General features: G+C 39.4%; 1 protein-coding gene across 3 annotated transcripts; it reads right to left on the bottom strand.

Moving 5' to 3' along the window:
• Positions 1–1545: 1545 nt before the first annotated feature.
• Positions 1546–235428, bottom strand: ESR1 (estrogen receptor 1). Of its 3 annotated transcripts, XM_031456560.2 has the most exons (9): positions 235289–235428; positions 232769–233290; positions 201044–201234; positions 167949–168065; positions 129327–129662; positions 65761–65899; positions 26651–26784; positions 6260–6443; positions 1546–2204 (listed from the first exon to the last, which is right to left on the bottom strand). In XM_031456560.2, the coding sequence occupies exons 2-9, from the start codon at positions 233218–233220 to the stop codon at positions 1970–1972; spliced, it is 1788 nt and encodes a 595-aa protein (XP_031312420.2). In that variant the 5' UTR covers positions 233221–233290; positions 235289–235428; the 3' UTR covers positions 1546–1969. The 3 variants fall into 3 exon arrangements, with proteins under 3 accessions (XP_031312420.2, XP_064342640.1, XP_064342641.1); XM_064486570.1 differs by lacking the exons at positions 1546–2204; positions 6260–6443; positions 235289–235428 and adding an exon at positions 23345–24704 and having other exon boundaries at positions 232769–233291; XM_064486571.1 differs by lacking the exons at positions 1546–2204; positions 6260–6443; positions 235289–235428 and adding an exon at positions 25282–25315 and having other exon boundaries at positions 232769–233291.
• Between the last annotated feature and the right edge of the window lie 52930 nt (positions 235429–288358).

A 288358-nucleotide genomic window follows, 5' to 3' on the forward strand; every position in this document is an offset into this window, starting at 1 on the left:
AAATATATATATTATACTATACAAGGTGCTTCTTAAACAAAAACAAAAACAAAAAGAATTATGTTCTAAACATTCTTACTGCGGATACACAAAATTGCCCCCAAATTTCGATGCACTTGTGAAAAAAAATCTTTTTTTTCTGGCCCTCCCAGTTTCCCAGTCCTTTGGTGACCATGTACTGGGGAGTCAGAAATGAGTGAAATCCACTTTTGGAGCAGGCAACCCAAGAGGAGCCTGAGAAGCTTGACTGGGTTGTTGGCTAACACCTTGCCTCTCAGTGGGGCTCGAGTTACAGACAATGTGGTCACCAGAGAAGCCAATCTTCCCTTTGAGCTGAGAAGGGGAAACAACTCATCACGGCTCTAGAGAAGCAGATGGTCAGGGAGGCTGCCCTGTGGCGGGAGCGAGCCTTTCATGTTTCGCCGGCAGGTCAGAGTCCTCTGGTCCAACTCCGGTCTCCCCCTCTTGGCTTACGAAGTTTAATGAAATCTGCTTTGGGGGAAGTTTGGGGTTTTTTTCCTTTTCTTTTTTTTACCCTCCCCTCAAGGCCAAAACCTGCTTTCTGGATGGACTCTAAACAGTCTGGTCTGGGCAGGTGTGGTCCGCCCAGGCCCCAGGCAGCCTGAGTAGGAAATACTCCCATCCCGGCCCTCCTTTCCCGCTCAGAGTGTGCTTCCAATCAGGGCCACTCGGAAAAATGCGGATGAGGAGGACTGCCCCACGGCCCCCAGGGCAGCCCCACGGTGCGGTGTGGGGTCTGCCAGGACCGCTCCTAGGTGCCTGCCGTCTGTGCAGGGCCACCCTGAACACTTTTCTCCAGTTTCAGCCCTGTTTTCTCTTTGGTCTCTAGTATCTGCAATAACCATGCACATTTACTATTTAGCCCAGTTTCCCCAGGGTAGAAGTGTCACCAGGGTGCCACTCATTTAAACTGCCCTTGGTCATGGGCTGGGCACCACATCTGACTAATTCACCTTCTGTGCAACTTACACACTGGGAAGATCTGAGTAGAGCGCCCTCTGCTGATAAGTGTGAGATCACACCGGAACAGGTCATGAAGCCCATTTACTGCAGCAAGTCCTGGGGGAGAGGGCTCTCTTTTATAAAATGAAAACAAACACAAAAGACAAGAATTTATCACTCCCAAGGAAACTGGTACAAGGGGAGGCGGCTTAACTGGGATCAACGTGCTGTTTTCTATGGGCCCATGGGAAGCAAGAATTAGCTGGAACCCATGACCTGTACATAGTGCTCTCAAAAGCCAACAGTATAGCATTCAGCAACTCTGAAGGTGCAGTGTATTAAGCTGGCAAAGTCTTGACAACTAGGGGATCTTCCTTCCCTGTGTGCATCTTGTATTCCTATAGGGAAAATGGGTAGACAATCACCAGATATTTTGCTACAGCCATGCAACAGAGCAAAAGCTTTTAGATATTACTTTAATAAGATGATATGTTACTATAGGAATACAAGAGGATGTTGTAATGAACCCTGGACCTAGCTTTCTCCAAGTCAGTAATTAAAGGAGCCACTTTCAATTCTTTCCTGTGGCTTATTCTTAGATCCATTTAAAAAAAAAAAAGTGCTTCGCATTCATCGAGGTGAAATGTCCACTCTCCAGGCGTGTGGGTCACAAATAGCTAAAGTGCACAATCGTCTGAGCCCAGCAAGTAGACTGAACTCAGTCAGGAAACGCTAAGGGAATCCTCATGCCGAGTAACATAGCAAAGGGAGACAGAGAACTGTTACAGAGAAATTAGCCCTGGAATCCCTTTGGCTGTTCCCAAAAGAAGTTGTGCCACGAAGAACTGAGCAAGCAAACGATTGGCCACCCATAGGAGAAAGCCAGCGGTGGACGCATGCCAGAGTGTGTGTAGCGGCAGAATTCGGCTCTAGTGATGCATGAAGTGGGTAAAGTGCAACAGGGATTCTCAGGACCTTGGAGGCGACGGTGAGTGGGTGGGGGCTCTCACATGGTAGTGGGGAAATTCTCTGCTTCCCCGCTGACATAATACATTTGCAAGGAATGCGATGAAGTTGAGCCCGAGGTGGCCAGCGGGCTCTGGTTCAGGTCCTCTGGGGGTGTGCTCCCGAGATTGGAGGGGGCATGCAGGCGGTGGGCATCCAGCATCTCCAGCAGCAGGTCGTAGAGGGGCACCACGTTCTTGCACTTCATGTTGTATAGATGCTCCATGCCTTTGTTACTGCGGGTGGAGAGACACAGACAGGGCGGCTTTAGACCCTCCTGAGCCCCAGGACTGCTGAGACTCCTGGGAAGGGCAAGGGAGAAAAACTCTGGAGACAATTAACGCCAGTCTTTCTTCCTATTTCAGGAGACATTTGCAGATTTGCTAGGCAGGTGACTTTCTTCCTCTCTTATCACCATTGTGGCTAAAAAGACAGTAGATGAGCTATACCGCCAGGTAGGAGGGAGCCTTTTCAATGCCTAAATCAGTTCAAGAGGTTGCCTTGCTTAAAACTTTCCAGTTGCTTCCCATTTAACTCAGACTGAAATCTAAATTGTTGTCCGTGCTCTACAAGGTCCAACCGACGTGGCGTCCACCCACCCCTCCAAGCTCGTCCTGCTGCCCTCCCCGACCCTCTCTATCCAGCCACACTAGTTTTCCTGCTGCCCCTAAAGGAAGTGAGCTCTTTACTTCCAGACTCAGGGTGTCTGCACTTGCTGCTCCCCCTACATAGATGCACTTCCCTCCAATCTTCGAATGCCACCCCGCCGGAAAGGCCTTCCACTACCCCAGTGGCAGTGGCTCCAGCCCCCGCCGCTTCAGCCGTCCTCTGTCACATTACTCTGCTTTCCCCCCAGCGCTTACGACAACCTGCAGTTCTGTGTGTGTGTGTGTGTGTGTGTGTGTGTTTGTGTGTGTGTGTACGTATGCATGCGTGTACGTTTATTCTTGGCCCCAATCACGTGCACGCATGCACGCACAGACACACAGTCAACACACACCCCGACACACACAGTGCAGGTTCTGTGAGGGGCAGCAATTCGTCCATCCTGTCAGCCCAGAACAGTGGCAAGAACATGGCAAATGCTCAGAAAATACGGGCTCGAGGTACACAGGAAATGTAAGCAAAGGTGTTTCTCCTTTTCACACTCCTCCACCAGCTACTGCTTTGCTCATTCGCCACCATGCCACCACCAGGGGACAAAAAAACCTGTCATCTAACTCGAAATTTCTTTTTAAAAAAATTGTGTATCATGAGTAGGCAGACAAGAGCATGTCCTAAAAAACACTTGCGTTTTTAAGTACGGAAAACGTTAGCACACGTTGGAGATGTGCCATGAAAACACAGCATCAAAGTGATTCGTGTTGTGTATAACACAGCCACCTAAATTACATTTCTAAGTGGTGTTTTGGTCTTTTTTTGTTTCTGTTTTCATTTAAAATGCTGTTAAAGTTAAATGCCCCCTGGATCTGACACCGTCTTCCTCTTGCAACCTAATGAATCACATTTACTATCAGATGAAATCTGGTGTTAAATGCTCTGAATAACAACATATGGCCGAGGCCAAGCTTAACACAACAGAGTTCTGTGATTTCAACTGGCTGAAACGAGACACCACAATATTGTGTGTGTGTGAGCACGCACACGGAGGTGGGGGGAGAAGGGGAGAGACAGAGAGAGCGAGCGCACACGTGAGCGACAGCGACAGCTCAAAGCTTGCAACAGCTCTTTGCACAATGCAGACAGGAACTGAAGAGAGCTCTCCATTGCTACCCTCGGCCACACGTTGCTAGCAAGGCCTGTATATTCAATGCAGATATATTTGGTATTAGCTAATTAGTCTTGCCAATGCTGACAGTTAATGGATTAGGAAATTCAGCAATTCCAACCAACAAATAAAAACCTTCCTCTGTGACACATGGTTTCTACATCAGTGAACTTCTGAGCTTGGAGTCCAAGCTAATACATTTTCTTCAAGGGGAAGGTTACTCTCTTGGCCAGGCAATTACGTAGATGATTATGTTATTCTGATCCACCCTCCTCTTCTCTCTGGGTAATATTCATCAAAAGAAACAGATGGGAAGGGACTGAAAATGTGTACTCTGAATGCAGTCATCTACTTGACCTGGCCGTTGTGAGTCCTTCATCTGTGACACAGGGATTCCTGGGGACTCCCTGAGAACACAGACTACAAGCACTGTCTCCCAAACTTTGCCAAGTGGAAGCCATCATTTGCGAATATCAAATTTATAGTGTAGGGGAAATCCTCAAGTAATGAGTTCGTTCATTCATTAATTTGTTTATTTACTAGTTCACTCGGTGATAACGTGAATACATGGGCTGTGTAAGACTTCATATGTAGCAGTGGGGGGGAGGGGATACAAAGAAGGAAAGATACATTTATTTTCTCGAAAAGCTAACAATTCGCTAAGTTCTCTCCAGAAAAGGAGGCACTTCGGACTTTGCTGCGATGAACTTCTTGCTATGTGAGTCATAGTCTCAAGGCCCCTAAAAGTTTGAAGGCCCCTTAAAAATTAATCCAACTCTTTCCAGACACCTTGGTCCTTCCCTTGTAGCCACTAAGACAAGGATTCTCTTTTTCATTCATAGGGTCCTGGTCACATTACAGACTTCATCACTCAGGGACATTATCACTTCACCGCATTGTTGTGGCCCTTCTAGAGTAAAGAACCTACCACTTTCTTCGTCTATTCCCTGCAAGCAGAGTTCTGTTCATGGGAATGGTGCCACTGAGCCTCTGGCCGGCCATGTCACATGAGTGTTTAGCATGGAAATGAGGCCACTCTCACTTTCTGGCACAGAAAGGCTGTTTCCTCTGCTAATGTCCTTCCTTACCTCCTATGGAAAATATCTATTGAGTAGTTACTATGTGCCAAGCCGTCTGCTAGGTGGTCCCGGGTGCACAGAGTAAGCAAGACGGATTGTGATAGCTGCCTCACTGAGTTAACAGTGAATGCCACTGAAAGTGAATAAATGGGCAGTCACGAGCAGGAAGAGCAGGCTGTGAACCCCACCTGGGTGTTAAGGGTCAGGGGATGCTTCCTGCGGGGAGTGATATCTAGGCTACGACAGGTGAGCTGACCGCTCAGAGAGATTTCCCCTCTGTGCCGTGTGTCCCTGCTCCTTGACTTTGGGCTTTACCACATGACTTGCTCGGCCAATGAAATGTCTGTGGACATGACTTGGCGAAAAGATTCAAAAGCACTTCCCCAAACAGACTCGCTTTCCTGCGCTTCTGCCACCAACGTGAGAAGAACACGTATGACTCTCCGGTGGGTACACGGAGGATAAGAGGCACTCGGGGTGGTCACCTGGCCCACCTGCAGGCCTGCAGCTTGAAGCAGAGTCCCCAGCTGTGCCCAGCTTCAGGCAGCTGCCCCACAGGGGTGTGAGCGAGCCCAGAGGAGATAAACACCTGCACAGCCCAACTGTGGCCTGAAAGAGGCCCTCCCTCCCCGGCCCCAACTTGAAACAGTTGCTTCTGGCCAGGGCCCAGGCTGCCAGGAAGTCCTAGATAGTTAAGTGGGGCTAGATTGTAAGAAGTAACTTAAGCCAAATAAAGGGGTTTACACTTTCCTCTTAAAGCCACGGGAAGCCGTTTCAAGGTCTGCAGTAGGAAAGCAGCGTGGTCAGGTCTGGTGTCAGGGTGATCCCGCCGGCTCTGCTGTGCAGAATGGATTAGAAGGATCTAGACTGAAGACAGGGAGACGCGTAGGGCAGCCAGTGCAGAAATCCAGGAGGACTTGATGGTGGCCTGGACCCCGGTAATGGCGGTGGGGGTGTCAGGAATGGACTGTGAGGGACGGAGGTGTCAACATTGGGGCATTTGGACCCAGAGTCTCTCATTTAGAGTCTCCACTTGTAAGTCGGGAGAGAATGTACGACGCAGGAACAAAGGTGATGTGCCCAGTGCCTTCCGAGCACGAGTGTGCTCCCTTGATTGGGTGGGACAACGTGAGCAACCAAACATGACCCTGCTTCTTTTCCCCTGCCCTGCATACTGCATACTCTTCCTTGTATGATCTTGCGCATGCTCTGAACTGAGCGTAACCATCCCTTCCTCTCTGAAGCCTTCTCTGACACCTGCCCATACCCCAGACAGATCTACTGCCTCCCTCAACGGTCCTCCCACGTCATTTATGTTTATTACGTGCCCGGAACTATCCCAAGTGTGGGAGCTGTACTCAGGCATCCGCCCTTCCTGGGCCAGCTGTAACACATTGGCTGGATCTCTTTACGTCTCCGCCATGGGAAACCGAGGATGCCTCACCTCATGTGTCTGAAGTGGGAGAGGAGAAGGAGGAGCTGGGCCAGGCGCCGGTGCTGCTGCTGCAGACTGAGGCCCGCCTTGGCCATCAGATGGATCAAGGTGTCTATGATCTTGTCCAGGACATGGTGGATGTGGTCCTTCTCTTCTAGAGACTTCAGGGTGCTGGACAGAAATGTGTACACTCCTGAAAGTGCAGAGAGAGAGTGAGAGAGAAAGAGAAACGCAAAGAGGATGACGTCCAGGAGACTGGGAATATGCATGGGATGGAATACTGGGCTGGTGCCTCCCTCCAGCCCCCCTGCCCCACGCCCTGCACAGCAATGGGGGAGTTCAGGACCTGTCTGGTCCAAGCAACTATGCAAAATTCTGAGACCACGTGTCTGAGAAACTCATGTAGCCGCCTGTGTGTGAGCCAGTTTCCAGGATCTGTCATCATTATTTCCTGGAAAGCCACCGCTCGCCTTGGGGCCATAATGCTTACACCAGCCACCTCTCCTCTGACAAGCCTGCCACCTACACTAACTGTCCCGTTAACGCTGATGACAACTCCATAAGGGAGGCATTATTGTGCCTTTTCACACGAAGAAACTGAAGGTCAGAGAACTGCATTAACCTGCTGAGATAACTGGAGGGGACGAAGCAGACTGAGAACAAGCCCGCGGGCTGACTCCACATCTGGTCTTTATAATGGAGACTCTCAGGAGACGAGTGATGCTCTCAGCGAGGTGCAGAGACAGTCCAAGTGATCTGCTAAGCGACTGACAGGTAATTCTTCCAGGCAGGATTTAATTTGCTGTTACATTTCGGGTCAGGCTTGGGGCCTTCATACTTTTCACCCTCAGCTGAAAGGCTGAGGATGGGCAGGTAGGCAGGACCATGGGAACTGCTATTTTTCATGGCCTGGCATGTGTTTTTTTTTTCCTTTCTTCTGGTAATAAATCCTGCTTCAGGGCCACAGGTAAACTCAGGACCAAAACTAGACAATCAGGTCACTCTATTCTTTTGGGTACGATTAGCCCTGAGCTAGACAGCTTTTTCTGGGCTTGTATATGGAAGTTGTGAGACAGAAATTCTTCTCTCTAGGGTCGAGGCACTGGGACAATGAGAATATGGGGCTTTTATGTGCCATCTTCCCAGTACGTGGAGCTCCCACCTACAGAATGGAGCCAAACAACAACCAGCAGAGGTGATGGTGACATCGGGGGAGGGGCAGCAGGGGAGGGGAGAGATCCTGGCTCCAGTCACAAGGCACCTGGCTCCTTTTTCATCTGACCTTAGAGCTCCCATATCGCCTTTGTAACACATCAACCCACGCATCCCCTTTTCGCTTAACATAGTGTGAGTTGGATTTCTGTTACTTGCAACTGAAAGAATCCTGACTAAGTTGTGAGCTCAGCCCAAGGACCAGAGGAAGGTGAGTGAGAAAGAGGTGAGAAGTACTGAGAGCAAAAGGAGGGCTGGATGGAGCAGTCTTGTCTTGGGACCACAAGGATGGATATTCTACCAAGTAAACACTGCAGAATCAGCTCACCCCGCCCAAGGACACCATCCTGCAGGGAGCAGGTGACACGGTCTTTTTCTCAGGATCTCCATCTACTTAGCAACATTTTTTTGGTCTCACTAGCCCACTGGCCCTCCCATAAATATATTTCTCTCCTCCCCTCCCCCTTTCCTCACTGGTGTTTTCAAATTAAAGCCTCCCCAGTGCACCAATCCGTGACTTTGTACTGGTAATGGAGTGGCGAGTTACCGCTCACACGGCAGCCTGTAGGTTGGGAATGGGGGAGACACCCACATGGAGGAACTCATAGTAAACAGAGTTGTAAAAGCTCAGAACGGAAAATGGTTAATAGTTCAAATACAACAACAACAAAATCAGAATGGTCAGGATCTTGGCTTACAGACCGCTGAAGAGAATAATGTAGCTTTTGCTACCCAGTGGCGCTTTGATCCAAAACACATGGAGCCCAGAGTGAGTACGCAGGGGACAAGCAGCAGGATAAGAAAGAAGTTGCTGGGTTACTTACATTCCATGTGGTGGGCTTCTGATAGAGAAAGAATGTATCCATTAGGAAAATGGGCCAATGTGCAGTGGCCTTGGGGTTGGCCTGGAGGTAACGGATGGCAGGGGAGGTTGAGGGGCGGGGGCAGCCCGTGCGGGGCCCCTCCTGCCTCTCACCGCCCTCAGCGTCATCACACACATTCCAGCCTCGTGTCCCCAGAGGCTTTGCGTCTGGCTGGCTATCCTGGGAAGCTGCCCAGGCCACAGAGTGGAGTTAATCCAACTTGGATGATGCATTTTCTACCAATTTCCTTTTTTGTTACCACCCAGGATGCTGGCCTCATTCACCAATAATCCCATTCTTGTCCAAGGAAACCACAGAACTGAGGAGCACAGAGCTTCGATGTCCCTGCTTGGGAAGGTGACACTCGGGCCACACCTGCTCCTTCTGCTGGTGTGCACGGGGCTGGAGCACACGGCGCAGAACCGCGGACGACCTCGGGGCCGGCGCTGCACGGTGCCCTTTCCGGGGCGGGTAAGGGCCTTGGCATTCAGACTCTGGGGAGAGCAGTTTTCTCTTGGGCGGCTGGTTCCCCATCCTCGATGTGCCCGTCTGCACCGACTCCTCCCTTCCACATGCTCTCATTGAGAACCTACTGTGTGCGTGCACTGTGTTACGAGATGGGGGTTCCAAGCCTTATTTTCTTTTAAGTGTTCATGTTTTCAGAGCAGAGGTTGCCTGGGGAAAAAGGATTTTCTTACTACCGACTCTCAGGATGCCGGCCATTTGCAGAATAAGCCTGTTTCTCTAGTCCTGTTTTGGCACAGATACAGCTTATCATCTCATCCTTGTCAGCAGGCACTTCCTAGCTGTGCAAATATACTTAGAAATAAAAATAAAGGCCTGTTGAAATGCCAATAATTGATAACAGCAGCCATCATCCTTTTGGGCTTTTCTGGCAAAACGTGGTCCAAGTTTGCTGCTTATGGTCCCCCAGGGGTCGGTTTGAGAGAAACAACAGAAATCTGAATTCCCAGAATGCTTCAGGTGCTCTGGCAAGAGCAAAACAGGGCTTCTGGTAATTTCCATATCCCAGGTGGTCTCTGCCACCCTGGACAGCTGCGCCACTGTTGCCAGCAGTGCAGAGCTGGTGATCAGACAGTGAGGGCCTTCAGAAATAGTCTTACAACAAGGCAGGCTTTTGCAACTCTCCAGGCAGCTCCAAATCCCAAAGATGGAAAAAAACAATCTGTATGTCATTATCCACTCTCGAAGTGTTGGCAGATCTGAGCTGCCATGGATCCCGAATCTTGCAGCCCACGTTGGGAGTTTTAGGGAGAGTCTGCGGAGAACCTGGTGGTGGAAGAGCACGGGTAGCGGAACCATGTGGCCTCCCCGAGATGGGAGAGCTCAGGGCAGCCTCTCCCCATCCCCTGCTCTCACGGACTCTTGGTTCTGCTCCCCTTCTTTCTCCTTCTCTGCTTGGACACTCTCTCTCCTCCTTCCTCCTTTTTGCTCTCCATCCCCCAGGAACACCCTCTCCACCCCTCATCACGTGTCCAGATGATGGAGTCTTTCGGAAGCTGGGAGAACGCAGGCATGGACAGCATGGTGCCCATGTGCCCAGGACTGACCAGAGTGGAGTGCCAGCACGACGGGGGGTCCTGTGTGCCCTGCTACTGGCCTCCAGTGGGGGGCACATGTCCCTGCCCCCGGAGAAGTGAGGTCTGGCTCACCAGATGCTTAAGGACAAATACTTCAAGCAAGGCCACATTGTTGTTGTTTTTTTTAATTTCTTTTCCAGAAGGAAGAATGTGACAGTGGACCCTGGGAGAGTTCTTCAGTCTATAAGCAGGTTGACCAAAAAGGCAAAGGGAATAATGACTCGAAGGAAAAAGATAGTGGAGAAGACTCCTTCAAACCATTGCTGTCAGTGGTCTAAGCCAGAAAGCTGCCCTTCAGCTGGAATAAAAAGGGCTCTCTCTCTCTCTCTTTTTTTTTCCTTTGATCCAGGTCATGGAGGACCCAAGGATTGATCAGCAGATCAGCCTTTTAAGTTTGCTGCTGAGAATGGTTTCCACAACCAAACAGCGTGTTTGCTCATAACTGCCTTCGAGGCTGATGGTTACAAGAGCACCTCCACGCTGGTTTTAGACTTCACCTCTGACCGCTGTTCCTCCTCCTCGTTCTGCTGTTCCTCGTGGGGTTTGGGACAGCTCACAGTTGCTGAAGCCACTTTGTGGTCATGGATATGCTGGATGTCCTGCAGCGTATGGGACAGTCCCAAACAACGAAGGATTTTTAAAACTTGAATATCCTACTGAACTAATCCTATTACAAATAAAAAACTGTTGTGACAAGTTTTGAAAAGCTTTTGCAAGGCTGTTCCCAAAAGGTCCGGTGTGCAAGTTGGCTATAGACAGGGAAGCTTAGATAGAATGCATTTCCTCCAAATTATCAAGTAATTTATTCAATATTTAAACCAGTGCAACATTTTACTTTAAATTAAATGTTTACATTTAAATTGAATTCTATCTGTCAGTTGCATGTATTATATAAGACTTCCAGCCACACACCTAGTTGAAACGATTTCCATGCAGTTGTATAGGTATCACAAAACAACACAGCTGGGTTGCAAATATATAGAAGAGATGTAAGACTCTTCAAAACAAAATAAGAATCAACTACTATGAAACCGTGGACATCAATGAAATACTGTGTTACTGCCTCTCTGTGTTTTTTGTAGCACAATAAGAAATCCGTGTTGCGAAAAGTACATATTAACGTTACTCTGAGGTTCTTGTCTTTCTGTCTTACACTGACATCATGTCCAGAGGGTCCCTCTGCACTTCTCCATCACCTTTTATATGGATTCCTGTTTCTTCTTCCAACCCACCATCTCTTTCTCTTTATTTATCCAAAGGATAGGGTCTCCTAGGTCTTCTTAGGTGCTCGAGATCGACCATTTGACTTGAATGTAGTGGACTAGTAAAGTAAGATATATATTTCTGTTCACTCCGACATTTCCTCACTCTGTACTGTAACAAAGTGAATTACTTTGGCAAGGCATTTATAACAGAGATCAGCTCATTTGCACAGTTATCTTACTTTCTCAATTTTTTTAATTCACATCTTTTGTTTTCACAGTCTTTGCTTTTTCTTGTCACATTATCATTAAATCAATTTAATTTCTCTCTTCTTATCATACAGAGATAGGTTTTGGTCAGATTTTAGTTTTCTTATTCAGGTTTCCAGCTCTACGTCTGCTTTTCCATATGCTTGTATTTCTTGTACAAAAAGGCTTCTGATCACTTTATATTGAAACATTCATTATAAATACACATAATAAGCGTTTTACTACTTTATTGTGTTTTCACCTGTAGTCAGGTCTGGGTATCTGCCTGGAAAGACGTATCATTTTCTTTTAAACTGGTTTAATATTATTTCTCCTTTATATGACAGTTAGGAAATTATATTCATTTCTAAAAAGCTGTGTATCAATAAACTATTACCAACTATGATTTACTTATTGCATTTCATTTCAAGAGAGTCAAAGGGATATGCATGCTTTATTAGACTGGTATTATCTGCTGGCAATTCTAAGAGATTTTTCTCCAAGGTTTGTGATTCCCAAACATGCCTCTCAGAATTTTCTGTGGCATTTTCCAAAATGCAGCTGCTGAGTTTCCACCCAAATCTGCTGACTAGAAACTGAGGGTGGAGCTCTTGTGTTTCTTAAAAACTCTCCGCTGATGAGCGTGACGCACAGCTGGGATTAAGGGTCGCATGATGACCATGATTTCTTCATGTGTGGCCACGAAAATGTAAGGTCTTGAAAATACGGACTGTATGTTTTGTGAAAAATGCCTGACTGTGATGCTGACACTACTTTGAGAATATCTTCTCCCTGCAGTTCCTTGCCATGTTGTGGTCCTCCTCGATGCTTTCCCCTTTCTGGCTGGGCTGGTTAGGATGGAGATAACTCTTCGGATGACCATGGAAGCCACCCAGTTAATTTTTTAACTCAGGTCAGCCTGAGTCCCCGACTGACCCACGGAAGAAGGCTCTCACACTAACCTCTTCAAGCACCCCGCACTGGTAAGTGAACAAGGAACATACACCTCCATGTATTCGAGCCAGTATACATTTGGAGCCTATTTGTTATTGCTGTCCTACCCTAATGCAAGAGAAGTATTTTATGACGTACTGATGTCGTCTGGCTTCTAAGGGGTTGTCATACAAGGCCATGCAGCTGCTGCGTGTCAGCTGGGACGCTCACCACCTTCTAAGAGGTGCACCAGGCTATGAGGAAGCCAAGACTGCGTGGAAAGACCATAGATAAGCATCCTGGTTGATAACTCCAGCTGATGTCCCAGCCAACAGCCAGCATCAGTTGCCAGCCTGTGAATAAAGACACCCGGGGATGTCTCTAGCCCATGACTGTCGAATTCCTCCCAGTTGATAAACCTCACCATCTGAGGCCCCAGACATGGCGGAGAGGAAATAATCCATGTGTCCTAACCAAGTCCACGAGCAACAGAACACAAACCTTTTTCTTTTCTTTTTTGAGTCATTAAGTTTTGGGGCGATTTATTATCCAGCAGCAGTAAGCAGAACACACTTGGGTATTTGTGCCAGAAATTTAGGGAGCAAAAATGACCCAGAACAGGCAAATTGGAGACTAAGTTCCTGATCTGGTCCATCAGGAGATGAAATAGCATTTGAATACTTCCTGCTCTACATTATGAACCTACTGCCTCTCAGTGCCTTGGCCCCGAACTGACCCTCACTCTCGTCAGAAGAACAGTAAGGGCTTGAGCTCATCCTATCAGACACCCTGCATGGTTCATAGTTTCCACAGAAGGCCTTTGCCCATGAGGTTATCCTTCAGATTATCCCTAAGATTATCAGAATATGTGGTTCTTCCACTATCTGGCACTCCAAATATCTGCACTCTCATTTCTCATCAGAGAATAAAACATGTGAATTCGCAGTCCTAATCAAATGCTGGTTATGAGAAATAGATTTTGTAGAGATTTGCTTAAAGGAGAGTTTTTATGTTGAACAACTTGTCTACTTTATTTTATTTTTTATTAAAAGCCTGTAAACCTTATAATGGAATGTGTTCTGTTTGCTTTGGCCAAGCAAAGGAAATTTAGCACCAAATTAATGGCCCACCCCCAAGAGCTGTACAGCTGGACTACTGTGTGCTAATCTGACTCCTGGATTTATTCTTTTCTTCACACTATTGTCCCTTTTTTTCAGATTGTGTCCATTGCTGCTCTGCTCCTTTCGTATTACTTGAAATTTAGTAAGCCATTTCAAATCCTCCATGGAATAGGCGATAGATAGATAAATAAAATAATGAACAAGACATCCGTCCCTCCTCTGCCAAATTAATAAATAATGTTAATGTGAATACAGATGTTTATAAAACATCATTAAACATTCATCTGACTTAACTGCAAACCCAGAAAAATTACATATGATCTAAGAATATATAGTTGGATGAGGCGCCCACGTTCACCCTGAATTGAACAGCACTGTTTAAATGCGCTGTGGGGATCAGCACTGGCCACTGTGAGGACCACACCTTCTTGGTTCAGGATTGCATGTTTATCTCCAGAGCCACAGAGATTCAGATATATTTTTTCCCCTTTTTCCTAGATAGAGAAATGAAAGGGTGAAATGGCTGATAGTTCTCACTGATTATTTTGAAAAAGATAATTAGCGTCCAAAATTACTATTTCAGAGAGATAAGTGGACATGCAGATGATACCTATTCTTTACATATCTCAGTTTCATCATTTCAAGTGAGCGCTACAGTAGATGAAAATTGTGTTGAAAAAGTGTCACATGACCATGCTGTGTTTATCTTGTTTCTCCTTAATATAGCCTTGTGAAAGGACACATTACATTGCAAACAAGAGACAGAGAATTCCCGAATTAGGGATTTGATTGAAGTTCAGTGGTTTTCAAACTACTTTGAAAACCGAAAGCCCCCTTAAAAAAGTGAACCTCATATGGAAGCCTCACATATAAATGGGGTGATGTCAAACTTCTCTGATTAAAGCTGGAGTGGGGAGGAGACTGGAGCCTGTTCACGCAGCTTCTCCCTCTCTGCCTCACATCCCCATCCTCTGGTGACCAGAGGCTCCTTCTAAAACACGAGGCTCTAGCAGAAGGTTTAAAACCCACTGATCTTAAGAAAATGAGAAGACAAGCCACAGACTAGGGGAAAATATTTGCAAAGGACACATCTGATAAAGGACTCTTATGCAAATAAACAAAGAACACTTAAAACTCAACAATAAGAAAACCAACAACCCAATTAAAAAATGGGCAAAGGACCTGAACAGACACCTTACCAAAGAAGATACACAAAAGGAAAATAAGCATATGAAAAGATGCTTCACATCACACATCGTTAGAGAATTGCAAATTAGAGCAACAGTGAGATTTCAACACACACCTGTTAGAATGGCCAAAATCTAGAACACTGATAACAGCAAGTGTTGGCAAGGATGTGGAGCTACAAAAACTCATTGCTAGTAGAAATGAAAAATGGTACAGCCACTTTGGAAGACAGTTTAGGAGATTTTTACAAAATTAAACATACTCTTACCATATAAGCCAACAATCATGCTCCTTGGTATTTACCCAAATAAGTTGAACACTTACATTCACACAGAAACCTGCACACAGATGGTAAAGCACCATTATTCCTAACTGCTGAGACTTGGAGGCAAGATGTCCTACAATAGGTGAATGGATAAATAAACTGTGATACATCCAGACAGTGGAATCTTATTCAGAGCTAAAAAGAAATTAGCTATCAAGCCATCAAAAGGCATGGAAGCGGGGGAGGGTATAGCTCAAGTGGTAGAGTGCATGCTTAGCATGCACAAAGTCCTGGGTTCAGTCCCCAGTACCTCCTCTAAAAGTAAATAATAAAACCTAACTACCTCCCCCTGCCAAAAAAAGAAATAATACAATAGTAAATAAATTAATTCAAAAAAGACATGGACGAATCTTAAATTCATATTGTAAGTGAAAGAAGCTAATTTGAAAAGACTATGTAATGTATGACTCTAACTACATGACATTCTAGAAAAGATAAAACTAAAAAGACAGTGAAAAAGATCAGTGGTTTTCAAGGGCCAGGGAGAAAGGTAGGATGAACTGGCAGAGCACTGAGGGTTTTCAGGGCAGAATGTCCTAAATGCACTAAACAGCATACAGAGTGTGCACACACATGGATACGTGTCATTTTACGTTTTTCAAAACCCATAGAATGTACAACACGTGATCCTTAGTGTAAGCTATGAACTTCCAGTGATAACGGTATGTAAACGTTAAGTTCATCAGTTGTAGCAAATGTACCTCTCTGGTGCGGGATTTTGATAGTGGGGGAGGCTGTGCGTTGGGGGAGGAGGTACGTGGGCAATCTCTGTACCTTTCCCTTAGCTTTGTTATAAACCGAAAACTGCTCTAAAAAAATGAAGTCTATAAACAAACAAACAAATAATTTTTAATATAAAAACAAAACAGAAAAAACCCTTACTGATTCACTTTCATTATTTTTCGTGTTGGGAAGCAGAGGCTCCGAGAGGTGAAGGACCTGGGGCCAGTAGACGCTGTTACCAGGAGGGTTTTCAGGCAGAACAGCGAGGCTGGACTTGTCTAAGGTCACCCTGTCGGTAAATAAGTGGCAGAGCTGGAACTGGCACCCAGATACCCCTCACTCCTGGCCCAGGGCTCAATGGCTACACAAAGAATTTCCTCACTTTAAGGTTTGTGAGAAACTAGGAATGACTGCCAACGGCCTCGCCTCCCAAGATATTTGAGAAAACTAATAATTTTCCTGGAATGACTTAGGAGCACTCCAGCTTTTCCAAACAAGGTGCAAGATGGAGTAGAGAAAGGAAGTGGCGCTGGTGGACACAGGCATCTTCTAAAATTCCCTTTAATTAGGACCATTCACCAAAATGTTAGCAATGGTTATTTTTGTGTAGTGAAATTATGATTACATGGGAAATTATTTTTCTTGGTGGTTTTTCCGTGTTTTCCAAGTTCTCTGCCTTGGGCATGAATATGCCTTTCGTAATCTGGTGAAAGAAAAGGCTAATAAAAATACAAAATCAAAGTCCCTTTCATTTCTATTATTTCACAGGCTTTGTCAATGCCTGGACTGCTGAGGGGGAAGCGGAGCTGGCGAGTGGGTGTGCCAGGGAGGACGGAGCTTTCTGCAGGGGTGTTACTTACTAGTATTTTCACAATATTGCCATCATCCCTAAGGCTGTTCACGTTTCTGAGACTCTTCAAGGTTTGCCATTCTGGCAGAAAATGGAGCTGACACATTTGTTACTAAAGCTTCTGAGAATAATTTTCTTAGCTGGAAATTCCTCTGACATGTCATCAGCAACCTGAGCTACATATCTCAGCGCAAAAAAGGATCCGCTTCAAAGACTGGCAAGACATTGTCCCCCAAAGACTGGCAAGTTAAAAAGCAAAGAAAGCGATGCATTAGGTTCTTACTAGAAGGTGCTGAGTGTTTGGCTTTTACTGAATGTGAAGGTTCTATTATCTCTCTCAGAGAGTAACATCTGCTCTACCAAGACTAAGGGCAGATGTTTCACTATCAAGATGAAAATGAATTTTACATTCTGGGCTTAATTCATCACTACTGTTGACGCCAATGTTAATGAGTAAACACACTGCTCCTGCCAGTGCCCCCTCCTGGTAGTTGTGCGTAGCCATCCTTGGAGATGACGACAATTCCTAGCTGAACCGCGGAGCCCAGAGTCTGACTGTGTCCAGTTGCAAGAATCTGGAGACTAGACTGTACCTGATCCTTGGGATCCACGAGTTCAGACATGGCTCTTTTTGAACCAGCAGCTTCGGATCACGAGAGAAGGGCACTGCTAGAGCTGTCGTGAGGTCACATGCAAAGCTGCCCTTCCAAGCTCATTATTGACTAGGACAGGTCATCTCAATCACACAAAGCCCCCGACCCCAGAGCAAACGAAATCACTGGAGAAGCCAGGCTGTCCTTCCTGAGATGAGATTTTAAAAGGAGCTTCATTTCTGGCCATTCAACGTCTTGTCCTTCTTTTTGTGAATATCCCTTATTAAAAACTGTGGTAAAGAGACCAAAGGCAGAAGGTAAGACACCAAATGCCAACCCTTTGTGCATCCTGACTGCTTGGAATAAGAGCAGTTCACCAGCACAGGGTCTGTGCAAGTCATAAAACTTAACAAGGACCTATATAACAAGCACCTACATAGGTAATAGGTAATGAAATAAAACATATTCTCTGAAATGATAATTTGCTGCAAAAAGAGTGAGCTTGGGACGTCTGTAATATGATGTTTTTATATGTCTTGTGTAGAAGTTCCTGACTGGGGGTTTTTCAAAGCGGAGGGTAATAGCTAGGCAGGAGGACGCTGTCTGCTGTCTCTGCCTCTGTCTTCCACGTGGCATGACACGTTACACTTACGTGGAAGTGGAGAAAACTCTCTGGAGCAGTAGCCGATATGTATCAAGAGACGTAATGAAATTTATACCCTTTCACCCAGCAAACCCACTTCGAGAAACATATCCAAAGTAATAATCAAAAGTGGGCAAAGGACTACTACAAGTATGCGAAACAAGTGTTATTAATAATAACAAAAAAAGGGAAATCATTTATGTTTAACAGGATCAGGTTTGTCAAATAAATGGTGTTATATCTTCATACATGATTACAGAAGCCATTTTAAAATCTTATTTTTAAAGAAAGTACACGTGTATCATCCTAACTAAAATGCATAAATATAAAGATGGATATATCCACATACAGTATGAAAGGAAAATCGTTCCTAACACAAATGAAGTGTTAGCCTAAAGCCTAAAGGCATTTTACTGGAAAAGCTAACTTGTATTAACAGGTAGGCACTTGTATGCTCACCATTTCCTGGATCAGGAAAACAGGAACACAAAGGGTCTAAGTAACTTGCCCAAAGTCATACTACTAACAAGTAGCTGAAAGGGGATTTGAACTCGGAACCAGCGTCCCTTGCTCTTCCATGTGGTTGGTTAACCTCAAGTTACTTCCTTAATAATGTATGTTGTAGTCTTAAATTATCTAAATTTAACATAGTATTTTTTTTTGTAATCACAACTTTATTTTTTTTAAAAAACTATCTTTTTATATCTGCCTTTAGCTTCAAACCACGAGGTCCTAGAGGTAGGAACTGCCTTGCTAATCCCTGCTCCTATTATGATTAATGGTTTGACCACGGGGTCACCTTACTGGAGCAGTCCCTAGGGTCCAGGCAGTAGTCCGCATGCCTCACTTTGTGTAAACCAGGATGTAAGAACTAGTACTGTGTCCGATTTTACAGACGAGACAAAAAAACTAGAGGCAACTTTTTATCCCCAGCGCTTAATGCAATGCCTGGAAAAGTTGTAAATCCTCAATAAACAGTGGTTAAGATACACAGAGTAGCTTATAAATCCTTGAATTCATAAGCTCAGTTCAATGAGGGTACTTCTGTCTTACAGAAGAAAGACAAAACCTAAAAAGTAGATATAAAGTGAAAACTCAGAGAGAATAGACCCAAGGCACCCTCCATTGAATCAATGGACCTCAGCACACAGAAGCATCCACACACCCTCGGGGGGAAGGTGCTCAAGGAGGAGGCTGAGGCTGAACCGCTGCTCAGGCAAGGGCCCCATGGGAGAGGCAGGGAGGCTGTTTTCCATCTTTGAACCCAAGAGAAGCCATCGGACATAGCCACAGGCCCACGTGTGAAAGGCTAAGCCCAGAGGCAGGTCTTCCAGTGAAGTTCAGGGATGTTTGGTTTAGACTGAAGACTTTACCATCTGACATTCCATCTAAATGTTTCAGGAAGCATACATATTCCGTTATGGCTTTTACTTGGTCAAAGACCAGCACGTAGGGAAAGAAAATCCCATCAAAGAACGATATGTTACTTTACCTCTGAGCTCAAGGATTCAGTGGGATTCTGTTGCTGCTGTCTCATGGTTTTCTTCAGTTCAAGTGTCAACACACTTCTAGATTTATGATTCAGTGTGCCAGGCATGAGGGCGGAGAGAGCCTTCCAACTACAGGGCCCGAGTGTAATTCTCATCCTTTGATTAGAACAGGGAGATCCCGACACCAAAATCTCAGTAGGACATTAGGTCCCATAATATTTTCCCTCTAAAAAAACAGGAGATTATAATAGTCATGATGATATTAGCTTACGCTTTTCAGCTATCTTGCATGTCACAGCCAACCTGCAGGGTTAACAGGACTGTTTGGACTTATTATTTGTTTTACCGTTGAGGAAACATGAAAAGAGGTCCAGTGGCTGGATGAGACCCTCACTGTCAGCTGAATGGTGAAGCCAGAACTTTCCCACTTGCCTTTCTTCTAACTCCAGCCAAGTCCTGCCCACCCCGAAAGAGCTTGCAGACTGGTTAGTTTTATAACATCCTAGAGAACCGATTTCATTTAGCTGACATTTCAGCCCCGAGAGCAGTAGTTTTCAAACTAGGTTCCCCACACTTCTGAGAATTACAGGGAGCTTCTCCAAGGTCCTTGGCCTTTTAAAATTCTGTGCTTTTATCCATGTCCATGTCTTCTCCTGGCTACAGGCAGTTGGTTGGTTTCCCCAGTTCCTTAGACGCTCCAAGAGGTCTCTGCCAGAAGACACACGACCCAGTCCACCCCGTCTGGGCCCTGAGAACATTCCACTCACAAGAAGGACATCTTTGTTGTGAGAATGCAATTTTTTGAACCCCAAAGGTAAGGGGTGAAACCCCACCACAGAATTTCCAGGGAGGAAGTTATTTATCATCAGTGGAGGAGAACAGGAAAATTTCTTTCACGGAGACATAGTCGGAGTTTTTGTATTTGGAGAGTGTGGCTAAAGAAAACTGACACTTGGGTACCTATTATAGGGTCTTTCTTCCAATAGTCACGACAATTCTGTGAGTATTATTATTCCCATTTGACACATGAGGCTCAGGGAAGCAGCATATCAAAGGGCATCCATTGCCCCCTAAGTAAATGACAGAGTTGCTTCCCTTGAATGCCCGGCCTTTCTAAGACAAAGTCAATGGTGCACCAAATGGTCAAAAAATTAACGGAGGCCGTGAGGCTTGTTTAAGGCCATACCAGAAGGTAATAGCAAGGAAAGGCTCCGAGAGTTGAGCTGACTGACTCCAGAATCCATCAATCAGTGGGATGACAATGAACCACTTAATAATTATGAAGTGCCATTTATCTCACAATTACGAGAATCAGCAGGCTCCCTGGAGAGGAAGCTTGGCGTTACAAAAAACTCAAGAGACAATACAATCAAATCTCCTCTGTGACAGCAGTGGGCATACCTGACAATGTGTCTATCTGAGATCTCCAAGGCTTGTCATCAGAAACCTTCAACTGGATTAAGCTGGGAGTTCAAGATTTGCAGATACTAACTAATATATAAAAAAATAGATAAACAACAAGTTTATACTGTATAGCACAGGGAACTATATTCAATATATGCAGTAACTTATGGTGGAAAAGAATATGAAAATGAATATATGTATGTTCCTGTATGACTGAAGCATTGTGATGTACACCAGAAATTGACACAACATTGTAAACTGACTATACCTTAATAAATATATATATATTTGCATGTATATAAATAAAGACAGCAGAATCCCTATCCAGTAAACTACTGATATCTCAAAAAAAAAAAAAAAAAAAAGACAGCAGAACCTGTATCCCAACTAATGCACATCAAGAAGGCAGGGGAATTTCAATTTTGTTCACTATTTTCTCTAGTTCATTAATAGTACCTGGCTGATACATAATAAACATTTGTTGAATGAATGAAAAAAATGATCTTTCCTGAAAGAAGTATGTATGATGTTTTAATACAGAATAACCAATGATATGTATATTAGATTAATGATATGTTGCCTAGAGGTTTACTGACTAGACAAGACTTGAATCAAATAGAGCCCAAAGAGGAATAGAGAATGCGAAATAAATTGTTTGATTAAAAAAAAATTAATGATCCTTAATGCTCACAGTCAATATGTTTTTTAACTGTTCTTTCATCTAAATATAGGGATTCTGAATCATTGTCTTACTTCTAAACTGAAAAATATCAATGCTCTAAATAAGTGTCTAATAATTAACAGAGAGAGTGCAAAGGGTTCAGCTCTCGAGAGAGGAAATATTCTTTGCAAGAAGAGCTTGTTATAATAAATCATGATTATAAATGCTTCTCTGACCAGAGTGCGGCCTCTGGTGAACACATACAAAGCAAATGATGTTGTCAGCTTCAGCATCAGATGTTTCATCAAGGCATCAAGGCGACAAGATCCACCATATGGACAAGGGGTGATGGATGCCCTTTGATAAGCTGTTTCCTTGAGCCTCATGTGTCAAGTGGATATAATACCTCACTCACAGAACTGTTGTGACCATAGTGTCTGGCGTATAAACACCTGTATGACATTCCATATCCTTTTTCCTTTAAATAACACCAGGATACACACTTTAGAGATGTTGCCATAATTCTTCCTTCCTGGCATTTTCTACTTTCTGCCTCGGGTTTCTAAGTCCCTCTGGGTTTTGGCTCTTTACTCCTCTTTATTACTCCATCAACTGAAAGAGAAATGCTGCCTGGAGATCAGTCTTGGATGAACAGGTAATCAAGGACACAACCTTTCGGACGTAGCAAACAGGCCTGCCAAAGGCAACGCGGGGATCCAGCAGACACAGAGTTGGAGTAACCGGAGTTAGGTCATGGTCCAGGAGAGGAGCGAAGCTCCACTGTGATGCAGAGGGCAGAGGACCTGAGTTCGCGGTCTGACAGGCTCCCCAGGGAGCCAGCTGGATAAAGTTACCACGAGAGTGAAGTGTGTGAGGTGCTTCGGAATTATTGAGGAATGTAAAGAATTGTGTGGGGTGGGGAGGGTATAGCTCAAATGGTAGAGCGTATGGCCAGCATGCACAGGGTCTTGGGTTCAATCCCCAGCACCGCCTGTAAGAATAAATAAAAAAACAAATAAGCCTAATTACCCCCCCACACCAAAAACAACAAAACAAAACAAAACAAAAAATTGTGGTCAGAAAGAAGTTCCGAAAATGGGTAGAAATAATTATTAAATTGAATTTGAAGGTCAAACTCCACATTTACTAGAGACTGTAGATTCATATATATTAAGCTTTGACTCGTGAATCTTTCTGGGTTGTGAAAAACACTCACTAAACGAGGAGTGTTCTGGATGGGAGTGGATTCTGAGGGCTTTATGGGGATCACGTATTTGGGGAAGGGGATGAGAAGCAGCAGAGTCAACCAATGGTGAATGAGGACACCGCAGAGTTTCCATCAAGGTCAGTCAAAATTAAGGTTCAAATGACAATCAATTATTCTCTGCGAGGTAACTCTCGCTCTAAAATTTCTCTAAATACAATTAAATGGCACAGTTAACACAGCCTCGGGAGAACTGTTATTCTGATCCTCATGTCCTTGCACATTTTTTTAAGCCTAGTGGGTGGGAGGCTTTTCTACTAAAAGCACTTAATTATATTGAAAAAAAGGCATGAGCTGACTGACTCCGTTTAAGCCAGGGAGTCTCAGGAGTGATGACAGCTGTCACTGATTGAGGACCTACTATGTTCCATGAAGTGCACTGGACCCTTTACACACAATGTCTCCTTCATCTCACAATAACCCGAGGAGATGAGCATTATATTTTCCCTTTTACTAGTTTGACATTATCTAAATCTAAAGTACACAAAAAAGGATGACATGTTTTTCGTGGTAGGAACAGCATGGGAAAAATGGGAACTTTCTAGGTCCTCCTGGTCATCTCTAGCAAGTAAGTGTCTATTAAATGACTGAATGGTGTAATATTTGTTGACAGTTCACAGACTGTGAGGAATAAAAAAACAATAGTTTATAGGGAAATGAAGACATACATGCACAAAGAAACAATCCAAGCTACAGTAAAAAACAGAAAAACAAGACCAAAGAACCATGTCATTCATTCCATATATTTGGCTTAAAGTTCATGGTGGGAATTCCATAACTGATAAGTTACTGAATAAATGAGGGAAATTATTGAATAAATGAATTAAATCAGTCAACCCACTGACCAAATGCTACAGCTGAGGTACTGGCTTTAGGAACTAAAACAGTCTAGAGGAGAAAAGCTCATGATGGGCTTGGGTTGTAGCAAGATTTCCTGAATGAGGTGAGATCTGAACTGGGCTTGAAGAATTCGAAATATTGGATTTACAAAGAAGAACTGAAGTCATGTTGGGTAGAAGGAATATTATTAACAGGGACAGAGCCTTCTGCCAGGTCCCCCTGTGCTGCTCCAGCTCCATCCTCGTCTCCCACGGCGGCTGCCTCACAGCCTTTTCCCCTGAGCTCATCTGCTCTGTTCGCATTTGCCCTGCTTTGAACGCTGTCCAGCTAGTTCTCAGAATGCCTTGAAGCTGGCACTGATTTGGCGAAGGCATCTTTGGATTAACCAGGAACGCCTCTGTCCTTTGGTAGGGAGTGGAAAAACAAACAGTGTCTGTCCTGTGGGTGATTAGAGGCTTTTGCAAGCGAAGTAATAAATTATTCGATTGCAGAAATCGTGATGAATATCTCCCACTCCCAAAGAGCTGTGAAGAGGGTTTCCTAGGGGAAAGTTGGCATTTGGCAGACCTTCTCAAGGCTTCCAGAAAGACATTCCTAGCAGGTGCTCACTTCAACCTTCCAGTGCCCCTTGTGCCTCTGCCCCAAAGTCAAGGCCGATGTAAGCACCCCCTTCTCAGACTTCGGTGATGGGGGCTCAACACGAAATCCAAAGTTCTTCTGTACGCTGAGGTCTTGCTGCCCAGGGATCAGAGAAGTATCTTCTAGCTCAGATTTCCTGAATCATTTCTGACTTGGCTTCTGTTGGAGATTCCTGGAATTGGAGTCACTCTGAAACTTGTCTCATGACGGGTGAAGGGTTGCCCCTGATCAGAGCCATGGATCAGTTGGGTGTTTGGAAAAGCCCACACCTCCAGCTGTGGGAGAAAGGTGTTGACTGTGGTAGCCCTCATAGGACTGATCACTTTTTGATCCTGAAAAAAGCTCTGAGGACCACACCACTGTGTTCCAGAGTCATGTCCTTTCTGATTGTGTGTCTCAGGAACAACATGAGACGCCCGAAGCTGTGCTCAGAGGCAGACCTGCTTTTCCAAAACAGAGCTCACTTTTGGAGTGGAGAGAGTGATTTCACTTTTCTGTTACAGCTCATAAGCCAGCAGTACCGTCCTTGAGAGAAAAGACCAGCGGCCAGTATCTTAGGAAAAAGACAACTGTAAGCCATGTCAGCAGACAGTGCCCTGTATTTCCAGGACAGAGTTCCATCCCTCCCAGGGCAGGGAAGCTCACAGAAGAGCCTGAGAAAGGGGCGAAAAGAGAAGGACAGAGCAGGAGAGTTTACCCGGTGTCAGGAGGCGTCAGGTGGAGATCCAAATCTGTGGTGGGAAATACTGTTTTGAGATGCTGGTGCCAGGCTTTAATAAAAGACTTTCTTGTGAGGGCTGAAAGTTTTTTCCTCTGGGATTTTTAAAAAAAAAAAAAACCTAGGTCTATAAATCCAATATTTTGATGGCAAAAATTCTTGCCTTTTTTGTTATATAATATGAAAAAAAACCCACCCCGTCGTAGGAACAGACCAGTAACTCAGGAAAAAGCTATACAGATCTGAAGAGAACTTTTTTGATTACCAAGATCAGAGCCTCTACTCTGGCTGATTCTATAACTCCAGCTAATTTCACTTCCTGTCTGGGATATTATTTCCTGGTAGAAGGAGGAAAAAAGTCCCAGCACTTGATGGGCCTGCTTCCTCTGAAATTAACACGACAGCCGTCACGTGTGCCAGCCCTCCACCGAAGAAGGAGCAGGTTCGGAACCTGGCACTGTGTAGCCGAGTGGCACAGCTCCCAGAACTCTCATCCAATAAAGAGCCATTGTGGGATCTGGACCCTTCACCGTACGGGACAAATGGCTAAAATGAAAAGCACAATGAACATGAGTGGAACCAGAAACTTGAATGGAGTGGTAATCACTTCCTGAGTAGAGACCACTTTATTTCTCATGCAACTTCATTCTGTAATTCAGTCCTTGCCTAGTGTAATAGTACAGATTTCCATTTATCAGTGGATAAATGAGAATGATTACTAGGATAACTGTTAAGCAATATAGGTTACTAGCATTGGTAAGCGGAGGAGAAGTGGAAAATTGTTAGGGGAGCTGGGAAGGGACTGGCTATTCATCAGGAAGAAACAACACATCTCGAAAGACAAGAAAGTGCTGATTCTCTCCATATATGATTGACACAAACCGTAGTTCAGCTATTGGGAAATCTGGGACTGACCGTAGCTAATAGTGTCAGAAACTAAATCTAAATCAGACCTAGGGCTTCAAAACAGCTCTGATTTCTAGGTGAGAATGAGGTCTCAGGCATGAGACAGGCCTGGGGGTGGGGGGTTAAGTTCCAGGTTAAGGGGATTGACTGTGCAGGTGATACCCAGTTGCTAAGCTTCAGGTGCCACCAGACTGGAGATCTAGTGCTTAGATGCAAACACTGAGGCTGGGACGAGTCAGGTGCTAATTCAGGCTGAGCCATAGTTTCCATCTGGGTGACCTGGAGTGACTCATTATACAACAGCCAAGCTCACTACAAAAAAAAAAAAAAGAAAGAAAGCCCAGATGCCACACTCAGCTAAGTTTTCTCAAACGAATAAATAGGAGGGAACCATTGAATTAGAAACTATGTATCAAACAAAAACTGCTCTTTTAGCTGGACCAAAGTACCGAATTCCACGTTTCTCATTTTTAGAACTAGGTGTTTCCATCTCTGAGTCAATTATAATTTTCGGCTAATCAGTTTTGACCAGAAACACGGTCTGTCTCAAATGAGCTTCCTTCCTTATGATCTAGAGCTTGGAATTGATCACAATTTCTTAACAGGGTCACTAATTCTGCCTACTTTCTGACAAATATAACTAACAGATGTCCACATCCCTGCACCGATTTAATAAAAAAAATCCCTAATATCTGTGAAAGGGCGCAAATATTTCAACAAAACGCCATTTGACTCAATATTCAATTTTTGTTTTTCATTCATCATAATTGACTGGCATGGTCCCACCTCCATAAGTAATCTATGAAGATGATAGTTACTCTATTTTATTATTTTATTTTATTTTAAAGCGGTGTTAGTTGTTTTTTTCCATTTGTGATTATGCCTTTGTAGTAGGTAGCTTGTATCTGGTTGAAAACATGAATAAATATTTCTTCCAGTAACCCGGTATTAAATTTTCCCATGTTATCAACTCACCAGAATTAAGCAAAATGATGGATTTGAGGCACACAAACTCCTCTCCCTGGAGATTCATCATGCGGAACCGAGACGATGTGGCCAGCAACATGTCAAAGATCTCCACCATGCCCTCGACACATTTTCCCTGGTTCCTATGAAAACACGGGAAAAAAAGTATTAAAGAACAGAAAAGCTTCTGAACACGCGATAAGGTTCACATTCTCAAAAATCTACTGTCTCCAAATCTGCATTCCACCCCGCACCCCCAAAAAAACCAAAACCCCACAGCCATTCTCTTCAAGGAGTATGAACATTCATTTGAATTCTGGAAGGTAAGATGAAAAAAAAATTTCCATCAATGAAACATTTTCAAATTCTTAGAAGAGATGTATTATTCAGTCCCCAAAATCTGCCACATTAAGTATGAAGTTCATCAACCTATAAAAATGATTCAGATTCAGGTAAATAATTTTTCTAATAAATATTTACGGATCTGCTACTATATTCCAGACATTGTGGTAGTAATGAGAATTAAAATAGGGCCTCTGTTTGCAACGTGCTCATGGTCTTGAAATAGTATAATCAGTTTTAATAGACTTTTTAATTATTTAAAGTGCTTTTGAAATACAGAAGAAAACTATGAAAACTATGAGCTGTAGTTGTACTGGAACCATTGATGCTGCCTAGGATGACAGGTAAAGATTCACTAAGTAGGTAGAAGGCATTTGAGCTGACACTTTAAGGAAATGCAGGATTTTGCTGAGCCGAGGGTTGAAAGCATCACTGGAAGAGGTCCTCAACATGAAACGCTGGGGTAACATGGAAGTACTTGCAGCAGTGTGTTAGAGAGAGAAGGAGACAGAGAAACCTGAGGAAGAAGGAAAAGGTCAGGTGATGAAGGATGTCCTACCTCGTTATAAGAAGCTTAGGCCTTTACCTTGTACAACAGAGCCTTGGCATCAAGGATTTAACATTATTAGTTGCAACAATTAAATAAGCAAACTCAAAGGTTCAAATATTTTAAATATTTTAAAAAGCAAAGTATTAGTATGTTTTCCATAGGGTTGGTGCAGAAATTAAATGCAGAGATAACATATGTGAAAGGAATTCGTTTATCTTGTTATTCATGAGGTGAATTTGGGGCATGATGGCTTTGAGGGACACAGGAAGAAGCTAAAATATTTCATGCACATGCAAGCATATATGTGTGAAATATATAAAAATATAAAACATGAACACCAAACACATTGTCCAGCACCCTGTTTTGTTTGGTTTTTAATTGTTGTATTTTGGAGTTCTTCATCAACTATTCTTAACAGCTGCATAGGTTGTCACTGAACAAAATGCTGTAATTTCTTTTTTTTTAACATTTTTTTATTGATTTATAATCATTTTACAATGTTGTGTCAAATTCCAGTGTAGAGCACAATTTTTCAGTTATACATGAACATATTCATTGTCACTTTTTTTCTCTGTGAGCTACCATAAGATCTTATATATATTTCCCTGTGCTATACAGTATAATCTTGTTTATCTATTCTACAATTTTGAAATTCCATCTGTCCCTTCCCACCCTCCGCCCCCTTGCCAACCACAAGTTTGTATTCTATGTCTATGAGTCTATTTCTGTTTTGTATTTATGCTTTGTTTGTTTGTTTTTAGATTCCACATATGAGCGATCTCATATGGTATTTTTCTTTCTCTTTCTGGCTTACTTCACTTAGAATGACATTCTCCAGGAACATCCATGTTGCTGCAAATGGTGTTATGTTGCCAGTTTTTATGGCTGAGTAGTATTCCATTGTATAAATATACCACTTCTTCTTTATCCAGTCATCTGTTGATGGACATTTAGGCTGTTTCCACGTCTTGGCTACTGTAAATAGTGCTGCTATGAACATTGGGGTGCAGGTGTCATTTTGAAGTAGGGTTCCTTCTGGAGATATATGCCCAGGAGCAGGATTCCTGGGTCTTATAGTAAGTCTATTCCTAGTCTTTTCAGGAATCTCCATACTGTTTTCCACAGTGGCTGCACCAAACTGCATTCCCACCAGCAGTGTAGGAGGATCCCCTTGTCTCCACAGCCTCTCCAGCACAAAATGCTATAATTTCTTTAACCACTTCTTTGTTGGTTGACATTTAGTTTGATTTCAAGTATTTGGCTGTTACAAACATTTCATGCAATGACTGTACTTACATGTCTTTGGACACATGTGTAGATAGATAGCTATAGAACAAATTCCTGGAAGCTGAATTGCTAAATGGCAGGACTTCTCTATTTTCAATTTGGACAAAAAGTTCAAATATTGCTTCTAAAGAGTTTGTACCATTAGACTGTTGGTAGGAGACTATATTGGCAGAAACCCTCTGAACTGCCTGCTTTCATCCTTTGCCCATATTTTTGGTTGGGTTGTTGATCATTTTCACATTGATTCTTAAGGGCTCTTTATGTATTACAGATAATTAGCCTTTTGTTCTCTGTGCTTTTAATTCTTTTCTCATTGTCTGTCATATTTTTATTTTGATTTTGTTCCTAGAATTTTCTTCTGCAAGACAATTATTATATAATCAAATGTAACAAACTCTCATTTATGGCTTTAAAACAGTATGTCTTGCTTGAAAAGGTCATTCTTTCAGTAACATATAAAAAACTATCTTATGTTTCTTTCTATAACAGTTCCATGTTTATATGTTTAAATCTTTGATCTTATGGGATTTACTCATTTTAAAACAACTTCATTGAAATATAATAACATCGAATCATTCACCCATTTAAAGTGTAACATTTGATGGATTTTAGTATATTTACAGAGTTGTGCAATCATCATTTGAGATTTACTTTGGTGTAAGATGTGAGGCAGGGATTCAGCTTAGTATTTTCTCTGGTAGCTAGTTAGTTTTCTTAACACTATGTATAGAATAAGCCATGTTTTTTTCACACTGACTTAAAATACACTTTTGATAAATTCATTGACTTCCTCCAACTGCTTTCTAAGGTTAGTATTATTCTTCCCATTTTCCTAATGAGGGAATTAGGACTCAAATCTGTTAAGTCAAACCACACCGCCTACCAACTAGAAGAAAGGATTCCAACAATAAGATTTTCTTTGTCTTCCTTTCTTGCTCTACTATAATTCATTCAAAAAGATTTACTGAGGGCCCATTATATACCAGGCTTTGTGGTAATATTGGGGTACAGAGAAGAAAGCCACGGGCCTTGTTGATAAAGCAATCCAGAACAGAGGCAAGACAGATAAGAAGAAGGACAGGTACAGTGCATCAGGGGAATCTAATAAAAAAAAAAAAAGGACACAAATGAACTACTTAATATTTATAACTTAGATGACTGATTCTTGAATATGCGTAAGCACATGTGACTGTGCTTTGTGACTGAATTCTGCATTTTGTTGATTCTTGCTTTCTGGTTGGCTTTATTCCTTTGATAACTATGTAAGTTTAAAAAGCTAAAGCTCTAAACTGTTCTTAGAAACAATGATCAGTACATATATGTAAATTTTTAAAATATGTGCAGTGTATTGTAAATATGTATTGTATATGTGCAGTCAAATTATATTAATTTTACCTAATAAAAATGAAAAATGAAAAAAAAGAAGGAAAATGAAACCAAATGGAAAAATGGGATCCTCACATAGAATGAAAAGTACCAGAAATGGCGACAACATGGGTAAATGGATAAGATTTTTAAATTATTGTTTAAGTCTCTTTAAAAGATAACTGACTGTAATAGGTATAGTTTCAGTTTTACAAGATGAAAAGAGTCGGAGACGGATGGACTGAGGGGTGCGCAGCACCATGAATGTATTTAATAACACCGAACTGTCCACTGAAGATGCTTGGATGGTTGATTTATGTTGTGTGTATTTTACCACAGTAAAAAAATTTTAAGATTAAAAAAAATTTAACATATCAATGTTGAAGCAACTGACACAGTATTCTCAGATAAAGAGAAATTAGTTTTTATGTAAAGTGCTTAGAATGGTGTGTGGTACACCATAGGGGCCAAATTTAAGTATCAGCTATAGATATATTGATAAACAGATATACCCATAGATGTCACGGTAGGGGTTGGCCTCTTTCCCTGAAGTATCCGGAAAACAGTTGCCACGCTGCATTTTGTTTTGTGGAAATCTAGGTGCACGAAAGCTGTCCTTAAGCAGAGGGGAGTCTTTAAAAGCTATATTGAGGGGAAAGGTATAGCTCAGGTGGTAGAGTGCATGCTTAGTATACACAGGGTCCTGGGTTCAATCCCCAGTACCGCCTCTAAAAACTCAGCCTAATTACTTCCCCCGCGAAAAAATTTCAAAAAATAAATTACAAGCTATATTGCTTAACAGGGGGTTGAGATGGTGCTCACACCGAAGGGCCAGTTGGCCTTAAGCACAAGTAAGCCCTATACTCGAAGTGGCCTTAAACTAGAAATGAGCTTTTCCTGTCCTGTAGTTGAATTTTTTTTAAGTGGCCCATTTTCTTTCTAGTGAAAAAAATAAACAAGGAGAGGGGAAAAGGTTTGGAGGATGAAGCTTTAAAAATAACAACTCATAGCCAAAATAGAGAAATGTTCCTTTCTCAGTATAAAGTCTCTTGTTTACTTAACAGACTGCACGCCGGCGGGAGGGAGATCTCAGTGTGGGAGGGAGCCTGCGTTCACCTGCTGTGAGCAAAAGTTCAGTTCAGAAACTGAGAAAGTGGAGTCTTAACGATTCTCTTTTCTTCTCATCCCCTTTCAGCGGTCTTTCACATTTTCCCACGAGGCGCCTGTTCTTAACTCTTCTGGTAAGAGTATATTCCCAGCCTCTTCTCACTGGATCTCCTGCTTTTTCTAAGCAGCAATTACTGCCTGTCCACCGCACCACGGTGGCACTTCAGCCCACATGAGGGGCCGTGGACAAAGCCCGCAGCCGTGGCGCACACCCACGACTCTCAATTCAGTTCTCACTCTGCACGTGTGGTTGTATGTTCTCCCTTAGAGGGTGTGGAGGGAGCAGACGTGAAGTGTACATCATTCAGACATTATCAGAGGAGGACCCTGGGGCTTACCTTCCCAGCAAACAGAAGTGCTTCATGTTTGCTGGTGTGAGTTTCAACTTGGAGGGCTCCTGGGAGAACAGTCAATACGGAAAAGCTGCAATTTTCTAAGCAGTGCTATGAGAGTCTGGATGAACTTTACGCTGACATCTCCCTAAGAATGAACTCACGGTCCTTTCAATGGGAAAAAGTCTCTTGATCGAAACACTTCAGCCAGCCATTATTTGTGTAATAACTAAAAAGTTTGTCCTTTGAGAGGCCTGATGATATTTTCAGTAAGTCACTAGGATGTTGCCTGCACGGAAGTGACTGGCTGATCACGTGGTACCTGAGGGTGTCTCACTAGCATTACTGCAGGGTGCACAGGCTTGCTGCGTGAGCTAACAGACAGATCATTTGTCATCCTGAGATCAGGGACAAACTGATGTGGACTTCGAAGGTTAATAGATGTTTGTCACCTGTGTGACACAAAGGAACCCTTTACTGTCTACTGAGGTCATTACACATTGGGGTCAGGGCGTCATTTTCAAAGCCTTGCTGGAATATTCTATACTGACTTCAAGGAGCCAATCAGACCAGCGCATTTAACTCAGTTTCAGAGGGAACAGATGAATCAACGGCATCAGAAACAGGGTGATTACTAAGAATCTGGAGGTAAACTTTCTACAGTAAAACAAGATGAGTCTAAATCCATGAGGAGCTCCTGAGGCTGTGAGGCACAAGAGGGATGGAAGAACAAGATTTATCTTATTTTTTTTATTGAAGTACCGTCAGTTACAATGTGTCAATTTCTTGTATACAGCACCATGTCCTAGTCATGCACATACATACACATATTCATTTTCATATTTTTTTCATTAAAGGAAGATTTATTTTTACAAACACAGCTTCAGGCATAGATCAGGATAGTTTACAAGGCAGACCAGCCCCTGACCTGCACTGTGACACACGACAGCCTGCAGCGATGAGCTCTACGAATTGCAGCAGTCTGGTGTTCAGAGTACCTCAGAATCGTCTTGAGGGGAAACCTCATTCTGCTCCTCACCCTCTTCCAATGCAGTCCATTTGCACTTAAAAGTAATGGGGGAAGGAATGGGATTTGAAAGAGCATTTGCTCATAGAAGTTTCTCCTCTACAGAAATAAGTGCCAGTTTTTTAGAAACCCGTAGGTACCTAGTCCTCCACACGGGAAATAAAGAGCTCATGAGGATGTGCAGACCCAAGCGCAACCTGTGCATCTTCAAAACTAATCTTACAAAATGTAAAGCTATCCACAGGCTCTCTTTGTAGAAATGGACATTGATAGATGGGAAGGGAAAACCCAGGAGATCAACGTAAGACATTCAATTTAGCCGTCCTGCAAGAACTTACAATATGGTTAGAAAAAGGTGATAAATTCAGATGCCATTTGAAGTCAATAGTGTCAGGTTTAGTTGAATTTAAAGAGCTTCTGTATCTTTGATGCTACAAAACCTCTCAGCACATACTCTGATATGCTGTGATTCCGTAAGTGTTTGTATGATCGAGAGGTTTGCATTCACAACTCTCTGATGTGTGGAGCAAAATGCCAAAGATGGGAAACTGTCAGAGATATATTTTGAAAGATGCGAAATTTGAATGACTGTATCTCAAAGTTGATTACTTGAGATGAAACTGGTTAAGACTCTGGAGTCCAAATGCTTGGGATTAAATCTAGATACTACTATTTGCCAATGATGTGACCTTGAACCAATCACTAAAACCCTGTGTGCCTGAGTGAACATACACAGTTACCCAGAGGGGACTGTAAGTTGAAGAAGAAGTAAGTCATTGACATACGGTTGTTTGAGATAACAGTTAGCCTATGTGTATCAATAAAGAAATGGGTACTGGATGTGGGGTACTGACATAAAAAAATTTACCTCCTTAGTGCCAAGTAACAGAAACAGATACAGCAAGCTAGAGAGCCCTGTTACAACGCTGCAGACTATCTGGTAAAACCATGGTCTGGAATAACTTGGAAAGCAGACCACTCACCTGAGGAAGGGGACAGAACCAATTAGAGGGATGTGTGTGGCAGACACTAAGGCTGCCTCTACCAGGAAGAGGTCAACTGAGGCAAGAGCTGAATGGTTCTCAGGCAGAAACTGAAAGGAATAGGGGAAATCCCAAAGATAAATAATCTGACAAGCTTGGAAAAGCCAAATGCCTTTGGCAATGAAACATTAAGAGATGAAGTCAAAGAGCGTTCTAAGTTTTGATAGGCCCTTTAAGCCTTCCCAATTTACAAGGTAGCTTGGTGTTCAGAGCACCTCAGGTGGTAAAGGATGACATCAAGGGGGCGTTACCTCCTCTTCCAAGCCCTTGTTTCAAATAGCCTCGAGGTAGTCACCAATAAATCTTGAGGGAGAGGCCGAAGTACAAAGACGCCAGTAAGAACAGCAGACTTGAGAACTGTGTTGAGGAAAGACTCTGGGTGTGGCTACAAGCAGACGGAACTGACAAAAGCAAATAGAACAGAAGCCTACTCATTTTTCCTTTTTTTTCTTTTTTTTTTTTGAGACAGGGGTACTGCCAAAGACATCATAAGCCTGAACTGAAAAACAAAAGCCTTTGATTGTTCAGGCCTCCAACCCTAATATGTCAGCTGTTCAACACAGTGGAAGTCTGTCTCTTACTCAGGTCACTGTCCAATGCAGGCATCTTCCCTGGTAAGAGAATTTCTCATTCAGGGATCCAGGATCCTTCCAGCCTCCAGCCCTGCCCTGCGTAAGTCCCTGAAGTCCTCTTCACTCAGACAGTAGATGGAGAAGAGGCCTGTGAGCATCGTTTAGCTCACCAAAAGGACACGCTTCTCCATGCTCACTTCAGACGTCGCCAACAAGAAAAACGGAAAGAAAGAACCTTCCAGAAGGTGAAGGATGGGAAGTTCTTTTTTCTAGAGAGTAAATTTAGGAACTAACTAAAGACCTTTCAGGGCCCTCAGAATAGAAGCTTCTTGGAGTCGGTATTGCTAAGAGAGCTCTGTAAAATGCAGCGGGAGGCCACTGAAGAAGTGTGACTTATGCATGCCTCAGCCCAGATGGGATCTGACCTTTAGACCACGTATTGTCCTACGGAAGCTACCTACAACATCTGCCATTTATCAGACCCTTGCCCTAAAACAACTTGTGCCAGTCTGTCCCTTCAGAACAAATACGTATTTTCTTGTGTCAGAGAACAGCATCTTGGCTTTTGCCTTCATAAACCCCCGTCTCCTTCTCTTCCCCAGGACACTCTCTCGGTTTTACCCAAAGCTGTGTCTTCTGAATTGTGCTCTTAAGATCTGAAATGAAACTCTTTGTTTTTTGCAGCTTCGATACTGATTACTGTTCAATGAGTGATACTGGCTATTCCCACTTCCTTGTTTCTCAATTAGAGTTTTTGTGGCCATTACTTTGCCCTTATTCCACTACAGGGATAGTGAGTGTAATTGTGGGCTGAAGTTGCCAGACCAGGAGGAGCCACATCCATGCTTGGTGGAGAGGACGGCACCCCACTGAGAAGTCTCGGAGTGGGACGGACCTGGTGGGGCTGGCACAGTGGCTGGAGGCAGCTCTGGATGATTTCTCTCAGGGAGGGACCGTGTGCATTCTATGTATGGAAGGATAGATATTTCATAACCAGAAGTGAAGACTGTGACAGAGGCTGCCGTATTGATCAGAACATGCTTCCTTTTCCTCCTGGGTATCCTCCTAGATACACAAGCATTTCCCACCCTCTCCTGCAGTTCAGAGTGGACATGTGACTGGGTTCTGGCTAAAGAAAAGTGAGTTTCCATCACTTCTGTGATGAAGCAGATAAGAAACAGATACACCTTTCCCTGTCCCTTTCACCATCTACTGCTTGAATGGAAAGCACTCAGGACCTAGGATAGGGCAGAACCAGAGGCTGGAAGGATCCTGGGTCCCTGGAAGGAAAGGTCACCTGCCACGGAAGATGCCTACATTGGGCAGTGACCTGAGTAAGAAATAAACTTTCACTGTGTTGAACAGCTGACGTTTTAGGGAGAGCTGTGACAACCATTAGCGTGTACCCCAAGACACAGAATAGATGCGTGGATCTGATTTCTCCCAGTCCCACGTCACTCTGGACACACTGACACACAAATACACCCTAGGATGCAAAGATACGCTTACCTTCTGGAGACATGGCTACCCACCAATCAGAGAGATAGTTTTAAAAAATGTGTCTCTATGGCACATTGCTTTATAGATTCTACTCAGTTCCAACTGGTATATTAGGAAAGATGTCGATGAATATGTAGCATTTGATGTAGGTATTCAAGGGTAGACAGAGTAGGAGGAAGGGCATTCCAGGCACATTAAATGATATTGGTCAAAGTCAAGAGGTGGGAGAAGATAAGGCATATTTAGGTAGTGGTGAGCAATCCAACTGCCAGAGTTTGGTAATTGTAAAGAGAGAAACTTGGAAAGAAAGCTTAGTCAGTGTGTGAAGAGTGGTTAATAAAAAGCTTAAGCGATGATTCAGGAAATAATATGTAAGAAAAGGTTATTAAAAGCTTATCAGTGGGTGACAATATCAAGTAAATGCTTTGTTATGATTAATTTAGCATCAGTGTCCACAGGAATGTAAGGGAGAGAGGTGAGTGGTCTGGGAAGAGGCTCCAGGCATGAGGAAGGAAGAGAAGGCATGAGACAGTGACCCTGACTGTAAGGACAGATATAAGGCATATTTTGGAAACCTTTCGTGAAGGAACAATCAACAGACTTTGGTGAATGATCCACAGTGTTGGGCAAAGAAAGGAAGGATTTAAAGATACTTCTGAATTGTACGTCAGGGCAACTGAAAAGGTGATGAAAGAAATAGGGGAATTCAGCAGAAATAAAGAAATTCAGAGGGGTTGTCTTATGCCAGTAGAAGAAAAAAAAGGTCCCTTAAAATTATGAAATTTAGAATTTCATAGAACCATCTAAATAGAGATGACAAGCAGAAAACTGAAAATGTAGGTCTGGAACTTGAGGGAGAGGCCAGAATTCCAAATATGAGTTTGAACTAGTTTTTCCCACTGACTATAGTGAGTATCTTTTCAAATTGGAAAGTCAAAACACACCTCACCTTCTAAATAAGTGCCCCATATTTCACTGTATTCGTATTTATGTGAGTGTTCCCCTATTGATGGGCATTTATATTATTTTCCCTTTTGGGCTACAACAAACAGTATACAATTTTCATTCTCACACATATACTTTCTACACTTGCAAAAACATGCAAAAAATTCTTACACATAATAATAGCAGATCAAAGACTATAAACATTTGAATTTTAATAAATATTGCTAAATGTTGTCCAAAAGATAGTAACAATTTGTACTCCCCGAACAGAGCATGAAAATGTCTGGAAATAAAGATTTTGGAGATATCTGAAGGGGGATGGGTAAAACAGTGAGGAAAGGCAGTGAGCTCATCATGAAAGCAGAGAGAGAGAAAAGGGGAGACTGAAAGAGAGGGCAGAGGAGAGAGAGACAGAGAGGGAAGAAGGAGGCAGAGGGAGGCAGCTGGGGAGAAACAGCATCTCTGGCATCTCTGGGAGCCAGAGTGGACCCAGTCAACAAGAGGAGTGGTCAGAGAAGTGGCAGACTAGGAGGGACCAGGACTCTGAAGGCTAGATGGTCAAAAGGATAAAGGCAAGGAAAGGGACGGACCAAAAGGAGGGACTGACAGAGGGAGGTAAGGGGAGAAAAATGGAATACAGACAAAAACAGACCCAATATCGTCATAGGAGAAGGAATGCCTTCTTCTAACTCAAGAACAAGAAAAGAAATAGTGTTGAAACAGAAATTTTGAGAAGTTAGTGTTAGAAATAGTGTCACCTCAAATTGCTTAGTAAGTGGGAAGGACTATTATTAGCAGAAAGTATGGGAAGGTAGATTGAGGAGGGAGACTTCAGGACATAGGAGGAAACGGTAAAAGTTGTTGGGGCCCTGGGATTGGAAAAGGCTCAAGAATGCCCTTGGATCTCTGGCCCTTGCCCAGTCTTCTCAAGCCCATTTCTTACTGACTACCTTGTAATTTATGCTGCAAAATGCAGATTGTCCATCGCACTTACTCGTGATTGATGTCTGTTAAGATAATCACCTCCATCCCACCCTATCCTGCTCTTGAATAGCTCTTTCTCATCTTTCAAGGTGCAGATAGGTATCTCCTCCTCCAGGAAGCGTTCCTTGACAGCCCACCATTCTTTATCCCCTCTGCATCTGTGCTCTGAGACCATCCTTTACACCAGTAATCAGCAATTTTTTTTTCTATATAAGACCAGGGGCAAATTTTCTAGGCTTTATGGACCATACAGTCTCTGTTGCATCTACTCAATTCTGACATTTTATGGTTTAAGCAACTTTAGACAATATGGAACCAATGAGCATGACTGTGTTTCAATAAAAATTTATTTACAAAAATAGTAGCAAACTTTATTTGGCCTGTGGGTCATGCTTTGCTCACTCCTGCTGTGTACATTGTTCTATAGTCAACAAACTTACTGAGCACCAACTATGTGCCCACATTTGGTGATAAGAAAGTAATGGTGAGTAGACAGGGATATGCCTGCCTCCAAAGGAACTTATAGTCTCTCTGGGACTCAGATAAGGAAAAGAAAAGAAGGGAAGAGAAAGAGAAGAGAAGAAAAGAAAGGAAAGAGAAGAAAAGGAGAGAAAAGGAAAGTGGAAAAGGAAAGGAAAGAAGAGAAAAAGGAATAATTAAATAAAGTTGTAATTAGTGGCAGAAGGGAAAAAAACTAGGTGCTAGGGTAATGAAAAACAGGGATTCATATGTAGGGGAGAAGTTTGAGATGCCTGCAGGATACCCAAATAGATCTTAGTGATCTGGAATGCAGAAAAAAACTTTACGTCTGGAGATTCAGCTTTGTGAGCTTCCGAGAAAATGTGTGAGTGCAGAGGGAGAGAAACAGACAGCATCTTGGGGGAATCCAGCCTAAGAGGAAGATGAGGCCGACAAGAGGAGTGGTGGGGGTGATGAAAAAGAACCAGAAAGGAGGGTGATGGAAGACAGAATGACTCTAAATGACAGGCTAGAGGAGTCAAGAAGATAAGCCCAAGTCTGGGGGCCAGATCAAGATGGTACCCGGCTTTTTCTGTAGAAAAAGTGATGAGCCGCCCAGGGATGGAAGCAATAAAAGGAGACAGGTGGAGGTGGCCCGAGGAGAAAGACTGACTCTTTAGGCACAGAGAAAAGTTGAGGGATTTTAGAGGGTAGTTTTGCAGTGACTGACTATGGTGCTTAGGATGGACCGGGAGGAACATGAAATCAGAAAACTGTAAGCAGAGCATAGGAAGCATTAATATGTGTAATCGAAAAAAATGAGACAAACGAATGTATTTTCAAAACAGAAACAGACACACAGACTCAGAAAACAAACTTGTGGTTACCAGGGGGAAAGGGCAGGGGTGGAGAGACAAGTTGGGAGTTCAGGATTTGCAGATACTAACTACTGTTAAAATAGATAAACAGCAAGGTCCCACTGTAGAGCACAGGGAACTATATTCATACCTTGTAATAGCCTATAATGAAAAAGAAAAGGAAAAGGAATATATATATATATAACTGAATCACTACGCCGTACACTAGAAATTAACACATTGTAAACCGACTATACTTTAATTTAAAAAAAATTTTTAAAAACAAAGAATAGGAAGTATTAAGTGTCAGAGATGAAGAGGAGGTCCAGTGAGAAGAAGGGCTGGGGGAAGCAGGGGCTTCAGAGACTATCAGCCTGGAGGGGGAGCTTCCAATTTAAGATACTGCTGGTGATGCCGTTCTCAGGGATGGCATCCACGGAAGTAGGGAAGAAGCCAGATTACTGAAACGTAGAACCTTAAGAACACTGAGACCAAGGTTCCGGTCACTATAACAAAACACAATATGAAAAGACTGATTTAGAATTGACAAAAGGTCTGTTTTGAAAAATTACCAGGGCTCATTTGTTCCTGATTCTTCAAATACCTCCCATGTGTGGTGAAGTCTTTTCCTCTGAAGACGATTCTGAACAAACGCAATAATCTGAAGTCTGCAGGAATGGGTTCAATGAACTCACGAGCAGGGGCGCACACCTCTCTCAGGCCCGACCTCCCCTCTGTGCACCTGTCGACATGGAAACCTCGTGGCACTGGGCCGAAGTCTGCGCTTCAGTGTGAGGGTACTCTAACTTTTGCAGGCTGTATGTCAAGGCAAATGAACTAAAAACTCATAATAATAACTGGCAAAAATGTCATTCCTCTTGGGAAGCATAGTGTTTAGGCAGAGAAAGAAAAATGGAATCAAACAAAAACCAACAGAGGAAATTTTAAGAATATGGCCAGAAGATCATCTTCTTAGAGTTATTCTGAGAAAAAGGAGATAAAAAACCATGTTGTATGGTTCATTTAGAAGGACTGGATTTCAAGTGGCGATGACTTGTGGTCCATTACCTTGAGAAGAGTTGCTATGAGACTGAAAGCCAGTGCTATTTTCTTTGGGAGTTGGGGAAATAACTGCATGGAGCAATTTAGTAGCATTTTAGAAATGTACAGGTCTCAGAAGGCACATTCCAAGTCAAGCAGACCTTGCTGAGGAAGTTGGGAAGTGCGACTGCAGGAGGAAAATTTTCAGCTCTCCGCTTTTCTCAGCTTAAATCCACACTGAGTTTTCTTGCCATTGCTGTTTTTCTTTGAAACGTAAGGGAATCTACCAAGAGAAGCCAATCAACACTGGCGCCCAGTGAATGGACTTTCAAGCACAGGAGAAAAAAAGCCAAAAGGATTCTTTCAGCACAAGGAGGTCTGTGATCATTTAAATCAATGAAAGGGGTGAGTCTTTCTCTCAGGCAATGTCTTCAGAGTACTTTCAGCTCAAGGAAAAGTCACTCTCTTTCTGGGACTTGCCTCACTGAGGCATTAACTCACCGATTACTGATGTGTTGCGATGGCCGCCACAGGGTACCTGGCTCTCCACATGTATCTAACTTATACTCACCCCCTTCCAGAATGGACCCTACTTATGCCCCTCAGTCATGCCCCGACACAAGGCCAAGAGGACTCTCATCCCCGATCCTCTCTCTTCATTGCTGTCTCTAAGGGTGGGCTTCAGCTGTGCAAGAGTCATCGTGAGCCTCCCTCCAATCCTGGCAGCAGAGTACAGGTAACTGATACACCTATTACTCACCCGGAAGGATCCAGACCCTCTTTGTTCACGCCGGTGCAAATGGCAAATGGCCGTGAAAATTACAGAGGAAACATTAGAGTGGCCTACCCGAAGGATGTGTCTGTATATTAGTGTCAAACACTTAGTCATCTAATGTCCCATTATCTTTATTAAACTATCTGTCATACAGGAGGAAGACTCTTGGGAACTCTTTGCTATTTACTTTTCTCAGTATCAGTAGACCGATAGTCAAGAGTTTTTGAGCCAAGAGATATTTTCTAATAAACAGAAAAAGCTTTAACATGCACTCTTTTCATATACTTTTGGGTGCTAAAGTGTCCAGAAAGGAGGTTAGAGTTGGTTCTTACAGATGCTTCTGTCAGAATGTATAAAACCACTTCTGGGTTTGAATGGTTTGCCAAAGGGAGATGGAATTCTGCACTTCTATAGATAATGATCCACTTGAGTTTGCTTGTTCAGTGTATACAGTTTAAGGGCTAAAGTCAGTTCCTAGAAGAAAATTCTCTAATGGTTGTGTCTACTCAAATATCCAGTAGAAAAGAGAGTTGATCAATCTTTTAAGATGCCCACATAAAGTATTTAAAACATCCAGAAGAATACCTCAGCCATTCCCTTTTCATTTTCATGTGTTGGAATCACACAGACAAAGCAATTATGTAGTTTTTCCTCCATGTATATAGATGAGCAGATTCTGTTAACTGGAATGAAGGCAAATGAATAAACGGAGAGAATGTGGTTTATATGTGTTTTTTTGAGAAACCAATCATTGTTTCCTCTGTGTATGATTCCCACTTCCCTTCTGCATTAACTTGATTTGAGTTATGCACTATTTTTTGAGTCCATTATATATGCCAGGTTCGGTGGTAGACACTAGGAACTCAAAGATTAATTTCATTCATTCATTCCTTCAGTGAATTCATTCAGTGAATATTTCCTGAGTCAGAAACGACTATGCTTTAGGCACTGAGTTAAATGTTGAGGGTGTGTCAATGAGAAAAACATTGCCCTCCTGCAGTGTGGAATTTAGTAAGGTACATGGGCATTAAATATGCACACACAATAAACAATGAAATAAAATTAGTAATTGCAATGAAGGCCAAGAAGGAAGAGTATAGGGTCTTATGAGAGACAATACTAAGAGGACTGTCTTAGATCAGGGGAAAGGTGGGTGTCAGAGGAGGCCTTTTTGAGGAGGTGACACTTAATCTGAAACCTAAAGAATTAGGAGTTACTCAGGAAAAGATTTGGGAAGAGTGCATATATGTTTTGTATATATGTATATATGTTTTGGAAACAAAAAAATCACTTGATGAGTTTGAGATTCTAAAAGAAGATCAACACTTTGGAACTCTGGAACAACTCGGTGATCTCAGGCACAGTGGTCCTGGGTGAGACTGAAGAGGCAGCTCAGAAACAAAGCCCTCAGGCTGTCATCAGGAGGGCAGATCTCCATCCCCTGGCCAAGAGAGGCCACTGCAAATTTAAGAGAATTCCTGGGAGAACTTAAGAGAAGAATGGTCAAGATTTGTGTTTTCCAAGGATCAGACTCACAGCGGGTTTATCTTCTCAAGTCTCTATAGCAGGAAGAAAATAAAATTCCTATTTCTTAATCTGGCCATTCCAATTGCAAAAGTCCTCATGCACACAAAACCCAAAACAAAATGAAGCACAAAATCTTGTTTTGTGGTGCAAAAATAAAATGCAACACAATCGTTTATGGCCATGGAAATGTCTGAAGAAAAAGCAACTCATTTCTTTCCTTCTTTCTTTTACAGAAAACCTTAACCCACTCACTATCCTTTAAGACAAATGTCACATATTCAATATTGGGTGTTGCAATTCTAAGAACTAAACTAACGACCCAGGAATTCTCACAGGGATTCTAGAGTCATTCATTCAATTACATTTTATCAAGCTCTTATTAGATCCCAAGCTCTTTGCAAGTTAGTCGAGGTACTTACTTTCCTGGAGCTGCCATTTAAGTGGTAGAGGCAGATAAAGAAAAGGAAATACACAAGTAAGATAATCTCCAATTGTGACAAATGCTTTTAGAGGAAATAAAGCAGGGAGCAGCAGGCAAGTTGGTAGAGGGTCAGCTTCAGCTAGCTTGTCCTCTAGGAGGTGACATCTGAACTGAGGCCTTAGTGACAAGATATTTTGAGGTAACCCGGGCTCCATCTTTGGAAAAGAAAATTTTCAAGTGTTTTTCATTAATCATGTATTTCATTTTTCAAGGTAGTTACTTTAATGGTTGGTTTTAAAGCTAGGAGAAAGTATCCTGGCTTTGAGACCCAGTAAGGAAGACTGATACATGCAAAGCCTTGTGCCAAAGAATCCGAGAAACTTGAACTAGAAGTGGCTAGAATGCTGCCTTCCTCTTAGAATCTCCAGCCTTTTCATGCTAACGTTAGACCTAAAACCATCAAGAGAATAACGGCTTTCCCTGGAAGCCAGTTCACAAATACGGCCATGAATAGTCAACAGAAGATGGCAGGACCTCTTAGCCCACATTTGAAACAATCCTGTTTTACTGAATATATCTTTCTTTAATGTTTACAGCTCTTGCAGCATTCATTCGTTTCCTTCATTTTAAAAATCTCGTCTTCTTTTATTATGGACATTCTTTGCTTTGAGTTCACCATATAATTTCTCCTTTCTAACTTCATTTCATACATCTCAATCAAAGTTTTAGTCAAATGAAAACACGGATCTAAAACAAACATATTAATTCGAAGAAGGGCAACTGACACTGAGAGCTGTTTCCAACGTGGTAGGGGGAGCGGATATGTCTTCTTTATTGGGGTTGTTTGGTGTAGCTCTTGCACATCAGTGCTGATTTACTTGTAAATTTTTCTTTTGACTATGCTAAAGTCTGAAAAAGGCAGCCATTTTGCGTTGTGCAGCAACAGGCAGTGTTATGTAGCTGGTAAAGAGCACTGGACCAGAAGGAGTGAACATGTGTTTTTGGCACAGCTCCATCAGGAACTGGCTGTACAACCTTAGGCAAATCACTTAACCTTTTAGGAATTCCACTTCTTCATCTGTGAACAAGGAGTCTGGACCAAATCAATGGTACTCTAACCATTTTTAAAAGTGGTAACCTTATTAAATAAAATAATATATGACACTTCAATTCTAAAACAGAACATAGTGCATCTGCTTTGGAAGAACTCTAAGGATGTCCCAGAGGCCACACCTTCTTCCTTCCTTCAAGGCAACTTCTTAGTCACCTCCTTGGAAAGACCCACAGAAGGCAATTTGAAAAGCTCTGCCCTGGGTCTTAAATGCTGTTGCAGTTCTGACATAATGATTCAGTGACTTTGCAAGTGCAAATAGGACCAGTCTCCAAAGTAATACCTCGCAGAATCAACATTTTACAGACTTACTAACATTTACAGGAAGGTAGAAGTGTTCATTCATTCTCTTTAATTACTAAGCTCTAGTTTTGGTGATGAAACTTCTTAAAATACTGTTACTCTGAGCACCAACAAAATCTCATAGGTTAGGTCATGATGTAAACTCCAGGAATAACCACAGAATAACAATAAAAGCTAACATCTGTTCAGTTCTCACTGTGTGCCAATAAGCGTGGTCTAAGCACTTGGCATCTACTCCTTGAATCCTGATAAAACCCCATGAGAAAGATACTATTATTTTATAAATACGAATTTGAAGCACAGAGAGGTTAAGTGACTACCCAAAGTCAGCTGGTGGCCAACCTGCAGCCACGCTGCGTAGCCCCTGAGCAGCCATGAGCCTCACTCCCATATGCCTTTATTCAGCTGCATCCCTTCCACACTCAACCCTTTAAGAGGCCTCTCTGGGTCTCCCCTCACACCCGAATATCTGAACATAAGTGTGGAGAACTGTGCCCTGCTTAATTTCCAAGCTCCTGTCCTGAGACTTTACAAATTCCTACAACTTTCTTTTCAATAGGTTCCAAAGTTTGTTCAACTGTCAAGTACGTGGTGTCAGTCCTGGGACTAAGACTTGGCTTAGATTCACGGTTTGAAGATTCCACTGCACTTTGATCTTCTTCCTTTCTGCTAGGAGGAATCCATTCATCTTCCCACAGTAATTACCCCTCCTAATTCTCCATCTGCCACTCCCATGCCCACGTCCTAAGATGAGGTACATACCCATAGAGAGCACTTACTGCCTCTGCCCCTTGTTTGACACTTATCTACTTTCATTGACACATTAAGTCTTATATATTCATCTAACTGTCTCACTATTCCCCCTGCCCATAATAGATTATATGCTGTCAGAGGACAGGCTTGTGTCTTACTTTTCTCTATATTTTTAACAGCCAGGAAAATGTTGATATTATTATTAATCAATATCACTTATTAATGGTGGAATGGAAAAGCATTGACGCTGGAGTGAGGAGTATTGATTCCTGCCACTAAATAGCCTTGCAATTGTAAGCAAATACATTAACAACTATAAACCTCATTTTCCCAGAGGAATGATGAGCATTATAATGTCTATCTTAATATCTTCGAAGAGCTGGTTCAAGGATAATGAGAGAAAGTGTAGGGTAGCACATTATCAACCACTAGTGTGACACACTGTAGAATTATTATCATTACTTAACACTTACCCTTATTTTCTAGAAGGGTTGATTCTAAGGCTTTTTTGAAGCAATGCAATCTAGGAGAGGGAAAGGTTATAGCTCATGAATGCTTATTAGCAACTGAAATAAAAATTAAGAAAAATTCACTGAGTTTCATTAATAGCAAGACTCAATGTCATCAATGTGACCTCAAAGGCTAGAGGAACCTCTTCTGCTCCAATCAGAGTCACATGTCCTGGTATTTTCAGGAAAGAAAGGAGAAGTTATCTATGTGTCCTTTAAGGATAAATGCTTCTTGCTTAGCATCCTTACCATAAGGGGCAATGTTTTGTTTTTTGGTTTGTTGTTCATTTGTTTTTATGATACTTCTTTCTGTTTTGCTGTCTCTTTCCCCTTATTAAATATTCCCAAGGCTTCAGGCCACAGTACACACAGAAATTATCTTTAGCTGACAGAGTAACACTAACCTGGGACAATGCCATCACTCTAATTTACCAGAAACTTCTTTAAGAAACTAAAGCAGGAATCGAAGTACAATCCTACGATTTCATCAGTGATTGGCACTACAGCGTATTGTTCTGGAAACAACTGGTAAACAAAATTTGAGCCCATGTCTGAGCTTTTAGAAAAGCATTTTTATCTTTTCTTTCCCTGCCTGGTATATTCCCAAGGACATCATGCTGCACTCTGACCCGCCAGTCCTCAGTGATGGTTAAAATTGATTCTGAACCAAGGTAAACAGGGTTCCTCCCAATGGCCTGGAGAGCTCCAGTCGGCAGAAAGCTAATGAAGCCCTTGAAGCAGCATGCTCCTCTTCCACCCACACTTTATTGAAATGCTTTTGAGTCTTATTGTGTTGTAATTACATACTATAGAAAACTCAACCAATGTCTATTTCAAGGATTGGGCCCATGACTCTTACTAAACCATTTCAATTCCATTTTCCTGAACATACAATGTCTAAATGCATCTGTGAGGGCCCTCCACAAGTATTTCCATTTCACATTTCAGAAAACTTAGAGAGATGCAGGTTCCTGACTTAGCTGATGACAGATGTAAAGGGAATGCCATTGTGACTTTAGGTTGTTCTCTCTTTCCTTACTTCATTTTAATATTTGGTTCAGACAAAAGAACTTTGATAATATATATGTATTTGATAAAGCATAATATACAAACACCCAACTCTGCCGGCAATCTGCCTTCTTTTTATTTGCTTTATAAAAGTTGTTCATTTTTGAGAGATCAACTTTAGCAATATTTCTTTTAGGGTTAGTACTGTTTCTGCCCTGTTTAAGACATAATTCTTGAACCTGAGATGGATATTCTCCTACCAAGCTTCTAATTTTACCTCTCAATTAAATCCTTCATTCACCCTGGAATTAACTTTTCATATGCTGTGAAGTAAAATCCGATTTCTCTTTTTTCCTATGTATATAATCAGTGGTCTCAGGACCATTCATGTAATGGTTCTTTCCCTCACAATCTCAATGCTCTCTGTCATATGTCAATTGTTTATAAATGTTAGTTTCTGAACTCTTTTCTATTTCATTGGTCAATGTGTTTAATTCTATGCCAATACCACGTTGTCTTAATTACAATAGCTTTATAACTTTATAACTTAATTATTATAGTTTTTACACAATCTCCTTGCCTTAATTTCAGTCTTCAGAAACATCTGGCTATATCTGGTGTTTGACCTCTACCATATAAATTTTAGAATAAACTTGGGACTTTGATTGGAAATGCACTGAATTTATAGACCAATTTGTGGAGAATCGCTACATTTTTAATAATAGATCTTCCTAGCCATAAACATTAAATGGCTTTCTTTTTAATGCTTTATGTTTTTAATGTCTTTCAATAGAATTTTCTAATTGTCTCTACAGAACTCCTGCAATTTCTTTATTAAATTTATTCCAAAATCCATTATAGTTTTTGTTCACTGTAAAAAGTATATATAAAGTATTTATATAATTATATGTATCTTTAGTTATGTTTTGTATTTATTGGGGTATATAGAAATAGATTTTGTTTTTGCATATTGATTAACTAAGCCTTCTTATAAACATTCTCATGGAATTGAATATCAGAAAGGTAACAAGGGAAGTTCTTATCTAAGAATGTTTTATACTGGATATTTCAAGTCAGCCTAAATTGCTTAAACAAAAACCCTGGAATTTTTTTATTTTATGGGAGGCAGCTGCTGAAGAATAGAAGTTAGGCTTTCTATCTGCCTAAATAACAAAATATAAAAACTGAGTAGCTTGAAGTCTAAATGGCTTCTTCTGAGTGAACATACACCACATACATAGCGATCATCTATCACTCGAAAAATCAAAACACATTTCAGTGAAGAAAAAAGGGTATTTTGAAAGCTCCATTTGATGGTTCGGAGTTCTTCCAATGAGGGATGATGCTGTGTTTGTTTAATACTCATTTTTAGTATGTATCTTTGCTAGGTGTAGTAAAAACTTGGTGTGATTGAGATCTGTGATTCATTGGGATCTGCTTTGACAATTTAGCTCTTCCAGGTACTGCTATGCACAAAGCAGACAAAAATTGTAGCCTATGATTTCAGGGTAAAGTAAAAATACTGAAGAAAAAAAGAGTTGCATATTTCAGAAACAGAAAGTGCAGAAATGATATGATCAGACAACAGAAAAAACAAACAAACAAGAACTGAGACATTTTAGAAATAAATTTTAATATAAAGGGAAAACATCCAGAAACAGACTAAATTAGACAGGATATAACGGCTCCATGGACAGCACAGTGAGGGGGATAAAGGATGGAAAGATAAAGAGTAAAGAAAAAGAATAAAAGGATTTAGGAGAAAGTCATAAATATAGAGTACAGGTAAAAGGTATCCATTTTATGTATAATTGGGCCCCTAAAGAAAAAAGCCAAAGCAGTGGAGCAAAACAATTATTCAAAACTATAAATCAAGACAGTCAAGAAGTAAAAGAAGATTTCAGTCTATGTATTCAAAAGATATATCATGTACCTGGGAAAACTGACTGAAAATGGTCAACACAGAGACATACCTTAATAAAATTATTGAAATCTAAGTTTTTGAAAAAAATAAAAACCCTGTAAGCATTCAGACAAAATGTTCAAATCACTGCTGCGAGAAAGAAGATCAGATTGCCATCCAACTTCTTGACAACAACAGTTTATACTAAAAAATTAAGGAGCAACCGTTTAAAAGTATTTGAGAAAAACGTAAGATAACAACTTTGTAGACAGCCAAACTTTCCACATAAAGGACACAGATAAACAATGATAAATGTTTTAAAACTTAAAAAAAAAGTATCTTCATGAAACTTTCCTGATAAAAGAAGCTCCAGACAGCCAAAAAAAAAAAAAAAAAAAAGATTAGAGAACCATCAGTATATGGTTTAAAAGTGGACATTAAATATACGTAATGTTAGAGTTCACACTAAAAATTGGTGCTAGGGTGACAAAAAAGAGCATTTAAATGTTATAAGCACTAACAATGTATAAAAAATTCAACAAATACAAATAAGATGAGAAAAGAAGCATCACAGAAATTACTTTCAGCTAGGGGCAGGGTATAGCTCAAGTAGTAGAGCACATACTTAGCATGCACCAGAACCTGGGTTCAATCCCCAGTACCTCCTCTAAAAATAAATAAACCTAATTACCTCCCCCCGACACACAAAAATTAGCTTATGACCACCTCATAGGTATTAGCTGCATAAACTGATACCATTTGATCTTGATAAATCAAGTAGTAGAACCACAACTACAAAGTTTAACACCAAGATAATCCTACTGGCTTAACTGGGAGAGCAATTAAGAAATTTTAAGTTACTAGCTTACTAAGTAGCTCATAGTGGGTGTGTTCATAGTAGAAAATGAACAGTTTCTAGAGGAAGAATTGACTAAAATACATGAATCTAACAACCAGAAGAAAAATACAATATACCTAAAAAAAAAAGCAAAAAAAAAAAAAAAACCCAAATAAATAAAAACAGCAAGGAAAAGAAACCATTTAATATGTGGAAAATATAAAATAATAGAACTTGAATCAAACCTGATTGTTTATGAATCAATAAACATAAAATGGCTTAACTCACCTATTAAAAATATTCCCAGATTGGCTAATAAAGCAAAATCTAATTGTACACTATATAAAATAGAAACCTAAAGCAAGGATATTCAGATGTTAAAAGTAAAGAATGTGAAGAGACATATGAACTAAGTGAAAATTAAAAGAAATCAGGGGTCATGATCTTGATATTAGATGGTAAAATTCAACCCCTCAAAAAGATTAAATGAATAAAAAATTTTATAACACAAAACTGTAATGTACAATAGAGATAACAGAATTGTCAATATTTATGTATCAGCTAACAGGTCATAGATGGGCATTAAGCAGAAATTATAGAATATAAGAAGGGAAATAGACACAGGAAGACAGTATTTTACCCTCTAACTTAATAACAATAAACTCTCATATCACGTATATATGGAACATTTAGAAAAACTGGAATTATATTACTCTACAAAGAAAATTTTAATAAATTGCAAAATGATTGAAATAATATAAACAGTATTCTCTGATCCCAAAGCAAAAAATGTTTATTAATAACAAAAAACAAAAAAATGCCCTTCAAACCTGGAAATTAAGGTGTTTATTAAACAACTCTTGAAAGAAAGGGAAAATAAAATATGAAGTTGCTGGATTTAAAAAAAAATAATGATAATGAAAGCAAGATGTATCAGAATGTATGGGGCGTAACTAAAGCAGAGCTCTGAGAAATTCTTTGCATTAAACTACCTATATTATAAAATGAAAATAAATGAATTAGATACTAATTCAAAAGGCTAGAGAAAGAATTATAAAAGGTAACTGACTGAAAGCAAAAGGAAGGACTTAATAAAGCTAAAAATATAACAATGAGTTAGAAAGTAAAAAACCAGTAGAACTAATAAAAAAAAATTAAGAGGAAAAGACTTACAAAATAGAGAAACCACCAGCTGACCTAAGTTCTAAAAAAAGGATAAATATACAAAATAAATTATAAGGTGGAAGTAACCATCAAACCAGAGGGAAAAAATTTTAAATCATCAGAAAGTACTTTGTCCAACTCACTGCAATAAATTTGAAACCTAGATGAAATGAATAACTTTATCAGAGATTTATATACCAAAATTGACTCCAGAAGATATAAAAGTCTAGAGACAATTACTACAGAAGAATTAAAGTTTCCAGATTGCTTTCCTCTGAGTGAAGCGCCAAGTCTAGATGGTTTCAAAAGGGAATTCTACCAAAATTTCACACTTTAAAGATTAAATAATCCCAATGCTACTCAAACTTCTCAGAGCATAGAAAGGTAAAGAAAAATTCCAAACCAGTTTTGTGAGGCATGTGTAACACTGATAACAAAAACTTGTAAAGATTACACAAAGAGAAGATTTCACAACAAATTTCCTCGTGAACTTTGATGCAAAAATGACAATAACTTTCATTTCTAAAAAAGAAAATCTAATAATTCAGCAATCTGTAGAAACTCTTGTAACATGAATATTTAGGAGTAAGGAAATGGTACCCACTATTGCTACTATTTTTACAAGGCATTAGAAGTATTATTCAATGCAACTAGATAAGAAAAAATATTTAGATACTTAGGGATAGGAGGGAAGAAGTGATGTGACTGTACACTAGGAACCTTATGGAAATTAATGGAAAAACTAAATAATATGAGAATTCAGTAAAGTAGTCATCTATTAAATTAGCACACAAATATCAATTATCTACATACATACAATATGTATATTTATTTATACTTATATACCGTATCTACATATATATAAGAGCTAGGCATGATTTTTTTAAATATGTGCAAAATATATTTAAGGATATTTGAAGACATTTCTGAAAGACACAAAGATTTAAACAAATGAAAAGGCACAACTTGTCCTTAGATAGGAAGGTTCAACAATATAAAGATGTTAATACTCCCCAAGCCAATTTATATTTAACACAATACCAGTAAAATTACCAACAAATTTTCTTGGGAGTTAGACAAGTTAATTCTAAAGATCACATAGAAAAAAAAAACCAGGAAAAATCATCTGTTAGGTCCTTACAAATCAAAAGGCAGTATTAGAGAGCCCAATGAAAATTAAAACACAATTTGCAAATGCTATAAATAAAACTATGTGATGTTGATTCATAAAGAGACAAACCTTAGAAGGTAGTTAAAATTTCATAAAGAGACAAATTCATAAAGAAATTTGGTATGTAATTAAGGATACATCTCAAATCACTTGAGAAAACACTGAGTTTTTTCTTTTACAAATGGTATTGGGAAAACTGAGAAGCCATCTGGAAAAATATAGAATCCAATCTTTGTTTCATACTATACATCAGGATAAATTCCAAATGGACTCAAGATATGAGAGTAGAAAGTACCAAAAGCAAGCAGAAATGAATATACTTATAATTTGGGGGCAGAGGAACCCTTCAAAAATATAAAAGATAAATATCTTTCTGCTATAAAAATTTACAAAAGATTTTTGCATGGCAAAATCCTCCATAAACAGTTTAAATACAAATGAGAAATTAAGAAAATATATTGGCAATTTATATTGAAAAAAGCTACTCTATCTCTAACATACACAGAGCTCCTAAAAATCAAAGGAAAAAAAAGACAAGCTGATACAAAGTGAATAAAAATATGAACATACAATTTACAGAAGATGAAATGAAAAGGCCCTTAGATGTAAATAAGATGCTCAATTTTATTCAGAAATTAAAGGATATACAATTAAAACCATTCTGAGATACTTCTTACCCATCAGATTGGAAAAACTCCGAAAGTTTGACAACATGCTCTGTTGAAGAGGCTGTGGAGACACAAGCCCTCTTATACATCGCTGGTGACAAAACACAGTGACATACTATCATTGGCAGTAAATTTTTCAACTTACTAAAATCTACTAAAAGTATGTATGCATGCACCTTTTGCCCCAGTAATTCCACTTCCAGCAATCTATCACAAAGCCAGACCAAGAAAAATACAAAATGACTTAATCACAAAGTCATTTACTGTTGCTTTTGTTTTGTTGTTATTTCTTGCCTAAGATTAGAAAGAACCTACATGCCCATCAGTAAGGGATTCTACACAATGGAGTATAAGATAATCACTGAAAGGAAGAAGGAAGATCTTTACCTATGTACATGTGGTTACCTCCAAAGCAATATGCAGAATTATGTATGTTACTTTTGGGTGTGAGGTGTGGATATGACTGCATACAAGCACATACACATACTTCCATCTAGCTCCCTTCCAATCTTAATTCAAAGTTGACTTTACAGGGAACACTTGGTGGAGGAGTGAGTAATGCAAGTTAGATTCTTTGAATATATCTGGCTATAAAGCTTTGGCTTTGGAAATAAATATTTTACAAATTAAAAAAATTAAAGTAAAAAATACAAAAATGAAAATCAAGTTGAAATGAATGATTCTTACTCTGTATCAAGTCGGAGACATAACCTCAGAGAGAAAGGCTATACCTAGTGTCTGCAAAATATAATATTTTGACTTTCCATTCTCAGTGGAATATAGTTAAAAGACAAATAGAGCTACCTGAACTCTTCATTCAATGGTCAATTGTTAGTTGAAAGATTGGTATTATTATTTTTAAAACTTTTCACACAATGTAAGGTAATAAATGAGTAATTACATTCATACTGTTGGGAATCAAGACTTGAATTGGAAATAGCATATGAAAGAACTTCTTGTTTGTTTCAAAGGTGCTTATATCCTAATTTTATCCATTGAAAAGGTCAAGAAGCAATGGCAACTCTAAAGCAGTGAACACATCAAGTGCCAAGATTAAGTTCTGAATACTATTTTTGCCGAAACAAGTGCCCCTTGGAAAAATGGTTGATTCCATTCCAGTTCTGGGGCAGGAAATATGAGCTTGGGAGATGTTATTATGCTATTCAGCAAGGAAGCATCAAAGATTAATGGCTTATGTAAAATAACACAAAAGTTGACATGAACAAACTCTATTAGCTGAAGATGAAGATGGGACACCTTGAGCTTCAAAAAAGGGTAATAAATTAATCGATTGATAACACACTGAATAAACAAAATCCATGAACTCATAATGCAACTAAAAGTTTCTCCTTGGACATGACCAGATGAACTAGGACACCAGGTCACTTGAAGCTGCTTCCCTCTACCAAGAACTAGAACTCCACTGCTTTTCACCATGAAACACCTGAGAAGACCAGTTTACATATCCTTTCTCTAATTTTCCCTAACCATGTTCTCTTTCATACTTTCATTTAACACATTTATACTCTGGTTTTATTTCTTCTACCTATTTACTAAAAAATGCTCCCTTTTGGAACAATCATCCCCAGTGTATCAAATCCTTAGTTTCTTCCTTCTTACTCCTGCCCACCCCTCTGTAATATTTGGTGTAATTCACCATCTTTTTTTCCTTTGAAAGCCATCCCTCAGAATGAGAGACTTTGTGATCCTACTTCTCAAACAACTCTGCCTCAACCCTAGGCTGGGACTCTTTTCCACTTACTACTCCTATAGGTCAGCCTTTTGGACACTTCTTTTTCCACTGCCCTGCCTACTTATCACATTCATTCCACACATTTAACTAAGGAGATGACTCAAATCTTTTATCTCCGGCTTTTAATTGCTGTGTCTCTTCTGAGCTCCAATTTTCTTCAGGACATAGCCTTCAGTATATCTTTGCTGTACATCCTTCTATGCCCAACATATATAAGGAAAAAGTATCAGATTTCCCCAACACCTATTCTTTCTGCTATCATCCTATCAACAGCACTGACATCCTTTCAATTGCCAAGACCACAAGTCTTGAAACCTTCATCCCCGCACTCCATGCCACACGCACACTGAATTAAGTGCTTGCTCAGGCTCTGCTCTCCTCAGAGGCTAAGATGGATCCAGTCACAGTCTCAACCAGCTTCACATGGTTTTAAGCTTGTCCAGACCAAACTTGGAGATAGGGAAGCCCCATTCTTATCAGGGGTATGCAGTAACCTTCCCTTATCATTATAACATATCTGTGGCATCCTACTTTCCAATGATAAAGTCATGATAGATCTTAGAATCTGTGCCAATGGAGAGTAGTATATATATAAACAGATTAAGAAACTGATTCTCTGCTGTGGTATAAGACCAAAGAAAATACTGACATTGTGCTTTTTATCTCCCTTGCAATTGATAAAATAAAAATACAGGTAAAATAATGAATAAGAATGTATAATGACTTAAAAGTGCCTCTAAAAGCATCGCAAGAGAAATATGCTCCTTATTCTTTGGATTAGGAGCCCACAGAGAGAAGGCAGTAACACTAAAGAAGAAATTGGAATTTAATTATACATCATAAGGACACATAACCATGACATTAATAATAAAGGCAGTTATAACTTTTAATAAGAAATGGAACTAGACATACTAACATCATTTACTTTGAAGTGAAATTCCAAACCTCTCATCCATTCATAAAATTAAAAGCTGTAATTATGGAAAAAATATCCAAGCAATACTAATACCTTGTCATAAGTAATATTTCAAAGATGTGTAAATTGTGGTCATTACCACAGAGGTTTGATAAATCTCTGCTAAAACCCCCTGCTGCCTTCCTGCCAGCCCCAAAGGACCAACATATGAAATGATCTCACTTTTAGAGTTATCTACATTACAATGCAATTTTAGACAAGATAAATGTATAATGAGTAGCTATGCTGGCATGGAAATGTTAAGAGTGCATTGGTTTATAAATGTAAGTGAAACCAGGGATTGATATTCACTTAGAATTCATAACCATTAGAAAGTCATAGAAGTAATTTATACCACAGAAATATAAAGGATCATAAGAGACTACTATGAAAAAATTATACGCCAATAAAATGGACAACTCAGAAGAAATGGATAAATTCCTAGAAACATACAATCTACCAAGACTGAATAATAAAGAAATAGAAAATCTGAACAAACCAATACTCGTAAGGAGATTAAATCAGTAATCAAAAACATCCCAACAAAGAAAAGAACCAGATGACTTCAATGGTGAATTCTGCAAAACACTCAAAGGTGGACTAATACCAACCTGTCACAACTTCCAAAAATACAAGAGAAGGGATTACTTCCAAATTCATTTTACAAGGTTGGTTTTACCCTGATACCAAAACCGAAGACACTCAAGAAAACAAAAGTGCAGGCTAGTATCCCTGATGAACAGAAATGCAAAAATCCTTTGATTCAACAATACATTAAAAGGCTCATACACCTTTATCGTGCGATTTGTTCCAGGGATGCAAGGATGGTTCAATATTCACAAATCAATCAATATGTAAACCACATTAACAAAAAGAAGGATAAAAATTATATGATCATCTCAATAGATGTGGAAAAAGCTTTTGGCAAAATTCAATATCAATTTATGATTAAAACTCTCAACAAAGTAAATGTAGAGAGAATATTCCTCAACATGGCATAATAAAGGGCAAAGGCCATATATGACAAGCCCACAACTAATATCATACTTGATGGTGAAAAGTTGAGAACTTTTCCTCTAAGATCAGGAACAAGATAAAGATGCTTTCAGCACTTTTATTCAACATAGTATTGGAAATCTTAGCCAGAGAAATTAGGTAAAAGAAATAAAAGGTATCCAAATCAGGAAGGAAGAAGTAAAACTGTCACTATTTTCAGATGACATGATATTCTATACAGAAAACCCTAAAAGACTGAAAAACTGTTAGAACTAATAAGTGAATTCCGTAAAGTTGCAGGATTCAAACTCAATACACAAAAACAGTTGAGTCTCTATATACTAATAAGAAGCTATTAGAAAGAGAATTTAAGGAAAAAATCCCATTTATAATTGCATCAAAAAGAATAAAGTACACAAGAATACATTTAACCAAGGAGGTGAAAGACGTGCACACTGAAAATTATAAGACATTGATAAATGAAACTGAGGAAGACACAAGTAGGTAGAAATATACTCAATGCTCATGGATTGGAAGAATTAATATTGCTAAAATGTCCATATCACTTAAAGCAATATACAGATTCAATTCAATCCCTATCAAAATTCCAATGGCATTTTTTCACAGAAAAAAGAACAACCACCTTAAAATTTGTATGGTACCATAAAAGACCCCAAGTACCTAAAGTAATCTTAGGAAAGGAGAACAAAGCTGAAAACATCATGTTCCATGACTTCAAACTATATTACAAAGCTATAGTAACCATGACAGTATGGTATTGGCATAGAAACAGACACATAGATCAAGGGAACAGAACAGAGACCCCAGACATAAACCCACATATATGTGGTCAATTACTATACAACAAAGGAGTCAAGGATATACAGTGGGGAAAAAAATCTCTTTAATAAATGGTGTTGAGAAAATTAAACATATACACACCAAAGAAGTAAACTGGACCGCTATCTTATACCATACACAAAAATTAACCCAAAATGGATTAAAGACTCGAACATAAGACCTGAAACTATACAACTCCTAGAAGAAAATCATAAGGAGGTAAGCTCCTTGACACTGATCTTGGCAATGATTTTTTTGGATTTGATGCTAAAAGCAAAGGCAACAAAAGCAAAAATAAACAAGTGGGACTACATCAAACTAAGAAGCTTTTATATAGCAAAGAAAACCATCAACAAAATGAAAAAGCAACCTACCAAATGGGAGAAAATATTTCCAAATCATGTATTTGGTTGGGAGTTAATATCCATAATGTATGAAGAACTCATACAACTCAATAGCAAAAAAAAAAAAAAAATCTGATTAAAAAATAGAGGATCTAAATAGACATTTTCCCAAAGAAGACATACTGACAGCCAACAGATATATAGAAACATGCTCAAACATCACTAATCATCAGTAAAATGCAAATCAAAACCAGGAGATAATACCTCACACCTGTTAGAATGGCAATTATCAAAAAGAGAAGAAATAACAAGTGTTAGTGAAGATGTGGAGAAAAGGGAATCCTTTTGTGCACTGTTGTTGAGAATGTAAATTGGCACAGCCACTACAGAACACAGGATAGAAGTTCCTCAAAAATTTTAAAACAGAACTACCAAATTATCCAGAAATTCCCCTTCTGGGTATTTATCCAAAGAAAATGAAGACACTAATTCAAAAAGTTATCTGCACCCCCATGTTCACTGCAGCATCATTTACAACAGCCAAGACATGGAGGTAACCTAAGTATTCACCAATGGATGAATGGATAAAGAAAAACTGTGTGTGTGTGCGCGCGTGCGCACGCGTGCATGTAATGGAATATTATTTTGCCATAAAAAGAATGAAATCCTGCCATTTGTGATAACATGGATGGACCCTGAGGGCATTATGCTAAGTGAAGTAAGTCAGACAGTGAGAGACATGCTGTGTGATATCACATATATGTGGAATCTTAAAACACACACAAACACACACACACACACACACACACACACACACACAAACACCAAGCTCATAGATACAGAGAACAAACTGGTGGTTGTCAGAGGTGGGAGGTGGGCAAAATGGATGAAGATTGTCAAAAGGTACAAACTTCCAGTTATAAGTCCTGAGGATGGTAACATACAACCTGGTGACTGTAGTTAATAAAACTTTATTGTGTATTTGAAAGTTGATAAAAGAGTAGACCTTAAAAGTTCTCACCATAAGAAAAAAAAAACTGTATTTGTGGTGATGGACTTACTGTGGTGATCATTTTACAGTATATACATATATCAAATCATGCATTGTATACCTGAAACTAATATATGTTATATGTCAATTATATCTCAATTTTGAAAAAGAAAGTGATGGAGGAAGATAAACTAGACATGGAGGATGCGGGGTGTGGTGGAGGCTTGCTTATAATGTCTTGCTTCTGCGTTCATTCATCTGTATACCAATGCTACCCTACCACTAGACAGTGAGTTCGCTGCCTGCCTCTCACACATTTATTTTAATATCCTCCAGTATCAGGCAGAACCTTAGAAACATGGTGGTACTCAATAAGTGTCTATTGAGTTGACTGAAACTGAATCCTAACTAACAGACTTGAAGTTAGCCATCTCCATCACTGGATTTTAAAGGTACTCATTAAAACAAATGAGGGCCTTTTCAAAGCCGACTAGGGAAAGGCAGCCACGATTAAAGCAGATATGAGAGAGATTATTTGATTATCTCTACGTAGCATGTGTGACAAATATCAGGATATTTTAGAATTAAACTGTTGAAAACATTACGTTGATAGTATTTTAAATCAATTAGCTTTTTAAAAATCAGCGTTTAAGTGTCAATAATACATGGCAAATACAAAAATAATGTGGTATGTGAAAACGTAAGAAAAGCCAAATTAACCTCCCACACGGGATTACTTCTTTGGTTGGAATTACGCTTTTCTTCTCTAGAATGGTTTTATATTAAGTAGATCCTTACTGCTTAGAGGCTTATTCTTCTTGAGGAGTTAAAGACTTGTGGCTTAACAAGCTTTATAACATAGTGCTTCTTAACTGCTTTTGTTTTTAAGCAGAAATCTTGGTTTGAATTTTTGTTTTTTTACATTTTTCCAGTAGAACCCCTACACGCGCTTTCACGATTGAAGGTCTTGTTGATCAAATTGACTTTTTCTGAAATTTCTAGTATATGTGTGTGTTTAATATTTTCTTGAGATATAATTCACATATCACCTAAATGACCCATTTAAGGAGTAACATGCAATTAGTTTTCAGTCCAATAGATATTTTGATTCTTTTCAATCAGAGGTAGCAGTAATACTGGCAGCTTGGCTAATTTCTCCCTTCTTTTGGCCTCGATTTTTTTTTTCCTCTGCAGTTTATATTTCCCAGGATTTGTCAGCACACTAAACCAAAGACTTTTAAGAATTGATCAATTGGCATCTGTGGCCAAGTAATTAAGGACTCAGGACTGGAAAGAACCAACGGATCCAGAGCCAGAATATACACTAGTAAAACTCTTTGCTACCTGTATTCACATATAATGAATAAGACGTAGTATAGAAGATAACGTCACACGCTACTGTACAGATGAAAGAAGTTAAATAAATGTTGGCTTCCTTTCTTCTCTTTCTGCATCCAATTCTACAAGGTAGAGCAAAAAGAGGTTATGAACAAAGTGCTTGAGATTTGAATGGGTCAAATAGACGTGCGTACCAAAGCACTCCTGGAAAGTCGTGAGGGAATCCAGCAAAGCTACTGAAGTAACGGAGTCTTCTGCCCAGAACTGACCTTGCTGACGGGCTGACCGCTCATTCCCCCGACCACTTGTTGCCCCCGGTACTACGCTATTCCCCCGTCTGCACAGCACATATTTTTCAGAGGGGAGAAATCTGAAAAGGGAATATAAAGGGAGGTCCTTCTCTTTACACCCAAGAAAGCTTTAAATAAATTACATTCTGAATTCACCAACTTACTTCAGAACTTTATTTTTTCACTCGTTCAAGTGAAAAAAATCTGCAAAGAATTTACATCAAGTTTTACACAGAGATTTAAAAAAAAAAAAGGCCAATAAAAAGGGGCCAGTAAAAGCAATGTTGGAAGCATTGTTTTATTCGCATGTTTTTATTTGCAGATTTTTTTTTTCCCGAAACATTTACAATAAATAACTTAAAATGAGAATGTTCTTGCTTCTAGAGAGGGATTCTTTTTTTTTTTTTTTTTTTATCTAAAGTGAATTTATCTTATGAAAATAGTCAGCTATTTAGTAGAAGAAGCAAAATGTTCTCTCCAGGGCAGCAACCTGTTTTTCTCGTAAGGAAGAGAACTTATTCCTACTTCATGCCTGCAAGTAAAAGAACTTTCTGTTGTCCAATACTGTTTCCTACAGGCAGAGCTTCCTGATGCAGGAGTGATGGAAAGAGCTAGATCAACAGCCCTCTGGCCAGATGCCTGGCACAGGGAATATTCTGCTTGTCAAATTAAGCTTTGCTTTTCAAATGGATAAATAGTTGTTTTTTTTTTTCCCCTGAGAGTGAATAGGAGTCGAAAGAGAGTGCTTTGGCTTCACTGAGAAATCCGCAAATATTTCTCAGAATTTGTTAGCACGGATGGCGCCAGCAAAACAGAATTAGACAGTCCTTTGGAAACTGGATAGTCTTACTGAACAGGCAATTTACATTGTTTCCTCTATCATCCCATCTGCCTTCCAGCGATAGTAAACTTTACTCCTGCAAAAACAGAGAGATCCCACAGGGAATGACATATATTGAACACGTCTGCTTCTGTTTTCGGTCTCTATTTTTCCAGGGTGAGCACTCAAGCAGGACTAAACGAAGAGGTGCATTCCTAGTTGACACAGAGGACATATTTTGTGTTTTCTGGTGCCAAAACACACCAAAGGATTAGGTGCTAGAATGGAAAATGAGTTTTCTCCATTTCCTGATTACTTTCACAGGCATTCTTATTATCTTTAACTTTCCTCTTGTAAAATACACACACACACACACACACACACACACACACACACGAGAAATTACTGGCTTCTCTATTAATACCTTATAATAAGCTTTATTTCTTGCTTTTCACAGGAAGAGATGACTGCATTAAGTGCTTGGAACTCACTGCTGCAGGACACGGGGAAGAACTGGAAATTGTGGGTAGGCTAAGCAGGGCAAGGATAAAATTAGCCTTCGAGCATATGACTACCAGGAAAGTTATTAACTTCCAGAATCAAGATATCATGGGCTGTCATCAGGGAGCAAATCAAGCAATAACTCTTTTTAAATGGACACAAGATAGAAAATGTGTCCTCTGCTCACAACTGGGGGATGGCAACCCAGCAGTTTTGTTTTTTCTTTTTTTATATTCCTGTAATCACTAAGCCTCACTTGCCAATACTAACATTTGAGTAATTACAAGGGAAGACTGGTGTAAATTCTAGCCTCCTGATAGCCTTGGAAAGCACAAATGACTGGATTTGCCAAGAAGGTTTGAGAAAATAGGACTCATTATAATCTATGGCGGATAAACCATCTCCACTCGGCAACACTGGTAATCCATGGCTGACAGGACCCTTGGGACTCTTGACTTTCCTGTGTCCCTATGTCTAGACAGATGTAAACAGCCTAGGGAGGCTGACCTTTTAAAGGCAGTATCACCAAGTCTGGGATAAAATAAAAATGATGAAGTCAACACTCATCTGCCTACCGGCTCTCAGTCAAACACTTTGCTTCGAAACCTATGGATCTCTACATTCTGTTACCAAAAAAATGTTTATAATGTACAATCTGATGACAAAGAGCAACAGGGAGATGACGGTGACTTACGCTAATCAGAGAGCTGAATGTTACCAAAGAGGCTGGGAGCCTGCAAGGCAAAAAACATAAACAGTGTTCTCAACTATCGCTCAAAAGCCATCTTCCAGATGTATAAAATTTCAAATGGGTTGCTGGCCACAATGTTTTTTTTTTCACTGTTATGCATATATCAATGTCATCAAAAGCAGTTATCTTCTAATACCAAGAGAGCAATTTAATAGTATGGAAAGTTTATAATATTTAGGTGCATGTTAATAATTAGAACAGTATGGAAAATTTATACTGTGGGTCATCTTTGACAAAGTATTTAATATTATTTATATACTTTATATTTATTTCTATACGTTTCTAACCGTTAACAGGTATGTAAGTGTCCTTAAATATATTCAGATCTTGAGGCTTTTACTCGGTAGTGGGTCTAGTGATGGGAAAAAATGAGATCCTTTGTTTGCCCTCGTTTGGAATTTAACAAGTTTGTGGAATATAAGCAGAAGTGTAAGCGTAAGCCAAACGCATTTAGTAATTTTAAAAATCCTTCCAAAACGGATGGATCCTAATTTCTTCAAAGTCTATAAGGGTCTCAGCGAGGAACTGATGAGTGGCCCTGAACAAGGAGTGAGTGAGTCTGATGACAAGAACAGCCGAAATGACTCTCAGAAGATGTGGCTTCCCCGGAGTCTGCCGTGAGCCACGCGGGTGACCTTGGCCAGTGCAATTAACAAACGCTTATCACGGATCACGGAAGACCTCATTCGCTGGAGGTAACAAAAGGATGAGCAAGATCCGGTTCCTGTCCAAGAGAAGTTTAAGAGCTAGAAGGGAAGATAAGACACACAATCGTGACTTACAGATGGCAGGAGATTAAGAGAAGCAGAAACCAAATCCAGTGAGAACTTAGACAAAGGAAAGGCTACTTTCTGCTTGAAGAGGAGAGTTTGAAGGAAGGCTTTATGGAAGAGTGACATCTGAAATGAGCCCAAAAAGCCCTAAAAGAAGGTCCCAAGATTCTGACAAGGAGTCCTAAAGATACAGGGCCTTTTAGAAGCAGTGGAAGAAAACACTGAAGTGTGGTAAGGTTAAGTTCATGGCTCTCAGGCTGAATTCAGGGTCCAGGTGTTTTCAGCCTGGACAAGAGCCTGTCGGGGCTCACTTAATCCCCAGAACTCCCTTCTGGGGAGGAAGCCACTGGCCTTCCTCATTCCATCATCTGACCAGCTCTGCAGGTGTTTGTGTCTGTGACACTTGCAGCAGGAATTCATGATTCTCCAGTTAAGAAGTCTAGACAGCACCTTCTAAGGAATGGGGAGAGCTGAGTCAGGAGGCACCAGGATCACAACTGTGCCTTGGAAAAAATAGAGTGAAGGAAAGAGGGCTGGTGGCCGAGAAGGAGGGCTAGTGGTGGAGAGGCAGTGCTCTGGGGAGGGCTGACAAGCACCTGTGTTAGGGCAGAGGGGAGGTGTGCATTTCAGAAGCAGGGCAGGACTTGATGGCTAACTGCACAATCTGGTGAGGGAGGAAGTGCAATCCATGGTCAATTTGAACTTGTCTGACTGCTTGAGTGTCTAGGTGAATGTTTATGCCACTAATGGAAAGAAAAAAAAAGAAAAGGAACAAACTTGATAAGGAGGATAATGTACTCAGCGAGGGATACTGTGAGTCTTAACAGCTGACAGGACATTGAAATAGGAAAATCTGGAGTAGTGGTTCTCAACCAGGCACAATTTTGTGCCTACCCTCCCATCACACACAGGGGGCATTTAGAAATGTCTGCAGACATTTAGGTTTGTCATCTCGGGGGAAGGGGAGCTATTATGAGAGCATCCAGTCAGTAAAGTCCAGGGATGCTGCTAAACATCCTAAAATGCACAGGACAATGCCCCACAAGAAAGAGTAATCCAACCAAAAATGTCAGCAGTTGCAGAAGCTGAGAAATCCTGGTCTAGAGGGAGTAGGCACTTCACATGTGGAATTTTAGGAAGCAGGATTGAACAGAGATGAGAACTTTTAGTCACTCACAATGCAGCGAGAGACATGGAAGAAAATTAACCACCGTTAGAGCATATAGAAGAGAAAGGCAAGCAGGTGGCTGATAAAATCCTGAGTAATATTACCTCATTGGCAAAATGAGTTCATGGGGGTGAGGTGATGTCACAAACCCTTTCATATTTGGAATGCAATGATAGGATGACAGTTCTCAGGAAGTGTGTACACAAGAAGATAGACAAGGATGAGGTGGTAAATCATGGAAAATCAGTTCAGCCATGAACATCCCCAAATCCTAAACACTGAAGACACATTCTAGGCTGCAGTGGGAAACACTGTATGTGGTCTAAGATTTTCATCTGCAAATGTGTTACAACTTGGTCCCAGAGTCACATGATTGTAACAAGAACATTCTTAAAAGCAGAAGAAGGAGGAGGAGGAAGAGGAAGAGGAGGAGGAACGGGAGGAAGAGGAGGAGGCAGGGGAAAAAAACAGAAGGAAAGAGGAAAGCAAAGGAAAACAGGAGAAAAGAGGTGGGAGGGAAGAAATGACAAGACAAGAAGAACAAGGGGAGGGGAGGGAAAGGAAAAGAAGGAAGGCGAAGGGAGGGAGCACTGTAGAAACATCCTCTAAAAGGCGGACAGAATGCTGGGTGAGGGCCGTTCTACGGAACAAGATCAGGCGCCATACTCAATAATTTCACAGGGCACTTATAGGGGAATACATTCCATGGAAAGAAAGTCTGCTTCTTGAACCGTATCATCACTGTTTTTCAAAGCTATGGTAACACAAAATGACCAAACAGGAACCAGTACTTGTACAATTCTCCAGTATTTAAATAAATAAATGTTGCCAGAACTCTGTTCCAGGGGGCTCAGCAGGTCTAGGGAAGGAAGCCGGAGCGAGACAGGAGATGGGGAGGTAGGGAGGCAATCCGAAAGGAAGGATCACACAAAGACGCATCATGGGCAACCTGGCAGCCTTGGACTGATGAGCAGAGGCCAAAAATCTTACAAGGAACAATGAGAAGATGGACCTTTCCCATTCAAATGGTTATGTAGTCCACAAAGAAGTCATACCTGGAAACAAAAGGCCACAGCAACAAACCAAAGAAGGCATCCCTGATAAGGGAAGTGTGAAGGTCGTGTGCACAGGGCAGGGGGCAGTATGATGTGCCACGGCCGGCCAGATTGTGAATTCCACCATTCCTGTCTCCACCATTAGCTAGCTCAGGGCTTCTCCTCCTAGCAGAATGTCTCTGAAACGTAGCTTCCTTTCTGATAAAACATGAGTGATAAGCTTCCCAGCGGTGCTGTGATGATGAAATAAGACCATCTATGTAAAGCACTCAGCACAGCGGCCGGTGCTGGACAGGGACTCTGGCAGTGCTAACTGCTCTTGAATAATGTCTGACTTCTGTCACTCTATGCAATGACTGAATAAGAAAGAACGGCAGGACTCACATTCCAAGTCAATCTAAATGGAATCCATTAAACACGGTAGTAGCATTTGAAAACTGAAATCTTCATCTTCTAAATAAGCAAGTAACTTTTATGAATTCATTAAAACTTGAAGTGGCCTTCAGAACTCTGGTCAAATTTCCTCATTTACTGATGGGAAAATTGGAAAAGGAAATGGAAAGGCTATTGTGGCTTGGAGGTACATGAGCCAAAAAAAAGATTTTAATTAAAGGGGAGTTACTCATCCTTTCTTCATACAATACAAGATGAAGGTGGAGTTAGAAAATTACAGTTCATAATTTTACAAATACACACATATACTTATTTTAGAAATAATAGAGCTAATCTGGGAAGATGTCTAACAAAGTTATCCTTCCCTTTCTGTGAACTCGACTACCTTACATCACCCGAATTCACCCACTTGTAAACATATCTGACAAAGTTCTCAGAAGCTTCATGAAGTATTGGATAAAAGAGCTTCAGGATTAAACTGGTTATTATCAAGGATGTTCTTCCCCCAGGCTACAGCCAGGTCACTCACCTGTCTAGGAGCAAGTTAGGAGCAAACAGGAGCTTCCCTGGGTGCTCCATGGAGCGCCAGACAAGACCAATCATGAGGATCTCTAGCCAGGCACATTCCAGCAGGTGGACCTGATCGTGGAGGGTCAAATCCACAAAGCCTGAAACGAGACAAAAATACACTTCTGACTTAAAATGAAAAGTCATTGCTGGTGAAATGAATGCAACCGGAGATTTGAACTGGGATGCTCTATTTTCCATTAGATGGAATAACATGAAATAGAAGTACACTTTATAGGAAAGTCAAGTAACTAATTTTTAAAATTTTTCATACAATTGTAAAGGTTACTTTCCACTTAAAATCATTACAAAATATTGGATATATTCCCCATGTTGTACAATATATCCTTGAGTCTCTCTTTCACCCAACAGTTTTTACCTCCCACTCCCTCATCTCTATATCGCCCCTCCCGCTGTCCCTCTCCCCATTGGTAGCCACTAGTTTGTTCTCTGTATCTGTGAGTCTGGTTTCTTTTTTGTTATATTCACTAGTTTGTTGTATTTTTTTACATACCACATGTAAGTGATATCATACAGTATTAGTCTTTCTGTGTCTGACCTATTACTTCACTTAGCATAGTGCCTTCCAAGTCCATCCGTATTGCTGCAAATGGCAAAATTCCATTCTTTTTTATGGCTGAGTAGTATACCAGTGTATAATATACACCACAAAATTTTATATATATATATTTATACCACATCTTCTTTATCCCTTCATCTGTTGATGGACATTTAGGTTATTTCTACATCTTGGCAATTATAAACAATGCTGCTGTGAACATTGGGGTGCTTGTATCTTTTTGAATTCGTGTTTTTGTTTTTTTTCAGATATATACCCAAGAGTGGTATATATCTGAAATGCTGGGTCATATTGTAGTCCTATTTTTAGTTTTTTGAGAAACCTCCACACTGTTTTCCACAGTGGCTGCACCAACTTATATTCCTACCAACAGTGTACAAGGGTTCCCTTTCCTCCACATCCTCGCCAACATTTGTTATTTGTGTTCTTTTTCATGATGGCCATTCTGACAGGTGTGAGATGATATCTCATTGTGGTTTTGATTTGCATTTCCCTGATTAGTAATGTTGAGCATCTATGCATGTGTCTGTTGGCCATCTGCATTCAAGTAACTATTTTTTAAACCTACTATATCAATGAACTTTAATCAACTTAAACATCTTAATGCCTTAGTGTCACATCTACAGAAATATACTAACTTACGGAACCCACTTAGCTTTCCATAAAGCTTTATACTTAAATAGTGTTAAAACTCATATGCTTTTTACTTTGACACTTTTAATAGCCTTATGTGATTATTATATTTCATTTCTGCTTCCGTTAAAGATATTTAGGTGCAAGAAATGTAACTTACCTGCCTTAAAACAAATAGGAATTGGAGCACGGGCAAGACCAAAGTCACTAAATGTCTACCTCTTTGCTTCATCACTAAGCTATGCCCCCTTTTTCCATATCGTGTAAAAGAAAGACTAATAAAATAGTATACGTAAATAAATTACTTGGGGGAAAATGAGTCAGATGAATAAAGGTGGCATTATGATCACTTCTGGTAACAAACACAAAAGTGTTTTTTATTTTTTGTTTATTGGAGAGAAAAGCTTTTTCCAATCATCACTGACAATATGGTGGATGCGCAAGAGTAGTGATAAGAAGGAGGAGGAGGAAGATGAGAAGGAGAAGAAGGGAAAGAAGAGGAAGATCAATTTATTGAGCCCTTACTATGGGTTAGAAGTAATACTAAGTACTTTCCATACAAATTTGTTTAAGTATTTATCACTACAATAATTCTCAGAGATAGAAACTGACAGGGATGTCATTTTCCAGATAAGGAAACAGGTGATCAGAGAGCTGATGTATTTGGTAAGGTCAGAGGTGGGAACATAATCTCCAGAACCTGTGCCCTTGACCACAATTGACACCACTCCTTATGAGCTGCAATTCATTATAGACTTTGGATGAACTGACTAAATAAACCCAAACCCACAAATTAAGATACACCAGGGTGACAGGGACATTGCATAAACAAGATGTCCATAAAGTTTCTTGCTTTCCAAATCAGCTCCCTGTCCTTCTGCCCTGAGGCATCCCATCCCATTTCCTTACCCTTTCTCTGCCCTCAACCCTTCGTTCCCTCTTATCCATGAGACTGGATCTAGGAATCCCATTTTTCTTTGTCCTCTTCTTTGTTTTCTCTCACTGATATCACACTTTTATTAGCTATCTATACTTGTATTTACTAAAAAGCCAAAACCTAAGTTTATTTTCCTTAAGCAGTAGTACTTATGGTTTCCCTATTGAATGTTTCTTCCTGGAGGTCTTGTTCAAAGAATTGGTTCAAACAATTAGCTCCCCATTTCCTAAATACTTAAGCACCATCTTCCAAGTAATCCCCACCACCAACAGCTGACGAGCCGTCAGAAAAGCCTAAGTTGAGAAAGACCTCAGGGTGTACGCCCCTCTAGCCACCATCCCATAAGCAAGCCTCGTCAATTCCATCTTTGAAGTAACGATAAAATCCTTTTTCTCCTTTCTATATTTCCACTGTTACTACATTAATTTAATTCCCAAGACACTCTCACCTTTTTGTCTGACTTCTTTAACTCAGCATAATTATTTTGGGACATCTATGTTGTTGCATGTATGAATAGTTGATTCTTTCCCTTGCTGAGTGGTATTCCGTTGGATGGATAGATCCCATAAATAAACACAACTTGCTTATCCTTCTGTTGGACATCGCATTTGTTTTCTTTGGGTTATCACAAATACAACTGCCATGGGCAATCTGTGTACATTTTTTTTGTATGGACATGTGCTTTCATTTCTCCTGGGTAAATATTTAAGCGTATTATGGCTGGACTATATGGTAAGTGTATGGTAGGCATATGTTTAACTTTTTAAGAAACTACTGAACCGTTTTCAGAAGTGATTGTTCTATTTTACATCCCCACCAGCAATAGATGAGAGCCCTGGTTGCTCCACATCCCCAGGCAATACTTGGTATGGTCAGTCTTTTTCATTTTAGACATTCTGTAGACATACAGAGGTATCACACTGGAGCTGTGATTTTAGTTTGCATTTCCCTAATGACTAATGATACTGAGCATCTTTTCATGTGCCTCTAACAGATCATTATCTTACACTATCACTATACTCATGTTAATTATGCATATATCTGTAAATCCTGCTAGACTATGTTAAGGAGAAAACACTAAAGGATGAAAAAACAGTGACTGGGTTTCATGACTCCTGGGGAGAAAAAGGAACTAGTTTCCCTACACACAGCAACTATTTACGTAGAGAGTGTGTTGGGTCGAAATGGACTGGGTTTGTTCAGGAAGAAGCACTGTCTGAGACAGCAAAAACAAACAAACAAACAAAAAAACAACAACAAAAAACCTTGTCTCTCTCAGTAGCCAAAATCTAATGGGAGCAACCAACTCCAGTGAGCAGTATTCAAAAGGAAAGCTCACGGGAAGTTTTAATTCCCTAAGATTTCACCCCAATCTTTTGGGTAAAGTTGCATAATAGCGATATAAACTTAGCTGATAAATCACACTTACTTTCAGAAATGTTAACATTCAAGAGTGAGGTGTCTTCTCTCTTCTCATGACATTCCTTGTTTGATGTGGGGGGGGATGTAATCATGTGATCATGTTGCCCTTGATGAAAGCTACACCATATCATTCAATACCCTCCACAAAGCTTGAAACAAAATGTCACAGGATGAGATTTAGGGGGTCTTTTGAGAGAGAACAGCAACCATGTAACCGAGCAGTTTTGAAAAACGGAAGAAGCACTTTCTGGTCGCAACCTTACATGTGAAACTGAATGAAATTTTTAATTCTTCACTTCAGAACTCCAGTGCTTCTTAAGTTTGACAGTTTTAGTGGTCTTTTGGGAGCCTCAGAAGCTCACCATAACCATTTGTACCACACAAGTCTGGTGATTACGAAATCTGTCTGAAGTATGTCTGTTAGTAATAGTTTTCAGTCTGAGTCCAGCAGAATTGCTAGGTCCTTCTGGTGAAATCATGTAGATCTCTCGAAAAGAAACAGTCTATTTAATTATCTTTCCCAGCTGTGCATATTGCCCACAGACAAGGGTTACTGAGTCTCTTGCAAAGTGTCCTCGGCAAGTTCCGGGGAGCGGGGTTGCAGGGCGTGTGCAAAGACTGCCCATTAACCTTCTCAATGAACGTAAGAGCTACCGGAGGAAGCTATTGGATGGCGGGTCTCCTTCCTTCCAGTATACTGAGCTCAGTATTGTTTTAACCACACAGGAGTTAAATGCTCTTCTGGTGTAGAATAAATGCCCTTTAATAGTCTCAATTCATAGCCAACGGAGAAAAACAAGGTGATACATCTTAAATGAAATTATACTGGGCCAACTCCTACAGACATCAAGTTTCAATCTTTTGGTTTGTTTTCCATATAAATGGGAAGACTACTCTAATATGCAGCTTCAGCTGAATTTACTATAATAACTCAGAGGCATTCAACAATGCCTTCTGAACACTTGAAAGTGTTGCCAGTACAGGAGCCAGCAGCATCTGTGGGACGTGAATGGACGCACCAGTGACAGATATTCTGACCGGTGACACGGTGAGAAGTGACTCACCTCCCATCACTTGGGGACTCTCATCTTGGTGACAGTGGCATGAGGTCTGTGGGGCTGTGGAATTCACACCCACGGGACAGAAGGCCTACCTTAAAAGTAGTAATAATAGTTTATTGAGACCAAGTGAAATCAGACGCAAGGAAATCTCATTTTATAAAATAAAATCTTAAAAGAAAGCAAACATGGGTCTTTTTCTCTGGTCTGTACTCACAGGTCTAGTGAATAGAGTGTCCAGAGATAGGATATAGTGGAAACAGATAGAAATGACTTAAGTCCCCTCCCCCGCTGCTGTGTGGTCAGGGAGCTGATGAAGCCGAAAGAGGCCACCTTCTGAACAACTCTCTGTACAGTTAAACAGCTCGTTATTTCCAGCCTCATCACCAAGTAAAGATATCCCTGCCTTCTTTCTTCATTAAAAGTGACTATTTTTCCTCCAAGATTTTTAACTGCTTTTTGACTGTGAAAGGAGCTCATGGCAGGTCTCCCCCCTCTCCCTTGGGCCTCATGAAATCCTAAACCCTCTTCCCCACTCTGAGCCTACCATACAAATTATTTAATTTGCCTTGGCACTCAGGGTGTGGCAACTCTCAGCAAAGGGTGCCGAGAGCCGGAGGCAAAATGAAGTAGAATGTGAATGCTTGTTAAGTTCTGCACAGCTGTGAAGCAAAAGATAAACCAGAGAAAAAAAAAAGTACGAGTGCTACAGTAAGTACACTTCTTATTTCCATGAGATGCAGTTTACAGAGACACAAAGCAAAGCAGAATCCCTGCGAAAGAAGAAAGCAACTTTTCCCTGGGGAGTGTTGTCTTAAATCCAGAAGCCAGGTGGTTGGTTCCCTTAATAAATCTACTGGAAAAAATATTAGTTTCCTGACCTTCAAAAAATTAATTATGTTCTCAGTCATATGATGACCCCAATGTTCTCCAAAATGTCAGTTATAAAATTGCCTGTTTCATTCTTTCTGTATTGCCTTAAGTCAATGAGGGAAGATTTAAACAAGTCACCTTTTTCCTCCTTGATGCCAAAGTAAAATAAGGTAAAAAAAAAAAGAAAAAAAAAGAAAAAGAATGTAATGGAACATGACATTGTATCACAAGACAACTACAAGCTGAATAAAACCTGGGATTTCTCAGAGGAAGCCTATAGAAGAAAGAATGTCAGAAGAACCTACATCCCAGTTCAAATGCTAAGCACATGTCATGTCTTCCATTTTGTAGTTTTTTTTTTTTTCTCCAGAAGACAATAAGTTTAATCTTGTACTTTGAACCATGTAACCCATGGCATAGGTGAATATGATCTTCCCACCTCCAGATAAAAGTTTTGGAGTCTCTTTTAGATGCAGAATCATGATAGAGAGCCATTAGAACTGGGCTGCCCATTCCATGACACTTTAAGATGTCTCCAATAACATGCAAGCATTGAAAAATTCTTTTCTATGTGTTTAACCCATTTAAATAAATAACATCATGCACCACTCTTACCAAATATGTACCACTGTTAGAAAATAAAATAAATGGTAATGGAGTTATCATTTGCTTAGACATCCCGAATCACACACAGTGTAAGAACGCAGACCTCTCACTGAGCCTGCCCCACACCACCATCGCTGTGTGTGCGCTGGTTCTCTTCTGCTCTAATAAAGGGAAGTGCGCACAGACCCTCTCTGGCACAGTACCACCTACCCAAAGTGCTTATGCCAGCACCATGCTAAATATCCACCTTGCCAATAGCAAGTGGATGCTTTCCTGAGGCTACAATATCCCTCATCCTCAGGTCCGATTATTAGGTATTTTCAAGTCACTTCCCAACATGGGACTTTTTGGAAGGTTCATTCCCCATCTCACCCCCACAATGGAATGAGGAGGACAGAAGTAATTAAAAGAGTATGAGCTGAAAAGTCAAGTAGACCTGGCTTGAAATTCTTCTGTGGCCCATGGCCAGTTAGTTAAGGTCTCTGAAAGCTCTTCCCATCTGTAAAATAATTACTTAGGGTTATTGCAAAAATTAAGAAGCTAGCAGATGTCCCAGAGTACCAGAGTCACAACTCAATGAACATTTGTTCTCTTCCCTACTCCATCCCAACAGGCTGGAATATCTGTCCAATAGAAGGAACACAACTTTTCCAAAGCACCAAGAGAAATGTTCTGTTTCAAAGTATTTTAGATCTAGGACTCCAAACTTAAATTGGGCACTTTGTGTTTGCCTAAGTCATGAAGTCGTGCTGTGTTTTCTGTTTAGTTTTTCTTTTTATTTATATATAAAAAATAACCTAATAAAAAGGATAAAAGACTTCCTGGACATCAAATGGCTCTTACAAAACAACATTTTTATGATTTAAAAGTGGAGGGAACAAAAGCATGTGGATTATATTTCTCCTAAAATACATATGCGAAAAAATGAAAAAAGGCACGTTTGGGGTTTTATTACACTCAAAGTATTTCAAGACGTTTAGCAAATCCAGAATGCAGTTGTCTTCACATCTCCGATATAAATGTGTGACCGATGGTTCTCTACTGAACTCAGAAGACCTCCACACTGTCTTTGCTGGTGCTTACTTGCAGAGAGAATGAATCATGTCCTGTGGTGACTACATGCCTTGGGGAATAAAAGTGGTGTTCTCAAGGCAATGCTAAGCAACAAAAACCAGTGGAAAGTGAAGAACTGAATGTGACAAATTTGATATTTTAAAAATATGTCACATGTAGCAGAGTTGACAGCCAAATTAATTCAGTCTAGAGGTTTTAAGGTAAACAAAGGTCTTGCCTTTTAAAATTAATGGTGCATACTTCAAACACCCCTTATTAAGATGACTATATGTTGAAAGAATTACAGACGATGAAAGCCATGTGATTTATATAAACTCACAAACTTTCCAGTCTTGACTCTGCAACCTGACAAGGGGGCCATGTTGTATCTGACACTACATAGTGAAGCCACTATGACATCATTACCAATTTCTTCAGAACAACTCAGCAGGGCTTAACACACCTTATCTGAGAATTATTTTTACATATACAGGTTCAAAAGTGGTGTTTCTATGGTACATCTAAAATAAAAACCAACAGTGTTGTTTGATTATTTTACTTCTTTCCTGTTTTTATCTAAATGAAAGAGAGCCAACAGAGAGCTTGCTTGGAAGGACCTGAGATACTTCCTGGATATCCCTCTTACAATGCACACATGAGGTATAAACTAAATGCAGAAGATTGTCTTTCCTCTGAAAAAAATCTTAGGTACACTGAGTAGGCTACTCACCAAGAAGAGATATCCAAAGACCAAACTGATTTCAAGTTTGCTCAACTGTTCCTTGGTTTTAAACCCTTTCCAAGAGCTACACTCGATGAACCGCACTTCTTATAACATTTCTTCGAAAAATTATTAGACTTAATCACAGAAGTGTATTCAGACTCTGCTTCAAAAATTTGCTAGTTTTTCCTTGCTTTGGACATCAGCCCACATTTATTGTCTTGTCATCCTATGTGTCTCTGGATATGCATCTGTGTGTGTGATCTGTTGTGGTTATATTTGATTCATCCACTAATATTTGACTATGTTTACACATTAAGGGATAGAACCAAAAAAAGAGTGTATAGAAATAAATTACCTCTGATAGGGAGGTTAATTGTAGAACTTCTCTGATTAGAAAACGAAAATGGAGCTATATTGTAAAAGCACCCCAAGACTTAAAGGTTAGAACATGCATTTTGTAGCATATGTAAAGTAATTATAATACAAGGGAGGAAATTATTCCTGACTTTAAATATGAACTTCATAAAAATATTTACCTTAATCTTTATTTAGTGACTTAGTTTAGCACACACCTTTAAAAGGCTAGACATGTATTTTCTTATTTTTCAAAAGGTTGGCTGTAACTCAATCCTGATTACAGCATGTGTGAACCTGTGAAACGCTGACTCTCTTTCTCTAAAAAATTATGTTCTCAGTTTATGAGAAAGTGTCATTGCATCTCTGGGGAAAGGGGTGGATGAAGGTATTGGACTGCCCACCCCCTCTCCCCCTCATGTAAGCTCATTTATGTGGCAAATTTCTCTCCAAATTTAGTAATAAGAAAAAGTTTTCTTCTCCTAAAGAATTGATGGGCTCCTTTTTTTGTTGGAAAATAAGAACAATGAAACTTACTCAGGACTGCGTGAAGCCCTACCAACAGGAAGCAGATATTAATATAATGTTCAAAAGCAGTAACAATTTTCCCTGTTTCCTGGGAAAATTATTGCCTGACTTCTACTTTTTCTGACCTCACTTTTGACTGTACTGTTGAATTACCAGGCACCTCATAGCAGACTTTGCAAAGTAGATAAAGGAAGAAATCATAAAACACGTATATCTGTTTTCACGCACACACGTAATTATCCTGTTTTTTTTTTTTTTTTTTTTCTTTAACAACAGGTAAGGGATGGGACGACAGATAAGGAGGTAGTTTGTCAGGAGAAAAGAATTAATCCCACAACTCTGACTCCAGAAGGAAAAATAAGTCAAGACTTTCAGATACGAGGATCATATTTGGGGATCAAAAAAAAAATGTCCCTCAGAGAAAACAAAGCAGATGGCAACTCTACCTTGTTACCAATCCCATCTGTATTACACTCGGAGCCTTGGTTTATGAAGAGACGGTTGTCATGACAATAAGCATTTGAGAAGAGTTCTGGAGAAGCTGATGGATTCAAGAGTGTCTCCTAGCTTCCCAATTTTTCAAACACACACACAAATCCCATCTCCCACCCCCATCCAGCAAATAAACAATTCTATTAATTCCTGTATTGGCTACCATTATTCTATAATGATATTACAGAATTTTGCACTCTCTCATGTCAAAATCCTCCTTGGGGGGACAGAACAGCTCTTTACTCTGATACAGCACAGCTTGAAAGTAAACTGCTTTTTGATTTTTATTCAGCAAAGGCAACTGTATTAACTCCAGCTTAATTTTTTTTTCCCCTTACCAGCTCAGAAAGAAATCAATTTCAGCTTAAATGAGAAAGGGGAAAAAAGTAGAAGAAATTATTTTCCAGTTTCTGAGAGTAGATGGCAAACTAAAGAAGGGAAAAAAATTAATAAACTATAAAGTAAAGTGCTTAAGACTGTCCTTTGACATTCTCGTCAAATGGACAGGAAGGCCATCACTGTGGAGCGATTCTGAATTCCCTAATATTAAGAGCACGGGCTGGCTGCGTTTAAAAGTCAACAAGCACTTGTACCTTGGAACAGACATTTTTTCTTGTCTACCTCGGAGTAGACCTACAGAAGCATTTCAAATACTATTGTCATCAGTCTGAGCTTTCCGGATAACTGCATGCTCCCGGTAAACACTACAAATGTCATCAACACAAAGACTGAGAGCGAAGCAGACAATCTCCTTTTTAGGACAAGTCCCCCAAACAAATGAAAAATGATCATTTCCTCCCACCTCCACCTGGCTCAAGTCCCTCAATGAAACCAAAATTGATGACGATCTTATAGTTTCAAGGAGTGTCTCCTCACACACACAATTTAAAAGCTGGGAGGGACACCTGTTGTTGCCAATGACCCAGGGACGTCCAGGTCTAGAAAGAATCAGGAGCAAAAAAAGAGGCTTATTCTCCTTTTGTTTTAGTTAAATTCGGAATGTTAAAATAAAGAGCTTTGCAAACCGAAATCATCAAGAGGTAAGAGTAAGGCTGAGTAGCAAACCACATCAACACTTCTGCTGAGAATTCAGAGGACAAGATACAGGGCCCATACAGGAAGGGGCAGGGCCACGAGTCCGGGGTCAGTGGAGGACTGAAGGTCTCGCAAGCACACGGGGGACTGATTTAGAAAAGGCTGCTCCCTCCCTTCCAGTCCTCCCACAGCTCCCCACTTCCCACATTCAGCCCCAGAGAGAAGCAACTAAAGGAAGGAGAAAGAACTATTTCAGCCTCTTCCACCCCAGATCTGACGCGAGGGAACACTGGCCTCGTATACACGTTGAGAGAGGCCGTAAGGAGATGAGAAGTCAGATACTATTTTCCTTTCATCCATGGTGGATCCTTTTATAAGCACAGCAGATCTTGCCAGGCTATTAAATAACCACTCTAAAAATAAAGTGGGTAGCTAGGGGAAGCTGAAAGAGAGATTCTCTAAATGCCAGTTATCTTCAAGGCAAGAACTGTTCCATTTTTTTAAATAGAGGTACTGGGGATTGAACCCAGGACCTCATGCAGGCTAAGCAGGTGCTCTCCGCTGAGCTATTACCACCCCACGAACTATTCCATTTTTTTTTTGGTAACTCAGCATGACCCATGGCTGGGTATTGGGTCCCACCAATAATGTAGGTCTGCTCTAACAAAGTACCACAAATTGGGAGGCTCAAAACAGAAAAGAGAATAGCTCTGGAAGCTGAAAGTCTGAAATCAAAGTGTCAGCAGGGCCACACTCTCTCTGACGACTCTAGGGTAGAATTTGCTCCATGCCTTTCTCTCAGCACGTCGTATTGCTGGTAATCCGTAGCGTTCCTTGGCTTGTAGGTACATCATTCCAATCTCTGCCTCCATCATCACATGGCATCCTCCCTGTGTGTCTCTGTGTCTCTTCTCTTTTTATAAAGACACCAGTCACGTCAGATTAGGGTCCATACTAATCAGCTACGACCTCATCTTAACTTGATTACATCTGCAAAGTCTACTTCCAAGTTAGGTCACATTCATGGGTCCTGGGGGTGAGGACTTCAACATATGTTTTAGGGGAATGCAATTCAACTCATAACAAAAAGAAGCTGTAAACACTTTACATCTTATATGGTTATGCTCAATATTCCCCAAACATTTACGGAGCATCTCCAATGTATATTAACCTGGCATGGGGTCAGGTAGTGTGGGTACAGAGAAAGGACAATGTTCTCATTCTCAAAAAGTTCACAGTCCATAGGGGCAGCAAAGAAAATGAATATGATCATAGTGACATGTGTTGAGTGCCAAAATACAGGAAAATATCTGAGGAGCGGGGGCACCTTAATCTCTGAGGCTAGAGGAAAGGTTATTCCCTAGGCTACCACAGTTGCTTTTCCCTCTTCCCAGTATACTTTTCCAATGACTTCAATACTCATAGCATCAAGATCAAGTTCTTATTCCTACAGCATCTCTTATCTGCATTAGTGCCTATTTGCTTATTGGCATCACTTCCCAGGTTGGAAACAGATCGAAGCACGGGGACTGTGTCTGGAGAACATTGTACCTGCAGGATGTCACACAGTGCCCGGCTGAGAAGAGGCTCTTAATAAACATTTGTCAAATGAATAGTGGGGGAAAGGTAAGTAGATGAATGAGATGATGAGTGTAAATGAATTCTCTTCTGGTAGTGGCTGCAGCAATTTGAAGGACTTCCTGTAAGAAGGGATCCAGTTTCTCAGGGAAGGAGGGGGGTTCCTCTGTTGGGAGGGATAAGGAGGTGAGAGGTAGGGTGTTAGGGAAGCACAGCGGGGGGTTGAAATCCTTGCTGTGGGAATAGGAAGAAAGCAAGAGAGAGGAAGAGAGTGTGAGAGAGAGCTAAACAGGCAAATAGAATATTTGCAAAATTCAGCTGTTAGACCCTCCATTCTCTAAAAATAAGTCTACATATGATCATAGATTAAAATATTAATGTATCTTTCCCTTTAACTGGAAAATTGTCCTTTTGAGTATAGTGTTGCTTAAGTCTTAAAAATTCAATAAAATCTATATGTAGACTCAACTTTTTAAGGAGTAAGAAGTGAAACTTAAATACCCGATTCTTTTTTTTTCCTATGATGAAAAAAATTTAACCAACTCATAAACACCGTACTCTTTGGAGTAACTGAAAGGGTAAATTAGTTACAGAAAAATTAATTCCATCACTATTCCGAACACCTACCATGTGTCTGGCACCACGCTGATGTTAGGGACAAAAAATTTTAGTATGTCTCGGTCTCAGACATCAAAGATAAGAGAAAAGACAGTCTGATTTTTAAAAAAGATGGTGAACTAGAATCTGAGACCACGCTGGAGGGCCGTCCAGGGCTCACTGGGAGCACACAGGACCAGGACCTAACCCAGGGTGGCAAGACTTCCTTATTTCTGATTTGAGTCTTGATGACACACTTGATGGAAAAGAAGGCAAAGCTACCGAGGGACCAGAGAGGATGGCATGTTCCTGAAAGCGCCCCTATGCCAGTTGTGCGGGAACACGGAAAGCAGAAGGAGGTGTGGTCAGAGACAGGGCTGGAGAAGGAAGCAGGGGCCAGGGGGTGTCAGGGAGCTTAGGCGTCACCCGTGAGGCAAAGAGGAGCCACTGAAGGACTTTAAAGAGATGGGTATTAACTAGGGTGACCAGTTGAGACTTTGTTCAACTACAAGAAGGAAGAGAAACGGACCCACTGGTGAGATAGTAAGGAAGACGAATTAACGGAATTTAGCAATTAATGAGATGAAAAGAAGGGGAGAAGGAGTCAAGGAGGTCTCAGGGGTCTGGATGATACCACAGGCCACTCACGGGCAGACGGAAGGAAGAGGAGGTGCACACAGGATGGCAGTGAGCACCAGGTGGAACATGTCTAGTCTAAGCTTCCTGCACACAACCACGTAGAAAAGTCTAGTGGATTTCTGAAATCAGGATCTGAAGCTCAGAAGCAGGGGGGTGCAGCCTGAAATCACAGATTTGGGTTTTATCAGGAAATAGGTGAGAACTGAAATCATGGGGTTGGTGGTATCAGTTGGAAGGGATATGCAGAGAAGAAAGAGACCAAGACATCATGAAGAATGCCAGTACATCAAAATGATAACCATTTTTTCCCCATACTGTAAACAATTACTTGATAACTTAAAAAAGAGAGAGAAATACAGCACGGGGCTGGCATATGCTTTCCTTTCTTTGTACTCATTATGTCCAAAGTCATTAAACAGATGTCCAGAAAGGGAAAAATAAACATCTGTTATTTACTAATTTTGCAAGGAAAAAACCCGTCTGGCCACATATGTGACTTTCTAATCAAAATACTTTCAATAATAAGAATTCATACAATGCCATAAAATATATAGGTTTTTAAATCATTGCTGGCTGGGGTGATGCAACACTCCCCACTTTCTCACATTAGGAGATGAGCATGAAAAGATCACCTATGTTCTTTCTCTTTAATCCAAAGGGGGCCCTGAGGGGGCCCTGAGAGTCCCAGCCTCCAGCAGCTGGCTGCAACTGTGTTTCCCCTCCCCAAGGACTTCTGGAAGGTGCACTTCAGGGGCACATGCAGCCCCTGCCTATGCAATGATGTCACCTGGTGCCTCCCAGCAGACCTTGTGCCAACTTCCTCTTTGGGGAGAAGCTGACTCTGCTGAGGGCGCCATGTTGGAGCTGTCCACTGGCCTTCCCACGGGGGACTGTGCAGAGCTGATGAGACAGTTTTTTCTCACAAAGCTGGTAAACAAGGTATCAGCTCAGAATGAAACTTGAGAAAAATGAAACTGAAAATTGCTTTGTCCGTGTTGAGTCATTGGAACCAAAAAACATTTTGAACGTCATTTTTTTTTCTTCCTATAGAGAAGTTGTCTTTAGTCTTATGGATCAAAATTAAAGAGACTATCCACACCGACTAATTTTGGATTAGTCAGTCTTTCAACCTATATTCCTGAAGGACAGGATTTCTGTTTTTCCTTTCTCTTGCTACTGCCTATGGAGCAGTTAGGAAGCCCTCCGGGGCACAAGCGGCTCAACCTCGTCCCACTTTCAACATCTCTTAGTGTCATGGTCAGCATCTCACATCAGCTCCCAATCCAGAAGAGGAGTTAAGCCAGAAGCGGAGATGGGTATGCAGATGGCTCTTTTGATTTCGAGAAATTGTGCTTATCAGCACAAACCTGGCTTCCATCTTGTAATGAAAATGTAACCTGTCTTCAAGACTGTAAAGTCTCTTGTTGTAAGTATTTCAGACTGCAAAGTAGAAAACCTTAGGATCACTAAACAAAACAAAACCTCCCCCACACCTTCCCCTCACGACCACACACAAACCAACGGTACTTCCACCAAGTCAGAGGCAAGGGTTTTGAACATTTAGTGAGGCAGAGGAGTAGACAGCTTTTCTTGGCTACAAGGACATATAATGCCATCACTAAAAATGACATATACTTTTGTTCTGTCTCATGATGACAAGACTAGTGATGGTCCTAGAAGAGAATGGACTCATTCCAGGAAATCACTGATTGGGCTCCAGTTTGCTCAGGCAATGCTAGAATGAAGAAAAACGTGAGCAGAATGACTACTTTGTAGAAAGACCTAATTGTGTTCTGTATTTCCACAAAGAGAAAAATACCTGTTGGCTACCTGCTTGGAGTTCCATGTTTCTCAGTAGGATTTTTTAACTTTCCCAGTGTAGTGAGAGATACTATGAAGATGCAATGTATGATGGTAGGGACAATGGGTTTCACTGGGGCCACTTTTCACTTCCCAGTTATGGGGTCTTGGGTGCATTGTTTCATCTCTGGTGCCTAGAACAGTGCCTGCTCTTAATGTATGCTCTACGAATATTTTTAAATGAATGAATTGCTCTGGACTTCAGTTACTTCATCTATAAAATGGGAATGATAACAACATCCTTACGGTATGTCGTGGGGAAAACGAAAAAGGATCACATCACCTGGAAGATGCTAGTGGTCAAGAAATCAACTGCAGCTCTCATTGCTTTAGTTCCTTCCTAATGATCAAAAGTGCTAAATATTACGCAGATAACCAATTTTCTTCTCACCCTCTGACCATGAGTTCCATTGTCTAAAATTTATCCATTGAAATACATTTGTGACAGGGCTCTTCAATATTTTTGTTCAATTTGGAAGTCTGATGAAGTCTGTGGACCTTTTTAAAGCTCTAAATGCATAAAAGAAGATACCTTTTAAATCACAAAATAAAACCAATTATACTGAAATTCAGTTCTTTTTAAGAACTCTGTGCATCCATGGAGCCCAACTTAAGAACCTTGGAGAGGGGAAGGACAGAAGTCAGTGGCTTCCCGGATAATCAGAGGCTGCTGGTAACTTCATGCACAGCATATTACAACAGAGAAGTCCTCTCCCATGCCCTACTTCTCTTGGAATGCTCTCAAAAAGTTATTGAGGAGCAATGAGAATATTATTAACTGTTGAGAATGCTTTGTACGTATGAGACAAAGAGATCTGGGGAAAAAAAAAAGGTTGTAATACCGATCTAGTAAAACAGCTGCTATTTAAGAGTTTGTGCAGAAGGCTGGCCTTAATGATTCACATTCAGTGACTCACTTCATAAGCTATTAAGGGAAATTGTTAATATCCTTACTTAACTAAAGAATGTCTGTGAAAATTCATCAGGATTGAAGACTCCAGGTAAATGAGCGTCTTAAAATAAACAGCTTATTAATTTAATGAACTATAAAATGACTGAGATATCAAAAAACACATTTCATTTACATTTAAGAAATAGCAAAATCTTAATAAAAAGTTATTCATGAAATAGACAGGTAAAACCTCAAAAACACACGCTTCTCATCTTTCACATCTCTTATAAAGATATGCCAGCTGAGAATTGGCCCAGAGGACAAGGACACCCACCTGGTCATGAACTTAGACCCGACCACTATGAGAGGCGGTCAGAATGGATGAGGTAAGAACTGTCCACTCAGCCCACTTTGAAGCATCTTATTCTATGTTTTCTGTCAAAAGCATCTTAGACACCAATAAAAGTCAAATGTCAGGACTAGAAATTGATAGTAAGGCCAAGTCATCTAAAAGGCACTCAGATGTGTGGAAGGATTCTGCTTTAGACAGAGTAGGAAGGTGAACAATACCTAAACGTCAGAATGTAAGCTGACAAGAAGAAAACAGATCTTAGTCATAAACACGTGAAGAATCTTATGTGAATTGATTATACTTGTTACGTAGTCCAGTGAGATCGTCTTTATCTGGAGTCTGCAAGACTGTGCATGATTAATAACATGCTTTCAGAAAAACATAACTGGTTGACTGAAAAAGGTTTCTGATCCTTCCTCTCAGCCTTTCCCCAGTTCTAGAAGATACTATCTCTGCAATGCCTGATAACCGGGTCACCTCTAATTCTGGACTTCCTCGAGGAGAAGACACAGGCTTACTCACCTTTGCCTTCCCAAAGAACCCAGAACAGTGTTTTTCACAAAACTAATATTCAAAAAGATTCCGAGTGAATGTTTGGAAGGATCCAGGAAAAAATAGGAAAAAAAAAAAACACAAAAAAGTCTAACACTGATTTTATTGGCAACTATAATATCCTAATGGTAGAGTCTCCTAGGCTGGGCCTCATTATCTTTGTGGCTCAGTGTAAATGGCATATTTACACAGAAAGATAAAGATAAGAGGTAAAGAACTGTCTTAACTACACAGAAGATAAAAAAGAATTACATCTAAAAGCAAATACTCTCCCTAATAAGAAAATCCTAGCATGTAACAAAAAGGGCTGGGATTCTCTCATCACTTCTGGAAGATTTCAGGGACACCTCCAAATGATCTTTCCCTCCCCTTGGTTTTCAGTGACCTGTTTCCTAATCTTTTCAGGATGGTGACATCTCTAAAGCTTTTCTATTCCCTTTTCTTTTTTCTTTTTTTAATTGAGGTATAGTCAGGTTACAATGTGGTGTCAATTTCACCAGAAATTGTACAGCATAATGTTTCATACACATACATACATATATTCATTTTTATATTCTTTTTCATTATAGATTATTACAATATATTGAATATAATTCCCTGTGCTATACAGAAGAAACTCATTGTTTATCTGTTTTATATATAGTAATTAACCAACCGCTTTTCTATTATTTCTGTTTTTAACTTGTGCTACTCCATCCAATGGAGTGTTAACAAAGTGAACTTGATTTAAATTTTGAACTCTGACAAAAATTTCAAATCACTTTTGCCCAGCTAAAAGCAATGTTAAAAAAGAGGCAGAAAGTGGAATGATGGTTTGTTGAAAAATAACTTAGATTCTTGGCTCTATCAACATCCAGCAATCACAGTTATTCTGCACATTACTTTTCAGGATGTATTTTTCTCCTGATGCATCAGTATTAGCAGTCGTAATGGGTTATGCTTGTCTATTTGATGTTCCTACAACTGTAATTTTAACCCTCTGGTGTATTTTGTGTCTTCTGTTTCATTTTTCAACACTGGGACTGAGGTTGAAAAAAAATCATTTTGTGGGGGATCAGAGTGTAAAAAGCTTTCTAAGTTTCCTAAGGTTGCTACAAAAAAAAAAAAGATCATGTCATTTGAGCACAACAGTTTGGGTTTGCAGTTATCTAATGTCTCAACTTCTATTTCTTGAATGGTCTACCACAGATACTTTTCATTTACTAGTTTATTGTAAATCATATGTTAATTGAATGGATGAAGAAATGAGTAAGTGTATTATGAGAAAATTCAGAAGCCAAGTATATATCAATACTGATTTCCCCCCGAAGACTGATCAAACTTAGTCCTATCACCTAGAGTTGGGCGAAACAAGCAAAACAATGAACATTGAGATGCTTTTCACATTGTATTTCTGTTTTATTTTGCCATTTTGTTCTTGTTCTGGCCAGAACTAAGAAGGGCATTTATATAGGGAGAGATGGTCAACAGCAGAACTGAGTCACCTGAATCTAAACCATCTTCTGTTTGTCTCAAGGATAGGTCCAACATCCCAGAGTAGTAACAGAATAGCAACCACTCCCACCACTGCCCCAGGTATTCAAGTAAAAGATCCAAAGACAGGAATGGGATTTGGTTCAATCTGGGTTAACAGTTGAGGGGAGGGTGTAGCTCAGTGGTAGAGTGCATGCTTAGCATGCATGAGGTCCTGGATTCAATCCCCAGTACTTCCATTAAAAAAATTAAATTAATAAAATAAAAAACAGTTGAAACGCCAACAAGCAAATGACTACTAGACCCCAGATGCCACAAGAAAGAAACCTTCAGGACAGGCTATGCCCATCACAGGCAACAATGAAACAACAACAACAAAACAAAAACCAGCTTTTTTCCCCCGTGGGAAATGAATTAAGCAAAGTAAATTTGCTTACAGCTCCAAAAAGTCTGATTCATAAGGAAATCTTGAGGATGAAAAGCTAGAAATCTGAGCCACAAAAGCAACAGTATTTGGCACACCCATAACCACCTCTCTGAAACATAGGCCCGTGAGTCATATTTAGACTCTAAGCTACTTAAGCTCAAGGACCATATCCATCTAACTGAAGCCCCAACACCTGCCCATGCACCTCACAAAATGTGTGTTCAGTAACGCACTGTTGAAAGATTAAATGAGTCTACTATGGCCACTTCACTTGCTTCCAAGAGACCAAATCAAAGTGTTCTTTCTCCCTCCTCCTCTCTACTTGGTAAGTTTCCATTGGGTTTTCAAGATCCACTCCACTGATTCCTTTCTTAACTCCCTAGAACTCTCTGCTCATGCCTCTGGTAAAGCATTTATCATACTGAGTTGTCATCCTTGAGCTGCGCTCTCCAGCATGATAGCCACTAGTCACCTATGGCTGTTGAGCACTTAAAATGTGGTTAGTGTGACTAAGGAACAGAGTTTTTAATTTTATGTAATTTTAATTTGCTTAAATTTGAAAATTGAAAACTGATACTCATTTCAGTTTTCAAAATAATATATTTGGAACAACTTGGGTCTGTGACTCTACTTTTTCCACCCTAAAATTTATGAAACTAAATACAGATTCAAATATCCTCCATGAAAAAGTTTATGAAACTAAAATTTATGAAACTAAATACAGATTCAAATAGCCTCCATGAAAAGTTAACATCCAAATTGAGATGCCTTAAGTGTAAAATACAAACCAGATTTCAAAGACTTAGTACAAAGCAAAGAATGCAAAATAGCTGCTTAATAATATTTTATATTACATGTTGGAAAGCTAACATTATGGATATATTGAGTTAAATCAGATAGATCATCAAAATTAATTTCATCTGTTTCTTTTTACCTTTTTAATGTGGCTACTAAAAAATTTTAAGTTACATATGTGGCCTAAATCACATTTCTTTAGGATAAGCATTGTTCTAGGCAGTCTATGAACACTTTTATAAATGATACTCACCAAGATAAGCATTTTATATGTTTAACCTGCTTTACCAGTAAGGAAATAGAGGCTCCTAGAGAAAAGTCTGTAACATGCCTGGGAGCACAGTTAAAGTGGGATTTGAAACAGGTCTCCATGGCTTCTGAGTTCCAGTCCCCGCCTGCTTCGTCCCTGGTGTCTGCGTGGTAGCCTGCCCATTAGGCTGTGAGCTCTTCCAGAGCACAGACCCTGCCTGCATCATATCTACGTCTTCATCAACTTGTACACAGCAGGCAGCCAGTAAACATGTATTAATGGAACCAAACACAAAGTGAATGAATTTAGTGGGATTATCTATATAAATGTATCTGTAAAATATAAAAAGAATCTACATAACGTTAAACTCAGGTTTCACAGTCTATCAATGATGAAGATCCAACTGATTTGCCTGGAAACACTGCAGAACTTTTTAGTTTTGATGTTCACATTTGACCAAAGCTACACATTCTTTTTGAGGAAAATGTGTTCACTACAGACATGAAGAGTTTAGCTCAATGACAGACATTTCGGCTGCTGGGAAACCAAGTTAGGCAGATGCCTACCAAGGGAGCAAGGGCTAAGAAAAGATTGCACACATCTGAATTTTTAAATTCAGTATAGCTGAAACTGCTCAAACTAGAGCAGGAGTAACTTTCTGTGAACAATGAGAATAATCTTATATTCTTGGTTTATATTTCACAGCTTATATTTTTTTAATTCTTATTTTTTTTTACTGAAGTGTAGTCAATTTACAATGTTAGTTTCAGGTGTACTGCAAAGCAATTCAGTTATACATATATATATATTTTTTTTTTCAAATTCTTTTCCATTATAGGTCATCACATGAAATTGAATATAGTTCCCTGTGCTGTACAGTAGGTCCTTATTGTTTATCTATTTTATATATAGCAATGTGAATCTATTAATCCCAAATTCTTAATCTATCCCACCACCCTTTCCCTCCTGGTAACCACAGTTTTTCTATGTCCTTGAGTCTATTTCTTCCAACTGCCTTTTTAATAGACGTTCTACATGTATTTCTCACGTTCATTCTGTTGCGCTTAATCTGTCACTAAGGAATGTCTTATGTTTAAATGCAGATTTGTTTTACAAGGGAAAAAACTCATAAGAAGAAGGAAAGTATAGAAATTTTTGTCTTGATGTTTCCTTTAGATTGAAAGTTTCTATAGTACTGTTTCCTTTATTTTCATTTACTCTAAGAAAAATTCAACACAATCCCACAAAAATTGGCTAAATGCCTTCTGGGTGCTAAGTATTGGTTATTAAAAAGCGAGTAAGGCCATGAATAAGAAACTCCTCCAGATCACTGGTTTTATTATTTGTTTCCCTTCCTACCCACTAGTGAAAATTTGTCATTACTTTAGGAATGGCAATATGGGAAGGAAAAAAAAAAGTAAAACAAGTTTGTAAAGAATCAAGGAAAGGTAAAATACCTCTAAACCTTCAGATGCAAGTATAGAGTGAACAAGAAGACCATAACCGCTGTACAAGTACAAATAGAAACTGCTCAGAACATCCTGTGCAGGACATGAGAAACAGAGCCCGACCCCAGAGTTCATGGTCTGGTCATTCTTTCTAATCATTAGAAAATAAAATTAGTCTTCGACTAAGACACCTGCAGCCATTTTAAAACTTCAGATGGCTCCAGTTTGCAGAGCTCATCTTTCTGAATTTCTTCTGGGCAAGATAAGTAGACATGTTGGATGTTACCAACTGCTGGTCTAATTCTGTCCCCAATGGCGACCCTGAAGAGAGAAGATCACTATAATAGTTAACTGTGTCAATTAGTTACCTATTTTTTTGTCACCTAACTAGAAAAATATTTTAGATTATTTAGACAAAAATAATTTTTTCTCCCATTTAAGAAAAATGTATATATTCTTTCCTTCATTGCTTCTCCCCCTCCTCAAAGTCAAGAAATTGTCCTTGAACAGATGCCAGACACTGAAAACTTTTCAAAGCATTATAGTGACACATCAAAGAGGGAAGAAACCAGAAAATTAATTGCAACAATTTCTTTTGAACACTCTAACAAGTTCTTCAACTGGTGTGTAGGAGTGTCAAAATCCAAGAATGCAAAAGGGGAGGACTTTAGAAGAAAAATACAAATTGGAATGTAGCTGACCATTTGAATTTATTTTCTTGTCTAGTAAAATTAGCAAGCAGCATGTTCCAAGAAACCCATCACTTACTAACCAACTAAAAGGCTATTATTTTTCCTAAGAACCCTTTCCAAAATGTGACAACTAAAAGTGCATTGTTTGTCTGAATCTTTCAACATCAGGCAAGCAAATATTAAATAAAATGGCTGTCATAAAAGATTATGCACAGTTAACTAGATAATAGCATTATGCAATTTGGGAAATCTGTCCTGGTTATTTTTAAGGTTCTTATATGAGCCACTCTATTACATGATGAAATATTTCTTATTGAAAAACCAACAGCAAACAAAGATTATGGATTATGCCTGTTGAGGTTACAGCACTAAAGCTCATTAAGTTTTAATTCTATATTCAGTTTCGTATTTAGAAAGCAAATGTGTCAAAGATTTATCACCCATTATCTAGAAATAAACCCAGATTAATCAAGAAAAGCAATATTACAAATAATACTTAAGAGGAGAACTGTTCATCCTGGTTAAAACAGATTATTTTCAAGAACTTTAAAAGGACTGTGCAATTAATTTTTAATTGTTAAGCACTCATTAAAGCAGGTTTCACACTCTGTTTTCTTAATTCGAGTCACCATAGATTCTTGAAAGTAAATTAAAAATGATCTTTTATGATGCTATTTACCAGGGAATGATAGTTTTATAATACTAAAGTAAGAAATAGGTGATTGAATTATGATAGAGTCTATCATTTATTTCATTGAGTTTTTTTATTTTTTAACTGAGGTAGAGTCAATTTGCAACGTGTTAATTTCTAGTGTACAGCATAATGACTCATATATATTCCTTTTCATATTATTTTTTATTATAGGCCATTACAAGGTATTAAATATAGTTTTCCCTGTGCTATATAGTAGGACCTTGTTGTTTATCTATTTTATGTATAGTAGTTAGCATCTACAAATCCCCAAATTCCAGTTTATCCCTCCTACCCACTTCCCCCACTGGTAACCATAAGTTTGTTTTCTAAGTCTGTGAGTCTGTCTCTGTTTTGTAATAAGTTTATTTGCATCCTTTTTTTTTTTTTTATTCCACATAAAAGTGATATTATATGGCAATTTTCTTTCTCTTTCTGTCTTTCTTCACTTAGTATGATGATCTCCAGGTCTATCCATGTTGCTGAAAATGGCGTTATTTTATTCTTTTTTATGGCTGTATTAAGTTTTTTACACATATTCAAGTCATTAATAAAATCAAAACAAAGGAGACCCAGTATACTTAATATCCACTTTCTCCTAAACTCATTTTAAATTAAATAGCCAAGTTCAATTCTCCAAAATAACTTTGGTCTCTTCCTTTTCCAGAAGATGGGATTTTACTACAAAAGTTGCATTTATAATGGTTATGGGCAGATAATGGTGTCCCTCCCAAAATCATATGTTGAAGTCCTGACCCCCAGTCCTTCAGAATACGATGGCTTTTGGAGATAAGGCTTTTTAAAATGGTGATTAAGTTAAAATGAGGCCATGAGGTTGGGACCTAATCCAATCTTATAAGAAGGTGTCCTTATAAGAAGAGGAAATTTGGACATAAAAGAGATACCAAGGATACAAGGTTCATAGACCACTTCAAATCCCATCACCCCCCTCCCAACTTAGGTACTACTATGGTCCCATATTTCAGTCCTACTTAACTATTTAACCTTCAAATCAGACATTATCATTGCTTCATTAGTCAATGCTTATTTTTATTTACTCACATATTTCTCAATATTTTACTCACAATTTCTTCTTGCATACCAAACGTTCTTTCCAGAATCTTATTTCTTAGGCCTAAAACACATCCTCCAAAATTTCCTTTAGTGATTTTTTTTTTTTTGGTAGGAAACTTTTTTTCTGATAATGCCATTATATCATTTTTGTTCCTGAAAGATGATTTTTACTATGTACACTATTGTAAGTTGAAAATTATATTCTCCGAGGATATTTAAAATATCATCCTGCTAACTTCTCATTTTCATGGTTGCTATTGAGAAATCAAGCATCTAATTGCCTCTTCCTTTGAAGGCGATCTCCCTGGCTGCATTTAAGATAAGCTCTTCATCTTCGATGTTCTACCAGGCACCAAGATAGGTTTTGGTGGGGATTTCTTTTGGCTTTTTCTGCTTGCACATTGTGGGTTCCTGAATCTGAGGATTGGTGTCTTTCAACATTTCTGGCTGATTCTCAGTCATTATATTTCCTGAATGTTGTATTTTTCCATTCCATTCACTATCTCTTCTTTAACTCTAGTTAGAATTCATTACACCTTTGTATTCTGTTCCTCGTGTCTCTTAAATTGAAGTTCATATTTGCTATCTGTTTATCTCCTCAAGCTTCATTCCTGATCAACTGTCTGAATGTATTTTTTAGTTTACTAAACTTCTGCTATATCCATTCTACTACATAACCCATCTAATAATTGTTTCACTATAATTATTATACTTTTTATCTCCAGAAGCCCTATTTGATGCTGTTTTCAAATCTGCTTCATCATTTTTATACCTTCTTACTACTTGCTAATATTTTCAATTCCTCCTTTACTTCTTAAAACATGTATCTTTTGTACTAATGTCTAAATCTCCAATATCTGAAGTCTCTGAGTCTGATTCTATTCTTTCTCTCTCTCTTTTTTTTTCTTGCTGGCTTACTCATAGCGGTTTGTTTTGGGAAGGAGTGGGTGTTTGGTGATTTCTGACTATGGGTGCATATTCTTTGAAACATTTTAGTGGGAAATCTTTGAGGCCCAGCTTGAAATTCCATTCTCCCGCAAGGATCTGAGTTTCCTTTTCCCAGTGCCCTGTGGTCACTATCAACCTGGGTCCACACTAAAGAACAAAGTCTGGCTGTGGTTCGTTTGGACTACAATCCCTGCTGTAAGCTCACATGAGGGCCAGCTTGTGGTTATCATTTTACAAGGAAGCTATTTTTCTTTCCTCCATCCAGAGCCAAAGTGGTATCAGTCAAGTTTTGTTACTGTTCTTTCTACACGAAAAGTTATTTTCGTATCCATCCTAACACTGATGGTGTAGTTTCTGAAGCCCCAGATTTACATGGGAACCTTCTGTTGGACTATGTGCAGGTCAAAATGGAAACTTTCAGGGTCTCTTATATTCCAAGAGTCTTGCTTTCATTTTCTTTTGTTCGCTATGTCTTATTTTCTAGCCGGCTCAGTGATACATTTTGAAAGATATTATTTGATATGTAATCCAGAATTTATAGTTGTTTTCAATTGGTTATCCAGGATATCTAGTCACCATACTACCAGCAAAGGAAGTCTCTAAATAAATGTTTAAAGACTTCAACAAGCCTTAACTGAAAATTCTCTTATTATTTTCAGTGGTAGACTTACTTTTAACTATAGAGTTATATAGTTATGTCTATTTTATACATAGATAGATACATATAAGATTTTTGGAGTTTCTGTGAGTGCTAAAAGGGAAAGAATTATCAAAACTTTATACTGTTAAAGGGACATCTGAGTACAGAGGAAAGCACTGCATAGAAGGTAAACTATTTAAAACATTAGGTGAGAATGGCCAACAGAAGATAATTTCTAACAATGACAAAAATTTTGCTTTTCAAATTTTATTAGCTCTATGTCATGCTTGTCTGAATAGGAAATAAAAACTAAATGTGAGAGAGTTATTACTCTTATGCTATTTCTCAATTAATCCAAATCAGGACACAATGAAACATCATAAGAAATACTATTCTAATGTGATACATGCTATACTTTCCAGATGAGAAGGACATGTAAAATCAAAAAGGCTCTGTAAGTACCATCACAAGTAAGGAGATTGAATCAGTAATTGAAAACCTCCTAACAGATCAGATGGCTTCATTGGTGAATTCTACCAAACATTTAAAGATAAATTAATGTCAGTCGTTCTCAAACTTTTCCAAAAGAGCTGAAGAGGAGGGAACACTCCCAAACTTATTTTATAAGTCCAGTATTACCCTCATACCAAAGCTAGATAAGGACACTACAAGAAAAGAAAATTACAGGCCAATATCCCTGATGAATATAAATGAAAAAATTTCAGTGAAATACTAGTAAACTGAATTCAACAGCACATTAAAAGGATCATACACTATGACCAAGTGTGGTTTATCCCTGGGATGTAAGGCAAGGATGGTTCATAAGATGCAAATCAATGTCTGACATATTGCATTAATCGGATGAAAGATAAAAATAATACAATCATCTCAAAAGATGCAGAAAATCATTTGACAAAATTTAACAACCTTTCATGACCAAAACTCTCAACAAATTGGGTATGGAAGGAACATATCTCAACATAATAAAGGTCATATATGACAAACCTACACAGCTAACATCATACTCAATAGTGAAAGGTTGAAGGTTTTTCCTCTAACATCAGAAACAAGACAAGGGTACACACTCTCACCATTCTTTTTCAACATCATATTGTATTGGAAGTCCTAGCCAGAGCAATCAGGTAAGAAATAAAACACATTCCAATTAAATCAGAAAGAGGAAGTAAAATTGTTTCTGTCTGCAGATGACATGATCTTATATAGAGAGCATCCTAAAGGCTCTACCAAAAACTGTTGGAACAAACAAATTCAGTCAATTTGCAGGGTACAGACAAAAAAAGTTGTGTTTCTGCACGTTAACAGCAAACTATCTGAAAAAATTAAATATATAAAACAATCTCATTTACAATTACATTAAAAAGAATAAAATACTTAGTAATAAATTTAGGTGAAAGATCTTTACACTGAAAACTATGAGACATTGATGAAAGATGATTGAAAGAAATTGAAAAAGAGACAAATAAATGGAAATATATCCCATGTTTATGAGTTAGAAGAATTAATATTGTTAAAATATCCATAGTACCCAAAGCCATCTATAGATTCAATGTAATCCCTATCAATATTCCAATGGCATTTTTTTTTACTGAAATAAAAAAAGAATCCTAAAGTTCACATGGAACCACAAAGACCCCAAACAGCCCAAGCAATCCTGAGATATAAGACCAAAGCTGGAGGCATCACACTTCCTAATTTCAAACCATATTAAAAATCAATAGTAATCAAAACACTATGGCACTGGCATGAAAACTGACACCACAGAACAATGGAGTAGAACTAAGAAGCCAGAAATAAATCTATGCACATACGTTAACTAATATTTGACAAGGGAGCCAAGAATATTCAATGGAAAAATGATAATTTCTTCAATTACTGATTCTGGGAAAACTGGGTAGCCACATGCAAAAGAATAAAATCAAACCTCTATCTTACACAATTCAGAAAAGTTAATCCAAATGGATTAAAGACAATATATGTGTGTGTATATATATTCAGCCATAAAAAGAAGAAAATCCTGACATTTGCAACAAATTGGATGGACTTTGAAGGCATTATGTTAAGTGAAATAAATCCGACAGAGAAAGACAAATACTGTATGATCTCACTTAGACATGGAATCTGAAAAAGTTGAACTTATAGAAACAGAGAATAGACTAGTAGTTACCAGGGGCTGAGGTGTGGGGGAAATGAGGAAATATTGGTCACAGGGTACAACCTTCCACTTATAAGATGAATAATTTCTGGGGAATCTAATGTACAGTATGATGACTATAGCTAACAGTACTGTATAATATACTTGAAAGTTGCTAAAACAATAGATCTTAAATGTGTTCACTTCAGAAAAAATGTAATTATGTAAGGTGATGGAAGTGTTAATTAACCTTATTGTGGTAATTATTTCACAGTATATACATGTATCAAATCATCACATTATATACTTTTAATTTATGCAATGTCATATGTTAATGATATCTCAATAAAGCTGGGGGAAAAGGATGGGAAAGATTTATCATTTTCTGAAGACGTGATAGGGATGAATTTTCATTCACATAAAAATCATTTGGAAGAGTTTCATTACTTTATATCTCAAAGTACTGCCTTTTAGTTTTTACTCAACTGTACATTTGAAAAGACAAAGCTTTAGCTATTATTGTTGGGGTTGTAATGGATGTAGAAATATACATTCAGTGTAGAAGGTACAAAATTAAAAGTGAAAACCTCCTAGTTCTGCTCCTCAAAGATACTATATTCAGTCATGTCCATATTTATTCACACTGCATCTAAATTGTTTACTTACCTTATATTATTTACCTCTGAAAGGTACATATTTTGAATCTTTATTAAAAGTCTGAATTGTGTACAAAATGGTATGGCATCCTGTGTTAACCTTTATGAAGAGATACTGAACCATCCTACCTTTTAGAAGCAGATTTTATTGAAATTTTCAGCAGAGTTCTAAAATGTTGATAAGTAACATAAAAAGTCGTTTTTAGTACCTAACACGACCATGAACAGCTTCATTGCAACCATTCCCAAACATACATTAAAATATCTATGTAAATTCTATTTGAATACATCCCATGCCTCATAAAATCTGAAGAATCTTTTAAATTGATGTGATGTTAGAATGTTTCAAGAAATAAATTTGCATTTAAGGCCAGCTTTATCAGAATTTATGAAGGTTATATTGTGGCATAAAGGGACATACTATAAATGCTGGGGGAACAAAAAGAAAAAAAAAATCTAAGAATGGATAAATTCCTGTTGGACATACTGTTATCAGCTTATTATTCTGAGATAATCATGAAAGCGTTGTTAGCCTTGTCTGCTCTTACTTTTCAAGCATATAGTTGAACTCAATCAGAGCATGATCCTCCAATTTTACAGTTATTAACAGTAAGAATTCAGATAAAAGGAAAAAGGTTCTGTAGCCATGGTATCAAAATTAGCAATTAAGTCAAGTCGCTGCGAAAACTTTTAAGTTAAATAGTTGGCTTACTGTTGTGTCAAACTCCCCTCCCTCACAAAATATAACTGGTTGATGGACTTATTATTTCATTTTTCAACTAATACAGATGGTCTATAAATCTCACATAAGCAGGACAGAATCTCTAAGCCTTAGGTGAAAATAAAGTTATGATGCTATCAAACAGGAGGCAATTACACTTCTGTAGACAATCCTCTTTTTCCCATTTTTTTTTCAATGAAATAAAGAAGTTTATTTTATTGAGCATTAAAAAAAATCTGAATCTTAAAAAGAAAAAAAAAGGAATGAACCCTTTACAATTCTTGGGCTGATAAAAATAATATACACATCATCATCTCCACCTTGACAAATGTCCTCTGAAATTAGTCAACGTGGTGTTACATGCCCAAAGCCAAACAGCAGGAGAACCCACTACTCGGGTAAACTGTAGAGGCAAGCACACTGCAAGCATCCCCTGTTGCCCTCTGACTTAAGAGAGGCTCCTTGATCTCAGCATGCCACGGGACATTGTTCGGAACAATCAGCATTTCTCTCCACTTCCGGTTTACAGACAGGCTATAATGACCGGTTACGAGTACCAAGTGTGATGGCTAACTTTATGTGACAACTTGGTTGCCCAGTTGTTTGGTCAAACACTAGTCCAGATGTTGTTGTGAATGTATTTTTCAGATGTGACTAACATTTACAATCAGGAAACTAAGTAAAACAGATTATCCTCCACAATGTGGATGGACTTGGCCAATCAGCTGAAGGACTTAAGAGAAAGACTGAAGTCTCCCTAAGAAGGCATTCTGCCTCAGGACTGTAACCCTCCCTGAGTTTCCAGGATGCTGGCCTGCACCACAGATGTTGGAGTTGCCAGCATCCACAATCCCACGAGTCAATTCTTTAAAAATAAGTATTGCTCTATAGACAGGTAGAAAGATGACAGACACATAGATACAAAGATACATAGATCCTATTGGTTCATTTCTCTGGAGACTCCCAACTAATACACCAAATTAACATGGACATTTATCTAAAGGGCTAATAAAGGAGAGCTGAGGAAAAACTAAAGGGGGAACTTACTAAGCACAATATTGCAAAGGAATTGCTTGGGTGGAAAAAGGAGCAGCATTTAAGGTTGTCTCAATTCTTTTACTTTGTGTGTGTTTTTTCCAGATGGGGAGATGTGTACCATTCCATCCCTGTGAGTAAGCTACTAACTTCTGGCCAGAGGCTGTGCTGAGGGGTAGAAGGGATGGAAAGAGGGGTGTCTCAGACTGTGTCAGCCACGTCAGCCTTTAACAAGACGTGGGTAATTGAGAATCACACAAGTGAACTCTATAAAAACAGCACTATATTTTACGTGCCCTTTGACCTCTTTCTCTGCATCCCAGCCTCAGCTCTACCCACCCAATGTCCACCCAATGCTTTTAAAACAGCTTAATCTTACAGCAGAGAGGGGCCTACCTGCAAAACAACAAAGACCTAAGAGAGGTGAGTGCTCTGGAGCTGAGAGAGATCAAGGAAAAAAATAGTGAGGACAGCTTTGGGTGTCAACACTATCAACCTCTTACAATTTCAAGAGTTTCACTGCTTTTCTCAAAAATTTTCATTTCACATTAAAAAAAGACTATGATTGTTTTCTATGTCTGTGAATCTGTTTCTGTTTTGTAAGTAAGTTCATTTGTACTGTTTTTTAGATTCCACGTATGTGATATCATATAATATGTGTCTTTCTCGGGGTTGGGGGAGGGATCAATTGGGAGTATGGAATTCGCAGATGCGCACTACCATACATAAAGCAGATAAACAACATAGCACAGGGAAATGTATTCAGTATCCTTTAATAAACCGTCCCGTAAAGTAATATAGACATGAGTGTAACTAAATCACTATGCTGTATACCTGAAACTAACACAGTGTTGTAAATCAACTATACTTCAATAAAAAATATCAAGATTTATCCAAATGAGAACCTAACAGCTAACAATCATACAGTGTTTACAGTTGGGAAAACACATTCACATAACCTTTTATCCTCCAGAAGTCTCCAAGGTTGGGAGAACAGGTTCCATTATTAGTCCCCTTTTATCATTTGGAAAACTGAGGCTCAGGGTTAACGTACTTTGCCACGAAATAGAGTCGGAATGGGAGCCAGATTTCTGATTGTAAGTCCCATGCTTTTCCCTCTCAGTTTAGTATCACTATTATTATCCATACAGGTGCTCATGAATCCCGCAATCAGACCACCTGTCGGTATACCAGCAACATGTGACCTCTGGCAGGCTCTCTGTGACTCAGTTTTCTTGGCTGTAAATGAACATAATAATCGTATTTACTTTATAAATAATAGAATTAAAACGCTTAGCAAAGTGCCTCACACATAGCAAACAGTCAATAAGTGTCAGCCACTATTATCTCGATGATTAAATTAGATGGTCCTGTCATCAGTTTAGTCATTTCCTGCCCAGTAAATTTTAGAAAAATATAGACAACACAGAAGCAAGCACAGTAACATCTAATCAGCACAGCACATTTTGTCTTTGCTTCAGATCAGGGGTCAGAATGCCACCTCCCAGGCTGATGCCCTCAGTTTTCAGTAAAGGCGCATCTGAACACAGCCACGCCTGTCACTCACAGGTTGTCTCCGGCCGCTACTTGTCTGCGGTGGAGTCAAGGAGGTGTGACAGAGGCTGAAGAGCCCACAAAGCCTAAAATACGCACGACCTGGCCCTTTACAGAAAAAGTTTGCCGACCTCTGCTTCAAATCAATGATGAAAATCGAAACCAAACAAAACGAATACACAACCCTGCTAGGTGTCTGACATCAGGGAAAGGGAATTACAGAAACGAGAAGGATCTATAAACTGTCTGTGAATCAAGAAAGCCAGGGAGCTGTGTTTTTCCAGTCCTGTCTCTAGTCAGAAAACACTCACCAAGTGTTTACAATACGCAAAGCTTTCCTTTCTACCAACAAGATGCACTCACTGGCTCTTCTGCGAACTTGTGTTTGTTTCCAACAGCATTTGGAAAGTGGTGGTAACTTCCACAAGGACTTTCTCAGCTCCCATGTCTAACAGAGTAGAGGAGGGAGGGGGCTCTTGTGAGGCTGGTGCTGGCAGCAGAGTGGGCACCCAGAAAATGGTAACATTGACAACGTAGTAACAGCTTTGGGCACCCCAAACTCTCAGCGTGGGGAGTCACTCAGGAGAAGACCCCGGTATCTCTCTGTTGACTGCACTATGGCATGCCAACTTATCAAAATAGGAATAGGCTGACAGTTCAGCTATATTCTTTAGTTTGTTCACAATTCAGACAATAATAAACCAGCGTACAAACAAACACAGACAGATGACAATGCTTCTACTCTTTCCTACCAGCTGCGTATCCTTGGCAAGTTATTCAACTTCCCTAAGCCTGTTTCCTTTCCAGTAAAATGAAAATAAATCCCTACTTCACCCACTTGCCATAAGGATTAAATGAGATAATCTTACAGCTGTCATTTCTATCTGTTTTTCCATGAAGACTATTAGCCATATTTAAAAGTGAGCTATAGACATTCTCCCCCAGATGAGAACCTCTAGCAGCCAGGACAAACAAAGGATGCCAATTTAATATAAATCCATTCAACAAGATCTGTTGATCATCTGTGGTGCACAAGGTACTATGCTAGGTGCTATGTGGAATACCTAAGTGAGTGAAATACACTGAGTCTGGAAGAAATAAAATATGTCCACCAAAAAAAATCTGATCTAGGTAAACTACACTATAATAAAAATGTAAACAAATGCTTAGATGAAACCAAAGGTTTCTATTGGGTTGGAGGTGAGGAATGTCACAGAAGCAGTAGCATTTACGCTTGTTTTAGAAGGTCTGACAAGTAAAGATGGGCACTCCAGGGGGAGAGAATGGCTTGGGAAAGACGCAGAAAAAAGGAAAATGGAATGAGCTCATTAGGGCAGAAAGTCATCCTGTTGAGAAGAACAAAGTGTCAATGAGTCACGGCACGAGGTGACACCATGCTACGGACAGAGGCTTTGTTTCTTCAAGTGCGGGGCTTCCTGGTCAGCTGTTCAGCGTCTCCCCATGCAATCTGTTACTAAAAACAGACAGTGAACAATTCCCTTTAAAATGTAAATTAGAGGAGATCCTCGGCACTCCCTGTAGCAACACTGCTGTCATTATCTTGGGTCTGCTCTCTAGAGTGGGAGAGGAGGAGACCCGCTTCCCGTAAGGAGCACGACTGTGATGGCCCCATCGCCAGGCTTATCGTCAGGGAGCCCAGAAAGAAGCCCTGGTGGGGTTTGCTTCCCTACAAATTTCTGTCTGTTTCTATAAAATACAGGTAGGCTTCTTACATATGGATGTCCTTGACCATGCATGTGGTGACAGGAAGACTGAGAGATGCCAGAGGCCAGGGTGAAGGCACAGGGAAGGGATAGTGGCAGAATGACACAAGCATCTTCATTAACCTCCCTCCTCTCCTAGCTCTACGCAACACTGGTCTTTATTAACCGTAGTTACTGAATGCCGAGCACTGTCGTGAGCGTGTGGAGGACAGAGAGGGAATCAAACAGAGATCCTAAAAGTGTCTGATCTGGTCATGATCAGAGCCCTGCACTGGCGGACCTCTCTGGGGGCAAAGGCAGAACTAATGGGAATGAGAAGCAACTAGAAGGCAGATGGTCAGCAGAGACGAGTGCAAGAGTCCAGGGCTACGGGGATGGCACCGCAGCGATGTCACTAGAAAGGAGGGGACCCACAGAGATGACAAGGAATAAATTAACTTCAGATTAGGGGAAATTAGGGTATGTTTCAAAAGGGAAGTCAAGTGGGGAGGTGACATGCCACTAACAAAGAAGCACAGAACAGGACTCGGGGAGTGGGGAGAGACCATGAGTTGAGTTGAGTTTCATGAGTTCCGGCATGATGAAATAAAATACCTAAGGTTGTCTGTGGCTCAGAGCGGGCACAGGCTAAAAAAGTCAACCAGAGCTGCCTCCACTGCTGTTTGGGGCGGTCGTCAGCTGCAAAAGAAGAGGTAAGTGGGAGGCAAAGTCATGCCCCGAGGAGTCCGTGTTTTACTACTGTTGTCGACATGCCTGGCTCTGCACAGATTCCGACCTCAGCCACTGATGCTGCAAATGGCGAAATTACTACCACCACCCACCGCTCGGCTGCCTGTGTCTGCAGGAAGAATTGTTAGGTGACAGGAGACAAGGAGAAATGGTGTGGTGTGTTTGTGTGTGTGCACATGTGTGCACTCCTTTGCAGGGGCTCATGTATATTTGAATGGCTCATTTAAAGAAACATTCCAGAACATTTTGAAATACAGAACTTCATTTCAGTCTGCTCCTTTCTTCCACATGAAAATAAAGGCTGACTTTAAAAAATTTTTAGGCTTACAAGGGTTTGAACACTGGATGCAAACACTAAAAATCTACAGTAATAAAGTTCATGAGTCTGTAAGAATATAAAATCTTATTTAAAATAAATCAGAGGGGCTTCTGGTTCAGGGATGAAGACAGAGCACACCGACATGTCTCCGCTCTCTCCAAGGTAGGAAGCAGATGGGATGAATTGGTACAGAAATTAGAGCAGAAGTAACACACCAGAAGTAACTGAGTTCTTCCCAGAAGGCAGAAGTTCACAAATGCAAAGCACCTTGGAGTGATAATCAAGGTAGTTCATTAATGAAGTGCAATCAGGACAGCTTGGAAAACCATGTCCTTCCACCCTCTCACCCAATAAACCTGGACCTTTAAGCCTCCACCCAAAGCCTGAGCTCAGTTTGCTAAAAATGTGGGTGATACATATGAAGATGATTTCTGCCCGGGGTTTGGAGGCCAGAGAGAGACTGAGAAATTCTAGATCTCAACTGTAGACAGGAAGAAGAAAAAATAATCAAGAAGGCAGCTCTGCCCAGGACCATGCACAGAGGAAGTCTTCTCGAACTTCACATTGTTCCAGCCGGTCGCCCTGCTTGCACCCACCCCTCAGTTTGGAGGTATGCCTGCAAGAGGAAATGCTCCGTCCACTGACCCAGAACCAGATCGGCTTGCCCAGTGTGGCGAGAGGTCCGGTGGGGGAACACATTCCCACAACTGCAGTGAAATCACTGGCCAGCTGTCTGTTTCAACCTTGACTCTAACTAATAAATGTGAACACAACAAAACAGACCACCATGGACCACCGGATGTTTGAGGAAAACCGAGAGCAAGAAAGAGAGAACGTAAGATAAACAAATAAAATTAATGAGCCATGAAAGAAAGAAAATAGAGATCATTCTGAGAATAAAAGAGTACTTAAAAAATTATCTTCTCCATCCTCAGAGAGATCTACTACAGGTTATTTCATGCATAAAATGGGAGGAGATTGCAATGAAAAGGGAGTGTAGTGAGATTGAATTTATTCCCCTTCATAGTCTTTATTTTTCTCACCTCACTCTAAATAAGGGCATGCAAAGCAGGACTGACAATGCAGATTTCAGCGATGACAACATGAAGTAGAGGTCTGCTGGTCTCAGTACATAGAGTGATAGCAAAATGAAAGTTGGAACTTAGCAGTGGTGTTGGGGGGTAGAGGAAAAGAGAGAAAGCGATGTTGAGGTAGGTGATAACTTCTGGGCATCAGGGAGCCTTGGAGACAGTAACAAACATTTGTGCCATCATATTCTGCACTCAGAGTGTACTCCTAATCAGCTATGAATAAATTCTTTCTAGAAATTGTGGGATGAAAAAGTAGGGTTCCAGGAAAAAATAGAATACAGACAAAAAAAATTCTTAGAAATTAAAAATATGGGTACCAAAATTGAAATTAAAAATTCAAAGACAGATTTACTAATAAAATTGATGTGACTGAGGGTCTAATAGATGGTAAAGTGAGCATATTCTAAATGTCGTGTCAAAGGAAAACAAAACCAGAAAGATACGAGATAATCTCCAAGACGTGGGAGACAGGGAATCCAATACCAGAAAAGCATTCAAGAAGGAGAGAAGAGACAAGAAAGAGAAAGAAGAAAACTCAAACAGAGTAGAAGAAAATTTTGCCCAGCTGCAGAACGATGAGGCTTTAATCGAACAGCCCATCAAAGAGCTACAGGATTAAAAAAAAGAAACACACCTAGAGACACGATAGAGAAGTTTCATCATTCAGAGGATAAATAATAGTTTCCTAGAAGAAAAAGCCAGGTGACCTCAAAGAAAGAAGACTCAAACTGACACCAGAATTTCTCATTAGCAGCAACAGATGCTAAAACACAGGTGGACAGTATCTTCAAAGATCCGAGGGGGAAAGAATTTGAACCTAGAATTTTATAGTTAATAAAACTATTAACAAATATGAAGACAAACTTTTTGGACATATGAGAGGTCAGAACGTTCATAATCCTCATACCTATTCTGAAAAATTACTCAAGGATATACTCCAATCAAAAGAAAAGGAATCAAAGAAAGATTGATCCAAAATAAACAAACTCTTTCCTTAGTAAATTCTTTGACTTCATTGTGCAATTATAGTAACAAATATCTTACACAATAACGTGAATGTTAGTCATGTAACAAACTTTTCTATAAAACATGAGCACATTTTATGTCTACACAGTGGTAATTATCATAAATCTTGAGAATCTTAAAACAATAATATAGCAAAAAATTGGTAGGTATAAGAAATAAAGATGTAAGTAGTTTACTTACACACACATGTACATAAAGGAATAAAAATGTTTAAACACTACAGGAGCTTCAAAAAAATTTTAGAGATAAATGTCATGACTTGGAAAGACAGTCACAGTATATTAAGTGAAAAACAGCAAGTTGCAGATCAGATGATAAGTGATCCCAACTGTATGAAAATAAAGTAGGTGTGTTTGTGAAAATGTCTCGAAAGTATCTGGGGAGAGATTCATAACACTGTTCGACACTTTTCTACTGGGGAGTGGTTTTGGAAAAGCAAGACGACATTGCTTTTGCCTCTCAGTTTGTAAACTTTTTGATTATTCAGCTTTTTTTCAACAAGCCTGTATATACCGCGTCTTTAAGAAAATAGAGAATATGATCTACAACGTCTAAACCAAGAAAGCGCTCCACATTAGTGTAGGAAGTCCTACAACAGCGTATGATTTAATTATTAGATTAACATTAGCGCAGTGGTGGGCAAAACAACATTTCTCTCTAAATGGACAGCACTGATTGCACATCATCAAGAACCTTCACAATTTCATAATTAATGAGGAAAAAACTAAACTGTAGCTGTAAAATAATTATCTTCTTTGTAGATTATTTACACACTTTTTGCCCCCCCACCCAAATTTCCTAGCTAAAATTGACACCCAGTGGGGTTCAATGCGTTAGAGGTTAAAAGAGGATGTGTCTAACCATTTCATATTGCTTTCCATGAGAGCCACAGATGATCTGAGGATTCTGTCTGCAGCAAGGTAAGTCATACATCTCTCTTCTACTAATGAGTTTAATCAAGAGATACAACTATTTAGAGGGCCCGTTAAGTTCCACAACTTTGACTTCTGAAAATCAAAATTCAGGCGCCTGCCTGAAAAGAAAATGGCGATGGGTGGATTTCAAAACTCATCTTGAACAAAAGTAATTACCATAAACTTTTATGTCCAGTATTACACAAATTGGCTGTTGAAGAGGAGAGCGGGAATAGAATCAGTGATCAATCAGCTAAACGTGCCTCAAGGATCTGCCCCCTAAGGTGGGGCAAGAAAATCAACTGGAAAAGAAGAGGATGTAGGATTTCAATCTGAACAGAAAGATGGAAGATTCTGCCAGGTGCGAGTTCAGAGGGGAAAGCTGTAGCTTTGTATTTGAGCACAAGTAAAACACTACTCATAGGCACATTACATAAATGAAATATCTGGGGAAAAGTTAAGAGTTTAAAAACTGGGCAATGGGAACCGTGAAGTAATTATTAACTATAAGAAAAAGAGAAAGCTGTGATGACGAGAGACAGCTAAATTATCTACCTCCTTGTGAGTCAACAGGTGATAGATCAAGAAATACCTGCATAAGCACGTAATCTCCATGTAACTGTAGCTGTTGGCACCGGGGAAATGGTAAACCAAGTGGAAATTTGTTTCTGAGGTGTGGTTCCTGAGACGACTGTTATCTATCACAGACCTTATTATGGTACCAGACCTTGATAACTAAGCATACATACAGTCTCAGGTAATCCTTCCAACCCCTGCCCACCCTGGGAGGCGTATACTAGCACGGATGACAGAGAGACTAACTTAACCAAGGTTCACCAGCTAAATAGTAGCAAAGTTAGATTTTAAACCAGGATCTGTCTAACCAACAAGCCTGAGTGCTTCACCAGTGCTCAGCCAGCTTCAGACAGGCTGCTGCAGACGGTTGCGGCAGAAAGGACCGCTGTACAAATACTCCATCAGTAGGTAAAAGCTTTGCCCAAAGTCTCCATGCAGATCTGTGAAGCACTTGTCCAGTTCCATTTCAGTACATTTCCCCAGTCAGGTAACAATGGGATGGCACAGTTCAATAATACAACCATACAGTAAATTATCTATGCTCATTTTTTCCCCTTCTTAGCAGTAGAAAAAGTTCTCTGCATATCCTCTCGTGCCAAAAATCAAAAACCATCATGTGGCTTCATTTACCATAGTCATTTGAAACCATATCCTTTGTTTTCTAATAACAAGTTCGTGTGGTCTGGAAACACTGCCAGATAAAACTTGATTGTTTTGATTTAGTAAAGAAGACAATTAATTTACATTAGCAGCTGCTTTTGAGCATGTGTGCTGCAGAGTTTTTATTCATAAGAAATTTCAAGTACTTTGTCTCAAACATTGAGTGGACTTTTTCAGGCTTTCTGGTATTAAAATGGTCTTTGCTTTGCCTTTTGTTTGTATTAGGTTCCTCTCCTCTCCTTTCCTTTTTTTCTTTTCATTTCTTCCACTTTGGCTTTGGTTTTGGTTTGTAAGGGAAAGGAAACTCAATCACTATTTAACTCCTCATTGTATTGCTACGGTACAAGATTCTATTTGAAAAGGAATGAGATGAACGAGGAGCTGTACGTCACACCCGAGGAGGTGTGCTGAAGTCTGTGATCACACCAGAGCAGGCAGGAGGAGAGCAGAGCAGAAAATCTGTTTCAGGGGGCTCTGAGGGTCCTCGCAGGGAGCACAGGGTGGAACTGGAGTGAGCGGAGGTAACTTGCTTCAGTTTCAAATAACCACAAAAATCTTGCCATTGGAGTCTCCTGCACGGGCTCTGGATTCTGGATAAGGCTACGCAGAATGCAGGTCTTCCCAACACACCTTTGAGCAGACTTCAAAGCATCATGAAGAATCCTACTTCAGAGACTCCCCTGAAGCAGCAGAACCTCTGGGAGATGTAAGAAGTTCTTGACCCATAATTACAAAGCATGAGCACCACGCTCCTGGAGCCCACTCCCCTTTCCCGGTCCCCTACCCACTCAGTGTCTACTCTCCCTCCTCACCTGTGTCATTGCCATCCATTAGAATCCCTGGTCTGCATCTTGATTCATCACCCAGAACTGCTGCCCTGATTACATTCAACGCTCTCCAGCTCCCCAGGCAGCGGAGCCGACTGAAGAGAAACACACAACTACACCTTCATGAGCCAAACACCAACACCTTACTCTTCTGCCCTGACCCATTCACTCTCCCTCCTCTCTTCTCTTGTTTCCAATTCCTTTCCTCCCAATTTCTTATGAACTTACTCCAATTATGCCTTCGGTAAAAATGCTCCTGACAAGATCACCGATGACCTCCAAGGTGCTAAACCCAATGGCCAGTTATCAATTCTCAGTCTACTTGACCTAAGAGCAACATCTGACACAAGTCACTTTTTCTTCATTTGTTTTTCAAGAGGCCACACTGAGGATTCCATCTCCATTCCCTTTGCCAGGTCCTCCTCTTCTCTCTGACATCATGTCTGAGGGTCCCAAGGCTCAGTCGTTGGTCTCCTTTTTTTTCCCCAACCTTGATGAAATAAACTTTTTTGCCAACCTAGGATGATTCTAGGCAACTAGTGGTAACTAAAACTGTTAGGATAAAAGTTGACAAGAAACTTAATAACAGATAAACTGAACACTGGAATTACTGGTTAATCTTAACGTCACTAAAAGTGGTATTTCCCTACCTTATCACCTCCTGATGCAATTCCATAGTTTTCTTACCACTAATATTGAACAGGAATCTAATTAAACTTTAAGATATAATTAACAAGTAGATAATGAAGAAAGGGAGTAGAGGAGATTATGTTAAATGCCATCCTAAAGATTCAACTGGCAATGGAGATGTGCGATGAAGATGTGGTATATTTATACAATGGAATACTACTCAGCCATAAAACCCGACAACATAACACCATTTGCAGCAACATGGATGCTCCTGGAGAATGTCATTCTAAGTGAAGTAAGCCAGAAAGAGAAAGAAAAATACCATATGAGATTGCTCATATGTGGAATCTAAAAAAAAAAAAAAGCATAAATACAAATCAGAAACAGACTCATAGACATAGAATACAAACTTGTGGTTGCCAAGGGGGCAGGGGGTGGGAAGGGATAGACAGGATTTCAAAATGTAGAATAGATAAACAAGATTATACTGTACAGCACAGGGAAATATATACAAGATCTTATGGTAGCTCACAGAGAAAAAAAGTGACAATGAATATATATATGTTCATGTGTAACTGAAAAATTGTGCTCTACACTGGAATTTGACACAACATTGTAAAATGATTATAAATCAATAAAAAATGTTTTAAAAAATGAAAAAAAAGATTCAACTGGCCAACTCCAAATTATAGAATATTTTACACGAATATATGTCCTGTCCCTTCAGTAAATAAATGAAAAGAAAAAACTGGGAGGGTCACACCAACCAAGTGCACTGGACGTTGTTTGGATCCTGACTGGAACAGACCAACTGTAAATAGACATTTTGGAGATGGCTGGGGGAAACGAGGAATTTAATATTTAAAAGTATCATTTGTTTTCCTGTTAAATATAGTTATGATATGGGGCTATATTTTAAAAAGTCCTTCTCTAGTGTGTGTGTGTGTGTGTGTGTATACACTAAGGTATTACTATTTATGGGTGCAAAAATGGAGTGTCTGAAGTTTTCTTAAAAATACACATACATACACAAGTGTATTGAAGGGAATTACAACATTTCTCCACTTTTTTCAGATGTTTGAAAATTTCTAGATGTTAAGAAAAAGTGGCATAACCTAACAACAGAGTAGATATATAATAAGATAAAGAAAAATGAATCTAAAAACACTAGACTCCTTCTCTTTCCTCTTCATACTCACTCCCTTGATAATTTCAATCATCTCTATGCTGAGGACTCATGACATTATATCAAGTCCAGACACACTTCTAAATCCCAGACATTTCTACTTGGATTGTGTGAAAACATCTCAAAACTGAACTGACTCCCACCCCTCCCCCAAAACACTTCTACCCGTGGACTTCCCCATGTCAGCTGCTGACGACTTCACCTTCTAACTGCTCAGGCCAAAACAACAGGTGTCATCCTTGACGCTGTTCTTTTTCTCACACTCTACACCCAGCCCGTCAGGAAAAATCCCATCAGCTCATCCTTAAGAAATACTCAAGATGTGACCGTTTCTCACTGCCACTCGATCACCACCCCTGTCAGAGCGACCATCATTCCTCATTTCTCACCTACCTCACTGTAATGGTCTCCTAATTGCTCTCCCTGCCTTGACCATTTGTCCTCTTTGGTGAGTCTCTTCTCAAACCAGCAAGCCATAGTGAGCACTTGTGATATAAGTCAGAGGTCCCTCAAAATCCTGCATGCATCCTCATTTCCCTCAGAATAAAAGTCAAAATCTTAGCTGCCATAAGGACTCGCATGGGCTCACATCTCTGACCACATCTTCTCCTGACTCCTGACTCACTCGTGCCTTCTTCTGCTCCAGTCACACTGGCCTCCTTCCTGTTCCTAGAATATCCCAGAAATGCTCTTGCTTTGAGGACTCTGCACTTGCTGAGCCCTTTGTTGGAATGCTGTTCCTTCCACATGGCTAATCAACACTCTCGCTTTCTCCTTCAAGTGTTGCTCAAAGGCTCTCTCCCTCGATCTAACCTAACCCTCCCCCACCCCCACGCCTGCTCCCCTGTCTCTCCTTTTCCTCTGTCCACAGTCATGTTCCACATATAGGTGGTTAACTTGTTCATCATGTTGGAGTTATTTTTTGTCCCCTTGACTAGACTGTAAGCACCAGGGAGATGAGGCTTGATGGATCCCAGGCACCCAGAACAGTGCCAGGCCCAGAGCATTCTCAATGAAAATTGTTAAGTCAACAAAACAAACAATAAATTAGTAGCTGCCATCTCCAACCATACTACGGGCTCATTAGGGCAGTGTTTCACTCCAGTGAATATCAGTAGAGTCTGAGGACCAACCCCAAACCCTGTCCCTAAACACATACATTAGTTAATCTCCTTTTACTAAGTGCTAATTGAGAAAATACATAATAACCAAAAAATACTGGGATCAGTAATGCGTAGATTGAATTTGTATTTTATTAATCACATAACAGTCAACAAATAGCTAATAAGAACTTACTGTGTTCCAGGTACTGTTCTAAAAACAGGACATAAGAACAGTAAACAAAATAGACAAAAATGCCCGTCCTCATAGAACTTAAAATCTACAGGCTCCATGGGTCTATAAATACTTGAAAACATAGTTCATACATGTGTAAGACACATTATTCAATATTTTGTGCTCATGTAGAGTAGTGGACCTCATGTTAATGCACCTATTCTCATCAGGGGCAATAATCATCCCCGAGAAGGCACAACTTAGATCTGGGGATGAAAAAAATCTTAGTTATAACAATGGTTTGCATTCTTCCAAAGTTCAAGATATCTGATAAAATCTTATTTCATAACATTTGTCCTCTAAATTGAAGTAATTTTTCCACATGGGGTAGCAATAGTTTTTTTTTTTTTTTTTTAAGTTGAGATTCCCTGTGATAATGCAATAGGCGTCTTGGGTTCATGGGTCTCAGATTCACCATCCCTGCTCCAGGAATCACTCCAGCTCAGCCTGGCAACCTTGGAGGGTTGTAGGTCCCTCAAAAGCTGGTCCCTAGATAGGAGCCCACCCACAGCACAGCTCTAGCCATGACTCTTCTGAGACATGTTGGAGTATAGAGGCTGAGAAAAGATTAGCAGGGAGGGAAGAGACAAGAAAAGAGGTTGTGACTATTTAGTTGAAGAAACACCAAAAAAAAAAAAAAACCTCATGAGAAAATCAGCATTTGAGTTAGTTTGTTCATGAGTAGAAAAAGACGTGTGCCACACCAGTGATTTCTAACAATGAAGAGTTTAGGCTTTCACAGATGACTAAGTGATCTTTCACTAAGGTTGATTAATGGGATGATTCAAACAAAGATGGAAGAACAAGCCAAGCTCTACACCCAAAGCGGTGTGGGTTGAAGAGGGGCATTTCCTGTTGAACATTTCAGTTCCAAAATGACCAGTTCATACATTACATTTACATACTTAGGTGAGTGGTTGAGGAGCCCCTGGGAGATGCCAGTCCTGGTCCCCAGAGTCCTCACTCTCCTCTCCACCCCACACCACTCTCTTTGCTAATGGCAGCACCTCCTGCAGATGAATGGAGTTTCTCTAGTCACACACACACACACACACACACACACACATCCTTGCAGAAACTCTGTCTCCTCTGATGGAAGAAACAGAACTCTGCTTCAAATTCATCATCTTTGAATCCCAAAGAGGGGCAATAGCAGAAATGATGCAGAAGCTAAAAACCTGAGGTCACTGAAGCTGCTGGCTCTCAGATGGCACTGATGATGGGTCCCAGGACTCAGGGTAGCGGTGCCTTCTGAAGACAGGTACGTAATATTGTTCACCACTTGTGCTCAGAACACGTTCCCTCACACACAGAAAATTGTCCTTCATAGAAGAACTGTTCTCAGAGGGAAATGTGTGTCTATTTCGATCTACAGCATGCATTTTTTTAAATATGCAAACAATACAATCACATGTGTCTAGAATCCCAACAGTCAAATAATTTGAACGGCCAGAATTTCTCACCAGACCGTAAAATGATCACAGTGCTTGCAGAGACCAGCTGTAACATCCTGAAATACCTTCTGAATGACACAACTAAGCAGCATCGTGCAACAACTTCGAAGGTGCACAGTTAGGAACCAGACTTCCCAGAGCTCTACCATTTCTTGGCTCAGGCCGTTTAGGACAGCTACTTACTATCTTGATGCTTCTGTTTCTTTACCTGTGAAATGGCCACCATGATAATACCTAACTCATAGGAGTGTTACGAAGATAATTCACCCCGTGCATGGTAGTAAACACTCAGTAAGGGGTAGCTTTTTTTCAATATGCCTGTCGTGTGAATTTCGTTTCTCACGTTCTGATTCCTTTTTAAAATGATGATCTATCTATGACATATGTCAGAATATTCATTGAAGAGGATCTCCAATTCTCACATTATACCATGAAGATCACGGTTGCGGCAGACTGCTGTCCGTCCACCAAATATCCATTCAGCCCCTATCACTGACAGAACTCAGATATTATTCCAGGTACAATGCGCATAGATTAAAGACTTTCCCAGAGTCTCTTGCAAACAGATGGAGTCCAAGTCCCGACCAATAAGATGTAAGAGTAAGACTTCCAGGAAGGCTCCTGAAAGTAAGCTGCTCCTGCCAAGTGGGACCCTACCAAATTTCCCTTCTTCCACTTTCCTGCGGCCTGTCACACAGCTGCGATGGCTGAAGCTCCAGGAGTCACATTGGACCAGGAGCTGACATTAAGGATGGAAGCCCTGGGCTAAGCTCAGAAACAGAAAGTCAGAAGGAGCTTGGGTCTTTTTGTGGAGCTATTGTATTATTGGTAAGAAATAGAGACTTACTGTATGTGAGAGAAAAATAAGTTTTGTATTTTTACGCCACTATTATTTGGGGATTTTCTATTATATGTGCTTGATTCTAACTCTAAAAAATTTTTCTTTGAAATAGGATTAATTCTAAAATAGATACTACTTCTTAACCCTAAACTCTTTCCTATTTGATATAAATATTTGTTTGTAGAAATACTTTAAGCTTGCAGGACAGTTTAAAGCATTTAAATGTAGCCAAAAATCTCTAGTTAATATTAACTCAGAAAAATTGGCAGAAGCTGATATAGCTCAGGACTGTTTTTTTCTTAATTATAGCAACATGTAAAAACAAAGCAAAACAAAAGCAAAAAACAATCAAATTTCGGTTAGTTTCGATTAGTGGCAATAAGTTTATTTGGGAAAAAAAGATGTGAAAACAAGAAGATAGATCACATAACACAAATAAAAAGAAATCCATGTACTGAATGTTTAAAATGCATTTTAAAAACTGGTTTCCCTAGCCTGGTTTTGGAAAATGTCAGGTTATCTCATGATTTTATGATATAGTTACTTAATAGTATTAAAAATTAGACTCGAAATTAATCATAACAATTTCAAACCAACAACTATAATAGCTAATATTTAATAAATGCTTACTACAAGCTGGGGTTGTCCAAAGTCAGAGTTCACGTTCTTAAACACTCACGTACAGACCGTCTCGATGGTGTCTATGTCATATGGCAGGAGAGGGGCGAGAAGAAGGGTGTTTTTTTAAATCTAATGATAAAATGGCACAGCTTTTTAAAACTGTGTAATCACTTTTTAGCGTATTCTAGGAATCTTACACAGGAAAGTGTTCTAGAATGCAAATTGTTTCCTTGATGCTAAACTTGGTTTAAAACCTCTCTGTGTCTCAGTTTCCTCGTCCATAAAATGAGGACAATAAAAACACCCAGCTGACTTAATATAAGTCAAACACTCAGAACAGTGCCTGACACATAGTTAGCTGCTATTTGTAACAGGTAAATTCCTAAGCTCAGTTCCACTTCTACTTCTTCACGTGTAAAATGGGCAAACCACAATAACCGTATTTACCCTCCTCACGGGATAGCCCGCACAGTTAAACAGAAGCTCCTTGAAGGCAGGGATTTTTGTCAGTTTTGTTCTCTAGTATATTCCCACCCATAGAACATATAGCAGGAACTCATTAAGTAACTGTTAAATAAATGAAACTGTTAAATAAACGAAACTCTCTAAGAGCCTTTTATAATAAGGTATAACCTGTTTATAATAAGGTATATACCTGTTTCTGGTTCATTATTTCACCCCACTTAATCGGTTTATTAATTTATCTGCCTGCAATAGGTTTATATTCTTATCTAAAAATCAAACTCCAAGTTTTGGATAAGAGAAATGACTCTGAATTCAGTATCACCTCTTTTTATCTATTATCCTTTTGCCACGTGATGCTTGTTTTCATAGATCCTATGTAAAGTACCGTCCCTCCTTTTTCACTGTGCTGAAATGTACATAACATAAAATTTACCATTTTGATGTTTAAAGGGGCATTCGTTCAGGGGCATTAATGACACTGTTGTGCAACCATCACCACTAATCATCTCCAGGATACACCTCTTTTTTAAAAATGCGGCTTCTAGGATATATTCTTAAGTTCCATTTACCAAAAAGAACCAAGACAAATCAGAAATTGGTTAACTAGGCTGATAAGAACCATTTTCCAGTTTTGACAATCATTTTTACATTAAAGATTCTGTCAAAGTGGTCTACTATGTATTAGGCAAGAAAATTAAAAGATATTTAAGTAGATCTCTCTGAGTTCATGCAATTGGGAGTCATGTGTTTTGATATACATTTATTATATACTAACTGACTATTTGATTATATATCTACATATTTGTAAGCCTTTAAATTCGAAATCTTTCATAACCCACCTCAGTGGGGCCTGCCACTCTCATGGACACAATATACAGACAACATTGTTCAGGGTCATTGTCTGGGGAATTTCAAGATCTACTCAAGAAAGGGCAATATCTTTTTTCAGTTTATATCTCTGAGTTGTGCACAGCAACAAAGAAAAACCAAATTTGGTTACATCCCATTTCTGCCTTATTGGTACAAGAAGAAAAACACTGCCAGATACAACCTGGATGCACGCCTTCAAAAATATTCTTCCACAAATCAAAGCCTTGAATGATTTCTCAAATCCATAGCATTTACCCACTAACTCTCAAATAGGCCTTTCAAGTGCCTTGAGCAAATTTAGGTAAACATCCTGAACAGATAAAAAGAACCAAATGTTATTATATGACATGCTCTTCTATGAAGAGACACTTTTAATACCCTCCAGAGAAAGAAAGTGTCCATCATTTTATTAGATTCCATGTTTATACTAACATGCTATACTTACAAAGAGAAACTTTAGTGCCCTCTGGAGAAGGACACTGACACCCTTTTATTAAATTTTCCCTTTATTTTAGCAATCACATTTCTAATTTTTCATATGATCGTGTTAGGGGTTCTGCTAGGTGCAACTGGGTGAAAAACCCTAGACCCGAAAGACAAAGCTATTGCTTTTTTGAACTAAATCATGGTGAACTTGACTCTAGAATTTTTAAGCAGAACTTAGATTTTAAGCACATCAAGCAATTTGCTTACAAGGGAGAACGCGCCTAAGAGACATACCCATGCAAAGTTGAGCAGACTGCATGGAACAGTTTCGTAACCAAGGCAACAGAATTCAAACTCTAAGATTCCCTGGAACAAGGGGTTCCCAACAGGAACAGTTAATTTTGTCATTTATCCTTTTGAAGATGAACTGAACACCAAGCGGCTTGTGGTGACTCAGGTGAGTTTAAAAATTAAATATAAACAACCCTGAAGTTGTATCAACCTTACCGGTAATGTTAAAATACCACAAGCGTAAAAGGACTTTACCAAGGCATTTTTTCTAATTCCTCACCCTCTGCGCAACAGTGGGAGGGCAGAGCAGGCATCTATTTACCTAATGACTGTTACCATTTTCAGCTATGAATCACCTTAAGAGAACAGTCACACTGCCTTCTCTGGGAAATAGAGTGTTCGATTTAGAGAGAAGGAACACACCTCTGTGTTACAGCTAGCCTAAGACGAAGCCCTTCTGGTCTGCTTCACCATCTAAGCACCTGCTAGAGGCAGTGGATTTATTTTCACACTAGCAAGAGAAATGCCCTGAATTTGAGAGCTGGGGGTTGGGGGAGGCGGTGAGGAGAGAGAAGTAATAATCGTGCCCCAAATAAATGGTCAGTTTAGATTATAGCCTAGAGTGGAGACCACAGTGTAAACCTACTGATTAGAGCTCTCTGGTTCCTGTGAAAAAAAGCAATAACAAAGTGGTGGTATGAAACAGATTTCAAGTCTATTTGTTGAGCTTTCTCTGGAAAGTATTGGTTATACAGAGGGTCGCATGGGAAGCAGGTGAATTCTTTTCATTCTACTCCCCTACTGCTTCCAGGGTTCCAATTGTTTTGATGGCCCCACTTATTTAGATCTCATTAAGGCCAATACTGAATTTCGCTCTTTTGCAGTTCCCTGCTTTCCAGCCTTCAAAGGAAGACTCACATCTTACATCACTGAGGTGTAACCTCTATTGGATGGCAGGGAAGTTGAAACTTCAGTTTGTTGATGCTTAGGGCACACAGATGCTAAGCCCACCGTGGGTCTAAATATACCACTGTTACAGATAAATGGATTCCAGGGATCTAGGTACAGAATCAGTTAAGCCAAAAGGTCAAGTGCATTCATCTCAGAAAGTCAGCCATATGTATCTTGGAGAAGCCAGACAGTTTCAGGATCATCCTGAGAATGCAACCGTACAACAGTCATCATGTTAAGAACTCTCAATTTGTGAAGAATCATATTTCAATAAAAAGGAGAACATTTGTTTTGTCAAAGGAAGACTCACTTCACATGAGTGTCTATAGCAGGTTTTACTGAAATGAAAGACATTCTTACTACAATTAAAATATGATTAATTTAATATAAATTCATCTTGCATATATACAACTTTGAAAAAACAAGTCCATGGCTTAAGCAGGTCAAACTCAGATTGTAAAAGTACTTTTCCTTTGACAAAGTCCCCTGGACGAAAAGAGATACCCAGACAACAAAAATTATTCATCTTTCCATTTAAAAGAAGAAATCCAACCATTGTATAAATAAATCACCCAACTACAACAAATCTACCATTAGTGAAATAAGAATGCAGTTTAAGAGCTCTTACTGTGTTTGTGACCCTATTGATTTAGCTCAGCAGTATACATCTGACAAAGCATTCTGGACCACGGATTGGTAATCCAGTGGTGGCAAACTCAATCCAAGGTTATGCTGGTTAAACTAGTTTGAAGTTTCAGAAAGGAAGCAGAAGTTGAGGTGTCCCTTTAAAGGGGAAAAAATGAGCATAGAATTGACAGAGAGAGAGGGAGATGCAAGTATTCAAGCAGAAGAAAAATAAAATGAAAACACTGTGTGGAGGGGAGACTGGCAGGAGGAAAGCACAGACAAGGAGAACGTGTTGGATGGTGGAAATCAAATAAGATGGGAGACAGCGAGTTGGCAAAGAGTTTTGCTACATACAAGGGTTGAGTTGGCAAAGAGGTTTTTCTACAAGGGTCCTTCCCAAGGGTCTGTCTGACAAAGGTTAACCTAGGGTTTGGGGCCCTGAGACATAAGTCTAATTCTGCATTCAACAGACATTATCATTCGTCTGTTTAGGCCACTACTAAGTTAGTCAAGTCCACTGCCAAATTTTTAATTGAATAGTTGTCTCCCCTAAAATCCATATTCACCTGGATGCTATAAATGTGATCTTATCCAAAGATAGTCTTTGCAGATTTAATCAAGTAAGATGAGGTCATACTGGATTAGGCTGGGCCCTAAATCCAATATGACTGGTGTCCTTAGAAGAAGAGGGAATGTGGACAGAGACAACATCCTGGGATGACAGAGGCAGAGACGGGAGAGATGCATCCATAAGCAAGTGAACATCCAGGATCGCCAGCAGCAAGAGGCAAGGAAGTCTTCCCCTGAAGAGCCTGCTGAGACAGCACGGCCCTGCTAACACCTTGATTTCAGGCGTCCAGCCTCCAGAGCTATGAGAGAATCAACGTCTATTGTTTTAAGCCACCCGTTTTGTGAAACACTGTTACGGCAGCCATAGGAACCCAATGCAAGGAGTGGACCATTCTGAAATGACAATTTACAGAAATGATTCTGGTGGTGATGAGCAGAATAAATTGAAGGGAGGAGAGGCTGGAACCAAAAAGACCATTTAGGAGGACGTTATAGTAATCTGGGCTTGAAAAATCATGAGGGTGTGGACCAGGCTGGTGACAGTGGGATGACAACAAAGCTAAAATCTGGAGATGTTGAAGAGGAAGGACTGCTGGTACACCGTGCAGAAGAGCAAGACACAGAAACGACTCCAAAGTCATCTAAAGAAGAAGATGCACCCCTGGCAGGAATGGAGAGGATTAGGAAAAACAAATGAGTCTGCTCTAATGGGGAGACAGAGCACATGGCTAGTGGTTTCAGATATATTGGTAGAAGTGTGGGCAGCTGAAAGTAGGAACTGAATGTTTAGGCGTTAGGACCCACAGAAAGAAATCTGGAAATCTTGAGCCTAAAAGTTAACAGCTGAGGCTCTGAGTGGACTAGCTTTTCAAGTTGGTTACAGGCAGCAGGAGGGCTCAGGGCGGAGTCCTGGAGTACTGGGGTTAGGACCCCTACAACAGATGGGAAAAGAAAGAAGGGAAGCTTAATACAGCCTTCTTTTTCTCTCCTGGGAACAATTTTTTTTGTCCTATGAATACTGAATGCAATTCACCTGATTACCTCTTATCAACACTAATCTTTTCTAAATGTATCTAGTCTCATGAATTTTGCTTCTTATTTCTAAGATCAATGGAATGTTAGGAACTATATCTACACAAGCCAGACTAATCACACTATATATTCAGTTTACATAAACTAGGCAAAATTTGTAACTTGTGAATAAATCACTTTTTTTTTATGTTTGATTTTACAATTGGGAACAGTAACCAAACATGTAAACCAATGGGTCATATCTATCACTCTACTTTAAAAGCTCTTAACAAACAGTAAACTTGGAAGGTCAACTCCAAAAGAAATCTTAACAATACTCCTGTAGGAGGCTGTGCAATCAATGGAACTGAAACAACTGGGCAGCCATCTGTAGAAAAACAATGTTGGAGTGGCACCTCATATTGTACACCAGGATGAATGCAAATGGATCAAAGATATAAAAGTCAAAAAGGGAGGGGGCAGAGGGCATAGCTCAAGTGGTAGATAGAGCACATGCTTAGCACGCACAAGGCCCTGGGTTCAATCCCTACTACCTCCTCTAAAAAAACAAATAAACCTAATTACCTCCTTCCCCCCAAAACAAAAAAGAATTAAAAAATAATACAATAATAAATTTTTTTTAAAGGGAGCTATTACAGTACCAGATGAAGACATTCTTCTGTTGGTTAAAAAGTTTTACCAGGCATTTGCCAGGTAAATGCATGAACTGGTTAAAACTCCAAATCAACTTCAAAGCCAGAAGCTCAGTGAAACACCTGGAGAGGCAAAAGAGAGACCCTGCAAGAGTAAATGATTAGCCAAGCCTACACCAGGGGAGCCAAATATCCTTTGTAAAGCCAAAAGTCCTTATTTCTTTTGCCTTAAAGATACAAGTCCTTTTTAAATTTTTAAAACAGTCGGTAGTAGTTTCCTAGTTCTGTCACAACACGTATAAAATAGTAGGTTCCTTAAAACAGCAGAAGCATGTTGACTCGCAGTTCTGGGGGCTGGGAGTCTGAAATCAAGGTGTGAGTAGGGCCAGGCTCTCTCGGAAGGCTCTAGGGGAGGACCCTTTCTCGCCTCGTCCGCCCCTGGTGTGTGCTGGCAGTCCTGGGCATTCCTTAGCTCAGAGGTGCATCACTCCCGTCACAGGGGCGTCCTTTCCCCGGGAGTCCTCCCACCATCTTCCCTCTCTGCGTGTCTGTTTCTGTATCTAAGTTTCCTTTTTTCAAAAGGATTAGGATCCGCCCGAACAACCTCATTTGAGCGTAATTTCCTCTAAGACCCTATTTCCAAATAAGCTCATGCTCGGAGGTACTAGGAGTTCGAATTTCAATGTATCTTTCTGGGGGGTACAAGGCAGTCCATTCAACACACTTCAGCAGTATTCTCTGTTTAGCACATAAATAAATACAAAAAAACAGGCATTCTCCATGCCAGATTCCCAGCAGAGCCACAGGCCAACAACTCCCCACAGGGTGGCCTGGGACGGCTGGGGCCCCGGGCCGGACTCGCTGAAACAGAACTCAGCGGAAGGTGGAGCAAAGAAGCCCAGATGGGGCATTTTTCTCAAATACTCTCAAGATGAGAAGAGGAGTTTAAAGGCTTAACAGCATCGGGGCCAACAAGCCTCTCTGGGGCTTCAAAGTTTCACGTGAAAGACAAGTCAAGTAAGTAACTGCTTTCCTTGGATTTCAACCAGAGCTTCCAGGGGAGCAGCGAAAAGCCGGGCAGGGCTGCCTGGGAAATGGAGCACTCCAGAGACAGCTCCGCGTTGCCAGCCCAGAGGGGCCACCACCACTCCCGGCGGGGTAATCCTAACCCAGTCCCAAGGCTCTAATTATAGGCAGAGTGCAAAATCTAAACCGCAGGTCCTACCCTTAAACAAAAGCATCTGTCACCTCTCCGGGTCGGCAGCCAGGCGTCCAAATCACGTCCTCTTCCATCAGCGCGCCACGCTGAAGACGGGCTGGAGACTGTGATGGTCTGAGAGGGGGGGCCCACTGGCCTGATCGCGGGTTAGGGATCAGCACTAGGCAGGACTGATTTTTTTTGTGTCCCTACCCATTTTAAGTTTCAAATTACACTCACGAGGTGGAACTACCTTGCTGCCAGTCGAGTGAAGCCTGTTAACGTCCTCAGTGCACCCAAGCTCTATACAGGCCCCTGGATGTTGCTCTGGTCCTCACAAAAGAGAGGCTGGAGGTGCGTCTATGAAAGCAGCCATTAGAGGGATGTCTGAACAGCGGGTAGATTCTGAAGAGAGATGGGAAAGAGTAACACCACACCTCTAACCGAGTTCTAAGCAAGCTCAGAGATTTCTTAAAATCAGGAGTTTCAAAAGGCACTTTTCATTCATTCATGTATTCATTCATTCAACCATCATTTCCCGAGCTCAGTTCATTGCTAACTCGAATGATGAGGGTGAGTATTAGAGCCCAGGAAGCTAATTAGCAGATTCCCAGCGAACACAGGGGCAAAAGCAGCCTTGAGCCCTGGAATGGCTACAACAACCACACACCCCCAGAGATAAGAGAAGCAGCCCCTGAGAAATCTGAGCGTGGGGCTGGTGGGAGGCCTGTCCAGAAAAAGTGAGCTTTCCTTCTCCTCCTGGGGCCAAAACCGAGCAAGGAAGAAACCCCCAGTAAAATGATGGGGAGTTGGGGCTCAGGAGAAATTGGGGACTCATCTAGCATTGAGCAGAGAGGGACTTGGGCAGGAAAGGGGAAGAAGAAAGTCGTCTAGTTTGCCACTAAAAGAATGACGTCTCCATAGCTGTAAAATGCAGAAACCTATATGATAGGGTCTTTTTGATGAAGGTTACATGGGACAACGCGTGTAAAAGTTACAGTGCGCGGCACGTAATAAGTAATCAATATTAGCTATGAGGAAAAAAAAGAATGAAGAAGTGATTATTTCCCATGAAACCAAGTTCAACTGCCATGTCCCCTTTATTCCTCTTCCCGGGCCAGCAGCTGCAGCACACCCTCCCAGACTTCTACTTACCAAACTTCAAAAGGTGGTAAAGAGCCCAGAGCTAGATATTTGTCCAAATGTTCATTCAACAGAACTAGAACACAAACTTGAGGTCTGAAATTGCCCTTGAGGTGTGTAAAATTATAGTGAATTTTGGAAAAGGCATAATTTTTAATAAATCAAAGTAATGGTTTCGTGACTCAATTCAAGCTTCTGGGGGAAAAGAAATCAAATGTACTTGATTAAACTGAAACTAAGGATCAGCCAGTCAATGATGCAATTGAGTGTGATGTAGAAATTAAAAATATAACAACTTGGCAGTCATACTTTTTTTTCCTTTTGACCTTCAGATAATGACATTACATTTGTTGACAAGTTTCACCATGTATAGAATAATAATAAATTAAGATTTAACAATCTCTTTTAAAACTAACTCTCCATGCATGGATAGACTATGTAAAGTGCTCCTTAAAGATTAAGTTATTTTAGTGTGAACCGTAAGGAGAAAAATCCTTCACTATAGCTAGATATTAAAAAGCTGATATGTAACACGTGTTATAGAAAAGCATCCCTTGTCAGAATGGGGAAGGTAGGTTTTTATCATTCTCCTTGCTGTTGTTGTTTTTAAACTGCAGAGGGAAAACATTAATTTTGTGATGTGATCTTTAGCCAGGTTGAATGTAAGTACTTGACAGATTGGAACTTGATTATCACACTTGCATGATGTATTTTATCATAGTGCTCTTCCCATCTTGATTCTGAGTAAAGAGATATTACAAGTCAGAATATATGCCCTAGACATTAGGAGAAATGAAAATTCAACTTATAATCACCAACATTTGAAAATTCTGACAACAGTCTGTTAGCGAAAAAAAAAAAAAACTTGTAGAACTACTAAAATAGTCTGATGAATTGATTATCTTTATTACAATTCATCATGCAAAATGAAGTCAGCTGGAGGTTATGGTCCAAGATGGAGACACAAGAGACCCCTGAACTCATAACCCCCCACAGAGGTTCTCACACAGAGCAACTTCCCCTAAAAGAAATCCAAAAACTAGCTGAGTGATTCCTTCACTCTGGGCAAATGAAATACCCACATTGAAATGGGCAGGAAAGGCTGAGACACTCTCACCAGAAACCCCACACCTAAACCCTGAAACAGCACCATACAATCAGGAAGGAACTCACAACTCCCAGCTTCTCCATGAGGAGGGAACAATTTGCACCCAACAAACTAGCACCCCAGGTTTTAAGACTTCTCCCTACTAGGTAGCCCTCCCAAAAACACATAGCTCTGAAAGCCAACAGGGCTGACATCTACCACACCCACAACGCTACAGTAAATAAATTGTTCTTAATGGGCTCACAAGGACTCACTATCTTCCAAGGGTTCAGCACAAAAGAAGCAAACAGCTATACTCGTCCCACTGTCTTTCCCTGAAAAAGGCTTATTTGCATACTTTAAAAGCTGCTGCCTGAGAGTCAAGCTTCTAATTTAGCACCACCTGGGGATTGACCAATTCTCCCCAGAGGCTAGGAAAGCAGTAGACACCATCTCTGCATTCTCCTTGTAGCCTGCTCCAAATCACCAGTATCTCCCTGGAAGGAGCTTGTACACATATTTGGCACCCTAGCTTTTGCAGCTGTCGCCTGAGGAACACATCCCTTGATCACCTGGCTCAAGTGGCCAGCAGAGCTTGCACTTTGCAGTCCCACAGGCTTACAACAAACAAACAAACAGTTCCTAAGGGGCTGTCCCTCCAGGACTCAGCACAGAGGAAGCAAACAAAAAATCCCATCACCTGGTCTTCCCCTGAAAGAGATCTATTTTTATACTTTAGAAGCTGCTACCTGAGGTTCCAGCTACCATGAGCCTGTATCTACATGCTCACTGAGATTCCCCCCTTTGGCAGGTCTTGGCATACCCTGAACTACTGGGAGCCTCAAAGAACAAAGAAGGCAGCTTGGAAAAATCACAAAGATCCAAGGGAAAACCAAGAGCTCAGGCTGGGCTGAACAGTAAGGTTCATCTCCTGCATGAGACCACTCTGTCGAGACTGGGAGAGGTAGCTGTTTTTTGTTTATTTTATTTTTAAATAAACACCTTTATTTTAATTTTTGATCATCAGCATCTGTGTAAAGTGGCAGAAACATACTCGAAGCCTCAGAACGGTGGAGCAATTAGGCATTGCTTTCAATAATCAGTCTATTTGCATTAATTAATCACTTTATGATGCTTTTCAAAATGAATGTTTCTTTTTTCCCTTTTTTTCTCCTTTTTTTCAGTTTTATTATGTAGAATTATTACAGTTCGACTGCACATACACATTATACTGCATGTAAATACATATATACAGTATATGACACTTTTTTTAGTTTACATATATGTACTAATTATTGTTTCTAAGAACAGATGAGATCTTTAGCTTTTTAGACATGCATAGTTATCAAAGGAATAAAACCAACTACAAAATAAGAATCACACAGAATGTAGTAGCCCAATCATAAAGGACAGTCAAATGTGTTTACATGTATTTAAGAAATCAATCATCTTAGTTGTAAATAATAAGTAGTTCATTTGTGTTATTATTATTATTACTTATTTATATTCCTCATATAAATGATGTCATATGGCATTTTTCTTTCTCTTTCTGGCCCACTTCACTTAGAATGATAGGTAGCTGTTTTTTATCTAATCCATAGAAAACAATACAGAGAGTCAAGGAAAATGAGGAATATATTCTATACAAATTAATCTGAGAAATAGACTAACAAAATGGAGATAAGTAATTTACCTAATAGAGTTAAAAGTAATGGTCACAAAGATGCTCACTGAGGTTAAAAAAAAAAAGCATGCTCAGAGTGAGAATTTCAACAAAGGCATAGGAAATATAAGACAGTATCAAACAGAAATTACAGTACTGAGGAATACAATAACTGCACTGAAAAACTCAATAGAGGGATCCAGTGTCAGCTACATCAAGCAGAAGAAAGGACTAGCAAATTCGAAAACAGGGTAGTGGAATTCATCCAATCAGAGAAGCGAAAAGAAAAAAGCACGAAAAAGAGTAAAGACAGCTTAAGCAATTTATATAAGGACAACATCAAGAAAACCAACATTCATATTACAGTCATCCCATAAAAGAACAAAAAGCAAAGGAAATAATAACTTAAAACTTCTTTAACCTGGAGAAAGAAACAGACATCCAGAGCCAGAATGCTTAGAGAGTTTCAAATAAGATTAACCCAAAGAGACCCACATCAAGACATTAAAATTAACGTATCAAAGGTTAAAAACAAGGAAATAATCTTAAAAGCATCAAAAGAAAAACAACTTGTTACATACAAGACTATCAGTAGATAATACTATCAGCAGTTTTTCAGCAGAAACTTTACAGGGCAAAAGGAAGTGGCATCATATATTCAAAGTGCTGAAGGGAAAAAAAAATTCCAACCAAGAATACTCCAACCAGCAAAGCTGTCCATCAAAATTGAGGGACAGATCAAGAGTTTACCAAACAAGCAAAAGCTGAAGGAGCTCATCACCACTAGACTAGATTTGCAAGAACTGTACTTCTTCAAGTTTAAATAAAAGAATGCTAATTAGTAACAAGAAAATATATGAAAGTATAAATCTCACTAATTAGGTAAATATAAATTCAGAATACTCTAATGGTGTAATGATGGTGGGTAAATAACTTATAAATCTAGTATAAAAAGTAGTCAAAAATCTATAACTACAATAATTTGCTAATGGATACACAAGGTAGAAAGATGTAAATTATGACATTAAACATAAAATGTGGAAAGAGAGTAAAAACATAGAGCTTTAGAAGTTGTTATCAACTTAAAATAGACTTACAGGTTCTTACATGTAAGCCTCATGGTAGCTACAAACCTATAGCAGATACACAAAAGATAAGAAGAAAGGAAACTAAACATACCACCACCAGAAAGAAAGTCACCAAACCAAAAAGAAAAAGAGCAAGAGAAGAAGAAAGAAACAGAGGAATTACAAACCAGCCAGAAAAAAAAAATAACAAAATGGCAATACGTGAACAAAGTTATCAATAACTACTTTAAATGTAAATGGACTAAATTCTCCAGTGAAAAGACAGATAGTGACTGAATGGATTAAAAACAACAAAGACAGAAAAACAAACAAACAAAAAAAACCCTAAGATCCAACTATATGCTACCTATAAAACACTCACTTCAGTTCTAAGGACACACAGACTGAAAGTGAAAGGATGAAAAAAGGACACTCCATGCAAATGGAAACCAAAAGAAATTGTGATAGCTATACTTAGACAAAATAGAATTCAAGCAAAAGACTTTAATAAGAGACCAAAAGATCATTATATAATGATAAAGGGGTCAATCCAAGAAGAGGATATAAAAATTTAAGTTTATGTACCTAACATAGGAGCACCTAAATACATAAATCAAATATTAACAGCCCTGAAGAGAGAAACAGACAGCAATACTAAATAGCAGGTTACTTCAATACCATATTTTCAATAATGGATAGTTCACTCACACAGAAAATCAATAAGGAAAACACTGGACTTAAACTATATATTAGACCAGATTGAATTAACAGACTTTCCATCCAATAGCAGCAGAAAACACATTTTTCTCAAGCACACATGGAATATTCTCCATGTTAGACCATAAAATAAGACAATACATTTAAGAAGACTGAAATCATATAAAGCATCTTTTCCAACTACAATGATATGAAACTAGATATCAAGTACAAGAAAACCGTAAAATTCACAAATATTTGAAAATTGAACAAACTGCCACTGAACAATAAATGGGTCAAAGAAAAATCAAAAGAGAAACAAACAAACAAAAGAACCTTGACACAAATGAAAACTGAAGAACCTACCAAAACTTACAGAACGCAGCAAAGCAGTTCTAAGACAGACGTTTACAGCTACATTAAGAAAAAATGAAAGAGCTCATTAAATTGAGAAAAAAAGAGCTTAAAATAACCTAATTTTATACCTCAAGGAAATAGAAAAGAAGAACAAACTAAGCTAAAAGTTAGTAGAAGGAAGGGAATAACAAAGATTAGAATGGAAATAAATGAAATCAAGATTAAAAAGACAACAGTAAAGATAATTGAAACTAAGAGCTTTTTTTTGGAAAAGATAAATGAAATAGACAAACCTTAGCTAGACTTATCAAGAGAAAAAAAGAGCTAAAATAAATAAAATCAGAAATGAAAGAGGAGACATTATAACAGATACCACACAAATACAAAGTATCGTAAGATACTACTATGAATTAGTATTTGCCAACAAATTGGACAACCAAGAATAGATTGATAAATTCCTTTAAATATATTAGCTACCAAGACTCAATCATGAAAACAGAGAATCCAAACAGACAATTACTAGTAAGGAGATTGCACCAGTAATCAAAAACATCCCAATAAAGACAAGTCTAGGATCAAATTGCTTCCCTGGTGAATTCTACCAAACGCTTAAAGAGGAATTTCAACCTGCTACAAACGAGGAAAAAAAAAAGAAAGAAAGAAAGAAAAAGAAGAAGAAGAAGAAGAGGAACACTTCCAAAATTATTTTATAAAGTCATCATTATCCTGATACCAAAACCAGACAAGGACACTACAAGAAAAGAAAATTACAGGCTAATATTCCTGATTAACATAGATGCAAAAATCTTCAACAAAATGTTAGTAAACCCACTTCAACAATACGCTAAAAGAATCACACACCATGATCAACTGGGATTTATTCCAGGGATGAAAGAATGGTTCAACATTTGCAAACCAATCAATGTAATATACAACATTAACAAAATGAAGGATAAAAAATCATATGAGAATCTCAATGGATACAGAAAAAGTATTTGCAAAATTCAACATCCATTCATGATAAAAACTCTCAACAAAATGGAAACACCTCAACATAATAAGAGCCATATATAAAAAGCCCACAGCTAACACCATACCAAACAGTGAGAGATTGAAAGCTTCTCCTCTACAATCAGGAACAACACAAGAGTACCCAGTCTCACCATTCTTAATCAACACAGTATTGGAAGTCCTAACCATAGTAATTAGTCAAGGAAAAGAAATAAAAGACATCCAAATTGAAAAGCAATAAGTATAACTGTCTCTATTTGCAGATGACATGACATCATATATAGAAAATCCTAAAGATTCCAGCAGAAAAACCATTAGCACTAATAAATTCAGTAAGGTTGTAGGATACAAAAGCAATATACAAAAATCAGTTGCATTTCTATACACTAACAACAAACTATCAGAAAGAAAAATGAATGAAATGATCCTGTTTACAACTACATCAAAAAGAAAAATACTTAGGGATATAGTTAACCAAGGAGGTGAAAGATCTGAACACTAAAAATCATAAGATATTGATGAAAGGAATTGAAGAAGACACAAAGAAATTGAAAGATATTCCATGCTCATGGACTGGAAGAATCAGTATTGTTAAAATGTCCATACTACCCAAAGCAATCTACAGGTTCAAAGCAATTCCCATCGAAATTTCAATGGCATTTCTACAGAAATAGAAAAAATTATTCCCAAATTTTATAGAACCACAAAAGATCCCAAATAGTCAGAGCAATCATGAGAAAGGAAAACAAAGCAGTAGGCATCAGTATGACATGGCCTGATTTCAAACTATATTACAAAGCTATAGTTATCAAAATGGTATAGTATTGGCATAAAAACAGATACGTGGATCAAGGGAACAGAATACACAGCCCAGAAATAAACCCATGCATATTCAGTCAACTAATATCTGACAAGATAACTAAGAATACTCAATGAGAAGAGGATAAGTGTCTTTAAAAAATAATGCTGGGAAAGCAATATTCACATGCAAAAGAATGAAACTGGACCCCTACCTATATCACTCAAAAAAATCAATTCAAAATAGATTAAGCATATGAACATAAGACTTGAAACCATAAAACTCCTAGCAGAAAACATAGGGAAAAAGGCTCCTTGACATTAATCTTGGCAATGACTGTTTTTTTGGATTTGACACCAAAAGCAAAGTCAACAAAGCAAAAACAAACAAGCGAGACTTCATCAAATTAAATAGCTTTTGCATAGCAAAGGAAACCATCAACAAAACTAAAAGGCAACCTACCAAATGGGAGAAAATATTTGCAAATCATGTATCTAATAAAGCATCAATATCCAAAGTATATAAAGAACACATACATATCAATAGCAAAAAGCAAAAAAAGAACAAACAAACAAACCCAATCTGATTTAAAAAATGGGCAGAGGAAATGAGTAGACATTTTTTCCAAAGAAGATATACAAATGCCAACAGGTACATGAATATACGTTCAACTAATCATCAGGGAAATGCAAATCAGAACCACAGTGAGATATCACCTCACACCTGTGAGGCTGGCTACCATCAAAAAGACAACAGATAATAAGTATCGGTGAGGATGTGAGAAAAAGAGGGAATCCTTGTGTACCGTTGGTGGGATTGTAATCTGGTGGAGCCATTGTGGAAAACAGTAGATTCCCCCCAAAATAAAAAATAGAACTAGCATATGATCCAGCAATTCCATTTGTGGGAATATATCCAAAGGGATTGACAAGATATCAAACAGGATATCAAAGGGATTGATAACAGGGTATCTGTACTCCTATGTTCATTGCAGCATTATTTGAATATGGAAACATATCCACACCTTGGATATAGAAATAATAGATGAATAGATAAGAAAGATCTGATAAATCTATATGGACATAGATATAATTATGACATACTATTCAGCTATGAGAAAGAAGGAAATCCTGCCATTGGTAACAATATGGATGAACCCTCAGGGTATTATGCTAAGTGAAATAAGCCAGACAGGGAAAGATAAATATTTCATCTTATCACTTATCTGTGGAATCTTAAAAAAAAAAAAAAGCCAAACTCATAGAAGGAGAGTAGAAAAGTGGTTGCCAGGGTTTAGCGAATGGGACAAATAGAGAGAGGCTGGTAAAAGAGTATAAACTTTCAGGCATAAAATGAAAAGGTTCTGAGGGTCTAATTCAAAACATGGTGACTATAATCCATAACACTGTATTGTATACCTAAATAGCTGATTTGCTAAGAAATTAGAACTTAAGTGCTCTTACCAAAAAAAAAAAAAAAAAAAAAGTAAATAAGTGAGATGATGGATGTTTAATTAACTAGATGTAGGGAGTCCTTTTACAAGGTCTTAAGGATATCAACTCACCATAGTGTGTATTTTAAATATAATTTTGTGTCATTTATACTCCATTAATGCAGAAATTTTTAAAAATGAAGTCACTTTACAACTTTTTTTCTACTGATAGCCATCGGAGGCTAGCCAAACCTTCCGTGCAGGTGTTTGTAACATACAGTTAATTCTAGGTACTTCTACAGCTGGCTTTCTTACTGCCCTTCTTACTAATGAGGTTTTTCTATTCCCTCTATGTTAAATTACTATTATTATTAATCTCAAACTATGACCGTATAAATGTAATATTGTCTGTGTTAGATTTCCATGTGAGCTATTTTTTTAAATGACAGATGGTATTCAGATATATAAAAGCTTTTCAAAATGTAACCTTGTCAGATTCTCTGAAAAGCTTGACAATCATCTTCAAAGATGATTCCAGAAGACTTCTTTCTTCCTTCACTTCTCATCTATTTTAAATCAATGACTTTTTAAATTCTGTTTGGCCAGACAAGTAGGCTTTTGCTTTACAATAGTTATATTCCAATGGCATATATAAAATTTCATTTTTGCCTTTATAATTCTTTTTTTAAAACCATCAAATATTGAGACACAGTTTGGTTCAAGGATTTTGGAATCATTTCGGTCTTTTAAACTAATATAATCAAGTTACAGAGTGGTTTTGCTACACGTCTCATTATCATAAATTTGTTTAGTTCTGGGTTTAACAGCGGGACAAGTAAGCATGGACATATTTTCCTTCCCTTGATTTGTCTCCATTTTATTCCTAAATTCAGAAGATTATTGCTATGAATTCTTCATCCACTGGTAATGTATTGGAACTTAATTCCCATTGTTTCAAATGCCCTTAAAATTTTTATGATTATAAAAATGTCATGATGGAAATCTACTAAGTATGAAAAATATATACTTGAGTTGAGTAGTGCTCTAGAAATTACCAAAACTTCATTAGGGAAAATATACGCTTATAGGGCAATAAAACTTCACAGCAACAAAGAGTTGGCTCTCAGCGATACAACCAGTCATTATTGGTGTTTTTCCCTCTTCTCCCAAAGAGATTATCTATTTTTTTAAAAAAGGCAATAACAAATATAAAGATAAAACCTATAACCACACTACATTTAAATTCCAACATTTACTTATCATGGATCTGCTTCACATGAGAATGCTAAGGCAGAGAAGTGCTCAATAAAACTTTTAATTCCAAAGATGGCTGGGAGTTTTTATTTGCCAGTTGGACTGATCCTAAAAGTCTAAATACGCCTATTCATCCCCATGTTTCCAGGTAACCCTAACCTCTGCCACCAAAATAGATGCCCTCTGTCAAGGCTGGATCACAACATGGCTGGCCCTGGTTCAAACGACCACATGTCTATATGTTAATATATGCAAACACATGGAATAGTATCTGAGGCCAGATATATGTTCACTTGGTCTATAACAGATCAGTGAGCTCTAAAATACAAGTACAAAACTCCCCATGTATTTAGTTTAGTAAAAAACATCACATGCTGCATAGGTAATAATTTCAGCTACTTCAAAGAAAGCAAACAAGACAATGGCTGCCTAAATCCATTACTCATTTGATCTATAAGCCCAGAAAAAAAAAGATTTAACTTCCTCTTGCCTTGGATCACCTACGTTAGCTCCTGAATGGATATGATGGGGCATGGAGGAGGTCATTTTCTAGTCTCATTTCCATAATAACTAGAGTTCTTCTCCCTGAACAACAAGAGCAAAGTCAAGATTTACAGGAACACCAGTTCTGAGAGTATCAACCAAAGGACCAGTTCCTTTGTTAATGATACTTAAAAAGAGAAGCTGAGCTTAGTGTTCTTACCTGGCACCCTCTTCGCCCAGTTGATCATGTGCACCAGCTCTCTGTCTGCGAGGTTGGTCAGCAAGCCCATCATTGAAGCCTCATTGAAGGGTCTGGCGGGATCGTATTCGGAATAGATTACGGGGGGCTCAGCCTCCAGCAAGGCACTGATCATCTGGTCGGCGGTCAGCGACAAGACCGGGCTGTTCTTCTTAGTGTGTTTAATCAAGAGAGAGCTTGGCCAGAGGTTGGCAGCTCTCATGTCTCCAGGGAGCACCGCTTCACTCCTGCCCTCCCCATCATCTCTCTGGCGCTTGTGCTTCAACATTCTCCCTCCTCTCCGGTCTTTCCTTATCCCTGAGAACACGGGGAAAGAAAAGAAACCCAGCTTACTCTCTCACTCCTATGAACTTTCATATGAAAACCATCCTCAATGCGAACAGCCCTTCATTTCATTTAAGAAAACAGTTTGGGGGCACAGTTGTGCTGGTAAGTGTTTGACAACCAGCTGTCCAAGAGAAAAATAAAAAGGCTTTGATTTGTAGCATTCACCGATTTCCATGGTATAACTACTCCTACTGTGGCAAATTTCAAGCTACTTGTCTGACATCAAGCATCTTACAAAACTCCTGAAAAGTTAACAATAGGCTTTTGTGAACCAGGACAAGCTGGTTCTAACAAATCATTGGGGTATGTGTGTGAGTGTGTGTGTCTGTGTGTGTGTGTGTTAACAGATGCTATAAAAAGGACAACATTATACTAACTAGTTATTCTTGAAATATGGCTTAGCATCAAAGATTGCTTCTGCTGTAAATATTCTTTTAATAGTAAATTAAAAAGTCACTTTAAAAAAGCATTTAATAAATGTCTTTATCATCCAAGTAGACCTCTTAATGGAAGACACAGACGAGGAATGATTTACCCAAAACACCTCTGACAGCCTCCGGACCCCACTGGCTTTCAGGTAGCCTTTTATTGTTACCAGGCTGCACCGCACCACCTGAGGAATTGACCAAGACCCTCAAGTTGTTTACCTGGTTCTAAGATTTTCACAGATGCATTTCTATTTTCCTAACATAAAAGTTTTAAAATAGTTGAAAATAACTTCATGCAAAGATTTATCCAGCCGTGGTCCTCACTAACTAAATGATAGGGAGGAAGGAGACCCCCAACCTCTTTTGCAGATTCTCTGAGGTTTGGCTCAGTAACTTCACCTGGAAAAGTCCAGGCTGTGGTGCTGAAATGTATCAGCAGAAACAAATCATCTGAAAGGACAAAAATTAACACGAGCTTCCGTATTTCCAAAAACTCTAATCTCTGCAAAATGTGTCAGACAGCAAGAGTTCTCAGATTTCCATAAAAGAAATAACCATTTTGGCAAAAAGTTAACACACTTATTTTAAATATTAAAGACATGAGACATAAAAACACTATGACATATCACCCATTCTCTTACTCCAAAACAAATGAATAACTAATGTCAGAATTTTGTTCTAATTTGTCAAGGAATTTGAACAAAAGTTAATGCCTAACTTTTATTCTTGCAGGTGTAGATTATATATGTTAGATGATACTAAAAATATAAGGAAGCCACAGACCTTTCCTATTTGTTCAGTATTAAAATAAGCATTTCCCAGAACTCTTAGAATAAGCATTAATTGTAAAGATTATTATGTCTAATATGCACTAAGCACTCACCATGCAGTTTAAGCACTTCATATACACTTAACGAAAATGTAAGTATTTTACAACAAATGTAGTCCTTACAAAAATCTTGTAAGGTAAATACTGGAAAACTGTTGTTTTAGAAAGGTTAATGAACTTGTCCAAGGCCATTCTTTATTACTATGATTTAAGATCCTGGCTCTGAAATGAAGATTTTTTTTTTCAGTTAACAGAGTTTTAAAATAGTATCCATTATCAACCAAGCTGACAAATTTAAAGGCACTTAGAAGGAAGATATGTCAGATGAGAAGAGTTGTATCTGACCAGCTGTTGTCCTCAGTCAGGCATTTCAGCTCTTTCATTGCAGGATGTGCTAGTGAGATTATCGTATCTGAATGAGGGGAGATGACACCCACACTCTCCTCTCAGCTCATCAGAGCACACCTGGAGCAGCGCACTTACTGCTGGATGTTGCACATACAAACAAAACAAGTCTACTCAGATTAGAGTAACGAGGTTGGCGAGGAGATGTGAAATCAGGTCACATGGAGAACCACCGAGGAACTAAGAGGGGTTTGCCTAGAGAAAAGAAGACTTAGAGGAAACATGAGTGTCACCTTCACATGGGCTGTACTGTATAAGATGGCCTCATGATCAGAATGTTTGTGTCCCCTCCAAAATTCCTATGTTGAAATCTGATCCCCAATGTGATGGTACTTGGAGGTGGGGCATTTGGGAGGTCATTAGGTCTTGAGGGTAGAGCTTTGAGGAATGAGATTAGTGTCCTGGTGAGAAGAGGTTAGAGAGCCAGCTTGCTCTCTCTACTCTGTGAGGATATGAGAATACAGCTGTCTATAAGCCAGGAAGCAGACAATAGATTTGCCAGTAACTTTGGACGTCCCAACCTCCAGAACTGTGAGAAAGAAATGTTTGCTGTTTAAGCCATGAAGTCTCTGGTATTTCTGTTATGACACCCCAAACTGACTAAGAGAGATGGGTTCAACTTGCTCTTTATGAGTCCAAATGGTAAAACAGAAGAAATATGTGGAGACTGTGAGTAGTCAGAGCTCATGATAAGGAAAGAGTTTGTAGTACACAAAGCTGACAACAAACTAGAATCTGCTGCCACAGGAAAGGATGTGTTGGGTCACTGGAGGTGTTCAAGGATAGGCTAGATGAAGACTTTATAGGGATGCTACAGAAGGGATTCAGTTATCCAGTAAGCATTTGCATGAGGTGACCTTCAATATACCCTCCATCCTGAGATTACATGACTCTGTGATCTTCCATTTGGTAAGACCAGTAGCTTTGGAATGAAAAACAAGAAAAGAAGATCAAAAGCAAAGAGTTCCTTTAGGTTCACATTTCTTAGGAAATTCTGAGGTCGGAATTTTGAGAGGATGATTCTGATTGGTATTTACCTACTTTGGTGGGAACTAGGGTCAAAAAAAAAAAAACACATTGTTCTCCAATCTTAGTCAGTGTATTATTCAATTACTTTGTCCCCCTACTTTGCAATTTTAGAAAGAGATTGAGAATGTGAACAGATCTCATTGAAAAGCTACAGCATTCCAATAAAACCTTTTAGTATCAGATCTACGTGGGAGGATAAAAGCAAGTGACTTGAATAAAGAAGAGATGGTTATAGGTGATACTGTTTTTCCCCAAGATGCAATCAAGTTACCTGAGAAATCCTGTTGCAACTACACACAAGCATTTCACTTTTTTAAAAATAAAGGTTATGCCTTCTAGTATAACTGTAATTTACCTTCATTTTAAAAGATTTCAAAGGTAAAGATAAGTAGACAGAAGATTAATGAAGCAAACATAATATTACCACCCACTTTAAAAGGCCCCAGCAGCCCTTCTACAGACAATCTGATTTCCAGAAGAAGAATTGTGAACTCATTTCAGGTTCTAAAAGTGGCAGTTATCAAAAATTGTTTATCAAAGTATTTGTTCATTTCATAAAGATTTGTTCAATACTTACCGTGTATATTCACAGATGATGTAGCGGTAAACAAAGACAGATCATGTTACCCTCCATCAAGTTTTCAGCTTGGAGGGAGAAAGCTATTAATCAAAAGTTATTCTGTATTCATTGACTGAAATGAATGAACTGCGCAAAACACGATGGAAGGGAGGAAAGGATGCAAAGGGGAGGAGACAAAGAAGGCTTCTCTAAGAGATAAAGTTACATTTGAGCCAATACATGAAATTTGCTTTCCTGGAGGAATTTAGAAGTAGACTACACAGGAGGTTCAGGTATAGTACCACTTAAAGCAGTGAGCTGAACCATCACACCTCTTCGAGTCTCAGTTATTTCGTTCAGGTTGATGAACACAACACAAAAATGGCCACAGGCTTGGAATATAGAACACTAAAACACGGCTGGAGAGGCCAAGGAGAGAGCGGGATATTTTTAAAATCATCAAATAGTCAAACAGGGTAAGGAATATTCCACTAGCATTAACAACTACTTTCTCAAATTTACTCCCAAATTACTGCATTCTTTCAAATCCCAAAGTCTCTATAAAATGTACAAGCAGAACAAAAAGAGAAAGCAGTACATATTGCACGGCCAAGGGCATGAGATAGGATCCCAGGGCACAGCTCAATGAGGAAAGCAACCAATTTCATTTGTAAATAGTAACTGTCATATTATCAGTAACATACCAGCATCATTACCAGGGACAACACTGCACAAATATTTCATAGTAGTTCAAAAAAAATAATCAAAGTGGAATTGAGAGAAACAGGTGAAAAATGGCCCAACTTCTACTTCTATTTTAACTTAGGTTAAATGAGAACTGCAGATCAGAACCAGTAATTACAGGCTGAATCACTGTGGGAGATACAGACAGTTCCTAATTGTACTCAGTCATGGCGTCTAGGAGTGGCATGCACAACTGAAAGCCAAAGATAAGATTAAAAACTCATTCTGTGCTCCCTCCCAAGACTTTTTCCCGAAATTATTTGTAGAGCAGCAACATAGATTGATATGTATTTTACTTCCCTTCGTATAAATTATTTTAACTATTTTGGTATGTTAACAAGAGATCAGACTATCAGTTCACAAAACAGAGGGGAAACAAAACAATGAGCTTATTAGATCATGCAAATATAAACAGGCAGCCTCCTGACAGTCAAGATACGCATCTGTGACAAACAGCACTTTGGCTTATAATGCTAAATAAACAAGACATGTTGTCATTCAGAACTCAAAAATGTCATTTTCCAGAATGATTGAGCAAAATATTCAGCAGCTCAATACACATGTCATGTAACGAATACACCAGTGTACAAACATTGGCTCTCACGTTGTGTCACTCATTAGACAAGTTTGTCCAAGTAAATTTCTTTACACTCCTGTTTAAAAATTTTAAGCTTTACAGTAATCCAAGGGTTACCCACTGGTTTCATATGAGGGCTTGAGAAACAAACTAGCTCTCTTCTAGCAAGCTCACCATACATGTGAAATGCCACCAGTATGAATTTTATCCCTGTGGGTTCAGCCTTCTCTAACATGCATGTCACACTGTTGCAAGGGTTTAGAGGCTGAGTATAGAATCTCCACTTAGTAGCACTCAGTGTGAATTTGAATGATTCTAATTCACTAGGAAGTGTTAATTTAAGGGAATTTATTAAACTAATAAACATAGACCACTGGAATGAAAATGAAGGGGAGAGAGATGGTGCCCAGGGCGCTCTCGAGGTAAAGGCAGGCCCTAAGGAATTCGTCCACGGCTGCCCGGGATTGAGGAGGAATTCAGCAAGGCCGTGCAGGGGCTGAGTCCTGGCAAGGAGAAAGGGGCTGAAGACATCAACTGCTTAAAGTATTATGTCCTGGCCCTAAGATAAAAAGATCTGCCCTAATGTGTCCAACTAGGAGTTTTGAAAGATTACCTCTAGTATTTTAGATTTTACTTAATCATTCTTTTTTTTTTTTCACTCTGTAAATTCTTTGGCTTGGCCATTGTATTTCAGGAAAAATGACTATACTATCTGAATATTCATTAATTAATAGAATCCACTGGATTATTTGCTTCTAATGCATTCTGTATTTAAAATTTCTTTTTCTGAAATGAACTTTTTCCTTCTTAATACCCTTTGCCTCTACAAAAAGCTACTATAACTTCTTTAAAGTTATCTTCTCAGTTTCCTAAGACTATGTATTATTAAATATTTCAAACATTTGCATAATCACCTTTCTTTTGTTTCTCAATAATTCCACATTATTCATGAGGTATTAAAAAGCCAGACAGAGAAATACGCTAAAAGCTTTTTAATTCAACATGTTGAAGAAAACAGAAGTGCTGATTAGTTAAGAATTAAATAAAGAACTAATGAAACTTGCACTAGAAAAACTTCCCCACATCAACTCTAATGCTTTTTGTTCAAATACTGGAAATGAATCCTATAAGGTGAGTAGCTGTTACAGTCCCCACTTAACAGAGGAAAGAAGTTTAGAATAACCGTCATGCCCAAGGTCACACCAAGGGCAGCACAGAGATTTCAACCTAGGTACATTATGTAATTATAAATAATCATTAATACTGTCGTGTGTCGTCAACGATACACTGAGAGGCTGTGAATGATCCAGTTCATTTAAAGCTGCCTGACGCTCTTCCTCTCCCTCCTTTCATGTCCAGCAAATCACCCCAACCTGAATTTCCTCACATCTCTCTTCCTTTACAACCTTTCACTCTGTCTCCGCTGCCACCTTTCCAGTTCACGCCCCTACCCCTCTTTGCCTAGATGGATGCAGCAGCTTCTCGTTTGTCTCCTTGCCTACCTCCAATCTCCCTTCCAATCCACTGAACTGGTGATTGGTCAGTCTCCACCACACACCTGCTTTATCCTGTTACTGTCTGTCTAGACCTTTCAAAGACTTGGGGTTACAGCAGGAGCTGTCTCACTGTGCTCTGAAGACTCTTGGCAACTCTAAGCAGGCATGAGAGGAGGTGTGACTGGGGCTTCTGGTTGCCCCATTCTCCCCATTTGTCTAAAGCAGCTGTGTGTATGTGTGTGTGCGTTGTATTGGGATGAGGCAAATAACTTATTTTTAAAAAGTCTTAATGGTTATATTTTACATTTAAAAAGCCACTAACCTACTGAATAAAACCAAACATTACACTGACTCAAGAATCTCCACAAATTATCCCAAAGTACTTTCAAATCTATCATTATAAATCCTCTCCATAAATGTTAATTTTTAATAAAACAAGGTTGGCCTGTGCCACTTTTTTGGATACTTTCCAGCATCACCACCTCGTGCTCTTTCTGTGTTTTTTATGTTGGCCTCTAAAGCCCAAGTCAAATCTTGGTTTATCCACAGTCACTCCTTGACCCCACCCCAACTTTGTTAGCAACATTGTTAACAACTGATGTTTAAGTAAGCAGAGAATCAACATGGATAGAACTGACCTCAACTATATCATTAATCGACTTGATCTAACTGATAGTTACAGAAAACTCGACCAAATAACGGATGAATACACGTTATTTTCAAGCTCCAATGGAACATTCACCAATACAGACCATATTCTGGGCCATAAAAAGACCCTCAACAAATTTTAAAAATAGAAATGACACAAAGCATGCTTTCAGACCAAAATGGAAATAAACTAGAAATCAATAACAGAAAGCTACCTTGAAAATTCCCAAATATTTGGAGATTAAACACCACGCTTTTAGAGAATCTATAAGTCAAATAAGAAATCTCAATAGAAATTTTAAACCATTTTGAACTAAGTAAAAATGAAAATAAAAGTTATCAAAATTTGTGGGATGTAGGAAAAGCAGTGCTTAGAGGGAAACTCATTGCATTAAAATGCATTTATTAGATGAAAAATAAAATATTTATTATTTATATTTATATATATATTATCTAATATGTTTATTAGATAAAAAGAAAAATATATCAATAACCTAAGCTTCTGCCTTAGGAAACTAGAGAAAGACAATCAAGTTAAGCCTAAAGAGAAGAAAAGCAGAAGAGAAAAAATAAAAATCAGAGCAAAATTTAATAAAATTAAAACCAGGAACACAATTTTAAAAAATCAATGACACCAAAACTGGTTCTTTAAAAAGATAAAAAAAAATTGATAAACTTCTAGCTAGGATAATTAATAAAAAACAAAGAAGACATAAATTACCAATATCATAATGAAAGAATATTCACCATCATTGGTCCCATGGACATTAAAAACATAATAAAGAAATACCATGAACAACTCTATGCCCACAAACCTGATAATTTAGACACAAGGAATCAATTCCTTGAAAGATACAACCAACCAAAACTTACACAAGGAGAAACATTGTATCCCTATAGCTATAAAAAAAATTGAATCAATAATCAATAATCTTCCAAAAAGACATCAACAAGCCCAGGTGGTTTCACAAGTTATTTCTAATAATTAATTAAGAAAAAAACCGTGGTAATCCTCTTTGATCTCCTCCAGAAAACAACAGCAGAGGAAACTTCCTAACTCATTCTCTGAGTCCAGCACTACCTAATACCAAAATCAGATAAAGGTGTTACAAGATAGGAAACTACAGACCAATACCTCTCTTGAGCATTGGCACAAAATCCTCAACAAAACGTCACCAAGTTAAATCCAACAATGTATACAAGGAATAACACACCATGGCCAAATGGGGTTTATTCCAGATATGTAAGGCAAGTTCAATATTTGAAAGTACATCAATGCAATCCACCACATCAATGAGAAAACAGGAAAAGTCACGTGATTACATCAATTGACTTATGAAAAGCATTGACAAAATTGAATACCTTTTTATGCTAAAGAAGAAATAACCAAGTTGTCTTGTGTAGGTGAATGGGTAAGCAAAACAGTGATACATTCATACAATTGAACACTATCCAGCAATAAAAAGATGTAAGCTATCAAACTATAGAAAGACATGAATAAAACATAAATGCTAATGTTCCTAAGTGAAAGTAGCCAGTCTGAAAAAATTACATACTATATGATTCCAGTTATATGGCATTCTAGAAGATAAAACTATAGAGAAACTAAACAGATCAGAGGTTGCCGGTGGTTCAAGGCAGCAGGGAGAGGGTGAATGGGTGAAGCACAGATTTTAAAGTGGGAGAAACTCGTCCATGTTTCACTAGTAGAAACTCTTCTATTTTACAGTAACTGTATTGCTGTAATGATGACTATGACATAGTTTAAAACTATAAAACTTTACAAAGAATAAATATAATTTATGCAATTTAAAAAATCATTTAGGATGTCAGAGGATTCCACAACGCACTGCAGAATGCTACAAAATAATCCAAATGTATGACACCAAACCTTACTGAAGGAGGTGAAGAAAGAAGACGCTCACTTAAATAATCTGGAAATAAGTGGAGTCCCTAAGACTAAAGGCAAAAGGAATTATACGTAAACACTATACTCTAGTTGATAAAGTTGTAAAAACTGTGAAATCACTACCTAGGTATATTGGAATTAAATCATTAAGTAATTGAATGGCAGATGGTGGGAGCCAGGTTTCACACTGTTGGAGTAAGAAGTGACAGGTAAGTAGGAGGAGATTAGAAGGATCCACACTGTAATGACAATGTAATGAGACATCAGTATGTATTTATGTTTAGCTTAACATAGATACAAATGGTTACATATAAAATACTTATAAATATGTGTGAAACATGGGCTAGTATAAACATATCTCCTTGCACTGCCAACTTAGAGGTCCTAGAGGTAACAGTACCCCAGAAACACCAAGTATGTCTACTGTACAGATCTTGGTTTCCAATAAGAAAACCATAACTCCATAGGAAAATAGCTGATTCTAGAACTGGTGCAGAGAATATACAAAATGAATCTGAACCCTCTCAGAGTGACAGAACTAAAAGGAAGCAAGTTCTCAAAAAAAAAAAAAAAAAAAAAAAAAAAGCTGTCCCAGAGTAGTAAGTGTAAGTCAAAAGGATACAGGAGCTAACTGAAACAGCTCCCAAGGCCAAAGCTGGAACAAGATCAGTAACACAATAAATAAATGAGTGTTGGATTAGGCCCCAAAACATACATGCTCATGGGTCTATACTGATATAAATAAATGACTGAATAAATTAGTAGAGAATAGACAATTCCAAATAATTCATGTAAATCTCCACCCTTAAGGCATAACCCCCCGACTCCTTAAGTACGAGCTACACTTAGTAACTTCCTTCCAAAGAGGACTATATGGAAAAAAAAAAGAAAAGAATAACTCTACAGTCCAGAAACCTGGCAAATACTGCCACAAGTCAGGCGATCAAGGTTAACATCAACAGCGATAAGTCATACTGATGGTGTGCACCCTTGATTTGATGCGATGACAATGGTACTTACCTCCATGGTCTCCCTCCCAAGAACACGTTAACCTCAGTCTAACCAAGAGGAAAATCATCAGACAAATCCAAATTGAAAGACATTCTACAAAATATCCGACTAGGAATCCTCAAAACTGGCAAGGTCATCAAAAACAAAGTCTCAGAAACTGTCACAACCAAAGGGGACATGACCACCAAATATAACATATCACGATGGGATCCCAGAATAGAAAAAAAAAGTGTTAGGCAGTAACTTAGGAAATTTGAATAAATTACGGACTTCAGTTAATGATAAAATATCAATATTTGTTCATTAATTGTGATGAAGGTACCATATAGTAATATAAGATGTAAGCAATAGAGGAGAATGGGTGTGGGATGTACAAGAACTCTCTGTACTATCTGCAATAATTCTTTAATTCTAAAACTGATCTAAAATCAAAAGTTTATTTCTAAGAGTCAATGATATAGAGACAGAAACACTGAGCAAGAAGTGCTTTTATAGAATGTGGAAATTAATTTTATGCTGCCCTTTCATTGTTTGGAATAACTAGTCACTGTCATTCAGGCTGCTCTATTGAAGGAGGATCACTGAATCATTCCTACTCAAGAACTTGAGTCAAAATATAATTCTATACCAAAGCAATACTGAGGAAAAAGAACAAAGCTGGAGGAATAACACTCCCAGACTTCAGATAATACTACAGATCTACAGTAATCAAAACAGCATGGTATTGGCACAAAAACAGACATATGGATCAATGGAACAGAATAAAGAGCCCAGAAATAAACCCACACACTTATGGTCAATTAATCTTTGACAAAGGAGGCAAGAAAATATAATGGAGAAAAGACAGTCTCTTTAACAAGTGGTGTTGGGAAAACTGGATGGCCACATGTAAATCAATGAAATAGAACATTCCCTTACACCATACACAAAAATAAAACCAAAATGGCTTAAAGACTTAAACATAAGACAAGATACCATGAAGAAAATATAGAATATATATATATAGAATATAGAATATATAGAAAGAGAATATATTCCTAGAAGAGCATATAAGCAAAACATTCTCTGATATAAATCTCCTAGGGAAGCCTACCAAGGCAACAGAGATAAAAGCAAAAATAAACAAATGGGACCTAATTAAACTTATATGTTTTTGTACATCAAAGGAAACCATATATAAAATGAAAAGACAACCTACAGAGTGGGAGAAAACATTTGCAAATGATGCAACTGACTAGGGCTTAATCTCCAGAATATACCAACAGCTCATACAACTCAATAACAAAAAAAACACAAACAACCCAATCCAAAAATGGGCAGAAGACCTCAATAAGCAATTCTCCAATGAAGATATACAAATGGTCAATAGGCACATGAAAAAAAAATGTTCAACATGCTAATTACTACAGAAATGCAAATTAAAACTACAATGAGGTATCACCTCACACAAGTCGGAATGGCTACCATTAAAATGTCCACAAACAACAAATTCTGGAGAGGGTGTGGAGAAAAGGGAACCCTCCTATACTGTTGGTGGGGATGTAGTTTGGTGCAGCCATTATGGAAAACAGTATGGAGATTTCTTTAAAAAAACTGAAAACAGACTTACCCTATGATCCAGCAATCCCACTCCTGGGCATATATCCAGAGGAAATGCTAACTCAAAAAGATACATGCACCCCAATGCTCATAGCAGCACTATACACAATAGCCAAGACATGGAAACAACCTAAATGTCCATCGACAGATGACTAGGCAAAGAAGTCGTGATTTTATATATATATAAATATACACACACACATACACACAATGGAATACTACTCAACTATAAAAAGGACTAAAATAATGCCATTTGCAGCAACATGGATGGACCTGGAGATCATCATACTAAGTGAAGTAAGTCAGACAAAGAAGAACAAATAACATATGATATTACTTATATATGGAATCTAAAAAAAAAAAAAAGGAGACACAGATGAACTTATTTACAAAACACAGACAGATTCACAGACATAGAAAACAAACTTATGGTTACCAGGGAAAGGGGGTGGGGAGGGATAAACCAGGAGTTCAATATTTGCAGATACTGACTACTATATATAAAATAGATAACAAGGTCCTACTGTATAGCACAGGAAACTATATTCAATACCTTGTAATAACCTTTAATGAAAAAGAATATGACAAAGAATATATAGCAATATGTATAACTGAATCACTATGCTGTACACTAGAAATTAACATATTTCAAACTGACTACAATTAAAAAACAAAAAACTGATTTATATATACTGTATATATATATAAAAATATAAAATTCTATACTAACAATTGCATCGTGTATGGAGAAGACCATGACATTGGTCAACTAAGTCTATCAGAAACACCGGCCTATAAATTGAAACTACAAAGATTATATCTTTGCTGCTTAAAAAGTTTTCACTCCATCTTCAGGATGCAGAATAAGCTTTGTGATTGGGCACATAAATTTAACCCAGCTGTAGCTTTTTATCTTTTCCTAAAACATATAGAGAGAATGAGACAGATAGAGATAGAAACAGAGACAGAAACAGAGATAGACACAGGGATAAAAAGAAATAGAAATCGAGACAGAGTTGGAGAGAGAGAGAGTTACGTTCAGCCTCTAACACAAGTTAGAATCATAAGCTTCTCCTATTAAAGCGTAAAACGATCACAACAAAGGAGCAAAGACTACTCAATCACAAACCCCACGAAGGCAGAGACTACATCTGCTTTGTTCACCATTAGACGTAGTTCGCTGCTGGACTTGAGTAGGTATGTCAGTGAAATACATAAATGTGTCTCGGTATGACCGAAAAGTAGATTGAATATATTAGTAACACAAGTCTGATATATTGAAACATCTTGGCCACTATCAGTTGTTGTACAGCAGTCTTCGAAATTGGTCTTTCTGGTAAAGCATAATCAATTTAAGTAACAAAAGTCTTATATAAATTACTACGTAAAAGAAGTGAGTTAGGATCAGTCTTTCTGCATTAGATCTCCTGATCAGCTATGTAACCTAAGCAGCCTGTGATCTAATTTTATGGCTCGACCGTCTGTCCCCCGCCCCCTTATTGTTAAGTTTTGCTTTCATTATCTTACATAACTTGGTAATAAATCCATTAGTAGTGGGGAGAAGGTTGTGTCCGTGATCCAAACAAGATTGGTTACTTAGTTCATTTTTCTTTGAAAGTGGTTAATAACCAACTTTTCCACCACGTGTCACTATCACAACCACCAGTTAACCTCAGTTGTCCCAAGTGCTGGGTACCAACTAACGTAGTCTTTCTCTTCCAGTCCAGCAGGCTATCAACTTCTCAATAAATTGTAGTCTTCACGAGGAACAATAATACCCCATGATGTCATCTGCCAGCACCCAAATTCAAATAAAGCCAGCAAGTTCTCTTAACACAAGGGTCCTTTGGGGTGATCAACCATTGTGAGTTAACTGTCCTTGATCAGTCTACTTGTGTACAGAGGAGCAGTGTTTCCTCTGGGGCTGCCAGGGGCACATTCCCTGCCTTTCCTCCTAAACTAGAATTCCACTACTACCTGCTCTAATTATTCCAGTTGCCTAAGAGTAACCAGAGCCTACCATGGCAGCCAGTCATGTTATCCCAGCCCAGTTTGGGCTTTCATTCATCCCGGGTCCCAAAGCTGGGCTCCTATTTGCTGTGACAATGAGAACTTAGCAGTGATGGAAGGGAGCAGCTGCAGCACTACGACTGAGGAAAACTTAATTAGCATGCTGCCAGCCCTGCCTGGTCATGCCTGTTCCATCCCGGAGCATGTGCCCACAAGTTCACAACCACCCACATTTCTGCCCTGTTGTGCTGGAGTCGTCTGACTGAAAAGCACCTGACAAACACAAACTGCAGAAGTACCCAGTGGTTCTTCTCTGCAATTAGTATGTACTTCTGTTTACAATCTGGAAAACAAAATTTGTACATGTTATTGTTTTTAAAATGAAATTCTTCTGCAAAGCAAGTACCTAGAGAGTGTGTCTCCCTCTTCACTAAATCCTATTGGAAAAATCATAATTTACTTGGATAATATTTGATCATTTATCAAATTTACTCTGCTAAAAGTTCACTTAAAAATGGATTCCATTGTCCCTGTTCTGACTTGTTGCTCTGTGTTTTAAAAATGTCCCTTCTGGAAGCTGAAGCAACCAAAGAGGTAGCCCTCATAGAAGCATACAGTTTTGGAATTTTTCCCAAGTCTATGCAGGGAGTGCCAAGAATGGGAAGTCAGTCACAGGTTACCACACCTTCAGCTGCACATCAAATCACGCTGTCTTATCCCAGCAACAAAACCAAGTGTCAAGGTCCAGATCAAGAGAGGAGTAAGTCACAACCTCGTGTATTCTCAAGGACATCCACTTTGACTCAAAAGTTTAATGTTCCCTCTTAAAACTACTGTGCATCTTAATAAAAATTCATCTAATAAAACCTTGTTTCTAGGGACAGCTGTGGCAGGCTTTTCTATAAGAATCTGATTTATTAATAACAGAATTTATGGGGTGAGGAGAAAAGCAATACGTATTTTTCTTGCCTGGCTTCATTTCTCTGTAATATCTTAGTGATGAGTCTCCTGCTGGCAGGCATTCTGTAGCCAAGAAGAATAAATAAGACACCAAGGTTTAGCCTGTGAAGTTCTCTCTTTTCTCCCTTTTCTTAGCAGCTCTGCTCCTCAGACCTGCAGTGTTCCTTCCCCAACTTGTAAAAGAAAGAGTCTGTCTCCCCGCCTCCCCACGGGTCTCTCCTTTGTCTCATGCTGCTCAGTGCAGCGCTGGATTCAAATAAAGTCCCTGCTGTCTTTAATTTGGTCATGGACGAGTCTTTCCAGCCTCACTTGAGTCACCAACACCCAATTACATTCTCTTGGACAAGAAGTGCCTGCCAGTGGGACAGTCATCCTACAACAATCCTACAATTGGATCACAAACTACTTCACCCTAGCTGGTGATTTAACAGATCCTCAAGTGGGTGCATGGCATGTTTCTTTAAGTTTAAAAGGGCTTATTCCCTTTTATAAACTCTCATTTGTGAGCTCCGTCACCTTAAATATACTAGAGATCCTTGACACGCTCTACAGTACCGAAGTCCTATGCTGGGCAAATCGGGTTTAATAAATGTACGTTAGATGAGGAATTTATTACTTAATCTGGTAGCTAACAGAAGTCACTGGGGCTCCTTTCCTAAAATATTGATCTGAACAAGCACTAATACTGGAAGATGATGAAACTGAGAATTATGACAAGAGTCACAAGAATCACAAAATTCTGTCACCCGTACTAACAGAGCTCAGCAAAAGGAAGTATCTCATTCTTATCACTGATACAGCAGGAGCAATTCTTTCTCCCCATACTTATGCCAAAGGAGTCCCCTATTGCCCTAAGCCAGAAAATTTCTCTCTCTGAAACATGCTAAGATTTAAAAATTTCTTAACAATAAAGACTATGCCAAGTTCTCTGTGTTTCCCACTAGACCTACCTCTGTGCCTTGTAAATAAATCGATCATTTAGGTAATGATCAATGAATGTTTCATGTACTGAACTGAACCAGTACCTTTCAAAGAAGACAGCATTCTACCGAGGGCAGTAGTGTCATCCCAGGGCCAGGCTCTCCTCTATAAAATCTCTGTTTTCCTTGTCTTTGACTATATTTCAGTATTAGCACTCCTTATTCAATCCAAACAAGGTAACAGATTTATTATACTGTGATTTATTCCTGAATAGCAAATATCTCGCCCCATCTGATTTGAATTCCATTATTCACTCTCACAACTTCTTATCCACTTTTCAGAAAAATTAAAGCATCTTGATGCAGGCAGCATGTCCTCATCTGTTTACTTCACCAAATACCAAATGGATCCTTTGCTTACAATTGCCAGAGCTTAAACTTTTTACTGAAAATATCTTAAAGAAGCTTGTTTATCAAATGTCAAATGCTAAATACATGCTGCTCCAGAATACTTGTCCTTCAGTGGGAAGATATTTAGCAACCTGATGTTACTAGTTTCCCATAAAACCTGGATTTCACTTCTAGGGATGGGGGAAGAGAGAGAGCAAGAGAAAGAAAGAAGGCCTCAGACAGAATGCAAAAGCTGATGTCAGTAATGTCTACAGTAGTTAGGGTAGCAGAAGAAATTCCAAAGTAAGCTGGCCAGGACACTCTGAAACCCAGATAAGATACACGTGTAAAACTTAAAAAAGAAAAAAAAATCTGTAAAGAAAGCTCCAACCTTGGGTGACTCACCAGGCATGGTTAACAGTCCACTCATAGGTCGAACTTACAGAATGAGGTCCATTTCATCCTTTATTTCTTTCAAGCCCTAATACTTTGTGACGATAATTAGGTGGTTCCCTGGCCTTATACGTACTGCGTCTGTGTCCATTTGTAAAAGCCAGTCCTTCTGTGCATGTTTAGTGCAAGCCAGAAGTATGATAAAGGATAAAAGGCTGAGAATCAGAATGAGGATTGTAGCCCAAATGAAAACAAAAACAAAAACAAAAACTCCTACTGCTGTAATTTCAGAGAAAATTTCTTCGATTTTATTTGCAGCTCATGAAATTATACATGATTAGGATATGTTCCAAAAGGACGTATCGGTGGAAAATTACTAGCAGATTCCAAGCTTTCTTGGTAATGAAAGGCCTTCCTCAAAAGCATACTGTCCCTTCGGGAGAGAACACAGGAGGACTTCTGCTCTTTCTCACGAGGGCTAGTGCCACATACATGATCAAATCAATTTCTTTGATTCTTGACAAATGGTAAATGTATACCACTGTCAAGCTTACTGATATTTTTGGAAATGGTTATGGTCTATAAAGTACATTTGTAACTGTGATTCTAGGATCTCCCAGTAAACAATATGAAAATGTCCTGTCTAAATTAGCCTTGATTTAATTCAGAAAGAAGTTATTAGAATTGAACACATGGACTTTTAGGTTTATTCATAGGGATAGTGAAGACTGTTTGGATGGTCTGACTAGGGAAAAAGAAGAAACCGTTTCAAGCCAGGTGATAGACTTGCTTTGCAACTGAGTAAGAAATATTTTAAAAGCTGGAAAGAATAATTTAGTTGAGATTTGCTCAGATGAAATATTCAATCTAATTCTTTCTTTAGAGCTGATCCAAGGTTTTCTTTGATAGATGAAGTGAAAGCAAGCTTAGTTACCCACAAAGTGCGTTTATGCAATGATGATGAGAAAAGCGTTCTGTCAATGAAATGGTTTTATCTAGGCTGAAGTTCACCTACCCTGAATTCAAAGTAGAAGTGTCCATTTTTGGGGAAGAGAATTATCGTTACAGAGGGCTATTATATTATGTTCTGTGGAGGGTGCTTTACATATCACTTCATTGAAACATTTGAGATATTAACCTCAACTTTATAAATGGAAGGGCTCAGAGAGGTAACAATGGCTTAACCCAAAGGCACACAATTAGGAACCTACAAAAAATTAGAACTTGAGACTGCCAATCTCAATGTCCATGCCCCTTTTGCCGATATACCATCCCCAATACTACTGCAGTTTTTCAAATGTCATGATCATTTGCCCAGTAGGCTTGTTGACCTAGTGCACAGGATATGCAGATTCTCTTTATTATTTCTTGATATATTTATTATGAGTTATTTTACTTCAGCTTCATTGCACATTATGCAGTAACATGAATGTCCTAGAATATTCTTTCACAGTATAGGATGATTTTTAAATCATTCAGAAGTTACATATTCAGTATGATTAAATGGGATGGAAAGTTAGTTTTAGTCAATAAGCAGATGGGTTTTAAATATTTACATATTTAAATGTAACGTGTATTTAAATATAAGGTACATTATGTTTGTAATGTACAATGAAATCAAAAGAAGACCAAAGTCCTTTTTTTTTTTTAATGAAAAAGTAGATACGAGTACAAAGGATAATCTGAGAAGCTCAAAGAAATTGTGAGCCCTGAATTGCAGAGAATGGAGCAGAGTAAAAGTTCCTTACAGCAGACAAAAAAAAAAAGAGAGAGAGAAAATTGGCTTGCTGAAAATGATGAGGGAATTGGAGACAGGGATAAGGAAATGACAGTTATTTTTCCCATGATTTTAAAGTGAAGGGATAGAACACAGAGCTCCTGAAAATAAAGACTTTATTTTTCAGAGAGAAAGCACATAAAGACCACATGCAGCAGAGGAGAGAAAAATTTAAGTTTTGATGAAATATCCTGAATGGAAACAAGAATAATGGGGTGGGGGTGTTCTAAAGATGCATCTTTGAAAATTACAAGATTATCACAACTTTTTAAAAGGAATCATTTTTGAACTAAGGATCTGATTGTGAAAAGAATTTTCTGGTAATTTAGTGATGCTTATAATTTTTAGTTCAGTAAGTGAAAAGAAGATCTAATATATGTTATTCTCCTTCATAATGTTACAATTTTACAAAATCTGAAATATCACACGGGGAAAGACTCAGTCTTCTTTGGGAGAACAAAACTAAAACTGAAGATACAGGGACTAAAATGGGAAAAAAGATCACTTGGGTTCCCAAGTCCTATCAGAATAAGTTGCTCATGGGTATTCTAAGAGAATAAACTTCCTGGAGTGACTATCTGTATATTATGAACTATTAATTACAATTATCAAATACAATAACCAGCTTATCTGCCAACGATATTAGTTAAACTGTCATTTTAATAATTCTTCTTTGTACGAGCAAATGTCATTATTCGAAATAGGGTGAAACTTAACAGAATGAACTTGTTAAAAATAAAGCGTGTGCATCTACAAGATCTTAATTATAATTACATAGTCATTTGTGATCATTTTCAATCATTCTTGGCAAAGACAAATGAGCATAATGAGTTCCATTAATGGAATGATGTGTTCTGTTTACGTGTGAAGTAGGGACTTAATTGAAGTGTCCGAAATAGCAGGAAGGCAAACAAAGTGAAATATGAGGTACAGGTGAAAATCTACACAATGGTGTGATAGAAGCATCGTGTAATGAATGGGATTTCAAGTCATTTGAGAAAATGATTCTCACCAAAAGTCAGTAAATGCTCAGCTGGTAAAATGGCTTCTTTTGGGTTTTAGCTTTTTAATAAGTGAAAACGATACTAAGGTGGACAATTTCCCACTCCTAATGTTCCTGTTATCAAAAGAATCTGCAGGAGTGGACTAGCAGGATGTTAATACTGATGCACTGTTAGAGCGTGAGACCTGTCCCTCCCTGAATTTCACAAATGTCATGGAGCAAGGCAACGACTGACACCGTATTTTCCATTGGTGGGATTAGAAACCTTGGGACGGTTTTCACCAGCTGTTCACCTCTTCCATAAACCAATATAGATTTCAGAGGGGAAAACCTCTGTGATTAAATTATTTTGAAATGACACACACAGCAACAAAAAATAAGTTCTAGCTTAAGATGCTGCGACACTGTAAACAGGGAAATGAATTAAACAAAGGTAGGCTAAGCAAATCATATAAAATCAAATCAGTCCTTCACTTAAATTAACTAAAACTCATTTCAATTGAATTTAAAAACTAGGATTCATAAACTAAGTCCCAAATGTAATGTAAGACACAGCATTTACCAACCACACAGGGGTTTGGGGTTTCTGTTGTACTGTACCCTCCCTCCTTGACTTCTCCCGTTTGATGTTTCCCAGTTGTTAACTCAGTGGAATTCTCTGCGGTGATGGAAATGGTCTATAGCTGGGCCATACAATATGGTAGCCACTAGCCAGTCGTGGCTACTGAGTACTTGAATGTGGCTGGTGCAGCTGAGGAGTTGTGTTTACAGTATTATTTAATTTTAACTCATTTAAGTTTAAATGGCCACAAGGGTCTAGTGGCTACCTGCCGGGCCATGCAGTAGACAAATATGCAACAACTGATAACAGCTGGTGATGCTTAACAGTGTTCAGTGATAACAAATAGCATGTATTAGACTCACCTGGAGAATTTTGACGACAATTCTAGGACACTTCTGTAGAGAGTCTAACCTAATTGGTTTGGGGAGGAGCAATGGAAGCAGTATCGCTATCTCAAAATCAGAACAATAAGTGAGTTTCAGTAAGAAGATGCTCCCAGGACCAGAGTTTCTGGCACTGCCTTCATTTTACATCACTTGTGGAGGCAGCTATGTAGGGAGGAGGCAGGCCATTCCTGAGTCAGAACAGGTTACAAAGTGAGACCACACAGTTTTGAAGCCTCTGATTGATTTTGTTAGAGGGAGCTAGAAAGATGTAAGAAAATAAAACACTGGAAAGATACTGACATGGGAAGAAACAGGAAAACTCAGTGAGCATTATGCAGAGTTATGAATCTGATAACAAGTGAAAAGGCTAACATAGTTACTAAAAAACCGTAAAGAAAAGCTTTCAATAGCCATACTTTCCCTGTTACCATGTCACTCAAATGTCTTCATTTAGGAGATGTAATCACATTGGCTGGCCTCAGGGACAGCTTTTTCCATAAGATATACTGCTGACCAGAGAGCCCTATACCTTTTTGATTATATATCTCTATTAGGAAAAAATATTTGAGCAAGCACCCCCAATATTTGTACATATTGTACTTACATTACTGCATTACTGTACTAACACGTTGCGGGAATATAACACACACAGGGTGTTTCTTAATAAGACAAAAAAAATAAGAAATCATATTGTTTTCTTCCTGCACTTGAATAGATTGGGCTGGCTGCTTCTGATGCTACTTGGAAAACAACTACTCTACAATTTGACAGGAATATTTGGAAATTGACCCATTAACTACCTACTGCTTGTGATACACACTAATACGATTTTGATCACCACTTTACAGAAGGACAAACTGTGGCACAATACAGGTCTAGAAAATGAAGTCAGTGCCCTCTCTGTGCAGAATCTTAATCACAAGACAAGCTTTCATCACCACAGACAAAGAAGGTTACATTTCATAAATTAAAAAATGAATGCCAGCTCTTGGGGGCTGGGAGTACAGTGAAGACCAAGGGGAAAGAACCATTTGGGCTTTGCTCTCCTCATTTATTTACAATGAACAGTTTATTATTCTCAGTGTAGGATTTGCCACCATCACCTACTCTAGCACCTAGATCTGCTCTGTCCAATCCAGTAGCCACTAGCCGTGTGCTGCCATTTAAACTTAACTTGAATTTAGAAGTGCCTTAGTCACACAAGCAATGTTTCAAGTACTCAATAGCCACAGGTGACTAGTAGCTACCGAAATGGATGAAACAGAACATTTCCCTTGTCACAGCAATGCTACCGAACAGTGCTACACGAGACGTGTAGGATATCCCTCTGGACCCGTCAGATGAAAAGGGATACTTTTTTTGTGGTTGTTGTTTGGCCGCCGATAGAACATCTTCTCCACCTAGTTTTTACAGTCATGATAACTGGTCACAACACCCCCTCTTTTGTCCTCTGTCTCCATATTCATAGCATCTTACAGCTGGATTTGTTTGTGGTCCACACCTACAGTTCAGTTTCTCTCTGGCCCCAAGCCAGCCGATGCAGAGAAGGACAGTGTGTCAGCATTCCTACTTGTCTACCTGGTGAAACTGGTAATTAAGTCATGCTCCCAGACACAGCACAGCTTATATTCCACATCCACACCCAAGGCCTGAGCAGAGAGCTGTGTAGGTCGTTAAACACCCCCCATTCCTCACCTCCATCATGCTGATGGCTCAGTTGGCCAAGTTCCAGGGGTCACACTTTCAGCCCTGAACTCAGCAGTAGCTGAGGAACCATTCATGGCACTTGCACATGCATCCTCCAGCAACAGACTCCATCCTCCGAGCCCTTGCCTGCTGGGAGGTACCCTGTCCCCTTTAGGCAGATACCTGACACCAGCTTGTGCAGTGACTCCATCTGAAAACCCTCCTGGTGGCTGAATCCAGTCTCCTTTGCTCCCCTCATTGAATGCAGTGCCTGGGACTGTTTAGTTTTTCTCATCCTCCACTCTGCTCTGGCCTCAGGCACTCTAGAGTCTCCCTCCTAGCCTCAGCTGGCCCTCTTCCTTGATCCCACAATCAGTTTCAAGTTGGAGACTCCCTAAGTTATGACATGATTCACTAAAAAATCCACACCCCTCTGCCTCACTGTGAATGGCTAGCAGATGTGCCACGGCAATGGGGCTTTTCCTTTGAGCTTCACTGCCCTGCAATGGGAGAGAGCCCAGGACCTTGGTGACATTAGCACCAAGCTCTCACCAGATGAGCTACCCCATTTCTCAGTGAGAGTTTAGGGTCACAGAGATTGGGTTGCCTTTTTCCATTTTATTCTTTGAAGACAGGAGTAAATTACCTTGATTGCAGAAGCTGCTCAAATAAAAATATTTCAACTTTGCAATTTTTTTCCAGTGTGTACTGCTAGTGGATGTGGATCAAGCAGTCAGTAACTACGTGTCAGTTACAAAATCTCTGAAAGGAAATCTGATGGCAGGGGGACGCCTTGCTGAGAAAAAAATAACTTAAGACACAAAATCATCAAACTCTTCGCCAGTAATTGCTTTAAGAAAATACACTGAAATAAAAGGACGGGGCATAAGTTACTGTTTCAGAACAACTTTTTTCTCAATTGTTTGGAAAGCGTTTATGGTTTGTGAAATCTCTTTGTTCCACACTTGGCTTCAAGAGGGATTGAAAACATTCTGATAAGGGATAGAAAAATTAACTTATTTCTCTACAGCTTCATGAAGTGTCTCCTGGGTGAATCATTTGTGCTTCAGTTTTAAGCAAGGAGGGGGAAGAGTATGCAGTTAGTGGCTTTCGTGTATTCTTACCATTTTCAACAGTGGTTACTTTCTATCATGGCAAAACACAAATGTAACCAACAAGCATATTAATACCGCCCCCCAAAACAGTCACTGGTTATTGATATTTCAGTATCATGATGCTGCTGCTGAGTGAACTCATTCAATGATATTTCTGAACTCACCTAAAATACAGTTAAGTACCAGATTGGGAATTAATTACAGTTGTGAAATTTATCAGCTAAATGTAATAATAATAATAATAATAATAATAATAATAATAATAATAATAATAATAATAATAAAAAAAAAATACAGTTGTTAGAGTAAGATAGCTGATCAATCTCATTCCTAAAAGAAAGACATATAAAAAGAAAAAGAACTGCCATGAAGGAGGTTTCCTAAATGAAGAAAGAAAGGAGAAATATTATCCCACTAAACCTATGTAAAAGTATCAAGTTTTAAAAATTTTATTCATAAATAATTAATGTGCATTGCTGAAAACAGAAAACACAGAGAAGAAAAAAGTAGAAAATAAAAATTATGCATAATTCCCTTACCAGGGGCTAACTGCCACTAGCCCTTTGCTGGGTACCCTTCCAGAATGATTCCTCATTCACTTATTCATTCTCATTTTTATTGCTCAATATAAGCCTATATAAATTAAAATACTTCAATATTATTTGTAATCTGCTTTCTTCATTATATAGTCCATGTCAATAAATATATTTTTATATATCATAATTGGTAATGCTTACAGTGTTCTTTTACGTAATATATTATGATTTCTGAACCAACCACCACTGAATTGATTTTGACAATATATATCAAAAATCATGAGAAAGTGCATATCTTTTGACTCAGCAATTCAAGTTCCAGGAATGAATCCTAAATAAATAATTATTGTGATGTGCAAAGATTTAGCAAGAAAGCTACTCATCATCTTGTATAAAACTGTGAAAATTAGAAACAATGTAAATACCAATAATAAGGCAAATAATTAAATAAATTATGGTATGTCCATTTTGGAATATTAATACAACTAATATCCTATACTGAAGGATGTTCAACAGCATGGGAAAATTTTAAATGAATAAGCAACGCAACCCCAAATTTATAATTTTTTAAAAAAATATAAAACATGTCTGAAACAATAAGATAACATGATTTTTTTTAAAAGATAAGTCTTTAAAATATCAGTAAAATGAAATAGTTATGAGTAACTTTTTTAATACGCAAGACCTTTTGGAGAAAATTTTAAAATTAAAAGTCATTTTAAAAGACCTAAAATAAATGGAGAATTATATGTTAATGGATGAGAGGACTAAATATCATAAAGATATCAAACCTTCCTAAATTAATTTATAAATTCAATGCAATTTCTTTAAAAGTTGATGTACAAATTCCTTTTGGAAGCAAAAATAGCCATAAATAGCCAAAAGAATTCTGAAGAAGAACAAAGTTTTTTGAAGAAGGATTGTAAAGTCAAAGCAATTATAAAGTTATGGAAATTAAACTTGTGATTTTATTGACAAATAGAGGGAAGAAACAGCAAAGGAAGCTCAGAATCAGATTCTCTCTTTATAGAGGAACTTCATATAAAAAGGAAGTAGCTTGGAAGATCAATGGTGAAATAATGTATTCTTTGATTAATAGCTCTGGGACAATTTGGTTATCCAAATGGGAAAAAAAAAATTGTATCCCTGCCTTCTGCTTTTTGGAACTCTCTGGAATTTTTTTCCGAGTATTTCTGATCTGCAGTTGGTTGGACCTGTAGGTGTGGAACCCACAGATACAGGGGGCTGACTGTATTTTTTTTAATATTCTTAGTATTTTTGAAATTTAACTTTCTAGGGTTTGTTCTGCTACTTGTTTTGTTTTGTTATCTGTCCTTGTATCAGATGATTCTCTAATTTTTTAGAAACAAAGAGTCACCTAATACTCATTTTCATACCTTCCCAGTGGCATAAATTTCAAAATACATTTGGTGACTATCTGACAGGCGTGGATGGGCACTTCTCTGACCCATTACCACTGTTAAGAGTCAGCGACCTACATCACTTTGGGAGTAAATAACACATCCAAGTGAAGTAAACCAACTCCACATGTACAACATTTAATTCTGGGATGGGATCAAGTGAATAAATGGTGAACTACAGCCCTGGAGCAAACGTAGTTAAGTTATTCCAAAATCAATTATTATTAAAGAAAATGTTTGAAACCTTTTTTTTAAAATCTTTCATTTAACGAATTGAAACCATATTGAAAGAAAATGAAAATGTGTGGAAATACGGTTTTTCAAAAAATAGAGCTAATATCTGCCTGCAAGAAAGACTATTTGGAAAATTCATGATGAAACGACCTTACTGCAACCAATATTTTATAGAAAATCCCCATGTATAGCAGAATGTGTATTTTTGAATCCTCAGGAAACAAAATAATAAATGTAAAAGTACAAGCTAAAGGAAAAATAAAACAGGAATTATCCAACAGTAAAGAAGCTATACCTAGAATTTTTAAAACAACTATCTATAAACAGTTGCAGCAATCAACAAAATAGTTCATCTTACCTGTGACACTGAATGTTACTAAACTAATTCAATCATAAGGAAATCTTATTTTAACTTAATAATTTTGGAAATGGCTTTTTTTTTTTTTTACTTCCTAACACTTGCTTTTCTTTGACCTAATGTACAGTTCTTTTCATTTGTCATGATAGCTTGATAGTTGTAGTATTTGGTGCCATTACTTTTCAAGCCTAAAATCACATAATAACTTTTCCATAGGTCGACGCACTATGTAAAAGAGAGAGAGAGAAAGAGCAAGAGGGAGAGATCATCACGGTAGTGGTGTCACTTCATCAGATTCATGTGATCTGAATAACAGACTTATACCAAGAGAATGGTTTACCTAAACACTGAACCACTTCTTTTTTTTTTTCCATTATCATTAAACTCACCGTCTATAATAAATATTTACTAAGTGTCACTGTGCTATGAATAAAGCCAGAACATGACTGTCTCTGCTTCTAGCAATCAAAGCGCTAACTGCATAGATATGAGATGAACAATTTTTTTCAATATAATATTAAGTCGTTAGCTTGGCTCAACTCAATCTGGCACCTAGAAGGGGAATCCTATATCTCATTCAATTAAGTGTTCAATAAACAAAGATATATTAAGTGTGGCGGCAAGCAGTTGGCTGGGTGCTGGTGGAACAGCAAAGTCAGAGGACCAGAAGCTAATGGGCATGGGGACTCTGCCACCTGAGAAAGGCCAGGCTGGGGATGAGACAGGGTGACAGTATTGGGGCCAGAGCTGAGTGGCTGGCGTATCTATGTGTGCATGACAGCAAAGTCTGTACACAATTCTAGCAATCAGAGAAAGTGAGCAGTCAGATAAATAACCTAGAAGTCAAAAGCAAAGCTTTACATAGATGGGATCATGCCAAAGAGGAGGCAGAGGGCAGACGTTCAAGTACATGTTAAAAGCAAGGGAGGTGAGGTGAAGCCGGAGTCACGAGTCAAGATGGCAGAAACTGCTCTCTTGCAGTTGGAGCTGACTGCACATCAAGGTGTCCAGTTTGTTTTCAGTCTGGCAGGTTTCGAGATGCCCAGTAGCTGAGTTAACATGGGAAGTCTGACAGCTCACCTGCCCTTCTGATTAACCCAGGGAAGGACTATTAGAGGTACTCAGAGGAAAAAGGTGATGACTTACAGGGAGTCCTAAATGAGTTCAAGAGGTGGGCTTTAACAATTAGAGAAGCTTATTATTAATAAATAAAGTTCTAATAACTAACTTCAGATCGAAGGGAGGCATAAAGGGACAAGGTACGTTCTGTAGCCAATGAGCAGACCTGTTTGTTGCAGCCAAAGTTTTCTTAGGACAGCAGGAAAAAGCCTGAAAAAATAGGTCTGATTCAGAAGGTAGAGAACTCTGAATGCCAGGGTTGGCAGGAGGCTAAATTGTAGGTTCCTCGGGGCTGGGCACTGTATCTGATATATCACTGATTGCCCAAACTGAACTAAACACATAATAATAAATTATTAAGTGATCCTCGATTAATTGTGATGGCATAGTGGAACTGCATTTTATATGGAAACGAGATTAAGTGCATAAGGCAAAAATTAAATGTACTCTTTATTGCCTGTTATAACCAATTTTATGGAGGGTTCACTACAGGCCAAATATGATACTAAAAGCTATAGATTAGTTCTTGCACAACCTTATTAGGTAGGCATCATTACTATCCTCATTCAGCAGATAAAGAAACTGGGATCCGGAGAGGCTAAGCATCATACAGCTCCAGACAGAGCTAAATTTTGAATCCCAGGTATCTGATTCCACAAGCTAAAGACATAACCACCATGCTACATCATATATGCATAATAAAACCTAACACTTGTGTGCCAATCTGTAATTATCAAAATATAATTCATGCCTTTGGTTTTCAGAAGAGCCTGATGAGGTAGTTGGTGTTTTCATACAAGTGTGTCTTCTATAAGGCTGGGATCCACAAAGAGAAGGAAATAAATCTAGATGAGCAGGACTCCACGTGGCAACAGGACATATCCCTACAAAGGGCCAGCCAGCAAACTTGAGTTTGCCTGGTCCTTGGGAGCCCGCGTAGATATCACTCGGGTCAGAACCGGTGGGGAAGCTGAGACAGCAGGAATTTTTAAGCCAACTCCAATCTTAGGTCTCACGAGGGAGTGACGGATTTGGTCACCTTTTATGTGAAAGGTCTCATTCCATCATCAGGTGGGCTAGACGTTGTGTTCAGTCAGCAATCATGTCTTACCGCTGTGTCGCCAAACACCTTCACATGGTAAATGCTCAATAAAAATTACCTGTGAATGATTTAGGCTAAGAAGTCTGGGCCTGGCCTGGCATTTGTTATGTAAAATTTTCCAAATAATACTGCCAAAAATTTAACACGAAATAAATGTAATAATAACTAGTCTTAAGCAAGCTTTTAAATACATAAATTCCTAAGTATAATTTTGTATGTTTCTCACTACTTTTTATTAGCTCAGTCAAGCTTAAACTAAACCCATGCGTTGCCTCCAAGTGTAACCAGAATATTTCTTTATACGTGACTCCTTACTTTACCATTCACTCCCTCTTAGGGCTGGCATATATTTCCGTGATTTCCCAGAAGCATGACCACAAGTATGTTGGTTTACACCTGCTGGATAAGTTTTCAAGCAAAACCACAAGACTTGCTTGCATGATACTTAATCAGGAACTTCTCAAAATTCACTATCTTCTTAGCCTTGTCCTTTCTCTGCTCCACAAAGCAGACGCTAGAAAGTCTCACCAGCTCTTGGGACTCAAGTCTGAGGCATGACCGTTACATTCCTAATAACAGAAAAGAGCTTACTTATCTTCTCAAAGTCCTGTCTCGGCAAATTTTGTGCTTGAACTCTTTCTTTGATGTGGCTAAAAAATATATAGCGATATAATGACCATCTGCTCGTACCACTATTAACATCAAACTCATTTCTGTGACACTCTTCACTCCGAAGAGATTCATTTTCCATGCTAATTGATGAAGAGATTAGCTTTGTCCATTTCAATAGGTTTTTTTTTTTTTTCTGGTTGCTGGTTGCTCTGCAAATTTAGCTTGAAATATAGATATGCTAGCTACTAATGTTATTCCTCAGACTGAAAAACTTGTATACACACCTTTAGCTTCATAAAACATAAAATTTAACATCTTAAGGATGTTCTAGAGACCATCCAGTTCCAAGCTCCTATTTTTCAGAAGTAATAATGGAGTTCAGAAAAATTAAGTGATCTGCCCAAGGTTCAGATTTGACCCTTAGCCAGGCCTCTTTCTACTTCACAAAGCTATCTTTCTTCAATACCAAAATAATTTAAATATTTTAAAAAGAAAACAGGCTTTTGACGAATATCGTTATCTGAAAAGAGTGAAAACCCTTGGCCTGTAGGAGAAAATGTCCTTTTTAAGTCATATTAAGCAATAGGAAGTAATCACAAGTTAAGTAATTCTTTTTAAAATAACTTTCATACTCTCCATATAAATTTATTTTGGTACTGCTACTGCGCAACAAAACCAAATGCACTGATTGATGTCTTTTGTTGAAGACTGGAATTGTGTGCCCATGGTAATTGTTCCTAAGTCACAATTTTGGCCTGTGTGATGTTGGTCTCTGACTTCCTGCCTGGGTCTATTTTTCACGATGATCTAAATCACGCTAGGTCAACAAGGCAGTGCAGTACAATGAAAAGAGCGCTGAACCAGGTGGCAGGAGCCTTGGCTTCCGGTCTGAGCAGCTCACTAGCTGTGTGACCTGGACAAGAACAGTAAGAGAGGTGGACTAGGTGATCTTTAAGTTCTTTCAACTCCAAACAGCATTTATTATCCTAATCACTGTCACTGAAACAAAAAGTAAACACATGAAAATGTATGAGGATTTGGGCTTACAGAATTTAAAAACGGCAATTTATTCACACCATTACTGCCCCCAAAGTTCTGCATTTTGTAAGTTCTATCCACAGAAAGCATCCTCACATCATCTCAAGAACAGTTTAATTTTGCAAAAGCAAATTGTAGGAACGAGAAAGACTCTTTCTGATTTTTTTTAAAATCCTGTCAGCATTTCTTCTAACACTCAAGGTGAGACATGGTCATTCTTGAGACGGTAAACGAAGATCCCTCTTTCTGCCCTTTAAAAACCAAAATGACCTTTAAATAAGCAACTGAATTACTACACAATAAACAAATCAGAATTCAAATTATAACTTATTATATAGAAATAAAAGTGTGACTGTGAGTATTCTCAGTTCCTTTTACATATGCAGTGAACTTCTACTGTAATATTAAAATAGCCTCACATTTCATTGTTTTTTAATCTCCATTCATAACCAATTGTAACATACATTAAACCTACATCTAAATGACTTAGTGAAATATAGCATGTAACAAGCCCAAATTTTTCCAGAAGTACCGGCTCACATCTAGTCCTGGGATTTTTTTCTGCCTTATTGCATCCACTCATCATGTATATAAGAGAGGCATGAAAATAAAATCCACATCTGCGTTCAGCACCCCCAACACAAGCTGCCAGAATGCTAGACAGGAGATTCCTACACTGAGCACAGAAGAAGCGTAAATAAACCCATCGTCTGTGTCTATGACTCTCCAATTATCTTTCAGTCCAAAGTCTGAAAAGCTCATATTTCTGGTTGTGATAGGTTACAAAAATGGTTCTAATTTTTTAACCTTTGCCATGTTACTCGGAAGACCCCTCTCACGAAGCCTAAAAACTCAGCCATTTGACTGGTTTGGGCCATTGGACGTCATCCAATAATGTAAGCAAAGGCTTCAGATGGGCTTGTGATCTGGGGCTTGTTCTCTGTCGTGCCTCCACCATTATCACGAGAACATGCCTGGACTAGCCTCCTGGAGGCTGAGAGACGTGTGAAGCAAAACTGAGTCACCGCCGTTGCTCCAGCCAAAACGGCCAGCCGACCTCCAGACATACGAGTGAGCCCAGCCAATAACAGCCGTCTCCTAGTCAGCCTCCCTGACACAGAGTCTCATTGTTGTACGCCATTGAGATTTTGAGGGGAGGTTCTGTTATGCAGTAAAAGCTAAACTATACAGGTTTTAATTTCCAAGCAGATATTCTCACTTGATTGGAGAAACAAGACTTTTAAGGCTCACTCTATTCATAGCTCAGTTTTTACAATGTACTTTCAGTTTTGCTCATTCATTCCATTAATTCATGAACACTACAACTATTTATTGACTATTATATGCAGGCACTGATCTAAGTGTTTGAAATACATCAGTGAACAAAACATACAGACATGTTTTATTTGTTGTAAGCTCCCATCTGGAGCTTACATTCCAGTAAGGGAGACAGACATCAAACAGTAAATAATCTAAAAATGAATTATATGGTGTATTAGAAGGTGGAAAAGCAATAGAAAAAAAAGAAGTAGAGCAGGATGCGGGCATAGGAAGGTTGTGAGTACTGTGGGATGTGTGGGCGAAGCAAACTGCACAATTAAATACAATGATCAGGTAAGCCTCATTGACAAATTGATAATGGAGCAAAGAATTGAGGGAGGTGATGGAGTTAAGTGAACAAATATCTCGGGAATGGCATTCAAGGGACAGGAAGTAGAGTAAATGATCCAAGGTGTTGTAAGTGCGCCTGGCAAGTGAGAATGCCCACGTGGCTGGAGAGGAGCAAGCAGGAGAGAAATAGGAAAGGAGGTGAAAGAAGCAAGAGTGGGGAGAAGGCAGGGTCTTATGGCCACTGTATTGTCATCAGCTGAGTGAATCGGGAAGCCATGCAAGGTTCTGAGAAGTGGTATGATTTGACTTCCATTTTTAATATATCTTTAGGGAGAACAGACTGCAGGGAAGCGAGGGGAAAAGCAGGTAGGGCTTCAGCAATAAACTGGGAGAAGGATGATGGTGTTTCAGACCAGAGTGGCAACAGTGAAGGTGATGAGAAGTGGTCAGATTCTGAAAATATGTGAAGGTAGAGCCATCATAATTTCCTGAATGGGAGGTATGGAAGAAAGAGAAGAGTCAAGGATAATTCGAAATGTTTTGGCCTGAGCAATTCGAAGGATGAAGTTACTAGCTAAGATGGGAAGGACTGCAGATAAAGCATATTTGAGAGTAAAGATAAGAAATTCATGTTTAAACAAATTCAGTTTGAGATGGTCATTAGGCACCCAAGTGAGGAAGGCTCATGGGAAGTTGCATATAGAAGTCACAGACTTGAGTGAAGCTTTGTGTTTATAACTGGGGAGTCATCAGCACATAAATGGTATTTAAAGCCATGGGATTAGATGACATCACCAAGGAGTGAAGACAGACATCGAGAACAGAAGAGTTCCCTGCATGAAACTCTGGGCCACTCCAACATTAAGAGGTCAGGAGAGAAGACAAGAAATACACAAAGACCTAGAAAGAGTGACCAAAAGGGTAGGAGGGAAACTAAAAGAGTGTGTTGTCCTGAAAGGCAAGTAAAGTAAGGACATTAAAGAGGAGAGAATTACCTACTGTGTCAAATGCTGCTACTCCATCAGGATGAGGACTGAGAATTGACTGTTGGATTTGGCAACATGAAGGTCACTGGTAACCCTGATAAAGCAGTTTTGGGTCAGTAGAGCATCAGTCTTTGAATTGAGCTGATCCCATCATACTCTGCCGAGTTTGTAGGGAAGTTGTTTAGTCTACGTTGAGAGATCTGAAGGTAGCATGGTCCTTACAAGGATGGAAGCACTGGGCTGCCTGCCAGCACGCCTCACTCAGCTGAATGAACGGAACAGTCACAGACGCTGACCTGCCTCCAGCCCAACCAGGCGGCTGAGGGCATGATGTATCAGCATCTCTCTCTCATTTTTGCCAAATTCTGACTAGAACAATTAGTCGTCTCATTTTTTTTTCATCCATGCTAAGTTAACAGACATCTAAATTTCTTTTCTCCTTGGAATTTCATGACTATGATTCCTATATCTTGGTTTCTCACCACGCATCTCTTCTGACCCCAATGTTGTCATTACCCACCTCCTCTTTCCTTTAAACTCTACCACCCAGAGTTAGCCCTGGCATGTTGCACATCGCCGACTGCTACTACGACCGCAGCCACCTCCACTGGAGCAGAAATAGAAAGCTATTCACAGGTTAGCTATGAACCTGTTAGACCTAATCCCCTTCACTCCCCAGGTCAACAGGCCCCAGAAGTCTTGGTATCATCATATCATCTGGAAGAATGGAATAAGATGGTTTCTTTTACTCAGGATTTCTTCTCTCTGGAGCAGAAGTATGCATTTGTGGGCATTAACTGAGTTATATGCACATTTCCGAGTCTATTGCAAGGAAAGACTTTTCACAAGTTTCTGTAAATTTCTGGCATCATGAAATGATAAACAACAGATCTCGCTCATCACGAAGCTACATCCAGCATACGACACCAAAAAGAAAAAGCAGCTGTGTCTGAGCCAGAGTTTTTCTCCCTATAAAGATATTAGATATTTATACCTAGTACTAGTGATGAAAATGCCATCACCTATATTTTTAATCAATTATTTTTTATGCTAAATGTGAGTGGTAGCATGGACTACTGATAGTAAAGAGGTGTGCTGGAAAGAGAAAGGATTCTGCATCTAAAAGCTAGAATTCTAGGCTCAGTTCTTCTGCTAGGTCGTTCTCAGGCTTTGATCAAGTCACTTCATCTCTTTAGCCTCAGTTTTGAAAGCTGAAGGGATTGGATTAGATCAATGGTTTGTAGACTGTGTTCCTTACAGCCCTAGGTCCCTGGAAGGTTCCTCAGGAACACCTTGCTGCGTGAAGAGAGGCTGAGCCGAATCAGCTGCTGTCTGTTTCATAGGATGAGACTCTGTTACTGCTCGTGAGAGAAGAGTCTGCTCTAAGTGTTGCAAAACATTGGATTTGGCCATCTTTAAGGTCCTATATGTGATGCAGTATATTTCTTTGTTTGCAAATAAAAAAATGATAATATGAGGCAAGTTTTGCATAAATTAAATATCTATAATACAAATTAGTACAAATGCTTTTAATATCATAAATATATAAGTTGCTTCTTAATACAACCAGAATCTCTTTGGTTAAGAGCAACTCGCTTTTCTTGGACATTTTTCTTTTTTTTTTTTTTTTTTGGACATTTTTCTTAAATCAAATCCAAAACATAAGCTCCCAACCCTGCCTTTTGGAAAAGCTTGTATTCACATGCAGCTACAAATCTCACAAGAATTGTTGGACTATCCCAAGAAAGAAATTCACATTTATGTTTTTAATCCATTGATTTGGTTCTATTGTCATTAACATTAATAAAACCAGTCGATTACTTTTGGTAAAAAATAGACAATGTAGGCTCAAAGGAAACCTAATTTTCTGGCTTAGAAGCCTATCCAATCAATGGAATAAATTATAGTAAATCATGACGATAAATATTAAACTTAGTCCAAAGGAAATATTTTATTTTTCAACTGTTTTTCAACTGGGCAACTGGGTTATTTTGAACACGTAATGTACATTTCCCCATCTATATTATTAATATCTTATTTTCTCACTTGAAAATTGTGAAATTAATTTGTTCAATTTATTTATCATTTTGGAATATTTCTCAAACTGCAACACTGTCACCAAAATAAAGACTAGGTGATGATTATGACTTAATCTCATATTTCTTCTTAATATGTTACAAGGAAGCACCACCAGCAGCATGGGCAGGGCATGAGTCCTGCACATCAGTTAATTTCTGTGTGCCAATTTCCTCATCTGAAAAATGAAAACCTTGTCACCAACACATGTCTGAGTCTACTGCAAGGAAAGAATTTTCACAAGTTTCTGTAAATCTCTGGCATCATGAAATGATAAACAACAGATCTCACTCATCATGAAGCTACATCCAGCATACGACACCAAAAAGAAAAAGCAGCTGTGTCTGAGCCAGTTTTCCTCCCTATAAAGGTATTAGATATTTATACCTAGTACTAGTGATGAAATTGCCATTCTCTTCCCTCCAAAACCAAATTTAAGATAGGAATTATTTTTAAGATATACAGGCACATGTCATCTTATTGTACTTTGAAGATACCTTTTTGTTTACAAATTGAGGATTTGTGGCAACACTACACAAAGCAAGTCTGTTGGTGCCATTTTTCCAACAGCATTGGCTCACTTTCTGTCTCTGTGTCCTTTTTTGGTAATGCTCACATTATTTTAAAACGTTTTCATTAATAGTCTATGTGTTACGGGGATCTGTGATCAGTGATCTTTGATGTAACTACTATGACTTGCTGAAAGTTCAGAAGATGGTTAGCATTTTTTAGCAATAAAGTATTTCTTAACGAGGTATGTACATTTTATTTTAGACATAATGCTATTACACATTTAACAGACCATAGTATAGTGTAAACATAAGTTTTATCTGCCCTGGGAAGCCAAAAAATGTGTGTGACTCGCTTTCTTGCGAGATTTGCTTCATGGCGGTGGTCTGGAGCCGAACCTGCAGTCTCTCCGAGGTCTGCCTACTGCAATCACTAACACTTATGTGGTACTTTAAATTTATAGGGTATTTCACATGTTATGAACTGTGATCTTTACAAGAAGCTTGTTAAGGAGAAATTATTTTTATTTTACATCTGAGGATAATGAAGCCCATAAAAATGACTAATAGGATTGCTCAGCAAGTCTGAGAAGGAGCCAGCATTTGGACCAAGAATTCCATCTCTGAAGTCTTCCCCCTTCCACCAAACCAAGCTAGAATGCCAGATTCTTGGGTAACAACATACACTTTGGAAGTCAGATGGTCTGAGTAAGACCCTGGGTTGGACTAAACCCAGGAGTGGCTGAACAAAGCTCTGAACTTCCTCTGGCCACGGATCTTCCATTCTCATCTTCATCTTCCAACCCAATCTGAACTTGTCACCTGGACTTTCATTTGCCTTTTCATATGCAAACGTCCTCTTCGTACTATGACACGGATGGAAAGGACTAGGTGTTTATTCACGTTTGCACTCTCCTTAATAGCTTACCCCTAAGAAGCCCTAAACAAGCAACTATTTAAATGAATTGAGTTAATTCATTAATTTGTGGGGAAAAAAATTTCTTGAACACTCACTTTGTGACTCGCTTAGTGCTTGACCAGTAAACAGGACAGAGCGAGTCCGGCCACCATGGAGTTTATGGACAGATGTTGAATGACTACCAATAGTGACAAGCTCAGGGAAGAGTTGTTTGCCTCGAAATGGACAATGCAGGGAACTAGTGTGACACAACAGGGAAGCCCTCCGTAAAGAAGAGACATTTAATCCACCATTTAAGGTTGAAGGGGAAGGGAGACAGATGAAAAGGAAAATGCAAGCCAGGCAGAGCAACCAGCACTTGCACTGAGATGGAAAGTGCATCCTGTAAAACTCGTCTTAAATCCTTACTGAACCATCCTGTCTCAGAACCAAATCTAATAATGGTGTTGGGATCTTCAGGGCATGGCAGGAATCAGAACAGATTAAAATAACTTCTTCATATAGATAAATCACACATTCTTTTGGATCTTTAGAATACTTCAATAAGTGTATTCAGCCTTGCTATAAAAGCGGGGGGTAGGTTTGTGGTTCTCTCTCTTTTATCTGAAACTAAACGTTTTACTTCTAAATGTAGAGATTCAATATTCTAATTGGTGTCTAGCCTGGTTAAGAAACTGGATTCTTGTGAAACCAGTAGGAAAATGTTGTAAAGATTTATTCGGTCACAGCTGTTCTTTATAAGTAATTTCAGATTTTATAGTTGGTTGTAACTGTACTTCCAGCTGTAAATTAAGTCTTTATTGGGTGGGATCTGGGGAGCTGTTCTACGAGGTGTCATGAGGGTATGTGTGGTATCCCATATTGGAGAAAAATAGATAAATTATATTGCTTTACAGCAGACTCTATATGTGTAATTAAAACGAGATGTTCTCACAGTCCATATAGTTTTACAGTTTTAAAGCTTGTCGTAAAACTTACACACATACATGAACTGCCAGAGAGACACATGTTTTCACTTTATGTAGACGGATGCTAACAATCACCTTGGAATCTTTATGGGAGATTGTTACTGACCGAATTGCGTCTCCCCTCAAAATCGTGTGGACGCTCTAGCTTCAGGACCTTAGAAATGTGACTAAATTAAAGATGTAATAAAGATTAAATGAGGTCCTAAACATGGGATCTTAAACCAATATGACTGGTCTCTTTCAAGATGAAGGAAAAAAAAAAAAAAGATGTGCAGCCGGGACACGTGCACAGAGACAAGGCCACGTGAGGACACAGTGAGAAGGTGGCCATCTTCAAGCCAAGGAGAAAGGTCTAGGGTGAACCAAACCTTCTGACACCCTGATCTTGGACTTCCAGCCGCCAGAACCACTGTGAGACATAAGCCTCTGCTGTTTAAGCCCCTCCCCGGTCTGCAGACGTTATAACACACTGAGCAGACGAATATAGCAGCAGACTACACAGATACATATTTTACAGTCGTAGGTATGCATATACAAGCACATGCGAGCACACACAGACTGGCTATGTACAGTAAAGTTATCTAAAGTCATATGTGAAAACACTGGGGAGATTTTTATTATGTCTATGCATGTTAAAATTTTTGTTAGATTAAAAATGAGTATGCATAATTCATATTCATGCAGCCAGACAGCATCTGGATATTAATTAGGAGAAACAGAATTGTTTTTATGAAGTGGGGTCAATGTATGGGTACCCTCGAAGAAAAAAAAAGTTTTGGACATATTTACAAGGTGATGACTTCAGTTCGTAGAGAGAATTCAAGAGGCCGGGCTTCGTCTACCTACAGCTGCCAAAGAAGAATATTAAACTTGGACTCCACTGTTTCAAATTAAACTTTTTACATGTAGCTGTTATATTCCTGCCACTTATCAAGTTACCTTAAGAAGCTTTTTGTAAGTTTAATTAAGCCTGACTAATTCTCCAACAGTACAAAGGAAGATGAATTCCTTAAATATTTAATCCATTTATGACTCAAAGTGTCATTTTCTGAATGTGGCTGTTAAATTCTTGGAATTAATTACCCTTTGAGTTAAAGCTGCTTTTTCAGATGCTCAAGACATATAGTCACAGCTCATACAAGGCGTAAACTCAACATTTCATCTGTTCATCAAGAGAATTTATTCTAAATGCTATATTCAAAATCTCAACCTGGTAGGCTTATTCACAACCCTTAACTAAGGAATCTTTGACTGTAAGCTTTGTAACAATCAGGCACGATTGTTGGTTTTTCCTCTGCCTCCCTCTCCGTCCAAGTATTAATGAGTTAAAGGTTAGCTGTCCTCTGTTTGCACAATTGTTCTTCTTTTCATGGCAACTTTGTTCTCCTTAACTAACGTCAAGCCTCGTCTCCAGAAAGCTTTCCCCCAGTGTGATCGGCAGGCAGCACCATCATCATCAGTCTGTCCCTCTCCTCGGTAACATCTTAAAACACTGGATGCACCCATTACTTTATTTCCATTACATATTTCCTATTTGTTCTCTCCCGTATTTTGTAGGCTATCCAAGACTAGACATGTTCTTAAGACTAGATTTCCAAGAATACAAGGAAATCAATCAGGCAGCTCCCTTTATGGAGCACCTAATACCTCCAGAACAACACACTGGACTCCTATGTAAGAAAAGTGGAAGGTTAGATATACGAGGAAACAGAAAACACACCCATAAACACACCCACCGCCACAAAGACACAAGCACATGGGCACAAATCCTGACCACCTTGCGATCGTTAGTGCTCAGAAACCATCTCACTGTTCCGAGCACCATCCTAGACATGGAGGTGATGGGGGCTGCTGGTTAACTCAGCTCCTAAGGGAAGAAGCTGCCTTCTGATTGCAATCAAATTCCCTAAGGGATGTTAAGGGATTGAAAGAAGATGATAAATTAGCTATTTAGCTTTCACATTTGCAAGTCTCAATTTGGGGAAAGTTTATTCCCAGAGACCATCTTCTAGTGTCAGTAATACAAACGGTAACTGAGAAATATTTCTAGAGTAAGTGGCTGAGCAGAACTCCTTCCCTTCCTCCCCCACCTCCCACAAACCTTTGATTTGAAATATAACTATTTACATTGAAAATATAAAACACAAAAGAGTGTGCTCAAATTTCTTATTTTTTTAATAGCATGGATTCTAAAAATACTTTTGTCGTGAAGAAAAATAAGAATGGGGAAAGAAATTAATTAGAAGAGAAAACACCGCACTCCCACAGTCACTGGAACAGAAGTCGCCACGGCTGGGCGGCGGGCGGGCGCCCTGGGTCCGGGATACCTACCCCCTTTCATCATCCCCACTTCGTAGCATTTGCGGAGCCGGCAGGCCTGGCAGCTCTTCCTCCTGTTTTTATCAATCGTGCACTGGTTGGTAGCCGGACACATGTAGTCATTATGTCCTATCAAAAGCAAGAGGACAGAATTAGTATTATTTCAGGACATTTCGCCGGTCGGAATTGACAGGGAAGCTGTCTGGATGAGGCTTCCATATCACTCACTTGGCCTCACTGTGTTACTACCTCCGCCCGCTGTCCTTTCTCTGTTCTACTTGAAGTGTTAAAAAAAAGTGAGAACAAAAACAAAACTCTCCTAGACTTAATTTCTGCCTCCTCCAATTGTTTTGGGAGTTCTTTGGGCAAATCCCCTTCAGTTCACACAGCTTAGACTAGGGGCACACTGATTTTATAGATAGATAGAGGTTAAGTTTTCTCAGCAGATAAAGCTTTTTTTTGGACCAAGGCCACTCATCAAAACTGTTGTCCCGATAGAGCTGTGAGAATTTTCACAGAGTTTCAACGTGGCCTTTCTTTAAATACAATTTAAAGAATCCTTAAGTAGGTCTTCGAATGCAGCCCAGAACACCTAAATTCAAGTCGGGGGTGGGGGGTTGGGGCGGCAGGTTATAGTAAGTCAGTCCATAACCTCGTGGCTGGAGGACCCTGAGCAAGTCAGTTAACATCCCCGGGTCTCACTTGCGCCCTCTCTAACCGTTAGCTGCACAACATTATTCTCAGAATTAAATGTGAGAATGCATGTCAAGGGCATACCACAGTGCCCCGGGCGCGGCAAACACGGAATATCTATTAGTTGCGGCTGTTGTTTTATTCTAAATCCTCTTCCTTTTCTCTCCTGTCTATTGAATCTCTCTCACTCAAATGCTTCTTTCTCATTGGCTTTTATCACATCGTGCAAGCTTGTCCCACACAAAAAGGTCTCCCTTGACCTCACTTCACTCTTGAACGTCAGTCTTACATCCTATCCCTCCTTCTCAGCTCAGCTCCTCACAGATGGCCACGCACGAGGCCTCACTTATCCTCCTTTTTCTCCTGCGTGGCTCAACCTGCGTCAATCTGGTTTCCATCTTTGTTGCTCCACCAAAGCAGCTTCCCTGAAACCACCAATGACTTTTGTGGCTGAATTCAACAGATACTTTTGGCCCACATGATACCTGCCTAATCAGAAGCATCTGACAATTCCTCCCGTCCTCCTGAAACGTGTTTTCCTCGATTTCTAGAACACAGAACACCCCCAGCATTCCTTCAACCTCTCAGGCTGTGGCTTCCCAGAATTTGCAGGTTCACCTCCCTCGACCCAGCAATAAGCCAGAGCTGCACAGGGCTCAGTGTCAGGCCCTTTTCTTTTCTTGTGCCTGTGAATTCTCCCACCAGAAAATCCATTCCACACCTATGGCTTTCATCGGCACTAAACGCACATGACTCACAGACTTAGACTCCCAGCTCCACCCTCCTCTCTGAACTCTAGAGACAAATATCCAATGGCCCACACGAAGTTTCTGCTCTAAGATTTAGAAGTCACCTCCATTTCTTCGTCCATCAAAAGAAGTCTAGCTGACAGCATACAGACTATTAAACAGATTTAAAAGTATTGGCATGTTTTTATAAAGTCCATTTATATAAGTCTAAATTCTTATACCTCTTGGGAAAATGCCCTGAATTTACACTGAGAAGATGATATATACTATTTTACAACATGTTTTCCATTCACACATAAAAAGTAGGTATATATGCTACCTTTATTCAGATTCTCTCTTTGAGTCCCTATTTTCTCATTTACCAAGGACAAGATGCAACATGTAGTGGAATGTTTTAACTACAGACTTCTTTGTTCTTTTTTCAACTTAAGGGTCAGTCCAGATAGGAGAAGGTGGAGTGGGGACTTAACAAGAAACGTTAGTCTCATAAAGCTCGATTCTCCATCTTTAGCTAATATATTACAAAAGTCCCTGTATAAACAGTCCTCTGATTAAATTAACACTTGCATTCTTCTGTTGCATAATAGGACCCAACTAGTTAGCAGAGTTCTAACCCTGTAACTTCAGTAAAAGACCACACACTGCCTCACATATCTAGACATACTTATAATTTTTAGAATTTTCCCTATTAACAGGGACAAATTGAGGAAATAATAGAACTAGAAATAAAATTTAGCTGGACAGATGTAAACTCTAAGCAAAAGTATATTCTTCTTACACCTCAAAGAAACTCTTAGTGTTTGGTCCCCTATGGTGTTTATGCAGTACATACTGACTTCTTTTAACTCTTAAAAAATGAGTTTATATTAAGTCTCAGAAGAAAACAGTCAATAATCATTTGAATCAAAAATGAGTTGGATTCACTTTCTCTCCCCAAAGCCAGATGTTTTGCAAGCCAGAAGATGGGAGAACTGAATTGGGTCAGGAGTCAACTGGTAAAATCTTATGTTTGGATTGGCCAGCCATTGTAGATGTGTATCTCTATAAAACCAAGTGAAATTCTTGAATGAACATGTTAAACTGATAATATGCTAGATCTGTACAATTGAATTCATCCCTCAGCAAGAATGAAAATAGAGACACAACAGAATCATGTTCATAATGCAAACCTTTTATGACAAAACTGGGTTTTCTCTTGCCCAAACGACTCAAAAACAACTTAGAATTGACAAACAGATAGCCAGAAAAAATTAGTAAGTATATGTTTGATGTATACAATTAAACAAATTCTTCTGAACCAAACACCATTAACAACTATCTGTAAGTCTTCAACTTTCATCAAAAGAGAGAAAAAAAAAAACAAAGTAGTTTTTTGTTCGCTAAGGAAAATAATTTGATAAAGGTGTGTTCTTAAAGCAACTGGTTTCTTAAGTTTCTTTAAGAAGAAACTTCTTTTCAAATTTTATTACTTGGTCTTGTGAAAATAAGGCAAGAGAAAAATCTTACTGAAAAAAAAAAAAAAACCTCACACCAGCTGTATTAATGAAACGTACAGTGTTTTTACTGAATACACTGAAGAACTCTGTGTACCTGCGACCTGACCAGCCCCTAAGTTCCTCTTGCACAGCAGGAGGTACAAGAGGCCAGATCCGAGGTGTGAGCTGCAGGTGGAGGTTTGGAGAAATAATCACGATTTTCTTGCCCACCAAAAAAGAAAGCCTTTGAGCTAATTTAGGATTTGAATAACAGGAAGTGGGGAAGAGAGAAGGGGAGTGAAACACAGGCAGGAGACAGGAAGAGTGGGGAGAGGAATCTGTGAGCAGGAATTACCACGCTCACCCATGGCTCCTGGGGCAACAGGAGACACAGAGCTTTTCCCCAAACCTCTCTGGGATTCTTTCCCTTGATTTTTTGTTTTCCCTTTTCTTTTTCTTTTCCCTCTTTCAGCTGTTTCTGCATTATTATCATCACACAGAAAGTCTATATTCGTTAGTTACAAAAATTAGCAACGACCCATATTCAGAGATTCAAAAGAAATATAAAAACAAACCAAATGAAAACAAGCAGGTGAGGATGTGAGAAAAAGGGAGCCCTTGTGCACTGCTGGTGGGAATGAAAACCGATGCAGCCACTATGGAAAATGGTATGGAAGTTCCTCAAGAAATTAAAAATAGAACTACCATATGATCCAGCAATGCCACTTGTGGGTATATATGCAAAGGAAATGAAATCACTATCTCAAAGAGATATCTGTACTCACAGGTTCACAGCATCGTTGTTCACAACAGCCAAGGTATGATACAACCTAAGTGTGTGTTGACACATGAATGGATAAAGAAAATGTGGAATGTGTATGTGTGTGTATATCTATATATATATAGAGAGAGATATATATATAAAATGGGATATTGTTCACCCTTAAAAAAGAAATCTTGTCATTTTTGACAACGTGGATGAGCCTGGAAGGCATTATGTTAAGTGAAATAAGCCAGACAGAGAAAGATAAATACTGCGTGACATCACTTATATATGGAATCTGAAAAAAAAAAAGTCAAACTCATAGAAACAAAATAGAAAAGTGATTGTCAGGGGCTGGGGGTGAGGAAAATGGGGAGAAGCTTGTAAAAAGGCACAAACTTTCGGTTACAAGATGAGTAAGGTCTGAGGATCTAATGTATAATGTGGTGACTATAGTTGATAGTGCTGTATTATTTAATTGAAATTCGCTCAGAGAGTAGAAGTTAAGTGTTCTCACCAAAAAAAGAAAAAAGAAAAGAAAGAAAACGTAAATATATGAGGTGATGGATGTGTTAATTCAATGGGGAGAAATCCTTTCACAATACATATGTATGTCAGATCATTACAATGTAAACGTTAAACATCACACCATTTTATTTGTCGATTATACCTCAATAAAGTTGAGCAAAGCAATGGTCACAACACCCTATGACCCCAAAACTCAGGTCCACAAAAATAAGACTTGGTCCTGAAGGACGAAACCAGCAGAGGGAGAGGCGAGTCTGCTCTTCAACACTGGATGGGGCCAGACATTAGCATAAAGAGCAGCTCTTTATGGATGCAGCAGGGCCAAGAAGTGAGAAATAAGACCTCATATTACCCGTGAATTATCTTCACCTCTACTCCTGTTCTGATGCCTCGCTGGGTTTCCAAGATAAGTGTATTTTATGACTGCCTCCAAATAAAAACGAACATATTCTAATAAATTTAAAGCTCGTTCTTTGTAGAAATGGTTTTGTGAAATAAAAGGTTATCTTTTTTTCCCTCCAACATTTTGGCTATGTATGCATTTTAATATGACTCATTTAACTAATAATGATGTATTTTCATAGTGCTTAACCCCTTCACTGCCATCACCAAAGAACAGGTTTGGCTGTGAAAATAATGGGTCCATTTTATTATTTCCCACAGAAAATTGAAATTCTTAATGATGAATAATTAATAACATCAAAGTATTAGTAGGGGGGAGGGACCTCTTAATCAAAGAGTCTCCTATACATGAAATATATGGACTGTTCCGTAACTGAAGCTAAAATACAGTGCACTACTTATGGCTTAGTAGCTGAAGATAAGGTACTTAAAATATTTGCTTCAGTCATACCACATAAATCTGCAGAGCAACTTTCCTCAATAGTATTTCTGTGATATGAATTTAGTACATTTTTTTTTCCTTCTTTATGACGTTCTAACTTGTGGAATCAGAAGTTGCACTTGAACTGTGGTTTCCAACTATTTCTTTCATTGGCACATTTCAAAGTCTGAAGGAAGCACATGCACAGATTTAATTCATAAGCAGAAAAACTTCAATATTTATGACATCAACTCATTTTATGCTTTTTACAAATGAGCTCGATAAAGATATACATAGTACTCTCGGGGAAAAAAATGCATCAAAATCAAGAAGACTTTCACGAGGTCAGGCAAAAAGCCAAGTATGAAAGCTAGTGAAAGGTAAGGAATTAGCACTTAATATTTTTATCGAGGCATTGGAGCATTTAGCTAACTGTTCACATTTTTAAGGCATGGAAATGCAAATGAATTCTCAAATTAAAGACAAATTAACTCTCCAATGGTTAAGTAACCACAAATTAAAAAAGAAAGCCAACTTTAGCTAATCCTATCAAAAAGCCTCATTGGAGGGTTCCAACAGAATAGTATTTTATTTTCAAAGTCCCATTCATTTATACCTGATTGATCCACAAATTTAGCTAACATCTATATAGCTTGGCTACCTTTACCGCCTTTTTATTAAAGGATCTCATCAAATATTTGCATAAAATTAACTAGCATTTACTAAAATTTGAAGTATCCAAGAGCGGTACACAAATTGTTTAAGGTACCAAATAAGATGTCAACATCAGCATTCCCTTCTCCTTCTGAGACCCAATATGTATTTATAGAGTGTTAAATACAATTTTAAATTTAATATGGACTCACAGGATCTTATACATATTTGGCCAAAAGGAAACCTACAACTTTTTAGTTTTATCAGTGAAAGATTATATTTTTCTTGAAGTGTTAAGGTACAGAAAACATGTCAAAACATAGTTTTGAGCCTTAGTGTTGGGAAAACAAGAATTTGCACATGACTTTTCAAAGCACTGTAATATAAACGAGCAACTACCCAGACCCGAGTGGGGGGGTTCCAGCTACTGCCTCTCCTCTGCTTGTTCACTTCACATTTGCAAGCAGTTCTTGTCTGGGATGCAACTGCATGAGATCATCTGACCAAACATTCTCGCTGCTAAGGAAACTGACCCATTTGGGTCCCAAGTGTGATGTGGCAGGCACTGTTATACATGGATTATTTCACTTAATCCCCCAGCAAATTTATGAGGAAGGGATTATATTAATCTCCATTCTATAGATGGAACACCATGATAAAAGTTATAAAGCCTGCTCAGAACCATAAAGCAAGCAAGTGGCAGATGGTTTTTGAAGCAAGGACTCCCTTCTTCCAGAAGTTGAAGTCTTACGCGCACACGGAAGGCTCAACTTCCTCAAAAGGCAAAGTCTTCCCTCAGGAACTGTATCTACTTCCCCAAGGCAATAATGGTAGGATTCTCTGCAACTGAGTGACCACTGAGTGTTCTGCTTCCTAGGAAGCTCATGATAAAAAAGTAAAAAGGGAGTTATTAATAGAGCCAATCTTGTTGTCTTCTATTTAACATATCTGCAAGATAAATACTGTGCCAGGCCAAACCAGTGTTGAATTCGTTTGGCCGTAAAGTTTGACTTAGATCACAGGGATGAAATGAATGGTCCAATTCTCCTGGAAACGACTGTACAGAGGAACGGAAGTAGCTCCCTCCTTTACCCTCCAAGGAAAATACTGACTTACTGCATTATCTCCACCTACTCCAACCCAGACTCACGAGGGGCGCTTGACCTCAGCAGCGTCCTACACATCCATTTACTGTGACCAAAGGAAAGAAGTGTTACGGGAGTCGCTGAGTAGAACTAAAGAACCAGCCCAAATGGTAATGTTGTTGGGGTCCGCCAGCACAAGGAACAGGAAAGGGAGCAGGAAATTTGTTGTAGAAATGGGAGTTCAAAAGATTTTTAATTAGAATGGGAATGAATGATTTTCATCAAAAAGTTTTCAAAGTTACACCAAGGAAAAAAAATTGCACCCAAACATGCACGAATCATCTCTGAGCAGTAAAGCAGTTAAGGCAGAGGCGACATGAAGACGTCTGAGACGGCTCTGCCGAGCTCTCAAAGAGGAAGAAGTCAAAGGTACCGGTGGTTTGTGCCAGGTGTCTTGAAAATTGTTCTTATCATTAATCAGAAGGAGGATCTGATTTGGGAGTCAGGTGGGGAGAAGAGGTTGAGAACAATTTTACACACGTTGTGTTTGAGATTTCAGTAGCACACCAATAAACAAGTACCCAACAGGCTGTTGAAAATGCGGTACTGAAGCTTGGGAGGAAGGTCAAAAGGAAGCTGGAGATCATATGATCCAGAAATTCTACTTCTGGATATGTGCCCCAAAGAACTGAAAGCAGGGACTCAAACAGATATTTGTACACCCATGTTCACAGTAGCATTATTCAATATAGCTAACAGGTGGAAACAACCCAAAGGTCCATTGATAGATAAACAGACAAACCAAATGTGGTATATACAGTAGTCCCCACCTCCACCATCCACAGGGGATATGTTCCAAGAACCCCAGTGGATGCCTGAAACCACAGATAGTACTGACTCCTATATATACTATATTTTTCCTCTACGAACATATCCAAGATAAAGCACAGTAAGAGACTATCTGAATTGCTAACATCTCTACTCTTGCATTTTGGTGCCATTATTAGGCAAAATAAGAGTTACTTGAACACAAGCACCGTGATACCTCAATAGTCAATCTGATAAGCCAGATGGCTACGGAGTGACAAACTGCGGGATACACTGGCTAAAGGGATGACTCACATCCCTGAGCAGGACAAAGCTGGATAGCAAAAGATTTCATCACACTACTCGGAACTTATCCAATTTAAAACTTATCAATTGTTTGTTTCTGGAACTTTCCATTCAATATTTTCGGACCACAGTTGACCACAGGTAACTGAAACCAAGGAAAGCAAAACTGCATGTACGGAGGACTGCTACACATAAAATGGAGTTTTACTCAGCTTTAAGGAGGAGTGAAATTCTGCTACATGCTAAAACATGGATGAACCCTGAAGACGTTATGCTAAGTGAAATACGCCGGACACAGAAGGACAAATATTGCATGGTTCCACTTACACGATGTGCCTAGAGCACTCAAACTCATAGAGGCAGAAAGTTGAATAGGAGTTACCAAGTGTTGCGGGGAGGGGGGCATGGGGAATTATTGTTCAGTGAGTACAGGTTTCCATTTGGGCTGATAAAGAAGTTCTAGAGATGGCTGAACACATTTAATGCCACTGAACTATAAACTTGAAAATGATTAAAATGATAAATCTTATATTTTACCACAATTTTTAAAAAATGAAGTTGAAAATATCTTCTTCCATTTGGTCGGCTGTCTGTTCATGGTTTCAGGTCTTACATTCAAGTCTTTAATCCATTTTGAGTCAATTTTTGAGTATGGTGTAAGATAATGGTTTAGCTTCATTCTTCCATATGTGGCTGTCCAGTTTTCTCAACACCATTTACTGAATACACTATCCTTTCTCTATTATACATTCTTTGTTCCTTTGTTGTAAATTAACTGTCCATATATGTGTGGGTTTATTTCTGAGCTCTCAATTCTGTTTCTGATAAGGGGTTAATATCCAAAATATATAAAGAACTCATATAACTCAACAATAAAAAAAAACTCAATTAAAAAATGGCAGAGGAACTGAACAGAGATTTTTCCAAAGAAGACGTACAGATGGCCAACAGGCACATGAAAAGATGTTTCAACATCACTAGTTATTAGGGAAATGCAAATCAAAACCACAATGAGATATCACCTCACACCCATTACAATGGCTATTATCAAAAAGGCAAGAAATAAGAAGTGTTGAAAAGGATGTGGAGAAAAAGGAAACCTCCTACACTGTTGGTGGGAATGTAAGTTGATGAAGCCACTATGGAAAATAGTACAGAGATTCCTAAAAAAAAAATTAAGAATAGAACTACCATATGATCCAGCTATTACATTTCTGGGTATTTATCTAAAGAATACAAAAACACTAATTCAAAGAGACATGTGCACCCCTCTGTTTACTGCAGTATTACTTGTAATAGCCAATCCATGGATACAAGGTAAGTGCCTATCAACGGACGAATGGATAAAGAAGACGTGGTGTATATACACAGTGGAATACTATTCAGCTGCAAATAGATGAAATCTTACCCTTTGTGACAACATGGTTGGACCTTGAGGATATTATGCCAAATGAAATAAGTCAGACAGAAAGACAAATACTGTATGATCTCAACCATATGTGGAATATAAATCCATCCATCCATCAATCAATTAAATCAAGCCAAATAAAAATAAAAACATAGACACAGAGAAAAGACTCACAGTTACCAGAGAGGAAGAGAGGTAGGGAAATAGTGAAGTCGGTCAAGGAGGTCAACAGGACAGATGTAAACTAAACTTTTGGTGATGAGCATGCCACAGTGTATATTGAAGTTGAAATACAGTCTTGTACACATGACACTTATATAATGCTATAGACCAATAAGATAAATAAATAAAAATGAAGTTGGAGGTGTAGAAAGCATCTCCATGAGGCAGGGCAGGAAAAGGAATCAAAGTGTGCGTTTTCAGTTGGCCTATTCGAATTTTCTTTTGTGTGACTGGGTCCTGGGACAGGCTAGCAGCACTGGCCATGCTCCCCGAGGACCAGGCACTGCGCAAAGTGACTTTAGCCCTTTATCTCATTGAAGCATCATAACTGATGAGGTAGGTTACTGTAATTCCCATGTTACAGCAGCAGAAGCTGAGACTTCAAAGGACTAAACAACTTGCTGAGGACACTCAGCTGGTAGCTGGCAGAGCCATGACTGAAATCCAAGTCTGTCTCATTCACCAATCCTCACCCCTCCGGGAACACCACAATAGCGTTGGAAAAATAAGAGAGAACTTGGTAACTACAGAACCAGAATGCCTAAATATTGTTATAGTTTACACTGTAATAAAAATATAATTCCCTAAATTTGAAAACTGCACCTCTTGGGGAGTGATGGAAATGTTAGCTATCGTGATTGTGGTGGTGGTTTCATTGGTGTGTACAGCTATCAAAATTCATCAAATTGTACATTTGAAATATGTGTAGTTTACTGTACAGGAATCATACCACAATAAAGGTGTTTTAAAAAAGAATAAATGCAAAATATACATATATTATATATATAATATATATATAATTCCCTAATATAATCACACTATTATATCATTGGGAGGGCATTTCAGAAGCAGTAATGAAATTACATAAAACCTGAGATTGCCAATACTTCCGTAATTAAAGACATGAAAGATTAATCACGTGAACTATATTCATCAGTAGATTATAACACATATTATAAAAAATCTTCCTGAAAACCCTCTCAGCACGCTCCAGCAGAAAGTAAAGAGAGAAAAAGAAAGTAGAAAGTGAGGTATTGAGGAAGAAAACAAAAAATACACACTTTGTAAAAGAACAACTGTGGTATTATGTTTGGAAATAAAGTTTGACTCAGATATTAAAGTGAATATTCTCTGATTTACAGCCAGTGCAATGAGCCAAACAAAATGAAATAGAATTTGGCTGTCTCAGTGAACACATTCCTAAAAATCCAGTGAGGACATTCAATGTGCCATGATTTGAACAATTTCACAACCACATCTGTACGTAATGACATGCAAATAAAAACAGTATGCCTTAATAATGCATCCCCAAATTACAGTTTTACAGTTAGTCAATTCTAATATATCTTATCAATGACAACCACCACCTATAAATGGCATTTTATTTTTATTTTTTCATAAAAATATTTTTTGTACCTAAGTACATTTTTAAAGGAGAAAAATTTTAAGGAATTCTAGGAAAGATAATTGTCCTGGAAAGTTTCTTTTTCTGAATGAAAACAAAGTAAAAAGGAAATCTATCTATCTGCCTTCACCAGACCCCAGTCTGCTAAAAAGTTTGGCCAGGCCAGCAACACAATCCCTCTCCTCGCCCAGCCTCACTTACCATGTGCAAAACCACAACAGTTTTAAGCACCTGGCATAGGATCAAACCAACAGCTGCAATAAAGGAACACATAATGAAATCAGTAACTACCATCTCATTGTAATACCCCAGAGACAGTGAACTGCTTTCAATAATGCCTCTTAGGGCTCAACAAATAAGCAAGTGCTGTTTCACAGCCCAGAAAAGGACTTTCTGAAATTGCTCCTTCTGGGACAATAGGTAAGTGTCAAAGAGGAGACCAGCGCGACAATTGGTGCCAGGAGTTCAATGCCAGGCACTGTTCCGCTCACCTCTAAGACCGTCTCCTTTGCTCTGTTCAATTGTCTCTAGAGAGTTCTCCAAGCTTTCTTCCTACTTATACTCATTGAACGTCCACACACTCGTGTCCAAAAGCAGTAGAAACAATTTCAAACTGTTCTTGCCCCAAATTGAAGACGTAAGTAACAAGAAAATGGTTGAGCGATCAGAGCAAGAGGGTTAAACTCAGAGACCCTGAGCAGAGTTGCGCTTCCCATCCTGGGTGCCTAGAGCCTAGAACCGCCAGTAAGTACCATGTCCTACTCTCCCATCTCTGGGCCATCGTGGTGCTTTAAGGAGAAATAGAAAGACTGTATTAACTAAGATCTGGTGTGGTGTCAGCCATGAATGTCCTTCAAGCTGCCTCACCCGAATGTTCCCTTACAGATGTTTGAGCATCTAATCGCTACCTACGGGGTTTCATCCATCTTCAGGAGCCCTCCAAAATTAACTCCCCAGGGGAAGTTCCTCTCAGGCATCCTGATAAAGATAAGGAAAGAAGACACAGGCGCTTCTGATTCAATAGTCAGAGGTCCCCTCTAGCATGATTTATTTAACACATAAATTCAGTCTTTTATTTTAATTGAAGTTCACTTCAAAAATGTGGAAATAAACCAAAAGACAGTCTGTCGGACTTCAAAATAACTACTAATTGACTTTCTCAGCTTGAATAACAATTTCTCCTAACAAGTAGAAATAAATGGATGCTGGTTTTCATTCATGACATTGCCATTGAACCTTCCTTCACAGAATGGTCGTTTGCTAAAACAAAACAAAACCTATGCATGAGGAAAATTGTTTTGTATCGAATTGTACTCACTGGCATCGTAAATTTAACCCAGAGCAGCACAGATAATCAATTTCACACATTTTATAGTCTGCATGGCTGGGGGTAGTTTCTTCAACAAATGCTGCTGTAGCCCTGCAGCCTGGCAAAGGCTGTGTGAATATTAGATACTCAGTAAATGAATGAGTGGGAGGCAGAGGTAATAGTAAAATCCACACTGCCCGGGCATCCAGACAGCGCAAGTCTGCGTGGTCACAGTGCCCTGGAGGGAGCGTCCTCAGACGAGCCACTGCACCGTGCTTGGAAAGTTTTCTCATTTCTCAAAGGCGTCTGGGCTTCTCATCTATATGCTGGCCACAGCCCACTGTAGCTGATGAGAATAAGAGAGCCTGGAAAAATCTAGAGTCTCCTTCCCTCCCCTCTCTGGAACTGGCCTCAGAAAAGAAAATGACATAGCTGTGTGGCCTGAACAAGCAATCTGATTGATGTCTTGGTCCCAGAGCCTCATCCGTAAAAGGAAAAAGTTAAAAATCTGCTGATCACTAGGGCCCATTCGAGCTCTCAACTTTGATTATTCCCTTTTCTCACGTTCCTCAAGTCCACACTTCCTTTTTATCCAGCTTCTTGGTGTTCCAAATGGATGATTTTTTTTTTCAATGCTTCCAAGATTTTACCTCCACTTGTGGTCGCTGCACTAAGTAGAAGGGATACAGGCACATTTAGGGAATGTCGCAGTGCTGAGAATATTGAACTATTTGACCCCAGACACCACGCCATCCTGAGTGAACCAGGCAACCCCACCGGGCCTCTGGGTACATCCCCTAGTGGCTACTGTGAGGCCCAGAAAGATAATACATGCAAATGCATGTACTGGTCAAATGCAAAACTTTGTGCCAATAGAAGGTATTACTAGGGACTAATATATAGCGATTAAAATAAAGTAAGACTTGTATGTACTAATATGCAAAAACCTCCATTATACATGATTCAGCGAGAAAAGCGAGGCACAAAATAATGTGTAGAGTATAAAGCCACTCATTACCAAAATATCCATATGTGTGTATGTCTATGTATACTTCTGTAATTTGGGGAAGAAGCTGTTAATAGTGTCTACCTATCGAGAAAGGAAGTACGGATTTTGGAATGAGATCAGAAGAAGACCTTAAGTTTTCATCATACTCTTTACCATTTAACCACATATATTTGTACACTCATTGATCTTTTTTGAAATAATCCAAAAAACATATATTTAAAAAAATTTCTAACCAACATCTTCCTGGCATCAACATTCTTCCTTTCTTTTCTAGATCTGCTACTCCTCCATTCAGTGGTTATTTCTTTCTACTCAGCAACCCATGGACCAAGCAATAAACTTACCCACCAGAATCTTGTTAAGCAAGAGAAAACACTGCATTTCTTTTATAAAGAATGGGAAAAAGGCAAAGTGTGAGCTGTGTTTTTTGCTCTTCAGATACTCCAGCAGAGAACCAGTACCAGATGCCCAGACCACAGGCAGACACTCCAGTCTGTTCTGCTCCAGCAGAGAAGCCAGCCTGAGCATCTGACTCTCCTCCTGCCCCGGCTGGGCCTGCCACTCCTTGCTTTCCGCTGATCCAACCTTTATTCCTGAGGGGCCTTGGTACCCTCCCCATGTAGAAGGGGGGAGTCATCATTAACCTTTACCCTACGCTGATAGGGTATGAGTAGGCACAGGGGGTGTCCTGGACACTGTCCAGTCCATGGTAACAGCCGCGTTCCACTCCCTGGCCAACAGGACTAACCCCGGCCAACTCTGTGCCCCCCTTTTCTTGCTTGTAATCCTAACGGGACAAGGAGCCAGCTGTGGTCAGATGGCCGTACTCACTTCCAGCATCCCTTTTAGAAGCACCCCTCCCCTTCGGGGCGTGGGGGTGCAAAAGAACACAGTGGTTAATACGCACAATGGATTCTGTAGTCCAACTAGCTGGGTTCATTACTGGCTTTGTTCCTTATACACCTCAGTTTCCTCATCTGTAAATAAGAGTCATTATAGTGCTGACTTCCTAGAATTCTGTGGAGGTTTAAATGAGGTGATGCACATGAAATGCTAACATAAAGCAGGGCAGGGACTCATTAAACATTAATCATCATTATTATTAGATGCTAAATCTCCAGACCAGCAGACATCAAATTTGTAGGGACAGCATCTAAACAAAAATACTTTCCAACCAATCTATAACAGCTTATCATTTCTTAATAGTTAAACAATCCTTCTTCATCCTTAAGTAATTCTCTTCACATAGTATAACTTCCTAGGCTACATTTACGCAGTCCAGTGTAAATCATCCAAAACACTTCATACCGACCCAAAAATTCACTCCAGTCAGCACAAGGCTGTCAGAACTGGAAACTATCCTTGCGCTTGAAAAAGCAAGCAAAAATGTAAGAAAAATAGCTATTTATTCAAGCCTCTTAACAAAACACATTCAAACACCTTTTTAAACAACTGAGAATTACAGTCTAACTGCCCAAGAATGTAGGAAAGTCATAACATGTCTCTTCAAGAAGAGCTAGACTCGACTAATAATTCACTTCTGGGCTTTAAAGAGAACGTGGCTGCCTCTCCCATCCAAGAAGATGAAGGACAAAAGTCATCTATAGTCAGTAAGCCCCAAACTATTAAGCCAATCTGTACTCCAATTCCTGATTCAAGCTACCTAAATTATCCTCATTGCTTACAAATGAGAACAGGGAAAAAGGACTACATTTTATTTAACAGAATATATTTCAAGAAGTGTTAAATTTGGTATAATTACCTTTTTGAAATCTATTCTTTCTACTGATTAATAATTTGGTGCCATGCCAAATTCCCATTTTGAAGCAGCAATTATAAGGGTCACTGTGAATTTTTTTTTTCTACTTTACTGCAAAATGCTAGGTTAGTCTGGAAGCAGAACCCACTCTTTGGGAATAATCTCATAGAGATTGTTTCCTCTGGTGTCACTATCAGGACATAGCAAGATTCAAAATGGACTATTCAGGATCTAGAGATCATCACTAAGTCAGAAAAATATATGATATCACTTAAATGTGGAATCTAAAAAAATGATACAAATGAACTTATTTACAAAACAGAACCAGACCTACAGACATAGAAGACAAACTTACAGTTACCAAAGGGGAAAGGGGAGAGGAGGGATAAAATAGAAGTTTGAGGTTAGCAGATAACAATTAACCATATACAAAATAGATAAACAAAAAGGTCCTACTGTATAGCACAAGGAGCTATATTCAACAGCTTGTAATAATCTGTAATGAAAAAGAATGTTTGCACGACTGAGTCACTATGCTGTATACCAGAAACTTACACAACCTTATAAACCTATATCTCAATTTAAAAAAATGGACTACTTAGATTCAACCAACCATAAAATAAAGTTGATTCCAATAATTTATATATCCATCAAGATTAATTTAAAACATGTTTGCCTCTAATTCCATATTATGCAAATTAAACTATATTTGTTCTTTTTAAAGTATATTTTAAGTAAAAGAAGAGTAGTTTAAATTTTTACAAGAAAAACTGACATAGCAGTAAAAGAAAAATGAAGAAATGCATTCATTCAAGGAATTTTGAGTCTCTGCTATACGCTAGAAGCTATATACTTGATATTTTAAGAGACCCCAGGATGCACGGTCCCTGCTCTCCAAAGCCTGGCATTCTTAATAAGGTTAGGGAAAAGAAAAGCATAGGTGAGAAGACATTCATAGAGAACTTTTCAAAACTCTGATGCTCTTCTTTTGGTTTTGTAGTAGAAATGCTAACTAATTTTCAGGTGCTGGCTATGACAAAGAAATGTATGTTTAAGAAGGAAAGGGTAAAGATTGATTTAGAAGCAAAATAATAAAATGTTTCAGATATTTGCTCTACTTAGCCTCAGAGCAGTAAGACATCATAAAGGAAACCAGCTGGAGCCAGCTGGAGGTAATAATGACAATGACTTTACAGGGTACCAGCAGTAAGCATAATCTCTAATCACTACATCAGTCTAGCAAGGTGGGAATCACCACACCATTTATAATCAAGGAAAGGGAAGTTCGAAGACAGGTGTAGAAGACACCAACAGGAGGGTATGGCTCACAATGCTGTCCTATTCTCTGGAAGAGCCCAGATAGCATAAGCTCCCAGGATTACCTCTGAAATGTGGCTCTGCCTCATGACAACAGCCAGTCAGCCCAAGGGGTGTGTCCCTGACCAGACCTGAGCCAATCAGAGTGCTTCCCTGAGATCTGCTAACTGGAAGGATGTCACAGGCTGGGAACCTTGGCAGCCATTGCCAACCCTGTTTCCCACCTGAAGGAAAACAGAGGTTTATGGAAATCATGTTTTCAGCTACTTTTTCTAAATAGTGACAAAATATGATGCAAATTAAAAATACATAAATACAGTGAGGGTTAAAAAACAATAATAGGCTCATTTGTATGTCATAAGTCATGAAAGTTGAAAAAAATAGGTCAAAGAAAGGAAAAAGGAAAAGTTAAATGAACACAAAGTCCTCTTTTTCTGACCCTTCCAGATCAACTGTCATATTGGCAGGTATGAAGCAGATAACCCTATGATGACAGCTCCCATAAAGACTTTCTTAGAAGAATGCTACTGTAACCTGACTCATATGGCTTTTTATTAACAGTTCACCCCACTTAATTGGTAACTGAAACAAAGTCAATTTTGCAGGAACAAGTCTCTACTAAAGTCTTGCAGAAATAAATCAATATAACTTGTTATTTCTTGATAAGTGATTCATTCTTTAATTTCTATCCCTCTCATTTCAAATATACTATTAAGCATTTAAATGATTTCATGTCATGAATTATAAATCACAGTAATCCCTAGTCCAGTTATAGTTTTAAGCAAACGGATGTTAGTTCCGTTGCAGGTTGGCACCAGACAACAGATAAACAGATTCACAGATAAAATACTGAAAACAGGTCAAGAGGAAGGATGGTGGGCCAGAACACATCTCAGATTCAACTCCCAGTTGCTCAGTGGTCCAGATGCATCATTTACAAAAAAAAAAAAAACAAAACTTTTCAGCCTCAGTATTCTTCCATTCATCTTGACTCAACATCTCAGAGTCATTCCTTTCTCGTCCTCAAAATCCAATCTGTTATGACTCACTTCCAAATCAGCTGCTGCCTCTCCTTCAGAAAGCAGCCCTTCCACATGGCGGGGGCAGGGCCCCCATCATCTGCCGGGGTGCACATCCTGTGATCCTCTTTTTGTCCTCAGTTCCATCCACTAAGACACCCTTCACATTTCCAAGAGTTAATGAAACAAAATGTTTCTGCCCCGAGGCAAGAAGAAATAATTCATCTTAGGGGCACATTAGCACCGGGAAGACGCCCTCCCCCACTGACCCTGACCTGGGGCCGCCAGAAGCCACCAAGTCAAAGCTCGGAATCCTCTGGGGCTTCAGACAGTTTATCCTGGAAGAGCAGAGCATCTGCGCCTTGTCAGTGAGTAGTTTTCTATGCCAAGACCTTCTTTAAGGTATAAATTTACTTCTTGTGAAAAACAAACAAATAGAACCATTACAGTGATTAGCCCATTACAGTCAAAGATAACTCTTTGCTTTCAATTTTTGCAGCTGTTTCAAGATGACTTTCCTACCCTTTATCCAACTACTTTCAGAATAAAAAGTACGAAATCTCTAAATGAGGAAGTGGGAGTGGAATGAACGGCCAAGTGCATGTCATCGGTCATGATACCACTGGCACAGGAGTTACAGCAAAGAGCAGACAATCAAGGTGAGGGTCCAGCACCGTCTCCAGACCGATCGACTCATGATACCACCACACGCGCAGTATGCCCTCCAGCTGTGTGCAGCCCTCATGGCAAAGGTAAAACACGAATATGTTTGAAAGCACCACTCCTTTCATGGGAGCTTAACGTCAGGATGTGTTTTCTCAATCAGGGGACACTGAGAACCAGGACAAGCACTGCTATGTGCAGGTCCTCCGATTTCATCCCCTTTCACAGTGGTCCTTCCTCCTGAACGTCTGAGAAGTGCTGGTCTAAGGCACAGTCCAGTGCCTTAGCCAAAAGGCCAAGACACCGGGGGGAAGCCGCGTTCTAACGCAAAGCTTCATGAACTTCAGTGCTGTCCTGCCACATTCAAATCAAAGGGGGGGGGGGGGACTCTTACTAATCCCAGTCCTCTTGAATGACTAAATTTAAGTCTTTGACTGGTGACATCCTTTGGGAATATAAGGAAGACCTGTGTATGTTGTGGGACTTGAGAGATCTGCGAAGGAAGTTGGGAGCTGCTAGCTCTGGGCATCAGCGTTGAAATTCCTCATTTCAACAGGGGTTCAGTTCTATCTATCAGGGTGCAACTGCTAACAACTGCTGACACCCAAGGTCCTCCCAGAAGGCTGCCTCTTCCTCCCTGGGATGTATGAGCAGGGGAAACAATCACTGCATGACTGAAATATTTCATCCTTGCTGGTCACCAGCTGCTCTAAAGACCCAGATTCCTTAGAGTAACATTAACACAAGGCCTTCTACCTCCTCTGCTATAGTTTCTCCAACAACTCATAAGGTATTTTAGCAGCCTCAGCCACCGGATGTCCACCTGATGCAATTTCACTTGGTCCCATAAATATTAACATGAGAGCTGCACTTCAGTGCAAATGTGTTCTCTTGCCAACAGAGATTAAAGAAGTTTTTGCTAGAAACACACAATCTTTCTCTACTGAGGAAAGAGTAAAGAAAATATCAGTGTGCAGTTAATCAACTGCAACGTGGATCTTAAAAATTATTTTTTATTACACAAGTAAAGTACTTATCAGAAAAATTAAAATGCAGATAAGCAAAAATATTAAAATTTAGTCATAATCCTATCATTCAGATAGTCCTGTTAATATTTTGTAGTATGTATTTCCAAAGTCCATACATACATCTTTCCCTCTCTATATATGCGTGTAGATGAGTATGTGTATTTATGTACGTACCTGTGTGTACGTGCACAGGTACAGGAACACACACACACACACACACACACACACACACAAGGAAGTGTTTACAAGAAATCTTTAACTCAAAGTCGTTCTCCTGTCTTGTATTCAGAAAAAGTGACTCTCTCAGAAGCATCTTATGAGCAATTAAATGGTCCACAGGGCCACTGAACAGTACTTGTATATCTAGGAGAAATGGATATAAAAACAGGGACTGTGACTTGGATGCCCCTTCTTGGTTCAGGAAGGAGATATGAGGACAAAATCAGGAAAAAGAAGAGGGTATCTCAGCCCCAGAGCTGGACTAGCACCCAGCTTGCTCTTCCTGCTCCTCACGTGGATTCGCAAAAAGTTAGGAAGGGACGCAGCCAGGACAGGTAGCAGAGTCAAAAGAAAAGAAAAGAAAAGAAAAAAAAAGACCCACTTCTGGGATCTTACTTCACATATTCCTGTCATCTCATGCATTTACATCAACTCTATCAACAGTAGCAACCTTAAGTTAAAGATTATATAGAAAGAATAGAGGAGAGAAGAACTGAAATCTTCCAGACACCCTATATATCACTGATTAAAGGTGATCGGACCATTTTTTTCCTCCTCTGAGATCAGGTTTACTGCTACAATTTTAAAAATTAAAGAATGTATCTAAGTTTATCATCTAACTAATGGTTCACATTATGGGAGAGTTTATGTCAGTGCTTAGAAGCAAAACTCTCTAGCCATTTTTTAAAACATCCTTTCATAAATATTTCATAAAATTAAAACCAGGGAAAAAGTCCAGAAAGTTGCAAACATAAACGTTATGGAGTCTAAGCTAACCCTATTTAAACAGATCTTAGCTTGTGACCAATTGTTTTCTTCCACATCAAATATCAAATACATTTATCTCCATAATAGCTACTTTATATATTACCACAGAGGAGTTGTATATTATATACTTTATATACATTATACATTAATACATTATATATTACCACAGAAGTACATCTTCAGATTTTTATCGTCACTCTCATGTCAAACTTCAAAAGTAAATGGAAATAGCACATTACACTACAAATGAGTAAAATATTATCAATCTCTGAATACATGGTACACTTACTAGTGCTGACAGCAGTGAAGACATAGACATGGAATATGTTTTTAAAATATGTTACAATAATTTAAAAGAACAAACTATCCTAAAATATTATACACTGCTCTACAGTATTAAACGTGCAGAAGTTAGCCGTACAACCACAATAATGAATCACAGGGCACTTACAATGAAGTAGAACTCTCTGTCTGGTCCTCTGGGCAGAGCATCAATTTAAACACCATCTCTTCCAAAATGTCTCCAAGTTCACTCCATTGCCCTGTGTCCACTCCCTCACCTCAACTCATAACCTCATCTTCTGAGGTACCCCCTTGTTCCTTTATACGGCTTTGAGGCATTTCCTGTAGTGCTGATTTTTATGCTTCTTGGTTTAGTGTGTTTTATCACAACTATTCCATTTTTGTACAAGCTGAATCCTTAATTGGATTTCAGAGTCTATGGATTTTAAATGTTTGCATTTGTCCCAGTGCTAAAATAAGATGGTCATTCAAGAAAGATCCATTGCATTAAAAAACTTGTTCTAAGTCCTTGAGCTCAAAGAGTCAGCCCTCTTTGGTAGAGAGGCTGTGAGGAACTTGAACAGGGAGGTCAGTAGGTGTGTTCACATGAGCTAAGAAGAGTGCAACAAGGGAAAACAAGAAATGAGTCTGGTAAAAAGACAGACAACGCTTCTTGGAAGCCAGGTTGTGTGGGGAGGCGGGGGGGATGGCATGTGTCAGATCACACAGGCAGATGGGAAACCAATCCCATGAAGGGTGGATGAAGACATCCACCAAATTGACTCGTTAAGAACAGAGGCCAGTACAAGGGACTGCAGGGCGAAGATGGGGCTGGTCTGCAGGTGCTCGTGTAGCGGGAAGAGTGATCAACACGCTAGCAATCAGAAAAACCAGATGAGATAAAGAGGAAAACCATCTCCAAGGTGACTACAATCTGCGATCCTGTCACTGGTTGGTAGTAGTGGTTAAGGGCACTTTTATATAATTTTCAAATGAAATCTCTTATTAGGAACTCTGAAGTGTCAAAGGAACAAAACAATTACGAATTTTGATTATCTTAAGAAATGCAATTCATCTTCTCTGCTGTATAAGGAAAATATTGTGTGCATCACTTAATGAAATACAGCAAACTGGTGCCAGATGCTTTTAAATCATTGTGCTTAGATTTCAATCGCAAGAAAATGCGCATTTATAAATGTAATCTGGCCACCCGCCCCTGGGGGATGATTTAAGAATTTCTTTACTTACTCCCTCCATACTTCCTAATACATGATTTTGAAACTGCCAAACAAATTAGACAGAGATGATATTCATTGGGATAAAATTTTAAATCCATGTACTTTTTCTCAAAGAAAATAGAGAAAATAGTACCCCTGGCAGAGAAACTATTATTCAGTAATAAAACTGTTTTCTTCATTGTCCCTTTCTTAGCAACTGAAAAAAATAAAATCCCTTCTTAATTTCAGCTAAAGGAAGATGAAAATGCAAGGAAAATCACAGGAATACTATCCCCAGTATATTCTCTTTCTCAAGTAAAGAGGTTTTTTTCCATTAAAAATATTAAATCTGCTCTCTAACTCACACATGGGCAGAAAACTAACATAATGGCAAGAAAAAGTTTAACAAAGTGGATGGCAAATCTATGACATAGATTTTCCTCACATGTTCTTATCTGTCAGTCAAAAAGCCGAGCAAGCAAGTGATAGTATAGCTTGTACACACAGCTCTGAAATAGCGAAGCATAACACATCGTCCAGAGATGAGCAGGCTGCATCTCAAAGTATACTTCTCTCTGACCGAGTACCAGAGAAACGGGCTATTCTCTCTAAAAGGATCTGAAAAGATACGGTATTTTAAAGGTATCAACGGCAGCTCTCTATGAAGGAGAGGGAAATTTAAGCAGGATTAGGCCACGGGCCACCATTGGTAGGTTTTGTAAGAACAGTCTTAGCACATAATTTTGAGGGATATTTAATGCCCTTTGAAAATGTGCCTATTAAAGGCTATCTACAATTTTTGTGTGAAATTATTGCCCCTCATCAACAGGGCTTTCTAATGGAATTGTTGATAAGCTTAACCACTATACATGGGCACAGAGTCTACTACTTTAATGGAAACAGTCAATGCCATGACCAGGACAGAACACATTTAGTAAGGAAATTGGAAATTTAATTTCAATCAGATGAACAAAAAAAAAAAAAAAAATGAAAAAGAACGCTTGAAGTGGTAGCATAAAAAACACCAGCGATTAAAAACATTTGGAACCTTCGCTTACCCTTCAAAGGCATTTGTTGCCATGGTTTTTAAAGACCTCTGAAAGCTTCAGCTGTGTCCACAAGAGCTGCCAAGAAATAGGGGTTCTATACAGATTTTATTTGTCAGGTGCATTTTGTCTTAATTATCTCTAAGATAAAGATTACTTGGCCAAAAGATTTAAAAAAAGAAGAGCCACTGTCATTTCACACGTAGGAAGACTATGATTTTGCTTCTCCAAGCCCTTCTTGAAATGCATGCGTGCGTGTGTGCATGTACCTGTACCTCCCATATTCATCCTGTAGCATTAAAGAGAAACTAGCACTTAAAAGCTCCCAGGGATGGCATTCTTACACGGAAGGAGGTTTTCAGGTTTCAAATGTTGGGCTTGTGCCTTTTCCTCTGTTGAAAACCAGGAGCCAAACATCTGGCAAATTTACCAATATCTGGAAGTAAGACCCTTCTTTTTAAAAGTTTCATTATAAGTGCTTTCCTTTGAAAACTACATGATAGCTCGTACACACACACACACACACACACACACACACACACACACACACACACTAAAACTCTTCTGCCCTTTGTCCTCAATAATCTTATTTCTTGGTTGCACAATTAGCATGTTTCTGAGTCCAAAAAGATGCCTATGGATCCCCCGAGGGTTAATAATTTGGGGAGGGAAGCTTACTCTTTATTTGAAAATCATAAAAATGCTTCTATTTGTCCCTGTAGTTTAGTATTTGCCCAGCTTAGTGTGCTGGCTGCCACCAGCATGTTCTCTCCAAAATGATCCGATCCTGGAGGGCAGCATTTGGCCCTGTTGGGCTAACGTGTGATTTTTTTCTGTTTAGAAGGGACTTGAACATACACTTTTAATAATGAGAGTGCTTCTTACAAGGTTTTGGTAAGACGCAGGGGATTCTTATATTATTATGAGGATCAAGAGGAATGTTTGGGGGGGATTACTTCTTAATTATTAATAACGGACAATCTTCAGAAAGTAGTTAAATCATTCATTTCACTGTTGTTTTTTTTTAATTAATTGAGGAAATTGATGCCAACCCCACCCCAGGACTATGTGCAAAATGCTGCCTCTGTTTCTGGACTGCTGGATAATTCTCTGATGTCCAGCTATCATGTCTAAGTATGTCTGGCATTGAACTTAGTCTATCCCTCTCTAACTGGCCTTCCTTTGATTTTCCTAGTTCTGTTTGCCCAGTTTCACCATCATCTTCCCTCTGCTTTGGAACCTCTTTAACTCCTTTCTTTCCCAGGTATTCCACACTGAATCATCTTAAAACAATGTAGGCTCTTTCATTATAATATCCTTCTTTCTGCTCTTTTTTTCCCATTTCACAAATACCAAAAGTCCAGATTTCTTAGGACATCTAAGGTATTGGAGTATCAGCCAAATTCGTCCTCGTGCTTTCATCCTCTCCCATCTCGGTTCTCTCCTGTACGCCTCTAACAGGTTAATCTTAAGTAAAGACCATTGTCATCTCTCCCCCATGACTGAACAAATGCAATGGTTTTCTGTTGCCTAAAGCAAACTGATCCTAACCTTCCTTTCATTCTTTTATTTATTCATTGAGTGACTCCCATAATATGAAGCCTTGATTTGGGCCTTGCCTTTGCTGGACGCACAGTCAGTAAGGGAAAGACACATAAACACAAGTGGAGGCAGACCTCAGAGATACTGCAGGCTGGCTTCCAGACCACTGCAATAAAGTGAATGTAGCAATAAAGAGAGTCACACGGTGGGAAGGGATAGACTGGGATTTCAAAATTGTAGAATAGATAAACAAGATTACACTGTATAGCACAGGGAAATATACACAAAATGTTATGATAACTCACAGAGAAAAAAATGTGACAATGAGTGTGTATATGTCCATGAATGACTGAAAAATTGTGCTGAATACTGGAATTTGACAAAACATTGTAAAATGATTATAAATCAATAAAAAATGTTAAAAAAAAAAGAGAGTCACACGAATTTTTTGGTTTCCCAGTGCAGATAAAAGTTATGTTTACACTATACTGTCATCTGTTGAGTGTGCAATAGTATTATGTCTAAAAAACAATGTATATAACTTAATTTAAAAGCACTGTATTGCTAAAAAATTCTAACCATCATCAGAGTCTTCAGCAAGTCGAAATTCTTTTGCTGTGGAGGGTCTTGTTTCAATGTTGTTGGTGGATAACTGATCAGAGTGGCGGCTGCTGAAGGTGACAATTTCTTAATATAAGGTAACAATGAAGTTTGCTGCATCAATTGACTTTTCCTTTGACTTGAACACTTAGGGGCCACTTAGGGTTATTAGTTGGCCTAATTTTAATATTATTGTGTCTCAGGGAATAGGGAGGCCCAAGAATGACAGAGACTAGGCAATAGCTCATCAGTGGAGCAGTCAGAACACACAACATTTATCAATTAAGTTTGCCATCTTATATGGGTGTGATTCATGATGTCCCAAAACAATTACAATAGTAACAGTAAAGATCACTGATCATAGATCACCATAACAAATATAGCAATAATGAAAAAGCTTGAAATGTTGTGAGAATTACCAAAATATGACACGGGACACGAAGTGAGCAGATGCTCTTAGAATAATGGCACCAATGGACTTGCCAGATACAGGGTTGCCACAAACCTTCAATTTGATAAAAAAAAAAAAAAAAACAGTATCTGCAAAGAGCAATAAGTTGAAGTACAATAAAACAAGTTTGGCTGTACCTGCAATCTTAGGCAATGGAAACAAAGTACAGTCATCCCTCAGTATCTTTGGGGGATTGGTTACAGGATCCCCCCTGAATACCAAAATCCGCAGATGCTCAAGTACTTTATATAAAATCATTCTAACGTTCGCATATAACCTGCACACACATCCTCCAGTATACCCTATATCATCTCTAGATTACTTATAATACCTAATACAATGTAAGTGCAAATAGTTGTAAATGTTATGTAAACTCTGTGTACATAATTGCTAGCACCTGGCAAATTTAAGTTTTGCTCTTTGGAAATTCCTGAATTTTGAATGCTTTCAATCAGGGGTGAGTTGAACCCACAGATTCAAAGTGTTGTCTACAATACAGAGGGGCAGAGGGCAGAAGTTTGATGACAATCACTTTTGACTTGAATGAGAAGAAATTTTACAGGTAAATCTGGAAAGAAATTCCTAGCAAAGAAATGGAATGGTTATATTTGAGTAACAACAAGTAGTCTAGTCTAGAGCGTCTATTTCAGAAGTAGAAACAGTGCCTTTAAAACAGCTAGAAAGACAGGCTAGAGCAAGAGTGTGGAAATCCTTGAATGGCTGGTTGTCTACAGATTATTCTAAGGGTCATGAAAGTCATTTAAGAATTCTGTACAAAGTATTGATATGACTGATTAGTGACCTGCTAACATGAATAGACTGTCGGCGTGCAGAATGGGTTGGAAGAAGGAAAAGAAATGAAGTGAATGGCTTAAACAAAAAAAAGAAGGCAAGTGCAGCCTCTGTGGAGGACAGTATGGAGGTTCCTTAAAAAACTAAAAATAGTTTACCATGTGATCCAGCAATCCCACTCCTGGGCATATACCCAGAGAAAAATAGAATTCAAAATGACACATGTACCCCAGTGTTCATAGCAGCACTATTTACAATAGCCAAGACATGGAAACAACCCAAATGTCCAGCAACAGATGACTGGATAAAGAATATGTGGTGTATATATACAATGGAACACTACTCAGTCATAAAAAAGAATAAAATAATGCCGTTTGCAGCAGCATGGATGACTTGGAGAATGTCATACTCAGTGAAGTAAGCCAGAAAGAGAAAGAAAAATGCCATATGATATCACTTATATGTGGAATCTAAAATAAAGACACAAATACACTACTTATTATTTATAACTTACATGACTGATTTCTTGAATACGTGTAAGCACATTTGATTGTCCTTTATGATTGTATTATGACATTCTATTGGCTCTTACTTTGTGGTTGGCTTTATTCCTTTAATAACTATGTAAGTTTAAAAAGCTAAAGCTCTAATCTGTTCCTAGAAACAATGATCAGTACATATATTTAAACTAAAAAATGTGCAGTATATTGTATATATATGTATTTACATGCAATATAATGTATATGTGCAGTCAAAAAAAAAGGTGAAAGGAAAAATTAAATTATTGCAATGATTCTGGTGAAAGTTAATGAGGGAAACTCCAAGTAGTGGGAATTGGACAGACACACTTTTAAGAGATAAATTCAGTAGAATTACACAACAGTCCACAGGGGGAAGGACTACGAAGTAAAAGATGAGACAACTTAACTCCAAGGTTTTGAGTGTGGATGCTTGAGGGAATGGTGAGGGGATGGATGTAAAAGGAGGCAAGAGGAGTGGTTAGTGTCAGACGGAGACACACCAGTGTCACTAAGAAGAAAGGCTGGTGCAGGAGCTGGACTTGGGAGACACTTACATAGCTCTTTTACATACTTCACATACATACACACATAGATGATTTACATACTTTAGGTCTTAAATACTGTTCCCTGGGGCTGCCATAACAAAGTACCACAAATGGGTAAATTAAAACAACACAAAGTATTGCCTCACACTTCTGGAGGCTGAAGTCTGAAATCGAGGTGTCAACTGAGCCACACTCCCTCCAAGACCTGCAGGAAAGAATTACTTGTCTCTTTCTGGCTTCTTTTCTGGCCAGCAATCCTTGGTGTTCCTTGGCTTATAGATGAACCACTTCAATATCTCTCTCCATCATCTCATGGGGTTCTCCTCCCTGTCTCTGTGTCCAGATTTCCCTCTTCTAATGAGAACATTAGTCATGTTGGATTAAGGACTCAACCTATTCTAGCACGACCTCATCTTAACTAAATGCATCTGCAATGACCCCATTTCCAATGAGGTCACATTTTGAGGTACTGGAGACGAGGACTTCAAAGTGTCTTTTAGGAGGACACAATACAACCAATCAAGCAATAACAGATATGTATGAGACTGCTTAGAAAACTGGGTGGAGGAAAGAATGAAAAAGTGACAGGAACAGAGGCTGCAGACTCTGGAGAATGCCTGTTTGTAGAGAGGTGAAGAGAGAAAATAAAGAGGCAGACAGAGAACAGTAAGCCCTCCGTCCTTTCACAGCTGATTTACTCACTTTCCACTGAGCGTATCTTGGGTCATGCTATTTCAGATTCCTGGAATTCTTTTCCAAACTTCTTATTGCCTGTGAAATCCTCCATTTCTTCCTGGGCCTATATCAAATATGCCACCAGCATTAACACTTCTCTTTCCAGCCTTACCCGATGACATGGCTCCCTTCTCGGAGGTCCTCTAGCACATTTTAGTTACCATTCTGTCGACTTCTTGCCATATTCAACCATTTAACAGATATGTGCCCAACATGACTATAGACATGGGAGCTATAGCAACAGACAAGGCAGACCAGATTAGAAATCAGCTCTCACTGAGCATCCATGCGGATTTGGGCAGGATATATGTGAAGATGGCACCTGGTGAGAACAGATAACAACCAATCAAATGAATAAATTTAAAAGTTCATTAAAGATTTAAGGAGCTTAAAGAAAAATCAGACAGATGTTAAAAAAAAAATAAACTAGAGGCAAAGTTTGTAAAGCTACTTTTGGTGAGTTAATCAGAGGAGTCTTCTCTGAGAAAGTGATCTTGGGAGAGAGCTCCAAATGGCAAGAAGCCAGCCAAGTAAATTTCTGGGTGTTGCAAGCAAAGGTACAAAGGGAACCACATGCCATACGGTCCTGAAAAATGAACATGTTTGGTGTGTTGGGGGAAGAGAAAGAAGGCCAGAGTGGCTGGATTACAGTGAACAAAGAGCAAAGTAAGCAGGCATAAGACCATGCGGAGTTTTTTAAGCCACAGAAAGGAATCTGCACTTTAAGTGCAGTGAGTGTTTTAAGCACAAGACCATATGACCTCATTCATATATCTAAAAGATCTCTCCTGCTGTCACATGGAGACTAAACTGCAGAAGAGCAAGTTGGGAAATACGGGGACCGAAGATTTAGTATTTTTGTGTGCATCCACTGCTAGGGTCAACTCTGAGCCATACCTCTGAAAGGACTCAACATAAAATAATTAGGTACTGAGAAAGCTGCCTCCCCTTCTACCCCGTCCTCTGGTCTTTCCTAGACAGGGGCGCACATGTCAAGACAGAATGTGACTGAAAAGGGGACACTAAGTATTAAAAACTAATCCGCCTTGGGTAAACAAGGGTGAGTTCCTAAGAACAAAAGAACTAAGTTCCCTTTTAACAGACCAGCTGAACTGGTCTGAGGTGCTTCAGAAAGTCAGTCTCTGCTCACACTCCGCAGCTGTTGAAGGAGCTATCCAGGGTGCTGGACTCTCACCCTGACGCTTCTAAGGCCTGGTGGGTCAGGCCATTGGTTATCCTTGTTGGCCCTGCGGACCCCATGGTACTGAACCATAACCAGACTCCACCCTGACAGCATGCCCTCTGGTCTTAGCTAACCTTTAAGCCAGCACCGGCCTGGGCCCTGTCTGCTCGGGGTGATGTTGAGCATCTTCTATACACGCCTTAGAGAGAGAATCTAAAGTGGCAGGCAGCATAGCTGGGGTGTACAGATAGGCTAGAGCCTCCACGGTGCCTCATGACCACCTATAAGAGCAGATCATAATATGGTCTTTATAATATTTATTCATAATATTATGAACATAACAATACAAGAGAAGCAGTGAGCTCCAAGGAGCTCCTTTCTCCTTGGAATAATATTCAAACGCACTATGTGGCTGCTGAATGGATAACCAAATCTGCTTATATAATGCACCCAAAAGTCTCTGCCTACAAGCAGCAATGTTAAGGAACACTGTCTCTCTCCCTGCAGTGTTTAGTAAATTCACAGACTGTCCAATTTCACTCACCTTCTTAAATCATGTCCTTGACTTTGCTTTAAAAAAAAAAAAGTATGTTCAACTGGAGGCCATTACTCAATTTCTTGAGTAATCAAGTTCATACACTAAGTAGTGGATGAACATTTGTATGCTTTCAAGTCAAACACTTTACCTCTTCAACCAAAACACTTAGAGCACTAGAGTAATGTGATGGATACTCATTTCTAGCTCTCTTCTTAAGTAACAAGAAAACAGGAAGAGCTACAGCATCTTCAGAACTTTCTGCCTGCATCCTGTCAGACCCTTCACTGTCTGTAAATAGGTTTGAGGGGCAGCGTGATTTGTATTGAGTCACAGTTCAGTAAAACTTCTTAGTTCCAAGTTATCAAAACTCTGATGAGAAAGACTTGCTCTGGTATTTCCCTTTCATATGCACAAACAAATCAGATACATGGAAATGCCATTACAATCAAAAGGAAATAAATTACTTTGTTTTTACACAGTCTAAGCATGGATACACGGCCTAGAAATGTCTTTGTTTAATCGAGTGGCATATTAATTTTGTTAAGTTTTATTCACAGAACTCCCCAAACCATCTTACCTCCTGGTCTTTGCTCGTACACTCAGTGCCCTTCTCAAGTGACTGCACACCCATCTCATCCTTCTTCATTCTGCTCACTCGACTCATCCTCCAGACTTAACTCTAATTCAGGAAACATTCCCTGCGAGCTAGACTCAGCCCCCACCAGGAATGAGCGAAGCTTGGACTCCTGTAAGACCTGCACTCACCCTCCTCTTGGTACTTGTCACACTGTAATTTAATTGCTGGTTTATTTGTCCATCTCTCCTACTATTTTAAAGCTCTGGGGGGGGGGGGGGGTAAGGACTGTGCCCTTCCTATAACTGTATCTCCAGGGCCTCACACAGTGCTTTGCCTAGTTGAGGCATTCAATGGATAAATTAATAAAGCAAAGACTTTATAAATGTTAAGGTCCCTCCCTGTCTTCAGAAGTTCTTAACTCTGCCTTGTTTCTTTCTAGGCTTCCTGCAGAACTCTGGACTCAGTAGTCATCTCATTTAAGAAACCTTATATAAATGACTTCAGACCTTGATAAATAAGAAGTTTCTGAAGCCACGTAGAAATTGCATTTGCATGCAATTTATACAGTACAATTTATAGTACAATGAAATTCTTCTACTCAGTCTGTATATACAAGATGGAGATCAGATATATATTCTAACCACCAAAGAATAAGCAAGAATTTTTTTTAAATATTTGAACTTGAGATCATGCCATAGCAGTAAAATATTCATTTTTATAAGCTTAAATTTTCGTCATTGGATTTTCTAGGTGTATTTTTTTCTGTTTTCTGTTCTGATGTCTTAATGACTTGGACAATACTGAGTTTGATGTGGTGGTATGCAGCATACTTCTAAATGCCGAGCACACATGCTGAAATAATTTGTGAAAACACTGCCATGGCTCCTTGGAGGAAGATCCTTCGTACTTTCAATCTCAGTAATTTTATATCTGTAATTGACAGTATTTTCTTTTCTGATATTCACCCACTGTTGTCCCGATTTGCATCACAGACTAGCACTTTGCACTGACTTACCTAATTCCATCATGAGAACAAGTACCTTGCCTCCTCAGATAAACTTCCCAAATAAACTCGAATTTGTGCAATTATAGATTATGTCTCACACTTATTTTTGTTTCCCTCAGAACATCTAGCACAGGTACAGAGTAAGTTCTCAATAAACATTAATAAGCAAAATGTTCGATGTAGAAACTGTCTATTCCCTTTTCACGCATTAAATCAAGAGTCAGCGAATTACAGCCCATAGGCCGGCTCTGGTCAGTTACCTGTTTGTGCATATAAAGTTGTATTGGAGCACACCCATTTATTTAAATATTGTCTATGGCTCTTTCCAGGTTACAGTGGCAGAGATGAGTAGCTGCCATAAAGACCACATGGCCTGCAAAAGCCTAAATAGTTACTCTCTGTTCCTTTACAAAAAATTTCACTGACTCCTGCTCTAAATCATTTTTACAGATGAGGGAACTGAGCCTCAGATAAATGACATGTCCAAGTTTAGCTGAATCTATCCACTAAGTCTACCTCTGTCAGATCATTTTTCCATCCTAGATTAAATGCTTGGGGAAAATAATAAGGTTTTTTAGATTGTATAAAATCAAATAAACAGGAAAATCACAAATGAAGATGGCTATAAAAAGACCTTTAAGGGTTTAGACTAACTTAAACCAAAATATAAATAACATTATTCTCATTTAAGACAGTATCAGCTAGTAAAATTAAATAATCTATTTTGATACATAATATATACATATAACTTTACTGTCAGATAATGTTACAAATTTTATTAAAATTCTAACCAAGAAGTCCAAGTCTTACAGTAGATTTCCAAAGGATGTTGAAAGTAATAGTTGTCAAAAAAATGCTTTTAAAATGGACCAAGTTGACCTCACACACTACTCTATTAAGACTGAATAGCCTTTTTAAAAAAATCCATCCCACTGGCAGTGAAAGGAAAAATAAAGAGTGTGTGTCAACCCCCAGCTTTCACCCCATATCAGGGCAGTGAAGAGCTTCAGCAAAAAGTCTATGAGAGTAGTGATTCATTCTTTATTCAAATGTGTCTTGGATCAGTACCTATTAATTTAGCAGACTCCGGTTTTCAACAAGTTACTTAAGTCTCAATTTCCATAAAGGCAATCACTAAAACTCCATCAGAAATATTCTTAGTATTTACATACTAAACTTTGCTTAAGCTGAAAAGATAAAGGAATAAGAACAGAGAAAAATGGTCCACTATTAAGACAGAACATTAATTCAGTTAGCTCTATTCCTGTTCCTGTCAGACAAAGGGTCTTTAGCATAGATATTTTACGTAGTGGAAATGACTGACGTTTCCCCCAGGGTATCCTGTATAGTGCAACAATATGGACACTCCTGGAGTAGAAATAAAATGTAGCTGGCAGTCTACCAGAGAAGCTGCTCTTGGTAAACTACCTACAAGAAAAGCATCAAGACAGACAGGCCAATGAAATGTTACAGGTGTACACTTAATAACTGCTTGGTACACATAATACAACCCTTATTACAAGTCACCAGCCATTGAGTCTCCTCATTTTAGCAAAAGGTCGTGTCATCCACAGAGACAACAAACAGATAGAAGAAGAGCAAGAGAAGAATGAGTTAACTTAGAACTGGTCTAGAGCAAAGGTCAGAACAGAATGCTTCTCTGCACAAAGCCAAGATGGAGAAATAATTATGTATAGATAATTAATATCACACTATATCATAAAAGCCTAGTTGCCTGCAATGCATAAAGATCCACCTGCCATCCCCCAGTCATGGCATGGACAATATCTCAGAGACCCAGCTACTGAAATCTTTTTCCTGTAGATTTGCTCAAGACTGTTTAGATCTTGCCAAAGGGAGGGAGCATAATTACTCAGCCGCAACCGCCCTGACATCTGCCAAATCTGTCTCCTGGGATCCTGTCTCTTCCCCCTGTTTTACCATAGACACCAGTGGACCTACTAGGTATCAGTGTTTTGTACAAGTGGCTCATCATATGCCTTCCTCAGTTGCTTCCCCTTAGGATTGAAAAATGGAATACATTGTTTTAAACATACTGTTACCTTGAATACTTCTCTTGAAGAAGGCCTTACAGCCTTCGCAAGACCAAACTCCATAATGGTAGCCCGAGGCGTAGTCATTGCACACGGCACAGTAGCGTGTCTCCTTGGCAGATTCCATGGCCATGCTTCCCTTGTCACCGGTGCTGGCCAGTCTCTCTCTGCCACCCTGGCGCCGATTATCTGCATTTGGCCTGGGGAAAAAAATAGGAAGAAAAAAACAAAAACAAAAAAAAAAACCCAGTGAATCCATTAACATTAGAAAAGCAAAACATGCACTCTCCTCTAAAGAATAAGAGGCCTGGAAGATGTAGCAGATCCACTTTATTCTGACATTTTGAAATAATGAATCATAATGTAAGCTAATCTTTCATTACTTCTTGCTGTCTGTTGCAGCAAAAGGTGTTTGCCTATTACATTAACCTTGAGGGGAAATTGTTCACTGCAAACTTGCTTAAAAAATGGACTGCCTACACTGGAATATATTATCCAGAAAATGACAAAATGAAATAAACTGGTTTCTAATAGAATTTTTTTCTAATAGAATTATTTTTTTCAAGGATTCACAATTAATTAAGAATCATTACAGACCAATGCTCATTCCGATTCTAGACCACAATAAGGGTCTTTGGGAAATGAAGACAAAGCATAAAACAGCTGGAACATCTGAAACTCAGATGACCTCATGAACAACATAGAACATGTGCAGAAAGACAACTCAAATTTTTATGTCACTGTTACCAGGTAACCCTGGGTATCAGTTGTTATAATTTGACTATAATTTGAGGACCCTATTCAATATTCAATACTCCTCTTTAAGAACATGTAGAAAGAGAAAAACAGAGGAATACAAATGGTTACACCAACCTTGAAAAATTTCATGGAGGGAGCACATCCCAGAAAAGAAACAGAATTCAGAGTCAGAAAGTTCTGGGAGAACCAAGGAAATGGGGAAGTAAAAGGTTTAAAGAAGTAGAAAGCTTTAAGAAGGAGAACATAGTCAGTAGTGCCAACAAGGCAAAAACATCCAAAACAACCAGGATTGATAAGGCAAAGCTGGATTTGAAAAGGAGGGCACTCAGCAAGGCATTTTGGGAGAGAGAATGGGCACAAGTCAAAACCAGTGGGTGGAAAGTGGATGGAATACAAGGAAATGAAAAGGAGTGAAGGCCATTCCTTTGAGAACTTGGATGAGAATGGGAAGAGAAAGAGATAGGGTCGTCATGAAAGAATGTAAAGATAAGAGAGAAAAAAAAAAGATGTTGAGAATGGAAGGGACCTGAGAAGGTCTCATGGAGACTGAAGGGAATGGGCCAGTAGAGAGGCAATGGTGGAAGGTATGAAGAGAGGGGAAAGAAAACAAAGTCAAGAAGCAGAGCAAGTGGGATGAGAGGCACAGGTAGAAGGCAAGGTGTCAGTGACGACCCTTGAAGAAAATAGAGAGAAAAGAGGTAAGCAAAAAGGTAGATGAGGCTAAGTTTGCGTGTCTCAGCTGACCAAGCACAGAAGCAGAAACTCTACGGGCCCAGGATTTGCTAAGCATGTGCAACTGATTAAAGGTGGTAGAAGGGAATTGGAGCGTTATACGGCCAGAGCACACAGCACAGTGCCTGGGATGGAGCTGCACTCAGTAACATCTTGAGATGAATGAACAGAGTGTTCCAGGGTATATATGGAAGAAAAGAACCAAAAAATATTGGAAAGAGAGATAGAATGAAGCCTATGACATTTAAAAAACAAAAACAAACCAGCATGAGATAAAGTGAGTTGAAGCTAGAGCTTCCAGGGTCTCTTGGTGAAGGAAGCTCATGTTTCCTGCTTTCCACTGCCCACCCAAATAGCCAGACCACCCTGACTGTCAACAGTCCTCCCCCCCACAAGCCTCGTCTTTCCTTTTAGCTCAAATCTTACAACCTTCCCCACTCCCACTCATTACCAGTGACCGCAGTCTTGTGGCGGTGGCTCTCAAACTACATTTGCCTAATATTCACAAAATGCTGGCTCCTTGGGTGGAGTACATCTGACTTTGCCATTTTTTTCCATTCTAAATGACTTAGCTCTTCGTTTGGCAGCCTCAAATAGGAGTCCTTTATTTTTTAATATCCTTAGAGAGCGCTGCCTTGCAGTTTTCAATTCTAATTTGTATTCCGTTACCCATCTCTTTCCATTTCATCACTGTGCCGTCAACACCACCCCCACAATCAACCTCAGATCTTTTTTACTGTTTGTTTACTAGTGTCTAATGCACGATTCAAGTCAGTAGGTAGCAGCTGTGAATATTTAACTATAGAAGCTTAGCGCCTGGAGAGGGGACGGGTGGTTGGCAAGCATGACATTGACAGATTCAGCGTCTTATAAACCTTATTAAGTACTGCAGCCCAGGTAACTAGCTCAGTGCCCAACAGACAGCAAGCATTCAATACATAGTTGTAGAATGAATGAATGAATGAACAGTACATGCACAGGCAAATGTTCCCAGGTGTCAAGTATCCTCCATCCATCCCTGCATTATTAAACACTGCATTTTTAAAAATTATGGTAAGATAAACATAACATGATAACATCTATCACTGTAACTATTTTTAGGTGTACAGTTCAGTGATGTGAAGTACATTCACGTTGATGTGCAACCAATCTCCAGAAATTTTTTGTCTCACAAAACTGAAACTTTAGGCCCATTAAACAATAGCTCTTCATTTCTTTTTCCCTTCCCCCCCCACTCCCTGGCAAACACCATTCCACTTTCTGTGTCTATGCACTGAACTACTCTAGATACTTCATATAACTGGAATCGTAGAGTATTTGTCTTTTGTGACTGGCATGATGTCCCTGAGGTTCATCCATCTTGTAGCATGTATCCAAATTTCCTTCCTTTTAAGGCTGAATAATATTCCACTGAGTATATACCACATTTTGTTTATTCATGCGTTTGTTGCCTGACACTTGGGTTGCTATTGTGAATAATGCTGCTATGAGCATGGATGTTCAAATATCTCAGTGAGACCCTCCTTTTAATTCTTTTGGGTATCTACCCAGAAGTGGGCTGCTGGATCATATGGTAATACTATCTCTAATTTTTTTAGGAATGGCCTTACTGTTTTCCATAACGGCCGCACTATTTTACATTCCCACCAACAATGCACAAGGGTTCCAATTTCTCCTTATCCTTCCTAAAACTTCTAAAACTTCGTACTTTCTTCTTTTTTTTTTTTTTTAACAGTAGCTATCCTAATGGGTATGAAGTGATTAGGGCATCTTAAGGTCACCTTCTGCATGAATTCCTCTCTTACCAGCCACTCCTAATCCCCACACACTGGAAATAACGTATCCTTGTTCTGAACCCGATGGCAGGTTTTTCTTTACTTCTCTTCTGCTACTGCCAACATTTTCACTCCTTTGATTTTGCATTCTTGTCTCCAAGGCCGTCTGCTAAGTTCCTTATGTCTTATTCATCTTTGGTACCCCAACTATTTATAGCATAGAGCCTCTTCCAGAATAGGGACTCAATAAACATTGACATCAAATGAATTAATCAATGACTGACTTAATAATGCAGTAACTTTCAAAACAATATAAATGGAATATGTAAATACTGTTTTTAAAAATATTGATAAAAGATGTAATAGCAAAGGTCCATCTTCCCCATATGCAGCAGAGTTGTATGCTGTCAGTAAAACGTCTTTTCATCTACATCTTTCTCTTTGGGATGAACCTGGAATACTGAAAATCTACTATAGACATAGAGCATAAAACCAGAAGGCCTCCAAAAGGATGAGAGGGAAATTACACAGGCCACATTTTCCTCTCCATAAAACAACTTTTTATCCAGCTTGGAAATTCATGTGTATAACATTGTCAGTAATCATTTTGGCCCAGGCCTGCTCGATGAAGACTCCCCACCCAAGGATGTCACACAAAAGAATGCAATCCCAATCACGCTAAAAGGCAAGGGAGATCTTCTTACGAGTTGTAAAGCCCAATGGCACCTTGAAATGTGATGATCCGGGCTGTCTTGAGTCAAGCCAGGCTCATTTGCCACAACGGCAACCAGACAGAGCTCTGTGTCCTCAGGATGCAGACTAACTTGGCCCAATTAACTGCAGTGGAAAGGAACAGGGTGGGAGGTTCCCATGTCTGGACTCTGACCGAGACACGAGGGTGGCTCAGGCACTAACCCGTGGTTAGATCCATCCCCAGGGATGAGCCTACGTGCCGGTCCCGGACTCATCCCTTCCAGCTGTCTTCTGCCTGGCCTTGCCCGACTGCACCTGTCACAGTCCTGGACTTTTGAGCCTCACACCTCTTGGGTAGGAAGTGCTAATACCACATTTAGGGCAATCTTTCTTCCTCCTTCTCTGCCTCAAAGGCCCTTTGGCTTCTCCTTATTTCCACTGGACCAAAATTAACTTCTCATTAACTGCTTTTCATGTCCTAAATGTCTCCAGGTTCTGCCTTTCTAATAAGAGGCTTCAGAAACCCTAACCACGCCCAATATCTTTCTTCTAAGTGAAAATATAACAAACTCTTTCGCAAAATTGCTAAAACGTCACCATTTTTTTTGGTAAAACTCTTATCCTTTTCTCACTAAACTGTCACTAAACATACAGTTTCTCACATCAACTGACAACAAAACATTTCCAACTGGATGCCCCACTGATACTACATATTCAGTATGATTAAGGGAGATTCCTGAGGGCATTCATATTAGGTCCAAACAGTGGACTCTCTTGGACTAAGTAAAAACAGAGCCTACTAAAAAGTATTTGCCAGGAAGATTTTCATTAATCAAAGGAAAAGTTTGAAGCTCAATGTAATCAAATACTGTTGTTTTTCTAACTGTAAATCATGGTACCAGCCATCCAAAAGCATCCAGAAGCATTATTCCCCCGATAAGCCAAGTATTTTAAAAGTGTTTTAAAGCCTTGGCTTCTAAAGGAGATATTTTTGCCAAGTTAAATTAAAAGAACCAGCAGATACTATTCCCTAGAAATGTGGGATAACTACCTGGGGATCCCTTACCAAATCAAGCCCCCAAAGTTACGTGCATTCAAAGTTCCCTGAACACTTTATATATTCTGGAAATTAAACCTTTGTCAGTTGCATCATTTTGCAAATATTTTCTCCTGTTCCGTAGGTTGTTGCTTTGTTTTGCTTATGGTTTCCTTTGCTGTGCAAAAGCTTATAAGTTTAATTAGGTTCCATTTGTTTATTTTCGCTTTTACTTCTATTGCCTGGGTAGACTGCCCTAGGAGAACACTACTGAGATTCACATCAGAGATTGTTTTGCCTACGTTTTCTTCTAGGAGGTTTATCATGTCTTAGCTTATATTTAAGTCTTTAAGCTATTTTGAGTTTATTTTTGTGCATGGTGTGAGGGAGTGTTCTGACTTCACTGAGGGAGTGTTCTAACTTCATTGATTTACATGCTGCTGTCCAGTTTTCCCAACACCACTTGCTGAAGAGACTGTCTTTCCTCCATCGTATATTCTTGCCTCCTCTGTCGAAGATTAATTGACCATAGGTCTGTGGGTTTATTTCCGGGCTCTCTATTCTGTTCCATTGATCCATATGTCTGTTTTTGTGCCAATACCGTGGTGTTTTGATGAACTGTAGATCTGTAGTATTGTCTGAAGTCTGAGAGGGTTATTCCCCTAGCTTCATTTTTTTTAATTTGAGAGTTCAAGATTTGCAAATACTAATTACTACATATAAAAATAGATTAAAAACAAATTTCTTCTGTAAAGCACAGAGAACTGTATTCAATATCTTGTAATAACCTTTAATGAAAAAGAATATGAAAACAAATATATGTATGTATATGTATGTCTGGGACATTATGCTGTACACCAGATATTGACACATTGTAACTGACTAGACTTCAAATTAAAAAAAAAAAAAAAAAAAAAGGAAAGTTCCTTAACTTCCTTTTCATGGCACTTCCCACAATTTCCAGTCGTATGTTTGAGTTATTATTGACAAATATATGCTCCCCGTGGTAAACAGTCAATCCCACAAAGGCAGGAACCATGTCCCTTTTGCTCTCAATTTTAACTGACAGACAGTAGGTCCTTAACAAATATTTGCTAAATGTACCTCCTACATCTAACCCATCATCAAATTTAGTCGATTATTTCTTCAAAACACAATTCCTATCCCTATTTGCATTCCTGGCTTTTATAATTCTTGCTTAAGAGACAAATATTTCATGTCCGAATTACTAGAATTAGTCTCCTGCCTCCCATCATTCAGACTCATCCTGCCCACCACGGCCAAAAGAATCATCATAAGAGGCAGCATTCATCTCTCTGTGTCTGTAGACCATTATGTTTTGCGGGGGATAGGGGTCATGGACCTGTTTGACAATATAATGAAAACTCTGAAACTATCTTTTGTAGAAAGCACACATAAACAAACTCAAACTTCTGTCTATAATTTTAGGGGGGGGGTCATAAACCCGGAAAACTCAAGTTAAAAAATCATCAACAAATAAAATGGAGACCTTGAATTCCTTCCTCCAAACAGTACCGGTCTCTTTGTAGATCCCTGCGCAAAACTTTATCAAAGTAACCTCTGAGAAACTGCTCACTCTCTGTTCCCCACACAGTCCTTGCCCCCTGCCAACTACCATCCCATCTACCAGATCAAACCAAGCTCTATTTCCCCTTATTCCATAAGGCTTATCGTAGGCTTTCCAGCTCACACTGGTTCAACTGTAAATTCGTACAGCACGCAAAGTCTTCACCACTGCTCAGGACACCAGCTTAGATCTCTCCAGCAACTGCTCCCCACCTCTATTTCCTTTGCAGTATTTTCTTCCCCCAGCAGGCTCCCAAAAGTCAGTGTTCCTCCGGGTTCTGCCCTCACCTCTCTGCCATCCCAGTTGACATCTCTCTGTGGGAATCTCAGCCACGTGTGTGGCCACACGGAAGTACCATGCCATACTCTTCTCCTGGACTTCAGGCCTCGATGCTAATTACCCGCCCTGCAGCTCCTCTTGAATGACCCAAAGAAACCTCAACCTTAATGTGCACAAAACTAGATTCAGGATCTTCCCCCAAAAGCCTGCTCTTGCTCCTGCCTTCCCATTCTGTGGCCCTGTGAGCCACCCGAGGCGTGCAAGCATGCTCCTCCCTCCGCCTGAACGCCCTTCCTCACCCGCTGAATACCTCCTATTTATCTGCATGTTCAAAGTTTAAACTTAATTTCCACCAGGGAGCTTTGCTGACCTCCACACGCTAGGTTAGCTGCACCAAGGACTCCCTCTGTTGTAGTAGAGGTCTTTTACTCCCTGTGATGTTGTGATTTAAATAAGAAATACATATTTGGTCTTCATCCCCATTCACTGCACAGAGCTTCTACAACCCTTGGAATTTCCTGAGTGATGGGAGCAACAAAGGTATCTCTTGTTATGTTAATGAAGAGACTTTTAGATCCCACCTGAGGATGGGAGCTGGTTGCCAAGGGAACCAACCAAGAATAGAGGGTTCGAACTTTCAGTTCCACCCCCTGATCTGGGGGGGAGCAGAGAGGGTTTGGAGGTTGAATCAATCACCAATGACCAATGATTTAAAAAATAATGCCTATGTAGTGAGCCCTCCATAGAAACCCAAAAGGATGGGTTCAGAGAGCTTCTGAGTGGGTTGAACATTTGGAGATTTGGGGAGAGTGATGAACCTGGAGAGGGCGTGGAAGCTCCCCACCCCTTCCCCTTACCCTGCCCTCTGCATCTCTTCCATCTGGCTGTGCCTGAGTTCTATCCTTTTATTATAAACCAGTAATCTAGTAAGTAAAATGTTTCACTGGGTTCTAAGAGCCATTCTAGCAAATTAATCAAACCCAAGGAGGGGTTTGTGGGACTCTCTGATTTAAAGGACAGAAGGACAGGTGATGACCTGGACTTAACTCCTGCCTTCGCTCACCAAGTTCCAAGCGCTGAGGTCATTACTGCTCCACAAAGGCCATGTGCTTGCATGTCTCAGCGCCCTTCTCCTGACTTGCTTCCTCTCTCCATGCAGGTTTCTCACCCTCTCAGAGAGCCTTTCCTGAGCTTTCTAAAGTAGCCTCCCTATTACTGCTCACCCTCTTTTGCTGTTTGGTTTTTTCCTATAGCTCTTATGGCTTACCAAACATCAAACCAAATTTTAATGTTTATCTAATGTGTGTCTTCTCCAAATAAGCTTCCTTCCCCCCAAACCTTGAAGAAAGCCTAGCATAGAAATAATTGTTGGATGAACAAGTACACAAATAAATTGTAGATGCAATGGACCAACATTTTGTTGTCCTCTGTTAAATTATCTATCTTACCCCGGACACCATAACCTCCACCACGGCAGGGACTGCAGGTACCTTACTTACCATGGTCTCCCAGCTCACGCTCAGCACAGCCTGACACACAGTTAAGTGATTAATAAACATTTGCCATCTGAATGAGTGTCCAGACATGGCGAGTCTTCTTGAAAGTCTTCCTCTTCCCAACTCAATGCCCACACACTTTCACATCAAAAACCCGTCCTCCACACTACAGCAAGAGTGATAGTTCTACCATGTAGAATGGTTGAAATCCTTCATGTCTCCTTGACATTAGTGATAAGGCTTCTCTTTCTGGGCAGACCCCAGAAAAATACCCTCATTGACAGAAACAGATTTTGCTTATAATCTTTGGGTGTTTATGGGCCTCCTGAAGTCCATGAGTGGTCTCCTTAAAAGACTTCAGACTAAAACCCCCACCCCAGGTCTAGGGGAGAAACAAAGGCTCCTTAGCATCAGTCATTATGAGTTGGCCACTGTCAGGTCTTCAGCCCCATCCCTCTCTGTGATGGTTAATTTTAAGTGTCTCCCTTCCCCAACAAGGCAGCACGTGTCTGGACCTTCATCGACGTTGCTTCCTATCTTGGGCGAAAGGCAAAAATCTCCTGAATAAAAATGCCTTCTTCTCAGGCAGCAGCCACTGAATTTCTCAACAGGATCAACATGTGCTCCTAGAATATCACATATAAAACTATTCTGAAATCCTCCTCCTTGTCATCATTGTATGTTCACTGTGAGTCTCCAGGAAAGAGAACCTCTTAGCGTCACCTTTGTTTCCCAGTTCCCAGCACAGAAATGACAAATACTAAGCATCTGACAGTTGACTGTGGAATCAGTAAGATTATATGTTCCATATTGTATGTCTTGCCTTCCCAGCTAGGCTGTAAGCTTTTCAACAGTATGGAGACTATATTCTAAGCATTTTTCTATCACCCCCCAAAGCATGTGGAAGGGTACTTTGCACATAGGAAGTATCCAATAAATACTCACTGGATACATTAATCAGTAAAGAATTAAGAACAACTCTGCAAAAGGCACAGCTGTTGCAATACCAGTATGCTGTCTCAAGAAATAAGCAGCCACTCATTGATGACTGTGGGTGTAGCAACGTACAAATCAACTGGAATATGGTTTCTTGTGTGCCTCTCTCTGCTTTAATATCAATTTGGATGGGCATAAGCTAGAGGTGCTTCCTGCCTATGGCCAGAACTTACCTATGGGTATTCCTATTCTCTTTGCAATTGTGTATTTGGATTTTAATATGAATTTCTTTTTCATGGCAGAACATAGACATTCTTAAAAAGAGTAGACAAGTTGAGCTAAAATGGTAGAGTCTAGAGAAGAAAAACCTTGAATTCCATTTTTAGAAAAACTAGAGTTAAATGAGTCCCGGGCCACATTTGGGCAGCCCCGTAAACCACGTGGTTGTCATGCTCTGGGGTAGGCAAGTTAAAAATTATTTTCTGGATGACAAATATAGGTCCCTTCAACTGTGTTCGAAATTATAGGCTCTAGCTCATTTACACTGCTTATCTGAAAACTTCCTCTACCTCATGCCTCATATTATCCATTTAAGGAATATAACTTGTATTTGTATTTGTTGTATCTTCTGGTTAATACACAGAGGCAGATAATGTTCTTTCCTAAAAAGTACAAAAGAAAGCTCCTTCCAAAAAATGACTGGGTGATAGATGCAGTGAGTTTCAGCTCCATGAAATTATCTAGGGAGAGAGTTACATTGCTATTTTAGCTTCTGCCCAAAGTTCAGACCACACCCTAGACTTCTGGAAAACCCAGCATGACCCTTGGTCTAGCAAGATAAAAGGAGCTGGAGGAGTAGGCAAGCAAATTTTCGCACAAAATTGATAGTTTTGGCAGGCATTATTTTAAGTGCTTTACATGCAATCAAATCATTTAACCCTCAAAACTACCCCCGAGCAGAACTATTATAACTGTAGTTGTTTTAAAAATGAGGTAACCAACATACAGAGAGATTAGCTAACTCACCAAAGTCACACAATCAGGAAAGGATGGCAAAGACCCAGGTGGTCTGATTCCAGAGCCCAGGCTCCCCAAAGAGAACAGACTCCTTGAGAGCTCCACCAGACTCATCCCCAGCCAAGGGCAGAGTATGCCACATCTGGGAACAAAGTCATTACCTCGGATCTCACCCCTCAGTTCATAAATAGTAACCCCATTAGAAACTGTCTATAATTACTTAATAAGGCCGATAATACTTTTTTAAGGGAAAAATGCTAATTCAATTGCTAGTGCATAGGTTGAGAACTCTGCTGAATTCCCTGTAAACAGAGTTAACGGAGCTGATAGTCATAGAGGAGAATGGCTTGATGAAAGTTTGAATGTCTCCTAAAAATATGGTTTCAGAAAACACCTATTTCAACTCATGAACAAATAGAAAAGGATGTGTGGTTAGTGCTCACAGACAAGAGTTCTGAAATTCTTTATGCACAAAGAACATCAGCATTTGCCATTCAAAACTTAAGTCTCTCTGTAAAATGTCAAGAGGTTTTTCCACTCACTTAAGAAAACTATCTTCACCCCAAAATACAAGCAAGTGTTGATTTTCCATGCTAATGGGAAACAAGAACAACCTGGCATAAAATTCCCTTTAAAAAAAAAAACAAAACCCATTTAGTCAATATCTCTTCATCTTTTATGAGTTACTAATGCGTAACCCAACGACCTAATTGCAGTTTCGTCACCTCTCCTTTCTCTGCTCACACCAACCGGCTGCAAGTGCTAATGGACAGTGAGGAGTCCAGAGTGAAATGCAAGAAACAAGACATACGGGTGACACAAACCAGGTAAGCCCAGGAGAGCTGTGGCTTGACACCACACCTTCTTAAAACAAGTCTGACTTCCAGTCTAATCTCCACAGAAAACAGGACACCATGTCGGGACAGTGAGAATCTACTCACATGCAGAAATACTAAGAAATTCACTCATTCATTCAACAGCACTGGGACAGCAGCTACCTACTACCAGCCAGGGAGCATCCTAGGACAAAGGACAGTTGCAAAAGGTGGAGGGGAGGGAGGAGGAGCATCAAGGAGAGGAGGGACCGAAGGAAGAGATGGATGGCCTCTGTCCTAGGAAAACAGACAATTCGACTCAAGGGTGAAGACGTGGGCCTTTGGGAAAAGGCACTCAGGGCACAGACCCCGAGATACCAAAAACAATCCTGCCCCAACACTGGTCTCTGGTCTGCTCTTGAGTGTGATCTTATAAATCATTCCATAAATAGCAGATGTACAATCCTACCCAAGAGAGAAGGACAATATGTCATCACATTAAAAAAAAAGTCCACACAAACATGTCTAGAATTGCAAAGGGAAATGTTTATTTACAAAAATTACTTGGGAATTTGTATGTGGTTACGGATCACATCGTTGCAAATGTAATCAACTTCAAGGTAAAATAGGGGAGGCAGGCTACTTTGGTGGAAAAAATCTAGACTGAGTCACAACTCCTGGGTTCTGGACAAAAAGCTGCCAATAACAGCTGCATGGCTTAAGCCAGTCACCAGCCTCTTCGGGTCTCAGTTCCTTCTCTGTAAAATGAGAAGTCTTAACTATGTTTTCTAAATTGGTTTCCAGCTCTACGCTGGGTGACCATGATTCTGACCCCTGCCTCTGACCAACAATAACAACTGTAACCAGCGAGAACTTCTTCAAAGGGTCTTGCGAGTGCACAGTCCATTTTTCAAAAACTCTTTCCCAAGAGTAATATAATGTGTAAAAGATGAGTTGGTAAGAGGCCCTAGCACTGCATTCAAGTCTGCTCAGCAGTCCCTCTCACGACCAATTAAAGACAAACACCCATTCCATCAGAGGAGCAGTCAGGGATGGCCATTGTGTTTCTAGCTACTAAAATGGCTTGCCCACAGAAATGTCACTTCTCTAATACGAGGTGTGAGAAACAGGAAGAAAGGAAAAACTAGAGGGAAGAAAGACAAGAAATGGAGTGACAAAGAAACAGGCAAAAGTACTCCTGTATATTTGACATATTCGCAGTTCACTGAGCTCTACCAACAATGACCAAGGTGGGAACTTGAGAAGAGGGAAACAGAGCTGTGATGTCAAAGACAAAGGAAACATAATTCATCCCCTGGGGCTCTGCTCAGGTTAGCGCGCATGGCTGGAGAGAGTTCCAAAGCAAATGAACGATTCTGGAATAGAAGACAATTTGGATATGGTCTAAAATGAAGAGAGGTTCTTTTATACAGGACGACTTCATCAACGGTTAAGGCCAAATTCTTAAACATAACTAGTGACCAGAAATGTTGACACCTCTGCGTAGGGAAGAGCTCTCCTAGATGTGGAAGTTAAGGCTACATCTGCAGGGTTAATCTTCAGTTTTCCAATCCACTCTACAGGAAGCAAGCTCAAAGAGCAAATTATTCTTCCGCTGCGGACGCAACAAAGAAAAAACGCCTCGCTTATTTCTAAGATGCATTGATCATTCTGGGGTGTAGCAATGACATGTGCAGACTGTGTCATCCAGAGACACGAGGAACACGTGGGATACGTACAGAGCTGCACGCTGTATGGCTCCCGTGGCGAGGGAAGATTGGGGTGGTGGGTGTGACACCCTCCCAGGGACTGCGATTCTGTAACTTGCAGGGAGTTTTGGAGTTTTGACACTCTGTTATTATCTCTTTGACTTAGGGTAACACATGCAAAGTGCCCTCTGGAACATCCTGACCTCCTTCTCCACACTTATCTCCTGCTGCTCCTTGACCCGCCTTCCAGGTACCTTGTACCCCAGCAGCCAACTGCATACACCTCCCACCCTACCATGCCTTTTCTCTCCTCAGGCCTTTACTCACATTGTCTTCTTGCCCAGCCCCTGCAAGCCAGGAGAAGTCCTAATCACATGCACTCGCAACCTCTTCCCTCTGTTACCCTTGTACCTTCTACTCACATCCTCTCTGCCTCCCTTCCCACCGATTGCAATTAATGGTTCCACAGGTTTTGGGCCAGTTAGACTGTGGAAACTGAATCATAGTTTCATGGTAGCTCTTGAAATAATTAAAAATACCTTAAGAGGTAAGTATAAACCAGTCCCAATATGCCCAAATTTCTCATAGAGAAGAATAAATAACAGAGCAAAGAAATGTCAAGTTTGGATAAGTCACTCCCTGTACCAGGATTTTCTAAACCACTATCTAAGGCTGACTAGACGAAGTTACTGAACATGTGAGTAACTGCACCACTTTGCCTCATTTGAAAACAGCAGTAACAATATTTTCTCTAGCTGGAGAATAGATGGCATCAGATATTTATGAAAAGAAAGTAAAAATCCTGGAGCCAGATGCTGACGTTAACCTTCAAAATATTTTGAAGTCTATCTATAGTAGTTTTCCAGTAGATGGATGGCATTGAAAGACGTTAATTACTGCCTAACCCTTACTCCGCCCTCCCATGCTACACCGAAACTGTCGAGAAATCCCACCAGCTTGACCTTCAAAGCAGAAATCAATTAAATTCTTAATATTTCACAGAATAATATTAACTTTTAAAAATGATTAAAAAATAGTATAGATGTGTTTTAAAAAATAGTATCCATCCTTTAGAAATGCATACGGAAATATTTACAAATAAAATATAATTGTCAGAGCCGGGTGATGAGTACATGAAGGGTGGTTACACTATTCCATTTCTGTAAAGGTCTGAAAACTTTTACAATAAAAGCTCAGATTAGGTCACTCTGCTCTTTGAAACCCTCTATTGGATCTCCCCCTCATTCAGAGTAAAAGCCAGAGACCTGTCAACGGCCTACAAAGGCCCTGTTCACTCTGACCCCTACACTTCTCTCCATGCTCACCCCAGCTTCGTCCTCCCCTCCGTCATCCTGGCCTCTCTGTCTCGTGTGCATGCCTACCTCCGGGCCTTTTCACTGCCGTGACTTCAGCCTGAAATACTTTTCCCTGGGGTATTTCATGCGACCACTCCCTTCCCTATTTCAAATCTTTGCTTAAACGTCACCTTCACAATGGAACCTTTATTGATTATTCTGATGTGTTTACTGGTCTATTCAGTGTATAGAACAGTGCCTGGTACAGGCCAGACAGCCAACAAATGTTGGTTGTATGAATAAATGAATGAAAGGGCAACCCGGGTCAGCCATCCAGTGAACCCAGGTGGAGGTTCTACAGTATCAACTGGGTGAAGCAAGAGCATATGTCATAGGCTGCATTGGTGACTCTAAACTAGATTGCCCAACAGTGATTGCAAATACTCCTCGGAACAATGGTCCAGTGTGGTGCCCGAGAAGTCAGCGAAGATAATACGGCAAAGTTTTCTAGAGGCTGAGTCTCATGTAGCCAGGAGATCAATCCTCCAGATCCCTGAGCGGACCTCATACTCCACCAAGCACCTGGCCACCGACATGGACTGCCTGATCCATGTGATGGACACCCTGGGCCTGCAGCCATCCCACACCCTCCAGGACATCGTGACACTCTTGAAGACCAAACCCGAGCACTACAGACAGGTCAGCAAAGGCCTGTCCTGCACCCTGGCCACCACAGTGGCCGCCATGCAGAGTTTGGACTACTGACCTTCCCATCCACCTGGCTGAACAGAAGGTCAGGGCTGGAGTTCTGGGGTCACAGCAGCTCTCCAGAATGGATTTGCTCTAAAAATCTGCCCAGGATTGAGCAGAATTTGTTTTTTAAAGATTTGGTTAATTTACTGTATGGTTAGGCCATTCAAGATGGCTGTTCTCTTGCTCTCTGTACATCCCCTGCCCGACCAGCCCCTGCTTAACTCACATGACCCCCCAGTCCTCTTACTATAGGGCTGAATTAGTCCCTGGTAACTGATGAGCCCATCTGACATCAATTCCCCCAACGAATAGCAGGCTGCTCCCACAAGACAGCGAAGGCTGCCACCATGTCCTGCCCGCTGTCTGCTGCACACGGCGGGGTGCCTCTCCAGGACCTGTTGTGTAAGACCCCCGTTCAACAAACCATTGATGTCTCTGTCCCTGTCTTTGGGCTCTTGCTTCAGTCTCAAGGCTGGGCAACTACAAGGCTTGCAGACCTTGCAAGGTACAGTCCAGTATTTGTACAATAAAAAAATGGTTGTAAGTGAAGAGTTTTTTATTAGAGAATTGTCAGGTAATTTTTTAAGTGATCCAATGTTTAAAATTGAATTAATAAATATTGTGGGAAAAGAAAAAACCAAACAGCTGCTCTGTTACTTTTTGGAAACATCAGTGCCGTGGGCCTCCCGGCACAGGCTGGCATGTCCTAGCCTTTGTGTTTACAGAGTTTCCTCTCATTTCTGGACAGCAGCCTCTTGAGCTTCCTCCAGTTTCTAGACAGTACCCTCTGATGGTTTTGTCTAGACAGTGCAGTCAGAAGCAACCTGAAATCTCTGGGGAAAAGAGCTCAGCTTCCCAGTCTCTCCTCCGCTTACTTAATCTTCTTACAAAACTTGGCCGTGGTCAGAGGGAAATCATTATTATACATCTTTATTACCCTTGAGTGATATTTATGATTTTTTTTATATTTAGCTCTGAAATACTCCTCCTGATTCCTTTCCTATCATTCTGCAAGGTATAAGCATGCCATGAAGCAAAAAGCAAACCAACCAACCTTCGATTCATGCCCCAGCACTCTGCTCAAACCTGGCTCCCATCCAACTGGGGCAAAATCACTCAGCTGTTAGCCAGTGGCCCCAGGTGCCACCAGCTAAAGCAACATGTTTCCTAAGCAGCTGAGAACCTTGCTCCAACACTTTCTTCCAACCTCGTCCTCACCCCCACCCCCAGCTATGCCCTGGAGTATAACTCTGGGAGCTCCTCAATGTCCTTGGGTTAAGACTGAATAAAAGGAAATATTTCCAAGGACTTGGGAATTCTCATTCGCACTTCGTTCCCTTTGGTTTCACCAAAAAGACTTTAGAGAATTGCCCCCCAGAAAATGACACTCTTACAGTTATCTGACCTAAACGCAGAAGATTGTTGGAGAACATCCTTATCTCACTGATTCCCAAGCATCATTTTTTTCACCCCTTAGCCTTGATTTCTTTACAAACCCCTAGTACCCATGCACTGGAGGGCCCCATGCCACAGGCCATCCTACAAGCCCTTTCGTAGCTGTGCGCTGAGGCCCCTCACACAACGCACCATCTCTGGCCACCATGGCCCGGCTCGGCTTCTCCCATTATCAAGTCCGCTGCCCCAACATCCTGCAAGCTGGAGAGATGGAGGCGGGGGTGCACATCTGTTTAAGGCTCCATGTAGCCAGGAGCTGTATTTTTCCTCTAAATCTTTCACACCCTAGAAAGCATTTCAGAGAATTATTTTTTTCTAAACTACTATTTTCTGAAATCAATAGTAATTTGGCAAAAATAAGCGAATTCCCACCCAATAGCCAAGAAAAGTACACTCACTGTATTACTCACTCACGAGAGTTACCTAGTTAGTAGTTCTGATGACGGGTCTCCTTTTACTAGGACCTTATTCCTTGATTTTTCTCCTCATTCCGAATAGTTAATACTGTAATATTACCTGGTAATCTTTTCCCCTTGTGTTTTAACTGTCTACCTTTACAGGTAATAGAATGAACAGCTGGGTCATTCTGTGTTTAAACCTACATCCTTCATTATAACCAACGAGGATGACAAAATTAAGTGTGCGAGTTCTTGGTTGGCGAGCCTCCTCTCCTGGTAGGAAGAGACAGGCGGGCATCTGTGTACTAGCTGGAATGGGGAGCCGAAAAACATAACCTTCAGGCTTCAAAGTGAAACTCAGTAAACAGTGAGGCAACACGGCTAGGGCTGCCAGGTTTAACCAATAAAAATGCAAGACACCTAGTTAAACTGAATTTCAGATCAACAACAAGGAATTTTTTTCAGTATAATATCCTACTAGACACAGTTACACTCAAAAAAGTTTTTTGTTATCTAAAGTTCAAATTTACCTGAGCATCCTATGTTTCATTGGGCAATCCTAAATATGATCCTTTTTAAGAGAAGGCAACGGAAGTACATGAGTCTGGCAGATATTACAGAGTTGAGTTCAGGACAGAGGGAAAGGTTAATCATCACAGGCTTAACCATGCTTTTCTCGTCAAGAGACAAAAGTCTGTTTTGGACAAAATTAGGCAATTTTGAAGGTGCATTAACTCTTGAGCCAATGGGATATGACATTAAATTAATGTTCACTCATTTACTAAAATTACCTAGCAGTTTAAAAGACTAATGTACCTTCTGATTCACATAGCTTAGGTCACCAAGGGAAATACGGCAAAGTAAATACGGCTACCTAGTCCCTAGCACTGCACCATGAGGCATGTGGCCTGCCATCAATTGATCACTCTCTTTCCATCCACCTGCTGCTGCTCACCTTCATACAGATCCAATTAGAAAACGTTAGCCTAGCCTTCAGAAGATTAAAATGATCATATTCCAAGGAGAAATACTGACTTAGAAAAAAGCTCACCACTGACCTCATCATCTCCTGTCTACAAGGAGCCACCAGAATGTAGAATGCAAGGCAAAAGCTCTCAAAATATCACTATGGAAGTTTTCTTCATGGATGTCATTTTGCTGAGAGGATACTGCTGATAGCACTGGCACCGCCAGAACAAAACAGATCTGGGTCTACGATTTTTCACAAAAGAGAAAAGCAATGGGGAGGGCAACCCCAAGAAGTCTGTAGTAACTTCTGCCGCTCAACTTGTCCTTCTTTCACACATATAAAAGTCAAAGAATGTTAATAAAAGCATATTTAATTCCTACATGGTCTCTTTACAGTGTTGCAGACTGTAAGATTATTAACATATGCTTTTCATATGTTTTAAATAATTCTTTTTTTAAATTGAAATACAGTCAACTATAATGCGTCCATCTCTGGTGTACAGCACAGTGTCCCAGTCATGCATGTATATACATATATTCATTTTCATATTCTTTTTCATTAAAGGCTATTACAAGATACTGAATATAGTTCCCTGTGCTATACTTAACTGAAAATTCTAACAGTTCTTTAACTCACTTAAAAAGATGAAAGTGAAAAAAATAGTATAGGTTCATTTAATTATAAATCCAATCCTGATAAAGATAAATTTCTACTGAATAAATGGTTTCAAATCACCTTGGTTTAGTACAATTATAACAACCCAGCAGCCAGGCCCTTCTTTAACACATTTATCAGGAACATTAATTATACTTAAGACATACGGGTCCATCAATTGCCATTCTTATTAAACTTACATTTCATTTCCTGGAACAATATTAAACTACAAGGGGAAAAATTTAATAGTAAACAGTATATAACCAACACTGGGTTTAGTTATTAGCCCCAAAGAAGACACATGATTTTCAACATAGGGCCATGTTACAAAAAATGTCTTTACTAGGTTGCTGGATCAAGCACAGATTGAATTATCTTTTAATTTTATCCAACACTAAGGTGAAATATCTATTATGAAATAATGCAAGCTCCATTTTCACATCGGTAATTATGGAATAAAAATAGCATCCAACTGCCTTAGAAATCTGAAAGAATTCAGCATAAGTCTCCAGAGAAATCTGGTAAGGTAATTCCCAACCTTTAAGCCCAGGAAACGAAACCAAAAAGAGAAAAACAAAAAAGGAAATCTTCAATCACAAAGTAAACAAGATATAGTCGTCCCTTGGTACCCGTGGGGGCCTGGTTCCAGGACCCCCCATCTAGAATACTAAACTCTGTGATGCTCAGGTCCCTTATATAAAATGGCACAGTATTTGCATATAACCACGCATATCATTTAAAGCATCTCTAGGTGACTTAACGATACCTGATACAATGCAAGTAGTTATAAATACAGTGTAAATACTAGTAAAGAGCTGCCTGTGCACAGCAAATTCAAGTTTTGCTTTTTGGAACTTTCTGGAATTTTTTTCTCTGAATATTTTCCATGGGTGGTTGGTTGAATCCTCGGATTCAGAACACATGGAAACAGAGGGCTGAATATATAGTTATTAGAACTGAGAGGAAATCACCTAAAAGTAAGTATAGGAAATAAGTCTCCACTAGATCCTTAAAACTGAAGTGTCAAACCAAGGTGAAAAATTCTCATGGGGGACCGTACACCAATGGAACGGGCGGCCTGTCTAGACAGGCATGGCCAATGCATTCACTTTAGCCATCATTACAGTTCTGTAGTGACCAGCATCAGGCGTTCCTTCAATCCACTTTGCCTGAATTTCCACTCTACATGCTTAGAACCACGAGTAGGGTGTGGCCTCTAAGTCCTCTGTGAACAGAGGCTGGACATGCCTCCGTCTGTTAAGCGTGCAGTTGTGGCCTGGAGGCAGACAGAAGTTCTAGGTCTGGCTCCGCCTGCACTAGCCAGGAAACTGGGGAAGTTACTTCACCCCTCTAGACATCAGTTGCTTCAACTGGAAAAAAAAAAAAAGGTAGGAATATATCATGCCTAAGGTTTGGATTTAAAATACTGTGATTTTATGATTTTATCTGTGTAAAGAGAAGATTGGACCAAATGAACACTGTAAGTCCATCCAGATTTTACATTCTTGGGTGGGTTTCACATACAGAGAAGTGCACAGGGCTGCTATCAGCAAGTCTTTGTAGGATTTTATTTAATGGCTCCTCCTGATATCAGAAGGAGAAACATTCCCCTACTAAATGGAAAAATGCTTAAACATGCTTTTACCAAGCATCATAAAAATAGTCATTTCCCATAAAACTAAAAGCAGCAGCCTTGGGACACAGCCTAAGTTAAAAGTATTGTGCAACTAAATATAAAGATATTACAAGGAATCAACAAACCAACTGCCAAGTAAATCCATCTGTGACAGAAGACATCCTGTCAATCTTTCTGCATAATATAGTGGGTTAAAATTTGAACTCGAGTTTACCTTCTAGTTTTAGAATCCCTATTCCTCCATTACTGGCTGTGTGACCTTGGGCAAGTCACTTTTCCTCTCTTAGTTTCTTCATTCATGAAATGAGAATAACAACAGTATCAGCCTCTTACGGTTGGTGTAAGGGTTCAACAAGATCACCCGTTTAAGGCTTTCAGCAAGGTGCACTAGGCTCAAAAAATATTAGCAACTGGTATTATTAAAGTTATTTCTCCTATTCTTAACAATTTACCCTTTTGGTTAATTCAATCTAATTTAGCTCTATAAATTATCAAGCAATTATTCTGTCCAAGGCATTGGGTTGGAACTCTAGGGAGGACCAGAAAACCAGACTCAGAATCTTTTCACAGTCTCACCTGCCCTTCTTTGACTGCCTAAATCCTCCTCCCATCAAACACTTTTGGACCTCTGCATCAACAGATGGGAGCCCTCTACCTCGTTAAATGCCCTCCTCAGAGCCTCTGGTGGTCCTTCCTCTATCACCATTCTTATCCCACTGTTTTTTGATTGTCTATACACTTGTCACCTCCTTCCCAAGACTACGAGCAACTTAATGATAGACAAGGTGTTCAATCTCTGTAGCTACCATAAAAGTCAGTACATGACCGACATTCGTGAAAATTTGCTGAGTGAGTGAATACATACATTAATTAATAAAATCTATTTAATTACTCTAATTGAATCTACAAATTAATGAAACAATTGTTTCATTAATAATTACTATTATATTAACCCATATTATTATTAACTAATCATTAATTGGTGAAAATAATTAAATAGATGGGGAGACAAATATATTCCCAATCATAATGAAAGGTACGCTATGGTGAGTTCCAAAACGGAGTTACCAAAAGAGGTGCTATATTGTGCACAGGGAACACTGAAAGAATGCCAGGTGGAAAAGCCATCTGGTGGAGGTGGCATCTGAACTGAACTTTGACTTTTGGGTAGAATTAGCCTAACAGATAGGACATGACAAAAGAAACGTGTATGTTAGAGATGGAGATTACTATGAAGAACAGAAGTGGGAACGTGCCATTTAAATATGATTTTGAAACTAGAGGTTACCAGTGGAGGAAGTGGGCAGGGGCAATGGAGGGGAGGGGGCGTGGGAGGCACAAACTATTGGGTGTCAGACAGGCTCAAGGACGTACTGTACAACGTGGGGGATACAGCCAATATTTTGCAATAACTGGAAAGTAACCACTAAAAATTGTATAAAAAATAAATAAATAAGGTTTTGAACAAGAGCTTCACAGAGTGACAGGAGAAGATTCGTTGGAATCGAATTACAACGGCTTTGAATGCCGCACTACAGAATGTGACTTGTTCTGTGATGAGTGAGAAGCCATTGAGCAGAAGAAGGATCAAATCAAATGAACACTTTGCTCAGGTAGCAAATTGAAAAATAAGAGTTTGAAAGCTCACAATTCTGAAACACCAGTAAGAGAACTATTATAGCAATAACAGAGAGCTGGCCGTGTGTAGAGAGAGGAGAGGAGGACATGACAGATATTTGAGAAGGAGCTTTTTCTGCTCTTGAGACATTCAAGATGTCTGGTACTGCATTTCTGGGACCTACAGTTGTTCGACATAAAAATGCTAGAATCTTCTACAAGTCACCTGACAACTTTGCTGGCTATTTTCCAAGGTCAAACACAGACTCCTTAGAATAGGGTGGATTCATTATGGAAAAGCAACTTTGGTTTCTCCAATCACTCGTGCTGAGCATCAAAAACAAAGAACCAGAGAGCCTTGGGCCTGCAGGCTGATAACCCCTCCTTGTCTGGAGCCTGGAACCTTGTGTGGACACTGCAGGGGGCCCATGCGCACTTCCAACCCAAGGAGCTGCATTTATACATGCTTCTGAGATTTCAAAGGCTTGCTTTCAGCTGCAGATTCCAGGCAGAGTCACATGAGGAAAATTCAGCAATGTGGGAAACTTTACAACTGCGCCCTGGGCTGAGGTGCCCAGGTAGAGTGCCCACCTCCCTTATCAACAAATGAGTCTTCTCAAATGCAAAATTGGGGGGAAAGCACTAAGAATTGCACACGTTCTATTTGCAAAATCCATTCAAATACTTCATAACAGAAAGGACCACACCAGGAGAGTTTTAGTTAATAAGTCCTCCATATTAAAGACTTACAGGAACTTGCCGAAAACCCAACTGGAATTTTGGTGCAATCCGCCCCTTGTACTGATTTTTAGGGACAGTACCAACAATGCTAGAGTCTGGTGTGTGGTGACTATGGGACGAACTAAAAGGAAGAGAACCTTGCTGGAGGGCAGGGTCAATATCCCATGCAACTGCCTACTTCACGTCTTACTTTGGGAAGATGAGGAGTGGAAGTTAAGGTTACTGTCCTCTTTCTCCTCAACACCCCTTCTTCCCTCTGCTTCTAAACACAAGTGGCTCAGTGAAATGAAGACTTGGAAATCGGGCAGACCTGGATCTGCATGGTCTCCCTCAGGGTTAGAAACCCCAGGGGGCACACTGTGGGGCCTTTGCGAACTGCACCCCAGATAGTCGTAGGAAGATTAAATGTGAGAATACTTACGTAGAAAAGCTGGGAGCCTGCAGATCAGTGGATTACCCAGGAGAAAAGCCTGTAGAATTTATTGTTTTGTTTTGTTCTCTTAATTGCTTATTTCCGCTTCAACCCCAGAGCATTTATCAAAATGCTGCTAAGATGTGACCCAGGTCTCAATAGTTTTTTAATCATCTGGGTGACTCTGAAATCATCCTTGATTCTACAGTGCAGCCAGGCTGAAAGTCCATTTTTACAGGTGCTCTGTAAATACCAGCTTCTGTACCTCGTCCCTCTCCGTGTTCATTCTTTTCAAATCACAGAGAAATCCCGTGCCTGACCCTGTAACGTCATAACTTCTCCATATACTGCTGACTTCAGTTTCAAGTACTTTTCTCTCTGGGACTGCTTCAGTCCAGAATTCTTAATGCTTTTCACTCTTTTCATTGATTTATTTATTTTTACTTATTTGGAGCTTATTACAGTTGCTTGGCCTATATTAAACACTTCAAGAAATACTAGCTTCCTGCTTCCTTTAGGTTGGAAAAGTTTAATTTCCAATCACAATAGGGCATTAAAGTTGGTCCCTGGAAGGCAAAATAAACAAACACAGGGAAGTTACAAACATTCCAAACTCTTAAAGAGCTCTCATATTCACCTTTTCAGTGTAATGTTGCCAATTCCCTTCTAAAGAAGTAATTAAAAAAACGGTGGCTTGCTATGTGCTGAGTGTATTTTAAGCCCTTGAGATTTCTGAAATCGTTTAATCCTCACAGCAACCAAAAGATGTAGGTCCTGTTTTGACTGCCATTTTACAGATGCGTAAACTGAGGCACAATGAGCCAGAGATTACAACCAGGCAGGAGTCAAGAAGCCTAAATTGCCTGTCTCTCAAATCCGTGCCTTCATCGCCCTATTACATACAATCAACTCTCCTTACTTGCGGTAGTTACGATCTATAAAGTGGCCACAAACACTGAATTAGTGAATTCTACAACTTCACTCCTGGGGGAAACAGAAGGGTAGGTTCCTGAGAGCCTCTGGTTGTAACATTTTCATCAAGCAAGCAATACATAGCCTTGACCCGTGTGTGTGCATGTTTCTGTTTAAAGACATCTTACTTAACGGATATTTTTGATTTGTTAACATTAAACTCCCAGTCAACAGCACTATAACTCATGCCTGAACAAAGTTTATCTGACACACGTATTTTCTCCATAAGGAGAAAAAATCACACCACAGCCTTCTTGCACAGAGGAACAGGAGATAGCATTTCAGCACTACACTTTTAAACAGCAAAATCACTAATGAAAAGCAGAAAAAATGCAAAAAAAAAAAAAAAAAAAAACCACACACACACACACAAAAAGTGACACTAAATAGACCTCAAGCAGGACACGTGTTTACAGTCTGAGAGCTGAAACAAGAAGGCCGAGAGTCGCCTCGTTTGACCTCAGCCGGGAACATGCACATCGATTGACTCAAATTTTTCACCACTCCGTGCACACAGCTGTGCTGCCGTGAATGACCGAGAAAAGTGCCTGGAAGGTTACAGAAATGTTCGCGAGTAGGCGAATTTGTCAGCGTGCAACCCGTGAATAATGGGAATCACTGAACTTAAAATGCCTGCGCAGAGGCCTTTTTCGTACTTTTATTCCCGAGGGAAGGGGATTTGCAAACTTCCCACATCCTTCCAGTCCCATCTGAAGATCCCTTCCTGACTGGCCTTTCCCCTAGAGAGAGGCCTGAGCAGATCAGTGTACCTGGTGCCTCCTGCCCATCACCAGCCATTCATTCAGCTAAGCTCCTCAGGGCTTCATGTGCAATGCACCTTGCTAAGGCCTGAAACAAATACAGTGATGAGGACAGGCTCTCTGTTTGGACTAATGCTCGGAGGATCCTCCTATTAGAAATCTAAGAAGATTTTGAAGGCCCCACAATTTTTTTCCAGATAACTAAAGAAAATACTTTCTCAATGTAACTAAATTGTATCTGGTACTCAGAATATACCCCCTTTTTCTCTGAAGGGCTTGAAATAGTCCAGCAGAAGTAAGTACCATTTGCAAGGAAGTTCTTTTCTTTAAAAAACTACAAATAAAAAAGGTCAAAGTTAGCACATAGAATGCTTAAAATCACTTTTGTTTCTGATAATGTTGTAAAAACTAAAACACTTAAAATAGCTTCATGAAATAAGTAAAATGAATCACGGATGTACCTATGACTGTTGAAAAAGGAGTGTTTTTGTTGACGGAGTGGGAACTTACACTGGCTTTAAATGCATGGTGTAAGTGCACATGGATCTCGATGCCTGAAACCTGGGCCCTCGGGAGAGAAGAGCCCAGGCTGCACTTTAGTTACCTCCATCCTAAATCCACACGCAGAAGACTGTGGTCCTCGGATTCCAGCCACTCACGCAGTGAGACCCCCGGCTGCTGTGTGCTAACACTGATACCTGAACCGCCAGCAGTGCGACCTGGCATTTGATTTCATCTGTGCTGCTAATGAGCTACACACTTTGGAACAAGGTAGCCAAGTGAATGAATGAATGAATGAGCTGCCAAAGCAATGCCACTAAGTGCAAATTTCTTCCTGAATCTTTTTTAAGCTTCTATCCGTAGAAACAAGAAAAAAATTGTTTTTGAAACTTCGAATGTCCTTAATGCCACTTTGGGTTCTTAAGGTATATTTTTACACCACTGACCTTCCCGTGCTAGGGAGGAACTCTGTTGAGCCCTGTTCCAAATTTTATTAAAATAACATACGAAACAGGTTAATAAAGAAATAAACGGGAAAAGATGGAAGGAAAATCTGGGAATATACAGATAGAGTGACTAAAACAGAAAAGAAAAAAAGCTTGATAGTGGAAAAGAAGCCAAAAAGTTTAAAGGGAAGAACGTTCAAAAATAAAGCAAAGAAACAAGAAAAGCGAGACTATTAAAACAAAGGTCAGCGGAAGAAAGAGAAAGCATACCAATGCAAAAATTACTATTTCTAACATGACTGAGTTGCAGGAAACTAAAAGAGAATTGTCTTTTACTTCCAGGGTCTTAAAAGAAATCCCAAGTCTTTATGTGAGGGAAGTGGGTCGAGTTGCCAAGAAAACTGTCCAGGAAGTAGTACCTGGCACCCACACACATCAGCTGCTGGAGCCCTGCACTCGCCACCGTTTGGGACAGGCTAGAAATGGGACCACAAGCACGGAGCGAGAGCCTCTGCAGCTTTTCGGCTGCAGGTGGGAATCAGAACGCTAAGCCACAGAGATCATTTGCTCCTCTTGGAGGTGATGACTTTTGGAAAACTCTCAAAAAGAAGATCCCCGTCTGAGTTTATAAAGGGCTCACGGGGAGATATCTTGTCCTGAACATTTCTTAATTAACTTTACTAACTTTATTGAACCACTATAATTTTTCCAAGCATAATCCATAGGAGCTTCAGAAAGTAGAAAATTCAAGACAAAGTAGCCTATTGTCTCATTAAAGATGACACACTTGATTAAAGGAGAAGATGTTATGGGAATAAACTAAGGACACAATGTGTGCCTCAGAAAGTTCAGGGGAGAAACAAACAAACAAACAAAAAATCCAGGCTTGTTTGGATTTTTCTTTTTGAATTTCTGTGTAGCAATTAGAGGTACTTAATAGATTTATGGTAGCAATATTATCGATAGCATTATTATTGAAATTTTTGACTATTTACTTGAACTATAACTACAGAAAAATGAGCAAAGTACATTTTAAAAATCTGATTTCTGTTTGGATAGATATCTTCAGGTTACATAATAGGCAACCACAAATACTACGTACCCAGACTGACATCAGCGCTCCATCTGCTCCATCATCACCACCATCACCCTCAGCATCCTTCTCCTCTTTACCTCTGCCACCACCACCACCACCATCATCACAGATTCCACTGTCGCACCATCATATCACTCATACAGGTCAGCTATACCTTTCTTATTAAATTGTTATCTTATTAAACTATGTAAAATTTTGTCAGTTGGGACCAAAACAGTTGCCTTTCTATCCTTCATATTTTTAATAGGGTCAAAACATATACACATAATTAAAAGTGTTGTTGATTAATGCAAAACTTTCCCCTCTAATGCCTACTAATACTCTCTAAGGTGCAGAATGCAGCATTCATGGTTTCTTCTCTCATGAGATTCAGAATACCATAAAGGTACTTCCCTTCACCTCCAGCCCACGTGAGTCCTCAGATTTCAGAGGGCAGGATGAGGGTACGTTTTAGGGCCGGGGTAGGGGACAGCTTAGACACACTGTTTTTTAAAATGGCTTTATCCGTCAACTCATTGGCAGAGTTTAAAACATTAAATAAAACTACCTGATGACTTTGATGGACTGCCTCCTTTCCATGAAATCCTCAGCACTTTCACTTTGGCTTCTTTGGGTTCAAGTGGCTATACTGGGGGGGGGGGGGGGTTATATAGCATCTTTCTCTGGAGTACGGATTTTGGTTCTAAACACTTGTGCCTTTCTTCAGTAAGCAAACTGAGACTTGGAATTAAACTAAATGAGTAATTTGCTCTATCCATTCAGTGTATCCTAGAGAAGAAGGCAACATACTTAGCCGACTGCTCTTGCTGCTGGGTTCCTCTAAAGTTACATTAAAAATAATACTGAAGTCATAGTGAGGAGTTAAATTTATTAGTTTTGCACTGAGTATGCATTTTAGACAAAATATAATTACAATTCATGTAGTTCCTTATGTAAACCATTTTCACATAATCAGGGTTTTGACTTTTTAAAAAATGTATCTATAAGATAAATGTTTTTTGTGATAACCCAGACTGCAAACCAATGTTGCAGACGGTAATAAAGATTTTATTTAAATTTGGCTTCCACAGAAAATGAGTTTATTTTATCATCAATCTGTATTTGCAGTGAAACTCCTGACCACTTAAATCTGTTCTTCCCTATCTTTTTTTTTTTTTTTGGCTTACAAAAGCACCAGAACAAATATTAATAAGTGAATAAGATAATAAATAGCAAAAGCTTGTATAGCTTATGGACCACTTTCACATATACTATCTCACTTGACAAAAGTACTAATGTCTTATCATTAATGGAAAGTTTGACATCTTTGATCATTTTTCCTGATATCCATTTTTCTTACCATTGTCAGTTTCTTGCTCCTGTCTTTTATATCCTTAAAATAACAAGAAACCAAAATGCTGAACCTGAATTTTCCCAAATTATGAATGTCACGTCTGAAATATATTCACAAAAGTAATCCAGAGACCCAAATTAACTGAGTGTGAGAAAAAAAGATTAGAAAAAGTGGCAATTATCTTTCAGAGGTTTTCTACCAAACACGTACAAGCCACATAGAGTAGGTGAAAATGAAATGGAGTTTGAAGATAGGATTCCGATTCAACCTAAAATACACTCATTCTGGAGGCAATGCGTGGCTCCTTGAACTATTCTTAGACCAACACAAAGAGTCAGGTAAACAGTAACAATTTAAATGAATGAAAAAAACAAGAACAGGAAAGAAGGGTGCTAAGATACCACCTAACTACAAAGAAAGAATTACTGAAAACTTGAAAATTAACCATTCAAATCTCTCCCTAGAGATGAGCCTGGCTCCAAGTTGAGAAGTAGCTGTAAATGTTCACTGTTCACCAATGCACAAACTAGCCACTGAATATATGCATACAGCCAGCAGACAAATTACTAGGGCTTTGATTTTGGTGCAAAAGGCTTGTATGTTTGTCAAGTTTTAGGGAGAAGCGGGCAGTATTTAACCTTTTAGAATATGGAATAATAAAAACTGAAATTGGCATGGACTATTAACTACTTCATTTGAATTTTTTTTAAACATAGTGGGTATAATCAAGTTTCATCTCCAATTTTTTTCAAACTTCCTAAGATGTTTGAACATGATAAGGAACCCAGGATAACCCCTGCTTGCCTTCATCATGAAATTTTAGGTAAGACGTATCTTGCAAACTCACAGCTTGCCTATTTACAAATTTATTCCCTTTTAATAACAATTTGCTAGGACATGTGGCAATCTTTCTCACATTACTATATGCCCAGGGCAGTTTTATCTGTTATATTTCTTTATACGTAGATACGGCTGCATGTTATGGCCAACAGAGGAAGTATCTTTAGCATCTTAATGCTAAATGATGTGAACTTCACATAAATTCTCTAAACATCCCAGTGGGACATTCAGGTGGACAGTCTGCACAACAGCATTTTACAAATGGAGAAGTTAAGAACTTGATATAATAAAGTTTAATCTAACTGACCACTAGCTAATTTGTAGGAGAAAAATAAAATACAGATAACCAAAACTGTGATTGCTTTTTAGTTCATGTCGATAAAACAACCAGCCACTGATCTGATTTTTTTGTTTTTTACTGACCATAACATTTTAGGCCAGTAGCTTTCAAGTTTCTTTACCTCAAACCACAGTAAGAAATACATTTTAATCACAGCCAGCACACGCAAGCGTGTAAAATTAAAACAAATTTTCAGGAAACAAAACCTGCCCTTGTTTAGATACTATGCACTCTGGTATTTTCTGTTATATTCTTTTCTATTTCATTCCTTTAAAAAAAAATGTTCTAGACTCACTAAACTGATTTCATGATCCTCCGGTTCATGACAAGTGGTTTGAAAACACTGCTTTTGGCCCCTAAAACTTTTAATAACTGTTGAAGAAAATTAAAAGGTTTCTAAAAGAATCTCATCAATTCTTTTCTTTTCACCCAGAGGTATTCAAACAGCAAAACTGAGAGAGGAAAAATACTAAGTAACATCTGCCCATTTGAAATAACTCTTAATTCACAGATCCGTCTCTTCTTCCCTGGGTAATAAGGCAGAATTCAAACAAAAAAGGAATAAAATAGAAATGAACTACAAAGGAAAAAAATCATTCTAAAACTGAATTTCCACACAGAATCCCATGTGTATGAGTTTTTTCCTTTATTCTTGAAAGTTCTATGTCATTTTTTTTATTATTTAAAAAGTACCTGAATATTATCTACTGCAAAAATTTTAAGATGGGGCATATCATAGTGATATTATTTCCCACTGGGATGATGAACAATTTTGAATAAAATGTGATCCCCCTCTTTATTTGACCATGCTCACTTTGTAATTATTAGCAAGGCAGTAAATAATCCACTGAGAAGCAGTCTCATTAGTGCCCATTGAAATTCAGTGGCATTAATTTGCAATAAAAGAACTGAAAATTAAATGGAAAAGAAAATAGTTTCTGGAGTCTACCATGAGGTTATGAATTCACATCATACCAGTGCCTTCCTCCACATCAAGGAGTTTAAAATGTTTTGTGAATTAGACTTAATCGGTTTTTTTTTCTTTCTAACACTTAAAAAAAAAAGCAAGCAGAATAAATTCTTTTTCTCTTTCCATTTTAACCCTGAATTAAAACACATTAAATTAACTTGATAGATGGCAACTTTTTAAAGTTTTGTTCATTGTCTTTCAAGTAATAACTCAGGCTGGACCCGCTTGGCTGTGGGATGTTCTAAAGTTCTTTGAGGGGGCTGAAGGATACAGGGTATATCGGGATGCCTCAAGAGTCTGCCTCCAGAATCCTCTAGGGCCACCCTGCACCTTCCTCCTGTTTCTTCTGCTATAAATACCTCTGGAACCAGAACACTGAATAGAAAAACGGTCACAGCTTGCAATACAGAAGGGTCTGGGTGAGGGTGAAAGGTAAGTCCAAATACTAGTGTGCAGTCAGGCAGTGTCTAACTCAGCACCCAGCCACGGGGGCGCCCTGAGGCCTCCCCAAGCCACCCCAGGGTCCCTCTGTCCAGCAGCGCCTAGGGGACAGGTACTCACCAGGACCGCCTGCCTAAGACCTCAAGTCCATCAGGAAGAGAAGGGAGATACTGTCAAAGGGGAAAATGGGAGGAAGAGGGGAGAAGGGAAGTATAATCTCTACTAGTGAAAAAAGATAAGGACACAAAACATTTGCCTCTTAAGTCACAGAAGTGTTCCTGTGTGTCCTGAACTACCATCAGTTCTTCGCCCGGGAAGGGAAGGCACAGAGCCGGGCTCACCCCCGCACTCCACTCTCGGGGGCATTCTCCTCTCGCCCGGTAGGCCAGAAATGAAACTTAGCTGGCAGGAAAGTATTTCAAAACACTCGTGCTGCGATGTGGCATGTTTTAAACTCACAGGACACATAAATCTTCGGCTGTCAGAAGTCTTATGCCAGAAGTCTGCTCTGACACGGACTCAGCTGGATCACTCAGAAATCAGAAACTCGTTCAGACCCATTCACCTCCTCTATTGCTCCTCTGAGGAATGCAATTCAATCCTACAGCCCTCCGAGGTGGGACGGGGAGGACGAGGGCAGGGGTAGGGGTGCTAGGAATCGCTTCCCAAGGAAAACACCATCACCATCATCGTGTGCATACTTCCAACCCCAAATTCTAGATGAAAGGAAATTTTGCAAGCACAATAAAACAAAAATATTAAATAATAATAATTATAATATAAATAAATAAAACTCGGAGCTCCGCTAACCCCAAACACCTCCAGCCTTAAATGCCAAAGCAGGGCATTTTCTAGGGACTCAAAGCACCTTGTGTTGATCTGCTCTGGGGTGTTTCCCTCACTGAAAACCTCTGCTTCGTAAGGGCTTCCAGTATTTGTTTAGTTAGGAGCACGCGGGGTTTCGGATCTGCGTCTCACGCGGACAGCAGGCGGATGGAGAAGAGAATTTTTCTTGAAGCTGCCAGGCCAGGGAACTTGACTCTCGAACTCGAGATCGGCCATTGACCCCCGGCCTGGCCGCACACTGGCCCTCGGGTCGCGTGTCCGCGGCGCGGGCGGGCGGCCGGGCTGCCGGGCGGCCGGGGGCCCAGCCCCGCGGCCTGCGGGCCCCGCGAGCTCCCGGCGGCGCGGCCCCTCGCCCCCCGCTCCCTCCCGCCGCCGGACGCGCGGCGGCCACCCCGACGTGGCGCGGCGGGCGGCGCGGGTACCTGTAGAACGCGGGAGGGCCGGCCTCGCGCACCGCATAACCGCTCGGCTCGTTCTCCAAGTAATAGGGCACCTGTTGGCCGTGGGGGTGCAGGAAGGGCGAGAGCTGCGGCGGCGGGTGCAGCAGCACCAGCGGGCTCGGAGACACGCTGTTGAGCTGCGGGAAGCCCCCCAGGCTGTTGGCGCCGAACGCCGCCGCCTCGGACCCGGGCCCGTAGGCGAGGCCCGACTGGCCGTAGACGGGCGCGGAGGCGGCGGCCGCGGCGTTGAAGTCGTACGCGGCGCCCTCGGGGTAGTTATACACGGCGGGCTTGCCGCTGTCCACGTACACCTCGCCCAGGGGCCGCTCCAGGGGGATCTTGAGCTGCGGGTGGTTCAGGGACTCCAGCTCGTTCGCTTGGATCTGGTGCAGCAGGGCCATTCCCGACGCTTTGGTGTGTAGGGTCATGGTCATGGTCAGTGGCCGCGGGCAAGGCGCAAACTGTCTCCCCCCGCGGCAGAGGGCTCAGCAGCCGACCGGCCACCTGGAAGAAGAGCACAGCCCGCGGTTAGAGGCGGCGCAGCGCATGTCCCGCCGCGACGCGAGCTCTGGCCCTGCCCCGGGAGCCGGGCCGTCCCGTGGAGCCGGGCGGCGGGACCCGAGCAAGTGCAGCGCGGCGCGAGCGCGCTCCGCCAACTCCCGGGCTCGGGTCTCCAACTTTAAGTACCGGTCTCCCGAGCTCATATGCATCACAAAGGTGCTGGAAGCCGGCCAGGGGCTGTTGCCTTGCCCTGACGTTGGCTTAAACATCACTCCAGGCGCAGCTCGTTTTGGAGCGATCCCAAAGAGCAGCTTCCCTGAACTTTACTTTACTTGTTGCTGCTGGATAGAGGCTGAATTTCACTGCAGGAGGGCGGGAGCGCAGAGGGATCCCCTAAAGGTGGCCCGGAGAAGCCGGGGCTTAAAACAAACTCGGAAGACTAATCCAGGGGCCAGCTTTTTCTAACGTGCTACCTTATGTGCCCCGTGCCAGGCTCCAGTCTATCTCTGTTTGTCTCTCTCACTGTTCGATTCACTCTCCTCGTTGGCTGGAAATATGTAGTGTGTACATAGAATGACCCTGGGGAGGACCACTCTGTAACTGAGATATGGCAGATAGAATGGGGTGTGCGGTTGCATATGCAGACAGCTATATTTAGCAGCTGCAGGGACTGATAGGCGGCATCTGGGGGGAAAGGGGCGGAGATTCAAGGTGTGCATATAGGAAGAGCAGCGGTTTGCAATCAGGAGAATGCTGCCCGACCTCAGTTTTCCCCATCTGCAAAATTCTCCCCAAGTGGTCCCCTCCAGCCAGGACCTTCCGAGATTCTCCCAGCCTGACTTGTCTGTCTGTGCTGGACCGCAGTTCTGTACTTGCTCCCATTAGGAATTCTAATGTGAATGACCATTTACAAAAATCTTCCGTTAGGTGGGCATGGGTGTTCATGCCTTCCACAGATTATGCAACCAAAGCTTCAGAAAACTGAATATGAAATGTGACCTTTCCATAAAAAGCATAACCTCAGGTTATTAATCAAATCTTTGGCAACTATGTTACACCTCTGATCTAACCAACAAAATTTTAAGTGCAGTGATATATTTCTGTTCTTTTCTTCTACTATTGGACCTTCTTGGTTCCCTTGGACTAGGATATGCAGCAGCAAATATCCAGATTGTAAAAGGAATAGAAAAAAAGTTTTGAACTGAATTAAAAGCTAAACAAAGACAAGTGCATTATATATAACCTATAATAGCATAAATAATATATAATGTATATATAAGTATATATTTTAAAGATATGGTAAATATATTGTGCACTATAATCTTGAATAGTTTATACTTTCTAATAAACTTCCTTTGCTCCAGCCTAATGAACTCTGATAGGACTATCTGATACTTTGCCTTAATTGCTATCCCCAGCACCTGACAGAATACCTGACAAAATGTTTGTGTCATATATAAATGCCAAGGATGCTGTTACTGATAGTAATATTTGGGGACATCTTTATACTAATAAGTACATATTTTACCTAATTCTTACAAGAACAGACAGATCATCTGGGGACAATATGCAGATGTAGCTGATTTGCTAGGAAGCCAAAATTGAGCTCAGCATCAATAACTAAAGATTGTAAGCAAAGAAAGGGTTAAAAACACATTAAGTGAATCACAGATATTTCTCTTTATGGCCAGCAACCATTACTTTCCAAAGCAATTTTTTTACAGATGACTTCGTTTCCGTAAATCACACTTTCAATTTTCGAATGTCTCTTTTAAACCCATGCAAAAGCACTTCAGAGGGCTCTTAAAAATCTGAACCTGCTGAATTATATGTAAATTACACAGAGAACCCTACAAGTCCTGAAAGCAGAAGGGGATGCACACACAAACCCATGGAAAACAGCAAATCCTCATCTCCCTGCTAGGATACAGACACTGGCCAGAAAGGTAAGTTGCTTTCTCAAAATGCTAAAGCTTCAAAGAGAAATCAAAACAGTCCTACCCTGCTGGATCAAGAGCGTCTTTCCAGAAATGTTCCATGGGCTTGTAGAAGTCAAGGGCTGAGACAGTGAGAAGGAAAGGGAAAATGTGCTCACATGTGCCTGTGGCTCCGTGTGTGAGCAAGGCAGAGCGTGTGGGGATGTGTTTGTATGTGGAATGGCAGGGAATCGGGAAGCAGCCAGTAGGCAGGGCACTTGGCAGCCCCTCCCGGCAGACACAGCAGCCGGGCTACTGCACAGAGCTGGACGAATGGCAGTGGGGAGTGAAGACAAGCTTACTCTCTGCTCGTGGGGAGCAGGGGGGCACCCTCAAGTCAGCATGACTGGGGAGAAGCAAAACTCCAGCCCTTTTGCCCGTTATCCTTGGAGCCTAGAAAGTGCTCTTCTGTTTCCTGCTCCCATCCGAAGCAAGAGGGTAAAACAGGCTTGCTGTAAATCATAGGCTTACAGCTAAAATAGAATGCCAGTCAAAAGTGTGTGGATATCAAGTTTACAAAATGTGACATGGGCGGTTTTTCCTGAAGAATATAATTTAACAATAAAAGCCTTCTGGGATACACTTGGATCCGATGCCTTGCTGGCCCCAGCCCCCAGTCTCTGAACAGACACACTGTTGCCGCGCCACCGATTGCACCAGGAAACCAGACTTTGGAATAAATGTTTTGGCATTCTAGGGATGTGTTTCCAACTGAAACGTAATAGTCCTCCACCTCGTTAACCAAACCCACAAACCTTTCCACGAATAGCTCAGTTGACTGCTTTCTGTAAACATGAAAAAAGAGATAGTATTAAAAGCCCGAAGTATGAAGATAAGACAAAGGTGAGTACCTTTGTTTGAAACTGAATTTTGGCTTTCTGGTTGTACAGGCACTGCTCATCGGGGTGGTCCCTCCTTTCCCACTGGTGCCCACATGGCTCTACCAGGGTCTCAACTTTTCTCTTGACCATGGTATTAATACAGCATAATAAGGTGCTCCTAAGTGTGCCTCACCCAGTGTCTCAGCACATGTGATGCCTAGTGGAGCCTTTGTTGCCAGACATTAGTCACTTCCTTGGGTATTAAATGACTCTAATCACAATGCCAGGAGTGGCCAGTCTTTGGCCTTGGGACCCTATGCAGTTACTAAGAGATTTTTGAGTGGCTTTTGAGACCAGTACAGAGAAAGAAGTAAAAACTTATTTTTAAAAAAAAGTTACAAAAATGTTAATGATGTCATAATGCAGATATATATTATGTGCTTTGAACGACCCCAAATATTGCAGTAGTGGAGCACAGAATCCTTTGTTGGTGATGGTGGTGAATCCTGACTCCTCGCCAGGGCCACCCATGCACTAGATAGGCCAGTGCAAAATCAAGTAAGAATGTGCCAGGAAGGGATGGAGAAGGAAGGAATGGGGAAAGAAGGAGAGGAAAAAAGAAAGAAGGAAGAGAAGGAGAGAGGAAGGGGACTCTGCAAATATTCTCCTTGAACATAGGAAGGACAAGAAGCTGCCTAATCTCTTCATAGACTTCAATTATTCTGCAGCTAACTATCAAAGTGAGCCCAAAGTGTCCAATACGGGCAGTTTTCCTGAACATTCTCTTTCCAGCATTCTCCTTCCTCTCCCTGATAAGATTCATCCCCCCGGGGTTGATGATAGTGGGTGGGAAAGGATACTGCACCTTGCTAATTTTCTTCTAGTGCTTCTGGCCAACCCAGCTTCCAGCTCCCTCCTCTTACGTGTCTACACTCACTTACTGCACAGGCTCATCCCCCTCTCCATGACTTCCTGGCCCTTGCAGGTGAATTAGGGTCAAGTCTGTTCTCTAGCTCCACCACTGAGTTCCTCTCCAGACCCACCTTTCCAGCACTCTCCTGGGCATAGCTGGCTTGTTCAAAATATACATGACTGTTGTCCCCAAAATGGTACTCCTGTCAATCCCCAGTCCATAACAGCATTACTGCCCCTCCAGTCGCCCAGACTAAAGTCTCATGGTCTTCTCTAAGGGCTTTCTTTCCCTCACCTCGCATATTCCTGAGCATTCTAGCGTTGTGATTTCTTCCCTGACACTTCTATGGCCCGCCTTCACCCCCTCATTACCTTACCTGTTTAAGAGTTTCCTAGGGATGTCTGCCTCTTTCCTCCTACCCTCCCTCCCCAGATCCTGCTGCCTTTTATTTCCTTGGTTTTTACAGCTTTGAGCTCCATTTTCTCATGACCTGGCTGGCTCCACCATTCACCCAGGTCATAGCTTCCTCCCGAATGCAGGCCTTCCTCTCTTCCCACAGCTATCCTGTCTAGTGTATCTCACCGTCCCCCCCCCCCAATGTGTAGCCTAGGCTTTAGCCAAAAAAAAAAAAAAAAGAACTTGACCCTCCAAGCATCCCAAGCTTTCCTGATGACATTCTCTCTGCCTACCACACCCACCCCTCACTTTGCTGGCTTGTCAGGGAAAGCCTTTTTTAAAGTCCAGCCCAAATGCTACCATGTCAATAACACCTTCCTTTACTCCTTGTTCAAAGGTAATTTTTCTCTCCTCTGAACTCCAGTGGTATTTCAGGTGCATTTATTACATTCTTTTTTTCGGGGGGTGGGTACTTAGGGTCATTTATTTATTCATTTTTAGAGGAGGTACTGGGGATTGAACTCAGGACCTTGTGCATGCTAGGCATGCACTCTATTACTTGAGCTATATCCTCCCCTGCTTATTACATTCTTGAATGTATATATATATATTTTTATATATGATATATATATTTTTAGCCCCTCATCCTGCTCAGAAGTTCCTTGAGGACAGGGTCTGCATAGAGCTACTTGGGAGATTTCTGAGTGCCTAGCACTGTGCCTGATCATATTAGGTCATCAAATATTGGCTAATTTACTAATCCAGATATTTAAAAGGCTAAAATAATATTATATCTAGCTGAATAGTCATCCCTAAAAGCTAACTTCCCATGTAATGTTCTACCATTTTCAAACTGTTTTTGCTAAACAATTATCTCTGTATCCTCATCCTGGCTAAGGCCATAAAGCCAAAATTCAAATTCATACAATCTTGAGTCAGATTAAGCCTGCAATTCTTGGCAGCATGATTCACAAGAGAGCTCTGAATTTTTCGTTTGTAACCAGATAATACTATGGCCAAACATAGTTGCTTCTCTAGCTCCATTAAAAGCTTTTACATTTACAAAAACATTATTCCTCCAGCAGAAACACAAAAGCAAATAAATGTGGAAATATTTCCAAAATAACTTACAATACTAGAAATGAGTCCTTCAGTCTGAGACACGGAGGGCCAGTTATGTCCAAGCTGACTTCTATTTTGATTATAAATGCTCTGTTTGGGAATTTGTCTTTGCACATTTATTTGACACCACCTATTTTCACAGAAGAAAAATGAAGAATTTCCTTTTAAAAATGAAGGATTTCTGCTTATTTTAAAAATGGATCATACCATTTGTTTTAAGGCATTTTGATTAACTCCTAGACTTTTTGCAACTGACCTTAGATATTTTCCGTCTTCTGAGGTAAAATTTCTACGCAGTGGAATGCACATATCTCATGTGGACAATCTGACGAGTTTGGATATGCCCATGTGACAACCATCTCAATGAAGTCATAGAGTATTTCCATCCCTCAAGAAAGTTCCCTTCTTGCCTTGTTCTAGCCAACCCCTAACCCCATAGGCAACCATCGGTCCGCTTTCTATCAACATAGATTTATTTTGCCTCCTGGCCCAGAATGTAGACCATGATCTCTTATAAATTGGAGCACATAATATACCCCATTTGCAACCAAAGGCATAACAGTCTGCTTCTGGGCACACAGTGCTGTCGGGCGACCTAAGTACAGCACTATCCTTCTTGCAGTCAGACACCTCTTCCTGGGATCAGCTCCCTCAAGTCCACAGAATTTTACTAACACTCTATTCAGGGACCTTTTTAATTCTAACAGGTTTTACATGATCCAATGTTACATAAGCCTGCAAAGATACAGTTGACGGGAAGCCAGATGAAACCAGGATTCTTCAGCATGTTCTTAAATAGCCTTTTCTTCCCACTGCCACTGCAAAATAAATAACTTTTTTTTAATGATTTGTAAGCCAAGAATCAAACCCATGGTCCTTACTCTTGTAAAACCCAGGACCTCAGATGCCATTTTCTGTCTCCCTGGAACCTGATGGAGATCATTTGGATTTTGGATTGTTGGGCAGAAGGGCTACTCTTTATTGGGAATTAAAGAGTGATTCAGATTTAGTTCACCAGCTTAATAGAATTTAGTAACTTTCATCGTACATTTTTAAGAGACTTTTTAAATGTAATTTCATGTATGCAATGCATGTGGCATAAAACCATTTAGAAAGTCCTTTCTCTATAAGTGACACCAGTGATAACAGAATTCCAATTATTCCAATTATTATTACAGTGTGTCCCTCTCCCTTTCTTTATCTGTTGTTTACTTGAGGAATCTCATTGCCAGCTTCGAGTATTATTTCTCTGCAGAGAGCAGTACCCAGATTGTGCCTAAATTCAAATAATACTCTCAACTGTTGAGGGTGGCCTTTACACACACACACAGACACGTATGCACACACACCTAGTAATCAACCAAGAACCTGGCCCAATTTCAGAACCAGCCTTAGACAAGTGGTTAAAAAAAAAAAAAAGGAGATATGTGCATTTTGAGGCTTTTCAGGTCTTCCTGTTTTGCTGCCACACTCATCTGGATAACGGGCTCCGTAAGCACCCAGGACCCCTATGCCAGCCGGTGCTCTTCCCTCTCCCAGCCCCCTCAGGTACAATCCTACTGTCACAAGGAACTGATGTATTTATGAACATGCCAAGGAATAACGCATTTATTCAATTCACTCAAAAAAATACTGATTACCTACTATTTACTAGGACCATTTCTAAGTGTTGCGGCCTGTCTTAGTCTTCTCAGGATGCCATAACAAAATACCTTAGAGTGAGTAGCTTAAACAACAGAAATATATTTTCACTCAGGTCTGGAGGCTGGAAATCTAAGATCAGGGTGCCAGCTTGGCCAAGTTCTACTGAGGACTCACTTTCCAGCTTTCAGACAGCAGCCTTCCCCCTGTGTTCTCACATGGTGGGGTAAGCTCGCTCTCATAAGGCCACAGTCCTACTGGATTAGGACTGTCCATAAACAAACAACTAATATCCCTGCCCTCAAAGAGCATGCTTCTAGAGGTCTAGAACTGGTCCTATTTTAGTGGCCCCTTCTACTCAGTCTCATCCGAGAGCATCTCTGCCTAAGTCTGCCCTCAGGTGCTGGTGGTCCTCTGGGTTCAGCCCCTAGGCCCTTTTGTCCCCTCTACACATCTTCCTCTGGATGATCTCAACCACTCCCAGGGTCCTAAGTTTCATGTGTCCACTGAAGACTTAAAAATAGAAATCTCCAGTTGAGGTCGCCTTGCTGGCTGATACCTCTTAGTTTTTTACTTGCCTGTTCATTCACTCAATACATACTTATTGAGCACCTACTATGCACTAGCCGTTTGAAACTCAACTTGTCCAAAATTCACGTATCTTTTCCCCAGACCTGTTCATCCCTGTTTCCTGTCTCAGTAAATCACATTGCCATTCATGTAATTGGGCAAGCCAAAAAAAATCCAGTCTTCGGCCTTGACCTTCTTTCTCACTCCCTATATTTGACCTCTCACAAATCTGTGTTTCTGTCTCCTTGATCTATTTTGAGTCCACACCCTTTCTCATCATCGTTATTTTTTTCAAGCCACTATCTTCTCTCCCAAGATGGGCCTCCAGCCTTTTTCCTTCACTATCCATTCTCCATACTGTGGGAAGAGCAATCCATCTCAAGAGTAAAAGGAGTCGACTTATCATTCTCTTTTCCCCAGAGTTCCCGCACAGTCTCTCACGGGTACTGTGCTCCCACCATATTGAATTGCTTTCAAGTTCCTCAAACTCTGTGGACTCTGCCTGAATCTAAATATTCATACTTTCAATTCACTTTGCCTGGAACCTTCCTCCCATCTTTCTTCACCTGACTTACTCCTACCCATCCTTTTAAGTCTCCTTTGAGACATCACAGCCACCAGGAAGCGTTCCTCAATATTCTTGATTTTTTATTGGGTGCCTGTCCTATGAATGCCCATAGCTCCCTAAAAATCCCTGGTTATAGTTCTTATCACTGTGTTGAAATTTCTTGCATATTTCTCTGTATCCTCCCACTGATCTATAAATTTTTAAAAGACACACAGGGACTGTCTTTTTCCAAGTCATGAGTCCATTGCTTAGTACAATGCCTGATGAATAGCTGGCCTCAATAAATACTATTTGAATAATGAATGATTAAACCCCTCCCAGGTATCACATTTGCATTGTTAACTGAATTTCTCAATAACTTAATTCAAGAGGAGTGAATATAATGGCTAGAACTCAGAACCAGAGCTTAGAGGAGAATTTGGAATCAGATTCATGTTTTCTAGAACAACTCAGATTTAGTACCACAGAATTAGAATTAGAATTAGAGTTAATGGCCCCTTCACGGGTTGTCAATCCCAGTCTGCTAATTGTATCTATAAAGAAACTGAGGCCCAGAGAGGCAAAAGAGATTCGCCAGCGGTCCTACTTGCTCAATGTCTAGTCCAGAGGAACTGGACTAGATTCTGGTCTCCAGATTTAGGGTACACCATCCTACCTACCCCACCCCCATTCTCTCCATGTTGATACTGCATTCTTCCTTCTTTTAGTGTGGCCCATGGTCAGCGTGATGAAATCAAGACATAATCATAGTGGCTCAATGGACTATTCTAAGAGTCTTAAAATTTCCCAACTCTGGTAAACACAGCAAGACTGCTTTCACTTTCTCAAATCACTGGTAAAGAAATGGGAAGAAGGGTTAGGGAACATGACTTTAAAATATTGAAACAATTTGTGTTCAGAGAAATGACTTGCCTTATGAGACATGAAGAAATGAATTCTTATGCATTACTCCTGGAAGAGAGTTCATTAAGGTCTGACCCTTTGGTCTATATCATTTGAATAAAACTTTTTATCTAAAGAAAAATTTGTACCCTTCCTGTACCTTCTAAATTGTACAAACTTACAAATATATTATCTTTAACCACAAAATAATTGCTTCACTGTATTTGACACATTTCAATTTCCAAGTGAATCTAATTTGAAAGACATTAGAGTACCTTTCCACTTTGCTATCCTACTCATCAAGGAACCTATATTGTGATCCAAAAGTGCTAGCCATCCTAAAAACTATAACTTCTCATAAGAACTGGAAAGATAATTGGGAACAATACTGGAAACACTCAAAGATTCAGGAGAATATAGTGGCAAACTTTTGGTTGATTCTCAAATAAAGACATTACTTTTCATGATATTTGCCAGCAACTTTCTGGACCATAAATACAAAGAGAAAACACTCCACAAACTTTTATGCCAAATGCTAATGAATGGCTAAAATGTACAGATTATAATTCCCACCCCCACCCCCCTTATCTCCACCCTGCCGGTCGTCTCAATTTTCTGTCCTTAAAATATCTCTACTTACTCCTTATCGACTTTCGAGCCTGCCTCTTCTCTGAGGTCCTCACAGGCCACCCCTACTGAGACCCAGAATTCTCATCTGAACTCACCTCAGAAAAACATGCCTGCCCAACCACTGTGTTCTCTCTCACATGTGTGTCCTCAGCTCCCTTGCCTCCCCTTTCAACAGTGCTGGTCAGGTCACAACACCCCTTCCTCAACACAGTTTTCTTGGGCTTCAATTTTGGTGGGGTACCTAGGGTTCAAGCTGTACAACTGCCCACCCTCCCAAACCCCATCCCATCAATATAGCTTGTCCAAAGTCTTAATTTCAGCCTGCAATTTATAGGAACATCTCTAATTGAACTAATTTCCATTCTCACCTCTCAAGCAGGTATTTGATTTTTTTTTTTAATAGGGAAATCTTATTGAACTAAGGAAATCTCTACTTGTAGAACTGCAAAAGCCTGAAAGGGAAAACATAGGGCCTGGGAGGAGGCATCTGTATGTAAAGAATATCCTATGTTTTTCTTTCTCAGGAGGTTTGAAAATTCCAAATGGGAAGGAGCAGTATCCAACAATCTCTTGGTTGACCCCGAGAGTGCCTGAGTGAATTTTCTTCACATCTCAGTAAGGATGTGTCCTTACTCTCACCTGGACACTCTTTGTGCATGCATAAGCAATAAATAATCTATAATAAATAAGCTCAAGCAATGCCTGGGGGCAAAGTTACGGCTTTCATAGGATATGTCCCATAGCAGCAAAATCAGAGGGGCTAATGATCTTCCCAAAGGAAAACTGAAGGTGAGACTGCTTAGGTGAGACCTCAGCTTTACTCCCTTGCTACATCGTCATGCTAGAGACAGAAGAACATGAAAAGCAATAAATCCATTTTCTGAGCACTTGTGTAAAATGTCAGAAGCTGAAGTCTAATAGTCCCAGTCCCACTGGCTTTCCTCTCATGCAAAATGTGATCTTTGCCTCTTTCTGACGTGATAATTTAGCTTTTTCAGAATGGGTGTAAGAAACGCTGCACTAAATATAGCTCTTGCTCTTGAATCCGGACATGCTTATTCTTGAAAATAAATGCTGCATTCATTCAAGTGAATGTTTCCCAATCAGCCCAAATTCACCCTTCACTCTATACTTAACATACTTTTCCATCTCTGGCCACCAGACCCACTTACCATTTGGGGTAATCCAGCATTTGTTGACTGGTCAGTTGCAACTCCAGTTCCACATTCTTCACATTGTTTAAAGGAGTTTCTGAAGAAACTCAACCAGAGCCTCATGACTCTGAGGCTGCATTTTGCTCACAATGACTGTAATAGCATTGTGTTCGTTCTTGACAGTTTCACCATCTGCTACCCCAGTCTATATGTGGGAAGGAGAGGTCGGCACAGGAAACCAGGCTGCCTCAACCTTTCTGTTAACTGGGTTGGTGGCGAGGATTCTTTCTGTGCACTCTGAACTAGTGCAGGACGAGCAGGATCATCAGTTTTGGAGACTTTTCTTTCGGGTTGGTTTGACAACAACCAAAAATCCCAAAACATCCTTTCTCTAGAGATGACTTCTTTATTGTCATCTCTAAACCTCACCAGAAGCCTAAGGTAAATCCTGATGGCTGTTCATGGAGCATCTGTCATGTGCTTTAAAAATATTATTTCATTTAACATTTGTATTTCACATAGAATACAAACTTGTGGTTGCCGGGGGGAAGGGAGTGGGAACGGACAGACTGGGAGTTAGAAATTTATAGATACTAACAGGTATCTACAGAATAGATAAACAAGTGTATACTGTGTAACACAGAGAAATATATACAAGATCTTGTGGTAGCGCACAGTGAAAAAGAATATGAAAATGAATATATGTATATTCATGTATGACTGAAAAATCGTCCTGTACACCAGAAATTGACACAACATTGTAAACTGACTATAACTCAATAAAATTAAAAAAATAAAATAAAATAAAATTTGTATTTCATTTATTTTTAAGTATATAATGAAGTTTGTGTTTTAATCTTCAAAATATATTTTCAAAGCCATATTGAGAGAATCTCCTCCCACCTCTGCCTGCCACTCACCAATTTCCCCTTTCTAAAGGCAACAGGTGTTACCAATTTTTAATTTTCTGCCCCAAAATTTTCCATGCATATAAAACACACACACATGTATAAACACATACACACACACATGCACACACATACTCTTCCACATCATTTTTTAAAAATAGTAATGACATGTACCCTGTTTTGTGCCATGTTTCTTGTTTTCCCTAACAATATATCTTGGATAACTTTCTGTTTTGCTACATAAACAGCTCCCTCATTTTTTGTGACTGTGTAGTATTCATTGCGTGGAAGAGCCACAATTTATTTTGCCAGTTCCCCATTCATAGCAATTAAGTTTGTCCCCAACATTCTTCAATTATCAACAATCCTACAATTAGTAACCTTGTGCATAAGTCAGTTCTCATAGGATTAATATGTACAACATTAATTTTAATAGATGTTGCCAAAATGCCCTCTCTAGTGGCTGTACAGTTTGAGTTCCTACATCCTCACAAATATGGTGGCTCTTTGAACTATTTCATGTTACTCAAAATAGTATCTCCATGCAGTTTTAATTCACACTTTTCACTATGAGTGAGACTGAGCATCTTTTCACATGTTTTAGTTTAAATCCTAGCTTGACCAATCAGAGGTGGGGTAAATTTGGACAAATTAAAGTCTTGAGATCTATGAAGTTGGGACAGTCCCAACCTCAAAGGGCTGTTACAAAGAGTAAACACAATGATGTAAGAATACATGCTCTTCTTGCCAGTTGCCACCATTATTTTCCCAGTAGTGAACAATTACAGGGGCACCAGAAGCACAAGCTAATAATGCATTAAAGTTCATAGAAAGTGTGATAAAAGCCATGGCTGTGGTGCCAGAAGGTTTTAGATGAAATAAAGAGCTGTTATCGAAGGCTTGCTTATTACCATTCCAAAATGACAGTTTGCTTAACACAACATCATTGAAATTGGGTGCAAATCAGGACTGTTTCCCTGGGGATAAGAAATAACTATGCATAGTAGCACCTTAGGTGTGGAATAGAACCTTAACACCAGAAGCAAGCTATGTCTACTTGAAAAACAGACACTCACTTATGAATACAGTGTGTTTGGGGAATGAATTGTTGAAATGCCAGTTTTAACTATTTTACAATGTTTTCAGGCCCATTGCTGCAAACCACATTTTATTGCTTCCACTGAGGCACTACATAGGACAAATAAATATCCAGCATCAGATTTTTAAACCTCTGTAAATAAGTGGTAGATTGTTAACAAAATCTTGGCTGTCATTTCAGGAAAAGGACCACAGCTTTCATAAAAATAAGAATTTTGAAGCACTGTCAAATATCAGGTATTAAGATGATTTGATATACAGCTAAAATGCTTGGGAATCAAATGGTAAACGTGTCTACAGTCCAATTTGGAATCCCTTTATGTACAAATCACCCAATTTTTTAACCCTATCTTTTAGTCTTGTTATTTACGTCCTGTCAATAAATACAACCACTGAATGTGGAGAATGTGGGTCCCAACAGAGACATGAAAACAATGATTGTGACCTCCAATGTATTTTTAATGGAAAAAAAGAGGTCTTATATTTAGGACTCATTTTTCATTTTTGCAAAAGAAGCCAAATAGTTGTTTTTATATTAGTAGGAAATCCTATGTATTTATAAGCTTTCTGATCCATTGCATAGACATCAAAGGAGGTTTGATATAAGACTCCTTTCCTCAGTCAAAAATATTCTATTCCAGATTTTTAGAAATCAATTAAGAGAAAATTAAATAGCCTTGCATGAAAGACAACATCCTATCCCCCTGATATTTTTAAACCTGTTTTTATCTTATAAGGATCATGCATCTGAAATTAACAACTGCACCAAGTAGATTTACCTCTTCATGGGGAGTAGGTCGGCAACTTGCTATTAGATTTGTCACTTTGAATTATACGTATTGTTTTTGTGTTGTGTTTCTTACTAGATTTTGAGAAGCTTGTGGGTCCCTAGTGGAACAAATTTGGTGCTCATTAAATATACTGGAAGAGAATGAATGAATAAATGAGTGAATTACTGAATTAAATTACTCCAACATATTGTCTGGCTTCCTTTAATAAAAGTTTTTTTTTTTTTGATGTTTTGCCTGTTGTTTTGAGTCATATTACATTTACCAGGTGTTTATTACTGTCTGAAATATGGAACAATATTTATGTCTCAAGAAGTCTAAGATGAAATGAGATGTTCGGATTGGCAGATGCCCGAAAATCCCTGAGTCTCTGAGCGTCCCCACCCTGCCTTGCAGTTCAAGATAGGCTCTTTGCGGTAGTTACCCTGAGTCACCTCTGAGACCCTTGACTCCCAGCTCAGTTCACCACGGACTTCTCTTAATGACCCTCAGGACCACAGATCCACCACGCAGCTGACAAAAAGTCAAGAGGTACAACCAGAAACAACCGTCCTGCTCAATTACCATAAATCCTCATGATCATTAATAACATTTATTATTACAGGTACTTTGGGGAAATCTCATGATCTCCAATGCCACCCAGTCTTTTAGTCATGTCCTAAAACGTCAAGTATAAGATCAATTTGCCAAACAATCTTAGAAATTCCTTGAAGGTGGACACTAAGTTCGGAAATCAATTCAGGATGACATGATGGAGGCTCCTGGTGGTGGAAAGACCGGCCTTATTATTTCAGGCTTTTTATTAACTGAAGTAAGTGAGTTGATGGTCAATAGGTTAGAAAAAGCTGAGCCATGTTTATTTGGTCAAATGTATGCAGATATCTACAAACAGAATATTAACATGGAGCTGTTTGTTCCCAGTGCTGGGCTGAGATCCCTAAATATTAGATGGCACAATCCAAAGGGAAGTCTCAGTCACCAAGCAGTGTCTGGAAAAAGAAAAAGAGTAAGAGGCATTTTATTCTTCCCTCTCACACATCAAGAGTTTAAAAGGATCAGGAGTCAGGAAATTGGAGGATTTGGGGAGAAAGTTGTTCACTGTGCACCCCCCTCCACCTCGGATGGAAGAGGCAGAACATACCCCCTTCATCCAAAGCCCCAAGCAAGCGGCCTCAACACATTTTCAGATTTGATAAGTATCTGCTGAGAACTGGCAGACACATGGCCCCATGGGTCTGATCCACCTGGAAATTTTAAGGAAAAGAGAACTTGACCCACTCCTCTGATGGCAGGCAAGAAAAGATGGCTGTGTGGGGTTGGGCTGTGCTCCCAAAGTTTGTGGAGGCAAAGGATGAAGCTAAGATGGGCCACATGCAAGAGAGAACCAATGCAGGTTCCATTTGGACATAGCCCCAGAGAAATCCCTGAAGTGGACAGGTGATCTCAGTAACAAGAGCATCGCTGATTCCCAAGGCTGAACTCTGTGTAACCAACCAGAGGATGTGATCTTACCTGCACGGAGGAATCCAGAAGTGAGAGATCTCCAGAGATGGGGTACAGGGGATGGTATCAGAAGAGCCCTCGAATAGCTCCTGACACCCGCTGTCTCACTGTCTCACCACAGTATTTCCTGCCTCTTTTCTCTGCTCCAGACTCACCCATTTCAACCCTACAGGGATCAGAAATTCAACTGGAAAGATGTACAAAGATATATAAATGTGAGGAAGGAAAAAGAGACCAGCTGCCTTCAATCCCATTGCAGGTAGCAAGCTTGTTTGAGGCCAGAACTGGGAAAAGGGAAGAGATGTGATAGTAAATAAAATTCACACGGTTTTCTATTTACATTGGACTGGTTAAATTCATTAGTAATTAGAGGCCCCTTATTACGTGGAAGTGACCAGAAAGTCTTAAGATTTACTTCACATTTCATCCAGGTAAATGGCCCCACAGAATAAATTTAAAGATACAGTGAATACTCTCTCTTTATATTCCTTGAAACCTGCATTTCAGCATAATGGTCACATTTATCTTCCTTTAAAAAGTTCAAGCTTCTCATGCACCCTTCCCCCAACTACTGTAATAAACACAAAAAGTGGATTCCATACTGACCATTGAGACTAATTGGAGTGAAATTTGCCAATCCAGGAAACTCAACATATCTGCTATTTCTTTTCAAGGACACACTTGATGCCTACAGAATAAGATGTCTTAACAACTGTTCATTTGTCAAATTACAGATTTTGAAAACAAGTCAACAAAAGGCACTCTAAGAGTTTCAGTTTACACCCTTGCATAAAGAGGTTTATCCCTTGTCAAAAGCCAACTGTCTCCTTCGGCAATATTTGTGTATACAAATGGTTGTTTGTTGGTGGTGGAGTTTAAAAATACAAAATTGAGAGAAAATGGGCATGTTCTTTCATTAACTACTCTCTAAATCAAGTCCAACGAGGATGAAATGAAGAAAGGGTGTATTCAGTTAAAGAAGCACCAGACTCCGCCAGGTCTCCAGCTCTTAGGCCCGCCGCCCTCCAGCACAGCTCCCCGCCCTGCAGCTCACGTGGAACCGTGTCAAGGGCACGAAAGGCAGCCTCTTGCTGGAGGGTAAAGGGGAGTGTTGGGCACACAGGGTTTGCAAAGAACATTTGACTTTGCAGGTTAGTCCCGGCCCCACCAGACTGAGGAGAAGTCTCTCAGAAACAGACCACTCCCAGCCACTTCTCTGTGGCTGTGTCCTGGACCAGCCTGATGACTTTAATGATAAAATTATGTCAAAGTCAGGAATACCACGGTAAGGACAAGCCAGGATGGGAGGGCTGGACAGGATCTTAGAGATCACGTAGGTTAACGAGCCGCCGTCGTTCCCCCATTGCCCACTCACATGAAGGGCAAGGCCCACCAAAGCCTGAACGTTCCTCTGCCCAGTCCCTGGTTCTCTGCGATCCCTGCTGCACCAAGGTTTTCCTCCTATGTAAGAAAACTTGGAAGTTAAAAGGACGTTAATACGGGAATAACCCCTTCTTTGCACAGAGCATAACACACCATTTGCTAACAAAGTGCTTGAATCACAGCTCCCAACAGATCTCATTACACCGCGTGTCACCACAATGCGTTTCAGACTTGCTTATCCGGAATAGCCACTTTGTATAGACTGGGAATTGAAGGGTTAAGTGGCTGGCCCAGAGGGATAACCTAAAATCACAGTGTTACAACTCATTAAAAATGGACAGAATTTGTGTTTCGTGTCTTCTCCAAGACAGCCCAGTCCTTACCTACAGCAGCCCTTTGTCCCAGGAGCTTTCAGAGCTTCCCTCTTGAGATTCCACCTTCTCAACAAAACTCTCAGCCTCTCAGGGCATGCGAGGAAGGCATTTTGAGGAAAAATGATCACTCTGGGAAGGTAAGAGGCCCTCCCAGGGTTAACTGCATAAAACAAGAAGCATACCTGTAAACCCCACGGTTCCCAAAGTAGAGCCTTCAGGACAGCTACATCAGTATCATCAGGGAATTGGTACAAACGCAAATTCTTGGCATAGCTGGTTCCATCCTTTCTTCCTTACCTCTCCACATCTCAGCTCCAATGTCAACTCCCCATGACCACATCAGGGCAAGTGCTCCAGCCACGCCCCTTCCTGTTCCAGTCTCCTCACTGAACTATCTTGAGGGGGTTTCCTACTCAGGGCACTGTTCTGTCTTGGTCACTGCAATGGTTAGTTTTACAGATCAACCCAGCTAGGCTGTAGTACCCAGTTATTGAATCTAACACTAATCTAGGTGTTTCTGTGAGGGTATTCTGTAGATATGGTTAGCATGTAGCTGTTTTCCATAATGTGGGTGGGTCTCATTTAATCAGTTGAAGACCATAAGAGCAAAAACTGAGGTTTCCTGGAGAAGAAATTCTGCCTAAAGACAGCAGCATTGACTCCTGCCTGAGTTTCCAGCCTGCTGGCCTGCCCCACAAATTTCAGATTTTCCACACGCCACAATTGTGTGAGCCAACTGATAAACATTACTGAAGATCTGAACAAAAGGCATAGGTTTGGGGTAGGGGCACTCATGGAGGAGCTTTTTTAAAAAAAAAAAAAGGAACTAGTTGTATGCCAAAGCATTTTGGTGGGAAGGACAATCTGGCAAAGGAAATTTAAAAGTCCTAGCAACTGAGATAAACAAGATTATACTGTATGGCACAGGGAAATATACACAAGCTCTTATGGTAGCTCACAGAGAAAACAATGTGAAAATGAATATATGTATGTTCATGTATAACTGAAAAATTGTGCTCTACACTGGAATTTGACACAACATTGTAAAATGATTATAAATCAATAAAAAATGTTAAAAAAAAAAAAAAAAAGTCCTAGCAACTGGCACCCAGTGAGGGAGGTGAGAGTGGCCCCAGTCTCTGCACCATCTAGACCAAGAATAACCATGTCGAGAGTTTTTCCTTTATCCCAGGAGCAACGGGGACACCAGGGAGGTTTAGAGAGGGGCCTGGGAAAGGTACGTCTTACAAGACTGAGTCACACGCTGCCTAACTCAGCCTTGAAAACGTGTCGCTTGTTCTCTGATCTTAGCACATCTGAAAACAAACACTGTTTTTTACAATGCAAGCTATCAGACTTCTATTTAATAGAAGAATGGTATAAATAAGATCAGTTAAGGGGCAAAAAGATTTTTCTCCTGTTACTGAAGTTGACTTAGTTCTTTGATAGTGTGTTTTTACACTTAAAAATTTATCTTTCTCCAAAGCTGGAAAAACTTGAGCAACAAAATAAATAAGGTAGTATTGTAATATAACCCAAAGTATAAAATAAATATCCATGAATCTATACAATATAAACAAATGATTGAATAAAGAAATAAATGAGGGAAAAATAGACAAATCTCCTATGCAGAAGAATTCCCAGTAATTGATGTACGTACCCCACCCTCAAGGATGGGCGTGTAACTCCCCACTCCCTAAGAGTAGACTGCACATAGTGACTTCTTTTTGAAGAATGCAGTATGGAAAGGGGGTAACTCTACAGTGAGGAAACCTGACAAACACTACTTCAGCATGAGAGTCAGGGTCAACATCAAGTCAAAAACGGCATTGATGGTATATACCCTTGATGAGTTGTAATGAGAATGGCATCTCACCTCTGAAGGGCATCTCATCCAAAAACCCATAATCCTGTTCCACTCATGAGGAAAACATCAGACAAATCCTAACTGAGAAACAATGAGCCCCCAAACTCTCAAGGTTATCAAAAACAGGGAAGCCTAAGAAACTGTCCCAGCCAAGACATAACAAAATGAACAATGGCACTCTGGAAACTGGCATAAAGAAAGAAAATTAGGTAAAAATTAAGAAAATTGCTACAAAGTATGGACTCTAGTGAATAATAAGGTATCAGTGTCGGCTTCTTAATTGTAGTAAATAGGTCATATTAATGCCACAGCTTACTGATAAAGGAAACTGGGTGTAGGTATTCAGGAAAGGTCTGCTATCTTCAAAATTTTTCTGTAAATCTAAAGCTGTTTCAAAAGAGTTTATTTAAACACACACAGAAACATATATATCTTCTACAAAAAGTGAAATATGAGATATGACATTACTTCCTAAACTGGTGTATACAGATTTGCTAACGGCACTTCCTGTTACACTGTTCTGGAATCAACTCATTTTGGTTATTGTCTACACTTAGGGCTTCTGAGGTTCCTGCGGCCCCAGAAGGGCTTCCTCTGCCTGTCTTGCCCCGCAAAGGCCAATGGCACTTAAAAATCTCACTCCTGGCAACAGATTGCCCTTCCCGTTGCATCCAGCAAAATAGCCAGCATCTCCACAGAAGAGGGAGAGGTGGGTACTCAGCGGCTGCTGTCTTTGTGGGGATTGGCAGAACATACCCCTTCTTCCAGGCACAAGCAGTGCCATGCAAAGGTGTCTTGGTTTGGGGAGCAGATTAGGGCTGGCTTTCAGCTGCCACTTGCCCTCTTGCTCTGCTCAGGTCATTGTGGTGGCCTCGAGGGCTGACATGCAGTCTGCTACCAGGTGACTTATGAAGACCGTGATGCTGGGGCAGTAGTCAGTTCGTGTTACAATAAAACTCACATTTATTTATGTGGCTTGTTATATGGTTTGTTAAAACCACTGGCTCAGAAATCTCAAAGGTCATACAAAGTAAGATTAAGTTTTATTTCAAATTTCAGCAAGTGGATGTGGGATATTGGGAAGAACGTGGACAGGGTGCAGAAATGAGAGGCTTATTTAATATTCAGTTGACTTAGAGTTACCTTTAATGTTTCTCCACATTTGGTCAGGACTTAATTGTCCATTGACACATATACTTCCTGTGTTTAAATGATTAGATTTCTGAAAGAAAGTCATAATACTAGGGTAGCTTGCTCCATAGAAGACAGCCAGCATAACAGAGAGGGTTGAAATGGGCAAATCCACAGACTTTTAAATTTGTGTGTTCATTTCTGGAGGGAAATCTGGAAGTATTTATCAAGAGTCTCATGCATATTTATACTTTTAAAATTATTTATCTTAAGGAACTAATCTAAGATACACACTAAGATAACAAACAGATATTTATTGAAGCATTGCTCACGAAAAACTTGCAAGTAAACGAAGGCAAAGAGCTGTTAATGAGGAAATGGCTAAATAAATCATTATCATAAGTAATGTCAATCAAAAATTAAAATGTAGTACTATTCTGAAAAATAATTTGTTCAAAAATAGACTTGCCATCTTATGTAAAGTGAAGAAATCAGACTATAAAAATACAGTATGCACAGTATTTACCTCTTTATAATCTTAACATTTTCTATATTCATAGTTCTACATAAAATACATTACTTTTATAAGTAAAAACAACTTACAGATTTCTTTCTTTCTGTCTTTCTTTTTTTTTTTTAATATCCCAAACAAGAAGGAAGCTTTTGGCACTGGTGGATTTCCTGTTCCTGTTACATAATGAAAAATGGGACCATTCACGGTTTTTTAAAACCTTGGGAGTTTAAAATGCTGAGGGTGAAGAAATGGTGAAATCTCATGTTCAGACATGTCTAAGTATTTAACGGTAAAATTGGAAAAAACATGGAATAGCCAGAATTAATCCTACCAGCCTTTCAAAATATGTTGAGATTGTTGGTATAAGAGCTGATCTATTGTCAAACAAATATTTATTTTTAAAAGATAAATAAGAACTTAAGGGATTCTCTTTGAAAAAAAAAATTAGAGAATCAGATTTAATTTCCAATTCCAACAGGTTGTTGGTTGACCTTTAGTCAAGCAAATTTTGAAGTCCTCATTTTTTAAAACAAAGGGTTTGATCCCCAACAATCGAAGTCCCCAATTTTTCATAATTCTATTATTTACATTACTTTATAATTACATTATAATTATTAATTATAATATACATTTTATAGCATATCACACATATATTATAGGATAATAAGTTATATACATTATTATTCTATAGTATACAGAATCTAGTACATTCTATAGATATTACAGTTTGCCCATGTGTATCTCATCTTTTAGAATTTTAGTTGTTTTTATTTTTCAATACTACTCACCTCTGCTTCAAACTGCCCTTTTACAAAAAAAGCGAAGTAACAATAAAATCAGCTATATCAGTTACTCTTAAGAGCTCTGCTGTTTCCACTAAAAATTTAATTTGGAAAATTAAATTCTATCCTGAAAATGTGTCCCTTGCACAGTACTTTTTAAACAAATATTTGTCCCTGTTTATTAGAAAAATATTTTATTCTGCTCCACTAAATAAAAATGTAAAGTCATTCTGACCTGTTGTGCACAATTTGGGTGTGTATCAGTTAGCAAATATGTGTTGAAATAGATGAAACATAAAGAAAGGAATGGAAACAGGGGAGAGACAGTGTAGGAGAAAAAACATTTTGGTTTGGGTATTACCACATCAGGGTCCTGGTCTCAGGTTCTCTGTCCTTAACAAGTTGTGTGCCCTTAGAGTAATCACTTTATTTCTTGGGGTTTCAGTTTCTTCATCTATTAAATTAGAGGTTATATTAAAATAATCTTCAAGGATTCTTCCACATACAAAATTCTACTTTAAAGGAAGTTTGAAAACTATGTATGGCTTAAAAAGCAAAAAAAAAAATTTTTTTTAATTTAGTTTTGCTAGTATTTGCATCCTACAACAATGATGACAAAAATCTGAAAATTTATGACCCGCTTATATTTAATAACTCTCCATTCGATTGTGATTAAAAGTTACACGTGTAAAATGTTAGACAAGGTCTAGCTGGAAATGTCTACTGCGCTATGATTATACAGACAGAGTAGCAAACACACCCTCAGGACCATAAAGGGTTAAAAGCTGACCATGGGTCAGTAGTTTCATCTCATGATTCTGATACCAAATGCTCTCTTGGACATTTTGAGTGGACTCAGCATTAACAGCCAATGACATCAGACATAAGCCTCATGTTCATCTGAATTCTGCCCAAGCCTGGACTTCCCCTTTTCGGAAGAACAGAGAAAACTTGAAAGTCTAGTGGCTTTCAAACCTGGCTACACCTTAGAATAATGAAAGGAGCTGTTAAATAATTTTCCTGCTCAGGCCCCACCCCGTACCAATAAAATCAGAATCTTGGGGGAGTTAGTTAGCCATATGTGTTCCTTTTAGAATCAGAGTGATTCTAATATGAGGCCAGTTGAGAACCACTGGGTTAAACAATGAAACAGATGAGGAAAAGGAAAGAATGAGAATTGCCAAATCTCAAAAAAAAGAAAAAGAAAAAGAACAGGCTTTTCTTAGCGACGTCAGGTGCACGGGGTTGTGTTGGCTTGTCTTTACACTGTGCACAAAACAAGAAAAAATGGGAACTTGCATGACAAAAAAGGGTAGAATTCAAGAACGATGGCTGTCTGTGATTTACTCAGGAAAGTGGAAAGTACTTTTAAAAATTAGGCCAGGAACGAATTCTGTCTTGGGTAGTAGTCTTGAATGCCAAGATGTGGATTTCCCGGTTTTGTACAATCCACTATGCATTTTAAGAACTCACAGGCACCCATTTCCTCTGCATTAATCATTCTGGCCTCTGTTTACCAGCGGGATTCCTGGTCCTCACATGCCCATTCTTGTATTAACACCATTCTAACCACAACCCCTTACTCTTTACATCATCAACATTCAGCATTTGTGTCCAGTGAAATACCTAATTGCTAGTTTCACCTCTTCCTTCACAGTTTCCACAGCCACCATCCCCACCAATGCCCTTTTTTGAGATAAAAGGAAAAACAAACCCAAACCTCAGAGCTGGACATGACCTCCTCTGGCTTTTCATACTCAGAGCTTGCTTCCCCACAAGCCTGGATTAACCTTTCCCAGATGCCATTCTCATACTCAAAAACACATTTTGGACTTGTTTTGCCTCTCACATAAAACCCGAATACCTACCTGCTAGTCCATCACATCAACCCACCTTCTTACTTCTCCCAGGAAGAAATTCCTTCTCCAACCAAGACCACTCTGTGGCCAGTAGTCTAAACACAACATTTCCCCCTCCATCTGCATAAGTGAGAACTCATTGCTGTTTCTCCTGCAATTAATAGCCTCCGGCACCCACAGCTCCATGGTTTGCTTTAGCTGCCAAGCAATCCTGCCAATCTGTTCATATGAAGGGCAGAGAACAGACAGGCTCTGCTTTGGTATTTCTCATTTTAGAATTACTGCAGTAACCATTGGTATTGCCCCCACAAATCCTTTCTACCCTGAACTGAATTCCCGGGCCTCCTTTTCTTAATATTTCAGGACTGTGGTTTCTGCCTGCTTGTGCTGGCCTTTGCCAGCCCAGACACTGCCTGTTTCCCCAAACTATTCTCTACTCCTCCTCTATGTTCTCCAGGTATCCAGCTGATAATCTGTCTGACTCCGGCTGCCAAATCCACTCTGACCCAGCTACTTTCCTTGAACTTGCCTTACCTCTTCTTCCCTGCCTCCAAAGTCCTGAACCTCTCTACTTGCAACTAAAATTGCCCACCCACTGCTTTTCCTCTTCTTGTTGCCTCCCTTCTGGGATTTAAGGACCATACACATCCATTCTTAAAGTAACTGACTTCCTGACCACACCCTTGCTATCCCAATCTAAAAATTCAGCACAATCTTCTGGGTGGACCAGATGCCTGGGTCTGACTTCTCTTGGCCCACCCAGTGCTGGTGCTGGGACTTAGCATGAACAGGCCTTGAACATCCATTGCGTGCAGAAGATTTTGTTTTTCCTTTGCCCACTGCTCCAAGCTGTAATTTCCAGGATTATTTTAACTTGTTAGTATTTATCGCCATCAATGAGCAGTCCTGTTGTTTTGGGTGTGTCTGTTCCTTATGAGACGCTGTGTTCCTTTTAATGTCTACTTTTTGTCCTGACTTTTCCTTTTACCTCTCCTGCCACTTCAGTCCTTGCCCAGTGACAGAATTGGATGCCTAGAGAGTAGTCATGCAGATAACACTTTGAAGTTTGACCTGTCCTGAAATCAAAGGGATACACTAGACTAGATATTAGCTCAAGGTCCACCCTAAACCTAGTCCACTATTTCCCTATGGTAAGATGAAGGAAAAGTCCATTAAAATGACAAAGTGAAGTCAGTGACAAACTAAGAGAAAAGCAGTTTGAGTAAATGTATACTTATTTAATGGTTACCAGTGACTTCACCGAGTCCCAGGTTCTTTTCTACTCATCTAATCAGCTAATGTACCAATCAATGTCTAGAAAGATACTGGCTTCTTTCAGTTTCACCTGCAAATGTTCAATACCATGGACAGAGGACCAATTTCCTAAATATAGACTGTCTGAACTGATTGCTTCTAACCTCTGTGAGTATCACAGACATCTGTAGATGAGCATTGGTTGTAAAAAGCAATGACAACCCAGCTCTCCTAATACTGTGCAAACATTAAGGTGAAATTCCATCACAAGCAGTGTACGGTTTTAGATACTGATGGAAGAGCACCATGCAGCGCTACCACTACCCATCCATGACTAATTGGTGCCCAGTAATCCAGAAACTGTTGCCCATTCTTGGCATATGATGCTTTGTTCAGGGGCAGAAAAGTTCAAACAACACAACTTAACTTCAAACAAAATTTCAAAGTCATTCTTTATCGCGGAATAGACCTTTGTTCTCACTGCCCTTGCCAATTCCAACTTCATTGTTTTCTGTGAGATGCTGAACTCAAAATGGCACCGTTGGGAATGACCAAAGCAAGCTTATGGAAGCAAAACAACAAGAGCAAGTGAATGACATTCTCTAACTCTGGTCGCTAATAAATTTCACCAGCTAGTGAAATGGCTTCAGTCCAGTGTCATTGCAACGTGAACCAAAACTGACCAAACCCTTCAAGAAGCCTTCTCTAGCTCCCTAATGGCAATGTTCCTTATAATAGCCCTGCTTAATTCACTTATTCCAACTCCACTAACAGCTAATGGACACTGACATTGTGCAAAGACTGTGTTCCAATCTGTTCCTCACTCTTATTTTAGAGAGCTTTCTCTTTACCAAAGATGTTTCGTATGTTTACTTAGCTGAGAGCCATCTTACACCATAACATCACTGATAGCAGTTAGAAAAAGTGATTTACCCTTTGAACTTGGCCCAGGGATCAATTTTCCAACTGGATCCTCCCCAGCCCAATCTCTCGCCAACAGAGGAAATGAGAGGTTAGTTTTTTAAAAAAATAATTAGACTTTATCTGAAAACTCTGTTCTTGACTTTACAACAAGCAGGACCTCCTCAGTAAATCAGTGAAAAAGAGAAAATGCCTCGATTACTACTTATTCAAAGACCCATGGGGACAGGAAACAACCTTCACTTTCCTGAGTCACTGGGTTGCCTCCCAGCAGCAGCCTTCAAACATACACTCTAGCAAAGGTAAGTAGTCTTCATCAGTGGGATTTCACCTTCTATAGAAGGATGAGTAAGGACTGTTCCAGAGAATGAGGGTTCTTACAGAGCAGACAGGGCCACTGTAACAATGTACCACAGACTGGATGGCTAAAACATCACCGGAAATTAAGGCTGTTCACCTGATAAGAATACAAAGTCAGGTCATTGATTTGCAAATCTGGATCTTCAAGTTGGCAGAACTCAATTTTGAACTGCTCACCCACATGGAAATTATCATGGGTCAATCATCACTCTTAGCCCTTTTGTTTCTCTGGCTTCATTGCTCTCAAAGCTCTCTCAAAGATAGCCTCTACCATTTGTCTGTTTGGTAAATAGTTGGAGGAGCTGCCACACAGTATGCTTAACTGTGCCTTTAAAAGTTAAAATCAAAAACGGATCAGTCTAGCTTTCTGCTTGGTTGTTGGCTTTGCACACACCCATGGCCACACAAAATACAACCCCCTCCATGATACTGTATAATGCAAAAGTTATTACAAAAGTTAAAAGCAACTAACTCCTCTTAAGTACTTTGTGGTAGAATCAAGAAAGTTGGGAGAGAGGGGAGGTATAGCTCAGTGGTAGAGTGAGCGCCTAACATGTACAAGGTCCTGGGTTCAATACCCAGTACCTCTATTAAAGATAAATAAATAAAAACCTAATTACCCCTCCAAAAAAATAAATAAAATTTAAAAGCAAATAAATAAATAGAAAGAAAGTTGGGAGAGATTCAGATTGGTGCAAGAACTCGAAGGGCCACTCTTCTATGACATTTGGGTGCATGTCACAGTGCCCAGTACAGGTGAGACCCCTATCTGTTGTTCCAAATCTCCCTTCTCGTTCCAATTTTATAAACCAACTGTTACAAAAAAACATGGTTTCCCATTGACTATGGCAGCGTGCATTGCCCTGTTGAACACCCACATTCCTTGATTTACCTTAAAAATCTGCATGTAGCATTTGTCATGAACAAAACCAAAATGAGGAATTTAGGCTGGAGGTGGGAAGGTTGAGCTGTTTATTTAATTAGAAACATTTACCCTTCCTTTTTAAAGCAACCTCCTGAGAAAAGCAGAGGAGTTTTGATTTAGCAGGAGGAAATAATAGTCAAGCAGTTATCGACAACTTAATTATTTAAACATATTCCATTCCAAGTAATTTCTTACTCCCTGGAGTTTTTTGTCAGTTGTTTTTGTTTTAACTACAAAATAATGCTTGCTCATTTTTAAAAAAAATTCAAACAATACAGAAGTGTATAAAATGAAAAGTATAATGGAAGAAGGGAAGGTCTCTCTTGCTTTCCCTAATCTCACTCCCCAGAGGTAATCCCTCTTAATAATTAAGCAAATATCTAAACATATAAACTTTAATGTTACACATGTAAGTTGCTCAAAAAATAGGGTTTATTTGACATTTGCACTGTAACTTTTTTTTTCACTTTACAATATAATATGGACTTTCCTCATGTCATTCCACGTTTCTTTTGAAAGAACGCAATTTTAGTTTTTGATCCGTGATGGAATAGCAACCGAAGGTGTAACTACAGGAACATGGACAACTAGCCTGCCACATGAAATTCCAGCTTCATTTCTTGGGCAGGACTAAATTTTCAACAGGTTATACTGGGAAAAGTGGAAACTTTAGAACAAAGCTGAGTGAATGGTATTTCCTGTGCTGCGGACAAAGGTGGGGGATTTCATTACTTCCAAGTGCCCAATTTTTCTACTAAGAGAGGATAAACGCTTTCAATTACATGAATTCCCATCAGGCAGACAACAATAGGCATGGACATGATTCTATAGCTCTTGAGCAATAAAAAGTATATCACGGACGGAGAACAGGACAAAGAGAAACAGCTCTGCCTCTATAATAAGGTAGAGAGTGAGGATCGTTATCTGTAAAATGCTCCTGAAGCACATTAACTGGAAATTTTAAGCAAATAAGTTGTACACCATTTCTCAGTGATTTACAATCCTTACGTAGAAAATTCCAGCATAATCCGTGCTGCTGGTGCATAGCTGGTGTATCTAACCATTTCAGGTGCTACCTTTGTATTTCTACTTTTTGGAGTTTTTTTTTTTTCCTTCAAACATTTCCCCCTCTGATCTGAACACTTTTACTTTCTTCTTTTTTTGCTCAGAAACAACTGAAATAGGCTAATCATCTTCTGATCTAACGTGAGGTGCAGAGAGATTTCTAGAATCTTCATCTCTCTAACCTTTTTCCTTCTTGCCTCCCATTATGATTGAATGTTTGTTTAAAAAATAGACTCAGTCAGAATTATAAAAGCAAAATTACCTACATAACTAATCAATTATACCAAAAACACTTTGTCTAAGATTCTCTGTATTGGCTTAATTATTCTTTGCTTTGTACAAGTAAACCTAATCGCGTATCACCGTCACCTCTTGGAAAGGGTTGGTCAGTTTTAGGATACTTCTCCAGACTGTTTAATTTTAACCTTTTTTCACTTACATTTATCAATTATATTTAATTGCAGTCACATTAAATTAAATATCACACTTAAATTACATATTAGTTACAGTTACGTATCAGTTATATTTAATAATTGGAATGTTATGGAACAGTCAAAATTATGCCTGTCTTTGTTAGTAATGATTTATTTTTCATGCTGCATAATAAATATTCCTATTTTACCCTAATTTAAGAAATATTTATAATGAAATATCTTTCAAGCTAAGTAGTTTTTTTTCCATTTTAATTGCATTAACACTCTCAGTTAAGGTCTTAGAAAAGTGTCACAAGTGTTGTGTAATATTTTCTTACTTATAAATGAATTAAAAGCACATTTTGAAGGGGCTTGTCCTGGACCTACCACATAATTTAGATTCACAAACCATCAGAGTTGGTTGTTGAGGCAGGGAATCTCCTTCTTAACTCACCTATCATGCCCTGTCCCTATACCCTTCTGTTTTTCTTCAACTGAAATTCAATTGACTGGTTAATTTATAATATTGTATTAGTTTCAGACATATAGCAAAGTGACTCAGATATATATATATATATGTTATTTTTCAGATTCTTTCCCATTATAGATTATTACAAGATAATGAATATGGTTTCCTCTGCTATACAGTAGGTCTTTGTTGTTTATCTATTTTATACATAGTAGTGTGTATCTGTCACTCCCAAACTTCTAATTTTTCCCTCCCCTATCTTTCCCCTTTGGTAACCGTAAGTTTATTTTCTATGTCTGTGAGGTCTATTTCTGTTTTATAAATAAGTTCATTTGTATCATATTTTAGATTCCACATATAAGTGATATCATATAACATTTGTCTTTCTCTGTTTGACTGATTTAGTATGATAAGCTCTAGGTCCATCCATGTTGCTGCAAATGGCATTATTTCATTCTTTTTTATGACTGAGTAATATTCCATTATGTATAGATACCACATCTTCTTTATCCAGTCATCTGTTGATGGACATTCAGTTTGCTTCCGTGTCTTAGTTATTGTAAACAGTGCTGCTAAAAACACTGGGTGTGCCCTTCTACTTTATCCAGTCTAATATAACCTGACTTCTCCCATCATCTTCAGTGCCTTTCTTTGAAACTCTTCCAGAGACCATCATGCCATCATATCTTATTAAGGTCTTATTTTCCCATTGTTCAAAGAAGTTTTAAAATATCATTTACTCTGAAGCTTATTGACTGATGGGAATGTAGACATATATAGGCAACTACCAATTTGACATCTTTACATGAACATTTTACCTTGTTATGGACTGAATGTTGTGTCCTCTGAAAATTTATATGTTGAAGTCTTACCTGGAAATGTGATGAAATTTGGAAGTACTTTGTTTGGGGTTAGATGAGGTCTTAAGGGTGGTGCCCTTATGGAGGGATCAGTGCCCTTACAAGAAGAGGAAGCACACAAAGAGGTCATGTGAGGACAAAGAGAGATGTTGGACATCAGCAAGCCAGGAAGAGGGCTTCACCAAGAACCAAACCTTGATCTTGGACTTCCTAGCCTCCAGAACCATTAACAAGTGTCTATGGTCAAGCCACTCAGTCTATGGTATTTTGGTATGGCAGACTCAGCTAAGACAAACCTCAAGCTTGGTATGTCCCAGATTGAACACATACTACACTCTGTCTATCTCAATCTACTTTCCTTTCAGTGTTCTCTATATCTCTACATGCCACCGCCCCCACACACATACATTCAATTGCTTTCAAACTATAAATTCACTGTCCATTCAGTTAATCACCAAGCCTGTCAATTATAGATCCTAAATGCTCCCCCATCATTCCATTACTCACAATTTCAACTGCCATTATGACAATCCCTAGGAGAAATAAAGACGATGTCTGTGCAACAGTATATGTTAAGAACTATGTACTGATAGGGCTTTTATTAGTATAGGTGCTGCTAAATGTATTAAACTATTGGCTCAAGATGTTTGGAATTGTCCCTTTAAATGTTGGGGAAAGTCTACCCCAAACCAAGAGTTTGTTTGGGTAGTTTATGCATGGCAGTTATGCTAAGGTGCCCAAGTATAAATTAAGTGAATACAACCCTATTTGATACCATTGGAAACAGGGATTTCTTGGTCTACTAGACCATAAGCTTTGCAATATCAAAGACCCTGACTTGTTGCCATTTCATCACTAGCAGTTAACACCAGGCGTAGTATGTAATAACAATCAACAGGGGGAGGGCATAGCTCAAGTGGTAGAGTGCATGGTAGGCATGCACAAGGTCCTGGGTTCAATCCCCAGTACTGCCTCCAAAAATAAATAAATAAACAAATCTAACTGCCTTCCCCCACCAAAACAACAACAATAACAACAAAACTAATAAATAAGGTCACCTAGAAAATGTAAGGAGAAAAAAAAATTTTTAATCAATAAATATTTTCTGAAAGTATGCACAGCCCCATGTCTCTTCATTTTACAGTTATGTGATGCAAAATCCAAAGGATCAATAATAGTTTTAAATCAAGGTAATAGTTTGAATAACAAATTATTTCTTGCTATGGTATCAAAAGCCATTGAAAAGTCTGTGGCCACTGAAAACAGCTTTAAGTTTTCTGAACAATTTTTTCAAGTTGATAAACTCCATGTAACATGGCAAGTAGTGATTAATGTGTCCCAAACCTATGTTTTACTTGCAGTGGAAACTGCTGGTGCCAACCCAAAATCCATTTCTCTCAATTTAATGAAATCTCAGTTTAAATCATGTATCCTCTCCTACCTCATGCCCACCATCCCAGCTTCAGAAGAAGATCCTGATTAATCCAAGCCAATCCATTGGTCCAAGGATGAGCGCACTACTTAAATTGAAGGGAACGACTAACATTCCATGCCTTTAAGAAGAGTTTTTCTCTGTCCCTTTATTGATGTGAATAAGAAAACATTTTTCTACAGGCTGGTGGCATCATGAACAGACTAGTGTGGAATTTACACACACACTAAAATTAAAATAGGTCATGATTAGGTTGTGTGATTTTTCATGTGTTTAAATTCTTTTTTATTTAGTGCTATTTATAGTTCTTCCATTTAAATGAGATCTATGATTCCAAAGAGATTTTAAACAGTTTTGGGGTCAGACCATTTTCTGGAAACTTTTAAAAGTTATTAGTAACTACCTGATCACATTTTAGCTTGGAAACATAATTGGCTCTCATCAAAGGGATTCCAATAGAGTTCAATAATTTATCACCAATAGAAATGTACATGTTTATAATTCCTCTAGAAATAGCACCGCATGAGAAAAGATACACTAAAGCACGGTCTTCAGCATCACACCTGAGAGGTGAGCCTGAAACCTCTCACTGGCATTTATTTTGAGACATGTTTTGTACAGACAAATTATTTATATAAGGATCTAACCTTAATAAAGTTGGGGTAGCTTCAACTAGATTTTATTTGCTGTGGAGCTTTGACAAATAAATCAGGGTCTTTTGGTTTGGGGGTGTCTCTTTTCCAACCAGTGCATGTATGGTACCTGATTTCTAAGGCAAATGACAGACTGGTTCCAACAAATCTAACATCTAAAGACATCAAAATGATAATTAAAAATTATAGGAATCTTTACTCCACTTTAATTTCCTCATCACCATAATCTCACTGGTATTTGTGTGTGTGTGTGCTATGGACACACACATGTGGTCAGGGTCAAGACGGGATACTGAAGATCAGAATAAGTTTAATAGTAAATCATCACTTCCAAAGGGTGTAAAATGACTATAATGGCTGCTCCTTGCTAAGAAATGAAAGTAAATATTTCCTTAGACTCCCAGAGGCTGCCATTCAATAATAATAAGCTTTTGTTAGTAAGTGAGTGTCAAAACTTTTCTTCTGTGGTTCAAGAAGCCATGTAGAAGAAGCCTTGTCAAAGTAAACTTTCAAGACTAGATTCTTCCAGTGAAGTCTTGGCAAAACCATTGACAATTTTGACATTCAAATCTACCCAAACACGTATGATAACAAGATAGTAAAACATTCCAGAATCTGCAGGACTGGTATTCAAGCCACTAGGCAGTATCTAGACATTAAAGCACATTAAATTACTCTTATAAGGAAAAAAATCTATTCTTTTTCCTGAGACTTTGAGAGTAAGTAGCCAAGATTAATTCATATATCCAAAAGCAAAAGGTTATTTTATTTTATTTAACCACAGTAGTCAGAATAAAATCAGTGAATTCACATAGATACAATACTGTTATCTAATCCACAGACTTCATCCAGATTTTGCCAATTGTCTTACTAATATCCACTTTCTGACTCAATATTCAATCCAGAATCACACCTGCATTAGTTGTCATGTCTCTTTGACTTCTTTTAATATGGAACACTTCATAATCTTGACAATGTTGAAGAGCCCCAGCCAGCTGTTTTGTAGACTGTCTCTCCAGTTAGGTTTCCCTGATGCTTCCCTATCACTAAATTCAGGTTGTGCATTTGGGCAGCAACACCACCGAAATGCTGTTTGTTGTTCCTCCTTTGTGCTTCATTTCGGGAAGCGCCGTGCTAATGTGCCCCGTCACTGATGATGTCACCTTTGATCACTTGGGTAAGATGGTGTCCCACTAGATTTCTTCCTTTCTGTAAAGCTACTATTTTCCCTTCACAATTAAAAAGTATTTTGGGTGGCAGGACTTTGAGACTATCGAAAAATATCCTGTTTCTCATGCATGATATTTTTCCTTGCTAGTTCTAGCATCCTTTGACGATTCTTGCTTGAAACAATTACTGCTCCATGCCCTCCACGTCTCACCTCCTTCCTGGACACACAGCTGAAATATCATTCCCAGCCCTCCTTCTTAGGGGGACAACACAACTGGTTCTAGCCCATAAAATACACTTGTAAGTGGTGTATGCCCCTTCCCGGTTTGTTCCCCAATGTCTCCTGTTATCCCAAAAGGCCTTTGCTTGAAGGTTGATTGCATGTATAAGATTTAGTAAAGGCTATTATATACAGTGCTGCTATGAACATTGGGGCACATTTATCTTTTCAAATTAGAGTTCCCTCCAGATACATGCCCAGGAGTGGGATTGCTGGATCATATGGTAAATCTATTTTCAGTTTTTCGAGGAATCTCCATATTGTTTTCCACAGTGGCTGTACCAAAGCTGACTGTACTTCAGAAGAAAAAGAAAGAAAGAAAGAAAGAAAGAAAGAAAGAAAGAAAGAAAGAAAGAAAGAAAGAAAGAAAGAAAGAAAGAAAGAAAGAAAGAAAGAAAGAAAGAAAGAAAGAAAGAAAGAAAGAAAGAAAGAAAGAAAGAAAGAAAGGAAGGAAGGAAGAAAGGAAGGAAGGAAGGAAGGAAGGAAGGAAGGAAGGAAGGAAGGAAGGAAGGAAGGAAGGGAGAAAGAGATGAAGAAACAAATTTTTTAAAAATCTAGTAAAGGTCTTGAAGAAGTCTGGAGCCACTGGAACCTTAAACCTAAGCCGTTCTGGGAGTCCTGTGAGCTTGGATGGGGAAAATCTAATTTCATGAGCTGTTAGCTGGAACTTAGCATTCCCTTTATTTATGAATGCAGGCACAGTTACAATGGCATTAGCAAAATGTGGCTTTGTCTCCAAGAGAAGTGACAGATATTTTTACATCACATTAAATTTGATGCAGATATCCAGAAACATATTTACCTACCACGAAGTTGAAATTAACTTAGAATTTTAGTGATTAAATCTGTCACTACATCTTTTTTTTTCTTTTCCACATTTACAAACATTCTCAGAGGAGGCCCAGCGGCATTAACAGACAGCTAAAGGGCTCCAAGACACAAAATAGGTTAAGCTGGATGGAGCTGATCGCTGAGTCACCACTTGGTGGGGAGCCGCCAGGAAAGCAGGTGGGGAATATTTGTATTAGAATTTGTATGTGAGAAAGAAATAAGCCACTGAGATTTATGATGTTATTTGTTCAGCAATTATCCTATTCTGACTAACAGAAAGAATGAAGTCACATATTTGGAAATTAATACGCATGGGAAGATAGCTGAAGCCATGGGACTGGGATGTGATAACTGAAGAAGGAGAAAGAGAAAGAAGCCAAGTGCTGAACTTTGAATAATTGTTACTTTCTGAAAAACGAGACAAAAAACTGTTAAGGAAGCAGACGGAATAATAGAAAGATAACCAGAAATATATGGTGCAAGAAATTATATAAATGACACCATGTTTTAATTTCTCAGATGTCTTCATATAGAATAAGTCCTCATATGTGGTCTCTGCTAGAAAGGTAAGAAACAAAACTGTTTCAGTAGGTTTTCTGAACTATACCTAGAAATTTGCTAAATGACAGGTATACTTCTCCAAATCTAGTTTCCTTATCTATAATAAAAAATTGCTGTTCAGATTAAAGGAAGTAATATACACAAACACACGCAGAATCTTCTACAACTTCTGACGTGTCCCTGTCACTAAATAAAGTTATCTCTTTCTCTCCTCAAACTCTCATCTCTGCCATTTCACAGACCATGTTAGAATTTAAGGTAAGACCGAAAGAGCACATTAAGAAAACCATAAAAATTTTTGATTCAATAGCATAGGCATTAGACTTATTATACGAGTTACACTATGAATATTCTACCTATAAAACTAAAATAAGCAAAATCATGATTAGAAATCAAACAGCACCTCAATATTCTTTTAGGGAAACAGACGTAGTGATAATTACTGGAAAGAGAGGCTGTCATTTTAAAATGCCACTCAGAGAATCAGGAAAATACACCACAGTTTGCTGGGGTTTTGTACTAGAGGTTCTCATGAGCTATACAAAAATGTACATGAGTCATTAGAAACCCATCTTGAATCTCTCCATCTCCTCTAGTTGGTAGCTCCTCCTTAATCTCATGTTCTGTTATCTCAAATACAATATGAAGAGGAGGCGAGGGGTGGGAAAATGTGAAACCATGAACTGCGTATAGGTACATATAACTTTAGCAATATGTTATTGTTAAGTTCCTTCAATAATGGATGTACATGTCTCATATATAAAAGAAATATGAAACCTTGTATGCATTCTAAAAAATTCTGTTACAAGTCGACTGGGAAATGGAAGAAAAAAAAAAAAAGATTAACATTGCCACAGTCTGTAAAACAAAATCTACCTCTCATCTGCTTTGAAAAGTTTTATTAAGCAGTACTTGGAATCACCATTTCCAAAATGTGGAAATGAGCAAATGAAAGCATTTTGATAAAAGTCCTTTAATTACATCTCTTTCTCCTCTCACCTTAGAGCTTCTTTTCTTTTACCCCAAATTGAGGAACGTGCAATTTTCTAGATTAGAGGCTAAGAGACGGTTTTCATAATCAGCAGCCATCTATACAGAATGACAATAGAGCTGAAAAGATTCTAACCTATGCCACCAAAGAATTTTCCAAAGAATTGACTCTTTCTATGAAAAATGCCAGAATTTGAGTGACAGGTCCTAGCAACTCCGCCCCCTTACAGTTTTGGGAAGAAAGTGCTGCCATCTACAGGAAGTATATGGAACTAATGCCTACAAAAAAGATGGAGTCTTCTGGAGTTTACAGCTGTAAACGGTTAAAAAGAAAAAAAAGCATGAGAAAGGAGAATAGTAAAATGTGCTCACTTTCAAATTATATTTATATATACTATATATGTCAAATATATATATTATATAAAGTTATATATAACACATATATTTCAAATATATTTTACTAAATATATTCTACTTTGTTGTTTCATATGGCAGCCACTAGCCATATGTGGCTAGTAAGCACTTGAAATGTGGCTAGTGTGACTGAGGAATGGAGGGGCTGTTTTAATTTTATTTCCTTTTAATTACAAATTGATTTCAATTTTAAAACTGACCATTCATTGGAAAACTTTTAAGCATGTTTGTAGCAACTTAGGCATATGGACCTACTTTTTCAACTGTACATTTTAAGATTCCTACATACATACAAAATATTCCTGATTCCTTTAGCATCTGAATTGTGATATGCTGTGAGTGAAAAACACACACCAAATTCAGCACAAAGTAAAGGAATGTATCTCATTAATAATTTTTATATTGATAACATTTTGAAATTATGATATTTTAGAGATATTATGTTAGATAAAATGTATTAAAGTTAATTTCATTGGCTTCTCTTTAAATTTGGTTATTCAAAACTTTTAAATGCACAGCACTGCTCTAATTTATTTAAAGGCCAAAAAAAAAAAAATAAAGTAAATGTGTTCAGTGTCTTATAGAATTACATGAAATGCTATACTTTAAAATATTTTTAGGTCCTATCTGATCCCAAGATTAAAATAAGCATGCAGTAGACACTGATACTTGGATGAATTACTATAACAATTTTTAGAGGAAAAACACGATCTTTAATGGCCCTCACTGTGACTACTAAATATCTTAAAATTGTAGAAAACTTAGATCTTGATGAATGGAACTACATAACCATCTCCATCATGGCTAATGAATTGATGACAGAGCCACACATTTTTTAAGAAATTCAGTAGGTTTGTCCTCTGTTCCATTTCTTCCATCAATTTCCAGCATTATATCTACAGACTACATATTTCAAACACTATCCCCAGCTGTACCCTACTGTCCTTCATTCACACTAGTGCAGGGCACAGACAGCTCTCTGTGGTCCCTCCCTTCTTCCTTAGCTGGGAAGCAGACCTCCATAGTCTAACTATATGCTTCACAGAAGATATCTTCTTCTGAGCCACAAAAGCCATACCTTCGTTTTCCTTCTTTTCCATATCCCAACTTTAACATATTCTTTGGTTATTCAGAAAATTAAAACAAAAAAACAAAAAAAGCAGGCACATGATTCAGCTGGCAGATACCCACACAGAGATAGGGTGCTCAACCTTCCTGATTTGCCAAGACTGTCCCATTTTAGTATTGAAAGTCTCACCTTCCTGAAAACAAGGACATTGGTCACTCTACTTGCCAATCTGATCTGTTAACAGAAAAGCAAGAGAGAGGCGAGTCTCACAGCCTGTGTTTCCCTGCGGTGACAAGCCTCTCTCTTTTACCGCATGGCCACCATTCTCCTTAGTCCTTAATTGGCCTGATTTATGTGAATCTTTCAGGCATCATTTGCCTTCCAAATCCTTTACTCGCTCACCAGGCTGAAGTAAATTGTTAGCATTGTACTTGAATCTTCTGCCTGTTCCCTAAGGCCCCCATCAGCTGTGAGCTCCTTGAAGTCAGAACTAGTGCCATTCATTTTTATCTTCGCCTCACATGTTAGCTGAATTTGTGAATGAATGAAGGTTGTGTGTCTTAGAAAGGCACCAGAGCTTTGGATAATTTCTCTGGCCTTCTAACTAACTCATCTCTCTTCTGCCATGACAACCAACAACAAACTGTTTCTAAGACTGGATGTCCATGCATTCTCAACTGGGAGAATCTTTCCCACTTCTTAGCCCCTCCAACATGGTGGATAACATCATTCTGTTCCTAGCCCCTGACTGACACCATCCCCACTGCACTGGAGAATGAATGAAGGGCAGTGGGAGATTGCTGGGGCAAGAGTCTTTGAAATACATACTCTGGAGATATAATGCTGAAAATTGATGGAAGAAATGGAACAGAAGACAAACTTATTGGAAGAAAAAAAAAGACACACAAAAACACATATACATATCAAAAACCAACAGCAACAACCACAAAAAAAAGAAAGTTGCTTTTGTTTTCAACACTGACTAGTAATTTGCCTTTGGGTGTTGGAATGGCTCCATATGCATATTTGTTTCCATCGTGGGAGGAACGGGAATCTACCTATGTCCCCAAAGAATGTAGGAAGGTGGACAGAATGTGTAGAAATAATGGAAGAAGTGAACCTAGAGGTTTCTACACATGGAACAGTGATTCTGAGTGGTTCTCAAAGTGATGGAAACTAAGGGAGCTGCAAAAGAATATCAGACACAGTCCTACTTTTCCAGAAGTTACAGACGTCATTATCTGCAAATTACATAAATATGTTTTATAAGTATTACTTAACACTTAAGGAAATAAATTGCTTTTAGAAATACACAGAAAGTGTAAACACACATTAAACATTTTAACATATTAACATATAAATTTATGTTGTGTATTTGAAACTTATCCATTTCAATACAGTAAAATAAAATTTACATATCTTTATGCATAATAATATTTTGAAATGTGTTCAAATACATATAGAAATATTTTTTAAAACACTAGATTATTAGTGGTCATTTTTGAGTGCTAATTATGTAAAACAACTTCACCTGTATAATTCTCAAAACCCTATGAAATAAGTTATGTAATTATCCCCATTACAGAGAAACCTGTGACACAGAGAAGAGTGGAAACTCACCCAAGGTCATAGACTTTGCAAATGGAAGGGCTGGGATTTAAGGAGATTTATTACGCCTTAAAAGTGATAGCAACTCCCTGGGTTGCAAAGAAAGATGTCCACACTGCTCTCCAAATGCCAAATAACAAATAAGCAAAAAAAAAATTAAAATTAATCTGTACAATCCAAAGCAGTATTTCAGCACACATCATGCTGTTTTGCCACAAGCTATACATCATGTGTCCCAATGGATGCCTCAAAGGTAAGTATACACCTTAGTAAAGAAATGATTATTTCTGGAGGAGTAAACCCAGGCATGGAAGAGCAGATTAGAGTCTTCATGACAAATTTGATTTGTTTCTTCTTCATTTAGAAGAAGTTAGAATTATAGTCATCTCTGACCTGGAAGACCCCTTATTAGTGGTTGTCAGCCTTGACTGCTCATTAGAAATACCTGGAGAACTTTAAAAGCTATTACGATTTGATGACCTTTTGCAGAGATTGTGATTTAATTGGTCTAGGGTACCCGGGCATGGGGACTTTTAAACTTCTTAGAGAATTCTAATGTACAGCCAAGAAGAAGAACCCCCATTTGTTTAGAGTAAACTAAGCATTTTCAAAGTGTGGTCTCCAGAGCAGCATCACTGATTCACCTGAATCAGAAGCTCTAAGGGTGGGGACCAGAAATCATTTTAACATGCCATCCAGGTGATTCTGGTACACACATAAGTTTGAGCACCATTGATTTAGTTCAATTCTTTCATTTAGAGATAACTGAAATTCAGATTTAAATAATTTGTTCATGGTGACATGACTCATCAGGGGTGGAGCTGGAAATAAAATATCAATAATAGAAGCTAACATTTACTGAGGGCTTTCTGCTCTGTTTTTGCATCAACTAATTCATGTAATCACTGCAAAAACCCTAAAGGGGTATATTCTACTGTTATCCTATTTTATAGATGAGGAAACTGGGGCACAGAAATTACTCAAGATCATAGTGCTGGGGAGTAGAGAGAAACAAGAAGATGGATTTGAACACCTATCTCTCTAGTCAGAATACAATGGAAATATGCCCCAGAATCCATTAATCTTATTCTAAGAAACAGGGGTAGTGGAAGTTTAATTTCCTATGCAAAGTGTTAGGAATATGAGTAAAAAACAGAATCTAAGGAAGTGTATGCCCAAGTTTTCATTCCCATTCATTATTGCTTCTACTGTTCTAAAGTGCTCCATGAGAATGGTTACTATTTTCTTTTTAAATTATTTAATACATACCAAAAACATATAAAAAGTAGACATAAAAATTAAAAAGTTAAATTAAAATGAATTCTTATGTGACCACCACCCAGATATTTTTGACCTATATTTCTATGTGTTAAATAATTAGCCATGGGGGAAATGTCAGGGGACCAGGTATTAAGAAATGTTTGAATTCTTTGGGCCCAGCCTCAGTTCCAGAGGAACAGAAAAGCATTCAAGTAGACCATGATGTGTACATATCTTCTCTAAAGTAATGCCCTTAACCAAAAATCTATGCTATGTACTGAAACATATTGATATGCAAAGTAAATTTACACATAAATATTTTCCAATATTCCATGGCAGAAACTCCATCATAAAGAAATTCAGTATCTTTAAGAGGTTATAAATGGAAGTTTAATGGATCCATTGATATTTTCTGAGCATCTATCATAGTAACAATTGCCTACTAATTTGTCTAGTACTTTGCAAAAACCTGGAGTTTCACAAATAATTTTCATTTAGTTCTCACAAAGTCTAGGGGTAGGTATATGCAGTGAGTTTACTGTCATGGTAGTGTGGGGGTAGGGAGAGGAGAGAAGATTCTGGGAGGCAGCAACTAGCTGGGAAGAACTCTAAAGGAAGCTTACTGCAAGAGAACTTTGGGGGAGCAGACTAGAGAAGTAATGAGAAATCTTTCTGGGAAATCCATATTTACCATAATAGATCCATTAATATATTCATTATATTCTTAAATCTACTGGCATGTAATTATTTCTATTCTAAGATTTTTTTTCTCTCAACAGAGATCCAAATAATTTTCATTAAAATTGTTTTCACTATGCATTATATACACACATATGTATTTTTTAGTTCACCACCCTTACTGTTTATTCTTAATTCTATAGCTGGCATAAAGAGTTACTTTGTTTATTTGGGGGGAAATATCATCGATGAAACACAAACTACATTGAACTTCAATTTTTGCCCCTTGATTTAGGTTTAAATCTTGATATACTGGCTACCTTCTCATAAAGAGAGAAATTATTCCATTGTTTTCCTGCCATGAATAGATCTCACTGTCCTCAAAGCTGGAATATTTTGTAACAAAAATATATACATATATGCTCTAACTTTTTAATTAAATTATGTAAGAGCATAGAACATATGACTTTTATAGTGATTTTTTTTTTTGATATTCAGGTAATAACAATCATTTGGGTATATTTCTAGCCATCCACCATTTTACTAGTGGCCCATCCTACTGGTATACCCTCCACACAGTAGGCAAGAAAAAAATCAAATAGCAGAATCTCAGTTGCTGCAAACAGAAACCACATTTATCAGAGCAAAACAGAAGGTAACCAGGCGTAATATTTTAGTAATAGCTGAAGACTTTATGAAGGAACAGTCAACCTGAAATTCATTTCTTCCACTCCACAGCCAGAAAGCCAAAATTCCTATTGCTGCAGGGCAGCTCAGAAGCAGATGCTGCCAGGCAAACAGAAAGTGCTTAAAAGAGTTGCACCTCCATTTACTTTTATATGGACCTGGACAGAAGTTGGATGAAGAAGTAGCTAGGGAGGTTTCAAGATGGCAGCACAGGAAGATCCTTAACTCACCTCCTCCCATGGACATGACAAATCTACAACTACATATGGAATAATTCCCTCAGAAATGAGACCTGAAAAGTGGATGAACAGAACCTCCACAACAAAGGGTAAAAGGACAGCATTGAGACAGGTAGGAGAGGCAGAGATATGATCTCACCAAGGAAAAAACCACACCCCAGTAGTGGCAATCCACAGTCAGGAAGGATTGCAAAGGTGTGGAGCTTTTCCCTGAAGAGCAAGGGATTTAAGCTCCACAGCAGGCACCCCAGACCTTAGATCCTGCACAGAAGAGATGAGCCTCCACGCACCTGGCTTTGAAAACCAATGGGAACATGCCCAGGAAAGCTACAGAACTGCAGGGAATGGAAAACCCGGTCTTAGAGGCCTCATGTGCTGACTCACTCGACCGGAAAATCAGCTCAAAAATATTTTGTCTTGTTCTGAAATATCAGAAAAAGAACTAAACAAAATGGAGATAAGCAATTTACCTGATAAAGGGTTCAAAGTAATGGTCATAAAGATGCTAACTAAACTTGGGAGAACACAGCAAGAACTTCAACAAAGAGATAGAAAACATAAGAAAATACCAAATAGAAATTATAACTGTACTGAAAAATACACTAGAGGAGTTCAACAGCAGACTGAATTAAGTAGAAGAATGGATCATTAAGCTGGAAGACAAAATAACGGAACTCTAAACAGAGCAGCAAAATAAAAAGATATGCTGCCTACAAGAAACTCATTTCAGAAGAAAAAACACACAGAGACTGAAAGTGAAGGGATGGAAAAAGGTAATCCATGCAAATGGAAATGAAAAGAAAGCTGGAGTGGCTATACTCATAGCAGACAAAACAGACTTTAAAACAAAGACGGTAACAAGAGACAAGAAGGGCATTACATAATAATAAAGGGGTCAATCCAGCAAGAAGATAACATTTATAAAGGTATATGCACCCAGCAGAGGAGCATTAAGCTATATAAAGCAAATATTAACAGAATTAAAGGAGAAACTGAAAGCAATAAAATAAAAGTAGGGGAGTTTAACATCCCACTTACATCAATGGATAGATATTCCAGACATAAAGTCAGTATGGAAACACTGAACTTAAATGACAAATTAGACAGATACACTTAATAGATATAGACAGACCAGTATATTCAAAAGCAGCAGAACACACATTCTGCTCACGTGTACATGAAACATTTTCCAGGCTAGATCACAAAAGAAGTCTCAATAAATTCAAGAAGATTGAAATCATATCAAGCATCTTGGTATGCTTGGTACACTTTTCACACCACAATGGTATGAAACTAGAAATCAATCTCAAGAAAAAATGGGAAAACCACAAAAACATGGAGATTAAACGACATGCTACTGAACAACTAATGGTTCATTGAAAAAAATCAAAGGAGAAATTTAAAAATATGTAGAGACAAATTAAAACAGAAATATGACATGCCAAAATCTATGGGATTCAGCAAAAGCAGTACTAAGAGGGACGTTCATAGCAATACAGGCCTACCTCAAGAAATAAGAAAAATCCCAAATACACAATCTAACTTTACACCTAAGGAACTAAGGGGGAAAAGAACAAAGTCCAAAATTAGTAGAAGAGAAAAAAAACAAGAAATATAAAGAATCATAAGAGACAATTATATACCAACAAACTGGACAACCTCGAGGAACTGAATCAATTCCTAGAAACATACACTCTTCCAAGACTGAATTACAAAGAAGTAGAGAAATCTAAATAGATTAATTCTAGTGAGGAGACTGAAATAGCAATCAAAGAGCTCTCAAAAAACAAAAGCCCAGGACTAGATGGCTTCATAGGCAAACTCTGCAAAATATTCAAAGAACTATACACCAAACAGGTCTTTTGGGAATATGTGTATACTGAAGACACAGGGAAACTGGTCTTCGCAAATTGAGGTTGTACCAATCTTACCTAGATTTTACAAGGCATGGTGAGCCTTCACATATATGCTTGTCTACATAGCTTAATTTGTAGCATTGATTCCGTGATGTTTTTGTGGATATGACTCTACAGATAAGGAAAACAAAAGAAAAAAATAAACAAATGGGACTGTATCAAACTAAAAAGCTTCTGCACCACAAAGGACACCATAGTCAAAATGAAAAGGCAACCTACTGAAGGAGAGAAAATATTTGCAAATCATATAACCTATAAGGCATTAATATCCAAAATATATTAAGAACTCATACAACTCAACAAAAAAACAAACAATCTAATTAAAAAGTGAGCCAAGGATCTAAACAGACATTTTTCCAAAGGTGACCAACAGGCACATGAAAAGATGCTCAGTATTACTAATCACTAGGGAAATGCAAGTCAAAACCACAATGAGATATTGCTTCACATCTGTTAGAATAGCTATTATTGAAATGACAAGAAATAACAAGTGTTGGAGAGGATGTGGAGAAAAGAGAATCCTTCCACATTGTTAGTGGGACTGTAAATTGAGGCAGCTACTATGGAAAACAGTATGGAGAGTCCCTGAAAATTAAGCATAGAACTACCATATGGCCCACTATTCCACTTCTAGGTATTTATCCAAGGAGCACAAAAACACGAATTCAAAAAGATGTATTCACCCCTGTGCTCACTGCAGCATATTTACAATAGCCAAAATATAGAAACAGCCTGTGTCCATCAATTATACATATATTACTCTGCCATAAAAAAGAATGAAATCTTGCCATTTGTGACAACATGGATGGACCCTAAGGTATTATACTAAGTGAAATAAGTCAGATGGAGCGAGACAAATTGCACTCACACGTGGAATCTAGAAAAACAAAACTGACCGAACAAAACAAAAACAAAATCATAGAAACAGAGAACAGATTCGTGGTTTCCAAAAGGGAAGAAAGTTGGGGGGTAGGGGAAATAGGTGAAGGGAGTCAACCATAGTGTATACAGATGTCCAATTATAATGCTGTACACCTGAAATTTATATAATAAAAAAAGGATAGCTAGAACTATACACCAAAGACTGCACCTTGAGGTCAGATCCTTAAGCAATTGCAACAATCGCAAACAAATGGAATTTCCTCTATGGTTAGTAGATAAAAGGAAGAACTTATCTGAGGTGAATGAAATCCAAAAAGGGATTAACTGAAGATGTAGAAGTTAGCCAATTAAAAGAAGAGGGCTCAGATTTAAAATACAGCAGATAATTTTCCCTCTGCCATGTGGGGTCAAAATATTCACCAATACTTCATGAAGAAGGACTATAATTAACACCAGGACCATGATGTTATTGAAGCTGTACATTAATTGCAGGTGTGTGTGTGTGTGTGTGTGTGTGTGTGTGTGTGTGTGTGTGTAAAATAACTTATTTATGTATTTATTTATAAAAGCTTAACTAGTGGCACCTTGCAAAGGGAATATTTTCTTCATTTACAAAAATAACTCAGAGGCATATTGGGTTGTTTTGTTTTGTTTTGTTTTTAATGCAAGACCAGGAAGGATGAGCCAGAATGTTCTGCATAAGACAGCAATACCAAGCGCACTACTACAGAGGCTGGGATTGCTCTCAATATGTAAATAAGGAGAAAAGACAGGAAGGTTGAGAACACCAAGGATGTTGAAGTCTGAATCAGACAACAGATTTTTAAGGAGATAGATATTTAATATTCTATTTCCAGATGCTTGTTGTTGTGCTGTAAACTCTTTCTTCTTGGTAAAATCTGGCAGTAACTACAAGGTCTTGTGTGAGTGGCCTTTTATGGAAATCAAAAAAAGAGAATAAATACCCCTGCTGACTCCACTCAGTAAGGGACATGGACATGACACACGGGAGGGTAGAATGACCAGCATAGAATGAATGAATTAAAAAGGTCTTCTGGGAATATGTGTATACTGAAGACATAGGGAACCTGGTCTTCACAAATTGAGGTTGTACCAATCTGACCTAGATTTTACAAGGCATGGTGAGCCCTCACATATATGCTTGTACGCTTCAGTTAAAGCTTTTCGTAAACTCTCCATAGCTTAATTTGTAGCGTTAATTCAAACACATTTGATTAAGCTTTTACTGCCTTTATAACTTTCAGATTTCCCACAACCTCTTCCAATTTAGATGAAGAAAAGTCCCAGAAAGACGCAACATTCTGCTGATGAGACGAATGAGGCTACAGTCCCCTGAGAACAGCCCCTGAGCAAGGGTCATTCCTGCTTAGGGATGCCACCTGATTTACATCATCAAAAATATTTAGCAAGGGGAAACACACGTTGTGCCATTTTTATCAAAAATGAAAGTGGGTCCCAAGATTTCCATTGTCTAGATGTCAGCCACCAGGTGGTGTTCTGCAGGGCAAAGCTCCATGTCAAGGCATGCAGGGCCGGACATGCCAAGGGAAAATTAACATAGCTGAAATTCTTTGAATATTTAAATACAGTTTAAAAAAAAAGAATCTAACTTATAAACACAGTTTTTTTTTAACATATTAGCAGAACAATATTGTCTCATGTAATGGAAATCACAGGAATATTATGGTTTCATTTTGAGTTGTCTAGACCATAAAAGTGTGTCGTGATGACTTGCTGTTGTTACTCCAAAGTTCTTAATAATTTTTATTTTTTGATATGACCAAAAAGTACAGAAAGGCAACGTTGAGAACTAACTTTGTTTTTTCTTCATTTGGAAAAATAACCTCTTTGTGATTTAAGGATGAGAAGAGCTGAGAGAGATCAAGAGAAGCAGCTTGAAATACCCAATTCTGCCAGCAATTCAGTGTAAGACCTTGGGAGAGTCCCCGCTCATCTTCCCTTTTCTTCTTCTGTAAAAATAGAGGATTGGGCTAGGCATTCTCTAAAGTCCCTGGAGCTCAAACATGCTGTCACTTTATGATTCTAAATGCACCATTATCCGTGCTTCTGTTAAAGTATTATGGAACAATTTATGAAGAATAAATCAGTTGAAGACTATCGAATAAATGCATAAAAAGGAACTGAAGAGATAAGTGTATTTTAAGCTCCATTGATGAAAGAAGACCTGTGAGACATCGATCACAATGAAAGTAGTTTGCTTCTTAGCATCTATTTTGCTGCCTTATGAGGAAAAACAAACAAACCAGCCCGTAACTAACAAAACTGGCCGGAAATTCCTGCTCTATTTCTATCATGCAGGTGTCTCTAAAGAATGCTAAATAGTCAAGACGTGAAACTACAGAGACTTCATACGACATGAAACACTGAACTTCAAAACTCCCAGTGGAGATCTCACAAATTCCTAAGGTTTTATAAGCTACTGTACAGTTTATAAACTACCTTGTTTCAGAATACAACTGAGAGTAAATATCACTCAACATCTAGCCCTAGAAATGGCCTCTGTGTTTGGAACGAGACTTTAATAGGTTCCTCAAGGTCAGACCATTGCCTTATTACAGGTAAGTCATTACAGGATGATGTCATTACTGGCATTCAGTTTGTCTAGAAAACTATCTGCTTTCTCAGTTCAATATACCACATTCCATGATAACTCGTGTTTTGTTTTGTTGTATTGTTTTTTTTTTTATTTTTGCCTCCTTGGTGGGGCACCTGTTCTCAGAAGCAAAGCTTTCATCTCAGATCTAGTTGGACACGAAGAGACACATGGGAGAAGACACAAACAAGCACGCATTGAAATGAGAACTTCTCCTTCTGGGAGAAACACAGCTTAATGAGTTCTTGGTAATAGTGAACACACATGAGCTCATTCTGTTCGAGAGCAGTAACCTGAGTAGCTTTCTGAGGGTAGGATCCAGGGTTCTAGGCCAGCTCCACCCCAGCTCTGCTGTGACCATAACACATTTCCTCCAGATTCGCAGGGTCCTGCTTTCAACCATTTGAGCGCAATGAAGAAAGATGAGAAGGAAGGCAAGAGACAAGAGAGATGGAAACTTTTTAATGTGTCCCTAAAAGCCTCTTTATAGAGATGAGTAATAAAAAGATTGAGGCCAGCAAACATATTCAACCTTTCCACATTTTCTCTAAACAGTTATAAAACTGAGAGTCTTCTAAGGTCACAGTTAAAGTAATACAGCCTTGTTTTTGTATTTTAAATGGTTTTTAGTGGAATGCTAAAATAGCCTCAGCACTAGTAAAAGGCAGAGTCAAGAGCAGTTTTGATTTGACTCTGGAGAAGATAACAGGACCCACCAAGTAGGGAGCTTAGATCACTGTGATGTGAACTCTCACCTTAATGCTGAGCGTGGCTGTGTGCCATGCCTCCCCCCACCCACCACTCACACATTTCCCGTCTCATCCAATCAAAGGCTGATATACCCTGAGCTCATCTAGTTGATTTTGACCCAGCATAATTTATTATTCTCAATTCTTTCAAAACACATTAATTGAATGCCTACTATGTGCCAAACACTGTTCTAAGGACTGGGGATACAGCGATGGACAAAACAAAGAACTCTGCCCTCAGAGAACTTACATTCTAGTGTAGGAAGGCAGAAAAATAAAGATGTAAAGTACACAGTGGGTTAGAAGGTGATAGAGAGAGAAAGAAAGTAGAGAAGGGAGACCAGTATGTGCAGGGAAGACAGGGAAAGTTGGAGAGGGCTGAGATCTCAAACAGGGTGGTCTGGGAAGGCCTGGTCCCAACTGAAATTTGAATAATGATGTCAGGAGAAGGAAGGGCAAGCCATGTGTTTGAGGAAACAGCACATGTAAAAGTTCTAGATCAGAGGCATGTCTGATGCTTTCAAGGAACACTAGGGCTGCCAGCGTGCCTGAAGCGAATAAGTAAGAGTCAGCAGTAAGTCAGAAAAGGTAAGAACGGGTGCGAGACAGACTTGGCTTGTACTGAGAGAAAGTGGAGATGATTGGGAGGTTTTGAGCAAAGTCAGGCCATTGCGTGCCTTTCATTTTAAATGGTAGAACTGATTGATTATGAGCAGAAAAGGCAGAAGCAGGGAAACAAGTTACCAGGCTGCTACAACACTCCAGGCAAGAAACGGTGATCAGGGATGGAAGTGGTAAGCAGAAGTTACATTCCAGATTTATTTTTATCCAAAAGCCAACAGGATTCTCTTGTGTTCAGACTGAGAGCATGGAAGAGAGGAGGTAAGCTTTACTCTGTGGTATGTGGCCTGAGAACTGGAAAAAAAGGCTTTGCCATAAGTTAAGGTGGGACAAGTTGTGAGATGTGTAGGCTTAAGGGGGAGATCAGGAGCTTGTTTTCAGACATGTTAAATTTGAGAAACCTCTTAGGCATCCAGGTGGAGACTTCAAGAAGGTAGCTGGAGAGACAAGTCTAGACTTCAAGGGGAGAGAGAGAGTGATAAATGGTATTTAAAGCCATGACCCCAGAGGGGATTGAGACCAAGAAGAGAAGAGATCAAAGGACCAGGTCCAACGTTGAGAGATGGTGGAAATTAGGAGCAACCAGCAAAGGGGACGGAGAAAGAGCGGCCAGCGCAGCAGGAGAAAAACCAGGAAGAGTGGAGTAGGTTGGAGTGAAGGGAAATCGCCAGATGAAGGGGGTGATCAACTGGGTCAAGTCCAGCTGACAGGTCAAAGAAAATAAGGACTGAAAACTGACACTGGGTCTAGCAATTGTGCCAAGTCGGGTCAAGGAGGACTGACTGCTGTTGTAAAAAGGCCACTAGCCTGAAAAGAAGAAATTGATCATGTTTTTGGCTAAATAATTAGATCTCCAGGAAAAAAAAAAAAAAAAACCTTATCATCTTCAGTGGTTCTTTGTTTCATAAATGTTACTTTAGAAGGAGAGAGAATTTCATCTTCTCCTCAACGACAGCCAGACTTAACAGCAGCACTGCTTAGCTAACAATGGATGGTTTAATTTCATGTGAGCTACAGGTACTTCTTTGCTTTCTAGCCTTCAGAAATTGCAATGATTTTCTTTCTTAATAAAAATCAGACCTTTGTTCATTTTCCAAATCATACCTGGAACACACACAAAAAATGTATATTTCTGTTGACTATCTTGATTTAAGGGACTTTTTTCCTCCCTTTTTTTTCTCCTCCCTGTTAATTCTGAAGGTTTTCTCTGTGTGAGTATCTCACATCATCCCCCTGCAATCTCTGACTCCTCTGCATCATCACAATCAACTCGGTCTTGAACATCATAAAATTCTATGCATTCCCACAGCAGCAGACTTGAGGTCACTGACAAATGTGATGGAGTCTAACAACAGGCCAGCACGAAGAAAGGCAGGCGGGGCCAAAGATCTGTAAAAGGGAAAGAGAGAAGCTGGAGGAGGTGGGCTTAACTGACCACGTGCTTCCATTATTTTCCACAAAAACAGGTTAAACTAGAAACCACAAGATCCAGAAATTCCACATTGATAAAGTCCAGTCAAATGCATGCAAACTAAATAATCTGCACACCTACGGACCTCAACTAATGTACTGGTCGGCAACTAACCTATTAAAATTCACTCAAACAGCTACTTCTGAGAATAACTTTCTATTGGTGGGATTTTTTCCAAACTGGTTTGTGTGCCTAATTCTCAATGGTTGGCAGTACAAACCAAAATATTGAGTCTGTAGTATCTTCTTGCCACGATATCACAGTCCTAAGTCTTTAAGCACATCAACAGTTGATGATGTTGAGTTGTTAATGAGTATGTTAAAAAACTGCAATTTTAACTTTTTTCATTTACTCATTATGGTAAATCTCAGAGTATGATGAGCAAATAAAAGTTACTATGTCTTACATTAGATTTGATTATGTTGGTGTTCTTGGCATTTTTTTAAAAAATTAGGACAGAGCATAAAGAAAAGGTATACCCTCCAACTGCAATGAATTAATTACATTATTAGCCTATCGGTCTTACTAGAACCAAGCAGCTCTAGAAAGTGCTTAACTCAACAGATGTCTCTCTCCTACAATATCCTTTTAAAAAGAGAAAGCAGTGAAGCCAAAGGAAGAAGAGTTATACTGCCAGAACTTGCAGAAATATTTTCTGAATGTAAACAAACATCTTCAGGAAAAAAAAAAAAGATATCAAATGTTCAAGGAAATAAATGCTGAAAACTTTTAAAAATAAGTACTCTATGTTTAAAATAATGTTTTAATAATATACTGTAGTCTTTCCTGTTGCAGTGAATTTGACACCTTGAAAAGAAGTTGAACATCTTTTTTTTTCCCATGCCTTTCCAATCTGGAGCTGTTATTTTTATTATCCAGTATTTTGCAGAAAATCATGGAAACATGCATAGGGAACCTGTAGCAATATTATAAATTTCTAAGGAAACAACTTCAATATTAATATGAAGAGGAAATTCAAAATTCGGGAGTAAACTGGAAGAAAATAGTATTTTAAAATAATGCAGTTTTTAAAATGACATTAATTGCATATTTCCCTCTATATTCTAAATCAATTAAAAAAAATTTCAGAGTGCTTCCGTTTTGCTATTGCTGATTTTTCTTTATTCTCCCAGAGTCAAAGATTTTTGTTATTTAAAAAAAATAAAGCTACATTAAGATTCAGCCTCAAAAGAGGTTGAATTCCTAGTAGCTGCAGGTGCATGGCACTTACTGCTAATTGGACGTGGCAGCTTTTAGCAAATCTGGTAGCTGCTAAAAGCTACTGTTGCTGTCGTGCTGCCTCACCAACACACTGGGCACACACACACCATCCACCACACCTCCACTGAAGCCAGACGTCTGCAAAATTTGCCTGCCAAAGTGGGGAGCCAACAACTTCACTCAAATGCATGGGGATAGAAATCTTAAAGAGCCACCTACAAGGGGACTGCAAGATAATGTAGATCTCTTAGTGCATATTAAATCTTCCCATTAAAACATTATTACAGGCGGAGGGTATAACTCAAGTGGTAGAGCGCATACTTGGCATGTACAAGGTCCTGGGTTCAATCCCCAGTACCTCCTCTAAAAATAAAGAAATAAATAAACCTATTTACCTCCCCAACCCAAATAAATAAATAAATAAATCACTCTTAAAAAAATATTTTTTAAAACATTATTACAGTAAAATATCTGCCTGTTATAACACATTATTTCAAGCCCCATGCTTTGTGGAGTGGGCTACAAAAGGAAACACTATTAGCACTTTCTTAACCATCTTCTCTCATGTGAGGTACCAACTGGCTCGTGGACTGTAGTTTTGGAAAATATTGTGAACTTAGTTATGGCTGAATCACGTACCATCATTTGTGTTTGTGTAGGATGTTTGTTCTGAGAAAACTACAATTACTTTGTTAAAATTGGACCACATTTTACCCCTTAAGTAAAACTCACCAGGTTAAGTCTCCTGATTTAAATATTAACTCTTTCTATTTCCACCCCCCCCCCAAATTTACAGCTTCAGGACATTCTACAAATTCTACTCGCCAAATTGCTTATCGGACACTGTTCTGAGTGTCTGAGACTGACGATGAAACCATTTATACCACATAGACTGCAGTTCATCACGATGGCCTGTTTTGATTGTATTTCATGTAAAAGAAACTTTTTCTCCACTTGGGTTAGTTTTCCAGATTTCTCCTCAAATGCATTTTGGGTTCCTGGAACCAATTTAGAGGCAGGATGAATAGTCTGAACTCTGGCCTTTGCTTTTCAGCTGAGAGATTGTGATTTAAAAAAAAAATCATAGTCATAAAATTAGACCTGATTTCCAGAACAAAGCTGACTTGCTTAGCAGTAATGTCTCAAATCCCATATTTCCTCATTTGGTGCCAAAATTAAAAACCTTTTAGAGGGGGGTCTTATTTTAGGGTTAGCATTCCAAAAAGGGGGCTTCTACTTCAAGAAGGTAAGAGGGTTGTCTCTCACTTGGAAGAAAAAAGCACTTTAGAATGCCTGGTAAAATTGTACCTGGTCGTGACAAAAAATTTTCCCTGGAAACCCAGAAAATGTTCTTCATCAGAGACATCTTTCTGCTGGTTCCAGAGGAAAACTACAAAATACCCTTAAGTAGGACAATGACACCCAGAAGACTGGGGGCTCTTAGCTGGTCAGTGTTACCGGGGAAGGAACCAACTCTTGGAAGGAGGCAGAGAGCAGAAACCTCCAGCATCTCCCCCCTCGCCCACAGTCCCACTGAATAAACTCCACAAATTATTAACCACTAACTCCATCGACGTCTGAACTGCCGCTGCTTAGAACCAGTCAACAGCATCGATTATCAGGAACAGTTACATGGGGGAACTTTCGTCTTCCAGAAATGCACAAAAATTAAAATTTAAATTCCCAATAAGTGTGGATAAGGAGAACCAAAGCTGTGGTTTGCCCACGGATTTTGAGAAGTAATGTCTACATCTTCTACGTTTCTTGTTTAAAAAGAAATGGCTTACTCTCCATGTCCACTTTCCCCTCTTTTCCACAACCTTTTCCTGTCTCTTCCCTGAAGCAATCTCCCAAGCATTGGGGTGGGGCTCATATTTTACAGTAGCTTAGCCTGTGGCCTAACAATACACACAACTCACACACAGTTGTAAGTGCCTATTTTGTGTCCATTTCGAGTATGGGCTTATATGTGTGTCTCCCTTGTTAGATCATTTATTACTTGTGAGCAGTATGTGTTTTTCTTTCTCTAGCACTTAAAGTCCTGCCTAGCATATAGCAACTGCAGGATAAATGTTGGGTGAATAATTAAGTGGCCCATATAATTTTTCATTTAGCCTATGGGTATACGAATTATTAAGGCAAATTTGGACACAATCTCTATGCCTAAATTTATTTCAGAAATGTGAAAGCTTCAACCATATTATCTGAAGTTCAAAACATGTGGAAGGTTGAACTTCAAGCTTTATAATAACATACGTTTGATTCATTCCTTGCAGGTCACATTCACTTTCACTAGACTATTTTTTATCTGTCACATTGGCGAGATGTGTTATGGCCACACAATGTTATGTTGGAGAGATTGTGGGCTGACATTTTCATTCTCTATTGGTGGGATCATAAAGCAGTGTAATGTATCTTTCCTATGGCTGTCCTCACAAATGTGCTCAAAGACAATGGCACGAGGATGTGCACAGGAGCACTACTTGTAATCATGAAATGTGGGAAGCAACCAAAATGCCCTTCAATAGAAAAACTGTTTATGTGAATTATGGTATAGCCTCACAGAGGAATACTTCACTGAAGGAAGAATGAAGTGGATCAACATGTTCTTCTACAGAAATTGCTCTAAGATATATTATTCAGTGAAAAGGAATAATACAAAAGAGTCCATTACACATCTAAGGATATACAGTGTGTGCATAGACAATGTTCGACAACTATAGAAAACATTATAACTCTGGCAGGCAGGCTGGGCATGGGCAGTGTTTTCTGTACTGTTTAAATTTTGCTCTTACACTAGATGTGTTACTTTTTTTAATAAAAAAAAAAATTTTACCACTTCATATTAGTTGTGATGGCTGAAATCAAGACGTAGACAATAACAAGTTTTGGTCAGGAGGTGGAGAAATTGTAACCCTCATACAGTGGGAGGGTGAAATTGTACAACCATCTGGCAGTTCTTAAAAATGCTAAGTGTAGAGTTACTATATGACTCAGCAATTCCATTCCTAGGTATATACCCAGGAGAATCGAAGACGTATGTCCACACAAAAACTTGTACACAAACGTTCATGGCAGCATTCTTTACAAGAGCCAAAAAGTGGAAACCCAAATGCCCATCAACTGATGAGTGGAAAAACAAAATGTACTATATCCATACAATGGGATATTACTTGGCAGTAAAAAGAATGAAGTGTTGATCCATGCTACACCATGAATGACCCTTGAAAATCTTATGCTGGGTGAGATAAGATACAAAAGACCAGATGTTATATTGTTTCATTTATACAAAATGTCCAGAATGGGACTCCACAGAGACATAAAGGAATTAAGAATGTTCTAAAATTAGATTGTGGTAATGGTTGCCCAATGCTGTAAATACACTAAAAACTCCTGAACTCTATACACTTTAAGTGGGTGAGTTTTATGTTCTGTGAAATGTAGCTCAATAAAGCTGTAAAAAATAGTTTCTAAAGCACTATCACATGGACCTGGAGATCATCATTCTAAGTGAAGTAAGCCAGAAAGAGAAAGAAAGATACCATATAATATCACTCATGTGTGGAGTCTAAAACAAAACAAAACAAAAAAAAAAGAAAGAAAGAAAGAAAGAAAAAAGAAGACACTAATGAACTCGTCTACAATACAGAAACAGACTCGCAGACGTAGTAAACAATCTTATGGTTACTAGGGGAAAGGAGGTGGGAAGGGATAAATTTGGGAGTCTGAAATTTACAAATGTTAATCACTATATATAAAAATAGATTTAAAAAAACAAATTTCTTCTGTAGAGCACAGGGGACTAAATTCAATATCTTGTAATAACCTTTAATTAACAAAAGGATATAAAAAAAGAATAAAGCATGATCACATACATTATCTCACTGGATCTTCACACTCATCCTAAGAAATAATGGTTGTAAAGAGCGAATGAGATAATGCATATAACAAAACATAGGAAAGAAAAACAGCAACTTCTTTTAAAATTAAAGAAAGTCTCTAGTCATGAAGGGTGGTCTGGGTACTTATTACTCAGAAATATTTCTGTAGTAAAAGAAAAAATTTACTAGGGGTTTGCCTCCCACAGCCCATCTGCCTATTCAATGATTCATTGATTAAAGCCTCTTACAATCACCCAAAATATATTCGTGATGCACTCACTGACTCTCCTGATGCATCCACAATCTAAGAGCTTTTGGGGTACAAAATGTTCCATCTATCATTCTTTCAATTTATGCACTACTAATTGACTAAAAGGAAAAGGGATTTTAGACCTCTGGTTAGTCCACATTCTGAAACCATTCCGTAAAAAGAAAAATCCATTTTCTTGCAGATAACAGCAACCTTGATGCCTGAGATAATATGAGGGATGTAGAACAACCTAAGAATTCATGGCTGATGCTAGAAAATCAATAGCAAAATCTGATAGGGTATTTCCTCGTTAACAGGCATAGCTCTAGCAAGTTACAAGTATTAATTCACTTAAATGCTACGACAACCCATTACTAGTTGCAGTCTGCACATGAGAACGTGAGCTCTGAGTAGCTTGCCCAGGGT

Source organism: Camelus dromedarius, chromosome 6, assembly GCF_036321535.1.
Source record: "Camelus dromedarius isolate mCamDro1 chromosome 6, mCamDro1.pat, whole genome shotgun sequence".
NCBI classification, from domain to species: domain Eukaryota; kingdom Metazoa; phylum Chordata; class Mammalia; order Artiodactyla; family Camelidae; genus Camelus; species Camelus dromedarius.

What these genes read in the sequence shown, in the direction of transcription:
- ESR1 (XM_031456560.2), bottom strand. Translation starts at nt 233,220, where the DNA reads ATGACCATGACCCTACACACCAAAGCGTCGGGAATGGCCCTGCTGCAC. An exon ending in CTTCAAGAGAAGTATTCAAG is followed by an intron (nt 168,066 to 201,043) that starts GTAACAGTATGT and finishes TGCTTTTGATAG; the next exon opens with GACATAATGACTACATGTGT. An exon ending in CTGGGCGAAGAGGGTGCCAG is followed by an intron (nt 65,900 to 129,326) that starts GTAAGAACACTA and finishes GTCTCGTTTCAG; the next exon opens with GCTTTGTGGATTTGACCCTC.